This window comes from Miniopterus natalensis, chromosome 2 (genome assembly GCF_054644295.1).
Source record: "Miniopterus natalensis isolate mMinNat1 chromosome 2, mMinNat1.hap1, whole genome shotgun sequence".
Taxonomy (NCBI): Eukaryota; Metazoa; Chordata; class Mammalia; order Chiroptera; family Miniopteridae; genus Miniopterus; species Miniopterus natalensis.
The window spans coordinates 92,635,753-92,879,545 of record NC_142082.1 but is presented as its reverse complement, the minus strand read 5'-3'; the positions used below and the strand labels follow the sequence as shown (position 1 = coordinate 92,879,545).

Genomic DNA, 243,793 nt, shown 5'->3' with positions numbered 1-243,793 from the left:
GTACTGTCGGTGTATGAAAAGTGATAAAGCAGATATGGCAAAATGTTAACAATTAGTAGATCTTGGTGAAGGGAATACATTGTACTATTTTTTTTAAATCTTTATTGTTGAAAATATTAAAGATGTCCCCTTTTTACCCCCATTGATCACATCCAGCCCACTCCAAGGCCTTCCCCAGACCAATATCTGTGTCCATGGGTTATGCTTATAAACATATAAGTTCTCTCCCCACCCACTCCCCCACCCCCACCTTCCTTCTGAGATCCCTCAGTCTGTTCCATGCTTCTATGTCTCTGGATCCATTTTGTTCATCAGTTTATTTTATTACATTCCACATGTATGTGAGATCATGTGGTACTTGTTGTTCTCCGATTGGCTTATTTCACTTAGCATAATACTCTCCAGTTCCCTCCATGCTGTCCCAAAGGATAAGCGATCCTTCTTCTTTTGTTTTTTCTTTTTCTTTTTTTTCCCCCCCTATCAGGCCCCAGGGGCTGAAAGGAGGCCAGGCCCTCAGCCCTTGTCCCTTGGAGTGGCTGGGTCCTCCATGGCCTCCAAGAGGGGGCTACAGTGGTTCTGTGTCCGAGCAGGTGTCCTGGGTCTCTCCCAATGTGGGGGCTGAGGCCCTTGGTGGCAGCTGAGGAAGCCCAGGGCAAGGCCTGTGTTGGGCCAAGTGACAGGCAAGGGTGGGTGCGGTGGCAGGTGGGGGCCAGTCAGTCGCTGAGCACAGCCCCAGGGAGTTCGTTGGTCAGTGTGTGCCAGCGTTCGATCCGCTTGTCCTTCCTTGTTCTTCAGACAGTCAAACCAGTGCTTCAGGTGCTCGCCCTTGCATTGATGCCCAGAACCACACCACCAATGAAATCGTTGGAGTTTCCACTGTCATAATCCCAAACGGTGACCTCCAGGGTCTTCTTGGCCAGGTCCCCATGCTCTTTTTTACAGCTGTGGTGTAAATGTCCCACAGCTTTTTTATTCACTCATCTACTGATGGGCACTTGGGCTGTTTCCAGATCTTAGCTATTGTTAATTTCACTGCTATGAATATAGAGGTGCGTAAGTTCTTTCTGATTGGTGTTTCGGGTTTCTTGGGATATATTCTTAGAAGTGGGATCACTGGGTCAAATGGGAATTCAATTTTTAATTTTTTGAGGAAACTTCATACTGCTTTCGACAGTGACTGCACCAGTCTACATTCCCACCAGGAGCGTATAAGGGTTCCCTTTTCTTCACACTTTCACCAGCACTTGTTGTTCCTTGATTTGTTGATGGTAGCCACTCTGACAGGTGTGAAGTGATACCTCACTGTGGTTTTAATTTGCATCTCTGATGATTAGTGACTGAACATTTTTTCATGTGTCTCTTGGCCATCTGCATGTCCTGTTTGAAGAACTGTCTATTTAGATTCTTTGCCCATTTTTAATTGAATTGTTTGTCTACCTTTTGTTAAGTAGTATGAGTTCCTTACATATTTTGGATATTACCCCTTTATTATATATGTCACTGGAAATATGTTCTCCCATACAGTGGGCTTCCTTTTCATTTTGTTGATGGTTTCTTTTGCTGTGAAGAAGCTTTTTATTTTGGTGCAGTTCCATTTGTTTATTTTCTCCTGTTTCTCTTGCCCTAGGATATGTATAGGCAAACATATTCTACGAGAGACGTGTGAGATTTTGCTGCCTATGTTTTCTTCTAGGGTTTTTATGGTTTCATGTCTTACATTTAAGTCTTTTATACATTTTGAGTTTATTTTTGTGTATGATGTAATTTGGTGGTCTAGTTTCATTTTTTTACATGTACCTTTCCAATATTCCCAACACCATTTGTTGAAGAGGCTGTCTTGACTCCATTGTATGTTCTTGCCTCCTTTGTCAAATATTAATTGACCATAATGGCATGGGTCAATTTCTGGGTTCTCTGTTCTGTTCCACTGATCTATGTGTCTGTTCCTGTGCCAGTACCAGGCTGTTTTGATCACAGTGGCTTTGTAGTATGACTTGATATCTGATATTGTGATCCCTCCAACTTTGTTTCTCTTTCTCAAGATTGCCATTGCTATTCGTGGTCTTTTTTGGTTCCATATAAATTTTTGAAGTGTTTGTTCTAGATCTGTGAAATATGCTGCTAATATTTTAATAGGGATTGCATTGAATTTATAGATTGCTTTGGGTAGTATGGACATTTTAATGATGTTAATTCTTCCAATCCATGAACATGGTATATTTTTCATTTGCTTATATCTTCCTCTATTTCTTATTTCAGTGTCTTGTAGTTTTCCAAGCACCGGTCTTTTACATCTTTGGTTAAGTTTATTCCTAGGTATCTTATTTTTTTAGTTTCAATGGTAAATGGGATTGTTTTTTTAGTTCCTCTTTCTGAGTGTACATTATTGGTGTATAAAAATGCCATTAATTTCTGCATGTTTATTTTGTATCCTGCTACCTTGCTGAATTCATTTATTAAATCTAGTAGTTTTTTGGTGGAGTCTTTTTGATTTTCTATGTACAATATTATGCCATCTGCAAATAATGACAGTTTTATTTCCTCCTTTTCAATTTGGATGCCTTTTATGTTCTCTTCTTGTCTGATTGCTGTGGCTAGGACTTCCAATACTATGTTGAATAGGAGTGGGGAAAGTGGGCACCTCACCTTGTTCCTGTTCTTAGAGGAAATGGTTTTAGTTTTAGCCCATTGAGTATGATGTTGGCTGTACGTTTGTCATATATGGCTTTTATTATGTTGAGGTATGATCTCTCTATTCCCACTTTGCTGAGAGTTATTATCAAAAATGGATGTTAGATTTTATTGAATGCTTTTTCCACATCTATTGATATGATCATGTGATTTTTCTCTTTCAATTTGTTTATGTGTTGTATCACATTCATTGATTTGTGAATACTGTACCAGCCTGCATCTCTGGAATAATTCCCACCTGGTCATGGTGTATGATCTTTATAACATATTGCTGGATCTGATTTGCTAATATTTTATTGAGGATTTTAGCATCTATGTTCATTAGGGATATTAACCTGTAATTCTCTTTCTTTGTAGTGTCTTTATCTGGTTTTGAAATTAGGCTAATGCTGGCCCCGTAAAAAGAGATTGGAAGTTCCTTCCTCTTGGATTTTTTGAAATAGTTTGAGGAGGGTAGGTGTTAATTCTTCTTGGAATGTTTGGTAAAGCTCCCCTGTGAAGCCATCCAGGTCAGGTCTTTTGTGTGCTGGGAGTTTTTTGATTACTGCTTCAACTTCATCGGTGGTTATCTGCCTATTCAGGTTTTTGACTCTTCCTCATTGAGTTTTGGAAGGTTGCGTTTTTTCTAAGAATTTTTCCATTTTATGCAGGTTGTCTAGTTTGGTGCTGCATAGTTGTTCATAGTCTTTTCTTACAATCCTTTGTATTTCTATTGGGTCAGTTGTTTCACCTCTTTTGTTTCTGATTTTGTTTGAGTCCTCTTTGTTTCTTGATGAGTCTGGCTAGAGGTTCATCAATCTTGCTTATCTTTTCAAAGCAGCAGCTCTTGGTTTCATTTATCTTTTGTATTTTTTTTTTTTAGTCTCTATGTCATTTATTTCTGCTCTGATCTTTATTATTTCCTTCTTTCTACTTACTCTGGGCTTTTCTTGTTGTTCTCTTTCTAAGTTTTTAAGTTGTAGGTTTGGAGAGTCTATTAGAAGTTTTTCTTTCTTTTTTTTTTTTTTTTTTGACCTAGGCTTGTAGTGCTATGAACTTCCCTCTCAGGAAAGTTCATTGTGTCCCATAGATTTGGAGTTGTTGTGTGATCATTTTCATTTGTTTACAGGAAGTTTTTGATTTCTTTCTTGATCTCTTTGATAACCTGTTCATTGTTTAAAAACATGCTATTTAGCCTTCATGCGTTTGAAGGTTTTTAGTGTTTTTATTGTGGCTGATTTCTAATTTCATGCCATTGTGGTCCAAGAAGATGCTTAATATGATTTCAATCTTCTTGAACTTGTAAAGACTTGTTTTGTGTCCTAACTGTGGTATATCTTTGAGAATGTGACTGTGTGCACTTGAGAAGAATGTAATTTCTGCAGCTTTGGGATGGAATGTTTTGTAAATGTCAATTAAATCCACCTGAACTAGCGTGTCACTTAGGGTCACTGTTTCCTTGCTGATTTTTTGTCTGGAAGATTTATCCAGTGAAGTCAATGGAGTGTTAAAGAGCTCTCCCTTAAAGTTCTCTAGAACTTTTCTTTTTTATATATAAATTTAGGTGCTCCTATATTGGGTGCATATATGTTTATCACTGTTATATCCTCCTGTTGGATTGATCAGTTTAGTACTACATAATGACCTTTCTTGTCTCGTTATGGTCTTCATTTTGAAGTCTATTTTTTTGATATGAGTATTGTTACCCCAGCTTTTTTTTATTTGCATTTGCATGGAAACTTTCTTCCATCCCTTCACTCTCATCCTGTGTGTCTTTTGTTCTGAGGTGGGTCTCTTGTAGACAGCATATATTTGGGTCATGTTTTCTTATCCATTCAGCCACACTATATCTCTTTATTGGGGCATTTAATTTATTTACATTTAAGGTTATTATTGATAGATACTTATCTATTGCCATTTTTAATTCTTTATACCTATGTTTCTCTCTCTCTCTCTATGTCTACTAATTACAGCAGTTTCTTTCTTTTTTTAATATCCTTTATTGATGTCAGTGAGAGGAAAGGAGAGAGAGATAGAAACATCAATGATGAGGGAGAGTCATTGATTAGCTGCTTCCTGCATGCACTCTACTGGGGATTGAGCCCACAACTGGGGCATGTGCCCTGACAGAGAATTGAACCGAGACCTCCTGGTTCATAGGTAGATACTCAACCAATGAGCCACACCAGCAGGGCTACAGCAGTTTCTTTAACATTTCCTGTAATGTGGTTTGAAGGTGATAAACTCCTTTAGCCTTTTTATGTCTGGGAAGCTCTTTACTTCATCATCTATCTTGAATGATAATCTTGCTGGATAGGGTAGTCTTGGTTTCAGATCCTTGTTTTGCATTACCTTGAATTCTTCATGCCATTCCCTTTTGGCCGGTAGAGTTTCTGATGAGAAGTCAGCTGACAGCCTTATTGGGGCTCCTTTGTAGGTAACAGATTCCTTTTCTCTAGCTTCCTTTAAGATTCTCTTTGTCTTTAATTATGATGTGTCTGGGCATGGGCCTCTTTGGATTCTTCTTGCTTAGGACTCTCTGTGCCTCCTGAACTTGTGTGACTTTTTCCTTGACCAGGTTAGGGAAGTTTTTGCCATTATTTCTTCAAACAGGTTCTCTAACCCTTGCTTACTTTCAACCTCCTCTGGCACTCCTATAATGTGAGTATTGTTACTTTTCATGTTGTCCCACAGTCCCCTTTGACTGTCCTCCTTTTTTTAAATTTTTTTTTTTTTTGGAAAAACAGTTGGTTTTTTTCTACCCTGTCTTCTAATTCACTGATCCGAGGCTCAGCTTCCTCTAATCTGCTGTTATTCCCTCCAATGTATTCTTTATTTCTGCTATGTCATTATTAATTTCATTCATCATTGCCATATCTTTTTTCTTGATTTTGAGCATCCTTACAATCAGTATTCTGAACTCTATATTTGAGAGATTGCTTATCTCCATTTCATTTAGCTCTTTTTCTGGAGACTTCTCTTGTTCTTTCATTTGGGGCTTGTTTCTTGGTCTCTCCATTTTGGCTGCCTGTTTGGGTTTGTTTCTATGTATTAGGTAGATCTGCTAAGACTCTCAGTCTTTTTGGAGGTTCTCTGGTTCTCTGGTCAGATGCAGTTTGTGACTGGCCCTGAGTAACCTGTTTGGAGCTATTAACAACCCTTGGCTTGAGGTCTCCTCTGCTGGGGCTGGGTGCATTTGGACAGGACTAACATACACACCAAAGTCTGTGTTTCCAAGGCGGCGGTCCAGAAGCAGACCAGGCGGACTCAAAGCACTCGGAGGTGTGCCTCTTTTTGCAGGCTGATTAATGTGATTCTCTTAACGAGCTTCAGGCTGTAGAAACTCCACATGGTGGGGTGGCTGGTTTGTTATCAGTCTCTTAACAAGCCTCAGGCTGTAGAAACTCCTCTGGGTAGGGCAAGAGGTTTTCCAGAGGGAGGGGCAACTGCTTCCCCCTCAGGCAAAAGCTGCCAATTGTCTGCCTGAGAAAGTCATCCTCTGCAGTATGGGGGAATGACTCAGCACAAGTCCAGATGGGTGCCCTTTGATCTCACTCTCCAGAGCCCACAACCCTAGGTTCTGTCCACAGAGCTCCAATCCACTCTGCCCTCCCTCTGCTGGAGCCCAAGCTGGGTGGCTGCACACCATACTTTATATGTTAGCTCTTTAAGAGGGTGCCTGCATTTCCAGCTATCTCTGCTTGGCAGGCAGAAACCCGGCTGATTTTCACAGCCAGATGTTTTGTGGGCACCTTTCTCAGTTCTGATGCTCTTGGCTGGGAAGCCCAGCCTGGGGTTTAGGCCCCAGGATCCTCAGTGGGAACCCCCCACAGTTGAGATACCCCTTGGGACCTTCGGCTGCTGCCTGTTGGAGCCCAGCCAGTTCTCTTACACCTCTGCACTTCCTACCAGTCTATATGTGGTCACCACTTTTCCTCCTTGGTTATGAGGGTGCTCTCCAGTTGGTCTTCAATTGTTTTTCAGGATGGTTTTTCTATATTTTAATTTTAATTCCAGTTTGGCCTCAGGAGAGTGTCAGTGTAGCTTCCACTCAATCCACTGCCATCTTCGATCTGGATCCACTGTACTATTCTTACAACTTAACTCTATTTGAAATTTCTTCAAAATAAAAAGTTAGTATTATGAATGTGTGAGCAGCTGGCAGGTGTGCCTCAGTGGCTGAGCATCAGATCCATGCCCCAAGATGTGACCAGTTTGATTCCCAATCAGGGCACTTGCCCAGGTTTCCGGCTCAGTCCCCAGCAGTGGGTCTGCAGGAGGCAACTGATTGATGTTGATGTTTCTTTGTCATTAATGTTTCCATTTTTCTCTCCTTCTCCTTTCCTCTCTCTCTAAAAAGTCAATAAAATCTTACTTAAAAAAAAAAAAAATGTGAGCGCCCTGGCAGGTGTGGCTCAGTTGGTTGGAGTGTCCCATACACCAAAAGGTGGTGGCTTCTATTGTCAGTCAGGGCACATACCCAGGTGGCAGGTTTGCTCCCCAATTTGGGTGCATGTGGGAGGCAACAGATTGAAGTTTCTGTCTCTCGCTCCCTTTCTCTGTCTAAAATCAATAAAAAAAAACACAACCTCGGTGAGGATTAAAAAAACAAAAGAATGTATGAACCCTTTGACCCATAAGTCTACTTACTAGGAATCTATCCTAAAAATAAAGTTTTCAAGTTTTTGCCTTTATAGCTGGGGGGGGCGGGGGGGAGGGATTAGGGTTCGAAGAAACCATGTCTGGAAGAATGTCTGCCCTAATTTTCCAAATAATTCCAAGTGTGTTTTGGGAATATTTAAAAATGCAAGGATTGCCCGGCCGGGCGTGGCTCAGCTGTTGAGCATCAACCTGGGATCCAGGCGATCCGGGTTCGATTCCCGGTCAGGGCACATGCCTTGGTTGCGGGCTCCATCCCCAGTTGGGGGCATGCAGGAGGCAGCTGATCAATGACTCTCTCATCATTGATGTTTCTATCTCTCTCTCTCTCTCTCCTTTCCTCTCTCTGAAATCAATAAAGATATATTTTTTTTTAAAAAAAGCATAGATCCATTCAGAATAATTCCAAGTAAATTATGTAGATACTCCACCCTAAGGGAAGTGGAGCATAACTCCTCACTCCTTACTTCCTTCTAAAGAGTACAGTGGGGGGTAACTTTACAGTGGAGAAATCTGACAAACACTCCACCATCCAGGCCATCAAGTTCAACACCAATAGTCAAAAATGATGTTGACAGCATGAATCCTTGGTACGACAGATAAAAATGGCATTTATACATCTGTGATCTTCCTACCAAAAACCCTAACCCCCAATCATGAGAAAATCTCCAATAGATGTGCATCCTACAATATACCTAATTAGTACCCCTCAAAACTGCCGAGGTCATTAAACACAAGGAAAGGTTGAGAAATTGTCACAGCCGACAGAAAAGTTAGGAGACATAACTAACAAAATGTATCCCGGGACAGAAAAAGGACATTGGGTTAAAACCAAGGAAATCCAAATAAATTATTAACATTAGTTAATATGCCAATATTGGTTAATTATAACAAACGTATTGCACTAATGTAAGATGTTAATAAGGGAAACTGGAAAGAATCCCTCATATTGCGGTTAAAAAAACAATAATAGGGGAAACTGTGTGAGGCGGACAAAGGTATTTGATAACTGCTCTATCTGCTTAATTTTTCTATAAATCTAAAATTATTCTAAAAATAAAGTGAAATCTATTAATATTATTGCGTTTCCCTCCATTAAGACCAAGAAAGTAAAATACTAAATTCTGGTTTTGTATAAGTAAAATCTTGAAACTTTTTAAAAAAAACTGCAAGGGCTGTAAGACGAGAAATTCACACAGCTCCACTAACTTCAGGCGACAGAATTCCTGATCTTCGTTCTTTTACACTTAAAAGAAGGCGTTTGTGGAAAACAGCGCGGAGAAATCACCCGCAAGTGAAGTTAGAAGGCCAGGGGCCGGACCTTCGCGCATGCGCCAACCAAGGGAGGGGCGGGGCGGGACTTTGGGGGTCTTGCTCTTTTCCCACTGGCTGAGAAGGCTCACGTGTCTTGGCTGCTCGGTCACTTGACAGGAACCGGAACCTGGGTTATAAAGCAAAGGGAAGCGAAACCTGCGTTGGCTTTTCCTTTCTGACTTCGCCGCCGGCTTTTTCAGGTCTAAGGTCGAGCTAGTTCCCCACCGGCCTAGCGTCGCTTTCGCCATGGCCCTCAGCGATGCTGATGTGCAAAAACAGGTGAGGGGCTGGGGTCGGGCCTCGCGAAGCCTCGACGTCGGTCCCGGGATGATAGTCTGGAGCCCGCCTCAGCGAGGGCGCGGGCCTTGGTCGGCCCAGATACCGGAGGGGCGTCCCTTGCCCCAAGTTCTCGGGTCCTGGTGGTTTTTCTCCGGGAGGGAGTCTTGCTGATCCGGGATTAGCCGCGCAACTTGTGACTTCTGCTCCAGCCTTCTTGAACGCCCTGGCTCTTTGGTTCTCGCTTCGGCTGTACCTAGTTAACCATGGTACTTGCCGTGCTTGGTAGAGCAGAGCGGTGAAAACAGGAATCGAAATGCAAATTAGATGCAAGGGTTGAAAACGCCGTTTTCACTTGATTGTTAACGCTGATGGAAGGGTTTACAGTATGCGAAAGCAGAGTGCTGAGGGGAGAGAGCTGCTTCCACTGTTTTTTGAGGTCATTCACTTTCATCGACTGTTAATCTTCATTTTTAGAGGAGTTTCCTCTGTCATAATGAAGTGTTTGGTTGGTCTCCCACTAGTCTTCACATTAATATTAGTCAAATGCAGAACTCTTTTTATTAGCCCCAGCGCCAAACAGTGTTTGGCATAAAGTAGATGAGTCAAGGTTTATGGGAAAATTTGTTATGGAAGTTGTGAATGTACATCAATTTTGCAAATGTGTAATCAGTCCTGGGAAACTAGGTGTTTTTTTAAAAAAATTCCCCATTACCATTTATCCCCTCTATGTCTTCTTCCCCCTCCATCCACCCCCCTCACCCCAAAACTTGAGTGTGAGGTTTTTTTAATGAGCCATATACCTTCAAGTTTGTAGGCAGTAAGGAATGTTATAATGCAAAAGTCTCTCAAGAGACTATTGTGGTGTTGAAAGGCCTATAACTAACATGAGAAAAAATGGTTTCAGCCCTAGTCTGTTTGTTCAGTGGTTAGAGCGCGGCAGGTGGTTTGAAGGGTCATGGGCTCGATTTCCTCCAAGGGCACATACCACGGTTGCAGGCCTAATGCCAGGCCCCAGCTGGCGTGTGAGCGGGAGGCAGCCAATCCATGTGTCTTTCTCGCATCGATATTTCTTTCTCTCTCTCCCCCCTTCCACTCTCTCTGAAAAGCAGTGGAAAAACTATCCTTGAATAAGGATTAAAAAAAGAAAGAAAAAATGGTTTCCATTTGTCCATACAATAGATACTCTGAAACCAGGGTCCTTGAACTTAGGAGTCATATTGCCAGTAGGTTTTTCAGAAAGGAAGGTTAAGGCTGCAATTTAATTTCTGCATAATTTAGAGAACTAAGTCTACTTCTCTTTGAAGTAGTAGGAAAATTCCCTGACTAAAAGCTCACTCACTGGCTTATAAATATTCTTAGATGAGCAATACAGTTGTTTTTTCCTTGGATTTTTCCATTTCCGTGAGAATACCTTTGCATTTTATTTTTAACCTGTTATGCACTAAGAACAGTGCAGTATTTCTTCTTCATCTCAGTGGATCTTGTGCTAATTACAAAGTAAAAAAGGGGGACAAAGATAGCATCTGTGGAGGACTTTTTGAACATTTATCACTGCTGCTTTAATTTTTACTGTAGGAAAAACTTGATACAGTGGAAAAGTACGATGCCATCCATATGTTCTAGTAGTCCAGTCATTAGTACTGATTCTCTTATTCTTGTTCCTTCATTTTCCCCCCTTGTTATGATATATTGAAGACTAAGGCTTTCCCAGGAAAAAATATAAAGGTAAAGCAGTGTATTTCCTTGGAATCTAGGTCAAAACCATTTTTTCTTTCTGTAAAATTGGAAGAATGAAGAGATCTGCTTGTGCCCCTGCACACTACACGTAAGCTCCAGGAGGGCAGTGTGTTTTGCTCCCTGTATTTTCAGCTGTGAATAGGCCAAGCACTCAGCACATGATAGTGCTTAATAAATCCTAGATTCCTTGACTTTTTCCCCCTTGTATAAAATACTTGTGTATTGCCATGGCAAGTGCGCCTCAGTTGGTTCGGTGTCACCCCATGCACCAAAAGGTTTTTGGTTCCATTCCTGGTCAGGGCACATGCCCAGGTTGGGTTCTCGATCCCTGATGGGGGGCATGCAGGAAGCAGCCGATTCTCTCTCTCCCTTTCTCTTCTCCCTCTAAAAATCAATTAAAAATCTTAAAAAAAAACACACACCACTTGTATATATTAGCTTTTTTTTGTCTGGGGATATGGTCATTTATTTCATCAGATTTTCAGAGGAATCTGACTCCAAAAAATTAAGTTACTGGGTTAGCTGGAAAAAGAAAATATTTTTTAAAGATCAGATTTTTCTGCCTTAGGGGTGGAGTTTAATGTCCTTAAGGGGTTGGCTGTTTCTCTTGTTAAAGAGAATCTGATCATGTTGACTATAAACAGGCTTCTCTGACCTGGGTTAAAATTAGTGCCATTTTGTTCTAGGCTGTCAAATCTGGTAAGCAGATAGTCCAGCTTGAGTGGTAAAGGCAGATAATGCAGGTCTGAATCAGAGTTCACCCATAGAGGCCAAATGTGCTTTGTAGTACTTAGAAACATCTGATTTGATTACCATATTTAGTTAAATTACTTTCTTTTTTAAAATATATTTCATAGAGAGGAAAGGAGAGGGATAGAGAGATAGAAACATCACTAATGAGTCATTGATCAGCTGCTTCCTGCATGCCCCCGACTGGGGATCGAGCCCCCAACCCGGGCATGTGCCTGACTGGGAATCGAACCCCGATTTCCTGGATCCTGGATTGATGCTCAGCCGCTGAGCCATGTCCGACTGGGCCTTATAAACAAAATTCTGAACTCTGTATCTGTTAGTTTGCTTGGTTCTATTTCATTTAGTTCCTTTTCTAGAGATTTCTTCTGTTCTTTCCTTTGTGATGTGTTTCTTTGCCTCCACATTTTGGCTGAAAAGGAGAGCATGGAAGTCATGGGAGGAAAGGGAAGGAATTATTCAAGAAGGGAGTGAGGTCAGCATATCAAGAGATGCTGACAGGTCAAGTAAGTTAAGACCAAAATTTAAGAGCAAGGAGATGGTTGTAATTTCATGAGTGTAATTTCAGTGGATTGGAAGGGGTAAAAGTCAAATTGAAATGTGTGGAGAGTAGGAGGTATGAAAGTTGAAAGAGTAAACAGAGATAGCTTTTTGATATAGTTTATTAGAGATGTTGAAGACATAGGTTTTGGCTGAAGGGTTTATGAAGTAGACTTCTTCCATGGACCTGAAGCTCCTTGAGAGTAGGATAATGTCCTATTTATCTGTGTTATTGATTATTGCACCATATCCATTTGCAAGAGCAAATTCAAGGTTGTAAGTTACCTGAGGACAGAAACTATCTAATTTTCCTTATACACAGAGCCTGACACATAATATGTATTCAATAAATAATTGAATGAGTCAGGAAAGATTTTTTTTTTTTTTTTATATTCAAAAATAAAATAATCTTTCCTTTTTCCTTACAGATTAAGCATATGATGGCTTTTATTGAACAAGAAGCTAATGAAAAAGCAGAAGAAATAGATGCGAAAGTAAGATTTTATTTTTTAGGTTTAAGAAATTAGAAAGTTTTGTATTGTTTTGTTTTGCTGAATAGTAATTAGTAGAGTTGTTTAGCAATGCATTGATTAGGACTAATAAGAATATTTCTTATATTTAACATTAAAAATAAATTTTCCAGCCCTGGCTGGTGTGTCTCAGTGGTTAGAGCGTCAGCCTGTGCACAGAAGGGTCATGGGTTCGATTCCCAGTCGAGGGTAGGTACCTGGGTTTTGCAGTACCTAGGTTCCAGGTTCAGTCAACTGTCCCGTTTGGGGCATGTGTGGGAGACAACCCATCTCTCTCACATCGATGTCTCTATCTGTCTCTCTTTCTCTCCTTCTTTCCTCCTCTCCCCCTTTCACTGTCTCTAAAAATCAATGGAAAAAATATCCTTGAGTGAGGATTAACTAACTAAATAACTAAATAAATTTTCCTTTCTAAACATTCTGATTGCCAGTAAGTGTCCTGAAATTTTATAGTAGGGAGTAGAAAATTAATGGATGGGGGATAAAAGACACATATTCCTTAGAGGAGAATTCCAACTAATGTATGTAGATAACTTCCCTCTGCAAGAAATTGGAGCTTAAATCTTCCCAACTACCATCCTCATCAGAGTGTGGGCTGAAGTTAGTGACCAACTTCCAAAGAATAGAATATGGAAAAAATAGTAACTTCATGGTGGAGAAATATGACTTAAGTGCTCCCAGTTAACATCATCAGTGATGTGGATAATTCATCAAGTTACCCCTATATATGATAGGAGGAGAACACTTCACCTATGTGGTATTTTCCCCAAAACCTGTAACACCAGCCTAATTAATAAGTAAAAAAAGGGACATTCTATAAAATATCAGTACTCTTCAAAACTATCAAAGTCATGAAAAACAAGAAAAGACTTAAGAAACTGTCACAGATCAGATGAGATTTAAGGAGACACAATGACCAAATAAAAGGTAGTGTCCTGGATAATATTTTAGAACAGAAAAAGACATTAGGTAGCAACAAAGGAAACTGCATAATGTATGGATTTTGGTTCATTGTAATGGGTTGGTGTTAATTTTTTGGTTGTGATAAATCATGAATATAAGATGTTTAAAAATGGGAAACTAGGTGAAGGTACAGTCTAATATCTTTGCAACTTTTCTGTAAATCTAAAATCTTCCAATTGAAAATATTCAGCCCTAGCTGGTTTGTCTCAGTGCTTAGTGCATTGACCTGCGGACTGAAAAGTTCCTGTGTTCAATTCCGGCTAAGGGCACATACCTTGGTGGCAGGCTCAATCCCCGCTCCAGTTAGCACACATCAATGTTTTTCTCTCTGTCTGTCCTCACTCTCCCTTCCACTGTTTCTGAAAAGCAATGGAAAAAATATCCTCAGGTGAGGATTAAAAAAAAGAAGAAAGAAAATAAAATACTGTAACATTATTTTTAATAAATTAAGTTTTAAAAGGAAAGCAATGGATAGATTAATTTTCTCGTGGAATCCAGCATTCAGACATTTAGCATCTGTGACTAATTGTGATAGTTGGTTAAGGCAGGCATAATATTTAAAAAATAAATAGTTTGGGAGTATGTAAGGTATAAAATGAAAGCTCCTGTCATTACAAAGGTGATAGTCTGCACTTAGAAATTGTGTAGATATTTCCAGTTGCACATTGTTTGTACGCAGAATATCACATTGTTCTTTAGGCAGTGGCCCAGATTTTCTAAACTCCAAACTCTATGTTCTTTTCATTAGCACGCTAGAAAGCAAATGGGTTAAATTTAGAATACATAAATTTTTTATATAAGAATATTCCTGAGGATATTTTTTTCATTGATTTTCAGAGAGAGCGGAAGAGAGGGAGCGAGGGGGAGAGATAGAGAGAAATATCAATGAGAGACACATCAATCGGTTGCCTCCTGTATGCACCCCAACCAGAGCTGGGGATTGAACCTGCAACCCAGGTACGTGCCCTTGACTGGGAATTGAACCCCCCATCTTTCATTGCAAGGGGCCGATGCTCTGACCCCTGAGGTACATCAGCCAGAACTATATATCTGATTATATCTTTGTAAATTTGTTGCTGGGTACTATTATCCTTGATCAGAATTTCAGTCTTCTGGTTCATTATTTATGATGAATATCACTTTTTTTTCCTTTTTTTTTTAAAAAAATTGATTTTGGAGAAAGAGAGGAAAGGGGGGGAGGGGGAGGAGAGAAAGCAAGAGAGAGAGAGCGCGAGAGAGAGCAAGCGAGCCTGGCCGGGCATGGCGCAGTGGTTGAGCATCGACCTAGGACCCAGGAGATCGAGGTTTGATTCCTGGTCAGGGCACATGCCTGGGTTGTGGGCTCGATCCCCAGTAGGGGGCATGCAGGAGGCAGCTGATCAATGACTTTCTCTTCATTGATGTATCTCTCTCTCTCTCCCTTTCCCTTCCTCTCTCTGAAATCAATAAAGTTATATTTTTTAAAAAAAGAAAGAGAAACATTGATTTTTGTTGTTGTTTCATTTATTTATGCATTCATTGGTTGACTCTTGTATATGCCCTGACCAGGGGATCAAACCCTCAACCTTGGTGTGCTGGGACAATGTTGTAACCACTTGAGCTACCTGGCCAGGGCCTGGTCTTTCCTTTTGAATAAATAAGGTGATCTTTGAAGACTAGTTATAATTTCCTGTTATCGATATAGAATAAGGTTTTTATAAGTGAGTACCTCTGGTCACCAGCTGCTCTCCTTAAAATAAAACTGTCAAAATCTGGTGTCACAAATTAATTAATTCCCTGGTAGGCAGAAGAAGAGTTCAACATTGAGAAAGGTCGTCTTGTGCAAACCCAAAGACTGAAGATTATGGAATACTATGAGAAGAAAGAAAAGCAGATAGAGCAGCAGAAAAAAATGTAAGTAAATCTTGATCACAGTATTAAACTAAGGAAGCTTTACAAAGTCAGTGGGACTTTGCGGGTGCTTTGGGCAGAGGACAGAGCAGGTGCTTTGAAGTCAAGCAAATATGGGTTCATGTCTTAAATGGATTACTTAACACTCATCTGACTTTGGTCAAGTTGCTTAACTTCTCTTTCCTCATTTGTGAAAATGGAAGCCTCACAGAAATATTGAAAGATTATGCTGGAATAACTAATATGAGATTGCTTGCCACTTGGTAAGAACTTAATAAAAATTCATCTTTGAAAGTAAGTTGGTAGAAATAACTAAATATATTTCAGTGGAGTTCTCTTTGGGGTATGTACAAAGAGAAGTATTTGTAGAGACATAGGAGCTGTATATTTCTTTACAGTTTTTGTTTTTCATACTGTACTGATACTCTTTTTTCATATATTTTGTAGTCAGATGTCCAATTTAATGAATCAAGCAAGACTCAAAGTGCTCAGAGCAAGAGATGACCTTATTACAGTGAGTAATTAGCCGGTTAGTTATAAAATTATAAAATGTTTATTCGCCTGTTTTAGAGAATTTACTAGTTAACATTAGCTAATTAAAGAGTTGAATGGTTTTTAGAGAACATAATAAATACAAAAATGAATAAGATATGTTCCCTGTCTTCAAGGACCCCTGATCTCTGTAACAGAGCTCAGAGACTCTTCTGGATTATATAGCATTGTCATGGGTGGACTATAGTATATGAGGGTGATAGGCACTAAGGAGGCTAGAAATGTAGGCTAGAGTTAATACAGGGGCCATAAGTGCAGGCTAAACAGCTTCACCTACTTTCAATAGAAAGCTTCATTGAAGTTTTTATTTTATTTTATGGGACTATCATAAATAAGGTTCATGTATGAATGTGTAGGCTAAGTTTAATAGGGAAGAGGTTTGACACAAAATCATTTGGGAAGTATTGTTATCCTAGGAAGAGGGCAGAAACCTTCAGAAACATGCCACTTAGTTGAGAAGGCCTAGTTGTATTAGACTTATATTCAGAAACTAAATAAGGATGCCTGCTGCTATTTCATTAGATTCCTTATAAAATGGAGAAATAAGAGTTATATAAATATTGGAAAGAAACAGTTATCATTTTTGTAGATATAATGGTCTACATGGAAAATACATCATCAAAAAAACAGTAAGAACTAGTAATTAGTTCAAAACATGACTGGCCACACAGAGAACTTACAGAAATTAAGTTTTTCTATATGCCAACAATAACCAATTAGCAAGTAAAATAAAAAGTAGATCTCTTGCCTGGCCAGGCGTGGCTCAACAATTGAGCATTGACCTAGGATCCAGGAGATCCCGGTTTGATTCCCGGTCAGGGCACATGCACAGTTGTTGGGCTCAATCCCCATTCGAGGTTTTGCAGGAGGCAGTCGATCAATGATGACTCTCTCATCGTTGATGTTTCTATCTCTGTCTCCGTCTCCCTTCCTCTCTCTGAAATCAATAAAGATATATTTAAAAAAAAAAAAGCTACAAAAATTACTTAATTTTTAGAATTAAATGTAAGTGAATAAGACCTAGATGGAAAAGCTATAACGCTTGAATAAATGGAAAACATACCATTTTCTTAGATAATTGAAGAAACAAACTGATACTATAAGATATGATTCTTACTAGATGAATCTGGAATGGTGTTAATGTTGACACATTTTACAGGAATATGTCCTAGACTTTGACTACTGATTGATTCCTCCTCTTCCAAGTTCAACACCAAATACTGAATTTCAGGCCTCGCTAACTAGGCGAGTGGTGGTTCCATTAACAAAAATGGGAAGTTAAAAGGGCAAGTTCTTTTAAGAAACATAATCAGCTCACTTTTGGGCATACTTTGAGGGACCTAGAAAATCTATTGCTGCTTAGATAATTATGCCCAGAGTGAAAAATGACAAGTGTGACAGCTACCGTGTAGATGCTATTTGTACAATACAAGGGTTTATAGGCATATAGCTTTGATGTCTTAGCAACATTCCTAAATATGAGTACCAATTATAACACATACTTTTAAATGTTATAATTTTGACAGTTATCCTGTCTTTAGGAAGAGTAATGATATTAAAAGTGGAAAGGATCCTGAGAAAGATCATCCAATGTACTATAGAGACACTTTGGATGATATATTCTCTGATGGTGTACTGTCTTAGATGACATATTTAGGTTTTGCAACCAGATACAGGTAAACAGCTTAGGGATTGTAGATTTGACTTTACTTTTAATTATTTTTTTTATTGTTTTTATTATTTCTTTGACCTGGTATATTTTATCTACTTTTAAAATATTTTATTAGTTATTTTTTCTAATTTAAAAAACATAATTTAAATTTTTATTGGACACTGTTTTAAGTCCTTTTAAATATATAAAGAATTATTTGTTTGACTTTAGAAGGAAATTTTCGGTGTCAGGGATAAGAAAACGTGATACCTAAAATTTAGATCAATCATTTATCAAATATTTGAATGCTTACTAAGTGATAATAAGATTTTATTATATCTCTGAGTATTCGAGATATAATAAAAGTCCTTGCCTTTGTGGAATTTAACATCCTAGTAGGTTGAATGAGTCGTGTTTTAAAAAATACGTGTAATAAAAATCTGGGTGGGTGTTTTTTCCTTTTTTCTGTATTTTTTTACTTTTTTAATACCAGTGCTTCTTAACTTTTTTTCCCCGCTCTCCAGAATATTCACACAATTGAAACACAAATCAGCAGTTCAAGGTCATTCCACATATCTTCCTCAAGAGCAGCGGAGAGTTTGTCTGCTTACCACTAAAATCATCACAAAATTCTCTCTTTTCAATACTAACTTGATCTTTTAGTTTCATACCTATACTTTCATTTCATAATTGAGCTGGGTTCCCTTGAGGCAGTAAGCTATTTGAACTTCAGAGTATGGTTTTTGCTTGTCTTGTATTTGCTAGGCCCTATGTGTGTCTGCAGTCTATCTGGATCTAGACAAGAGAAAATATCTACATAAGGCAAATCTCAGGTATTGCAGGTTTGGTTCCAGACTGCCTTAAAGCAAGTATTGCAATAAAGTGAATCATAATCTTTTTTCTGGTGGAAGGCCTTACCTTCAATTTATAAAAACTACAACATGAAGTGTAATAAAGTGAAGCACAATAAAACAAGGTGTGCCTGTACAGCCTTTTGAGCCTGACCTTAAAAAATTAGTCAGTGGGTATAAGATGGAATGGAGCAAGTTGAACATAGAAAACAGGCATTAATTTGACAACACAGGCAGGAAATGGAAGTAGTTTGGTAGAGTGGGGAGTGGTAGGAGATAAGATCAGACAGAGACATTTGGGTTCAATTAACAGAGCCTTGAATGCCTACTAAAGATTATGTACTTTATCCTTTGGCTAGTTCTCAAACTTTAATGGGCATAAAAATCACGTAGAGGATCTTGTTAAAATGCAGCCTCTCAGTCCCATTTCCAGATATATTTTTTTCAGGAATCAGCATTTAAAATAAGTGGCCCAGAGTAATCTTGGTGGTGGTGGTCTGGGAACCTCATTGAAAAATACTTCTGAAGTCTTAGATTTGTGTTAAGGAGAGACTTGGTGACACTGGGAAGTGGTTATGGCTTAACTTTCAAGTCAAGAAGTAGAAAGGACACAATAGCAGCAAAAAAGACAAGAACCCCATTCCAGAGATTCTAAAAAGATAGAGTTCATAGGACTTTGTGACTTATAGGTTGTGATGAGTGAGTGGAAAGGAGGAATTAAGAATGACTTTTAAGGGTTATTGAGTTAGGCAACTGAATAAGGTGTATGGTTAGAAATACAGGAGGAAACAATCCAATTAAAAAATGGACAGAGCAGTCAGAGAAAGACAAGTAGCATAAGATTTCACTCATATGTGGAATTTAATGAACAAACTGAACTACCAAGCAAAATACAGACTAATAGAGAGCAGGCAGATGGATGGGAGTGTAAAGAATGAACAAAAAAGGAAAAAAAGAGAGAGAACTCATGGACATAGACAATAGTGTGGTGATTGTGGGGGTGGAGGAGGAAGAGGGAATAGAGTGGATAAGGGGTGATGGGGAAAATATATTTACAAAAAAAAGGGGGGGCCAGAGACCTGAATAGACAGTTCTCAAAAGAGGACCTACAGATGGCCAATAGACATAGTACAAGGTTTCCAATGTCACTAATCATCAGAGAAATGCAAAGTAAAACCACGATATAACCTCACAGCTGTCAGAATGGCTATCCCATCAATAAGTCAACAAACTGTTGACAAGAATGTGGAGAAAAGGGAACCTTCATGCACTGTTGGTGGAAATGCAGATTGGTGCAGCCTCTATGGAAAATATATGGAGGTTCCTCAAAAAATTAAAAATGGAATTGCCTTATGACCCAGTGGTTGCACTTCTGGGTATATAGCCTAAGAAATCCAGAACAAGAATTCAAAGGAATATATGCATCCCTATGTTCACTGAAGTATTATTTACAATAGCCAAGATATGGAAGTAACCCAGGTGCCCATCAGTAGACGAGTGGATAAAAAAGCAGTGGTATATGTGCAAATGGAATATTACTAGGCCATAAAAAGGAATGAAATCTCACCATTAGTGACAGCATGGATGGACCTAGAGGGTATTTTGCTAAGTGAAACAAGTCAGACAGAAGGATAAATACCATGATTTTAATTGTGTGTGGAATCTAAAGAGCAAAACAAAGGAACAAATAAAACAGAAACAGACTCATAGATAACATTGAACAGACTGATGACTGTCAAAGGGGAGGAGGGTTGGGGGCCTGGGTAAAAAAGGTGAAGGGATTAAGAACTACTAATAGTGCTGGGGATGTAAAATACAGCATAGGGAATATACTCAATAATATTGTAATAACTATGTACAGTGCCAGGTGGGTACTTGAAATATTGGGGGGGGGCACTTTGTAAACTATATGATTGTCTAACCACTATGCTATACACCTGAAATTTAAAAATAATATTGAATGTAAGCTGTAATTGAAGAACAAAATTTAAAAAAAGAAGTTAGATGAAGTATTAAGTGATATGTAAGAGAAAGGGGAAGGGAGAGAGAGAAACATCGATCAGCTGCCTCCTGTACACCCTGACTCAAGATCAAGCCCGAAACCCGGGCATGTGCCTGGGCTGGAATCGAACTGGTGACCCTTTGGTACATGGGACGACGCTCAATCAACTAAGCCACACCAGCCAGGGCTGGTGTTATAAATTTTAATCCCAAGGAATTTGGATATATTACATCCCTCCACAAAAAACAAATATTTCACTTTTATCATAAAAAGAAAAAAAATACAGGAGGAGGAGCAGGTGAGGGACCCTGATAAACCTTGGGGTTTGAATTGCTATAGGAATTCAAGTGAACAGTTCTGAGTCAGGCTTAGGAGAGAGGTTAGGACACATCGACAGCACAGAAGTCCCAGGTAGAGCTATGGATGTGGATGAAGTTGCCAAGGTTGTAGATGTAGAATTAGAAGAGCAGAGGGCCAAGTAAACAAACTGAGGAGCATCATATGTAACATGCAGGAAAATAAGAGATTGATGAGAAAAGGAAACACAGGGAAAAGCAGTGATGTTGTGGGAGAATGAGAAGCCAAGGAAACAAAAACTTGAACTTCCCTGCCCAAGTACCTCAGGTGGTTGGAGTGTCATTCTGTTTGTGTGCTCACGCCCATGTGTGTGCACATGCACGTTGCAGGTTCCATGCCTGGTCAAGGCACATACCTAGGTTGCCGGTTCAGTCTCAGGTCGAGTTGCATACAGGAGGCAACCAATCAACATTTCTTCTGCATCAATGTTTCTCTCTCCCTCTGAAATCAATAAAAACATATCCTCGGGTGAGGGTTAAAAAAAAACTTGAACAAAATGGCAAGCTAATAGAGCGCATCTTATGCTTCAAGGAATCAAAGTGGGAAAACACAGTGATCTTTGGATTTGGCACTCAGTGTGTCATTTCTGACTTTAGCCAGAGTGGTTTCATTGGATTGATGAGGGCAGAAAGCCAGATTGTAATGGCTTGAAAAGTGAGAAGTGAGTGTGCAAGTGAGGAACTGAAAGCATTATGCATGACCTCTGAAGAAGTTGAGCTGTGTGAACTGTCAAGTGTTTTGATCTCTTTAGAACAGATGTACAGTCCAAGTATTCTATAGCATGAACTTCAGTTCAGTATACAGTTGGAGGTTTAATTTTTCTAACTTATAAATGAGGGTTCTGTGAAAATAAACATTTACATAATTTTAGTTCTAAAGACATTTTGTAGCCCTTTGCAGTCTAACTTGTTGCCATTCAGTAATTTACAGTTTGGCAAACCACAGTAAATAAGAGACATGGAAGGGTAAAGAAATACTCTGGAGTGACAGAACAAACAAGGTCACATACATAGAGGCACACACATGCTTTAAATGGATTTTGCTATTTTAAATCATTTTATTTCTAGCTTTATCCATAGAGTAAGAAATTATGAAAGGAAGTTGTCAAGCAGTTGGCTAGAAAAAGGATATTGACAAAAGATAGAAGGAAGGTAAAAAATACAGAACCATGGTGAAAATGAAAAGGAAACAGGCAAGCTGTTTTGCTATCAAATTTGGTCTCAGTTCCATAGTCTTTTAGTTATTTCTCTCCGCTGTTTATATCCTTTTTTCCTTCCCTGCCCAGATGCTTTCCAGGTTTAAGAGCTTTGGAATCCCTTTGAGATTTGAATTTCTGTTGCACTCCATTTTCTATAGTGGAAAAAAAATACCTGAAGCTTATTTAGAATTAAATTAGATAACCTAGGTAAAATGACAAGAATATTACCTAACACAAAATACATGTTGGATGAATGATAGCTCTTTATCACTTCCCTAGGTTTCACAACTTATATGTGTGTGTGTTTTTAAGGGAGATGAAAAAACACATTTAAGCCCGGCTGGGCGTGGCTCAGCAGTTGAGCATCAGCCTAGGATCCAGGAGATTCTTGTTCAATTCCTGGTCAGGGCACATGCCTGGGTTGCGGGCTCGATTCCCAGTCAAGGGTGTGCAGGAGGCAGCTGATCAATGACGACTCTCTCATCATTGATGTTTCTATCTCTCCCTTCCTCTCTCTGAAATCAATAAAGATATATTTTAAAAAACAAAAACACCACATTTAAATTCTGATCCATTGGTCTTGAAGTAGAGATTTCTAGTGTTGTGGTTTAAAGAGAGATGAAATACAAATGTCTTTGAGGGATGCCTGCTGACTTTTCAAACTAGGTAGGACCCAGGTAGACATGACTTTCATGTTGACGTCATAGCTTTTGGTTTCCTGCTTTCCAGACCAAAATTCTGTTATTTTCTGACTCCTTAGAGTCATTTAGGTTCAAGTAGATAGTTAATGCCTTGTCAAACTCATAAAATACTGATATGTAAGCTGGAACACCAACCGTAGTAATTTACACATATCTCCTTGGAAAAGCTGCATGGGGAACCAGATTATAATCAGAAAGTTGTTTAAATTTATAATCAAAGAGTGTCATTAGGGTATTAGTGATTTGTAACATTATTGATCATAATGTACCTATCAAGCTAATAAATATTAAAATCATTGATAATCCAGCCTCTCAGAGGTAAGCAGGGAGTTATTGCAGGTAACTCATTGTTGGTACTGTGATCTCTATCCAGATGTTACCTGTTCTTTTCTTTAGATAGAAAATAGAATCATCTTGTATAGCTTTTAATAGCTTCTTTTTCAAATCTGTATCAGTTAACTCTTTCCATGTTAGTTGTGTAGGTTTCTGAACTGATTAATAATCTGGGCTATTCTACTAGAGTGTGACCTCCCTGGGAGCTATGATGGTGCTTTGTACTTCTGGTTTATCATATATCTCAGAGAATGCATTGAATGGAAACAGCAATAAACTGAAACAAGCCTCACTATAGGTTTTATGCCAACTAGCCAAATGTGTAGATAACTTTTTCTTTTCCACTCATTCTAGGACCTACTGAATGAAGCAAAACAGAGACTCGGCAAGGTGGTAAAAGATACAACTAGGTACCAAGTGCTGCTGGATGGACTGGTCCTCCAGGTACCCTTATAGACCAGGTCTTTTACAGTTTATAGCCACAGTTCTTAAAAGTTGACAAGATATATTAGAGGCCAGCTCTCTTTTTCCTCTTTTCTCATCTTAGCTTTTTCCCTTTTGCTCTTTTCCTTGTCTAATAGAGAAATATATGAGAAGACAGTAATGTCTGTCAGGTTGAATAAGACTTCTAGGCTTACGACTCCTTTATATTGTCTCATTAATTTTTTATAAATCAAGGGTCAGATTTGCTTGCAGCCTTCAACTTTAACTTTTAAAGCTTTAAATTAGTTTCCCTAATTTGATTTCATCACTAAAATACTTGCTTTAGATATTGGGGTTCAGACCAAAGGCTTGTATACATTTTAACTCTTTACCTCTTGTCTGTGAATCCTTATTTTACTTAGTCTAATTACAATAATATTTGTCTCTAACCTAGTTGATGTAAGATAAGACTCCCATATAAAATTTTTTTTACCACTTGAGCATTCTGGTTTGTGACATCAGGATCTTGTTTCCATGTTCTCATATTATACGTGGTCTTTTGGGGAAAATTATAAGGGGACATTTTTTCAAAACTGGATGGAAGAATCATAAAAACATTCTATTTTGCCACTGCTTAATTTTACAGCTTTTATTCCCTACTGATTGCATCTGACTGTGTCTTAGGGTTTGTACCAGTTGTTGGAGCCCCGGATGATTGTTCGTTGCCGGAAACAGGATTTCCCTCTGGTAAAGGTAAAGAGCGTAGAGAAAGACTTTCTTTTTTTTTTTTTAAGGATCAGAAACTTAGGGATGAAATATATCCATCCCTAAGTTTCTGATCTTTAGACAACAGGTCAACTATGGGGATTAGAGGAGTCTTACTTAACATATTGCAGATATTCATTTAAATGACCTCAGCTTTTAATTTCTTAATGAAGTCACATTGTAGTCTGAGTTAGTGCCCTCCTCCCTTTCTGGAGACTTTGTAATACCCTAATCTGAAAATGCAGCAGAGGCAGCTCTTCCTGGAATTGAGCAAAGACAGGCAACACTATTTTATTTTTTTTTAATATATCTTTTTATTGATTTCAGAGAGGAAAGGAGAGGGGGGGAGAGGGATAGAAACATCAATGATGAGAGAGTCATTGATCGAGCCTGCAACCCGGGCATGTGCCCTGACCGGGAATCGAATCCGGATTGCCTGGATCCCAGGTTGACGCTCAAGCGCTGAGCCATGCCCGGCTGGGCGGGGCAACACTATTTTAAAGTGGCAAACTGCTCTCACATCAAGGAGGCTTGGCTCTAACCTAATACATTCCTATACCTAGAGAAAAAAGGTGGGTACCAGAAAAGAGGTTGATGAGCAGTGAAAACATAGCTGTAGTCTTAGGGGCAAATATTGAGGTGCATCTCCGTGCCCTTTCTGAGAGAGAAGGTTCCCTGGTCTGAAGGACGACCTGCTAGCCTCATGACAGTTATATGTAGGTTGTAGTAATAGGTGGATGTCCTGTACTGAAGGAGCCTGAGGCTGGTAAACCTCAAGTCATAGAATGGACTCCCTAGCTATGATTCTGTGCCATCAAATTGCTCTTCAGATTAAAATCCTTCCGTATAGCTTGCTTTCAGGCAAGGATGTGAGTGCTTAGTCCCTTAGCAATCACATTTCTTATCAGTTGATACATTTATAATACATGATATATTTTCATTCTTACTATAACTTGTCTCCCTAAGTAACTTTTCTCCTAGGAAAGAAAATGTACCAGCCAGATTACTTAGGTGTTCATTTCCCTTAGTCTCCGTGATAAATTAGTAAATTGTAGTTCAGACTAGAACTACAGTAACCGTCAGTCACATGGATCCATGTTTTTGCTCACAGCCTCATTTATGAACCTCTATAACGGGGGAAGATGTAACACAATTCACCAGGAAGATAATCTTACTATGGAGGCAGGTCCAACTGTCCTTTTCTAGATGACACAATGATATTGCTAGGTGTCAAGCAAGTTTCTTCTTGAAAGTTATATAGTGTCAACATCCTGTGTCATGAGTAGCTCTCCAAATTGGTGCTGTATTAGATTTTTGGAGGAGAGAAAAGTAGAATATATGTATAATTCTGTTCAACTGGTAATATTGTCAGAGAAAAAAAGTTCCCTCAAAGAAAATGTTATTTACATTTGTACTAGTGTGTGTACAATATTGCTCTAAGGACTTTCCATTGGTTATGTATTATCACACTAATTGCAGTACAGTAGTTAAAAACTCACTTTAATTTTTTCCCAGTGAGCTCATTTCTTTATAAAATTGGTAAAATGTACATAACAAAAAGTTAACCATTTTAAATGTACAGTTGCTTTAAGTACATGTATTGTTGTGCAGCCATCACCACCATCCATCTCTAGAACATGTTCATCTTCCTGAACTGAGACTGTGTCCCCCTTAAACACTAACTCCCCATTTCCCTCATCCCTAGCTCCACCATTCTTTCTGTCTCTATGAATTTAACTACTGTAGGTACCTCATCTAAGTAGATTCATACAGTATTTGTCCTTCTGTGTCTGGATTAGTTCACATAGCATAATGTCTTCATTTTGTGTTGTAGCATGTGTCAGAATTCCCTTCCTTTCTAAGGCTGAATTGTATGTATCCACTACATTTTGTTTATCTAGTCATCTGTCAATAGACACTTGCGTTGTTTCTACCTGTTGGCTGTTGTGAATAATACTGCTAGGCATATCGGTGCACAAATATCTGTTTGAGTCTCTGCTTTTACTTATTTGGATGTACTTAGATGTAGAATTGTTGGATCATATAGTAACTCTATGTTTAATTTTTTGAGGAATTGCCACACTGTTTTCTATAGGGGATGCACCATTTTACATTCCATTGTAATTCATCTATTCACTTCCCTGAAATATATAGCTTCTTGCATAGTTTATGGATTTTTTTTTTTTAAGTTTCTGCTAAAACCTGTTATTTTCTGCTTTTCCAGGCTGCAGTGCAAAAAGCAATCCCTATGTACAAAATTGCCACCAGAAAAGATGTTGATGTCCAAATTGATCAGGAGGTCTACCTACCTGAAGAGATGTAAGGAGTGTTTCTGCTTTTAACATCTTGCTTTCTCTTACTGGGAGAATGGTCTTTATACTGGGCCTTTTGTAAAGGGAGTTTTCTCCAAGGCACTGTTTGCCACAAGAATAGAGTTGTAGCTGTTTTTTCTGTTAGTACTCTGTTGTGGTTCTTCCTTGTTAGCCAGGTAGACATACTCTAAAAGTCTAGCTTCTTAGGGTCACTCAGTTCATTCTGCAGAAAAGCAGCACTAATTCTGTACCCAGAACTCGAAGCTGGGTCCAAGTCTCTTGCATGCTGCAGAATATAATCTCTACCTCTAATTCAGGGGTGGGGAACCTTTCTTTCTGCCAGGGGCCACTTGGATATTTATAATATCATTTGTGGGCCATACAAAATTATCAACTTAAAAGTTAGCCTGCTGTATTTGGTCAAACATTTAATTAACTCACCCCCTAATGCAATGGCTGGAACTCTTTCTCTTTGGTGAGGCCTTGGCAGGGCCAGACCAAATGATTTCCCAGGCCATAAATGGCCTGCGGGCTGGACATTCCTCACCCCTGCTCTTAGTAGTTATCAAGAACAAGAAAAGTAGTCATGTATAACTAAACATGGTTAGGTTCCTAGGATACAGAATTGCAAACACCAATGGCACTTCTGCTGACTGTGAGGAAATGACAAAACATTTCTTCAGCATCTCTAGTAAATTTCATGCCATTGGATCAGACAATAAGAACTGCTTGCCCAGCCGGGCGTGGCTCAGCGATAGAGTGTCCACCTAGGATCCAGGCGATCGGGGTTTGATTCCCAGTCAGGGTACATGCCCGGGTTGTGGGTTCGATCAGTGCATCTCTCATCATTGATGTTTCTATCTCTCTCCCTCTCCTTTCCTCTCTCTGAAATCAATAAAGATATATTTTTAAAAAAAGAACTGCTGACAAGGATACAGCCAGATTATTTTTCCATTACACCTGTCTTAATGATGCTGACTGACATTGCAGAGAGTCCTTGGGATATAGGACCTGAGTTGAAAGAGCACCAGACTTAGAGCTGTAAGACCTGTTGTGGTCATGGGACCTGTGGCCTAAATCCATCATCTGTAAAATGGAATCTGTGATTTTGCTCTTTTGTTTCATGAAATGAGGAAAAGAGATGGAATAGTATATATGTAGAAATGCTTTATAAACAGAAGGTGTGTGTAAACGAGTGAAAAATGTAGACAAGTTGTTTAATCTGAGCCTTGATTTCCTCATTTCTAAATTGGGTAATAACATCTACCTCACAGAACTCTTGGAAGCTTAAATGACGTAATGTCTACAGCACTTAACACAATGCCTGGTACATGCTCAGGGCTCAGTATACAATGGAACCTCGGTTCTCAAACTTAATTCATTCCAGAAGGCTGTTCGAGAAGCAATTTGCTCAAAAACTGAATCATTTTCTCCCATTAGAAATAATGTACATTGAATTAATCTATCCCGGGCCCCTAAATGATTCCGTTTTAACCTTTCTTATATACAGTACTTGTCTAAGGTACTGTTTAATCTGTAAACAAACACTTCTTAAATTTATTGAACACTTCCTACTGGCCTTAAATAACTTTCAGCACTGTTTCAGGGGTGTTTTTCAAGTCAGCATGCAATATTTTCTTTTTCACATATCTCTGCCTCCAAAATGCTGTCACCATCTAACTCCTTTTCATTTATCCACATTAACAGTTTTTCTACCTCTTCAATTGCCTGTGATGTTCTGTGAGTGCTTTCACACCCTTAGCAATATCAGCACACTTGATGGCCTCTTTATGTTTTAAAATTGTGCTGATCATCCATTTCACCAGCAACAAAAGCAAAAACACCCCACAAAAATATTCACAGCACAGTTTCCTGAGATGTTTAACACGAGTGGTAAACTGACTCACATTCTCTGTTTGTGGCCTGAGAGACCTTTTTGTCATGCTGATGTATCAGCAGGAAAGACATTTTTTCTGTGAATAGCTTGGTTGAGAACCAAACTGTGATATGGGAGACATTCAAGAACTGAGGTTTGATTATACATGGTTATTCTGACAAATAGGCATTATTGTGGAGATTAAGCAGACAGGATGTAAAACACTTAGTCTAGGCTCTGGTAAATAATAAATTTCAGTCAAGACCACTGTTCCCCAAACATTTGGGGCCAAATGTTTTGATTTTCAGCATTTAGAAAAGTTAATAAAGTACATATACCACATGTTACACAATATCTCCAGACAGGGTCTGAACATAAGGAATATTCACACTTTGAGAGATAAATAGGTAAATACAGATTTGTTAGTTGTGTGCTGCCCAATGACCAGAGATCAGTGCAGGTTTTTGCATCACACAAATTAAATGTTTTTTGTTTCAGAGCTTTTTGAATTTCAGAATTGCAGATGAGGGACTGTGGGGTTATTCCAGTGCAACTTTGAAGTGGAATTTTAAATATTGCCATTGTACTCAATAAATTTCTCATTTTATTAAGCTTCTTTAAGCCTGTCTTATTTGTAAAATGGTGAGGATATGAAGACTCAGGGTTATTGGGAAGACAGAAGTCCTGGAAAAACCTGGGCTTTATGTTCAAGTGAGTGCCTGGCACAGAGAAGACATTCTTACTTAGTGGTGGTCTGTCTTCCCTTACTTGCCAGTAAGACAAAAAATTGTATTACAGACAGTAGGGTTAGGATTTCAGCAAAGAACCAACCATACCCTTATGAACAATAAAGTCTGTTTACAGAAACCAAAGATAGATGAAACAAAGAAATGGCTGGGAGGGAGGATGAAGTAAGAAAATAACATTAAGGTCATGGTCCATTAAAATTTCCCAAAGAAAATTTGTGAAGTGTCATAGCCTGCTTATTTCAAGAAACATTGATAAAGTAAGATTTTGGTATAGCAAAAGAATTTCATTCTCTGAGGCTCCGTGTAATAGAATTTGAGTTTTGCCATATGCCTATTAAGTGCTGAGAAACTGAGGAACGGAATGATAGAAGTGAGGTATGGCTAGAGGCAGGGCTTTCTAAGCGGGGGTTTGGTACAAGGTTACAATGAAGCCTTTTGTCTGACATACAGCTTTGCCTTATCTGTACCCCTGGTCATCAGCAGGATTGGGCTTTTGAGGAAACGTTCAGATAAGGACTCTGTTAACTTGCAAACAGGGACTAAATCCTCCCTCTTCTGATTTTGCCAGTTGTTAGAATTAAATTCCATGCTGTAACAGAAAATCAAGTTGGCACATAGCAGGTAAATGACAGTTATTATCAGTACCCATACCTTAAATGCTAAGAAGCTTTTTGAATTTATTTCAAGATTACTGCTTGTGTGTATTGGCCCCTTGTAGTATTAAGACACTCCACACCCCAAAACTTTCTTCCAAGGGAGTCAAGTAATTGTGCCATGTGTGTCTGTCTTCCTCAAATCTATAAAAATTGTTATTTCTTTTGTTCTTTGTAGAGCTGGTGGAGTTGAGATCTATAATGGGGATCGTAAAATAAAGGTTTCCAATACACTAGAAAGCCGACTGGATCTCATAGCTCAGCAGGTGAGTGTGGGAATACTTGTCATTAGTTGGTCTGTTACTTTGAAGCGATACAGAGAACACATCCATTCACTGGTATTTGGGATTTGTTGCTTTCTATCCACATTTTTTGACATTTTCTTAAAAGGTATGGGATTAGACATTTAGTGGCATTTACTGAGGCAATATCATTTATATGAGGGATGATTTGGGGTAAGAACAAGGGTTTTACTTATCTAGGATTATAATATATATGTTTACTACATGTGGAGATGCTGACTAAAGTTCTTTCTCCAGCAAGAATGATGGCAACTGAAGTAAATACTTGTTTAAAGAAATTACCATAGGGTTGTTGGCTCTTCAGATGTTCCCATGTTTGTACCAATAAACTCTTTGGAAAAAATGCAGGAAAATTCTGTTATTTCAGAGTGCTGGGCCTCTCCCAGAAGAGGTGGTCTACTGCTAACTTGTCTTATAGCCAAAGCACTTAGCTGTTGAGTATATCATCTTATAACTTAAACCATACAGCGTTGTTGCCCAATAGAGTATGTACTCACTACAAATGGATATTTTAATTAAGTAAAATTAAAATTCAGTTCCTTATTTGCACTAGCCTCATTTCAGATGCATAGTAACCACATGTAGCTAGTGGCTACTTTATTGAACACACAGCCTTAGAAGTTTGAGGTTAAATCCTAAGGATTTCTCAGTTGCAATAATGAGTACCTCAGCACAACTTGCATTGTATGTTTTCTGCTTGGTGCATAGGCACTCAGTATTTTTTGAGATAAAGAATGTAGGTGAGCCTGGCTGGGCATGGCTCAGTGATTGAGCATCGACCTAGGATCCAGGCGATCGGGGTTCGATTCCTGGTCAGGGCACATGCCCGGGTTGCGGTCTCGATCCCCAGTCGGGAGTGTGCAGGAGGTAGTCGATCAATGACTCTCATCATTGATGTTTTTCTCTCTCTCTCTCCCTCTTCCTCCCTCTCTCTAAAATCAATAAAGATATATTTAAAAAAAAAAAGAATGTAGGTGATACAGAATATTATGATGAGGAGATACAACTGTTAACGGACTCTTCTCCCTATATCACAACATAACAGAAGCCTTATACAGTAATGCCTTTAGTTTTTTTTTTATATTTAGTTTTTAAAAAAATATTGATTTTAGAGAGAAGAGAGAGGGGGAGGGAGAGAGAGGAACAGAGAGACATAGATCAGTTGCCTCCTGCATGCACCTGACTGAGGATTGAACCCACAACCTGGACATGTGCCCTGACCTGGAATCGACCTTTTGGTGCATGGGACGATGCCCAACCAACTGAGAGACTCCAGTCAGGCTGTATTTAGTTTTTAGTGTTTTGTTTTTTTTTCTTCTTTGTTTCCTTTAAAGCAGTTAGTCTTAACTCCCAATTTTTGATTGGTTAAATTTCTCACCAAGGATTCTGTAACAGTGCTTCGGATAAGTAAAGGACAGATTTGATGTTCTTAGCTTTGTGATTTCTTCCCAGCCATTTAGGGGTTCAAGACTTGCCATCTGTGTTAAGATGTACAGTTCTTTATAAATGGTGATTGAAGGAGACTTGACTTTGGGTGGTGAACACACAGTACAGTATACAGATGATGTATCATAGAGTTGTGTACCTGAATTCTATATAATTTTATTAATGTCACTTCAATAAATTCAATTAAAAAAAATGCAGTTCTTCCCAAGTTCTGCAGTTGACAGCTTACTTATTAAAGATCTTATTTCTTCACAGATGATGCCAGAAGTACGGGGAGCCTTGTTTGGTGCAAATGCCAACAGGAAGTTTTTGGACTAAGCCTTTGGGAGGTGGAGTTCATGTACTGCTATGATGTGGAGGTTTCTGATATTTGAAGAAACAAGATAGATGATCTGTGTAGCTTCCTCTTTGCTGTTCTAATATTCTGTATTTATCAGTGGATATCCTTCTGTACTAATGCCCTTAGCCTAATTGTTAACAGTGGGAGAAAGTTTCATTTACTATGATCAGGAAACTTACCTCTAGCATATCTAAAAGTAACATAACTTTCAGTTGGTTCTGCAGCATGAAGGTGAAGAAATCAGGTGGTGGTTGCATGGGCTTTACCCAGTCTTGTGCTCTTCCTCTGCTTCTAGTTATCTAATCTAGAGGTTATGTGTATGGTGTTCTCTGCCAGTAATTCTCTGCTCTTTAGGTTTAACAAACATGTCAGGCATGCATTCCTTCCAGCAGTGGTAGCTTCAGTGTTACCTCTTTGGGCCTAGAAGTTCTCCTTATCTGTAAATGTGATTTAAAATCTAAGCCATGATGCTGTATTTATTAAAACAACGTTTAAGTGAATTTGTCATTTATTATGTAAGGCACTGTAAGTGTGTGGTTTGAGAGGGTAAAGTTCTTAATGAGGTATCTAGAAAAGATACCATTTTCTGAATCTCTGTAACATTTGCTGGTTAATGGCTGTCAGTACTTGAAACCATTAATCCTCCCTGTGTCCTCTGGCACTTCCTGCTCATTTTTACCGGATCCTTATTCAGAAGTGTTCCTTTCATGTTCCTTCAGCCCCTTCTAGTCTTCCACACATAGGTATTCAGTATTATCTGTCCTCTGGAGGGTTTGACAGTTTTATTGAGGAAATAGTTTTAGTAGCTTTGGCAGTCAGAAAAGAAAAGAAACTAAGGGGGTCTTTTGGGCAGCCGGGGGGAGGGGGGGTTACTGTGTGTTAGGGCCTAAACACTTTTCTTCCTCCTACTCCTCATTTTCCAGCTGGTTTTGAAATGGACACAGAAAGGTAGATGACAAACTATTCATTGCAGCCTGTCTACTTCTTTCATTAATTACAAGGCCAGATTATAACTAGTCAACTTTATTTCAGTGTTCCATAGACACTGGTCTATAAGAGCCTGTTTTTCAGAAGGAGGATATGGAACAGGATTGCTGCCCTGATTTTGCCCAGGCTGCTCAGTTTTAGTTGGCCTTAGCCCTCAGCCATCCACTATTTGAAAGGATTTGCTTGGTTTTGAAGTAGGTGCAGACTTTGAGGACTTTCATGTTCCCCTTGAACTTCTGATTCTCCTTTTTCCCAAGATGAATGCTGGGACTAACCATAAATTATTTAACTCAGATTAACAAAACTAAATCCTCCAATTGACTCAAGTGTACTGAGCTTGAGTGTGAAATAGAAATGTGAAATGTAAAGTGTAGAAACAACCCTTCTATCTTTACTGTCTGTTAAGTTCCTACAGTTAATATAGCCAAAGCATGCACTATTTTTTGTTGTTGAAAGATAGATGATTAAGGGCTTCTGAAGGGAGGGTAGGGCTGTAGCCAGCTTGCTTATTAGAATAGGGTTGTTTCTTCTGAGACTGAGGTAGTGCTACAAGTTAGAGGACAAAATACCATGAGGGGCCAGCCTGCCTCCCCCTCTAGTCTAGATAGGGTAGGCTAGAGAGGTGGCAGCCAGCGAAGGGACCTGAGCATTGTATCTACTCAAAACACTTTACAATACGCTCTCCAATACCAATGAAGTAGACACCTTGGGCAATCCCAAAGAGAGGGGCTATGACAAGGGCCCGGCAGCCTGCTCCTTTCATGAAGGCAGATGGTCCCTCCTGAATCCAGAGTTTCCTGGGGAGAAAGAAGAGCCCTGTGAGCTGATAGGGCAGAAGCACACCAAGCAGTTCTCAGTGACATCCTCTCCTCCAATGTTTGTACATCTTTTCTTTGAGAGCATGTGTCATTTCCCACAGCAATAATGATCCCAGGAATGTGGCAGCCATGCCTCCCCCATTATGTGTATGCAGTTTGGTTACTAAGCATTGGGTCCAGACGATGGAAAATTGGGTCAGTGTGCTAGACTTAGGGAGAAAGATGCCGAAGGGATGCAAAAAAGAAAGCTCCCAGTATATCCTGCTTTTGTTGAGAGTTAAGGAAAAGGAACAGATTCAAAGAAATACAGAGCTCAGTGTAGTTCAGTGATAAAATTGTTCTCTAGATTGGGTCCAGGTGGATACCAACACAGAGGGAACTGTCCCAGCCACATCTGTAAAGGGGTACGGGGCTCTCACCTGGCACAGTCAGTGATCCCACTGTAGCTGTCCTCACCCAGGCCTTTCTTGAGGGTTTGGATTCGAGTTTTCAAAACTAAAGCAAAAGTTAAAGTGAGTAGGGAACATTTTGCTTTTGGTATGCTCTCCTTAACATTAAGTGGTCAGTGAGCTTCTTTTTATAGCCAGCATACATAAAACTGAATCCTGAGGCCACCTCTGCCATTGTGGGGTCTGTGATTGAAGAGCTTCCCCTCTTTGGGCCTCATTTATAAAACGAAGGAATTAGAAACTACACAGTCCTTTAGTTCACTCGTGCTATGGAAAGGTCCACCTGTGTTAGAGGAGCATGCTTCCCTGGCTAAAGGTATGGGAAGCACTGTCTCATACTGTGTAGCTCCTGCCATTAGCCTTCAACTTTAAAGTATCAGCAACATTTATGGCTAATGCTCACAACTCTACTGGGGGACAAAATGCTAGTGTAATCAGCACCTAGAAAGTAAGGGGATTTGTCAGTGATAAGAAATAGAGTGAAGGTCTCCTTGACCCCACTTTCTCTGGGAGGACCTGACAGTGGCCATGGGTTATGACCCGAGAGTTTTTAGGTTGGGGCTGTTTCATCTATCCTAAAAGTGCAAAATAACTATCCTGTAAGTGACTATACAGGTGACTAATTTGTAAAGCAGGTCAACACTGGGAACCCTTACATCTCCGATGCACTTACCATCCAGAGGTGTTACTATGATAGCCGCTATGGAACCTGCAACACAGCCTGACATAAAGGAGTGAGCAAAGGAAGCCTTCCCAGTAAGCTTGTTGAACCCAAGGTTGTTGAGGTTGGCAAACAGAGGGAAGTAGATGATGGAGAAGGGAATATCTCTGCAGGAGAGGAAGAAGAAACACTGAGTTTCATGCCCCTCTGGGCCTTCTACCCAAGGTCGTACAGTGAACTATGAGCTATAGGTGGGTCAGAGACAAGCCCACAATTCCATATTCCTGCCCTGGTACCCGTGATAATGTGGGGTGATAGCATAAGCGATCAGCTTGATTTGCCTTCCCCCACCATTCCAGCTCATTCCTCTGCCCTCCCAGCACCTACAGCTTCTTACTGAGCCAGGTGCAAGTTCAAAGACTGGGACATGTTATATAAAAGTGGGTAGGCAGGCTAAAGGAAGACTTAAGTTGAGCAAGTGGCTGGTGAAGAGCTATAAGCTAAGCGTTGAGGGGATGGAATGGGCAGAAAGGTGAAGTTCATTTGTTGCCCAGGGAATAGAAAATTAACCCCTGCCCTGGCTGGGTAGCTCAGTTGGTTAGAGCGTTATCCCAATACACCAAGGCTGCAGGTTCAAACCTGTCAGGGCACGTATAAGCAACCAACAAATGCATAAATAAGTGGAACCACAAATCGATGTTTCTCCCTAAAATCAGTAAATAAAAATTTTTTAAAAAATTAACTCCCTCTTTAGAAAGAAAGAAAATTAACCCCTGGCCTAGGACACTTCTAATCAACTTTAAGGATTTTGGCCAAGTAGCAAAATAAAATGAAGGGGGTATATATACTCATTTACTTATAGAAGATCCACAGTCCTTTGTATACAGTACATTCTAGGTGCCTTTGGTGCACAGAACACCCAATATTCATGTGGGTCTGGTCACTGGAAAAGGGGCCTAAAAGTAGTCTTCCAGGTAAGCCATTCTGGACAAAATATGAAGCATAGAGATAGTTTGAAAATTCTAGGAAGAACACAGGCAGGTTGGGGTAGCAATCCCTCTGGCCCTCTGTTCCCTTTCCCCATTCACTTGGGCCCTCTGTGACCAAAGTTAGGGAAGAAAGCCTTACCTGAGGAGAGTGGCACCCAGGCCCTTATAGAGACCAGCCAGGCCCTGGGTGCGAAGCAGCTCCCGGGCAATGAGGGTGGCAGATGGACGCTTGTGGGTGGAAGTCGAACCAATAGTATAGGACCTGGAGGAGCAATGTGCTGAGGCCGAACCCTGATGGTGGACTGCTGAAAGGGAAAGGAGAGACTTCCCATCACAACCCAGGTCCCAGCATGCGCTGCAAAACACTCCCAAGAGTGTGACTCCCAATTCCTATCTCTCAGACAACTCAGAAAAGGTGAACACTCCTACTAGAATTTTGAGTATTGTTCTAATTTTAGAACATCAATTTTTGGCTCCAAAGAAACTTTATATGATCTATGTTACCTAATGAGTTGTCCCTGATGCACAGGATGCTTCCCCAGAGCACAGCCATTCCCTGCCTAGCTCTATAGGAAGCCGTGGTAGTACGCCCCATCCCCCAGTTCCTCATCCTCCTGTGTTTTTAGTCTTCCATTTCTAAACCACCTCTGAACCTATTTACATAGTTTCATCCTATTGGCACTTTGGGACGGAAGAATCCCGTATCTCCTGTCTGATGTGTACAGTGGCAAATTCTTTTTGTTTGTTTAAAAAACTGTCCTTCAGCCCTGGCCGGTGTGGCTCAGTGGTTAGAGCATTGGCCTGTGCACTGGAGGGTCTCAGGTTCAATTGCCCGTCAAGGGCACCTACCTGGGTTGCAGGTTTGATCCCCACCCCAGGTCGGGGCAACCAATCAATGTGAAGTCTGTCTATCTCTCCCTCCTCCCTTCCACTCTCCAAAACTCAATGGGGGAAAATATCCTCACTCCTTGGGTGAGGATTGGAAAAAAACAATAAAAACCTATCTCCTTCAGCCCTGGCTGACAGCCCTGGCCAGTGTTAGAGCATCATCCAGTGTACCAAAAGGTTGGATCACAGGTTCGATTCCTAATAAGGGAACATACCCAGGTTGCGCATTGTAGAGGCAACTGATAGATGTTTCTCTCTCACACTGATGTTTCTCTCTCTCAAAAATCAATTAAAACATATTTAAAAAAAACACAAAACAGGAAAAAACCTGTCTCCTTCAGACTTTAGCAGAGCCTCCTCCTTCTAGTATTCTAAGATTAGGTGAGCATGCCCTTTATTCCCTTCATCATTCTATAGATTTTGATTCTTGAGATGTCAGCCCATTTTAGTTGAGTAATTCAGAACTCATAACAGAAGTTAAGCATCTAATAAATAGAATGGAATTTTTTCCTGAGCATATTAAATACAAGCATTTCAAATGTGGTTGAGTCCCATTAATGATGAAAGGATTCAATGCACTGAAATTGTGAATATTGATTTTCTTAATTCTTAGTGTTTAAGAAGCTTTGTATAGATTATAAGTTGTTGCTGAAAGGAAGCAATTTAATATCCCAGTTTTGTTTGATATCCAGCAGGGTAGCATTTCATACTAAGAAGCTAATGACCACATATTTTCTTATGCTAGTAAGCCTCAAACAGTTCTAATTGATGCACACTGTTTTCCCCAGGTCTTCTTTAGATGCACATAATTCACCCATATCCTAGCTTTCTCTTCTTTTAAAATGTTTTAGGAATACTAAAACTTCTTATCCAAGTTGAAAAACAAAATGTTAAAAAGATTTTTACTCTGCGGAGCAAAACACAGTAAGGGCTTTCCAGAGCCTGAGCTGTAGTCTTCCTGCAGTTTTATTTGCTTCAGGCTGGTCTGATCCACCTAAGCACAGCACATGTGCACAGTTGGTTTGAGAAAGGGAAGGGCACCCACATTTATTGAAGACCTTGCCAGATGCTCTGTTGGGCACATGACATGTTAGCTTACTAAATTCAGACATTGTGGTTTAGACCTGAGGAAAAGCCCTCTGTCCCACCCGACCAGGGTTAGCCTCCTTCCATTAGACAGCCAACCTTTGCTCTTAATATATGCTTTGGTACCTATTCCACTCTATACTTTTGAGAGGACCAGGATTTAGCAAAGGCCCAAACTTCTCTTCTAGAGAAAACCAAAAGGATAGAAATGGTTCCCTTCTCCCTTTTTATGCCTTCCCACTAAAGGCTAGCTTCTATATCATAATATAATATAGCATAATAAAGCTATTGACTGAAGTGTTCATGAGCAGGCCATTGACATTTAAGATCTTAAGGAAATCAAGCCTAATATCAAGGCAATATGATAGGGGTATAGGGTGAGATCTCTGTCCTTCTGAATCAAGATTCTCATTTCTGCTCTTTGTTCTAGAGCTGGAAGTGTTGAAATCTAGAATGGTAACCATAAAATAAAAACATGTACTGACCTAGAGAGCTGATTGGGTCACACAGACTAGCAAATGAATGCAGATGTGTAAAAATCTGTTCTGATCATAGCCCTTTATTGATTCCATGTGAAGTTGGGATAGGCCTCACCCAAGCGCCCAGCATCCTGCAGCTGAATCTTGAGCATTTCCATGGGACAGGTAACTACCACCTGGCACATTCCAGCTCCACATCCAGCTAACATCTCCATCTTCAGATTCCGCCGCATCCTATGGAACCAGGAGTTTGCATCCTTCAGTCACAGGCCAGCCCTCCTGCCCCACCATAGCCATCTACTCTCCCTTGGTGGTTGTGATTTTCCATGTATGGTATTTAGCCTTGTTCCCATTGACTGCCACTCCCCCAGCTGAGTAAATAATTACCTGGCCCTCAGGCTCAGCCTCCTTAAAGATATGACACTAAATTTAAAACAGGCTGCCAGGGAGGTAGCACCGGCATAGAAGTTGAAACTAATACAGTGAAAATACTCATTGCAGGAACTTGGTTGTTCCCGATCCCTTATGCAGTATTACTAAGGCGATGGGAGACACAAAGAGAACTAGAAAGTGTTTGTGGTTGACTTTAAAAATTTATCAGCATAGCTGGTTTGGCTCAGTGGTTAGAATGTCGGCCCATGGACTGAAGGGTCTTGGGTTCAGTTCCGGTCAAGGGCACATACCTCAGTTGCAGGCTTGATCCCTGGCCCCAGTCAGGGCACATGCAACAGGCAGCCAATAAATGTGTCTCTCTCACATCTATGTTTCTCCCTCTCTCTCTCCCCCCACCCACTCTCTCTAAAAGGCAATGGAAAAAATATCCTCAGGTGAGGATTAAAAATAAAAATAAAAAAACTCATCAGCATAGCCCTGGCCAGGTAGCTCAGTTGGTTAGAGTGTCTTCCCCATACACCAGGTTGTGAGTTTGAACCCTGGTCAGGGCACATACAAGAATCAACTAATGGCCCGGCTGGGCATGGCTCAGTGGTTGAGCGTCGACCTAGGATCCAGGTGATCAGGGTTCGATTCCTGGTCAGGGCATATGCCTGGGCTGCGGGATCAAGCCCCAGTCGGGGGGCGTGCAGGAGGTGGCCAATCAATGACTCATCACTGATGTTTCTATCTCTCTCCTTTCCTCTCTCTGAAATCAATAAAGATATATTTAAAATAAAATAATAAAATCAACTAATGAATGCATAAGTAAGTGGAACACCAAATCAATGTTGTTTTCTCTTTCTCCCTTCCCTCTCTCTCAAAATCAATTTTTTTAAATTCATCCACATTAAAAAAAGCTCTCATAATTAATGGAAGAGAATCGAGAGCCCAGAAATAGACCCCTGGATATACACTCAACTAATATCTGACAAGGGAGCCAAGAACACTCAATGGAGAAAAGACAGTCTCTTCAATAAATGTTGCTGAGAAAACTGGATATTCACCTGTTAAAAATGAAATGAGAACCCTATCTTACAAAACTCACAAAATTTAATTTGAAATGGATTAAAGACTTAATGTAAGACCTATAATCATAAAACTGGAAGGAAACAAGGGAAAAGCTCCTTGACCTATGTCAACCTAAAGCACAAGCAGCAAAAGCAAAAATAAATAAACGGGACTACATCAAACTAAAAAGCTGCACAACAAAGGAAACAGCAACAAAATGAAAAGTCAGCCAATGGAATTACAGAAAATATTTGCTAATCATATATCTAATAAGGGGTTAATATTCAAAATAGACGAAGAACTTATACAGCTCAATAGCAATAAAATAAATAATCCAATTTAAAAATGAGCAAAGGACCTGGCTAAACATTTTTCCAAAGAAGATATTCAAGTGGCCGGCAGGTACATGAAAAGATGCTCACTATCACTATCATCAGAGGAATGTAAATCAAAGCCATAGTATCACCTCACACCTGTTAGAATGTCATAAAAAAGACAAGAGATGATAAATGCTGGTGAGGACGTAGAGAAAGGAAACCCTTGTGCACGGTTGGTGGGATGCCTAGTGCGGCCACTATGGAGAACAGTATGGAGTTTCATAAAAAAGTTAAAAGTAGAATTACCATATGATCCAGCAATCTCACTTCTGGGTATATATCCAAAGGAAAAAAAATCACTATGTTAAAAGGACATCTGTTCCCCCATGTTCATTGCAGCATTATTTACAATAGCCAAGACTTGGAAACAAACTCATAGCAAAAGAGAACAAATTTTTGGTTACGGGGGTTGGGAGAAAGGAATTGGGTGAAGGTGGTGAAAAGGCACAAACTTCCCATTGTAATAAGTACTGGGGATGCAATGTACACCGTGATGACTACAGTTAACACTCCTGTATGGTAAATTTGAAAGTTGCTAAGAGAGTAGCTCCTAAAAGTTCTCATCACAAGGAAAAAATAATAATTTTTGTAACTCTGTGAGGAGATAGATGTTAACATTGCAGTTAATCATTTCATAATATATGTGTGTCAAGTCATTATGCTGTACACTTTAAACTTATACAGTGTTGTATGCCAATTATATCTCAAAACAAAATACTCATCAGCTAGTTGATGTATATATATATTCTCTATGGCCTCTCTGTGTCTCTTTATCTATCTATCTATCTATCTATCTATCTATCTATCTATCTATCTATCTATCTATCATCTATCTATCATCTATCTATCTATCTATCTATCATCATCTATCTATATCTATCTATCTATCTATCTATCTATCTATCTATCTATCATCTCTATCATCTATCTATCTATCATCTATCTATCTATCTATCTATCTATCTATCTATCTATCTATCTATCATCTATCATCTATCTATCTATCTCTATCTATCATCTATCTATATCTATCTATCTATCTATCATCTCTATCATCTATCTATCTATCATCTATCTATCTATCTATCTATCATCTATCTATCTATCTATCTATCTATCATCTATCATCTATCTATCTATCTCTATCTATCATCTATCTATATCTATCTATCATCTATCATCTATCTATCTATCTATCTGTCATCTATCATCTATCTCTATCTATCTATCTATCTATCTATCTATCTATCTATCTATCTATCATCTATCTATCTATCTATATCTATCATCATCTATCTATCATCTATCTATCTATCTATCTATCTATCTATCTATCATCTATCTATCTATCATCATCATCTATCATCTATCTATCTATCTATCTATCTATCTATCTATCTATCATCTATCTACCTATCATCTATCTATCATCATCATCTATCTATCATCTATCTATCTATCTATCTATCTATCTATCTATCTATCTATCTATCATCTATCTATCTATCTATCTATCTATTATCTATCTATCATCTATCATCTATCTATCTATCTATCTATCTATCTATCTATCTATCTATCTATCTATCATCTATCTATCTATCTATCTATCTATCTATCTATCTATCTATCTATCATCTATCATCTATCATCTATCATCATCATCTATCTATCATCATCTATCTACCTATCATCTATCTAGAACTTCCAAATTACACCAGCTCATTTTCTCCCTTTACTTTCCATCTGCTAAAACACACTAACCCTCAGCCATGTATGTGTACATATTTATATACATGCACACAAGTAAACCTAGGCAGAGTTGTAATCCAAAAGAAATAGACATGCTGTGAAGGATTTCCATCCCTAGCCGGCACCTGGCCATACCCATCTTCCATGAGCAACTGCCTGAAAAAGTCATTGGCTGCTAGCTTGATGGCCTTCTCTGGAGTGACCAAGGTGAGGTTCACTGCAGCTCCTGGAAGTAAACAACGAAGGCGAGGAGGTAAGGCCATCTCAGATGTTCCAATGCCCAGAACATGCCACTCACATAGATAACCTACTCTTAGAAGTTGTTTCTGGGACTAAACAGGGCCTCTGGGGTCAAAGAGGGTTCGTCTGCTTATTTTCTTGAAATAGATTTTCTTCCCTCTCCCTACTTCCATGCTCCTCCCACCACATTTTCCTTTTTCAATGAGTGTATTTCCTTTATAGATCATTGATGTGGTTATTGGGAAATCTGTCCTTGCTAATGCTGCCCATCTCTAATGATAAATGAGCAGTTCCCCAAATTAAGCCCCAATATAAAGGTCCTGGGGTACAGGGATTGGTTTCAATTTCTCTGTGCTGTGTTAGCCAGGACCACTGGCAGCTCTGTGGGTCATAGAGGCTTTTTTACTTTATTCCTAAGGGGTACTAGCATATCAGCTCCTTCTAAACCTTAGCTTTGTATCCATTTTCCAAGGCATAATCATGGTTGTGCCACCTTGGATGGAGACAGGGACAGCACCATTGTGTCAGGAAAGAGCCACCCAGTCATTCCCTTCCAGGAGCTCAAACCCCTTTCCATTACCTGTCCCTGTGAGACTCTACCTTTTCTGCTAGTGGGCGTTGGATGTCCTGACAGCCTGAGAGAGGAGGGGAGGGAGAAGGGGAGTTTGGGAGCTCACTTGCCTCTAACATCACACAGTGAGGCAGTTTTGTGCCAGGATGGAACCTAGGGCTCCTTGGCTCCTTACTGTATTCACTGGTGTCCTCCAAACCTCACCACAACTACCTCTGTGTCTACCAAGCACAAGAAGGCTTGTGAAAGTCAATGTGGACCAAAACCACCTGGTAGCCCAGGCCCATCCTAGGAGTTCCCTGGGCAGAAAAAAATGCCACTTCCCAATGTCCTATAAACCCACAAAATCTGACACCCCCATGCCACACCCTCTGTCCTCACTTGACCCAAGCCAGGCCTCCCCCAGGATGCCTAGTGAGCCCACCTCGGTACATGCCCAGAAAGCCATCCATCCTTGTCGTCTTCATCAGGCAATCTATCCTAGAAGCAGAGGCCAGAAAAGGAAATTAGTGGTGAACATGAGGCTGCTCCACAATCCCCTCCCTTCACTCAGTGCTCTAATCCTGCTGGGCTCAGCCCTGTTGACCACCTCCCCCCACCCCTCCCCCACCCCCTAAGCATACGTACTCCCTAGAGAGACTATGGAGGAGTGAGGCCCCACATCCCCCCTCTGGGAGCCCTTCTCCTTACACCACTTCCCCACCAATACCTACATTCCTTTGTAGATGTCTTTTCCATGCTGGTTCTGAAGTCTAGTCTTGGCTAAGTCGATGGGGAACACACAGGTCACCCCCACGAGCCCTGCCACGCCTCCATTGATGAGTTTTGCTGTGACACTAGGCCATGGGAAGGAGGGAGGCACAGAGTGAGGGAGGCAGGCACACACATAGGAGCAGGGAAGGAGTCTGGCTGCGGAGAGCTGCACTGAGCCAGGACTGGACGGGAAATGGAGGGAGGTGGGCAGGAGAGCAGGAACAGAGCAGAGCATGGGTAGGAATGGCAGCTCCATTGACTTCAGCCCCACAGCTATCCTATCCAGAGACCCCTCTCCTCATCCTCCTGCTCCTATCCCAACAGCCCCTCTGGCTGACCTGTTATGCCTCCCTCACCTGGTCCAGTTCTAGAGACAGGTTAGGGGCCAAGGTCAGGAGGGCTTGGCCACTTCCTTCAGGGGCACTACCCTCACCAGGGCTGAAGCATCTTGCCCTAACCCCTAGGGGGATGTTCATAAAGCTAGGACACTGCAAGGGCTTCTGGGAAGGATGTCAGAGTGCCAAATCTGCCCCCTGGGGCCCTAGTAGGGTGCAGGAGGTTCTTAGCTGGGTCTCAGAGTACCCCCCTCAGAGTTTCCACCAAAGGCCTGTTTTCTGGCTTGCCCCCATCCTTAGGGCCACGTGTGACCACATTTTCAAACACACTGAAATTTTATTTCAGACGTAAGGTCAATCAGAACTGATTTTGAATCCTGGCTATTCTAGTTAGTTAAGCAAGTTATCTCATCTCTCTAATCCGTTGTTCTCCCCTCTGTGAAACTGGTTAATGCATTTGGTAAGTGACAGCTATTACTAATAATAAGAGGATACACTTTTCTGACAGTGAGAGCTCCTGGTCAGCATAAGATAATCAGGGTTAAATTATTGAGATTATCTGATTCTAGCCAAAAGTAAAGTCTCACTTTACATAATGTGGGTCCCCCCATCCTTGAAAAAATTTTAAAGTCTGAAAATAGAAAATAAAGCTTTTTTAGACTCCTTGGAGCCTAGTAACATTTTCTTATTTTTCTGGCCAGAGGCAGATGTGAGCAAAGTATTTGGAGGTAGACTACCTGGAAGAGGTAAGAGCAGATAAATAGACTTAAATTTTGCAGTCTAAGGAGATGTAATCCAAACAATTACAAATTATATTTAAATATACATATGTATAAATAAATTATTTTTTTTTGTATGTAGGAAAATAGGGCTCTCTTGCTTATACTTCAGGAATCTGGACGAGAAGCTGAGTGATGTGCTATCACCACAGCAGCTCTCCCCCTAGCCTCGGCCCAGAGATGAGGGTTATCTCAGCCAGTTACCTCAAATCCTGCTTGGACATTCTTGAGGACTGAGGACTCCGGTGGGTCCTGGGAAACAGGCTGCTTGTTGACTCCTCAGGGCAGATGGCTGGCTGAAGAGGAAGAAGTGGTGTCTGTATCCTTGACCTAGCCCACAGTAGCAGAGTGGAAAGAACAGGGTGTCTGTGGAGAGTGTCCAGAGCCACCTTTCCAGCAAGTCACAAGCTCCTGGGGCTGAGGTGTCTCCTCTATAAAGCGATCAGACCAGCACTCACCTCATGGTTTGAGAACCACATCTGTGACAGGACAGAACATTACTCATGTATTAACGCTGCCAACTTGATCTGTGACCTTCCCTTCCGATACCTTTTGGACTTTGGGGATTGAGATCAGAAGAAAGAGGATGAGAGAGAAGACTAATGGGCCCAAACCAAGGCTGGGGAGAGGAGTGCTGGGGGCATTTGGAAGAGGAGCCTGGGAGCACCGGCGAGGGAAGCTGATGGGATCCAAAACAGGTGTTTTAAGGAGAGTTGCTGTGGATTTGGAATCCCTCTCGCAGTGTCCAATAACTACAATAAAATACTTGAAATGTTCTGAAGTTACATTTGGCTCTTAAAATGTGTTTTCTGAACTTCCTATCATCCTGTTGAAAGACTGGACTGCATTAAGACTGTGGACTTGTACTTGATGCACATGGAAAGCACCAGGGACAGTGCCAGCAAGTTAAAACTACAATTACAACAGTTGTTATAGCTTCTGAGGAGGGGTTCTGATTCAAACCAGAGAGACGGGAACTCCTGAGTTCTGATGCTCCAGTGGAGGCTTGTGCTCTGAGGAGTCTCTTTTCTCCAGGCTCTCTTCAAGCTGCATAAGCGCTCCCTCCTTCTCCATGCCCCTCATTGTTCCTCTAGGCTATCAGAAATTCTCTGCCATCTCCAGGTATTTTGTTTTGAGGAAGAAAAGAGAGATCAGTTTTCTGCTGATGTATATTGATCTATTCAGAAAAACATTTGAGTGCCAGGCACTGACTATTCCAGGTCTGGGTATAAAGCAGTAAGCGAAAGACTAAAATCGTCGTTTTGAGGGACTTAAATTTTAAAAGAGGAGACAGGCAATAAATGAAATAAATAAATACTAAGGATACCAGACAGTGATAAATACTCTGGAGAAAAAAAATTCAGAAGGGAAGGAAGATAGGAAATGTCAGTGATGGTGGATTGACCAAGAAAGGATTCACTGAGGTGACCTGAGAATCTAAAGGGAGTGAGCCATGCAGGGGTCTGGGAGAAGAGCATTTAAGGCAGAGCAAAGGCCAAGGAGCAGTGAGTCTAGTGAGCTGGAGGAACAACAGTGGCCAGTGAAGAGTGAACATGGATGAGTGAACATGGAAGAGTGGAGACAGTCATAGAGATAATGGGGTGACGGTGTGATCAGGCCAGGCCTCATAAGATCTTTGGCTTTTATTCTGAATAAAAAGAGAAACAATGGGAGAGTTGTCAGCATAGATGTGACAAGCTCGTGACAGGACCATTTGGCTGCTATATTGAGAATAGACAGCAGAAGGTCAAAGCTAAAAGCAGAAAGGCCATTAAATTATTACAGTAATCTAGGCAAGAGATGATGGTTGCTTATTGGGGGTTTGGTAGGGGGTGCTGGTGAGAAGTGGTTTAATTATGAATATATATTGAAGGTTGATGGTCCAGCTGTGAGAAGAAAAGTAGTAGTTAAGGGGACACCAATGTTTTGGGTGATAACTTGAAGAATGGGCTTATAACATGGTGTTTGGCACTAGAACATATAAAACTTGTACCTGCTGAAGAAAGAAACAGAAAAGGGAAGCAAGCACATATGCAGGAGAAACAAAAGATGGGGATATTCCTAATGTTGTTTAAATCCCTGCTTCCAGCTTATTCCAGTTGCATTCTTGTCCTTAGATTCAGTCCTGTCAATAAATTAGGTCATTATTGCTTAACTTGCTAGAATTTGGTTTCCCAACCAAAGGACTGTTAATTAGACTCAAAATTACAGACCCGAAAGGGTATAATGGGCTGAGACAAAGTAGGGCATAGGCTTGAAGAAGCCCCATGTTGCATTAGGAAGCTGGCAGGTCTTGTATAGTATCATGTGTCATCTCTTGAGGCTCCAACCATTTGCCTCCAAAAGTTGGAGCTTTAGGAGACTTGGTGGCAAAATGTCAGGAAATTAAAGTGTGTTGGCTGTTTTTTGAGACATTTAATAAATTGTTACGATAGACACACTGTAATTCCAGGTAGCCCCCTTAAAAATTGATAGGAAACAACAGGACATGTAAGAAACCCTTTTTGACCGAGGCCAGAGATTCAAATAATTGAGAATCTTGCAGCCATATTTCTTGCTATTTCTATAACTAAATTACTGTTTTATAAATTGTGGTTTGCTGGCTATTGGAATAAGGGTATTTAAGACAGAGAAATTAGGGATACCCCAACCCCCCAGGGCGCTCCCTAGGTCACTAGATAGATGAGCACTGGCTGGTGGGGAGTGGGTGCATCTCAGAGCACCTGCCTCGCCACTCCGACACTGTGCTAAGTTAGTCCCAGGCCTGGTAGTTCCCTTTAGCAGATTTAGTATTCAAAGATTATGACTTGACAAGATTTCTTGAACTGGTAAATAAGGAAGCACAGTCAATAAAGAGGAAACTGCCAGCCAGCCAGCCAAGATTTAAAAAAAAAATTATTGATTTTAGAGAGAGAGGGAGATAGATGATAGATAGTAGGGAGAGAGACATTGATTTGTTGTTCCACTTATTTATGCATTCATTGGTTGCTTCTTGTATGTGCCCTGACCAGAGATTGAGCCCACAACCTTGGTGTATTGGGATCATGCTCCAACCAACTGAGCTACCTGGCCAGGGCAGCCAGCCAAGATTTTAAGAGTCATACCAACCACAAAAAACCCAAACTGGCAACAAGGCCTGTAATTGCTCAATCCCTGAAGCAATCCACAGGCCTTAGTGTTAAGTCATTGTACAAATATTTTTTGAGTGCCTATTGTGTGCCAGTCATTCTAGGCAACAGGGACATAGCTGAGAACAAAAACAAGGTCCTTCCCTTCACAGACTTTAAATTCTACTGGTTCCAGCATTGATAGGAATAGACTCCTTCTTTTCTCTTTTTTTAAAAATTTAAATATATCTTTATTGATTTCAGAGAGAGGAAAGGAGATGGAGAGAGAGATATAGAAACATCAATGATGAGAGTCATTGGTTGGCTGCAGCCCGCAACCCAGGCATGTGCCCTGACCGGGAATCGAACCCCGATCGCCTGGATCCTAGGTCAACGCTCAACCGCTGAGCCACGCCCGGCCGGGCAGGAATAGACTTCTAAAGTGACAAAGCCCCCCTCCCACAGGGCACTCCTCCACACTGATCTCTCAATATAGGTCTGAAAGATCCAGGGCAAGGAAACCTCTTCCAGCAAGAGCAAGTAGGCCTTCAGGCAGCCATATTGCCTGACCAAGGAGCTCACTGCCAAAAATTTAGTAAACAAATGAACACTCATTAAATTATTTAGTCTTAGCCTTTTTTTTTCCCCAATCCTCAACATTGGATATTTTTTCCCATTGCTTTTTAGAGTGGCAGGAAGGGAGAGAGAGGGGGAGAGAGAGAGAGAGAGAGAAACATCAATGTGAGACACATTGATTGGTTGCCTCCCACATGTGCCCTATCAGGGCCAGGGATTGAACATGCAACCCAGGTATGTGCCCTTGACTGGGAATCGAACCTTGATCTCCTGGATCCTAGGTCGATGCTTAACCGCTGAGCCATGCCCGTCAGGGTGCAAGTTAGTTTTTGTAACTTGGTAACTGAAGAGTTCTTAGTAATAAACAAAAAATTTTTTAAAATTCTCATTCCATTTAATAGTAATTGAACTGCTTACATAGTGAGTGCTGTAAAGTTTCACAGATGTGAGAGGTCATTATGGGCTGGCTTGGAGAAGGAGCTAGCAGTGGCCTTAAAGAATAAGGGAAGTTTACAAGTAGAAGAGAAATATGAGCCCTGTGTGAAGAAAGGGCTGAGGGCACAGTACACCACCTTGCTGGCTCAGCAGAGCTGCACAGGTAGGGTAGGCCAGGGATTGTTTCATACAGCATGTGTCCCCCCTACCCCCCACTAAGTAACTTTTGGCAAATTTGATCCTGTAGGCAGTAAGAAAACACTGAATGCTTTTAAGGGGAAAACTGCCATGTTGAATGTGATATGAGGACAATAATTCTGGAAGAATGGGTTGAGAAAAGGAAATTTTGGATGAGAAGCCAGTTAGGAGGTAAAGCAGTGAAGTGGAGAGGGAAGGATTAGGGTGGTGGAGAGGGTGCAGAGTACAAAGGTTAGCTGGGACAGAGTGTTTTGCTTTTTTAATGTTTTTATTGATTTTAGAGAGAGGAAGGGAGAGGGAGAGAGAAAGAGAAATATCAATGATAGAGAAACATCAATGGGCTGTGTCCTGCACACCCCTGCACACAAGCCAGGCACGTGCCCTGAACGCGAATTGAACAGGTGGCCTCTTGGTGCATGGGTAGGGGCTCAACCAACCAAGCCACACCGACTGGAGAAAAGGGGCTGGACTTGGTGACTGTCCAGCCACCTCACCCTCAGTCTCCTCACACAGAGGGCAGGTTTCCAGGGGCCCACACTCCTAACACCAAAACTAATCTGTGACCCACCTTATCTGCTTCCTTAGGAGATAGCTAGTTAACAGATGCTTAGGCAATGGTCAATTCTTTTTTCTTAATGAACATTTGTTCTATTTCTTAAAGTATTTAGAGTAATAGAAAAAAATTAGAAAATTTGGAAAGCAGAGAAAACTGTTAAGTAATTCTTAACACATTGTTTCCCAAGCCCATATTTTGAACAAGGCTATTCAGAGATAAACATATTTAGAGAAATGGTTGTAGGTGGTGAGCTACAGAGACCAGGGCAGGCCAGGTGTTCTGAGTTCCTCAGATAACACCACTTTTCCATTCTTCCCCTATAAAAACACTCTCTTCCTTTGACTCTCTTGACTCCTCAGGCTCCCCCTAGTGGTTGCTCAGATTCCTGTGACCGATGTCCCTTCGTCAATGGTGCCCACATAATTCTGTCCAAGGTTCTTGGCTCCTTCCTATCCACATGCCCATCCAGAGCAAGCCTGCCTTCTTCTGGGTTTGGTTATTGTCTGCTTGCTCATGATTCCCAAGTGTGTTCAGTTCAGGCCGCCTGCTGAGCCCCACACCATCATCTTTACCACCTTCTGGTCACTCCCACCTTAGGGCTCAGCCAGGTACAGTATATCCAACCCTTTCCTCTTCCCACTCACCTCCACCCCTCCAGACCTGCTGCTCCTCCTCCTGGTTCCCTGGCTCTGAGAACAGCACCACTAGCCATCCAGTTATCCAAGCCAAATCTGTGCACCACCCTTGACCCACCCCTTCTTTCTGCCCCCACAACTAATCAGTCGTCCTGTTCCTCCTAAAGTAAACGCTTTTCAAGGCATATGGTTCATCGCTGGCCCGTGAAAACTGAGGTAAATGTTTGGGAAATTTTATGGCAACTTGAGTAATATACTTTAGAATCTATTAATAAAAACATGGGCTTTTATTTTTTGTTTTTCTAGTAATCTGTATTTTATTTTTCAAAACTATTGGTCCATAATGGACTGGGAGAAAAGCAGGTCCGTTATCATGGGTAGATACACACTGTCTTAAATCTCTCATGGTCACTAGCCAGTGCTAGGTCACATGGGCATCATCCACTGCCTGTAGCACCTGACTGCCTAACTGTGCTCCCTGCCTTCAGCCTGGCTCCCCTCAAATTTATTCTCTATAGCAAGGCCAAGTGAGCAAAAGGGCACATGGGGGCCCCATTTTCAGCCTGCCATTTAAGCACTTCCTTGCCTTAAGTGCTTTGCAACCCTTCCCCTCCCCACCCTCCCCCACCTTAGGACAGTTTCCCAAGTCTTCACCCTGACCTGGCCCCTACATTCCTACTGGCTGCATCTCCCACATCGCTTGTCGTCGTCCCCCCCCCCCCCCCCGCGTGCCCCAGCCACTCTGAACTTTCACTCCTGGGAAAAGGGCAGTCTCTTGCGTCTGAGCCTGGCACATACTGTGTCCTTGACTCTCCCCATCTCTACCTATTCTTTGGGCTTCAGCTTCCTCCCATAAAGCCCTACCAAGTCCCTCAAATGTCTAGGAGCCCTTTCCTGTGACCCCATTTAACACCTCACTTTAGCACTTCCCATGTTGTATTACTACCATTTATCTACTGTACTGTATACCAATCAAAATGTCACTTGAGAGCGCTCTCAGGGCTGTATCCTGGAGCCCGGTGCAGAGGCATTCAATACAGATGTTTGAATCAACAAACATGAGAGTGGCACTGAATCCAACTTGGAATCAGTCTTACCCTGAGATAGACAGACCTCTTCAGCGGCCATCAATCCTTCAAGTTGTGATGAGGGCACAAGGTCGACGATCAACACCTCTCCCTTCCTCTACCAAGCAGGGTAAGGAGAGCTCTCCAGGGATGATCCCCTTCCACAAGCAGTGCCAGGCAATAACTGCTTCCTAACTTAGGTGTTGGCTGAGCTGCCCAAATTAGGGAGCCACTTCCTCTTGCCTACCACCTTCCTACTCAGTGCAGTACAGGAGAGATGAGGCCCTTTCCCACTGGTTGCTCTGACCTATTTCCCAACTGTTTACTTGCTAGAAGGTCTTTTCCCACCAACTTTAAGCTTGATACAGTCCGACAACACAAAATCTTACCTGCTCTCAGTAGCAACCTTTTGACTTTTCTGGATGCCAAGACATGGGCCAGATCACTGCTGAGCTCTGTGAAGGGTTGCTTTATAATCCTTGTTTTGTTCGTGGCCTTCTCTCTTCATGCCCACAGCAGTGCTTTCACCTTCAAACAGGTTGGGTTTGAATGAAACACCAAAGAGGTCCAGCCCAGCCCTCTTCCCAGATGGCTGTTGACTTGGTTGCTGGTATTATTGGGACAAAAATTCAGGCTGAGATTTGCTCAAGGCTGTGTGTGTGTGTGTGTGTGTGTGTGTGTGAGAGAGAGAGAGAGAGAGAGAGAGAGAGAGAGGTGGGGGTGGGGTAGGGGTGGTGATGCAACACTCACCACCCACTCAGAGGCCTGGAGGTCAGGGAGAACAAACAACAGAAAATCAATACAGTGCACACACTGCCAGACATTTGGTGCCAGAGGCAAATCTTGGCTTCTCAGACTCCCGCACTTTTAAAAAAATCTTTACCCAAGGATATTTTTTCCATTGCTTTTCAGAGTGGGAAACACATAGATCTGAGACACAGTTTGGTTGCCTCCTGCACGCACCCCGGATTGAGCCTGCAACAGACGCACATGCCACTGGCCAGAATTGAACCTGGAACCCTTCAGTCCACTGGCTGATGCTCTGACCGCTGAGCAAACTGGCCAGGGCTCATGCACTTTTCTAATTGCAGGTGGCTGACTCCCGCAAGGGTTCTGTATTTCCAGTGGTTCCAAGGCGTCCGCTCTTCAGACACAGGTTTTTTGTTTGTCAGGGTGCCTGTGCTCAGCAGTGGGAGGGCTGCAAGCAGAATGTTATATCTAAGCTGTGAGCGCAGCTCTGCACTGCAGGCCTTCAACTCTAAACTGGAGAAAATTGAAACCCAGTCTCTCTTTAGGGGCAAATTGTCTAATTTGTGGCAAGGGATAAGGCAGAGAATAAAACTGCAAGCCATGTTGGATAGTACAGGATCTTGTTGCCTGGCCAAGGATTTGGGAGAGAAACTTTGGTGTCCAGACCCAGGTTCAAAGTCCAGCTCCTAAGTTAGTAATGATCTCATTTCAGGCAAGCTACTTAGTGCTTTATTCATCACAAGGGCATCAAGATGTCCACTTCATAAGATTGCTGAGGATCACAAGGCAGGAGAGCAGAGTGGCTAACAGGCTTTGGAATAAGACTGCTTTTGAGCAGATTTGAATTCGTTTGCCACTTACAAGCTGTGTGATTTAAGCAAGTTACTTCTCTGTGCCTGCTTCCTTATATATGAAATGAGACTCACACTTAGATGCAGAGCACTTAGTACAGCGCCTGGCACATTAAAGGTGTTCACTCAATTTCCCCCTCCCTTTCCTGTGGGCAATGGGAGGCTGATATGGGATGGGGAGTTGGGACACAGAGGGCACAGTTCAGGTCAATGGCAGCAAAGTGGTTTGGACAGGCCAGGGTTATTACAATAATTCAGGCAAGAGAGAGAACTGAGGGAAGAGATGTGGTTTTCGTGAGGAACCAATAGGGCTTGGCAGTTGGTTAAGCATGCCAGGGACAGCTGTCAGGGTTGTGACATGGATCAGCAGAACCAGGACTGCGTAGGTAAGGAGAGAGGGGAGGGAAGAAAAGTTTGGCTGTGGACATGTGTTTTCTTATCCTCACCCGAGGATATTTTTTCCATTGCTTTTCAGAGACTGGGAGACAGAGAAACATGAATGTGAGAGACATCGATTGGTTGCCTCCTGTACTTGCCCCAACCAGGGCTGGGGATCAAGCCTGGGACCCTTCAGTCCGTGGGCCAGTGTTCTAACCACTGAGCCAAACCAGCTAGGGTTGTAGACATGGTTTTAAAGTGGCAGCTGCAAAAGAGGGAACAGCAACGTGTACAAGAAAGGGTGGTAGAGTTGGTATCACCTCACAGCACCTAGGGTGGTGTAATAAAAAAAACCCAGGAAATGTGCTGGTGAGGATGGAGAGAAACTGGAACTCTGTGCACTGTTGATGAGAATGTGCGAGAGTGCACCAACTGAAATGGGACAGTGGTGTGGCAGCTCCTCAAAGTTAAAAATAGGATTGCTATACGCTCCAGCAACCCTTCTGGGCATATACCCAGAACTGAAAGCAGGGTATATGGGTTAGGGTATAAATGTCGAATAGACATTTATACACCATGTTCATTAACATTATTCAAAATAGACAAAAAGGAGAAACCACTTAAACGTTCATTGATGGATCAAATAAACAAAATGTGGTAGACCCATACAATGCATTATTCAGCCTCAAAAACTAAGGATATTCTGACACACACTACATGGATGAACCTTGAAAACATTATGCTAAGTGAAGTAAGCCAGTCACAAAAGGACAAATACTGTATAATTCCACTCAATCTGGGGATTTTCCAGCTGCCTTCTTGGCTAGCATTTCAGAGTCCATTTTGCACTGAAGGTTTCTGCTAAAATAAGAATGAGCATTGGTAGCAGAGAGGAGACTACAATATATGCAGATGTTCTCCTTTAAAAAAAACCCAAGGGAAAACCATGATGCCAGGGAAACTGCTGGCCCATTTACAGAGAACTCAGTGGGGGAGGGGACAGTGAAACCAACAATAACTTGGACACTAAGGAGGAAAGGTCCAATGGCTTTCCTTCCAAAGGCAACTCTTGCCTAACAGTTTAATGACAGGCCATTCACCTCTCCAGGAGGATAGGGTGAAGGTCGGCTTCCAAATGGTACCAAGTTTTGAAAGAGTTGACCAGTGGAAGATACTTTGTTTTGGTCCTAAGCAGATACATCTGGCAACACCCAGGCACTCTACTACGAGCTAAGTTCCTATTAAAAATAAAGTTAAACCCTACTATTAGCTAAAACTGTCAAAATTTAGCTTTTGGTAAGGAATTCATGTCACAGAAGAGGTTTCAGTTGGGAACCCAAAAGTTAGAAATGAACTTTACATGAATTTGAAGGGTTTGAAACTACTATGCTCAGAAGGGAGTTGATGCTGACCATGCCATTGTTACATCCGTAGGACAGCAAGGAGAGCCAGGCCAGACAGTGTCCCACCCACCTTGCCCCCCATCAGGAGAAAAGAGACAGAGTCAAGTGAGACAAACATTCTGACGAGCACCATGTCACATCTAGCTAGGGCTTACTAATGATCTTTCACTTAAAATTTTTGCTTCAAAAATTATATGGAAATACAACTACTAAACTAGAAAATAATATAGACATAGTATTTTATAAGAAACATGCTTTTTATAGAATGAAATGGCAACCGTTCTAAAACAGAAACAGGATGAAAGTACTCAAAAATGTTAGCAAATAATGTGGGATAATCTGACACCAAACAACTGGAGGTTGATATGTAAAGATCTATCATTGCCCCAGGAGGTGATAAACCCAGAGTGAACCGATCAGAAAATTGGTACTGTCTGGTACACTTTTTACAGAATGCAGTTATTTTACAAGATGTTATTTAAGGCTAAACCAGGCCAGGAATTTGGGGGTCTCAGGGCTATAGCTGATAGGGTGGCTACTTTTAAAAGTACCCACTTACTTAACTTGTGGCTCCTACTTTGGCCATGTGAATTCAGATGGCTCCAGGCCAGAGCTGCCCACAGTTCCCCCATTATCAACTGTGTTCACTTACCAGGCCTAGTCCACCCTACATTTTGGAAGATCAAAATTAATGTCTTACAAGTGTGTTTAAGATGCTGTACCAATGGCTGGGAATATGTAGGTGGTATGGGGGCGGGTGGTGGTGGTGAATGCATGAGGTAGGAGGAGTCTTTTATCCTTGACACTGTGTAGAACTGAAAGTTTTGTTACTGTTCTTAAGTTCTCTGGAGCACACAGAACACCTGCACAGGGTTGACTGCTCCCAGTGCCAACCAACACTACTTGCCTTGACTAAATAAGGCTGGGGTGGGATGACATTTTTTTTTTTTAATCCTTACCTGAGGATATGTTCTTACTGATTTCAGAGAAAGGAAGGGAGAGGGGGAGAGAAAGAAACGTTGATGTAAGAGAGAAACATCAACCAGTTTCCTTCTGTATACACTCCAAACGGGGATCAAACTCACAACCTAGGTATGTACCCTGAACAGGAATTGAATCTTCAATCCTTTGGTGCATGGAATGATACCCAACCAACTATGACTTTTTTGTTGTTGTTTTTAATCCTCACCTGAGAATATTTTTTCATTGATTTTTAGAGACTGGGAGGGAAGGAAAGAGGGGAGCGGAAGAGAGAAACATTGATTGGTTGCTTTCCACGAGCCCAGGGGGCAGAAATCGAACCCACAACCCTTCAGTGTGCGGGCCGAAACTCTAACCAGCCAGGGCTGGGAAGACATGTTTTAGGTGATGGCACTGGGACCTAGTTCAAACCTCTGTCCTGATGGGAGTTTGCCCTGATAATAAAAGTGACACAGACACACACAACACACACATATCAGAGACTTGCTATTTTAAGAATGTACTTTATACAAAATAACCAGTTCATATGGAAATAAATCTACAGACCTCCAAGGATCAAAAAGCTTTTAAAAAAGTTTTTTCAAAAATTATCCAAAACACAACATTGAACTAACTATTGAGGTAAGTGTCGCTCTCAGTGAAACAGGGAATCAGCAGACCACGACAAAATATACACTATAAAAATAAATAGCATTCCCCTTTCCAATATTGGCCAACAAAGTTCACACAGCCTTTGCAGCAGGCACAAAGAATCCCTGACCCTGTGTGTCACAGGCTGGTGGACACTGGCCTGGGCTCTGAGGAGCTATGTGCAAGGCAGGAAGGTGAGGGACCCGAGCCCAGCTATGGAAAAGGAGTCTCACAGAGTGTGTGAATGGGTGTTCAGCATTTCAGTAACTTACTAAATATCCATACCCCCGTTTCCAACCCCAATGCACAGGACAATTAATGGAATTATCAGGCATATCTACATAAAGGTTCAGTGAATCCCTGGTGCAGAATTAAAGAGACTAGCCAGAAGACAGCCTCTCCAAAAGTCTGTTTAACAAAGGTCCTATGAAGCAGAGAGGAATAAACACCCAGCGTGCAGACAAAGCTTGTGCACAGCTTCATACGAGAGATGAGATGCTAAAGTGTTCACTTAAGTTGTTTTACCAAAAGGAAAGCAAGAACGGCTCAGTGTCCTAAGAATGCATGGCAGAGTCCAACCAACCAAAAAAGAAAATGGGGGTCTGGGTTCTTCTCACACAGAAAGGCTCAATCAGTCTTGGTTCCTAGACAGCAATGTGAGCCCTGGAGTAAAAATCTCTGCATGCTCAACCAAAATTCCAAGTATCCTCACTGCAGTGTTGAACAGAGTGCTGTCTGCAGAAACACTGCATCCCAGAAAGCGTCAGGGTTGAAGAGTCCTTCACTTTCACACACAGAGTTAATTCCTGCAATTGGGCTTCAAGAAGAATCTGGCAGGGGGCGAACTGACTGACAGGCACAAAGGGGGGCAATAATGCTAGAAAACTTTAAGCCTTTCATTTCCTTAAAGAGTTTATCTGAAAGCATGTCCGGATTCTTGACACTATGTAATTGTCCTTGCCTTGGGACTGCTGGGTTAAGACTTCCTGTGAAGTTTCAAATCAGGTCTTAAGATCAGCATATTATAGATTTGAATGTCCACTGAAAAAAGGCAAGAAAAAAGTTCAACCAACAAAGGAATAGTATAAATAACAATACAGCAGATAAGTGCTACAGACACCAAATGATTAGTCAGGACAAGCACTTCCAAGGTTACAGGGCTAGGCTAGTGCAAGGTGACACTTAAATGCTGAGGTTTGATTGGACTAAAGGGCACAAACCACAGGTCTAAAGGTTCTCATAACCACAAAATGAAGATAGGCATGGGAAAGCTTGCCCTTCGGGAGCAGTCTGACTTGGGCTTACTGAGAATAAACAATTGTTAATAGTAAGCTCATATGCACTATCAGAAGAACCTGACCTAAAGAGAGATGAAGTGGCTTTACATCTTATTTTTAAAAAGTAGAGTGGAAAAAATTATATGAACAAGAATCTGCATATTTTGTCCTTCCTTACTCTCCAAATACACACTGTAATAAATTTTAGACAATAGGCACTTTTCAAATGAACAGACTGAGAAAATAAAACCCAAACCAGCAACTTTACAAAAGGCTCTTCTTTTCTTTCTGGATATTTTATTTCTCTTGGGTCTTGCGGAAAGAGCTTCTAACTTATTAACAACTTAAGGTTAGCCATGAATGTAAAATCAAATAGGTGTGAGACCCATCCTTCACAAAGTGCAGCTGTCCTTCTTGGGGACCACTGAGAGCCAAAACCCTGACCAGGCTGCAGTGATCCAGTGTGTAAGTCCTTCTAGCCTGAGAGCAGATCTTCTTAGGATCTCCTTACACTCTACTTTCTAGTTATAGCATGTCACCTAATCACCATTCATTCCCTAATGGAGAAGATAGCAAATGAATCACCTTAAGACACTTGGAAAGAGAGTACTAGGGAGAAAAAAAGGTCAGAAAAAAAAGAGCCTGTGTGGGGAATGTGTGGGCGAGCAGCCTACAGCAGTTTACCATGTGCACTCCTGCAGCTCCTGACAACTTCTAGCAGATCTCTACTTCAAAGACCAGTTAAAGCTCAGGATATACAAACAGGGATGAAACACTGTACCTGTAATGTACAACCAAATTTCCACACAGGATGCAGCAAGGCTGGTGATGTATCTGTTGCCCTTGTTCACAGTGTTGTAATACAGTAGTTCAATTTCCTATCATTTTCCTTATTTTCTCACCTTTCTGCCTACCAAGAAGGGAGATTAAGGATAAAAGAATTGACTGACTTTTTCCCCTATACTGTTCACAGCTTCTAACAATAGGGGGTAAGGGTCTTGGAGAGTGAGGAGAAAGGGTTACCTCAAGCAGTGTGTACACAGCTGGCTCAAAGGAAAGGGTACACATCAGCCAACTACTGCTTTCGCTCACTTCTATCCAGGCCCCAAGGAGTTCAGCACAAAGCAATCTCTACAGCTTTAGCACCGGGGCAAGAGGCCTTAAGTTTAGCATGCTCCTAGTTCAGGGAGGAGCAGAGGTCTCTCACTCAAACCAGCTTTTACGCGAAAACAGAAAGGCTATCAGTGGCAGAATGTTCTAGGCCAAGACCAGGTCTAGCCAGGCCTAAGCTAGCTGTAAAGACCAGCTGGTCTTTTCCTCCTCCCTGCTTTTGCACAAACACAGAAACAGAAGTAGTACTTCTTCCACCATGCCATCTGCCACAACTAGCTCAAGGGCTGGCTGAGACCCATCCTCAAACCTTCTAATCTGCTCTTCCTGCAGAGAATGCTGACCTCTTCCTTCTTCTAAACCAGATTATGCCCAAGATAGGTTACTAACAAGTATTAGGATAAAATGAGAACACAGCCTCAAAACTCATTCCACTTAAAAGCACGCCAAATTTAAAATTAAAGTCTGAGAGGAATTTGTATTGTTGTGCATTGACTTAGAGGCATCTGTGTTCCCTACTCAGTTCTCAGTCCTGCCTGAGCTGTGAGTCACAATGCCAGGTCAACCAGAACACCTTTATATGTATGAATTTCCCTTATACTGGAGCTGGTGTCTTGGGGTACATTTGTATAACATAAATGTTTCCAATCTGTTTCTTTTCCTAAGGATAGCATATAGTTAGCAAACTTTAAACATGATAGTTCAGTATTTCATCAAGGATGTTAGAATTGGAGGGAAAGGTTCTACTGGCCCCCACACAGATGAATTTATAAGTAACTAGGGCAGGTTAATATACCTCTGTAGCTTTTCCACTATCCCAAAGGCATGTTAAAAAATATGCTATTCTTTACAAAAATCTATAATTCCAGGGCATTTTCCTTAGTTTGTTCTTTCTTTGTGGCATATTCATATAAGCCCTAACTTTGGTGGCATCTCAGCTAAAATCAAATACAGAATGCTAAACAGGGAGCACCCAGTGTAATTCACTTCTATAACTGTAATAAAGTAATTTAATACTGTAAAACTGTTTCCTATCACATATAAGACAAATGATTCCCAAGAACTTGTTCTTGATAGCTATTTTAAATCACCATGACTTATTTTACTATGATTCACTTAAAATAAGGACTATATATAGTGAAATATTTCTAAATTCAAACTGTAAACCTATAGAATACATTTTTCCTATTCAAAACTGTGCAATTTCTTTATTGATACTAACATATACAAACCTGAGTAGTCACTTCCACAAAATGTGATCTGTGCCAGAAAGCTCTGTGTGATGCCTTCCAGATCACAGTTCCAGCAGGCCTGTGAAGAGGACGATTCATTTTCTCTTCTAATAAGAAAACACTCTAGTGATATTGGTTTACAACTCTGGTAGATGTGGTGGCAAACCAGGAAGGGCACTGATCTCCCAGTCCAAGACCTACGCCATCAGCCACAAGGGCAGCCTGCTTCTGGGTGGAAACTTCTGGAAGGCCATGAGAGCACTCTGCCTCTGAACTGAGAAACTAAGCAGCGGGGCAGTGGAACAAAACTCTCTTGGACGGATTGAAAAGAAGGCCTTTACTCTTAAAGGACAGCTGGCCACTGAGGAAAACACAGTGACATACAAGAGTATTCCTTTTCTACCTTTTTCTCTAGCTCCCAAAGTATTCAGTGTGACGAAATTGTAAACAGGTAAGATCACTCCAGTGCTGTGTGCCCACCAGTTAGGACTTCCATTTCTTCCAGATCCCCACCCACCTGCCCAGTTTATGTACAATACATTCACCACCACCAACAAAAATTATTTTAAAAGGCAACATGAAAATTCTGTAAACTGGACCCAACTCCAAAGACATTAATACTATGAGTAGTTCTTTCCCCAAATATATACCTGAGTTTAGCTGCTCATGAAAGTTTACAAGCACCACTCCATTCTATTCTTATGCATGCCCCTCCCAAGTTTTAGATGATTTCCCTGAACAAGTCTCAGGACTTGGAAGCCATCATTAATTCCAATTCATTTGTTCTTGGCTATCAGACACGCAAGAGATCTCTGACTAGGACCCTTGCAAACTGTGTGTTATTTAAGCAGAGTGCTTCTAGGGCTGTGGGCATGGCTCCAGCTCCTGGATGGCATGCGATGGTACACTGTGAGGAGCCATAGCAGGGTGACAGGAATAAAGATGGGTGAGGATTGTTCCCCAAATTCTCCATGTTCCAGTCTTCATGTGCAGCTTTCTGTTTCCTTAGGGGTTATTTCCTCCTTGGACTAGCTCTGGGAAAAGCAAAACAAGGATGATTTAAACAAGGATGGTTCACATTTGTGTTGCTAAAAAAAAAAAAAAATTAAATAAGCTAAAGAGCTGTTCCTTTAATCTGGGGAAATGGCTAGATTTTGTTTCTCCAGCCTCAGTTTACTTTAAGAGGGGGCATGAAAGTGCTGGGACTCCCATTCAAACACCCACAAGTATCTATCTGTAGGACTTCTTATACACCAGGAAATGCTGCTGCTGCTGACAACTACTTCATGGAGGTTGAGGGAGAGCCTAAGTGAAATAAGACTGTGCGGAAAACCTCTTAGCACAGTGCCAGGCACAGAAGCAGCACTCAAAGGTAGTTACTATTTAAAAACTTGACTGCCTAGTCTCTTGAAAATCAAATAGGTGGAAAAGATAAAATAGGCAAGGGATTGTATCAAAATACATGCTAATAGCTGGCTTGGAAAAATGAACTTTAAATAATCTCCAAACAGCTGGTTAACTAAGCAAAGAAAAAAGGAACATGTTGCAATAATAGAGAAGCTACTTTCAGAGGCCTCATCTTGATCTTTCCCACTGCTGAGTCAACTTTGAGCACAGGCCCTGAGTGCCCTTTTTACCTGTTTGCCTGCACGACATGAGGCACTTTCTAGGAAAAGTGCCTGTATCAACAGGACACCTTAAAAGATTTTTTCAGAATAGCAATGAAGTCATGGATAATGACTTCAATTGAAAGATGGGGTTAGGGCCTGCCTGATCTGCTTCTGTACCCAACCTTGGAAAAGCAGACCTTGGTGAGCCTCTTGGTCCTGTCCAAATGCACCTAGCCCCAGCAGAGGGGACTACAAGCTTTGGAGTGTGTAAAACTTCAAACAGTGTACTACTCAAGGCCAGTCACAGTGTCTGACATTGGCCTGCACTAGAGACCATCCAAAAGACTGGGAGTCCTAGCAGATCTACCTAATCTACAGAAACAAATCCAAGCAGGCAGCCAAAATGGGGAGACAAAAAAACAAGCCCCAAATAAAAGAACAAAATAATTATCCAGAAGAAGAGCCAAATGAAATGGCGATAAGCTATCTATCAGACATAGAGCTCAGAATACTGATTGTAAGGATGCTCAACAACATGAGAAAAGAAACGAAAACTATGAAGGAAATTAAGAATGACATAGTAAAAAAAAAAAAAAAAATTGGAAGAAATAAACTGCATATTAGAGGAAGCTGAGGACTGGATCAGTGAATTACAAGACAGGGTAGAAAAAAAAATAATCAGAGAACCAAAAATAAAAAACAATTAAAAAACAGGAGGACAGTTTAAGGGAGCTGTGGGACAGCATGAAACATAACAATATTCACATCATAGGAGTTCCAGAAGACCTAGAAAGTAAGCAAGGGTTAGAGAACCTGTTTGAAGAAATAATGGCAGAAAACTTCCCTAACCTGGTCAAGGAAAAATCACACAAGTTCAGGAGGCAGAGAGTCCCAAGCAAGAAGAAGCCAAAGAGGCCCACCCTAGACACATTAAAATGCCAAAAATTTAAGACAGAGTATCTTAAAGGCAGCAAGAGAAAAGCAATCTGTTACCTACAAAGGAGCTCCCATAAGGCTGTCAGCTGATTTCTCATCAGAAACTCTACAAACCAGAAGGGAATGGCATGAAGTATTCAAGGTAATGAAAGGCAAGGATCTGAAACCAAGACTACTCCATCTAGCAAGGCTATCATTCAAAATAGATGGGGAAAGAAAGAGTGTCTCAGACAAAAAAAAAATGCTAAAGGAGTTTATCAAGACCAATCCAGCATTGCAAGAAATGTTAAAGGGACTGCTATAACAAGAAGTTGAAATAGAAAAAATGAGAAACATAGGCATAAAGAATTAAAATGGCACTAGATAAGTACCTATCAATAATAACTTTAAATGTAAATGGATTAAATGCTCCAACAAAAAGGCACAGGGTAGCTGAATGAATAAAAAAAACAAGACCCAAATATATGCTATCTACAAGAGTCCCACCTCAGAACAAAAGGCTCACACAGGCTGAAGTAAAGAAAAACTACTTCTGGAGGACTTTAAAGGAGATATCGACAGTCATAGCAGGGGACTTCAACACTCCACTGACTTTACTGGATAGATCTTCCAGACAAAAAAATCAACACGGAAATAAGTGATTCTAAATGACACACTAGATCAGATGGATTTAATTGATATTCACAGAACATTTCACCCCAAAGCTGTACAATATATATTCTCTTTAAGTGCACATGGGAAATTCTCAAAGAGCACCATGTTAGGACACAAAACAAGTCCCTACAAGTTCAAGAAGACTGAAATCATATCAAGCACCTTCTTGGACATTTATACCACAGAATACTATGCAGCTGTAAAAACAAAGGATCCCTTACCCTTGGAGACAGCATTGTGGGACCTGGAGAGTATTAAGCTAATAGAAATTAGCAAGCCAAAGAAGGACAAGTATCACATGATCTTACTCATATGTGGAATCTAATGAACAAAATAAACGGATGAACAAAACAGATCCAGAGACAGAAGCATGGAACAGACTGATGAATCTCAGATGGAAGGCAGGAGTGGGTGGGGACATATTAACCTATGAACTTATATGTATATATGCATAACCCTTGGACACAGATAATAGTGTGGTGAAGGCCTGGGGGGTGGGTAGTGCAGGGTAGAGGGGATCCATGGGGGGAAAAAGGAGGACATTTGTAATACTTTCAACAATAAAGATAAATTTTAAAAAAGAGAAAAAAAGAAAGGGGCACAAATTCTGGGAGGCCCAGAAAAGGAAGTGCCCAGGGAAGAAGAGCCAAGAAAGACAAGCAGCTTTGGTAAGTTGAAGAGGCAACAAAACATTCTGAGAAAAGGCACTGAGATAGAATGGAGCATCTTGGCTTAAAAAGGGGGGGTGGGAAAGAGAGGAGATGGCTTAGGGTCATAGTATACAAGTCCCCACATCTGGAGGTCAGTTTCTTTTCTTTAAAGTACTCAGTTGAAAATCTGTGACTCAAAGATGCAGAAGGCAATCTTGTAGATAAATAGGTTGCTTCTAATGTCCAGTGTTCATGTCTATGTGACTGGAGTTACAACCCTTTTAAAAAAAATAAATAAGAAAGATGGGGTTAGGGGTGCCGATGCACCATGCAGCTAAAAATTCATGTATAACTTAAGTCGGTGCTCTGCATCAGTGGATCCCCAATGCAGATTGGGACTATGAATTTCTTTTCTACCACCTGCAGGAATAAACAGAACTCTCATTTTTGGCACTTCTTACCTGATCAAGAGGGAGTGTTGGGGGCTTATGTGGTGGCAGCTCTTCCTGCAATGCTGCTGGTGCTGGTGTCTTTGGGAAAGAGGACTGTGACTGGACTGGATGCATTTGCATTCTATAGCAATGAGAAAGGAGCAGTTAAGAATGAAAGGAAAAAAGATACTTTAATCATGAAAATCTCAGGCAAATACTGCCTTAATTATCCAGGTGATTAAACTAGGAATCATCAATACTGGGAAAAAACTGGCATTATGTGCCTCTAGGTATGATGTATTAAGTACATGACCACTTATTTATTGTTTAACTCGACTCTAAACATGAGCGAATAATAAGAATCCAACATTTAGGACACTACATGAGAACTGGCTGGGTTCTGAAAGACAAAAGAAAACAATGCAATAATGGGATGAATGTTGTAAAATAGACTAAACAGACAACAAACAAGTGTAAATATATACATCTTGACTGGATCTTGAATGGAAAAAACCACCAAAAACAACAACAAAGAAATATAGCTATAAAAGACATTTTGGAAACCAGTGGAGGAATTAGGATTCTATATTAGATACTATTAATATCCTTTTCCTTGGGTGATAAATAGTTTGAGATTGTGGTCCAGGACAATGGTCCTTATTCTTAGGATATGTGTTCTGAAGTATTTAGGAATAAAGGGTCATGATGTCTAAAATTTACTTTCTGATGGTTTAGGAAAAAAGGGATAGGAAAGAAATAAAACAAACATATTTAGCGAGGTAGGAAACAATATGACAAAATGTTAAATGGCAGTAAGGTTTTGGAGGTAAGGTCTTCTTAGGTTGGTGTTGGGGAGGGGCATGGTGGTTTTTAAGTTGAATAATATTAATTTTATGATTGGGTCTCTTAACTTTAACTGAATATGATACCCTCCCCCCACCTTGCCAGGGTTGGAGGAACCTATTTTACTGTGGTTAGAGTGTATGAACTCAGAAACAATGCTGAAGCCTTTGCCTATAGCTCACAAACTATGCCCATCATGTTTTCAATATCAAAATTTAACTAGACAGTCACTTAAATGTCAATTCATTTTCATTAGGAAAAAAATGCCAAAGATACAAATCAAACTTCATGGCTAATACATTTCCATTAAGTCTCCACATCAACAATTCACATGCTCTTCTTGGTCCCAGAAGACCACTAAAGTTTATCTTCATTACTAAGGCCATTTTTCTTTTAAGAACTAACATCTACTCTTTTTTCAGGGAAAAAAATAAATCAAATGAATCTTACCTGGATGGTCTGTACATTTCCTGGAAAGGTCCCCTTATTCCACTTCCAGTGCCAATTTGTTCCATCATTACAGCCTGAAAGTGGCCTAGGCTCTCTTCCTGGCAGCGGTACATGGGGCCCTCCTGAGAGAGGCCGTTGGGCTGGGCAGTTACTGGATGGTGAGGTGGGTGAGCAGCCACAGGGGAAGAATATGCCCTGGGCTGGAGATGACTGGTCGGCCGTTGAGGTGTATAGGAAGGCCTTGTTTGTAGCATTACACCATGAGGTGGGAAAACAGATGAACCAAACCCCATCCCTGAACCAAGAGGTGGAGGAGGAGTTCCATAAAGATACTCGCTGGTTGACAATGAACTGTGTTGCTTGGAAGCTGCATTATGGTTGTCTAGGTCTAAAAATTCTTTGGGACTCTCTGGCCTCTCCATAGATTCATCTGGCTTCTCTTCCTCTGGACCAGGGTTCTGCCCATCAGCTGCAATGACCTTAGCAGCCACTGCATCCATGCGGGTTGGGGAAGTTAAGGCAGCATTCAGTGTCTCACAGCCTTGTAGATTAACCATGGCATTCTTATCTGAGAAGAGGGGTCTTGGAGGATGAGGCTGACTAGGTGGGGGCCCACTTGGGCTTCTTGGGGGATGAAGATGTCTCTGCCAGTCAGAAAAGCCCTGTGGACATGTGTAATAAGAAGTTCTCTGATAGTGATGGTAGGAAGGCTGAGGTGGTGGCTGGTAGGAATACCTCATTCCTTGGTGGGGGCGGTAACGGGGAAAGACTGCAGAATGGGGGTTGTTAGAATGAAAGCCCCTAGGGGGAAAATGCTGAGGATGTGATACTGAGGGTTTACTTCCCATCACAGGGCCCAGACCTTGCAGGCCAGAATTGATGTGGTAATGTGTAGCTGAATTTGGGTATTCTGGGCCAGGCATATACAAGGGAGAAAACTGACTGACAGTGCCTCCCATCAAACTGGGGTCTGCACTGGGAGGTGTAGCTGGGTTCTGTCCTGTACATGGCATGGTTTCCTGTAATGTTTTACCTCTGGGGCAGAGTGGCTTTTCTGTACCACTACCATCAAGGCCCTTCTCCTCTGATCCACAAGGGGGTGCTTCAACCACCACTCCATTTTCAGGTAGCGCTCCTCTATTTGCCAGAGTGGAGAGGTCCCTCATACATCCCTGGGCTGCTGGGCTGGTGTAGCTACTCTCCGAGGGCCAGGTATTTTTGCCCTTTGTTGCCTGACAGTTGCCTTCAGATGCTGCAGAGTCGTTTTTGAGCTCTGGGCCCTCTGCTTCCCTTTCTTGTGGTGAGCTCTGCCTGCTACAGTTGGTCTGTACAGGAGGCGTAGGGTGAGGTAGTTGTTTGAGGTACACCCCCTCTGAGGCACCAACACTTGGTGGTTTCTCGAGCCCAGGCAAGGGATCTGCTGCAAGAAAATGGAGAACAAAATAACAATTCAGTAGCTGAAATGACAATACCAATGGAGATGATAATGCAAAGAACATGATAAGCAGTCAGATAAGGGGAGTAAGGGTTGAAGTAGATGTATGGCCAAAGCTCAGCTAGAAAATTTGAGAATTCCTGAAAGGGGTCACGATGTTGAGGTCCTTGCACACTCCCTTTTGAAGACCAGGAGGCAAGACCCAGAAACTACAGCTACTCAAAACGTTTGTCAAAGAATGGAGATGTCCTTGCCTCCCTCCTCCTGTGTTGTCACAGTCAGATTAGTGAAAGGGCATGGACTCTAAGTACATACATGTGGAATATGTCAGGAAGGTACGGTTGTAACTAGAATTGTAGGTCAGGCTGGGAGACTCTAAAACAACACAGTGAGACCAGGGAATGATGGGTCTCAGGAGGCCAGTCCCTGATTTGTGACCTATCAGAGCATAAACTCCATAGAGCAGGGACTCTGTTTTGTTCCCCACCATACCCTCAGTATTCGAACAAAATGGGGAATCAATATTTACTGAACAAATAAAAATATTTATCTCATCTGAATGCTTTAAAAAAAAAAATTTTTAATTGATTTTAGAGAGAAGGGGGGGAGGGGGAAGGGGGGGAGAGAGAGAAACATCGATGTGAGAAACACTGACCAGTTGCCTCCTGCATGTACCCTAAAGCTGAGAACTTTCGGTGCACAGGATAATAATGCTCCATCGATTAAGCCATTCTGTCTGGGGGCAATCTCACTATTCTTTATTCTTATTAGATATTGATATGTATCCAAGGAATAAAAGGATAGAAATAATTAGACTTTAAGTAAAATACTGAAAACTTATTTCATAATGATAACTTTCAGAAAGAAATTTTTAAAGGCAGTTTGATGATGCTGTGATTAAAAACGTGGATGCTGGATCCAGTCTGTCTGGGTTCAAAACTCAGTTCTACCACTTACTAGGTAGATCAGAGCAAATCATCCACTATCCTTGTGTCTTGGACTTTCCATCTATAAAAACAAGGCTAATAATAGCAGCTATCTGGAAGGGTTGTTCTGAGAATGAAACGAGTTAATATATGCAAGTCTCAAAAAGGGTGCCTGCAAAACAAGTACTTCATCTATGTAGTTATCACCATTGCCCAAAATCCTTTTGGATAAAAAATAATACCATGATTGGCCCAACCCTGAGCAGTTCAAGAAAGAGAATCTGGAAACCAGTTTATTTGGTTTTATTTGGTTTGATACTGTGTAAAAAGATTATTCATGAAATAATAGCTTAAAGGGCCAGAAGTCAGACAAAAGTGACAGTAAATTACCTCGGTCATTTCCAAGCTCTTGTATTTCACTGTTATCCTGTGTACTTCCAGGGTTCCCCAAGGCAGGCTTGGGGGTTGACACACTAACTGATGCTGAGTGTGCACCCTGTGGAAAAGGGCCAGGTAAATGGGGGGGAGCAGGCTGTTGGGGGTGGTAAGGCACACCTGGCGGGCAAACGCGGGAGGAAAGCTGCTGCATGGCGATCATCTCTGGGCTGTCCATCATGGAGTCCCCTCCTTGCACCCCTCGCAGAACCTGGGAGGGTGCTCCAAACAGGGGATTTGGTGCTAGAGGTGGCTGTAACCGATGCCCACCAGATTTACAGGGTGGTCGCATATACCCTGAAGAAGGAACACCATGAGGTAGAAAGCTTGACTGTTCAGTCCACTGGTTTGGAGGAAGAGGTGGTCTCATCACTCGGGAATCCATCATGTGACCAAGAGTACGAGGCTGGTGAGAGGGTCCTGGTCCCATGAGGGGCTTATCATCTGGCCCTAAGGGTCTTGGGTTTGTAGCACCGTGGTTCCCATTCCAGACAGCAGGGTGTACTCGATTCAGGTATTTGTATGATCGGTACATGTGGCTGGGAGAAATTTCTGAGCTTTCAGGAAAGTCTGGGGGTCGGACTGGAACCCCTCCATGTCTGGGTGGAATAAATGCTGGCTGGAATTGAGTTAGGGAATACATATTTCCATCCTGACTGGGGCCACTCATCTGCCCAAGAGGCAAGGATCCAGGATGTGATCCCATGTTAGAAAGGTGCCTCAGTCCCCCACACACTTGCTTCTCTTCAGGCATGCCCAGCCTGGGTCCTCGGTGTTTGTTAATTCCAACTGGAGGCTGGCAACAAGAAAAGAGAAGATAGGCCCATAGAATAAGGTATACCTTGTAGTATGCTTCATCTATAGTAACATACTCTACAGAATAGGAGATAATTAAATTTAACCTAGGAAAAGACTGTATTTCTAAAAGTTACCTTTGAGATTCTTTGTACCTGCATATAATGAGTAGGTTGCTTACCTGCATGGCAAAAGGCTGGTGCTGCTGTATAGGCTCTCCAGGGTGTGGTTCTGGGACTCTAGAGGGGACATATAAGTTGGCAGGATCTGATCCTTGAAGATGGCCAAATGTTCCTGGTACTGCTGGCCTCTGTAGGGTATTGCGTAAAGGCAAAGAGTGGGAGTGGGAAAAGAAAGCACAGACATTAGAAAGAAAATAAGGACTTTCCTGAAGATGAACATAACAGACCACTAACACCCAGCACAGAGTACCAAGAAGGGAAGACTGCTAGCACATGGGCTCACCTAGATCAGGACTAGCTCCTGACCCCAAAGCACTTTCCGTCTCTAGCTGAGAAAAACTTATCTTTTTCATGATTGTCCCCTCACCGCCAAGAGCCTTGTTAGCCAATTTCCCCCCCTAATTGCCCCCCACCATGAAATTTTAATACCACAGAGAGGCTGTATATCGTTTGTATTGTATGTAGCTTGTGCTTTCTTTTTTTAATCCTCACCTGAGAATATTTTATTGATTTTAGAGAGAAAGAGAGAGGAAGGGAAGGAGAGAGGGGAAGAAACATCAACTGGGTGCCTCCTGTATGGGCCCCGACCAGGGATTGAACCTGCAACCTCCCAGGTATGTGCCATGACTGGGAAAGAAACCTGCAACCTTTTTTTTGTACGGGATGACGCTCCAACCAACTGAGCCACCTGGCTGGAGCTGTACCTCTGCACTTTATACATAAGATGACTTGAGAGTGATTTTTTAATCCCAATTTTTGCCCACATTGAGAATGTGTGGTTCAAATGATTAAGAGAGGAGGATTTGAAATGAATGAATAATAAAGGAAGGAGAGATGTGGGGAGAAAAAAAGCCCCGCTCATATACAGCAAAATTATCATGGAAGAGGAGCCAAGTGAAAAGGTTTTCCTTTCCTTTGAATTTACCAACTAGGAGAAACCTTAGCAGAATTTGTTATTTCTTACCATCTGGTTTAAAAGGGATGCCTGGTTGGGCATCCCACCATAATGCAGGGGACGAGGAAGGACTCGGCTATTTGAGGTGCCCACCTCCAGAGGGAGCTGTGTGGAGCTGCTGCTCTGATCATCCCCAGAAGAGGGAGCTCGGCGTGCAGGCGGCAATGACTTTCCTCCGTTCTCCACAGGCTGCTGTTTCCTGCTGGGCCCTTCGGAGTCCCTGGAGCGGGTGCATACGTGGCTTCCACCACTTCGCCCAGCCCGACTGCGTCTCTTCTCCCGCTTTTCATCCTCTCTGATCCAATATTCTTCATCTGTGTCTCCATCTTCGCCAGGAAAATGCTTCATCATTGCCCGATGGAAACACCTCTCTAAATTATCCGACATCTTGGTATACTCTACAGGAAGATATAAGGATTGCCCTCCAGGTATAGCTTTTATAGGTCACAAAAGACAATTCTACCGATAAACAAAAGATGCTATTGGGGCAAACTCTGAGTTTCTTGTCCTAAGAGGCTCTAGGCTGTATGGCTGAACAGTGACTCTAGGACCATTACACCAAACCGGTAAAAATTTAATTAAATTGCAGAAGGAACGGTCTGAGTCATTAGGATACATATTTCTAAAAGAAAAGGCATTTTATTCTTGGTTACAATGGTACAGTCAATGTGCATCCAGAGCAAACCCTTTCACCACTTACCACTACTTTCCCCATTATATTTTCGACAATTCCTGAACATAGTCTTCATGTCATTTACAAATTCCTCCTTGGTACAGTATAAACCTCCATTTAGTTTCTTCTCCATGCTTGAAATATCCATTGGGATCTAAAATAGGACACATTTAATTATAAATATGCTGGAGAAAACATCTTATAATCCGTGAGGCAAAGGAATCATGCCCTTTTGAGTTGCTCAAAAGCCTGGTATACATCCAGCAACCCTGACTCTCAAGGAACAATAAATGAACTCAAACAAAACAAAATAAAAAACAACAACAAAAAGCAAGAGCAAAACACAAGCCACAATAGTTAAAACTGCATAGTAGGTTTAACTACCTTAATAATCTGATAATAGTTTGGGGCATATGATTCATCCACAGGTTCCAAAAACGGCCAGGAATCCTTGTGAGCTTTCACCACATCTAGAACTGAGAGCCAAAGAAGAGAACTTAATACACTCACATAGGAGTACTTTTATCAGAAACATAATAGTTGAGAATGGAAACTGACCTTTATACATGGCGGTGAAATCATCATCCAACTCAAAGCTGTAAATCACAAAATAAGAAAATAGTAACTTTGATCTCTCCTTAACTCTTAATTCAAACGCAGACACAGCTGGTTGCACCAAGTTTTGGAATAGATCCAATAATTTTTATTACAGATAAGTTTGTAACAGTGATAACACTCCAGAAAATAATTACGAAGAAAGATGAGGGTTAGCATACTTTAGCAGAAAAGGGAGTATCATCTTTCTCATCTGTAAAACGATTGGGTGGCTTAGATGACCCAAAACTTAATTTATGATCCTGTGTTAGTTATTTAACAGCACATTCTTTCCAAGGTCTTATTTTACTCTCATGAATATTTGTGACATAAAGAATAATCCAAAAAAGCGTAACAGAATGAGAAGCTCATGAACATTGAATATCACCTACCACACAGTTATTTTAAGGGTTAAATGAGAAAAGTACTTATTAGCACAATGCCTAAATGCTTAATAAATGTTAAAGGTTGCTATTGTTAGTATCATTAAATACTCACAGGTCTTTAGCCTTTTTTTCTTCCCTCATGGGGGAATTAGGGTCCAGGTGGGAAAGCTCTGGGGGGAGCTCCTTCCCTTGGGCCAGCAGCCATGCCCTTTCTTCCCTGAGCTTTCTCCTCTTAGCTCGGTCTACAATGGAAACAAAGCATCATGGTACAAATGAGTTAAGTACTTTCTACTTAAGAAGATGTTGATTAAATATCCTTATCATTGTGAGAGAAGGAAGAAATAAAGATCACAAAGGAGTATCATGAAGTCACTTGTGCTTCCTTTGCCATTCTCTTTTTGGTAATTAGGATGATCCTACAGATGGCAAGCACTGGAATGAGGGAAGGGAAAAGAGCAGGGCTGAAGAATACTGAAATTAGATGAAAAAGGAAAAAAAAAACCCAGAAGGCTGAGTAAGGATTATTTTTGTACTACCAGAGGCCTTTCCTCTTTCTACAAAGCAACATAGAGCCCTGGCTTGGTGAGGCTCAGTTGGTTGAGTGGTGTCCTATGTACCGAGGTTGCCCGTTTGATTCCCAGTCAGGGCACATGCCCAGGTTGCAGGCTCGATCCCCAGTAGGGGGCGTGCAGGAGGGAGTCAAGATGGTTCTCTCTCACTGATGTTTCTCTCTCTCTCCCCCTCCCTTCCTGTCTCTAAAAATCAAGAAAAATAAATTTAAAAAAACCCCCCAAAACAAACACATACATTTTTAGGACCAGAATCTCAAATGAAACATATACAGGATTTTATATACATCTCCAAGCTCTCAAGCTTTTGCATTTACAAAGGCATCCATATACATCAATTGCATTTGCTCCTCAACCCATCCCCACAATGGCAGCTGGTCCCTTCTAAGCCAGTGGTAGTAGTAAGTCTGGCTGGGAACACTGGAAAAGATGCCAGCTGGAAATGGCATGGATGATTTCTTTCCTGGCTCATAGCCATGCCCAAGGGGCACTCAATGCCAGTAAGGAATAGGAAGGTCAGGAGAAAAAGGCGGGGGGGGATGAAGAACACTTTTAGGCACCAAAACAGAAGGGAGAAGACAGGATAGATCTTGTTCTTTTCCCCAAGGGATAGGTCCCATGTCTTCCATTGCTATGAGCAGTGTTTCTGCGAAGTGTTTTTCTTGTTAAGTTCTATTTGACTTGTGTTTCTGTTCCTGCATTATTTTCATTTGTAAACTTAGAGCATCTGCTTTAATTAATGAAAGGCATTTTGCTATCAACAACTTTTGTGTTTTTTTTTTAAAAAAGAGAATGACTTTAAGCTTATAGAAAAGTGTAACTACATTAATGAATACTACCAAACTGTCAAAGCTTAATTAAAATTTCTACCTTAACTTTAATATAGTATTTCTCAATTTAATCCTTTTCTAGTTGACTGCAATTTGCAACAGTATTATAATAACCATTCTTTTAACAAGTCCTCTTGTGCATATTCATGAAAGCCCTCTAGGATACAAATCCAGCAGTAGAAGTGCCAGATAGAGGAGTATATATGTTAACTTATAAGACATTGTCAAAGTGCTTTCCAAAGGGTCATAGCTAATTTTTTCAATAGTGATCTTAGTTACCTCACCCTCAGTTGGTAAGATAAAAGTTAACATTTTGGCGAACTGATCGTTATGGCATGGAATTCTGATGGTTTCATTTTCATTTTTCTCATTGGAATAATAATGAACAAATTTTCAGTTTACTAGCATTTGCAATCCTCTTCTGTGAATTTCCTGCTTACATACTTTGCCCTTTTTTCCCCCCTCTGTGGGTTTTGGAATTCTTACTAATTTGGAGAAGTGCTTTAAATAATCTTTTTGATTATGTATGAAAATTACCTTTTTCTACTCCATGGTTTGTCTTTTTTTTCACTTTGTTTATGGTGTTTCTGCCATATGTAAGTTTTAAAAAATTAATGGAGTAAAATGCATCAATCTCTCTCCACTTACAGTTGAACTTGTATTTAAAAATTTATTTATTTTGTATGTCTTTATTGATTTGAGAGACAGGAAGGGAGAGGAAGAGAGAGAGAGAGAAAAACATTAATGATGAGAGAGCCACTGATCGGCTGCCTTCTGCATACCCTCTACTGGGGATCGAGCCTGCAACCTGGGCATGTGCCCTGATTGGGAATTAAACCTCAGTCTCCTGAATCATCGGTCGATGTTCAACTGCCGAGCCACGGCAGCCAGGCAACTCTTTGTATTTAAAAAAATTTTTAAAATCTCAACATCTTGAAGATATTCACCTATATTTTCTTCAAAAAGGTTGTCGCCTTTAGTCTATCTTGAACTTATTCTTGTATAAGAAGCAAGAGATGTTACCCATCCCCACAACCCCATCAATAAGCAGCTGTACTGGTACCACTTATTAAAGATCTCACATGCTCCCCCTGCCAACGTCTGTTTCTGGGTATTCTATTTCACTGCTCTTGTCATCCATCTCTATAACAATACCATGATCTCATTCATTGTCCCTTCTGTTATTTGGAAGAATGAGTGTTCCTACTATAGTTTTGGGAAATTACCTTAGCTATCCTTGGCCCTTTGCTCTTCTGTATGAATTTTAAGACTATAAAATTATTCATTATTAAATATTGAATCAGGGTCAAATTTTCCACATGTTCAATATATTTTTTTAAAAGGTGTGTGTGTGTTTTTAAAATTAAATCCAAAAAGGTCCATATACTGCATGTGGTTGATAATGTCTCTTAAATCCAGTTGATTTCTAAGTGTTCCCTCCAATTTATTTGTTGGAGAAACTTGGTCATTTGTTCTTGCAGACTTTCCCACATTATGGATTTAGCTGACGGCATCCTCATTGTGGTGTCACGTGTTCCTCTACCCCTTGAATTTCCTGTAAAACTGGTAGTTATATCTAGAGGCTGTGATCAAACAGGTTTGATTTTTTGGCAGTATTAATTCACAGATGATGCTGTATACTTTCCTTTTTTAAAAAATATGTCTTTATTGATTTCAGAGAGAAGAAGGGAAAAGGAGACAGAGATAGAAACATCAATGATGACAGAGTCATTGATTGGCTGCCTCCTGCACGCCCCATACTGGGGATTGAGCCGGTAACCCGGGCATGTGCCCTGACTGGGAATCGAACCTTGATCTCCTGTGATATTAAATTTCATCAGTTAACCTGATTCTTTCTCATCAGTCTTTTCATCTAAAGATTAACCAGAGTTCTAAGACAGAATTAAGCTGCAGAGAACATTAGTTGTGTTTGAGGAAACATTAGTTTCCTCAAAAATTCCAAGGTCTATATCTAGTACCTCTAAAGATGAATAGGATATAAGTTAATTCATTGTATACAATGGATGCTTTAGGGCAGAGGTTTGCAAAACAGCCACTATAGTATGTAGGGCAACTAGCTGACTGCTTTTGTTATAATAAAGTTTTATGGGAGCACAACATTCTATGGCTGCTAAGTCTGAAATATTTATTATCTGGCCCTTTACAGAAGTTAGCAGATTTCTACTTTAGGGCATTAGGGCATAACAATTTCCTGAAACCTTGGTTGAGAAAAGCTTTGCCTAGACCCACTTTCTCATTACTTGTTATTCTAATCTATTATTCCTGCTACATTTATTAACCAAATTCTTCTTTTACTCAAGTATTTGCATATTCTGAAATTAAAGTCTGTAAAGAAAACAAAAATGCTTTGTTTCTTTCTATTTTACCATTTTTTAGAATAGCAAGTTGTCCCATTCAACTCCTAAGGTGATCACTGATTTAAAAAAAAATACTACCATTGTGAACACATAAATATTCAACTTTTTTTGATTTTTAAAAATCTATTGAGATTTTTGTTTGTTTTATCAATGCTCAAAATGTCCCATTTTGGCCATTGAGACTCCCAGTTGGCTCCTATATTTTTGGATAGAACTTAGATGCTTCCTTGCTTTCTGTTATAAATTAGTCTAAGTTCACCTTGTATTTTTACTGCCACAGTACTGGAATCAGTCATTTCTCCAGTCTTGGTTCCTTCTAGACAAAAATTATATTTAGAGAACACCATCTGAGTGTTAGAATTCTCTTGCTATTGGGTCACAATATATTTTGGAAAAAAATCCATACTAGTATTTGTATAACGATAATGAATCCAGCTACCTAGCCATATATATGTATACAATGTGTGTGCGCGCGCGCACACACACACACACACACACACACACACTTTTCCTTTCTAGAGAAGGAACCCTTATAAAATACAATGTGAAACAGAAGCAATGACAGACGAAATCTTTGCTTTCTTCCTGACTTTAAAGGGGAATAGTTCTTAGGTCTCCCCTTTAAATAGAATGTCTACTTCGATTTTTCTTATAGATATCCATTCTATTCTAAGTTTTCAGATAGTGCCATAATCCAAGGAATGCCAGGAACCAGAGAAACTGGAAGAAGCCTCCATAGAGTGTGTGGCCTTGCTAACACCTAGATTTCAGGTTTCTAGTTTCCAGAACTCTGAATAAGTATATTTCTGCTGTTTAAAAAACACCTAGTTATGGTCATTTGTTATGCTAGCCCCAGGAAACTTAATATAGAGTTTCTCTTGAATCCTATTTTTGCTTCTGAGAAGTCTGCTATCACTGTTATAGAACATCCTCTAAGGAAATTTTGCAAGCTGGTTTTTTATTTATCTGTGGCCGTATGTTCTATAATTCAGTACCATGTGTCTACATGTAATTTATATACAATTTACATAACTCTCCTTGCTTTCTAAATCCAAGGATTTGTTTTTCATGTAATTAAGAAAGAAAAAAATCTCAGCCTTATATCTGATTATTTTCTCTGCCTCAATCCCTTGATTCTTTCATTTTAGAACTTATAGGAGACACATATTGGGTCTTTCATGCTATATGCTACCTGAGTCTTTATTAAACTATTTTTATCAGCTCCATGTCCATCATTTCTCCATTCTCTACTGGCTTTATATATTTTGTGAGAAGAGGGAGTACTAGAGGAAGAGTGGGAGAGGCAGGATGAGGGAAGGGATTTATTTCTTCTTGTTTGCTTGCTGTTGCTGTTCAACACCATGCCTGCAATAGTAGTATTTTTTTTCAAATATGTTTTTATTGATTCTAAAGAAAGACAGGAAGAGGAGGAGGAGAGAGAGAGAGAGACATCGATCGCCTGCCTCCTGCATGTCTCTTCTCCTGGGGATCGAGCCCGAAACCTGGGCATGTGCCCTGGCCCGGGATTGAACTGGTGACCTCTCAATGGGACTATGCTCAACTGAGTTACAGTGGCCAGGGCCAATAGCAGTATCTTTATCTGGGGAGATGCAGTTGGCCCTGATAACTAGGTTCTTTGGTTAGTCCCAGAATCAGCTTGCTGCCTGGCTTCAGAAGTACCAGCAGCACCCATCTTCCGATGTCTGAGGTCCAAGTCTGGAGAACCCCCACTCAACTTCTAGATTCTCATAATCTCAACTTCTTCCTTGTTCTCATTGCTTTAGGGGTGCTAACTCAGAAGTCCCTTTTAACATTTTTATTTCTGTAACTATTTAACCAAAGACCCATATGTAATTTTCATGACTGAACATAGAATGATTAACCAAAGGTAACTACTTTCATCTCATCTATCTTCTTTGTCTCAGTGCAGAACTTCATCTAATCCCCCAAATAGACATTCCAGTTTGCTGATTCTTTTTGATGTGTACCTAAACTGTTTAACCTGGTCATTAAGTTATTATTCCAATAATCATACTTTACATTTCTAAGAGTTATATTTGTTTCCTTTGAATCTGTCTGTATTTTCATCAAGGTTATTTTCCCCTTATGTTTACAACTCCTTTTTATATCTGATAATGTTAAATATATTTCTTTTTTGTTTACTGTGTGTACCAACTATTGTTCAGAGTGGTGCTTCCTTATGTGCTTTCGAAATCTAATTTTCTATTCATCTTTTGCAGGGATTTAGATATGGTTATTATCCCTGGGGAGAAAAATTCTCTAGACTGACCACTCCACAACCCAAATTTGACCTAACAGAATACCGACTAACTTACTGCTCTTTTTAGTTCCCCTAAAAAGTTCCTGATGAATTTCCTTCCTTAGTTAAGATCTCTAATATTGTGTAAACCCTCCTTTTAAGAGCACATCTGAAATCATAACAAAGGAAATTTATCAGGAACTGATATATACATAGAATAATCATATATTTGGGGCAAGAATAATTTTTAGATTACCTATCAACTGTATTGAGAAAACAAAGTTTCAATAAAGTTTCATTTCCATACTGACTTAGCATGAATATTTACGATATAATCCAGTTTTGTAGCATCCTTTGTATACAAAGGAAATACTGGTAATAGCAGTACATTTATTGGCCTTTCCCTTTTGCTTTAAAAATTTTTTTTTACTAAAAACACATAAAATATATCTTTTAAACCATTTTAAGTGTACAATTCAGTACCATTACATACATTTACAATACTGTGCAACTGTTACCATTATCTACTTCCAGGACTTTTTCATCATTCAAATGGTAACTCTGTACCCATTAAACAATAACTCCCTACTTCCTCTCACCTTGGCTTATTTCACATAGTATAATGTCTTCAAGATTCATCCATGTTGTAGCATGCAGCAGAATTTCCTTATTTTTTTGGTTAATTCTCACTCAAGGATATTTTTTTGATTGATTTTTAGAGAGAGTGGAAGGAGTGAAGGGGGGCAAGAGAGAGAAACATCAATGTGAGAGAGACACTGCTGCCCCTTGGACTCCCTAAACTTGCCTCCCACTGCCCTCAGTGTTGGGTCGAAGAACATCTTATCTGTAAAACAAGAGCTATTGCAGTGGAACTGCTGTTTTTCTCTCACTGATACCCAGGTTTGGTGCTTGGGGCTGGGCCCCAAAGAGGACCGGGGCTGCCATTATGGTGAAGGCAAACAAACCCCACCGGCAAGCACTCTTATGAAAACCATGGAAATCAAATCTGGGAGATCACAGAGGTAAAAAAATCTTGCAATTCACAGCCATCTACTGGAAAATAGTTGAAAGGCCTCTTCAGAGAATGTTGCTATAGAAGGGATATTTATGCGTAGACAAAGGAGAGTAGAAAATACCATGAATAACCACGGTAACGAGGATGATCAAAAAGAAAATGAAAGAAATCCCTAGAAAGCAAGCTGGAACACATGGAAATGCGATACAAATGACAGAGATTTCAAGATTGCAGTTCTGAAAATACTCAAGATGCGAAAAACTACAGACAGGCAATTAAGTGCACTCAGAAAACAAATCAATGAACAAAACGAATACTTTACCAAAGAGATTGAAACTTTAAAAAGGAAGCAATCAGAAATCCTGGAAATGAAGCATGCTATTAAGGAGATTAGGAATGAGCTACTGAGCAAAGAAAACAGAGCCAATGAGATGGAGGAAAGAATTAGTGATATCAAAGATAAGAATCTAGAAGTGTCGCAGAGGGAAGAAGAGAGAGACCTGAGCATAAAGAAAAATGAAAGAGCTCGACGAGAGCTATCTGACTCCATCAGAAAAAGCAATATTAGGATAACAGGCAAATGGAAGACGATGAGAGGGACAAAGGAACAGAGAGTCTATTCCAACAAATAGTGGATGAGAACTTCCTAAACCTATGGAAAGAACTAGTTCCTCGAATCCAAGAAGCAAACAGAACATCTAGTTACCTCAATCCAAAGAAGCCCTCTCCAGGGCACATTCTATTAAAACTATCAAAAATTAATCACAAAAAATTCTCAGAGCCAGGGAAAAGAGAGATGTGACCTACAAAAGAATCCATCAGAATTATATTCGGCAAAACTCAACAAACAAGAAGAGAGTGGAACTGGATTACAAGAGTGGCGGATTGGGACCAAACTGGAATTACAACTAAAATATAGAAAAATCATCCTGAATAATCAACTGTAACTGAAGACTAGCTGGAGAGCACCCTGATAACCAAGCATGAAAAGTGGACACCACATAGTGACTGGAAGTGCGGAGGCATGAGAGGGCTGGCCATAGGCAGCAGCTGAAGGTCTGGAGGGATATCTCAGCTGTGGGTGGGTTCCCAGGAGAACTCTGGGGTCTAAAACCCAAGCTGGGCTCCCCAACCCAGAGCAAGAGAACTGAGAAAGGTGCCCACATAACACCTGGCTGTGAAAAGCAGCAGGGTTTCTGTTTGCCAGGGACAGATGGCTGGAAATGCAGGCACCCTATTAAAGGGGCAACACACAAAGTTTTGAGTGCAGTCACTCACCTTGGACTCAAGCTGAGGGAGGGCAGGCTCAACTAGAGCTCTGTGAGGAGAATCCAGGTGTGCTGGCAGGGGAATAAAGGGCAGAGGGCAGCAATAAGGATCCCTGTGGTAAGTCACTGCCCCATACTGCAGAGGACATCTTTCTTAGGCAGACATTTACCTTCCAAGCAGCTTTTGCCTGGGGGGGAAGCAATGCCCTACCCTGTTGGAAAAGCTCTCATCGCCCCCTGTGGAGATTCTACAGCATGAGGCTGTAAGAAACTCAATAACAGCCTCTGGGTGCTTTGAGTCCTTGCCTGATTTGCTTCTGAACCCAGGGCTTGGAAAAGCAAACCTTGGTGCCCATCGTGATCCTGGTCCTAATACACTCAGCCCTGGCCGAGAGGACCACAAGCTGTAGAGTGTGGAAAACTTCAAACAGGGTACTCAAGGCCACTTACAAACTGTGTCTGACATTAGCCTGCACGAGAGAACCTCTAAAATGATGGAGAGTCCTAGCACATCTACCTAATCCACAGAAACATATAAAAAAAAAAAGCGGCCTAAATAGGGAGACAAAACAAGCCCCAAATGAAAGAACAAAAGAATTCTCCAGAAGAAGAGCCAAATGAAATGGAGATAAGTAATCTATCAGATATAGAGTTTAGAATACTGACTGTAAGGATGCTCAACAACATGAGAAAAGAAATGGAAACTATGAAGGAAATTAAGAATGACATAGTAGAAATAAAAAAACACACTGGAATAAATAAACTGCAGATTAGAGGAAGCCAAGGATTGAATCAGTGAATCAGAAGACAGGGTAGGGAAAAAAATAACTCAATCAGAAAACCAAAAAATAAAAAACAATTAAAAAACAGGAGGACAGTTTAAGGGAGCTGTGGGACAGCATGAAACATAACAATATTCATATCATAGGAGTTCCAGAAGATCTAGAAAGTATGCAAGGGTTAGAGAACCTGTTTGAAGAAATAATGGCAGAAAACTTCCCTAACCTGGTCAAGGAAAAAGTCACACAAGTTCAGGAGGCACAGAGAGTCCCACGCAAGAAGAAGCCAAAGAGGGCTATGCCAAGACAAATCATAATTAAAATGCCAAAATTTCAAGACAAAGAGAGAATCTTGAAGGCAGCAGGAGAAAAGCAATTTGTTACCTACAAAGAAGCTCCCGTAAGGATTTAGCTGATTCCGCATCAGAAACTCTACAGGCCAGAAGGGAATGGCATGAAGTATTCAAGGTAATGCAAAACAAACATGTGAAACCAAGACTACTCTATCCAGCAAGGCTATCATTCAAAATAGATGGGGAAAGAAAGAGCATCCCAGACAAAAAAAAGGCTAAAGGAGTTTATCAAGACCAAACCAGCATTGCAAGAAATGTTAAAGGGACTGCTGTAACAAGAAGTTAAAATAGAGGACGAGAAACGTAGCCAAAAAGAAATAAAATGGCAATAGATAAGTACCTACCAATAATAAGTTTAAATGTAAATGGATTAAATGCTCCAATAAAAAGGCACAGGGTAGCTGAATAAGAAACAAGACCCAAATATATGCTGTCTACAAGAGTCCCACCTCAGAACAAAAGGCTCACACAGGCTGAAGAAAAGGAAAACAACTTCTGGAGGACTTTAAAGGAGATATCGACAGTCATAGTAGAGGACTTTAACATCCTACTGCCTTTACTGGATAGATCTTCCAGACAAAATATCAACAAGGAAACAGTGATTCTAAATGACACACTAGAGATCAGATTGATTTAATTGACATTCACAGAACATTTCACCCCAAAGCTGTACAATATATATTCTCCTCAAGTGCACATGGGAAATTCTCAAAGATAGACCACATGTTAGGACACAAAACAAGTCTCTACAAGTTCAAGAAGACTGAAATCATATCAAGCATCTTCTTGGACATTCACACCATGGAATACTATGCAGCTGTAAAAATGAAGGATCCCTTACCCTTGGAGACAGCATGGTGGGACCTGGAGAGTATTAAGCTAATCGAAATTAGCCAGCCAGAAAAAGACAAGTATCACATGATATCACTCATTTGTGAAATCTAACGAACAAAATAAAATAAACTGATTAACAAAATAGATCCAGAGACAGAAACACGGAACAGACTGACAAATCTCAGAGATAAGGCAGGGGTGGGTGGGGAAGAGATTAACCTAAGAACTTATATGCATAACCCATGGACACAGACAATAGTGTGGTCAAGGCCTGGGGCAAGCGGTGCAGGGTGGAGGGGACTAATGGGGGAAAAAGGGAACATGTGTAATACTTTCAAAAATAAATATAAATTAATTAAAAAAAAGAAGAGATTTGAACCAAATATCTAAAGGTCTGAATAATAAATCGATAAAAATTTTCCTTTAAATATGAAGGAGAAATAAAGATGTTCCCAGACATACAGAAGCTTTGAAATTTTATCACTAGAAAACCTCCATTGCAGGAAATACTCAAGGAAGTTATTCTACCTGAAACAAAGAACAGAAAGTCACAAAACTACGAGGAAGATCATCAAAAAACTTAGAGCATAAACACGGATAATTTATGACAACAAAAACATAAAGGGGAAGGTGGTAAAGGTGTGAACTGGAAAAGGAGGATGAACATCAGATGCACTTGGAAGAAAAAAACTATTGTACATATGCAATTTTACTTTTTATAAACATAATGGTAACCACACACAAAAATTCCTAAACCAGGACACACAGCTTAAAAAAACAGGACAGAGACGAAATAAGTATGAAACACCACCAAACAAAAACAAGAGACAAAAGTACAAAGGAAAAGAACCAATGGAGGCACTGAGCTACCAGAAACAAAAGAAAATGGCTATAGGAAATTCTCATACATCAATAATTACCCTAAATGTAAATGGTCTGAATTCACCAATAAAGAGGCACAGAGTAGCAGAGTGGATAAAAAACACACAAAACCTGACCATAAACTGCCTACAAGAAACAGAACTAAGCTGCAAAAACAAAGGTAGATTTAAAGTAAAAGGGTGGAAAATGATTCTCCCAGCAAATAACATCCACCGAAAAGCAGGTGCAGCCATACTTATATCTGACCAAATTGATTTCAAGACAACAAAGATAACAAGAGACAAAGATGGATACTTATAATGATAAAGGGAACACTACCTCAAGAAAACATAACACTTCTTATATAATGCAGCCAACCAGGGAGCACCGAAATATATAAAAAGCAACTACTCACAGGACTGAAAGGAGAAACAGAACAAGACACAATTATAGTTGGGGACCTTAACACTCCACTGACAGTTCCAGATAGATCAATCAAACAGAAAATCAATAAAGAAATATTGACCTTAAGTGCAATGCTACAGCAAATGGACATAACTGACATTTACAGAGCCTTTCGTCCCAGAACATCAGATTATACATACTTGTCCAGGGCACATGGGACACTCTCAAGGATAGACCATATGTTGGGTCACAGAACTAGCATTATCCAATTTAAGAAGACTGAAATTGTAACAAGCATATTCTCTGACCATGATGCCTTGAACTTAGAAATCAATTGCAAAAAGGAAGTCAAGAAACCCACAAATACATGGAGATTAAACAACATACAACTGAAAAATGACTGGGTCAAAGAAGAAATAAAAGATGAGATCAAAAGATAAATAGAGACAAATGAGAATGACAATACAACATATCAAAGCTTATCATTACAGGCCTATCTCAAGAAACAAGAGAAATCCCAAATAGACAACCTAACATCACATCTTAGAGAACTAGAAAAAAACCCCAAAGCAACCCAAAGTCAGCAGAAGAAAGGGAATTATAAAAATTAGAGCAGAACTGAATGAAATAAGAGAACAAAAAGACTATACAAAAAATTAATTGAACAAAAAGCTGGTTCTTTGAAAAGATTAATAAAATTGACAAACTCCTGGCTAGACTCACTAAGGAAAAAAGGGAAAAGACCCACACAGACAAAATCAGAAATGGGAGAGAAGTCACCACAGACATCACAGATACACAAAGGATCATACTCGAATATTATGAAATACTATACGACATCAAATTAAAAAACCTAGAAGAAGTGCGTAAGTTCCTAGAAATATAAAACCTTCCTAGACTGAATCATAAAGAATTGGAAAATCTAAATAGACTAATCAGCAGCGAGGAAATGGAAACCACCACCAAAAACCTCTCAAAAAATAAAAGTCCAGGACCAGATGGCTTTACCAGTGAATTCTACCAAATGTTCAAAGAAGATTTGATAGCTATTGTTCTCAAACTCTTCCAAAAAATTGAAGAGGCAAAACTTCCTAACATATTTTGTGAGGCCAATATAACCCTAATACAAAAACCTTGCAAAGATAACACACACAAAAGAAAACCACAGACCAGTATCTCTGATGAATACAGATGTAAAAATTCTAAACAAAATACTAGCAAATAGAATCCAGCAGTACATGAAAAAAAACAATACATCACGATCAAGTGGGGTTCATTGCAGGAGCACAAGGGTGGTTCAACATACATAAATCAATCACTGTAATATACCACATTAACAAAGAAAAGATAAAGATCATATGATCTTATGAATCACGCAGAAAAAACATTTGATAAGATACAACATCAATTTATGATTAAAACTCTCAATAAAATAGGAATAGAAGGAATGTATCTTAAAATAATAAAGGTGATATATGATAAACCCTCAGCTAATATCATACTCAATGGTGAAAAAAAAAAGCTTTTCCTCTAAGATCAGGAACAAGACAAGGATATCCACTCTCACCACTCTTATTCAACACAGTTCTGGAAGTCCTGGCCAGAGCAATAACGCAAGAGAAAGAAAAGGCATCCAAATAGGAAAGGAAGAGGTAAAACTGTCACTTTTTGTGGATGACATGATTCTATATATAGACAACCCTAAAGACTCCACCAAAAAACTATTAGAAACAATAAACAAATACAGTAAAGTTGCAGGATACAAATCAATGTACAAAAATCTAATGCCTTCCTGTATACTAACAACAAAATTTCAGAAAAAGATATGAAGAAAACACACAACCCCATAAAACATTTCCCTTTGCAACTGCAATCAAAAGAACAAAATACCTAGGAATAAACTTAACAAAGACCATGAAAGATCTACATACTGAAAATCACAAAGCATCGTTAAAAGAAATTAAAAAAGACACAACAAAATGGAAAAATATCCTGTGTTCATGGATTGGAAGAATCAACATAGTTAAAATGGCCATATTACCCAAAGCAATATACAGATTTAATGCAATCCCCATCAAAATACCAATGTCATTTTTTAAAGAAATAGAATGAGAAATCATCAGATTTGTATGGAACCACAACAGACCCTGAATAGCCAAAGCAATCCTGAGAAAAAAGTATGAAGCTGGAGGTATCATGCTACCTGACTTCAAGTTATACTACAGAGCTACGATAATCAAAACAGCATGGCATTGGCATAGAAACAGACACACAGATCAGTGGGAAAGAATAGAGCCCAGAAATAAAACCACATGTACAAAGGCAGATAATTTTTGACAAAGGAACCAGAAACACACAATGGAGCAAAGACAGTCTCTTCAATAAATGGTGCTGGGAAAACTAGAAAACCACATGCAAAAGAATGAAACTGGATTAGTTTGTCCCCATGTACAAAAATTAACTCAAAATGGATCAAAGACCTAAATGTGAGACCTGAAACATAAGCTACATAAAAGAAAACACAGGTACCCAACTTATGGATCTTGGTTGTAAAGAACACTTTATGAACTTGACGCCAAAGGCAAGGGAAGTAAAGGCAAAAATAAGTGAACGGGACTATATCAAACTAAAAAGCTTCTGCACAGCAAAAGCTTCTGACAACAAAACTAAGTGGCAGCCCTTGCTAGTTTGTCTTAGCGATTAGAGCGTCAGCCCACAGATTGAAGAGTCCCAGATTTGATTCTGGCCAAGGGCAGATACCTTGGTTGTAGGCGCAATCCTTGGCCCTGGTCGGGGGGCATGCGGGAGACAACCAATCGATGTGTCTCTCTCACACTGACGTTTCTGTTTCTCTCCCCCCCCCCTTCCACTCCCTCTGAAAAGCAAAGGCAAAAATATCCCCGGGTGAGGATTAAAAACAAAACAAACAAACAAAACAAAGAGGCAGCCAATCAGACGGGAGCTGATATTTGCAAACAGTAGCTCCAACAAAGGTTTAACTTTCAAAATATATAAAGAACTCATAAAACTCAACACCAAACAAACAACCCAATCAAAAAGTGGGCAGAGGACCTGAATAGACACCTCTCCCAAGAAGACATACAAACAGCCAATAGATATATGAAAAGATGTTCAACCTCACTAGCAATTTGGGAAATGAAAATCAGAACTACAATGAGATACCACCTCACACCTGCTTGAGTGGCTATTATCAACAAGACAAGCAATAACACGTTTTGGAGAGTGTGGGGAAAGTGAAAACATTTAGGCTTTCTCGTCACCTTCTCTTGGCAGAAGCCCCAGTTACATAAACATGGTATAGCATAGTCATAAGAGACATCACATTAGCTGACTAATGTCTGACCCATCCTTGGCTGACTGAGAGCCACTATTGTTCTGGCTCCTTTAAGACTGACCCAGGACTTTCTGGGCTTTGTCGCCGTGTACCCCCAGCTGGCAGCCACTGGGAGAAGAGATGGTTTTGCCCCCCGTGTATGGCCATCAGCTGAATAAAGTCATGTCTCATCCTTCTACCCCACAGTTTTCCTTCGGAATGTCCAGATCTAGTGCGAACCTCCCTGGCCTTGGTTGTTGCCATTAGAGAGAGGTTGTGGAGAAAAGGGAACCCTCATTCACCTCTGGTGGAAATGTAGACTGGTTCAGTCACTATGGAAAGCAGTCTGGTGATTCCTCAAAAAAATTAAGAATAGAGCTACCATACAACCCAGCCATCCTTCTCCTGAGTATATACCTGAAAACTCAAAAACATGCATTTGCAAAGATATATGCACCCCTATGTTCACTGCAGCATTATTCACGGTGGCCAAGACATGGAAACAATCAAAGTGTCCTGCAATAGAGGCCTGGATAAAGGAGATATGGTACATGCACACAATGAAATACTACTCAGCCATAAGAAAGGATGAAATACTGCCTTTTGCAATGACATGGATGAACCTTGAGAATATTATGCTAGGTGAAATAAGTCAGTCAGAAAAAGCTAAGAACCGTAAGATTTCACTCATATGTGAGACATAAAACTGAAACTCGTGGACACAAGCAGCAGTGTGGTGGTTGCCAGAGGAAAGGGGGTATGGAGTGAAGGGGGTCTTAATAAATGGTGACAGGAGAAGATAGGACTTTGGGTGGTGGGCATACAGAGCACTATACAGCTCTTGTAACATAGAAACCTACACCTGAAACCTATATGTTCATATTAACCACTGTCACGCCAATAAATTTAATTAAATTCCAAATGTATAAAAGGAACTGCAAAACTGTCAATCTTCAGAGCACTTAAGATCTTGCTTCTTGACATGGCATAAGTTTGGCTCAAATAAACTCAAATTAAAAAAAAAAAAAGGAATGGGAGTAAAAATGCTCCTTTAAATTTTATAGCCAAGCCCAGCCAAGAGTGGCTCAGTGGCTGAGCACTGATCTAGAATCCAGGAGATCGAGGTTCAATTCCCAGTCAGGGCACATGCCCGGGTTGAGGGGCTCGATCCCCAGTTGGGGGCGTGCAGGAGGCAGTTGATCAATGACAACTCTCTAATCATTAATGTTTCTTTCTCTCTCTGAAATCAGTTAAGATATATTAAAAAATAAATAATAAATTTTATAGCCAAAAGTAACTTAAATTTTGCAATGAAACACCATATAAAATCATATACACATTACGCCATTTTAGTAAAAAATTCAATAGTAAAAGTTCAATACATTTATTTATATCGTCACCCGAGGATATTTTTTCCATTGCTTTTTCAGAGAGAGTGGAAGGGAGACAGAGAAAGAGAGAGAAACATAGATGTGAAGGAGACACATCGATTGGTTGCTTCCTGCACGCACGCTGACCGGGGCTGGGGAATCGATTAGCCTGCAACCTAGGTACATGTCCTTGGCCAGAATCGAATCCCAGACCCTTTAGTCCAAAGGCCAACACTCTATCCACTAAGCTAAATCACCCAGCGCTCAGTACATTATTTATTTTTTAATATATCTTTATTGATTTTAGAGAGAAGAAGAGAGAGGGAGAGATAGAAACATCAATGATGAGTCATTGATCAGCTGCCTCCTGCACGCTGACTGGGGATCAAGCCCATAACCCAGGCATGTGCCCTGACCGGAAATCGAACCTCAATCTCCTGTATCCTAGGTCGATGCTCAACTGCTAAGCCACGCCCGGCTGGGGTCAGTACATTTATTTAAAAGAAAATAAATATTGGCCAGTATTCAACCAAGCCAAATGATCTGTTATCACACGACATGTCAGGTTCAGCGTATAGATGTAACTGCTACATAAAACATCTAGAGACAGTTGTTATAATCACAAATAAAAGAAAATTTCATGATACTAAGACTAAGACCAGGACCTAAGATTGAGGAAACAATTTGCCCTCATAATATTCCAGATTTGTACAGTGTCACAGAGCTGAAAAAAATCTCTAAGACTTTTCTTAAGCACATTTGTGTTTAAAATTCTGTGAAATTAGTTGTCATCAATTCTTATTTTTTTCCTTCTATATAAGGGACATAGCAGAAATGAGAATAAGCAAGAGTATGAAAGGAAGACACAGAATGAAAAATATCAGGAATAGCAGGAATGCAATGGCAATGAGACTGAATCCAGATGAGTAAAACAAGACAGAATACAATTTACAAGTTAGAAATTGCCAGAAACAGCTTAGATAAATGACAGAACACAGTTTGATGCGGATTTCGCTATAGAAGTGCTATTCCCACACCACATGTACCTGTCCAGACTACACAGAAAGCCCACATACCTTCTACTGCCTTGACCTTTTCCTCCAACTCCCGTTTCTTCTCTTCCTTTAGCATCTGCTCTTGCTCCTTCTTCTGCACTGCTAGAAGAAGTTGACGTTCTTCTTCCTCCTCTTTGCGCTTCTGTTTTTCTATTCTGGTAAGCACTGGAGTCTCCTATGAGGAGCCAGTAAATGTAGAGTCAATATACAATGTAAGATCAGTTCTTCACTGAGTTAAGATTCAATTTTTATTTTATTTTATTTTTAAAAATATATCTTTATTGATTTCAGAAAGAGGAAGGGAGAGGGAGAGACAGAGATAGAAACATCAATGTTGAGAGAGTCATTGATTGAGCCTGCAACCCGGGCATGTGCCCTGACCGGGAATTGAACCCCGATCGCCTGGATCCTAGGTCAACGCTCAACTGCTGAGCCACCCCGGCCGGGCAAGATTCCATTTTTATTGAATTCAATCTATTCAACAAGTAATATTAGATAGCTAGGGAACTTATAGCATAATTACAAATTCATTTTATCACCTAAAGAATACATATATGAACAAATTGAGGCAGTTCAGAGACCATTCTTATAGCTTTAATACTTGATAAAAGTGAAATCTAAAAAAAGCACTCTCATCTAAGTAAAAAAATCAGTCAGTAGCTAGACAGAACACAGACTCACAATTTCAACAATGAGCATCACTTTGAAACCCTTAACTTTTATACTTTCCTTTACTAATAAAACAATGAATAAAACTGGGGGGATGGTAAGAACGGCCACCATTTGCCATCATACACTGGAAATTTGCCTAAGGCATCTAATAAAATGTAAACAAACACAAACACACAAAACAGAACATTCATCATAATTTTTATTAAAGTTTTACTCTTTATATTTTCAAAAATAAATAATCTGAGCCATTCTGTAGCCCAGAACACTGAAGCTAGGACTAAAATTGTTTATTTTCAATTTCTGCTTTTGTCTTTTGTGCTGATGTGAAAGGCAGAACTTTTTATTTTTTCATAAATTGTTATCGAAAAGATAATAACTATTGCCTGCAAGAGAGAATGTATGTAAGTTTCAACTGAATCAGGAATGTGAAGTTTTTCTTAAAGAATCTTTTCAACAGGAAGCAGACCTAACAGTCTTTTTTTTTTTTTTTAAAATATATCTTCATTGATTTCAGAGAGAGGAAGGGAGAGGGAAAGAGAGAGAGAGAGAAACATCAATGATGAGAGTCATTAATCAGCTGCAGCCCGCAAGCCCCCCAGCATGTGCCCTGACTGGGAATCGAACTCCGATCTCCTGGATCCTAGGTCGACGCTCAACCGCTGAGCTGGGCAGACCTAACAGTCTTTTATGCCAGATACATTTTTAAGTTTCATACTAGGGAAACTGCTCAAGTGATCTTAATGTGGGGAGGTAAAAAAGTGAATGTAAATCACCCTTTACATATGTCGTCATTAAACACCAAAACTGGTCTGATTAAAATTTTAAATTACTTTCTTTATAGTCCTTAAAACCAGTTTTGATTCTCATTTGATTCAGATTTTGGAAGCTGTCATAGCTAGAGGGACTTTTACAAAGTCATTTTTATCATTTAAATTCTGTAAGCCCGACTTAAAAGGTGCTTGCTATCCAAAGGTAAAATCTGAAATGAATAAGAGAGGAGAGATAAAAGTTAAACAAAAAAAATTAACCATTATTACTGCACACATAACACTGTACTCATAAGAATCCTCAACAGCCTAAACAGAATTAAAGTTCCCTAAAATCTTTATCCTATAACCAGAGTAGGCATTTAAACATGTTAGCTTCTGTTTCTGAAATGGGGATGCTCCTATTATTAAGATATAAAGAATATTTCTCTAGTTACGGGTTCCTAAATGTCAGTTAAGTACCTTCACTGCAATGCATGAGTACCTTTAGCTTCAACCCCTCTCTCTACATCCTTACTTATTCCAACTTTAAGCAACATCTTTCCTCAGATGAGAAGTTATGATGGAACTATAGTTAACAAACCAAAGCAAACCAAATTGCTTTTGCTCCTTTTAGTAGTATAATGACGCTAAGCAGATACTACCTTTAATATATCAATTCATAGAATGGGAGAAAAGGAGACAGAGGAAAACTAAGTCTTGTCAAAGGAATTATTCCATTCAAAGAAAACTGTAGTGATTTCTTTATGTCAGACACACAGAAAGAGAAAAAAGGGGCACATATTTACATATAATGATGACAATGTGTGTGTAATCTGCCCCTCTACGACAAAAAGGACAGCCATTGAACACATGAAATAGTCTTCCTTCAATCAGTACAAGAGGATATTAATTAGGATCAGAATTTTAATAAGGATGAAAGAACTGCAAGCCAATGACTCATGAATAGAAATATTAAATCACCAGAGTCACTTGGAAAACATGGAGACATTCCAAGAGTTAAGTCAATGGAAGGGAAAAAAGGGAAAAAATAGTTAATTAAATAAATCTCTAAAATATCTATATGAATCTTTTATTGCCTTACAAATAGTAGCCACCCCCAAAACAAATAGAACACAAATACAAAACTCATAAAAGATAAACCACATGAATGATCAAAAGGAGGAGCACAATGTTTCTCTCTCTGTTTCCTTCCTTCCCTCCCTTCCAATCCACCCTTCCACTCTCTCTAAAAATCAATGGAAAAAATATCCTTGGGTGAGGAGTAACAAAAAGCAAAACAAAAAACAAAACAAAACAAATATTTCTGAGGACTATTTAATGAAACACATTTCTCACAGATTAACATTTGATACGATCCCAGTTTTGTAATAAATGCATAAAGGGCCTGAAGTAAACACATAAAAATAGTGATGATTCCTGAATTGTGAGATTACTATGTCTTCTTGTAGTTTTCTACATGTGGTCTCCGAAGTTTTCTGTAAGATCATGGAAATTATTTTGGATGCAGAACTTCCCAAATATATTGGGAAAACCAACTAGTATTACATGTTCTAAAATGATCTAATTTTTATTAACTTTCTTACTTCCTCCAGTATGTGAACCCTGTTAAAAGTCTGTAACTTTTAACCCTTACTTTAACCCTGTTAAAGTACAAAAAGGTTAGAATTTGTAGATTTTTAAAGAGGTTAATTATCTATTTAATTTTTTGTTGTTTTATGTTTTTATTGATTTGAGAGAGAGAGGAGGGGAGATGGAGAGACAGAAACACCGATTGGATGCTCCTGCATGCACCCTACTGGGGATTGAGCCCGAAACCTGGTCATGTGCCCTGACTGGGAACCACTGACCTCTTGGTGCATGTGACATTCAATCCACTGAGCCATACAGGCTGGGCAGAATTTACAGATTTTTAAGGTAAGGTATTAAAAATTGACTATAAACAGTTTAAGATATTTTAGTAACAATGAAGCAGAAATTTTAAAACTTAGGAAAATTATAGATATAAATGATTACTGCTAAGTCAGAGGCTCTACATCATTTACACAAATATGTACAAATTATTTTTTTCTTTTTTTTTACAAAAGTGAAATCCACATAAAATAAATTATTTAAAAGTGTACAATTTAGTGGCATTTAGTACATTCACAATATCTGTTATGCAGCAACCACCTACATTGAGTTGCAAAACATTTTTAGCCCTCCAAAGGAAATCCCTATATCCATTAAGCAGTCACTCTCTATTCTGTACTACCCCAGCCCCTGGCCACCAATATGCTCTGCCTCTATGGATTTACTTATTCTGGATATTTCACAAAGACAGAATCATACAATTTTTGTCTACTTAGTTATTTTTAAATACATTAATATTTATGCTAAACACATAAGATGTAATAATTGAGTAAACTTAAATTTATAGCATCTTAAAAAAAACAAATTTATACAACTCAATAGGAAAAAAATCAACTAAAAAATGGGCAGAGGATCTGAACAGACATTTCCAAAGACATACAGATAATCAACAGGTATAGGTAAAAATATTCAACATCACTAATCATTAGGGAAACGCAAAGCAACACCACAATGAGATATCACCTCACATCTGTCACAATGGCAATCATCAAACAATAAGTGATCACTTTGTAAGTTAGGTAAATGTCTAACCACTATACTGTACACCTGAAACTAACATAGAATAAAACTCCTCCAAACAAAACCACAATGAAATAGTACCTCACATCAGACAGAATGGCTATTATAAAAAAGACAAGTTGTACAAGCTGGAGACGATGTGGAGAAAAGGGAACCCTTTTGTACTGTTGGTGGCAATATAAATTGGTGCAGCCACTATGGAAAACAGTATGGAGGCTCCTGAAAAAATTAAAAATAGAACTACCGCCCGGCCGGGTGTGGCTCAGCAGTTGAGCGCTGACCTAGGATCCAGGCGATCGGGGTTCGATTCCCAGTCAGGGCACATGCCCGGGTTGCAGGCTCGATCCCCAGTCAGGGGAGTGCAGGAGGCAGCTGATCAATGACTCTCTCATCATTGATGTTTCTCTCTCTCTCTCCCCCTCTCCTTTCCTCTCTCTGAAATCAATAAAGATATATTAAATATATATATATAGAACTACCATATGATCCAACAATTCCACTTCTGGTGATCTAAACTAAACGAACTCTCTCATAGAAAAGACACCTGCACCCCCATGTTCACTGCAGCATTACTTACAATAGCCAAGACATGGAAGTAACCTAAGTGTTTATCAATGGATCAGTGAAAGAAAATGTAGTACATATATACATTATTCAGCATAAAAAAGGAAATACTGCCATTTGTGACAACATGGATGGACCCTTGTTAGGGGCAGAAATATTAATCATGCTCTGTTAACCGTGATTGTTCTGTTCTGATTAGAGAAAGCACATTCTAACTTGGCTGAGAGCTGTAGACCCAGGGACATTTGGAATGTGATCCATTCTCCTTAACTGCCCATCATTATGGAAAGATGAACCACCTTGTGGCAGAAACAAAGGGGAAACAAAGGTCCCTGACCCTTTTGCAAATCCTTAGCCCTGCATTTCCTATAACCTGTCCATTCTTATTCCTCTTGCCCACTTGCCTGTGTAATTTTTGTCCTTCTAACCAATATAAGCAGCTGGCTTATGGGGGGTGGGGGGTGTTAGAGCAGATTTTATGTGGGTGACCCTCCTGCTCTCCCATACTGCCGGCATTATTGGAATAACCACTCATACATGACCCAAACTTGTCTCTGTTTAATTGGCTGAAGCAGTGACAGGCAGTCCAGACCCATTTTTCCAGTTTCACCCTGAGGATATTATGCTTAGTGAAATAAGTCAGAAAAAGACAAATGCCGTATGATTTCACTTAAGTGAGGAATCTTAAAAACAAACAAAACAAGCAAAACCAAACCAAAAAACCCCAAACTCACTAAGTCATGGAGATGTAATATATAGCATGGTGACTAGTAACCTTGTATTATATACTTGAAGGTTGATACAAGAACAAAACAACAACTTAAAGATCCCAGAATGCCCATTACTGTTGAAGGAGTAAGAAAGAAGGTCAAGAACCTGCTTGGGCAGGTTTGACTACCTTTGCCCACCATGGCCCTTTCCTCTGGTGTTTTGATCCCTGCCTCTATTATTATTATTTTTTAAAAATATATCTTTATTGACTTCAGAGAGAGGAAAGGAGAGGGGGAGAGAGAGATAGAAACATCAATGATGAGAGAGTCATCGATTGAGCCCGCAATGTGGGCATGTGCCCTGACTGGGGATCGAACCCGCATCGCCTGGATCCTAGGTCAATGCTCAACCGCTGAGCCACGCCTGGCTGGGCCCTACCTCTATTTTTGATTCCACCCATTCTCTGGTCCCTTTTCCAGACTCTCTCCCACCTCAGCATTGCCTTGTCACTTGAAAACACCTCTGCTTAGTTGGGCACCTCTTTTTCTCACATTTCTCATGCCTCTTTCTCGTTCATCATGTGTTATAATTCCCCAGTTCCCACTAGATGAATTCCCAACATTATTTTATAGAAATTGATCATATACATCTGAAAAAAAACAATTATATTGTGTTACAAGAGTCTGTTTTAAAATTTCTGTGCTGATTTTCAACAGTACTCCACTCCAAGGTAAAGCAAATGCTAATGAAAACATCACTAAAGGATAGGACTCACTTCCTGGACACAGGTAGTACTTTAAATTTAGAAGTTTAATAGTTCAAACTTTATACACTTGAAACTTACATAATTCTATTCACCAATGTCATGTTGATAAATTTAATAAAATTAAAAAATTATTAACTTTAATATTTTAAAAACAAGTACAGTGAACAAAAACAAAAAGAAAACTGAACAGTTTTTAAAAGTATTATGTATTAAACTTTTTTCTTTAAAAGGGGTCATTTGCAAATGGGGTGAAGGTTGGTGTTCAAAGGGATTTTAATGAGAAGCTAATTAGAAACACCACTTTAGAATGCTCTGAAGAATTATAAATAGAATCTCTGGTTGAAGCAGTGCCCAGGACTCCCCTTCTGAGCTCCCCATTCCCAAGGGCAGGTTATCAAACTCACTGGCAAACCTTGCCAACTTTAGTAGCACACTTCAGACCAGACCATAACAAAACACTCCCTAGTGATGGCAATGTCCAGAGTTTCCTGACCTACAGTAGCACTAATCCTAGAGTTCAGTGATAGTCACCCTTCACTGATATTTTCTCCAGGAGTCAAAATTAGAAAGACTTTTTAAGGCAATAAGACTGGACTCCTGAGTGACAATATAGATCATAAAGCCTGCCTGTAAGGCTTTAAAGGCCTGAACATTTTCCTGCTTTTTAAACTGAAATACAAAACTCATGCCACAATTAAGGTTCTCCAGTACAGCTGGTACCATAACAGATATTCAGAATTGCTATAATACCATGGTCACCTGTATCTAACACTAAAGGGCAAAATTAAAACACAAAGCAACCCACTGCCAAGAAAAACTAAAGGAAATTTTAGCATTTGAAGCTAAGTTTTTGCTTGCAGTAATGGTAGAAGCTTTTGGTCTGTAGTCAGAATACCAAGCAATCTGAAATGTAAATGAAAGCATTTGGGACTCAGATTAGGGCAATGAACAGAAAACAGGAAAGAGAGTTTTCAAGGAGGTGTTAACTGTCAAGGTAATAAAGATAGTGGAGAGGGCTCAGCAAGGCAAAATGAGCTAGAAAACCATTTGAGAATTATGGCTTAATCAGTCATAGAATTGCCGATTCAAAGCTAATTAAATGTTGGGCAATTTAACTCCTAGCAAGAACACATCAATGAGCTAGGAAAACAAAACAAAACAAAGGGTGAGGATAAAGCCAAATATAATGACATAAATAAAAGTTTATAACTTAGTTTTTTCCTTTTCAGGGCTCAAGGTAGTATATACTTAATGACAAGATCTCTGTAACATTCTATCATGTTGTCACTTCAATTTTAGAGTCATGAAAACATTACTGCAAGGCAGTAAGAAGCCGCCATACTATAACAGGCCAGCCAAAGACAGGGTCTGAGGTAACCTATGTCTCCTAAGGTACAAGTTTCTACAACCACTGAACTGCTTGAATATTTGGTGATGCTAAAAGGAACGGTAAATGGTTAAAAAGCAGACAGAATATGAGAACTGCCCAGCCCTTAGTCTAAAACTTGAGTTAGATTGAAAGAAACCAGTGACCACATGGTGGTCTTGGAATGTGAAGGGGTAAAGGGAAACCACTCTCTGGACACTTTCACTGCCTCCTCCTTATTCCTACAGTCCTCCTTCCTTCTCACTGATCTCCATCATCAAATACATCTTTACCTGGGATCTAGGTTCCTTAGGCCTCATTCTATTGCCGCCTTGCCAATTTTTAAATCTCAGTAAATAAAAATACCAATTTTGTCCCTTCCTACAAGTATGATGCTAGATAAAGTCATTTAACTACTCTAAACCATGTTACAAAATGAAAATACCCAAACATAGTTGGTTCCTGAATGCTGCTTGGAAAAACCTTTATAATACCTAGTTGTTGCTCCAAACATTCTCTTTTCATCAAACATTCTATTTTAACTTGCACCTGATGCTCACCTGTCTTCAGAGACAGAGAAGCATTCAACATGAACTCCTAACAATTTCATGTCCCCTCAAAAGTTAGTCTCTTTAATTTAGGATAAATGGAAGCAATCCTACTCCATGAGGCCTGCCTTGAAGGTACTTTTGTCTTCACAGAGAGTCAGCTACATCCATTCTTCTCATTCACATCCATGCTGCATCTCTAATTTAAAACACACACAACCCCAAATAGGAACCTGTCACAAGCTCTCCTCAACCCTGCTTCCTCTTTATTTTTTCATCATCTTTGTTTTCATCATCATACTTCTCAAAACAAATAAATGATAATAAGAATATTTTACTCACTACTCAAACTTCCCTCAAATTGCTCCTAAACCTACATTTCCAACAGCAGGGATTCTACTGCTATTTCCTGCTGGAAGTATTGCTCAGTAGTTGATTTCTTACCTTCTAGTTCTTCCTTACAAAATCATTTATCATGGTGTGACCAGAGAGGTATCTTCTTAAAACAAAAATCTCATGATCTAACAACCTTCCTACTGCCTATCAAAGATGTAAGCATGATAGGGGACTCCAAAATATGCTTGTTCTAGTCTTTTGTTCCTCTGTATATTACAACGTATCTTACATGCCAGACATATCCAAATATACACTGTTCTTTGGCTGCATTACATATTACCTTGCCTCTATGCTTTTGTTTATTACTCCTCCACACCCACTGTCCACCATCAAAATATAAGCCACCCTACAAGTTGCAGGTGAAAACATAGTTCTGCCTACCCCAATTCTCTCTTCTTTGCCCAGCATTAAATCTTTCCATCTTTGTATTCATAAACTTCTACTACACATATATCTATTACTGCAGTACTTAATTCTCATTTACATTAAATATGAATGTGCTTATCCCAGGAGATTATTAAAACCCAAGAGTTTGACCTCATGTCTTATTTTTTTAATTCCTTTTCTTTCTAGAAATGTATTTTATGTATAAGAATATTCAAGCTCTGGCCAGTGTGGCTCAGTTGGCTGAAGCATGGTCTCATACACCAGAAAGGGATGGGTTTCATTCCCGATCAGGGCACATGCCAGGGTTGTGGGTTTGATCCCCGGTTGGGGCATGTGTGGCAGGCAGCCGACTGATGTTTCTCTGACATCGATATTTCTCTCTCTCTCTCTCTCTCTCTCTCTCTCTCTCTCCCTTCCCTTCTCTAAAATATCAATAAAAAATATATTTAAAAAAAATTAAATAAGATGGAACAATCCTTTTGAACACTTAAAATTCCTTCTCTCTACTCTCACATACACTCACCTCTTGCTTGACGGATTTGGTGGACAGGTGGTCAGACATCCACCTTGGTTGCAACTCTGCCTTTGTGTGCTGTGGATGCTTTCCCTATAGATGGAGTGAGGAAAAGAAAGAGAAAGATAGATTAGAGTGTTCTCAGCTACTGCTGCTGCTGCCAGTAGAAGAGTGGCCTTTAAGGCACATAGGATGTCTTTACTAAGATGAAGAAGAAAGATATCCTTACGACAGTTAGTAAAAAAGATCATTTGAAGTCCACAAAGTACCAAGCCAGTTTATTCTCTTAAAACCATCACCACCAAAACATCAAGTGCCTCCTTTGTCAATGTTTATCACTGGCAAGAAACTCTCTTAACTTCTGCAAACATTTAAAAAACAATGTTTTCTTTCAAATCATGAAGGGAAAGTCATGTTTTATCATGATCAGTTGGCAGGATTGGCTCTGAAAGAGGGCATTATGTGCAGCTGAGGGAAGACCTTCCCTTTGAGGTAGCTCAGTGGCAGCAGTGAGAAGGAGTTGCACAGGCCTGGAACCACAGGAGTAAGACAGTGTGGGGAAAAGGCTTAGACTAGTAATCAGAGAGCTTGCTGAGAAGATCAGAGCTCCGAGAAAATTTAAGAGGGTTGAAAGTGATTGCTACAGGAAACTTCCAAAGAGCTTTGAGAACTGTGAAGTGAGGTGATTCTTTTGAAGGCCAACATTAAGTTCTGGAATTTCTGTGGAATAAGCCCCATAGTGTCACTGTTACAACTAGTAATAGGTGGTAAGCCAGGACCTTGTAGCTAAAATCAGTTAATTTCTGTGGCTTCACTATCAGTATCATCCAGGTTTGCTTTTGGCACCACTCAAATGAAAATCTTGAGACTCAAAGCATTAACAAGATAAGAGAACAAAGGAGAGAATAAACTCAGTGACAATAGGGGGTGGTTTTTACAACTTAAACACACTGCAAACAATAGCAGACTTAATGAGATGGAAGCTTTTAAAAGCTTTTCTACTATGAGAATAGTGAAGTGTTATCCCAACTGCCAAAGTGCATAATGACCCTCTTTTCCCCAGAAACTACCCTAGCAGTTTCTTCAATTATGCCTATGAGCAATTCCTTTATAAAAAGGTTTCAAGACCCTGTAGGAAGAGCTCTTGAACTTTAAATAAAGGTTAAAAGTTACCATGGAACTCTCTTTGAAAGGGATTGTGCCACCATGCTAGTGGCAACAGAGGCCAATGCCAGTCTGACTCCAAATTTGCCAAATTAGATAAAGGTTACTAACGAGAAAAATTATATTCTTGATACCAAGAAAGTGAACTTGTTTCCCTATATACCTTTTTTTAAAAAAACAAAAAAACCACTGCCTTACCTGAGGATATGTTTACTGATCTGAGAGAGACAGAGAGGGAGAGAAACATTGATGATGTGAGAAACACTGATCGGCTGCCTGCCGTACATGCCCAGGCCAGGGATTGAAACCAAAACCTAGGTATGTTCCCTGACTGGGAAGGGAATTGAACCCACAATATTTTGGTATACAGGATGATGCTCTAACCAACTGAGCAACCTGGTCAGGGCTTCCTACATACTTTGCTATCATCTTTTCTGTGCATCATATGTACCCTTAGTCAATTTATTTGTTAAAGACCTACTGTTTATAAGCCATCTAAATATCACTGTCTGAAAATAATAAATAAATAAATAAATAAATAAATAAATAAATAAATAAATAAATAAATAAATAAATATCCCTGTCTGTAACATTAGCAAAAATACTTTTGCTAGGCTACATTCCCTTTTATTTAAATCTTACCATAAAAGTTTCATTTCTATATGGTCAAAGCAGCCCTTATCTTTTGATTTTTGTGTAACTTCAAAGTTTACTGGGCTACCATCTGTCTGGTGAAGATTATCCCATCTGCTTTACCTCTCTTCCGACATCCATTTATTTAGTTAAGAAATGTGGATTTAGTTTTTTACCAAATTTCTCATCAGTTATCCATCACCATAAACAATGGAAGAGACCATGTGCCTATTGATTGTTAGGTACTATGCTAGCTACACTGACATGGGTCCTTTTGTTTTATTTCCATAGAAACTTCTGTAAAGTTATATAATTTCATTTTACTAATAAGAAATTTGAAACTCAGAGATATCAAGTAACTTATCCAAAGGGATAGCTGGAAGAGTAGAGCACCATAAGTTTAAATGAAATGCTTACGACTCCCATTATATGGCAATAATCCTTTGTCCACTGCGTCTATTTGTGAGCACCATATTCTGTTTTACTGATACAAGTTTCAATTTCACATTTGAATCATAGGCATTTTTCATTATTATAATAAATCCCTTTTGGCAATACAATTAGTGGTAGTTTAACATAGTCAATCAAAGCAAGGAATTTAAAAAGTGTATATACTTCAAACACTTAATTTAATGTATAAATGTATTGCCATTCACCAATCAGTTGATGCTGGGCCCCATCAAGAGGAGTTTCCAGTGATTCTTTCACTTAAATAACCCTCTTAAACCTTTATCTGCTCTTCAGTTCTTTTTGTTTTTGTTTTTTTAAAGTGAAAGTGAGATGTTATGGACACTTGCAATCCAAATACATAAACTTTACCCTAATTTAACACTCGACTATTTAGAAGCAACTCATCTTGAATGATTTTTTTAATAGAACTTTTATAGACGTTTTTATGCTCATTTTACTGGTTTCATAATACTTAATAGCATAAATTCAGTAAAAAGTACAACAGAAAAAACAGGATGGTACAAATATTACAACTAACAATTGATGAACATGTAACCCAACTGCTGAATGACAAAGTTGAACAAAGATTGTGAAGAGCTGATACATCTATCTGTACTGCCTGGAATAAATCATTTATTACATTGGTCCATTAAATAAAGGCTCCTTGAGAATGAATGCGACTAATGTGCTGATTTATGTGATAATACAAGGCAGGGCAGGATATTCCAATGCTTCTGCCTTACAATATTTACATTCACCTGTTATTCTGAAGGAAAATTTTTACTATGTTGAGATTTGGCTAAGGATACAATAAATCTCAATTGATCTTGGTGAATGCTAACATGTAAACTTACTCTTTCCTTTCAGAAATAAAGAGGTCTTAATATATTTACAGGAAACTTTAAAATTATCCTATCTACTAATCATTTTGTAGCTTTTTTCCCCTATTGATTATGCACAACTGTAATTAGGTTCAAGACAAAATTTGTTTTATTACTATTGTAAATGGGTTTATTTTCAGTGGTTTGAAACTTCACTATGCGTAAGAATCACCTCTAATAATTCTGGTGGGGAATGGGAATGGTACACTGGCAGGTATCCGGAGCTTTTAGTAAGCATGCCAAATGATTCTGATACAAGAAGTCTAGTTACCCAGCACTATCACTAAGTTCTAATTAATACACTTTATAAGCAGATTTATACTCCTCCAGGCAAAACATTTAAATATTTTGCCTCTTACTCTTCTTTTTTGTTATATCACACTACACAAGATGTATAAGACAGTATTATAAATTTAGGCTTAACCTTGATGGATTACGATGTATTATTTTTTGGTAAAGAGATGGTTTTTATTTGTTGGTATTAAAGACTTACCATTTATATTACCGAATAAAGAGAGTATGGTTAATTTTATCAGGAACAGGGATCTAAGATATTTATATCTGAATAAACAGGGTACCTACCCATTTCCTTCTTCAGTTTTGAAATGTTTGGAAATTATCTTTTCTTGAAGGTTTAGACAATTGTACCTGTGAATAAATTCACATGATTTTGGAGCTTTTGATGGAATTCTTTTGTGAAAACACCACTTCCCTAATTACTTGGTTTGCTAAGAGTTTTTTATTGCACAGTTTAGAATCTCTTATTTTCGTGATTGACAACCCATTGCACAGAAGTTTGCAAATTCAGAACTCTGTATATCTTTCAAAGTATCAAGTCTGTTAACTTGTTTGGTTTCTACTTTCATGGTTCTTAAGAATTATAATTATCTTAATTTTTTCTTCTCTTGCAAAGAATCAGCTCTTGGAAATTTTTGTATCAAAACCATCAGTTTTACGTTGTAAGTTTTTTCCTTAGGTACTCTATCTCCACCCCGCCCCTTCCCAAATCTTGGGTTGAATACTGCAGTAAAAAAAGAAGAAATTATAAAAGTTAATTAGGTGTATGATTTATAGATGATTTAATGTACCACCATTAGCCTTTATCAATAAAGTCACATTCGAGGTCATATAAAATTATAAAACAATCACTGCATTGTAGCTATTTTAAAGAAATTAGACTATATATTTCAATTCCTGAAACAATTCAGAGTGAGTTGCAGATCACAAAAGCTAAATGTAAATATAGTACATGGAATTAAGTATCTTGACGGTGAAATGGAGATACTCTTGCTCATCCATAAGACTGACTTCTTGAGAAACTGTAAGTTCCTGCTATTAGCAAAAGGTAACTTTCTAGAATTTCCCCTAGAGCATCAACCTGCTTAAGGGTTAGAAAAAGCATTAAATTCACAACAAATTAAGTAATATACTTGTCATTTTGTACTTTCATGGAGATACTGCAGCAATACTTTATAAATACTTTCTCTTTAGATTTCACTGGCAGGTTGTCAAATTTTTCTGTCTTCTATTAACGTGTATTAGAATTATGGAAATGAAATAAGCAAATTATTATTGATCATCCACCAAGGAAAAGACATTACATTAGGTGCTGTGGGGGGGTTCAAGTGATGATAAGACATGGCCCCTAATCTGAAGGAGCTTAAATTCACAATGGAATTAAGCAAGGGATGAGTCAATATGTTAAGGAGGACAATCCTAAAACTAGGAGCAATAGGACAGCTCACGGAAATAATGACTTTCAAGTAAAGTTTCTGAGAGACAAAGATTTGAATGAGTAGGGAAGGGGGAGGGGGGAGATGTTTAAAAAAGTCACAAATTAGGATGTATATACATGAAAACAAAGGATGTATGGTTTATGAAACTACAACTTGAGCTGGTACTGGAGCAACAAAGCCAAATACTTGTCAGAGCTTGTTGCTTAGTGGGAAAGAAACAGACAATATGATGATGAAGAAAAAAAAAGGCATGTACAGAGAGGTTATGCACAGGATGATATGAGACACTCTGTGCATATGGGGAACGTATGGCTCAGGGAATGTTTCCTAAGGACTGTTACGGGAGAAGGAAAGCTAGTACCAGATTGTGAAAAGCCACTGTAAATTATGGGGTTTGGGGAGGCCCAAGAACTTCTTGGATAAGGAGAATTAAATTATGTGGCCCACAGTGAAGGCCCATGAGTAACATAAGGTCCCATTTTAATACTCCTGATGAGAGAAGATGAAGGTCATACCACTTCCAGGAGACAGTGGAATGTATTAAAACCTCTAATGAATAATCCTTAAATGATGCAGCTTTACACCTGATACAGAGGGTAGGAATCACCCGTTTGCATACCTTCTGGGCAATCATGTTGCAGATCTCGGGTAGAAAGTCCTCGCTGAGGAGCTTATAGAGTTGCCTTTCTCGAAGGGAGGTCCTCTCCCGAAAACTCTCAGTGACCTGTCTCCATTCTTCTTCTGTTTGGCAGAGGAGCCACCAAGTGCCTTGACCTGGCCCTTGGGATCCTGAGAAAGAAAGGGATGGGTTCATTGAATAGATACTATTAGGAACTTTTTCCTATTTATTCTCAATTTCGTTTTTACTCTGGATCACAACCAAAACCAGGAATTAGAAAAAAGATTTATTACTTTTCATTTTTCCCCTCCATTGCCCTTGGGGGCGGGGAGGGGGGGTGGGTGGGTGCGCATCTATGTGAGATAGACACACGCTGACTGGTTACCTCCCATACGCACCCAGATTGGGGGTGGGGAGCAAGCTGGCAACCGACATACATGCCCTTGACTGCGAAGTGAACTCGAGACCCTTTGGTGCACAGGCCAATGCTCTAACCATTGAGCAACATCAGCCAGGGCAAGACCTATTACTTTTTAACTTTAAGGTTGATAATGTATACTTTTGATTTTCCTGTCACAATCACTATTTACAGCTGAGAGTAAACACTGACCAAAGGCAACACAGATACAACTTTTGTGACCTTCATAAAATAGATGTGAATATACTAGAAATGCTAAAATGTATTTATTTTCCTATGTAAATAGTTTTGATTTGACCTTTTGCAGTCTTCCCCATTTCATAGACATTGATACACTTCTGTTAAATTTATATGCTCCTCCAAATTATGCAATTTGGATTACAGAATTGAAATCTGAATGGGAAACCAGTATACTCTCTTACATAGTAAAGCATTTTACATTAAAAAGATATCTCTTTCAGAAGTTGCTCATTCATCTAAATGTATGGTTAGATATTATGCTGTGGCCAGGCAACAGGGCAAAAGTGAAAAGAACTACTCCTGACCTAAAGTTATCTGCCAGGAGAGATGGGTACAGAATAAAGTACAAGGAAGAGAGAACTGAAGGGCAAGAAGACAAGTTAGATGATGCCTGCCTGCAATAATCTTAACTGGTCTGTATGACTGAAAAATGAGAATCCCCATCATAATGCAAATCAAATGCATTTACTTAATCCTTTATAAAAACTCCAGCAGAGGTCATTACCATTTCTTGTCTGTGGCTCAGATGCCAAGGAGTTTTCTTCCTGCTTTTCACTGAAACACCGGAAAAAGAGATTAACAATTAAAACAAAGACATGTTTAAAACTATTATTTCCCCTATAAGGTAGACCCAACTAAATACAAGGAGTGTGTGTGTATATCAAGAGGGTAAGTTTAGATGAAATGACTCTACTGAGAAAATGAACACTAGGATGTAGATGTATTGGTATAAAGGGGAAAAACTGACATATAGGAACCCATTGTTATGGTAACAACATCAATCATAGGAAAATATTAACTTTTAAAACATTAAAAAAAAAATCAGAGGAGTTAAGTGTTAAAAGTTAAATGCAAAGAACAAGAAAATAAAGAACTATAAAGATTCCAGTGTCCTCCTCCCGATTCAGAACTGTATGAGGATAATACATACAAGGATGGGCAAAAGGAGGCGTGCAGTTGTAATACAAATAAGTAATACAATAATTAAAAAATAATAATAGAAGAATAAATTGTGTTTCATGTACTCACAGCTATAAACCTACTTTTGCCAAACCTATATTTAAATTTAACCTCATATAAGGTAGAGGCTTGCCACTAACCATCACCTTGGGAAAAGTTAATTAATGTTTCTGTAAAATGGAGCTACTAACAATGTCGACCTCACAGGGATGTTAGGCATTAAATTATAAAATACAAAAATGCTCAGCATAATAGTGTAAAGGATCATTGTCATTTGTGCCCCTGAATCATACTAGACATATTGTTTCACAGAGCTTTCTATGAGAATGAAAATATGCTATATTCTTGCTGTCCAATATGGTAGCCATGAGCCACATGTGGCCACTGAGTACTTGAAATGTGGCTGGTGTGACTGAGGAACTGAACTTTAAATTTAACTTAATTTAAAAATATTTAAATATTGTATTGAATATAGAGCTCTAAAGAATAAAATCACCAGTAGAGGCACAAGTCCATGTATGCTTGTTAAAATGATTCTATACAGTAAAACCTCCATATAACGGACTAATTCGGACAAAGGGGTGTCCGTTAAAGCCCAAAGTCCGTTATACAATAAAGTAGGTTTTCCGAATGCATATGTTAAAAAATAGACAAATTAGCTTACCTGTCTTTACTTATGTAGACACATTTGTGTAACTAAAATTAACTACGTATAAAAACCTTAATTTCACAGAAAAGTTTTCTATATGTATTCCAGTAATTTAAAATTTATACTGAATAGGTCTAGTAAATGCGTGCATTCACCAATCACAGGGAGTAAACAAATGCACACGGCTGGGGTGTGGTTCAGCAAACGTGGGAACATCGTGGTCCAAGTTAAAACTGCTGCAAAAAGTCACACCACATGACAACAGAACCAACTACTGAGAGTAATGCAGTGTGATCACGTGCTAATTATTCACCGAACATTGTTTACGAGCGGTGACTCTTGGATTTAAATACGTAAACTATAGTTGTAGATATGTAACATTTATTTACGTCAGCGAAATTACTATAGTGTTTTTTTTCTAACATATGGCCTATTCACTAAAATTAAAAAAAAAATAACAGTGAATTAACACAAAATAACCTGTTAATTTAATTTTACTTTTATTTTTTTTAATTTTTCTTTTCTTTTTTAAATATATCTTTATTGATTTCAGAGAGAGGAAAGGAGAGGGAGAGAGAGAGATAGAAACATCAATGATGAGGGAGTCATTGATCGAGCTCACAACCTGGGCATGTGCCCTGACCAGGAATTGAACCCCAATCACCTGGATCCCAGGTCAATGCTCAGCCGCTGAGCCACGCCCAGCTGGGCCTGTTAATTTAATTTTAAAATTAACAAGGGTTAATTTTCTTGTATGACATACAGAAAAACTTTGTCCGTTAAATCCGAAGTCCATTAAACCGAGGCCTGTAAAATCGAGGGTTTACTGTATTCCTAACACTAAGGTACTTTAATTTCACTTACAGGGTAATGGAGATAGGTATAAAACAGCTTTTTGAATACATAAGGAGGTATAAATTACTAACAAAATCCAGAAACAGATGTCATGTGTACAGAACATGATTATAAGACATTTCTCGCGAACACTGGAAGGAAAGCTGTAAACTGTGGACAAATTTCTGGAAAGTCAAGCTGAATAATGATTCTTAAGTGTAAAATAAAAAAATTCTGATGATTTATTCATTATCTGATTCCTAGAAATACTTATTAGTGGTTAATAAGCAACATAGTGAAATCTGGCTTACTTCAAGCATTTAGATTACTTAGTAATTCTAAAATTTAGAAGGAAGGAGTGGTTTGGCCTTAGTCATTAGTTTTTAAGAATACAACCTAACTCCCACAGGTGTATAACAGATCTGATCCTTAAGTAAAAGTGTTTTTACGCAGTATAGGTCAGATTCTGAAAACTCTTACATTAAGATTCATATGATGTATTCTTGTCCTAAAAGATAATGACATATAAAATAAAATTTCCCATATGTAACAATCTCTTTTTCTTTGCTAAAATGAAATATAAAAATACTTTAAAACATGTTTAATATCTTGCCTTTTCTTTATTTTAGGAAACTGAATTCTAAACAAAACAAAGCATGTTTGCTACTAAAATCTGCCTAATGGGAAAGAAACCCTAAACTTATGTAAGACACAATTCTATTAAAATGCTGGTTATTAATCAACACTTAATCACAGACTTAACTTGCTCCATGTTCCTATGAAAAAATGTGTGGCACAACAAAATTTTAAAAAGTTAATAGAGACTGAGTGAGCATATGCATGCATGGTTTTCAGTCTGTCACACTGTCACATTCATTGTCTTTTTCAAGTTAATCATCATTCCTATTAGCATGTCCATTGTTCAATAAAACAACAGGCTTAGAGAGAGTATATATAACTTGCTAGAGGTCATGCAACTAGGGCTTCCTGATTTCCTAGTGCACACTGGGTAATTTCATGAGGATTCTGATCCAGGTCTCCATAATCTAGGTCCCACCTCCTTTCCATGGCCCAAGTAAAAATCAAGAATGAAGGAACAAGTAAAAAAGGTTCCTTTCAGCAATAGGATCTATGACTGTCACAGACTAACAAGATTGTCTTACCTCACTATACTCTCCTCCTGTAGTTTCTTCCGTTTGGGGGGTCTTCCTCTTCTTTTTCCTGTTTTCCCAGGAACACCTGAGACATTTTTTTGTCCTTCACTTTCCCTAAGAAACAGCGCATTAAGTAGAAATGTTCTGTCATAGTACTGATGTATTATAAGTACAGCTTTTCTAGCCATGAAGTTACTAAAGTGGATTAAATGCAGCAGTCACAGGGGAAAAAGCAGGGTGACTTTCCTGTCTTCCATTATTAGAATGTTGAACCAAGGGAAACTGACATTTTACAATATTAAAATCTGAGTAAGACCTAACACTTTCCTAATAGCGAGCACCACTTCCAGCAATAAGAAAACCTATATAACACAAGATGGTAGCATCATTACAGGATGCTATGGAAAGGGCTATTCCTCATTTAGGAGCAATTAGGAAGGCTATGGTTCAGGCATTCTTTAAGGTCCTTCTGGTCCCATATTGATGGAGCAAATCATCAATTCTAGTAGAAAAAAGGAGTTCTCAAGAACTGAGTACAAAAGAGGCAAATGATGGCAGTGAAGTGACTACAGCTAAGAACCTGCTGTACAGAACAGTCTCTGATAAGGGAAGTGGTGCTCCTCAGAAACCTCATTGCAAAACAGTGCCTCTCACCACCTGCTATTAGAGGCTACAGTTCAATTCCTTTTTATTTTTGTATGGAATAACTCCTTTCCATCTCTTTGCAGGTGTGCTGTTACAGCTAATTTCTTAATAAGGGGAAAAAATGGTGGTGCTGATGCATTTAGTTTTGATGACATTTCTGTACAATAGATACCACAACTCTGATCTTTAACAATGTACCTGCTCAAAGAGAGTTCTCTGTTGGATTTTCCTTGTATTGGGTCCTCCTTGTACATTCGAGTTCCATAGAAATACCAATATAGTGCCCCAGAATTATCTTCACCTAATGGCTCCACGCGGAGACTGTCTGCATCTAGACCCTACGTGTAAGAACAGGGAAAAGAGGTTTGGGGAAATGGAGAACAAAACCGGAGAAAACTAAAATGAAGATTCCAAATTTATACTCAGATATATCTCATATTTAAAAGTGCCCAAGTACCATAAGTAATTTTTAATCAGGGCATATGAAACGGACCTAGAATGGTTCCCAACCCCATCACTGTTCCCATTTCACCAAGAAAAGAAAAATCAAAAGGAATTTTGATGAACATATTATATATTTGGCTTCACTTATTTTATGTATGCATCCATAAAAGACAATTACAACAGAGTAGAATCTGCTGTTATCAAAGCTTGATCTCACATGATCCTCTGTTGTACCTCCATCATAAGCTACAGTAACAACCTCTTATTCTCGCTGAGATCCAGCAATACAGCTCCTACTTTACCCCAGGGTCTGACCTGTATTGGCCTTCTCACTGCTATTAAAGTCCTTGAGCTTTCAGTAAAGACTGTGCTAAATTGCACAATGATTTTTATAACGTGTCCATGAGTAGGGCTGAACTGAGAAGTCATCAACACACTCAATCATTTCTGACTGGACAGGATTAGAAACTGACCTTCTTATGAGTGAAAAGTAATAGCATACACCCTCCCTCTGTGACAGACTTCTAAATAGATAGCAACAACAGAATATGGGGGAGCGAAGAGCTACACCTTCCTTCTTCAGCATTTTTTATAACATGTATAGTACAGATGAACTTCACTTGCATAAATGGGTTAAAGCCTTTGGAGTTTTCAATAAATATTTCTAGCATGTTAAATCAAATTTCAGAGCTTAGGAAACAAATTCAGTGGCTAATTTAGTTGCAATCTGGCTGATGACAGGAAGAATAAATAGGTGTCTCTGATTGTTCTCCTGTATCTGTGACTCAGTACATGTAAAGGAAGATAAAACCGAACTAAAAATTAAAGCAAAATAATACACAGTCATATAAATGGATGGCTTGGAATCTCTTAGCTACAGAGCTCATGTTTTATAGACACTGTTATTATCAATTAAGAGTCCCCAGGCTAGTAACACAACCCAAACTCTAGCTTCTCTTAGTATGTTCACATTTTACATCCTGGATTGCTGGTGTGTTTTTTTCTTTTAAGGCAGTGATTTTCAACTGGTGTGCTACAAGAATTTTAAAACATGAAATACCTGACTATTTAGTCAGGGCACTGACCTCTTTCCCCTCTGATTGTCAAATAAAAAACTGACAACAGCTAACAATAGTCATATGATGTGAATTGATCAAAATTATACCTATTTTTTTGTCAGATGGGAAAGATATATTTTTTGGTGTGCCGCAGAATTTTAGTGTGCCAGGAGATAAAAAGGTTGAAAACTGCTGCTCTATGGAAAGGGTCTGCTGGTTAAGCACCTTGAGAAGATCGAAGACATCATCTGCATCTAGCCGGTAATCACAGAGGCGGTGTAGGATCTCCACACGAGTGCGAAGAGGCAGATCTTGGAAACTGGCTTCTCTCAGCGGGTTGGGCTTCCCTTCCTCCAGTTCCCAGCGGTAGTTTATGATGTCCTCTAGGTAGCTGTGGAATGTCTGAGGCCTAGCCAGATGGCCCCAACACAAAAATACATTAATATAAAATAAAGAGGGTGGGTGGGGCAAGGGTGAGTGAGTTGGTGGTTCAACAGCTAACAAATCTTAAACAGAAAGCAGAAGATGAAAAGGCAGGAAGGGTCTGAAAGCCCCTTACTGAAACCTCATGTTATTATACTATCTACTTGGACCTTATATTGTCAAATTCCAAAGAAGATAAATATATTAAGAGTTTCTCACAGAATAGGTTGTTTTACTTTAAACCACTAACAGTACATTCTGGTGAAACAGGTAAAAGCTTTACCAATCAATGTTATAGATTGTGAAACTAAGGCCAACAGTCTTATCTTTGCTCATACAATTAAACAGACTGCAGTTTGGATGGTTATTCACTTCAAAATTAGGGCCACGACTTAAATGGCAAACAAAAAAGAAACTCAATGTCTGCCTAGCCTAATTAATTATACTTCAGGTTAAAATGCAAAGGTGCAAAAACTTCTCCAGAATACAAGTATCCACTCCAATGAGCAACTATAATTTTATATTCTGTTACACATAAATTTTAGGGCATATTACAAAACAATATATTCTAAATTTTGAAAATAGTTTAGAAAAACTATAGGAAACATTTAGGACAGTTTGATGGCAATTCAAATTTTTTTTGGCTAGAATTTGATTGGCAATTCTACAACTGCATTTTGATAAGTACCTAAAATGTACTTTGTATACAACAAAAGTGTTTAACTGTTAGATGGTTACTCTATACCCCAATTAATGAATCTGGATATAATGTCACCTAATGCTTGATTTAAAACTTTTTCTCACTAAGAAAGATGTATTACAAGACTTATGTCAGTCCTGGCCAATGTGGCTCAATTGGCTGAGCGTCATCCCGTGCACCAATGATCACCAGTTTGATTCCTGATCAGGGAACATGCCTAGGTTTCAGGTTCTATCCCAAGCAGGGGGTGTGAAGGAGGCAGCCAGTTGATGTTTCGCTCTCTCTTCCCTCTCCCTTCTTCTCTCTCTAAAATAAATAAAAACATATTAAAAAAAGAACAAAAAGAATTATATGTCAATATAATTTTGGAAAGAGGCATGCTACCATATTGATCTGTAATCTATGGTAGTTATATTGGTAGAAAAAGTCAGAGGAAATATTCACTGAAAGAAAAGCAAAGGGCCTTAGATAAATAAGAAATTAAACATTTTTCTTTTTCAAAGAGAGAAGAAACTATTTCTTTACTATATATATCTCAACTGGGGAAAATGTGCATGTGTTAGCTTATCACAATGCAGCAAAATCCCTCCAAATATTAAGGCTCTCACAAATCTGATTCAACTGCAGTACTCACATTCATAGCATGAGCACTGGCATATGAATAACTGCTTGAACCTTAGTGGGTCTGGACAAGCTTTCTCTCTCCATTGCCTGTGAAGCTGGTGCTGCCCCTTCAGGAGGGAGGAGCTGAACAAAGAGCAGTTCAAACTGGTGGTAAGAAGGAGATAGTATGACAATAATGAATTTGAAAATAAAATGGGGTGTTTTTTAAAAACTGTTTTTTGTATAAAGATGACAATCTCTCTTTGATAATAAATCCCTTTACCTACTACATACTTTCTAGAATTTCTAATGTACAACAAGCACCCCAAACAACAGGGAATGTTTTTCCTGCAGTAAAATAAAATATGGAGTCTATGACATTGGGATCATTTCACCAGAATGGTAGCTTTGCCGGAGGATGCAGGAGACAGGCTGCGCCTGGCTAGGGAGAACTTTCTTATTCCAGCAAGAGGCAATGGAAACACAACCATACTGACCCAACAAACACTGTAAATGTACAGTGTTGTTCTTTCTGCCTACAATCTGCCTGAAAGCCCCTACCTGTCTCAAAGAACTGCATGTTTGAGATTCCTTTCCAATAGTCCCTTTTATCCTACTCAGTTTCAATTATACTTTTGTTAACAATTTTTTTGGCATCTCCATACCATCTTATCACCAGATACTTGACCGTTTACAATTTAAGGTAATTCATTTTCCTTGTATATACACTTGACCTTAGCCAAAAGGCTGAGAAGCGATCATTTTCCTTGTATATAAATATACCTTCTCATATAAATCTTTATCCCTTTCTTTAGAACATCTGAAATTCAAGGAAAAAACAACTTTAAAAAATGTTTTATTGATTTTAGAGAGAGAGAAAAAGAGAAACACCAATGTGAGAGGAAACACTGACTGGCTGCCTCCTGCACAAGCCCCAGAGGATCTAACCTGAAACCTCGGCATGTGCCCTAACCAGGAATTGAGCCAGCGACCTTTTGGTGCATAGAATGATGCCCAATCAACTGAACCACACCAGCCAGAGTGGGAAGAAACAATTTTTGAAGGCAAGTTGGCCAAGAATATTTGAAACAAAAGAACTTAAGGAAGCCAAAAACCAGGCTAACAACTTCTAAGTAGTATTTCATCTTCTATAGAATATAACACTCTTTAAGAATCTAATGAAAACCTGCACACACAATTTTGTATACACTTTCACATCCTGTCACTTAAAAGGAAGAAGAGTGTAGTGGCACTATGCTGCTAAAAATGGGTATAATATTTTTTATAACTTTTTTAAATCCTCACCCAAGGATATTTTTTCTATTGCTTTTCCAAGAGAGTGGAAGAGAGAGAGAAACATGGATGTGAAAGATGCACATCGATTGGTTGCCTCCTGCACTTGTCCCAACTGGGGCTGGCGATCAAGCCTGCAACCAAGGTATGTGCCCTTGGCCAGAGTTGAACCTAGGATGCTTTAGTCCGCGGGCAAATGCTCTAACCACTGAGCGAAACCGGCTAGGGCTGTATATAGTATTTTTTAGAACTTCTCATACTGCAGTTCTAGAATTTAGATTACCTGAAACATTCACTCATCCATTCACCTAAGTGCAATTCTCTCATAATGACTTCAGTACCTCTCATCTTTCGGAAATTACTCAGAATTGTAATGAAACGTTTCAACAGAATATTGTAACAAAAAGATCAAACCAATTGGAAGTTATAAGCACAATCAGGCCTACTTATTTTCTTGTCTGAAAAATGTTCCAAATGCCCTTAAATGAGAAGCTGTTAATTATTCCCCCTTTCCTTATAATAGTACCAGAGAGAGAATGTTAACGAAAATGAACCACCTTTCAACACTCCCATAGTTAGCCATTTCATAGAAACCCAGAAGAGAATGCCACTCAGACAAGGACATGCTTCTATTAGTGAGACCAATGCTGACAAGGACCACACAACCTGAGTAAAGTATGTTAACACAAGTCCCGGGACTGGAGCTGTCAGAACTCTTGACTACTGCAGCGCAGCAAGTTTTAATTTCTGCAACCTGTTTTAGAGGACCATAGCTGAAAGGATATCAATCTACAGTCTACTTGCAGAGATTAAGGCATGGCATCATGGGTAAGCACAATGGAAACTAAATGAAAAAACATCGGTCTCCCATTTGCTACAGCTATTTGTGTAGCAAATGAAATACATGTATGCACAGTTAAGCCACATTTAACATGAGTGATGGACTGAGATAAAGATTTTTGTTTAATGAGAAGCAGGAATCAAAATGCTCTTTAAGAATATCTGATAAAGTGTTTATTCTTAAAGATCATAAAAAGACCCAGGCCAAAATAATTTAAAGAATGTATCTCCTTTGGGCTGTATATTGGCTGCCATACCCAACATATCCTAAAATCAACACTGATTGCCAGGAAAAGTTAAAAATCATGACAACTTCAAATTTAAGTAAAGTATGATTAAGATACAAAACATGCCATAGTAGGTTTGGCTCAGTGGTTAAAGAGTCAGCCCACAGACCGAAGGGTACCAGGTTCGATTCTGGCCAAGGGCACGTACCTCAGTGGCAGACTCAATCCCCTGCCCTGGTTGGGGTGCGTGAAGAGAAACACAGACATAACGTAGATTCACATATATTTATGAATGTTTATGTTGGGTAACAAAGAAAAGTATTAATAAGTCAAGTGGAAATCAACATATAATAAGTTTTAAAAAGACAAAGGGCTCTTTTTAACAGAAGCCAGATGGGACTATATACTATTTGTAAGAAGAAATGGGAAGTCCGAAGTGTCAGGTGTAAGGTATGAAGAGGTACAGTAAGAATTATGAATAGCTTCGAGACTTACAGATGCACACTGTTAGCCCTAGAAACACTAAAACACACACACACAGTCAACAGAAGAAATAAAGTGAAATACTTAACAAAAATAACCCAAAAGAAAGCATCAAAGGACCAACAGAGGAACAAAAATCAGAAAGAAGCGCATAAAAAGATGCTCAACATCTCAATTTGAGAAATGCAAACCATTATCTAAACAAGATATTACTTTATAACCACCAGGATAGCTAAAATAAAGAAGATAATAAGTGCTGACAAGGATGTGGAGAAACTGAAAGCCTCATACACTGCTGGGAATGGAATGTAAAATGGTGCAGCCAATCTGGAAAAGCTTGGCAAGTTGCTAAAAAAGTTGAACACAGAGCCCTGGCCAGTGGCTCGGTTGGCTGGGCATTGTCCTGTGCACTGAAAGGTTACTGGTTTGATTCCTGGTCAGGAGGCATGCCAGAGGCAACGATGGATGTTAGGCTCTCACATGGATGTTTCTCTCTCTCTCTCTCTCTCTCTCTCTCTCTCTCTCTCTCTCTCTCTCTCTCTCTCTCTCTCTCGCCCTCCCTCCCTTCCCCCATCCCCCCTCAAAATCAATAAACTATTCTTTAAAAAAAAAAAAAAAAAGTTAAACACAGAATTACCACATGACCCAATCATTTCACTTCTAGGTACATACCCAAAAGAAATGAAAACATATATCCACACAAAAGTGTACACAAACATTCACAGACAGCAGCATAACTGATTACAGCTAAAAGCTGAAACAGTGCAAATATCCATTAACTAACTGATGGAAAAATAAAATGTGTATCTACACAATAAAATATTTTTCAGCCGTAAAAGAAAGTACATGGCTGAACCTTGAAAACATTATGCTAAATAAAAGAACCACACACAAAAAGGACAAATGTTGTGTAATTCCACTGAAAAGGAGTACCTAGAATAACAAAAAATATAGATATAATAAACACAGTACTGGTTGCCTGGGCTGGAGGAAATGAGTGACTGCTAATGGGTATGAGATGTCTTTTGGGGGTGATAAATATGTTCTAGAATTAGATAATGGTGATGACCACAAAATTTGTGAGCATACTAAAAAACAATGAATTATACATTGAATTTCCAGAGGAACAAGTGGGAAGCCAACCATATCAATAACTGCATTACATGTAAACGAACTAAACATCACAACTGTCAGGCTAAGTGGGAAAAGAAAAAGCAAGATACAATTTAAATATAAAATAACAAACAGTGAAAGGATAGAAAATAATATGCCAGGCAGAATGAGCTTCAAGTCTGCATTTAAAATCAAAGTAGGTCTGAAGACAAAGAGATAAGTCACCAGGAATACATAACAATCTATGTATGTAATAATAGAACATCAAACTCATGAAACAAAACCAGAAAGAATTAGAGAAACAGACAAATCCATAAGCATAGCCAGAGATTTTTGAAAACATCTTTCTCATTATTAAATACACCAAGTAGACAATAGTCAATAAGGACATAGTAGTCAAAAACTACCAACCTAATCTGACATATACAGAATATTAAAAAACCTATAGAACATATGAATATTTTCAAGTGCATATGACATGTTTATCAAGATAAACCACACGTTGGGACATAAATGAGGTTTTTAAAAAGAATTATCTTTATTGTTGAAAGTATAACAAATGTCCCCCTTCCCTCTCCCATTGATCCCCCCCTCCACCCCGCATACCCTCCCCAGGCCTTCACCACACTATTATCTGTGTCCATGGGTTATGCATATATGCATGTAAGTTATTTGATTAATATCTCCACATCTACTCCCCCCACCCCTGCCTTCCCTCTGAGATTTGTCAGTCTGTTCCACACTTCTATGTTTCTTATCTATTTTGTTCTTCAGTTTATTTTGTTCATTAGAATCCACACATGACATCATGTAAAACTGAATCAGGAGGAATGAGAACACCTGAATAAGCAAAAAGAAATGACAATGAAATCGAAGCAGCAATCAATGAACTCCCAGCAAACAAAAGCACCACTCAGGATGGATTCATGGGGAGCCTTACCAAGCATTCTACTTCTTATTGGAATGTTGATTTGGTGGTGATAAGTCCTTTAGCCTTTTTTTGGTCTGGGAAGCTCTTTATTTCTCCATCTATTTTGAATGATAGCCTTCCTGGATAGTCTTGGTTTCAGGTCCTTGCTTTTCATTACCTTGAACACTTCATGCCATTCCCTTCTGGTCTGTAGAGTTTCTGATGGGAAATCAGCTGACACCCTTATGGGAGCTTCTTTGTAGGTAACAAATCGCTTTTCTCTTGCTGACTTTAAGATTCTCTGTCTTAAATTTTTGGCATGTTAATGTGTCTGGGCACAGGCCTCTCTGGGTTCTTCTTGCTTGGGACTCTGTGCTTCCTGAACTTGTGTGACTTTTTCCTTTACCAGGTTAGGGAAGTTTCCTGCCATTATTTCTTCAAACAGGTTCTCTAACCCTTGCTTACTTTCTAGATCTTCTGGTACTCCTATGATGTGAATAGTATTATGTTTCATTTTGTCCAGCAGCTCGCTTAAACTGTCCTCCTGTTTTTTTTACTGTTTTTTCTTTTTGGTTCTCTGAGTGTTTTCTACCCTGTCTTCTAATTTGGTGATCTGATCCTCAGCTTCCACTAATCTGCTGTTTATTCATTCCTTCAATGTATCCTTTATTTCTGCTATATCATTCTTAATTTCCTTCGTAGTTCCCATTTCTTTTCTCACGCTGTTAAGCATCTTTTACAATCAGTATTCTAAATTCTATATCTGATAGACTGCTTATCTCCATTTCATTTAGCTCTTCTGGAGAATTCTCTTGTTCATTTGGGGAATGTTTTTTGTCTTCCTATTCTGGCTACCTGTTTGGCTTTGTTTCTATGTATTAGGCAAATCTGCTAGGATTCCCAGTCTTTTTGGAGGGTTTCTGGTGCAGGTCAATGTCAGATGCTGTTTCTGACTGGCCTTGAGTACCCTGTTTGGAGCTATAAGTAATCCACAGCTTGTGGCTCTCTCTGCTGGAGCTCGGTGCATTTGGAAAGGACCAAGATGTACACCACAAGGTCTGGATTTCCTAGCGCTAGGTCCAGAAGCAGATCAGGCAAATACTCAAAGCACCCCAAGTTCTGCCTCTCTACCTGCAGGCTGTTATTCTCAGTCTTTTAATAAGTTTCTTATAGACCACTGCAAAGCATAAACTCCGCAAGGTAGGGCAAGAGATTTTCCAATGAGTGGGGCAACTGACCCCTCCCCTCCTGCCTCCAGCAGAGCTGCCTGGATGGTAAAGGTCTGCCTGAGAAAGATGTCCTCTGCTGCACAGGGGAATGACTCAGCACAGGAATCCAGATGGCTGCCCTCTGAAATCTATCCCCAGAGCCAGCACCCCTAGATATTTCTCACATAGCTCTAGTCCATGTTGCCCTCCCTTCACTGGAAACCAACGTGTGTCTGCACACAAATTTTGTGCACTGGCCCTTTAAGAGGGTGCCTGCATTACCAGCCATCTCTCCTTGGTAGACAGAAACCCTGCTGCTTTTCACAGCCAGTTATTATGTGGGCACCTTTCTCCGTTCTCTTGCTCTTGGCTAGGGAACCCCACTTGGGGTTTAGACACAGAGTTCTCAGTGGGAACCCCCCCCACAGCTGAGATAACCCTCCAGAATTTCTGCTGCCTGTGGGAGCCCAGCCAGCGCTCTCATGCCTCTGCACTTCCTACCAGTCTCTATGTGGTCTCCACTTTAGGTCCTTGGTTATAAGGGTTCTCTCCTACTAGTCTTCAGCTGACTATCCAGGATGTTTTTTCTATATTTTAGTTGTAATTCCAATTTGGTCCCAGGAGAGTGTCAGTGTAGCTTCCACTTAATCTACCAACATCTTCTAAATTAAGTTTCGATAAGCTTCAAAACACTGATATCTCATCCTAGCTGGTTTGGCTCAGTGGTTATAGCATTGGACTGTGGACTGAAGGGTCCCATTCCAATCCTGGCCAAGGGCACGTACCATGTTTGCAGGCTTGACCCCCAGCCCTGGTCAGGGAGCATGTGGGAGGCAACCAATCAATGTGTTTCTCTCACATGGATGTTTCTCTGTCTCTCTGTTCTTCCCCCTCCTTCCCCTTCCACTCTTTCTAGAAAATCAATGGAAAAAACATCCTTCAGTGAGGATTAACAACAAAAAAAGAGGATGAGAGATTGAATACTTTCCCCCTAAGATCAGGAACAGTGTATTATAAGTTAGCCAGTACAGTAAGATACAAGAGGGAAGAACAAAGGATACAGAATGGAATAGAAGCAAAACTATCTTTAATTACAGACTAAATAAAAAGTCCTTAAGAATCAACAACAAAACTAACAAAGAAACTTCAGGAAGACTATAGAAATACAATAAATATACAAAAATCAGCTGTATTTTATATATACTAGCAATAAACAGTTGGAAAATAAAAACTTTAAGTAATTCTATTTACAACAGCATCAAAAATACAGAATATCCAGGAATAAATGGAAAAATTCCAATACCTTTACAGTGAAATCTATAAAATATTACTGAAATTAAAGAAGGTAAACAAATAGATGTATATCATGTTCAAGGACTGGAAAATTCAATCTTGCTCAAAATGTTCATTCTCTCTAAACAGGCTTTTTATTTTTCACAGAAATTGTGGGGGGGGAAAGCTATGTAGCAGCCATCACAATACTGATACCCAAGAAGAACTGGACTGCCATTTATGACCTCCTTTTTAAGGAGGGAGTGATGGTGGCCAAGAAAGATATGCACATGCCTAAACAACAGGAGCTAGCCTAATCTTCACCTCATGAAGGCCATGCAGTCTCTCAAATCACAAGGCTACATGAGGAATAGTTTGCCTGGAGAAATTTCTACTAGTAACTTATCAATGAGGATATCCAGTTATCTCCATGATTACCTCTACCTACTCCCTGACAGCATACCTGCCACTTTGTACCACAGTGGGCCTGAGGCAAGCAGGCCAAGGCCCAAAGGTCTGGAGGGCTAGAAACCTGCAAGACTCACAGGAGGGGAAGGTGACAGAGACACTGACAGATGGAGTGCTTTGCCCCCTGATGCCCACAAGAAAGCTGAGGCCAGGGCTGAGTCAGCAACTAAATTCCAGTTTAGAGGCAGATGTGGTTGTGGATATGGCAACAACCTCAGTCAAATTAGAGGGGTTATTTTGTAGTGAATAAACTTTTGGTGGGGACAGAGCTATTTAGAAATTTACATGGAAATGCAGAGAACTTATAGTAGTCAAAACAATTAGGAATAAACCAAAAATAAGAAACACTATCCAATTTCAAGACAATTTGGTACTTCTATAAACACAAGACATACAGATCAATGGAAGAAGGCAGAGTCCAGACATGGACTTAAAGATCATATTTATAAGGAAAAAAAATGAACAATGATATTCTACTTCATACTATATACAAATACTAACTCTAAATGCATGATGTCAACTGCAAAAAGCTAAAACTACAAAACTAAAAGAAAATTTTGACACTGAGGTAGGTCCTGGTGTTTTAGAAAATAGTAGCTATGAAACATAATAAAGAAAAACTGATAAACTGGACTTCAACAAAATAGAAACTTGCGATTTTTAAAAACACACTGTCAAACAAATGGAATGGCAAGCTACACATCAGGAGAAAATATTCCTAATTCATTTTATATTTAGTCATCAAGGAAGCACAATTTATATGGAAATTAAAACCATGAGTTACCATGTTACACATAATGAAATCAGTACAATTTAAAAGTGGGTAAAATGAAAACAATATGTTGGCAAAGATATGGAACAAATGGACTGTTCATATGTTGCTAGTGTAAGTATAAATACTACTACTGCTTAGAAAAGTTTTCAGTTTCTTAAAGCTAAACATACTCTTACCATATGACCCAGTAATTCCCAAGAGAAATGAAAACCTATGTCCACAAAAATGCTTGAATGCAAATGTTCATATTTGGTTTATTCGTAACAGCCCCAAACTGGAAGCAACATACAAGTCCACTGACTAGTGGACAGATAAACAAATTATGATATATTTTTTACAATGAATACAATTTCATTGAGATTCCCTCTTCCCCCAAAGGAACAAACTACTGATAAAAACTATCAATAAATGTCATACAGACATCAGGCTGACTTAAAGAAGCTAGACACAAGAGCACATACTTATATGATCCCAATCATATGAAATTCTACAGTAAGGTAAAACAATCTTAAAACAGTGATAAAAATCAGATCAGTGTGGGCTTGGGGTATAGTGGTTTTTTTGGAGGTGGCAGGGCAGGTAGAGTACATTCAATGCAAAGGGCACTTTCTGGAGAGATGGAAATGTCACTACATAGTGTATTCATTTGTCAGAAAAATATCAACCTGTACACTTCAATTGTGTGAATTTTATTGTATCTAAGTTATATCTTAATAAAGATGAGTTTAAATAAACATTTAACAAAAGAATATAAATTACAAAAAGGGAAATAATATTTCTACAAAGGGAAGATGGGGCCCCAAAATACTAAATATAAATACACTGTGTGTTTTTAAAATCCTCACCAGAGGATATGTTTTTATTGATTTTAAAGAGAAGAAAGGAGAGGGGGAGAGGAGGGAGAAAGAGAGAGAGACATTGGCTGCTGCCTCCCATATGCATCTTGAATGGGGATTGAACCCGCAACCTAGGTACGTGCACTGAACCAGAATCAAACCTGCAACTTTTGGTGTCGGGACAACGCTCCAACCAAGTGACCCACCCAGCCAGGGCAATACATTTGTTTTAAAGTGATTTCAGAGAGTCTACTATATAATGCTAGATACATAATTAACGGGAGCAGTTAAATATACAATAGTTAGAATATTTCTACTTAGAGCAGAAACCACAGAAAGTAAAGCAAACGCCACACTGAAGCATAAACTAATCTAGGTTATCTAAATAGCACTCTACTAAAGATGATAGAAAAAAAATATATTTTGCTGCCAAATATCATCAGAATGAGCATTTAGTGGAGGATATTTTTATACTGCTTAAACCACTGCTCAAGATACGGTCTGATTCAAATCTTATCTTTGCTTTGACAGCTAAGAACCATAAGTTTCTGATTTTCAATCCAGTGCTCAATTATAGTAGGATACCTTCACAAAAAATAAAAGAAATGTCACTGAAAGAGCACTTTGCCCCAGACTTATGTTCCCTAAGGTTTGAGAATCACTACCTTAGATGCTATTACCACTTATGCATATCTCTAGCTATAGTCAACCCAATTTACCCATTGTAGTATACACAGGGGTAAGGCTGCTCTAAGCACCTAGAGGCTGCTAGAGTTCTTAGCAATGTGGGGTTTCCCAACAAGGCTATTTACTTCCTCAAAGAAACGATGACAGTCTCTAGAGGTTTTGATAGCAACATGGATTCTTTTTTATTATTATTATGTTTTCCTTTTATTGATTTTAGAGAGAGAGGAAGAGGGAGAGATAAAAGCATCAATGAGAGAGAGAGACATTGATAGGCTGCCTCCTACACAGCCCCCACTGGGGACTGAGCCCACAACCTGGGCATGTGCCCTGATTAGGAATCAAACCAGGGACCTCTTGGTTCATGGGCTGACACTCAACCACTGAGCCACGCCAACCAAACAACATGGATTCTTATATAATGTAACACAATCCTCTGAATGACATATCCCATCACTGTTGCCATAGTCTATTAAGGTTAGGAGCAGGCCCTGCCCACACTCCAGGGGATGGGATCACACAAAGACACAGAGGACCCAATAGGATGGATCATGGGGTCTCCTGAGAGTCCTACTGCCATACCCCTCAAGACACCATTTTTTCTTAGTAACAAAATAAACAAATTCTTGAAAACTTTTGCACTGAGACTATTGTAAATGTCTCTCAGGAACAACAAATTCCTAAACAAAAGAAATGAAGCCAAGACAAACCTATTCTTTGCCACTGAATCCAACTGTATTATGCTGAAAATGTTTATAGATATGTGAGACTGAGTATCACAACAGTGTATGATGGAATATTGTGGAAATGGGAGTCAGATGACCTAGGTTCTTGTACCAGTTTTGTTGCTTGCCTTTGTTACCTCACAGGTAAAAATACAAATCGTACTAGATGACATCTGAAGTTCCTTTCACTTCTAAGACATTCTGTAGAGCAAATTAATTTGAGATTTGAAAAACCCTTTAAAGCAGAAGTCCCATATTCAATTAAGGCAGTCCATGAACTTTGCTGAGAAAATATTAATTTTCATTTTTACTAAATCATAACTAAAACTTCATATTCCATTCAATTATAAATGTAGGCAACAAAATACAATAATTTTAGCAGTATGTGTATTTTTCATTAAAAGATATCAGATATTTTCATATCACATATACCTTCTATTAACATTTATAATCATCAATACTTAAATATTAAGATAATCTTTTAGAAATTAGGCTTGCTGCTAGAGTATGTTATTTAATCACTTAATAAAGAAGCACATTACTATATCAAAATTTTGTTTCTTTAATATTGGGTTCTCTTGTATGACTGCAAACCATATTCTTAGGTAGGGCCCACAGACTTCATTACAGTGCCAAAGTATACAATGAATATACCAAAAACTTCTTGTTTTAGAGGAAAACTTTTTTTTTTTTTTTTTTTAATATTTCTCTTTTAATTTATAGCATGGGGCTTGGTTAAGAGCTGAAGGTCTAGACTGATAGAGGCCAAATCTGTCCTATATGAATTACCAGTTGTGTGAGCTTGGGCAAGTTATTTAAACCTCTCAGTGCCTCATATTCCTGATCCTTGATAGATGGGTGAGAATTCCTGAAAAGCATTTACAGCAGTGCCTAGAACAGTAAGGACATAGTGGGTTCATGTCTTCCACAAGCAGACACAGTATTATGCTGTCCTGTAAGGATATAAATCTCAGTTTGGAGAATGCAATTAAAAAGAAATGTGGGTTCCATATGACAGTTTAAAAGTTATAACAAGTTAGTGGAACTAGAATAGTAACCAATTTAATTTTCTAACGGTCTGGCAAACTATGGCCACTAGGCCAAATTAAACTGAATGTGCATCTCTTTTCACAGCTAAGTTAAGAATGTAAAAACCAGAAGAAACAACAAGATGGTGGCATAGGTAACAGCAGTACTTGTGGCCTTCCACAACCACATCGAAATTACAACTAAAATACAGAACAACCATTATTCAGTATCTCCCGAAATCTAGCTGAACCGAAGTCCTACAACCAGGGAACAGAAGCAGCACATCCAGATGGGTAGGAGAGGCAGAGACTGGGGGTCGAATCTGAGCTGAATGGCAGAGATGCAGATGTAGTCCCCACACCCAGGTGCCACAGTTTAAAACTGGGAAGGATATCTCCGCAGTGGAGGTTTCCTGCAGTGAGGGGTCCCAGCCTCACATCAGGCCCTCCAGCACAGGGTTTCAGTGCTGGAAAGAGTTTCCCCACAACTTCGGGCTGTAAAAACCAGTGGGGATTGTGGCTGAATGATGTGGAGCCTGCAGAAGTCCCAGGCAGCTCCTCTTAAGGGGCCAGGTCACAGACTTACAGGGATTCACTCCCTCTGAGTTCTAGCACTGGAGCAGCACCTTGAAAGGAAACTGGGACATTGAGGGAGGAACTAATTTGCATGGAATCAGGGCAAGACCTGGAGGGGTAGTTTTCTCACAGACAGAGGAGTTGGCAGAGGCTACTGCTCCTTTGGCGAGCCCTCTACCCACAGAGCTGGCAGGCAGGTGACATAGTTGAATCTGCTGCATATGGCGCACACCTGTGGCCTTGCCCTGGTGATTCCCGGACACTCTGACCATCCCTACTTATAAGCTCATCCAAGTAATTTCACGTGGCTTTTCCAGACAAGTGGCCTATTTAGCCTCATGCTCAGGACTTTCCTAAAATCTCTCAGACAAGCAGCAGCTGGCCTCAGCATGCCCCATACCTCTCGATAAGTGGCCCCAGGCCTGGCACTAGCAGCAGCCTGCATTGGTTCATAGTGTGGCCTCTCCTGGACACCTCCAACCCCAGCACAAATAGCAGCCATCTAGGGACTGCTGTGTAGCTCATGCTGGGTAGTCTTGGAGGAGGAACAGGCAGAGGCTGACTTTGCACCTCCTGGGAAGCGCCAGAGTCAGTGCGCCTGGTGGTCAGTCTCAACCATGCTGGATTACAACCCTGCCACATCCAAGAGTTACACTCAAGCTCCACTGAAGTAAATCCTGCTCCATAGGGGTGTCTACAGCACAGCAGCTCTTCAGCTGTAGCTGTACCTGGTCCTCACAGCCAGGTGGCCTGGGGGTAAATTCCTCCCAGTGACACCAAGAGCACCTAGGCTCAAATACAACAGGACAGTGCACACAGCCCACACAGGGAAGCACCTAGAAGGCCCAGCTCAGGTGACTGGGGAGAATGAGCCACTGGACCCTACAGGACACCTACTAAACAAAGCCACTCTACAAATTCCAGGAGACATAGCAGCTCTACCTAATACACAGAAACAAACACCTGGAAGCAGCCAAAATGTGGAGGCAAAGAAACATGCCACAAAGGGAAGAATAGGAGAAATCTCCAGGAAAGAAACTAAATGAAATAGAACCAAGCAAGCTACTAGATACAGAGTTCAAAATAATGGTTATAAGGATGCTCAAGGATCTTAATAAGACTATTAAGGAAACTAGTGAGATTATCAATGACATAATAAAGTACCAATTTGAAATGAACACTACCACTAACTGAAATTAAGACTAATTTACAGCAAATCAACTGTAGAGGATACTCAGAACGAAATCAGCAATTTGGAATAAGAGGAAGCAAAAAACACTCAACCAGAACAGCAAAAAGAAAAAAAGAATCCAGAAATATGAAAATAGTGTTAGGAGTCTCTGGGACAACTTCAAGCAGCCCAACATTCGCATTATGGGGATGCCAGAATGAGAAGAAAGAGAGCAAGAAAGTGAAAACCTATTTGAAAAAGTAATGACAGAAAACTTCCCCTACCTGGGGAAAGAAACAGACTTACAAGTCCAGGAAGCACAGAGAGTTTCAAAGAGGCCCACAGCGGCCCACAGCAACACACATCATAATTAAAATGCCAAAGGTTAAAGACAAGGAGAGAATCTTAAAAGCAGCAAGAGGAAAGTAGTTAGTTACCTACAAGGGGACACCCATATAACTATCAGCTGATTTCTCAAAAGAAAGGAGTGACAAATATTCAAAGTGATGAAAAGCAAGAACCTACAACTAAGATTTTTCTACCCAGCAAAGCTATTATTTAGAAATGAAGGTGGGATAAAGAGCTTCACAGATAAGAAAAAGCTAAAGGAGTTCATCACCACCAGACCAGTACACAAGAAATGTTGAAGGGTCTTCTTTAAGAAGAAGCTAATGAACAAAAGAATCTAAGAAACAAAACAGATCTAGAGACATTGAAGCATGCGAAGAACTGTCATATCTCAGAGGGAAGAGGGAAGGAGGGTAGTGAATGGGAAGAGATTAACCAAAGAAGTTATATGCATATAAGCATAACCCGTGGACACAGACAATAATGGGGTGAAGGCCTGTAGAGGGGTGAGAGCCAGGTGGAGGGGGTCAATGGGGGGAAAAAAATGGAACACCTCTAATACTTTCTATAATAATTTTTTTTTAAATGGGGGAGGGGGGAATGTAAAAACCATTCTTGTTTAAATGGTTGGGGGAAAAATACTATTGTATGACCTACACAAAGTCTAAAATATTTATTATCTGGCCCTTTATATACAAGTTTGCTGGCCCAGTTCAACAATGTGCAAACCACTATAAAGAAGAGATGGACGTTGCTTCAGTCAATGTGTACTTTCTATTCAGCATGTGTAGAAACTAATAATGTTTCTACATACACTGACATAATAAACTGCTATTTATTAAAAGCTGAAGACTGTTCTAAAGCTTCTAATAATTATTGTGAATTATAAATAATTATAAATTATTTCATTTAACCCTCACAATAACTGTGGGTATGTTACCATTCCCATTTTTCATATAATCTTGCCTTAAGGGCACGATTATGTGGGAATTCATCTTCTAATTGGCTACATGATTATAAATAACTTAAATTTTCGAATGTGTTTCCTTCCCTATAAAATGGCACTTTATTAATTTGTGAGATGACCCTAGTATCATCTCTTCATCACCTCATATATGAAGACTGAAAAAATGAACCCAAGTGAAAATATAATGAATGATGGGAAAAGGTTGCAACTAAACTAAAAATATTCTGTAGAACAGCTATTACTTTCAAACTAGTTGTTTTTATAGGAAATATTATCAATGAAAGTATATACTTTTTAAGAAAAAATTTATAGTGGAGATTAATGGTAAATATGGGGGGAAATAAAAATTATACTAGGAACTAGTTAAAGTCATTTACCCAAAGGGGCAAACCAAAAGCTCTTGTTAATAATTCTATCCACATGTGATTACCCAAAATCAAATGGTTCTTGTCCAAAAGTCTATCAAATTACACACAGAATTTACGGTATACTCTTAATAACTAAGTAAATTTGATTAGATGGAAGAATCCAACTTAACCAATATTGTATAGTTTTGTACTGGAAGATATACTTAATACACTAAAAGCATGTATAGCAGGCAGCTTTTAAGAGATCCTCCAAATGATTTCTGCCTCCTGGTATTCACACTCTTGTACAATCTCTTCCCCTATCAGAGGTAGAACTGTCTGTGGCTTGATTTTATTCAATAGAATATGTCAAAGAATGTCACTCCCATGACTGTGTTATGGGAAAAAGTCATTATATTAACAGTGAGTCCAGGAGCAATAACTCTCCCTTAAGAAATACAGATGTCCAACCTGGAAAAAAAGGCATTTCATCAATTTCTTACTCACCTAGTAACTACACATTTATTGCACATTTAGTATCGGGCCTAATTTCCCAGGCTTTAACAGATACCTAAGAGTGGATTTAATACAACAGAAGTATTTCAGATACCATCTTTAACTGTCTGAAAAATATAAACCATAACACCCCAAACCCCTGCATAGACTGGAGGGCCAGAGACTGGGAAAACCCTCTGTGTCTCAGCTTTTGAGAGTGGCCCTATAATTCTGTTCTGTGTCGAAATGTAGTAGCAAAGAAAATGTTTATCAAGTCAGGATCAAAACAAGGGATGAGGCCATATCAGGAAGATCCTCTATTTGTCTACACAGATAAAGTTTTGCTCCATATTCCTGCATATCACATATGTACTAGAGAGTTGTTTACTTTGCAGGTATGGAGTGAGGGCTAGAAGCTCTATATAAAAAATGACACTACTGTTTATGAAAACAACAGAAGATACTCCAGAGGCAGAAACACAGTAAAAATCCAGTTTTAATTTGTTAGGCAACATTATCGTAAATAAAAATCAGAAAGAAAGGTGTATGCTGAGAAAAAAAAATTCTACACTTGAATGTTATCTGGTGGATTCAAGAGTAAGGGATACAGATTTGTGAGAATGAAGGAAAGTCAAGGATTATAGTAAAACTAAAAGTCAACTGCAGAGCCCTGGCCAGTGTGGTTCAGTTGGTTGAGCATCTTCCCGTGCAATGGGTAGTTGCCAGTTCAATTCCCAGTCAGGGCACATGCCCAGGTTGTGGGTTCAATCTCTGGTCGGGGTGTATTCAGGACAGGCAACCAATCAATGTTTCTGACATCAATGTTTCTCTCTCTCCCCCTCCCTAAAATCAATAAAAAACATTAAAAAAAAAAAAGGCAACTGCAGAACAGTCAAACACAGGGTTTGGGAATCCATTTGTAAATACTCAAGTCTACACTGTTATGTACTAATGGCTAACGATCAGTCTGGCTTTTTAGGAGACATGAAACATCTTGGTGACTGGTTGACTGGTGGGTTTCCTCTGCAAAAAAATTCAGTAAGATCAGAATAACTCACGTGATATCCCTTCGTTGATAGCAGCCTTGAAGCAAGCAGGTGATCAGGTCACTGATAAACTCTACATCATCTCTGTGAAGAGCTGCTTCTAACTCCTGAGGAGAGAGACAGGTTGAGAGATCAAACACAGAGATTTCTTAAAATCCATCTGTCCCCTCCACCCCCACTGCCTTCCTGAAGCAACTGAATGGTCAGTGTAGCAGAAGTGCTACATGGATCAACTGTGACTATCCTCCCCAAAATTACTGCTAGAGGAGCAAGTAGATTTCAACTTCTTGTTTTTCCATGGGGTTTATTTCTCATCCTGCTCCTTCCTAAGCTCCATTCCTTTTATCTGCACACTAGAAGAAACACATACACATATACCTTTTTATAAATCAATGCTAGCAAAATTATCAAAGAATTTAACTTACATAAATATGCTGTATTACTTTCTATTTTAATGGCAAGAGACTAAAGGAGCAAATATGTAATTAGTTGGAAACTTTTCTTCATTTACTTAGCAGTTTCAACAGGTAAACCATCTGCAACAGTTTTAAAGAACCACTATATTTTAAAAAAACACTGGTAGTAAGAAATTTGGCATTTTTTATTTTAAGAAGACTACACATACATGATTGATGATAGATTACTAGAACTGAGATTAATCTTATATCATCTGAAGAGAAGTGAGGTAATGTCTGTTAATGGTCTAATCCTAGGTGAGATGTATTTGAGTTCTTTGGGGTTTAGGTAGACAAAGCCAAAGCTTGTTTTGGCACAGTATTCTAAACAAAGATTAGTTGAATGGAGCTACTGGGTCAAAAACTGACAGTGGGGAATTTTAGGAGGTCCTATTTCTTTTCTCAGTCTCCCATAATAAACCAGTCTTTTCTCAGGTGATGTAATATGTTCTAAGTCATCAACTCTTATGGCGCAAAGTTTGCCTGCATTCTTTCAATCAGGATGCCACTGTCTTCTACATGCAAAACCATTTTCCAAGGGTCCACTATGCTTATGGTCTGATCAGCTCATAATAAGATCTTTATCCATATCTATTCACCAAACTTTCAAGGATCTTATTAATGGTTCTGAAAGCACAAGGTATATATGTGTAAGATGCAATTTCTGACCTTAACACCAATTACATGGCAGTGTGTACTAAAGAGGATAGTCTGCTTCAACTATAAAAATAGGACACCCCTTCTGTAAACTAATTTAATTGTTCCATTTATTACTTTATTTTAAAAAATTCCTAAGTTTGTAAATACTCACTCTGAAAACTTCACAGGACAAAAAACTGTTACCATACTAACTGATACAAATAAACAAAACACAAACTACCCTGAAGTAGTTCAACTGAAATGGAAGGTATCCTATACTCCCTTGAAAGCCTAGGTGAGTGAAACTCAAAAGACAAGGCTTAAGCCTGAAAACATTCTGCTTGCCTTAAATACAAATTTAGGAATTATTAACATCTATAGCAATAATTCTTATTCTTATATTAATTTATTAATTCCTTTGGGCAGAGTTCTTTTCTACATTTTTTTTTTCATTTAATCTAGATTTTTAATTCTAAGAACTTTTTCTTCATTGTCTTTTGTTCAAGAGTCAAACAAAATTTTAGTAAACAAAATACACTTTCAATAAAATTTTATGTGTATATCTGTAAATAAACCATGAAGCAGCACCATGGGCATCTGTAAAATTTCATCAGTTTTGCATATTGTAATAGAAAACTGTTCACCAGAAATTAGGTGGGATTACCCAAAAACACTACATGTTCAAATCCATACAATCTACATTCTGCATATCAACTTCAGTTGCACAGGTTAAAATGAAGACCCCTTACATAATGTTGAAAATGTGATGCAATCTGCACTTGAATTGGCATTGTACTTCCTCAGACAGGCTTCCTTCATCACAAGTATCTTCTATCCCTGAGAGATCAGCTACATTAAGATGGCTCATAAACTAAATCATGCTGGTCAAAATACCTGCTAACCAAGCAGATTAATAAATTCAAAGCAGGAAACCTCTCATAATCTTTGTTGTTCACTAAGAGCCTCACTTCAGAGCATCTTCTTGCAAGCTGCCGAATCAGTGAATGAAGCTCGGGTAATAAAGGTTTTTCAAGACAAGCCACTAAAGCATAAAGCCATCTTCCCAATTCTGGAGTAAGTCTCTTTCTCCAAACCAATTACTCATATATTCCAAGATACTTGTTATTGTTGCCTGATTCATTCTGCTAACAGTACTAAGCAAGGGAGGAAAACCAATTTGCATATAATCTATTCGAGGACTTTCATTTTTAGCTGGCCTAACAGCTGCTTCAGAACATAACCTTTCACCCAGACAAAAAATTTTCCAGCCATCTTCATCTTCAGATTTTGGCATGGTCACATTACTATCCAATGGTTGTGATTTCCAGTTACTTCTATGTCTATTCACACTCTCTCAAACTGTTGAAAATTGTGCCACTTGTTGCTGTTGCTACTGAAAGAGAAACATTCACAGTCTGCCTTCCTTTTCAACTTCTTTAGGTCAATTTGAGCTACCACAACATCTGGACATTGAGCAGCTTCGATCCTTCTGTCAAGTCGCAGGGCTCCACTGGCAACAGCTGGGGCATCAACTCTTCCATTGCATATTCAGCTGGTGCCCACGAAATGGTTTACAGCCTAGCCAGTTCCCATGTCTAGGTACTTCTACATTCTTTTTAGTGATTATCCAGAAAAATAAGAAACACTACCAACCAGCAATAACAAGGATCTGAACCATAATCAATCAGGATTCATTCACTCAATGAATATTTACTGGGTACCCACCCTGTGTGTAGGATACTTTGTAAGCACTGGGGAACTTAGTTTAGTTAGGAGAGATAAGATAGTACCAAAAAAAAAAAAAAGAAGACAAAGTAATTAGCACTATTTGGTACAGAAAAGGATGCCATGGGGGTTGAGAAGAAACAGATTATTCTTGGCTGTGGAAAGACAGTGGGTGGCACCTGAGATGGAAAAACTGACCGTGTTTGACAGTGGGGGAGAGGAAGGGCACAACCAGGTGCAGGGGAAAACATAAGCAAAGGCACCAAGAGGATATTAGGTTCAATTGAACTATTCTGTAGATTACGTGAGGGCAGTAATGTGAGGGAAGATTGATAGCTGAGTCTGGCCTTTCTTTGGAAGACAGTGGAGATCCACTACAGTTAGAGGAGAGGCACAATGAGGTTAATCTAGCTGCTGTGTATAAAAGATAAATTTCAGTGCATAGGGTGCAAGGTGAGGTAATGTTAAACACAGCAACGGTCCAGGAAGAAGATTCTGAAGGACTTACTAAATGAGAGAAATAGCAGGAAAAGGGAGAAACATGAGTTCAAGATCTGACTGAAGTAAATGAGAGGCGAAGGGAAGATTTGAATGGGTCACATTTTAAGCCTGGTGGCTAGGCAAGAAGCAAGTCTCTCAAGTAAACTGCAATTATAAAACTGCGATTGGAACAGAAACTGAACTTTAAAGCAAAAGGTTCCAGGCCATCTCATCTGGCAGGTAAGCCAGAATTACTGAATGCTGGAGCTGGAAGGTAAATCACAGATCATATTATTTCAACTTCCTCAATTTAAAGATAAAGAAATTAGGTCTAGAAAGATTAAAGTGGCTTCTCCAGTTGCACTCAGCAAATCAAAGCAAAGTGAAACCAGGATCACCCAGTCGAGTGCTCTTCCCACTAGCTCATGCTCTCTATTCTGGAAAACCTGATAGTTTTAACAGCTACAATAACCACCATTTCTTTCTCCAAGTCCTCATAGGTACCATTTTCCCTATTCACACTCTGTCAAACAGAAAGAAATTCCTTCCCTCCTCCCTCCTGCCAAGCCATACTGTCTGTAGTCCTTTACATGAAAAACTGTTATCTACAAAATCTTCCTAGCTGAGTTCCACTTTGCTGGTTCCTCCAGCAACTCCTTCAGTACTGGGTATGTTCACATTTCTATTGATGTTCTGTTCTTTTCTACATCATTGTAAATCAAGAGCACAATGTCATTCTTGATTAAAGGTGCTGTAGTCTGTCCTAACTGATGCTTCCTAATGTTTTTAAAGAACAAAAGTACCAAAATGAAATATGATAAGGGCCACATTTGAAAAGATAAAAATGTGAACGGCTTTACCAAGGAAGGGACAGTGAGAAATTTAACAAAGATCAGTGTGGAGGTATGCCAAGATTCCTAGAAGCCATAGGATACATGTGGATCACTTTTATACTGTAGTAAATAATTGAAAACATTACTTTTACAAAACAATCACACTACAGAGCAAAACACACAATCTACATTAAATTTTTAGCTGAGATTCCTTAAAAAAAAAAGGCAATCCTGTAGGAACAAATTCAAACTATACTACTAATTCCTTTTCCATCTCTGGCTTCCCACCCACAGACATTCTCTTCTGCCTTAGGTGGAAATGCTTGACAAGGATGTTTCCTTCCTGCCAGTATGGCTTTCACCAGGGGCAAGTTCTAGTTGTTCAGTTTCTAACTCTGAGGAGGTAAAAATAAATTGTTGTAGCAACAGTGTCACCAAATGTCCTTTCTTTCTGTTCCTTAAAAATAACACCTTAGTGTTATTTTCATTCACCTCCTCTTCCATAAGCTGCTTATGGGAAAGGAATATTCCAGGTTTATTCTCTTGGGCCCTACCTATAACATTAGCATAGCAGTTAGCAAATAGTACGTGGTCAAACCAACCAACACACCCACACCCACACACTTCTCCTACTATATGCCAGACAATAGAGATACAAAGATGAATAAGAAAGTCCCAGTATGTTTATGAATGAATGGAGGAAGGGAGGAAGAAAAGGAGGGAATGAGGAAGCGCTAAAATGTAAGCCAAATGGGACTTATTTATATTTATTTGTTTATATTGTGTTCACCGCTATCACCCCAGCAACTGGAACAGTGCCTGATGCAGAGTTGACACTTCAATCGTTTCTTGACTTGATTGCAAAGAATTATGAGACAATGTTATAAATGCTATATTAAATATACAAAGTGATATGGGAAAAACTAGAGAAACTGAGGATAGTGGAATAAAACTTTGCCAAGGAGGTAAGATTTGCACAGCGTATTGACAGGGAGACTCTTACCTGGCAGATGCACAGTGAGGAGTATGTGAAAGTTCATGGTATGTGTACCTATTATCAATTGTACTCCCATCAAAAGTGGGAGTGATGATTAGAGAATGATAGATAGGACAGGACTATTCCTTGAGAATCTTCTCTGAAAACCACTCTAAAGATTGTAGATTTTACTTCTATATGCAATCAAGTCTGAAGGCGGAGAGTAAAATGATTAGATATCTGTCTCAGAAAAATAGTTCTGAGAGCTTTATGCAGAATAATTGGGACGGATACTAGAGGTGGGGACCAAGGTGGCAGCCTCAGCATCACGTGGAAGAAAAGCACCCTCAAGCCCCACAACCAACTTACTGAAACAAGAATCTTCATTTTAACAAGAGTCCCATAATTTATATGCATACATAGTTAGGGAGGTGCTCCTCTAAATGGTAAAAGAGCCTGCAGTAAATAAAGTAGCACCTGTGGGAAAAGAGAAGGAAAGATTTGAGAACATTTGGAAGATGAATATATGCTGGTTTAATGAGTGGAAGACATAAATATAATTACCAACAGAAATGAAATAATGCCATAGACCTAAAATACTCTAAAATATGAGAGAACTCTCAAAAATCAACTTCATTTCTGACATAAGGGATGTGAATTAAACCCTTACGTTATAACCTCAAATATAAGGAAATTAATAATCTTAACAACTAAAGCCAAAGCCTGTTTTTATACAAAAACACTAGCATTAACATATGATTATAATCAAATCATGCTATTAAAGTTTGGTTATGACTATTGGTAGGATTTACAGTTCCTGCCTCTAGATCTGAAACCTGTTGAAATGTGTTGAGGAATTAAATGTGATCCTGATATACGGGTAAACCACTAAACAACCTAAATACATCTACCAATAAATCTATTTAAAAGCCAGCAAGAATGTGAGGACCTATCATTAAGTTTCTGGTCAAAGTATTCTTCAACAGAATCAACTAGAATTACGAAAAACTGGAGTTTGAAGCACTACCTTCAATGACAAAATAAAAACTAAGATCTACAAAGGTTAAGAGTGACATGGCCAAAGATAAAATGTCCTTAAAACCACATTTTACTTACACGTAAATTATGAACTTTCAAGTTTGAAAATAATGACATTTTGTTAACCCGTGGCAATTAACAGAAATCAAAATTAGTAACCCAAATCTATAAGTATATTATTTCAAAGTCTAAGAAATATTTATCTTAAAATGCATGCCCAATAGTTGAATTACTAATTTGTAGCAAATCTACATTAAATCTAAGGTAACTTTTGATTCCTTACCTGGACTTTCTAAAAAATTTATCTTTATTGTTGGAATTATTACAGGTGTCCCATTCCCCCCCGCCCAATTGACCCCCTCTACCTCACTCCCACCCACTCCCCCCCAGGTCTTCACCCCGTTATATTAACTGTGTCCATGGGTTATGCGTACATGCATATAACTTCTTTGTTTAATCTCTTCCCACCCAAACCTCTCCTTCCCTCTTTCCTCTGAAGTATGATCGTCTGTTACATGGGTCAATGTCTCTGGAGCTACTTAGTTCATCAGATTCTTTTGTTCACTAGCTTCTTCTTAAAGAAGACCCTTCAACTTTTCCTGTAGTGCTGGTCTGGTGGTGATGAACTCCTTCGGCTTCTTCTTATCTGTGAAGCTCTTTATTTGACCTTCAGTTCTAAAGGATAGCTTTGCTGGGTACAGCAATCTTGGTTGTAGTTCCTCGTCTTTCATCACTTTGAATATTTCTTGCCACTCACTTCTGACCTGCAAAGTTTCTGTTGAGAAATCAGCTGACAGTCATATGGGTGCTCCTTTGTAGGTAACTAACTGCTTTCCTCTTGCTGCTTTTAAGATTCTCTCCTTGTCTTTCACCTTTGGCATTTTAATTATGAAGTGTCTTGTTGTGGGCCTCTTTGGGTGGGGCTTGTTTGGGACCCTCTGTGCTTCCTGCTCTTGTAAGTCTATTTCTTTCCCCAGGTAGGGGAAGATTTCTGTAATTATTTTTTCAAATAGGTTTTCATTTTCTTGCTCTTTTTTTTTCTGGCACCCCAATAATATGAATGTTGGGCCACCTGAAGTTGTCCCAGAGGCTCCTTATAACATCTTCATATTTCTGGGTTCTTTTTTCTTTTTGCTCTTCTGGATGGGTGTTTTTTGCTCCAAATTGCTGATTTGATTCTCAGCGTCCTCTACTCTACTGCTGATTCCCTGTAAATTATTCTTCGTTTCAGTTCGTATAGCCTTCATTTCAAGTTGGTACTTTATGATGTCACTGATGGTCTCAGTTGTTTTTGTAATACTCTTACTAATATGCTTGAGCATCCTTATTACCAAAAGTCTGACCTCTGTATCTGTTAGCTTGTTTGGTTCTATTTCATTTAGTTCCTCTTCTAGAGATTTCTGCTGTTCTTTCCTTTGTGACATGTTTCTTTGCCTCCATATTTTGGCTGCTTCCGGTGTTTGTTTCTATGTATTAGGTACAGCTGCTATGTCTCCCGGACTTGGTAGAGTGGCTTTGTTTAGCAGGTGTCCCGTAGGACCCAGTGGCTCAGCTTCCCCAGTCACCTGAGCTGGGCCATCTACATACTCCCCTGTGTGGGTTGTGTGGTCTGACCTGTTGTAGTTGAGCCTTGGTGCTGTTGGCCTCACTGGGAGGAATTGACTCCCAGGCCTATAGGCTGTGAGGACCAGCTGCAACTACAGCCAGAGAGCTGCTGTGCTGGAGACACTCCTATGGAGCAGGATTTACTTCAGTGGAGGTTTGGTGTTCACCAAGTGCACCCCTTGAGTGTGTCAGTTGTGGATGTGGTAGGGTTGTAATCCAGCGTGGTCGAGTCTGACCACCAGGTGCACTGTCTTTGGGGCCTCCAGGAGGTGCAAAGTCAGCCTCTGCCAGTGCCTTGCCCAGGGCCACCCAGCATGGGCTACACAGCAAACCGTAGCTGGCTGCTACTTGTGCTGGGCTTAGAGATGTCCAGGAGAGGCCAAGCTATGAACCAATACAGGCTGCCACTAGTGCTAGGCCTGGGGCCTCTTATCAAGCCTTATGGGGCACACTGCTGCTTGTCTGAGAGATTTTAGGAAAGTCCTAAGCATAAGGCTCGAGAGGCCACTTGCACAGAAAATCCTCTGGAAATAGGTTGGATGAGCTTGCAGATAGAGGGGTGGGGTCTCGGGGAATCACTGAGGTGGGGCCAAAGGTGTGACTCAGGTGCTGGAGATTCAAGTATGGCGCCTGTCTGCCAGCTCTGTGGGGGGAGGGCTCGCCAAAGGAGCAATGGCCTCTGCCAGTTCTTCTGTCTGGGAGAAAACTGCCCCTCCACCTCTCACCCCGATTTCAGGCAGGTTAGTTCCTCCCCAAATGTCCCAGGTTCCTTTCAAGCTGCTGCCCAGCGCTGGAGCTCAGAGGGAGCGGGTCTGAGTGAGTCCATGCAAGGGCCCTTTAAGAGGAAAGTCTTGGAATGAGGAGCCCTCCGAGACCCTCAGCGCCAGTCCCTGTTGTTTTTCACAGCCCAAAGCTGTGGGGACTTCTTTTCCCGGCCCTGGAGCCCTGGGCTGGGGGCCTGCTGTAGGGTTGGGACCCCTCACTCCTCTGGGAAACCTCCACTGCCCAGATATCCCTCCTAGTGTGCGCTCGAGACGAAGTCTCTGTGATTCAGCATCTCCGAAATTCAGCACCGATCTGCCTGTGTCTCCACCCCTCCTATCGGTCTCTATGCTTCTTCAGTTCCCTGGTTGTTCAGCCAGATTTCGGGAGATTCTGAGTGACGGTGGTTCTGTATTCTAGTTATAATTTTGATGTACAGCTGTTACCTACACTGCCATCTTGTCTCCTGTCACATATCTGGATTTTTAACAACTCCCATGGGTGGGTGCTGGTAGGCAGACTGGATGGGAGAGAAGCATCAATACTGATGATGGGTCTAGTTCCATTTGGATGCTGTTTTCACAGATGATGATAGTACTTACAAATGAATGAAGTGAAATATCCAAAGACCAATGATGAAAATGTGTTATGAACCAACAATTATGACTAACAAAATCTGTGCATCTGAGGTTTAAAAAAAAGAAAAACAAAGCTGTCGCACTACAGTCTGCTCTTGCCTCAGTACAAAGGTTTAATTGGAGATTCAACCAGTTTTCTTAACATTATCAGCAGAAACTGGGGACTAACATCCCTATCTTAATTTGAAAAAAATATTATAAATGATCTGTCAACTGTGGTGGATGGGCTAAATGGAATTGGTAAACACTTCTCCCCAGTGAACCTGGGCTTGCTTTTGCCAGCACAACTATGATCATGCATTAGCAACTACAGAAGGCTGTTACACAGTAGGTAGAAAATCAAGGATACTGGATCAGCTCTTCCAAGGAGAACTAAGCAGACTTCAATTCTCTCTCAAAAGGTATTGAGAGGAACTCTGTGTCATTTAAAAATATAATTCAACCCCTTGGGGTTGCCTAACCATTTTACTAATGGAATACAGAAACTCTTAAATCAGTAAGAAAATTGGTCTCAAAATATAAAATTGCTTTTAAAAATGTATTTCTATAATACTTTGCTTCATAAGTCAGAAGCTACCTAGGTAACCCACCCAAAATAAGCAGGCCCAAGGTAACTTGTGACGTGACAAAGTTATCAATGAACTTCGCTCCTCTATATCAGCAGAACTTAAAATGCTGAATTAATAAAGATCAGAATTAAAACCAAGTGATGAACCCCCTAGAGAGCACAGCCTTTTCTCTTTCCCCTCATTAACTGTTAACCCCAGCAGTCTGTATTGAATGGATTATCCAAGGCACACTAATACAGGCCACAGTTTTCACTACCTTACAGGTGACTATAGATAAGAATGTTACAGAAAGGTGGCAAAGAAAAAATTGGAAAGCAATTTTAATCCTTCTGAACAAAAGAACTGGCTTATCAGTTAAATATTTTTCACTTTAATGGATATAGAGTCAGATTTGCAAGATGAAAAAGTTCTGGAGATTGGTTTCACAACAATGTAAATATACTTAACACTACTGAATTTTGTACTTAAAAATGGTTAAGATGGTAAATTGTATGTTATATGTTTTTTACCACAATTTAGAAAAAAACCTCACATCAAAATTATCTACTTCCAAGGGTTACTGTAATAACTAAATGAGGCAACACTATAAAAGCTAGCAGAGCCTGGCACCCAGTAAATGTTCTAGAACACATTAATATTTACAATTATTTCATCTTCCTTCTCACAGTGACGGTACATGGAAGGAAAACCAACTACTAAAGAGAAAGTGGTCCCCCCACGCCAAAATTTGGAGGTTTCTGAACAATAAAAATCCGTATTTTCTTAATATATGGCCTACTGTGTTCATGACCCAATAAACACTTCAAAACATATTTGGAAACCCAGGTTATTCAAAGCCTTTCTACTCATGCCTTCCTTCCAGAGCTTAAGTCTTAAGCTGGTTAAGATACAGGCCACAGTATCAGACAATGAAGAATACCCTTCTAAAATTCCCCACACCCACCCTTTTCCCCTACTTTCTCTCCTCCCTTTTTGTGTTTCCTTTTCGCTGTGAGCACAGAAACCTGAATTTTGCCAAGAAGCTCTGAGAAGGGGAGGGGGACACGTAGAAAAATCAGCAAATCAGCATTGAGAAGGGAGACCTATTCCTACTGCTGGCTCTGCAACTTTAAAGAGTAGTAACAGGATTTGCCCTGTCTGCAGCTGGCACCACAGCTCATTAGAGACAAGTCTGTTTAACACTGATCCACGTCCTCTACCCTTAAGAACAAGCAGAAGCTGCTGGCAAAGGAACTCAGGACTGAGCACGGAGAACAACTCCAAACTCTGGCAGGTCATGGGAGAAAGTATGAGGCCTTTAGCATATGTGCTGAAAAAACATTTACAATTCTTCACTTTAAAAATTTCCACCTGCCGACCTAGCTGGTTTGGCTCAGTGGTTAGAGTGTCGGCCAGCAGACTGAAGGGTCTTGGCTGGATTCTGGTCACAGGCACATACCTTGGTTGCAGGCTCGATACCCAGCCCCAGTGGTCGGGGCACAGGCAGGAGGCAACAAGTCAATGTGTCTCTCACATCAATGTTTCTCTCTCTCCCTTCCACTCTCTGAGAAACAATGGAAAAAATATCCTCAGGTGAGGATTAAAAGAAATAAAACAGACAGAATATAACTAATTTCTTTAATATACCACCACCCACTTAACACCTTTATTTTTCATTTATTTCTTTTTATTAACCCTCACCTGAAGATATTTTGTTCTTTAATCCTTTTTATTTTTTTAAGAGAGCGTGATGGAGACAGAGAGAGAGGGAAAGGTAGAGAAACAATAATGTGAGACAGACCCATCACCCATCAATTGGTTGCCTTCCACATGCACCCTGACCACGTGGGGGATCAAACCTCCAAGCCAGATAGGTGCCCTTAACCAGGAACAGAACCTGAGACCCTTTGGTACAGGGGCAAATGCTCTAACCACTGAGCCTGGCCAGGGCAACACCTTTTCTTAAATGACATTACAGGTACTTCTTATTGCTTGATACACTTCTAATTGCTGTAGAAATTTTCTTTATGTTTTGCTAAAGATGATGCTAAAGAGAGAAACTTTCTTTTCTTCAACTTCCAAGTTAGGATATAGCTAACAGGTTTATACTACTGACATTCAGGCACAATAATTCCTTTGAGTTTACTTAAGAAGGGGGGTAAAAAGGCCTAAAGAAAGTTATATATGTTGTATTTGATTTTAGAAGGTTACAAACTTCTTAATTTACACAAGAACCAATTGCCATGTAGCAAGTGTCTCAGTCAAAGATGGGGTCCTTCTGTATATAGGACCCAGAACCTTGCTTACACAAAGGAGATGCAAAGCAGGCCTTCTTGAACATCCCAACTGCTATCCAAGAAAGAATGCCTGGAGTGTGGGCTGAGAATACATGAAGAAACCCCTGAATTTTGCAGCTAATGCTTTCTAACTTGGTATAAATTAATTTAATCCCAAAGGCCTGCCACTTGCCAATTCAGATTGTGAAGTATGAATCAGCCTGAGTGGGTATAATGGTGAGAGACTTTCCCAAAGGCCAGGTCTGTATACTGCTGCTCGCTGCAACCACACCACTCCTCTCAGTGTGGACCCATGAAACAGCTGTGTCACTGGGGATAACGTTAGCTACAAACAGAAAGGAAACCAAAATAGCTCCTCCCCTCAAATAAGACTGCTACCTTAAAATATCAGGCTAACTAAAAATACTAATTGCACCAATGAATGTGTAAATCTAGTACACGATTTTCCCAAGTGGTATAAATTACCAAAGCTGGCTCCAGAGGTAATAAAAGGCTTAGAAGTTTCATGTATCTTATCCCACAAGAAAATGTAACAATTCTTGAGCATTGAAACAGTTGGAAAACTTCAACATGTTATATAGGTTAGTACTAGAGAGGCATGGCCATGCAGAGAAGAAATCTGGAAAAGCAGGTTCTTGGCAGACCATACACAGCCTCAGATGCCACGTCAAGTAATCTAGACTTCATCACTTAGACCAGGGCTTTCCAATTAGGGTATGTGTGTTTCTCAGGCTCCATAGTGTGTGGCCAGAATATAGGAAACCACAAGGTAAAAATGGCACAGCCTCCTAGCGTGTTGGTTTTACTTAGATTTTTCTTTTTCTTTTTCTTTTCTTTTTTAAAAATATATCTTTATTGATTTCAGAGAGAGGAAATGAGAGGGCGAGAGAGAGATAGAAACATCAATGATGAGAGAGTCATTGATTGAGCCCGCAAGCCGGGCATGTGCCCTGACCAGGAATCGAACGGTGATTGCCTGGATCCTAGGTTGACACTCAACCGCTGAGCCATGTCTGGCCAGGCTACTTTGATTTTTTTGCTGTCATTTTTTTGCTTAGGAAGATATCTGCAACTTAAACATTTGTATGAATTTTAAAAATAGAACAGGAGACCAGACAACTTATGTTTGGAGTTCCTTTAGACCATCACTCTAGACCTCAGATGTTATGAAGTTTTTATTCCCTGGAATAAAAACTGGAACTCAGTACTGGATTAGTTGGAAATTATTTTAGGTACTGGGAGCCATTAAAGAACAGAAAATGATTTTGAACAGAGAAAAGAAAGAATAATTAAACTTGGAAGTTTAATCCAGATATGGTCTGCAGGACACATTTTAGGGAGAGATTAGAGGGTGAGAAGGTCCCTGATCTAGCCCAAGGAAGAAGTGATGGGGCCAATACTAGAATGATGACAGTAGAAATGGGAAGGATAAAAAGAAAAAAAGAGCACTTTAGAAGCAGGGTCAACAAGATTTTGCAACTAACAGTGTGTGTTAAAAGAAAGGACAAGGAAATTTTAGGTTAAATTTAATTCTGCCCCCCAAAAGATTATAATATCTTTAATTGATAAACAGAAATAAAGACAATAAAAGTTGAATGGAGCCCTAGCCGGTTTGGCTCAGTGGTAGAGTGTTGGCCTGCGGACTGAAGGATCCCGGGTTCCATTCCGGACAAGGGCACATACCTCGGTTGCAGGCTCAATCCCTGGCCCCGGTTGGCGCCTGAGTGGGAGGCAACCAATCGATGTGTCTCTCTCACATCGATGTTTCTCTCTTCTACCACTCTCTCTGAAAAGCAATGGGAAAAATATCATTAGGTGAGGATTAAAAAACAACAACAACATTGAATGGATAGGTGGTAGTGGGGGAAGGAGGGTAGAGACAGTAAGGACTTGATGCTCGAAATAAGGTCCTAGAAATAAGCTTCTAGAAGTTTAAAGTGGGAAACAATTTTGCAAGGCCCCGAAATCCTGTTGTTCATGTCTGATTGTGTCCTGCTCTTATGCATGAGAATGGCAAAAATGTATATACACACAAAATTTCATACATAACTTTTATGTGTGTAGGAGGCTGGGGGTTGGGGTTCTTCTAAGTAAAAAATTCAATTAGTTCACCATATTTTGAGCATATGACAGTGGGATGTGACACAAGTGGAAAGGCATCCCTGGCATATGAATTCATACTACGTGTCAGGCTCTGTATTAACTACTGGGGGCGCAAAGGGGATAATGAGAATCCTATTTTCAAGTAACATAAGATGCAAAGGGGTACAGGAAAAAAACAACTGATTTCAATTCAATGTGATGATTAACACAAGCAGAAAATGCTGCTGTGGAGATTTGCAAAGGTTGAACAATGAGTAGTACCAGGCCAGTACACACAAGGGAGACAGTAACAGCAAGGCTCCCAGTAAAATGCAGGTTACCTTTAAAAATGAAATGTTAACACCAAAGCTGCAGAATTCCCCTCAAGTGCACATGGGACATTCTCAAAGATAGACCACAGGTTAGGAAACAAAACAAGTCTCTACAGGCTCAAGACTAAAATATCAAGCATCTTCTCGGACATATACACCATGGAATACTATGCAGCTGTAAAAAGAAGGATCTCTTACCCTTTGGGACAGCATGGATAGAACTGGAGAGTACTATGCTAAAAGAACTAAGCCAGTCAGAGAAAGACAAGTATCACACGACCTCACTCATTATGTGAAATCTAATGAACAAACTAGACTGATGAACAAAATAGATCCAGAGACATAGAAGCATGGAACAGACTGATCAATCTCAGAGGCAAGGCAGGGGTGGATGGGGAAGAGACTAACCTAAGAATTTATATGAATATATGCATAACCCATGGACACAGACAATAGTGTGGTGAAGGCCTGGGGGGATGGGGTCAATGGGGAAAAAGGGGGACATTTGTAATACTTTCAACAATAAAGATAAATTTTTAAAAAATAAAATGTTAAAGAAAAAAGTTATAACCAAAAAGGAATAACCTGTATGCTATCTATAATGGGAAAGATGTCCCAAGGGAGTTTATCCAGCTCTTTATCCTGAGGGTGAAACTGTGATAATTTTTGTTGTGAGGCAGGAATACCTAATCAGGCCTAGGAGAAATTATCCCTTTAAGACTAATTCATTCTGCCCGGCCGGGCGTGGCTCAGCAGTTGAGCATTGACCTAGGATCCAGGCAATCAGGGTTCGATTCCCGGTCAGGGCACATGCCTGGGTTGCAGGGTAGCTGATCAATCTCTCTCTCTCTCTCCCTTCCTCTCTTTGAGATCAATAAAGATATATTTAAAAAAAAAAAAAAAAGACTAATTCATTCTCTTCTGATTCTCAGCTCCTCGATTAGTAAGTGGGTCTTGGTATTAGGAAGGTGATATGTGTGAAAGGGCAAGTGTGAATACAATGACCATAAAAGGTTATCTATCCCATTTTTATGTTCTTAATCTTCACCTGAGGATATTTTTTCCATTACTTTTCAGAGAGTAATGGAAAAAAGTGAGTGTGTGGGAGGAGACAGAGGGAGGGAGGAAGAGGGAGGAAGAGAGAGAAGGAAAGAAAGTTGATGTGAGAGGGACATACTGACTGGTTGCCTCCTGCTCACACCCTGACTGGAGCTGGGGATCAGGCCTGCAACCAAGGTACATGCCCTTGGAGGCAACTGAACCGGGACCCTTCAGTCCGCAGGCCAATGCTCTAATCACTGAGTCAAACTGGCTAGGGCTCTACCCCATTTTCAATAAATACAATGTCATTCTGAGACTGTGGGCCTAATGAAATTATTCAGTTTTTCAAACTACAAGGCTGAGGATGAGAGTTGTTCATCTGAAAGCATTCACAATGGAGCAAGATAGAGATGAAATAGGAATGAGAGTGCACAAATTAGTGAGGGAATGCCTCAGAATTGCAATTGGCAAACATGTAAGTATGCTTTTGTTGGGGTGAGGCAAAGATTTTTCAGCAAATTCTTTCACAAAACAGAGTTCTTTTGAACATAAATACTTCTATTACAAGATACTCTCACTCAATTGTTTTATTTTCAGAGAACAGTACTTAGGGAAGAGATAACAGCCTGAAACAATCTCAATCAATGTCAGTTTTAGATGCTTACAGATGTCATTTGATTCAATCCATTTTCCAAGGAGACCAAAAAACACTTTACAATGATTCAGCAATTGCTTTGGGGTGTGATATCAACTACAAGTGTTCATTGTTATTATAATAGTCACTGTAAATAGAAATCTAAATGTGTTTATGTTGAATATATACCTATAGAGCAACTGAAAAACCCGACTATCCTATTAAATGAACAGGTACTTGTGACTTGGGATAAATTTTCAGAAAACAACATCAAAACTTGATTCAAAACCTTAAGACAGAAGTGAGATTGACGTGCTCTAGAAAATTGTACTTGAGTGCTCAGAAGTGATTCTAGTGATGATGAAGAAATTTTTTGGGCATGCCAGCTTAGCTTAGTGGTAGAGCATCAACCAATGAACCAGGAGGTCACAGTTAATTTCCCGGTCAGGGCACATGCCCAGGTTGTGGGCTCAATCCCTGGTGGGGGGCCTGCAGGAGGCAGCTGGTCAATGACTCTCATCATTGATGTTTCTATCTCTCTCTCCCTCTCCCCCCTTCCTCTCTCTGAAATCAATAAAAACATATTTTAAAAAAATCCTTGGAAATGAGAACAGGAAAAAAGCAATTATTTCTAAATTAAAAAAAAAATCAAATGTTTATGTAAAATCCCTAAAACACATTTTCCAAATAGAAATTTGACTATTTCATCTCTGTCATTAAAAGTTTATACATACTGCATAACCTATGGACAGAGATACTGGTATGGGGAAGGCCTGGGGGTGAAGTGGATGCGGGGTGGAGGGGATCAATGGGGGAAAAAAAGGGGACATCTGTAAATACTTTCAACAATAAAGATGAATTAAAAAAAAAAAGTTTATACATACTAGGATAAGTCAGTACTCCCTGGAAGCTTTATTGGATCATCTCATTGGGAAGATGGGATATTGCCTAAATTTAAGCATATTCGTGATAACTTTAACCTGTTACTACTACCAGGAACGTAACTTTTGCACTAGTAGTAACATGTAAAAGTTTTTGATAACTCATGCCCTTTCACTTTACCAAAGGGAATCACATCTAGTAAAGGGATAGACCATAAATGTCTGAAAAGGGGAAAAGGCATAGAGAGCAATATTTTACAATGATCCCATTTCTTCTAAAATGTAGTTTAACTTGGTTCATTATATTCCAACAGGTAAGTATCACTACCTACCTTTTACCCACCCCCATCCAATACCCCATTTATTATCTGTTATTAAATACATATCCTTCTGGTTCACTAGGCCCCAATCTAGAAGGCATCTTTATAATTTCCAGATCTCTCCTCTCTATTTGTTTTACATTTCATCCTCCCTCATCTTCCACCAAAAAATTGCATTATTTTTGTTTCTGATCAAGTTGACTAGTACAACAAATAATTGGATTATTTTCCAATTAGGTTTTATCAACATCTGTAGTTGGAAATGTCAACTTCATAGCAGGAAGGCGTTGAAAGATAAGAAAAAACATGGTGAGGGTACTTTAGTAAAGGACTTTGGATCTGAGTAAAGATTTTGATGCAAACCACTTGGAGGATAGAGGCATAATATAGGTAGAAGGAAAGAACAAAACCAAGAAACAGGGTTGCCAGGTGACTGTAACAAAAATATTATACATATACTTTGTAGAATACTGCAATATTCTGATGACATTTATATATAGAAGAGACTGATACCTCTGGGAACATTAAAATATTGTTGGAAAGCAATGGTTCATATATCCACAGGAAACTTTTATTCCTCAAAAGTGTAATGAGCTTAAGATAAATGTTGGTAGTTACCAAAATTAAGTGAAATTGGGCATGGTAAAAGGAATCTCAGAGCAAAAATATCTTTGTCAAACCTCTACTCTTGTAGCAGATGTAGCAGAGTTACCAACTACAATATATGGTCACTTCCCTGACAATTTAAATTAAAAAAAAATTATGTGGATGTCTTTCAAAACTCGATGCTAGTCAAGAAATTTATCAGCTGGCCTTAAGCAACGAAACTGCTTAAGCAATTATTTGCTTCAAACTGATGAAACAGTAGTTCACTTATAGTGCAACTGTTCACTAACATGACTGAACCTCAGGGATGGTAAAAAAAAAAAAAATTCTGTACAAAACATTATCGCCAATATTAGCGATACAAACAAATTTTCATTCCCATCATTCTATTATAGCCAAGTCAAATCTAATGAACAGTTCTCTGCCTTGGTCATACTGGACCTAAAAGCAGTGTTTAAATTAGTTGATTATCTCCTCCGTCTTTAAAGCACTTTCTTCTCTTGGCTTCAGAACACTTACTCACCTCACTTGTATTCCTTTTCAATCTTCTTTGCTGGTTTCTCACTATCTCTTCTAATTCTCAATGTTAGAGAATACCTCCGTGAACTTCCTCTATTCACTGTCCCTTTGGGTCTACACTCCCTGCCCCGATGAGTTAATAATTCTCTCTCATTTGTACCTCCATACTTCTCAGAATTCCAAAATTAGCTTACTCAGCTGGGAATATCACCACTGAGTGTCAAACAGGCATAACAAATTTAACATAACCAAAGCTGAACTTCTGATTTCACCTCCTTATACTTGCTTCCACTCAGACCTTCCCAATCTCAATAAATGGCATCTTCTTCCAGTTGCTCCAGCAGAACACTCTTCAATCATTCTTGAGACTTCTCTTTTCATTTCATTTCACATCCAATCCATTAACAAATTTTGGTGATTCTATCTTCAAGCCAGATACAGCAACTAACATCTCTTTTCACTACCCTCTCCACTACCCACTGTCTAAGCATAAACTATTTAAAAGCCTCCTAAACTCCCTGCTTCTATCCTTGTCTGTTAATATTAACAGCCAATGCACCTTCTAAACTTTCGTCAAAGCCCCCTTCAGAATAAAATCCAAAGTTTATATTATGGCCATTAAGGATTTCCCTCGTATAGCCTCCTGCTCACATACTATCATTTCTACTACTCTCATTCTTGCTCATCCCACTCAGTCATACCAGCGTGAATCTAAAAATATCCTCAGCATGCTCTTGCCTCAGACCTTTACACTTGCTCTGTCTGTCTCTAGGACCCCCACCCCTCGTATCTGTATGGTTTGCCCTCTCACTATGTTTCGCCATCATTCTCTAGTCCATCTACTGGGCTTTATTTTTCTAATTAACTTATCACCTATTTATTATATACATTTATTTTAATTCCATTGTTACTACGTAAGCCCCTTGGGGAGCTTTGTCTGTCCGTTTGTAGCTATTTCCTCAAAACTCTATCTGCCTGCAATAGTTAGTATTTTTTGAAAAAAGCACACAACCAAAAGCCAAGATTCTAAATTTAAGACTATAAAAGAAGTCCTAAATTCCATTATGTAGGATAATAATTAAAATACAAACACTGAGAAGCATTATTATAAAAATAAAGCACCAGAAACATTTTATACCTGCTCTAAAGTTTGGTATAAAGTCATTTAATAATTACATAGATCTGTGAAAACTATTTTCTCCAAAAATTAAATCTGAAAAGATTCACTAACATAGTATGGTGTTGCTCTGAGGGAAAATTAAGCTCACCTAAGCTAGAGAGAAGTACTTCTTTGGCCCTAAGCAGTGTTGAAAGGTACTGAATGATGAATAAGAGCTCTACTTTAGTTATTTCAAAATCCATGTATTCCGTTCATCTCCACTGCCACTGCTCTAATATGGACAGATTTTGCTAATCAACACTTTCTCACCTGGACTTCCAACTGGTCTCCCACTTCCAACACAGACTAATCTAACTTGTTGCCATTTTAATTTGCTCAAATTCAATTATCTCTCTTTTTTTAATCCTCACCCGAGCATACCAATTATCATATCATTTGTTTAGAAGCCTCCACAGACTCCCCACAACTCACCAAACAGCCTGCACTTAAACTCCTAAGCTAACCATTAAAAGCCCTTCTGAAATGACCTCAAGTTAATTTTTCAATATTCTCTCCATTAAGACAGAGATCTTGTGGAGAACTAACCAGTTGTACTTTCCAAAAAATAACAGGTACTTCCCAATCATTACTTCTGTTTCGAAACGGCCTTCCTTCATTCCTTCTCACTTATACCTAATCCAATTACAGGGACAACCGTGGCAAGCATCTGGAAGGAAAATTGATTTTCTGCACATTCTGGTACACAGGCACTTGCCTATGAGAAAGGCTGGCCTGAACTCTTAAGTTGGCTTGAGACCCTAACAAATTTCTGCTAATTGGAGACTGCTAATTGCTTCTACCTGAGCAAACTGATCTATTGAGAATAAAAGAGCCCGGCTGGCGTGGCTCAGTGGTTGAACATTGACCTAGGATGCAGGAGGTTGTTGTTCGATTCCCAGTCCAGGCACACGCCCGGGTTGCGGGCTTGACCCCCTGCGGTGGGGGGCAGCCAATCAATGATTCTCTCTCATCATTGATGTTTCTATCTCTCTCTCCTTCTCCCTTCCTCTCTGAAATCAATAAAAAATATATATATATTAAATAAATAAATAAATAAATAAATAAATAAATAAATAATAAATAAATAAATAAAAAAAATAATAATAAAGGGAGGGATGTCATAAATTCTACAAATATGTTTCATTAAGTCCCTAACCTCTCAAAGCTTACGGGTTTTCCCCTTCTATAAAAAAAAAGAGAATGAAAGGCCCCGAGTTCTTATACTCAGGAGTTTTAAGAGAGAGGGTATCTCTCTCAAATGATGGTAAATTAAAAAGAGAGCCCTAACCCAAAATAGGGAGTATGGAAGGAGGTGAGGAGTATTCAGAGTATATGCTCTATTTAATTTTCTGCCTGAGGCACCCATCAGCTAAAAGTGCTTGACAAGGGAAAGCGGCTTGAAAAATACTCTCTCAACAGACAGAATATTTAAGAGGATCAGGAAAAAAATTTTTTTAAACTGGTCATTGTTTTAGATTAGCGGGAATCAAAACATATGTCAATAAGTTGTCTGGTAAAATAAATTGCTTGAGAGGAAAAGAATAATCAACAAACAGAAGAGGCTTTCTTCAGGTAGGATTAACTAAGGCCTTTTGCATAAACACTATTTTCTGCCTCTGCACATAAATAACATTTATTAGAACTAGCAGGGGAAACCCCTCTGGGTAACGGGTGTTTCTTTAATGCTGGTAACTGGGGAAGCAACTATAAAGACTCGATAAGTCCACAAGGAGCATAACTTTCCCCAAACAGGTCTCCAGGATGTGGCCTGTCAACCAAATCCTGCTAGTTTTTGATGAGATGAAAGACTGCTAACACTAGAAGAGACCCAGAGATGATGAACTCCCAGGTAGGAACAAAGTATTTGGTGCAAATGTGAGAAGCTTTTCCCCCACAAAAAATGAAGTTTGGGTTTTTGGAAGAGAAACATGAGATGTGAAATAACAGAATGTAGCAAAGCAGACTGTTTAAGACTGATTTAACTATGAGGCCACTGGTTAAGATATTAAGAACGATGGTCATATAATCAGAGACAGAGATTCTCCATAAAGTCTAAGCCAGACTTGTGAACTTGAAACTTTAAATTTAGATTGGGCGGAGGTGGGGTGGGGTGGGGGGGAGACTGAACCCCGAAATCAAGACACCTGAGTAATTGGGAAATACATGAATCATGCATTAACAACCTCACTCCGTCTTCTCAAGGGTATAAAATGAGGGAAGAACTATCAAAGAAGACTCCAAGTTACAAGCGTAAACAGGTAAATGCCATAGGTAAGGAGCTACTGAAGACACTAGATTTGCCTTCTGGGGTGGAGGAAGAGGGAGTGTCTATAAAATAAATGTGTGCTGACCTAAGTAACTTTAACTTTGGAAATGAGTGGAATCAGTAAGATTAAAAGGCAAAAGACACTATACAGAAGCATTGTATTCTTGTGGATAAAGTTGTTTCCTAGGGAGTTATAGGTTAACAGTTCTTATACTGCTATACAGTATATATGTATACTGCAACTTAATAGCTAGGTTTCTCACTGTTGGAGTGGAAGTTTACAGGTAAGGGAAGAGGCTAGAATGATCAATGGAGTAATGCATTAGAGTTAGAGAAGTCAGTATAAACTAATGTTTAGTCCTACTATTCAGATGGTTACATATAGAACAATTTATAGATATGTATATATATACACAGCTTAGTACACACACATAGATCTCCTTGCTCTGTCAGCTTAAAGGCCCAGAGCGAAAGTAACCCAGAAGCACAGAGCATACACCTAGCACCCAAATCTTGGTGTCTAATACCATGCTACAAAAAAAAAAAAAAAAAAAGGAAACAGAGCTCCTTGGAGAAATGGCTGATTGCAGGGCTGGGGCAGGAAATATACAAGATGAGCCTGGAGCATCTTTTGCTGTCTGTAAGTAAGGAAAGTGAGGTACAGTGGTACCTCAGTTTTCGAATATCTCTGTTGACGAACATTTTGGTTTACGAACATCCAGCAGTAAATGCTTTGGTTTTCGAACACACGTCGGAAGTCGAACATGCCACACGGCTTCCACTGAGTGCAAGATCCTGAGGCCTAGCTGTCGGCTGTTGATCCCTTGGTTTTTGAACGTTTCAGAACTCAAATGGTCTTCCAGAATGGATTACATTCGAAAACTGAGGTACCACTGTACTCAAAAACAATAACTAAAAAAAAAAAACAAAACAAAAGAAAATCACCCCATAGCCTACTCACAGAACTCCCAATGGCCAAAGCTGCAACAACTGTCATAACAAAATAAACACACTACTGGATTATAAAAGTGTAAAACAAAATAAGTATTTATGAATCCATACTGATACAAATTTTAAAAATAAATGAGGCAGGTAAAAAACTGTATTGCTAGGGCACAATTTGTGGTTTAATGGAGTATAATATGGAAGAAGAAAAGTTACTTTTCTCTCCTCTGAATTAGAAAAGAGAAAACAGTAGGTGGGGGTGAGGGAGCATCTCTTATGGAAAGAGCATCTAAGGAGTAGCTTCCCGCAATGCATGGGATTTTGGGCTATGAAAAACCTGGAGTGAAAGAGGCAGTGATTTAGTGGCAGAGGTTTGTTCTGGTTTGTTTGGGGAAAATTTGTTTCTATTGTTTGTTATCTGTACCCCTAGGAAATACCTGAATAGCATAAATGAAGTTGTTACAGGTGTAAAAAGATGTGACCCTTCATAAAGACTACTTACAAAAGCCAAAAGGGTGATATGCTTCTCAAGAATTTGCTTCAAGAAAGAGTTGCTTTAAAGTTACTTATTTGTAGAAGCCAGGTTGCCTGCACTCAACACTCTGAAAAAGGGTCGAGGGTGCACACGGACTTCAGTCACAAAGGAGTTGAAGCGTTTGAAAAGTCACTATATCAAGAGGACACTATATTTTGATTTTGTGTCTTGTTTTTCTTGTCTTCTACCTCCCCTCCCATTTTTTGTTTGTTTGTTTGTTTGTTTTGGTAGAGAGAAATTACATCTTTGCTCTGGGATTCTTAAGGGTCTTGTGTCATACCATTCTAGTGGATCTTACCATAACTGGCAATATACAACAGAAAACTTAAATCAGAACTAATTTTTTAGAATTTGTGCTTAAGATAAATTAAGTTCTATCCTATCACATGACAAGGGTTAATATGAAAACAACTTCAACACTAGACAACACCCCTTAGTGAAGGAAAATGTTTCTAAAGTAGACAAAATATTTAAGTCCAATTAGCATCCTTGGTCAGTCCTTTGAAATACTTTTGTGTAACTCACTAACTGAAAGAAGTAAATGTGCTTAGGGTGAGAGAGGTTAGTTCTCTTTTACTTTTCCAGTGTTTAAGTTGGTTTCTTTAAAAAGTATAGATGGTAATGCATAGTTAATGACATTTTCACAAAGCTACAGGTAACTACTATTCAAATTGCTAACCTCCTCTGAATTTTTTTAGAGCTCCTGAAGTGAGATTTTTTTGTTCTTCCTCTAAAAACCGTTTTAAAACTAAGTACTAAAACTGGGATAGGCACATAAAGAACAATACAAACCATAACCTCAAGAAATCTGTTCCTGGATTCTCGTCAAGATGACAGTGTAGGTAATGTGGTGCTGAACCTCCCATAACCACATCAAAATTACACGAAAGCTACAGAACCATCATTCAGAGCCACCTGACATGTAGCTGAACGGAAGTCCTAAATTAAGGATATAAAGAAGCTACCACATCAAGACTGGCAGAAAGGGGAGGTGCAGAATTGGCTGGTCCCACGCCCACCTGTGGCATATAAAAATCGAGAGGGATATTTCTGCTACAGAGGTCCCCCCTGAAGAGCAAGGGGTCCAAGCCCCACACCAGGGCCCCCAGCACAGGGGTCGTGAGCCAGGAAGGGAAGTCCGCATAACTAGTTGTGAAAACTGGCAGAGATTAAAGGCTGAATTGATGGAGGCTGCTGGAGTCCCAGGGCATGAACTTACTCAAAATTATGAGCTCTGAGCTCCAGCGCGGGGTGGGGGGCAGCTTGAAAGGCACCAGGGACATACAGGGAGAAACTGAATTGTGTGGCATCAGGGCAAGAGATGGACGGGCAGTTTTCTTCCTTACAGAAGTGCTGGCAGAGGCCATTGTTCCTTTTCTGAGTTCTCCCCGGACAGGCAGGGCCATATCTGAGTCTCCATCAACCTGGCTAACACACTTCACCCCACCCTGGTGATTCCCTGAGACTCAGCCCCATCCAGCTTGCAGGCCCACCCAAACCCTTCAGTGGCTTTTCCATACAAATGGCCTGTCTTTGATCATGTTCAAACTTTCCCAAAATTTTTCAAAGCAGCATCTAGCCTCAGTGTGTCCTATACCTCCAGTTAAATGGCTCCAGTTCTGGCAATAGTGGCAGCCAACTTTGGTTCACAGCTTGGTCTCTCTGTGGTACCTCCAAGCCCAGCACAAATAGCAGCCATCTGCAGATCACTTCGTAGCTCATTTTGGGTGGCCCCAGGCAGGGCAAAGATGGCAGCTGACCTTGGCCTGTACCTCCTGGGAGGCCCCAAACCTAGCATACTGGGAGGACAGCTTCAGACCACATCAAAGCACCACCCAACCACCTCCACAAGCCACACACTTGAGGGGTAGACTCAGTAGGTGCCAGAGCCCTGCTGAAGTAAATCTTGTTCCTTGGAGTAGGCCCTTGTACAACTGGTGATGGTCCTCGCAGGTAATTGGCCTGGGAGTAAATCCGTCCCATTGTTGTGCCAACAGCAATCAAGGTTCAACTACAATAGGAGGGTGTACACAACCCACACAGGGGTTGTGGAGGAGCACCTGGAGTGCCCAGCACGGGTGATCAGGAAGGCTGTGCCACTGGACACTATAGGACACCTACTATGGAAGGCCAGTCTAACGAGCCTGGGAGACATAGCAGCTCTACCTAATATATAGAAATAAACACAGAGAAGCAGCCAAAATGAGGAGACAAAAAACATGTCCCAAATGAAAGAACAGAACAAAACTGCAGAAAAAGAACCAAACAAAATGGTGAGAAGCAATCTACCAGATACAGAGTTCAAAACACTGATTATAACGTTGCTCAATGACCTTTGGGGGAAGAGTAGAGAAACTTAATGAGAACTTCAACAATGAGATAGGAAACAAGGAAATGGAGATAAAAAAGAACCAGTCGAAAATGAAAAATACACTAACTGAAATGAAGAACACATTACAGGGAATCAACAGTAGAGTAGATAAAGGAAAGGATTAAATCACCGATTTGGAAGATACAGAAGCAGGAAACACCATATCAGAAGAGAAAAAAAAAAAATGAGCATGGTATAAGGAACCACCGGTTCAACTTCAAGCATACCAACATTCCACATCATGGGGGTGATGGGAGAAGAAAAAGGAAATAATTAAACACCTATTTGGGAAAAAAAAACAAAAAACTTCCTAACTTCCTGAAGGAAATACATATTCAAGTCCAGGAGGGGCTGAGAGTCACAAACAAGATGTACCCCAAGAGGCTCACACCAAAGCACATCATAACTAAAATGGCAAATGTTAAAGACAAAGAGACAATATTAAAAGCAGCAAGAGAAAAGCAGTTACCTATAAGTGAGCTGCCATAAGACGGTAAGCAGATTTCTCAACAGAAATTTTGTAGAACAGCAGGGATTGGCACAAAATATTCAAAGTGATGAAAAGCAAGGATTTACTACAAAGAGTACTCTACCCAGCAAAGCTGCCACTTAGAATTACATTCAAAGGACAAATAAAGAGCTTTCCAGACAAGAAAAAGCTAAAAGAGTTCATCACCACCAAACCAGCATCACAAAAAATGTGAAAGGGTCTTTCTCAAGGAGGAGGGAAAAAAGAGGTCAAGCCTGATCTGAAGTTTCTCCTAAACCTCCTTTTCCAAGGGTGATGATTCATAGAGACCGTAAAGACAGACAGGTAGCATAGCCAATGGGGCAGCTAGCTGGAAGATTCTAAGGAGTTGAAGCAGATGGTAAGAAAGGGAGGTTTCATTTTGAGCAGTTGCTGAGAAAGGGAGGTATCTTGATAAGCAGAGGCCTTAAGTAGGAGAGGAGAGAAAAAGTGGGGCTTCAGAACTGTGGCAACAGAAGCAGGGAGACAGGTGGTCCAGACAGGATCCATTTCTGGAGAAACTCAGCTGCTACAGTGAGAACATGGGCTTTTAGTCTTTGTTCAGCATATATTATTGGAGATTTGGCTCTTTAATTTGAGCTAACTGGGATTTGGCCAGACAGCTTTCATTAAAGGAAGAAAAGCAGAGTTGTGGGCTAGACACCAGACACCTCATTTTCGAGATTTGGAAGGTAAGACTGGGGGACCGTGGCTTTCCCCCTTTCTTGCCTGTCATCTCCAGGCCATGAGCTTGGAAGCAGGCAAAGCCCAAAACTCAGGATGTTGAGTCAAACAATTCTGGTTTCTAAGGCGGGTGCCTCAATTTACTTGGCCGTATAAAAGTGGGGAGTTACTTGATTATTCTAAATCTCAGTTTTCTTATCTGGAAATTGAGAATATTTATCTCATAAGGTTATTCTAAGAAATAAAGGAGACATGAATGCATACATGTTATTTGGTAGCAGAGTGCTCAATACATGTATTGTTGCTCCATTGTTCCCACCTGCCCCTTGGCTCTTGTCCTTGGTCATCCACCCTCCTTGGCAGGCTGACTGGGCAGTCCTGCATCTGCCAGCTCACTCTGGAGGCTGGCACTCTTGATTCCAATGTATGCTTTATTCAAATGTGACCTGACACTTGGGGTAATTTAGAAAAACTGCCAAGTCTCAGGTACCCTTTAAAGAGAGTTTTAAGCACTAGGTATGATAATTTTGCAATAAAAACCCAAAGAAAATCCAAATCATTTTAAAGAAAACCCAGAAAATAACAAGTGTTGGCAGTGGTGTGGAGAAATTAGAACCCTTGTGCACTGCTGATAGGAATGCAAAATGGCACCACCACTGTGGAAAACACTGTGGCGATTCCGAAAATTAAACATAGACTAATCATATTACCCAGCAATTCTACTTCTGGTTACATACTCCAAAGAAGGGACTCAAACATATCTGTACATGCACGTTTCATAGCAGCTTTATTCACAATCTCCAAAAGGTGAAACAACCCAAATGTCCATCAACGAATGAATGGATAACCAAAACATGGTATATCCATACAATGGAATATTATTCAGCCATAAAAAGAGGAAAATTTTGACACATGCTACAAACTGGATGAAACTTGAAGACATTATGCTAAGTGACATAAGCCAGACACAAAAGGACAAATATGATGATTCCTCTCAGAGGAACCTCTCAGAACAGTCAAATTCATAAAGACAGGAAGTAGAATGGTGGCTGCCGGGGGCTGGGCAGAGGGAGGAGATGCGGAGTTATTGTTTAATGGGTGCAGAGTTTCAGTTTAGGAAGATAAAAATGTTCTGCAGATGAAAGTGGTGATGGCTGCATAGCAGTGTGAATGTACTTATGCCACATAACTGTACGCATAAAAATAGTCAAAAGGATAAATGTTGTATTATGTATAATTTACCAAATAAAATACCCAAAACATTAAGTACTCTAAACCTCAAGTTAAGTAATTGGTAACTATCATTTCTAAGAGAGGGCAAACACAATTGTTCAAATTAAGCTAATAAAAATATTTACGATGTTTTACCCTTCTGTAAAGGTAATGTATCTAAACTACTAGCACAGGGCTTGCTGTATATAGGCAGTCAATAAGTGGTAAATGTTTTTATTATTATTATAAATAAAGTATGGTGATAGGCACCCTCTGAAGAGTTGTGGATGGAACAAAAGTCATGTGCAAAAAGAAAAGGGGATGTTCTACTCCTTTGCTCTGTAGTCTTGGGAAATTTCCTGGCAAAGATACGAAGTTACAGAGATTGTCATAGAGCTTCTAGAGCAGCCAAGCACAACCAGATTATTAAATTCATTTATTTGTTCCTTCTTTTTTTCATTTATATAAAGTCAAATTAGGTTCTTATTATATGTAATGGCCTATGCTGGATGATATGGGCATTGTAAATTTCAGTAAAGTTTGATTCCTGACCTCCAGAAGCTTATAATCTAGTAGGAGAGATGACATACACACATATTATAATGTGATTGGCATGTCCAGAGGTAGACAGCCTTTAACATAGGCTGAAACATGGAGGAAGGAATAACCACCCCACGGGTGTACAAATACTGCTTGTGTGTAAAGATAAGAAACTGAGTGCTGGTGGTAGATCTAAACTTGAGCAGGCTTTTCAAATGTGCTTAGGATTCTTGGTACCTACTCTCATGTTCTGACCCTACGTTCTCTCTCCTTCCCTTCCTGAGGCGTGGTTGGAGTTCTCCTGGTCTCAGATTCCATCACCTCCTGAGAAGCTGAGCAGATGGCTGCAGCAGCAGTGGCAGGACTGATCCCCGTGTTACACTCCGTGGCAGGTGACAAATCTGGCTACTACATCGGGCGGCAGCTGTGGTTTGGCTTCATTGCTGTGTATGGAGTGGTGGTGTATGTGGTCCGCATGCCCTGGTCCTCCATCCATGAAGATTTCTGGTGCCATGGCAACATCACCTATCCTTGCTTGATTGAGTGTTTTGAAAAAAGTTTTAGCAGTCCTGTAGTGGGAATTTGGTACTTCTTTTTCTTTATCTTCCTGGCCCTCTTCTTCCTCATGGAATTCTTCATGGCCCAGATTCGGCATAAGCAGATCAAGGTCAAATCAGTGGAGTCAGTGGCAGGTGAAGTGGAGGAGGGCTCCATGGTGGGAATCCAGGAGCATGTCCCCTCTCCGAAGAAGTCCATCCTAAATTTCCACCAGGAGAAGATGCTTTTGCTTTTGTACCTCCTTTACTTCCTCCTGCAGGTTGGCACACAGTGTGTGCTTTTGTTCCTTCTCATGTACCAACACCTGCCACTGGTGAGCCAAGCCATTATCCACTGCAGAACTGATAGCTGCCCTGGACCCTACCTCTGCCTGATCCGGGGGACCATGGAGAAGCGGATGTCCATCTACACCCTCATCACCTTGTCCTTCATGATCATCCTCTTCTGCTCAGGTTTCTTCATGTATAGTATCCATCATTACCTGTTAAAGGGGCGTTCAAGTGCTAAGTTTTGGCTTGACTGATATTTGGAAGTTCTTACTGAGAGTCTTTCCTCCTTCACACTAGGAAGTTTGTGTTCCTGTAAATATTGTGTCTGGAGGAAGGCTTCCTCCTGTTAACCTGCTTTGCTTTCCTCCTTCATAAAATAAACATTTGTTGTTTTCTCCCTCTACCGCCAGGCTCAGGTGGTCCAACTGTGGGGTGGATGGGATGTACTTGATAACATTTCAGTGTGCTTTCACACGTGCTATCTAATTTGGTCCTCACCAGAAACCTATAGCATTGAACTTGCTACTTCATTCTTCCAGTATCTTTAAATCAGGATGAGTTTCCATTGTCTTACAACAATGAGTTGTAAAGAGTAAGAGGGGGTTGACTGACTTATGCTCTGCCTCCCCAGTATTAGTTGTAAATAAAGAGAAGATAGTTCTTCTCTACAGGAAAACCTTCCATGAGACTTGCAGGGCAGACTCCCCAAGCTCCTAGGTGTGGGCCCAGTCTTGCTACCTCACTTGAGTCTCCAGTGAGGACTTAATAAATCTGAATGATTCCTACTAGGGAGAAGATGTGTGTGGCCAAGGTGAGAATGAGGTTTGGTGGAAGCAATGCACTGGGTCTGACTGTGCCCAGAAAGGTGCCTCACTCCCAGACCTCACCTATTTTGAGATATGCTGGAACCCAGCTCAGGTCCTCATGTAGGTTACTAACCTCACTTTGGGGCTCCCTGCTGAGTCTTGCTGTCTGTAAGCACAAGGCAGCTTGATTAGATATGGCTTAAAGCTCTTCACATTTGGGGAGGGGGTAAAGGTGGGGGTCAGAATGACGATGTTACAGAGAAGGTATAGCTGTGTAAATCTATCATTCTCAGAAGCAAGCTCCTCCAGGGGCTCGGTGTGAGATGTGGAGCAGAGGGCACTGTCAGGGGCCCTGTCCTGAGGCTGCCTGTGGCAGACAGACCCCAAGGTAGCCCCCATGATGTTCCGCCTCCTGGTATCCATGCCTTTGTGTAATCCCTCCCTTTTGAGTGCACACGGGAACTGAAAGGTTGTCATTGCTGTGACTGTGGTATTATGTAGAACTCCATTTAAGCAGGCTAGACTTGCTTGGTGGCTTTGGAAGGAGTAACTTTCCATGTTATGAGTGGGCCTACAGAGACAGATGAATCGCAAGGAATTGCAGGCAGCCTCTTAGAGCTGAGAGTGCCCCCAGCTGCCAGCAGGGAAATGGGTACGAGTTATGCAAAGGAATTGAATTCTGCCAACACTGTAAGTGAATTTTGAAGTGGGTTCTTCCCCAGTCAGGCCTGCAAATGAGAACACAGCCCAGCTTATCCCTGTACTTCATTTATGTGAGACCATGAGTGTTATACCCATGCCTGGGCTCCTGGTCCACAGAAACTGTGAGATAATACATGTGCATTAAGGGTCAGGCTGTAGGTGGAGCTGGCATTCAGCAGAGCCACGGCAGCGGAACTGCCTGCTGGAAGAAATCTAAGCTTTGGAGGGGGTAGAAGGGGTGGTAAGGAAGAACTCGACCTTAGACCTGTAATGGACGCTATGTCAGAGGTCGCTACAGGAGACAGTGCTAGCGGTTGCTGGGGCCCCTGGGCTTCTTCCATTAACCCACAAAACAAACACTGTCCTTCTAAACAAATTACAATAAGCAAATCCATCTTTCACACTCATAGTCAATGAACACTAACATTCACGCTACATCCTAAATCTAAGTACATTTTTCCATTTACTTTTTTTAGACACTTTGGATAACTTGTTTAACTCCTAGTAACAAGCAATAATATTCCCCTTGAACTAAAGTTTGACACAGTTTAAAATCTTTTTTATCCTTATACCATTTAGATATTTCTATTCATAGTGAAGTGACATCACAAAAAAGGACACTGGTAAGTTAAAACATCCAAAAAGATGTCTTATAAAAGCAGGAACTTCTACTTACTAAATCTATTCATAATAATCTACCTAGGAAAGAGGTGGGGTAGTAATGAAGGAAGAAGAGAGAGGAACAACAAAAAGAGAGAGAGTGAATAAAAATCTATTTCCAGATCTTCAATGACTAGGATAGGGGGGAAAAAATAATGACACAAAACAAAACGTAACAAAAAAACCCCTTAGGATGGATTACATACATACCCAGAAAGTGTATGTGTGTATGTACAGGGTGATTACTATTCCAATAAACTGAAATTTAAAATAAAAGATTGAAGTAGCAGTAACTGGATGAAAGGCAGCCCCTTTAACATTTGTTCCTAGAGTCCAGCAACTCCCAGCAGTTGGCTGGAGACTAAGCTGGATGATCCTGGGGAGCTCCAACAAAGGGAAGAAACAGACATGAGTCCTCAGGGCCCCTCTCCAGACATCACATGAAACAACTTGATAAATGATTGCTCTGTCAGGGTAAGAGATGGAGACGTCTGGGAGCAGAGGAAGGAATGTATCTAATTTAGAAGGCCAAGGTGGGGGAGGGGCAGAGGACAGGGAGGCAGAATGGCAGACAGGAGCAAGACCACCTTATAACGCCAACAACCAAAGAACCTAGAAGCAAACACCACAAAACCCAACAGATTCTGTAATAATACAAGTAATTAGAGTACAAGAGACTTCTCACAGTCCATTTCCTCCCAAGTCACTAGCATTCAAGGGTGGAAGTTTTCACCTTCCATACCCGTTTTCTAACCTCAAGTCCAAGCTTTAAAAGACACTGCTCTAGTGTTACTTCATTCATTTGGGATGACATGAAATACAAACTCCATTCCCCAAGCCCCTGCCCATGCCTGAAGGATGTTGATTCAGAACTGAAAGCCAGAAGCACCAGAGCCCAAAGTTTAGCTCAATCCAAGGAAACATTAATTACCCTAAAAACAAAAGCAAGAGTTCACATCTGGGGCCCAGCATAAATTCTCCTCTTTCCGCTCCTCTAGAGTGTGTGCATAGCTATTTATACCACCTCTTCCTGACAGCGACTTGATACTAGTCCCATAGGACTTCCCTGTTTGGGGAAAACTCAGTGGGGACAAACTCAGTCAACACTGAGAAGTAGGAGGCAGAAAAAGCATCTCAATTTTGAGAAGAGGGTTGTTGGAATTAGTAGTGGTAAAAATACAGGTTTTCCAAAATCAGTTGCCCAAAGAGTAATTCATTCAAAAGGAACATTAACTATTCAAAAGGGACACAGCCTAAGCATCTGATGAAAGATCATTAAGCAAGTTTACTAAAATGCAAGTCAGCCCCGCCGGGCGTGGCTCAGTGGTTGAGCGTCGACCTAGGATCCAGGTGATCAGGGTTCGATTCCCGGTCAGGGCACATGCCCGGGTTGCGGGCTCGATCCCCAGTCGGGGGCGTGCAGGAGGCAGCCACTCAATGACTCTCTCATCATTGATATTTCTATCTCTCTCTCCCTCTCCCTTCCTCTCTCTGAAATCAATAGGTATATTTAAAAAAATAAAAAATAAAATGCATGTCAAAGGCAGGGACAAACAAGCAGCATGTAAAGAAGTCTTGACAAAGTCTTCCTTAAGCCACCCCAATTTTTAAAAAAAATATATGTTTTTATTGATTTCAGAGAGAGGAATGATGAGGGGGAGGAAGAAACAGCCATGATAAGAGGATCATCCATCAGCTGCCTCCCTCACACCCCCCACTGGGGTTCAAGCCCAAAACCCGGCCATGAGCCCTGATCAGGACTCGAACTGTAACATTCTGGTTCATGGGTCGACACTCAACCACTGAGCCACACTGGCCGGGCAAGCCAACCCAATTTTTAATGTGATAAACTGGAAACAGGTAATGTGTAAATACTGTATACTGTATTATTATATATAAAACTTATTGTATTAAAACCTTTTCTAAAGGCCAAATTCAGCTTTGACTGTACTTAAGCATAATTAAAATTAACAGCAAATTGTATTCCAAGAAAGTGAAGTAGTTAGGAAATTTGTCTTTTCTGGTGTCCAGTACCTAACTTTGGGGGATTACTTCCATTCATATTGTATGGCCCCAAATCTAATTTATTACTATACTGTATTTCAGAACATCTGACATACTAATTAAAGGTCAGAGAGACACAGTACTGTATGAGGATAGGACAACCACTGAGAAAATAACAATTTAAGTGGATTAAGTTGGAGGGTCTTGCTCTATTGTTTTTAAAAAAGGATGTTTTATTTTCTTTTTAAAATATATCTTCATTGATTTCGGGGGGGGGAGGAGAGAGAGGAGGGAGGGAGGGAGGAGGAACATTAATAATGAATCCTCATTGATCAGCTGCCTCCTGCATGCCCCTGACTGGGGATCAAGCCCGTCAACCCTTCATGTGCCCTGACTGGGAATCGAACTGAGCTCTCCTGGATCCTAGGTTTATGCTCAACTGCTGAGCCACGCCTGGCTGAGTGGGTCCTGCCCTATTAAGTTTAATTTTTCTTGGGGTTAAAAGGAGATCCAGTGAGTCTATTCTAGGCTAAATGTATTTATGGCCCGCTCAGAATTTTCACTGGATTAAAGAAAAATAGAAGTTCTGTGACCAATCTCACTTGCTAATTCCCCCCCAAATCAGCCTTCATAGGCTACACAGATCTAAAGGAGTACTAGGGCTTCCTAAATTTAGAGATGAGAGAAAAGGCACCGCACCATGAATCTTACTTTGAGACAATTCACAAAAATATAGTCTTGCAACTATACATAACCCTATCTCCAAATTCTACCTTGCCTTATAATCCTGCTTCCATAGTCTGGTTCTTATAAACAGTAAATTCCTGTCTACTTCAATCCCATAATTTGAAAATATTTTTAGGTCAACTAGTAAAAGTTTTATCTGATACATAAAGAGACTGCAAACTGGTGGCACGCAGAAATATCTGTTTTGGTCTGTAGTTTTGTTTTTATTGTTTTTAACTGGTTGTGTGATTATTTTTTTTAAAATCTATGAGAGTCTACATAAAAATCTGGACATCTCACCTCTCTTAAAAAATAAGAGATCTAGGTGTTCGCAGCCGTAGTTGCTCTGTAACACCTGCACTGCCTCCAGCTCCCAGAGCTCCATCCAAAGGAGAAGGGGGTAAGAGGTCTCTATACCATGGCTCATACAAAGCGGACTGCCCGCAAATCGACCGGTGGTAAAGCACCGAGGAAGCAACTGGCTACCAAAGCCGCTCGCAAGAGTGTGCCCTCTAATGGAGGGGTGAAGAAACCTAATCATTACAGGCCTGGTACCACAGCACTGCGTGAAATTAGACGTTATCAGAAGTCCATCGAACTTGATTCGCAAACTCCCCTTCCAGTGTCTGGTACAAGAAATTGCTCAGGACTTCAAAACAGATCTGCGTTTCCAGAGTGCAGCTATTGGTGCTTTGAAGGAGGCAAGTTAGGCCTATCTGGTTGGCCTTTTTGAAAACACCAACCTGTGTGCTATCCATGCCAAACATGTAACAATTATGCCAAAATACATCCAGCATGCTGCGAACGTGGAGAATGTGCTTAAGAATCCACTATGATGGGAAACATTTCATTCTTTTAAAAATTTTTTCTCTTCTTCCTGTTATTGGTAGTTCTGAACATTAGATTTTTTCCCATGGGGTTAAAAGGTATCTAAGTATATGGTTGCAAGTTGAAAATAGGGGACAGAAATCAGGTATTGGCAGTTTTTCCATTTTCATTCGTGTGTGAATTTTTTTAATATAAATGTGGGGACATATAAGCATTAATGCAAGTCAAAATGTTTCAGTGAACAAGTTTCAGCAGTTCAACTTTATAACAATATAAATAAACCTGTTAAATTTTTCTGGACAATGCCAGCATTTGGATTTTTTTTAAAACAAGCAAATTTCTTATTGATGGCAACTAAATGGTGTTTGTACCATTTTTATCATACAGTAGATTCCATCCATTCACTATACTTTTCTGAGTTGTCCTACACGCAAGTACATTTTTTAATGCTGTCTGTCTTCTGTGCTGTTCCTGTAAGTTTGCTATTAAAATACATTAAACTATAAAAAAAGAGAGAGAGAGATCTAGCCCGGCCAGGCGTGGCTCAGCAGTTGAGCATTGACCTAGGAACCAGGAGATCTCAGTTCGATTCCTGGTCAGGGCAGATGCCCGGGTTTCAGGTTCAATCCCCAGTCAGGGGCATGCAGGAGGCAGCTGATCAATGACTACTCTCTCATCATTGATGTTTCTGTCTCTCCTTCTCCCTTCCTCTCTCTCTGAAATTAATAAAGATATATTTAAAAAAGAGATCTGATTCTGATTCATGGTTCTTCATGAAAAGATTCAGCTAGAGCTACTAAGTAGGGCTGCCCCCATTTAGAATGGACATGTATCCTTGGTCTAACCAACTGTACATCAGGCCCATCCCCTCATTAAATTACTTGTCTGGCCCTGTAGGTATCTGAGTTTTCTATAACTTCATTTAGTGCTCATTTAGCCTGTACTTGGCCAATGTCCAGTAAGTATTCTTTTCCAAGTTAAATAATCATGGTTCTTCTCCCACTCCCCCACCAGGTCCAGATATTGCTCATCTCCTCTTCAAGTCCCCCTTGACTTGACACTATCCTTTCACCTGTACCATCCATGATTTAACACAATATTCTCTGACGAGTTAAGAAGATAGGGCTAACATTGCCTTTATTTTGAAAAGTAGTAGGTAAAGGATCTCATGACCCTTAATGGCTACAAAAGGAACTGCTAAAGAATATACAGACAGAACATAAGCAAACCAGGAAGGCAAGAAACAGTGACAGCTTGGCTAGCTAGCAAGAGTTCTGATCCATGGTTGAGTATTTATTTCTAGGCTGCTGGAAAAGGAATAAAAGGTGACACCATAATGGGTTAATGTCCACAAAGCAAGGTTAGCCTCGTGTTTGACCCTTAAAAATGTCTACTGCCACCATTTAAAGCAGTGTTTCCTTAGAGGACAGGCATCAGAACTCCAGAACCTAACCCTAAATCATACTCTCTGGGCTGAGGTTTCTGCAGTTAGATTTTAAACAAGCAATCTAGTGGTTCTAAAACATCCTCAAGTTTGAAAAATAACTAAATTCTATTATAGCTGCCTAGAAGGGTGGCTGAAGACTTAGAGCTTACACACAGTACTCCTCTGGACCCTTCAGCCTCTCCCAAGCTGACTTATATGGCCCCTCCTCTGCCATTCCCCACTCACCTTGAATATACCTTGACTACTAAATCAATAATCACTCCAAGTTTAACCATATGTAAGAGTTCTCCCAACAGAAGTAAACGGTCTTTTCATTTCTTATCCTCCTGGATAGTAGAGTGCTTGGCACATAGCAGACACTTCAACTTCAGTGCCTTATTTAAAGACTGTATAATGAGATGGTCTGACTAAACAATGTCTAATGATCTAATATTCTAGCATCTGTTTTATGCAGTAGACAAGTGTTTTTCAACCTGTTTTGCATCGTCACCCCCTTAAGGAACCTTTTTAGATCTTTCCCCCTAATCATCCCAAACTATGAAATTTTAGTGTCATAGACTTGACTTGGGGTGGTGAATACACAATACAAAATACAGATGATGTATTACAGAACCGTACCCCTGAAAATGATAATTTTACTACCCAATGTCATCCCAATAAATTCAATTTAGAAAACAAATTTTAGTATCCTAGATATATAATGTATCAGTTTATATACTGTGGCCTTTTAGAGGGCCACAAACCACTGTAATAGCTAAGGATTTTTTTTTCACCCCCCCACACACAAAAAAAAATTTTCACTCCCTTTGGGACAATATAACCTGCTTGAGAACAAATTCAACAGTTTGGATATTTAACAGTAAGAATAAAATGACAGGAAGAATGCCAGTTTAGTGCCTAACTACAGTTACTTTAACTTCTTTGACCAAATCAACACATGACTAGAATTTATATGTATTGCTGACAAAGTATAAAATACCTTCATCAGTTCCACACATTAACTTTCCCAAACTGGGTATTGCACTAATAGTATTCCTATTAAAATCTATTGACTATTATTGAAACAAATTACATATGAAAAGTGTTTCTAAAGATTTTTTAGATACAGCAATACTAGGCCTTCACACACACACTGACTTTGACTAGTGTGTACTATCACTTGGATCAGTTCAAAGAATTAACCCTCCAGTTTGCTAGTGACATGTGTTCCACCCTCCAAAACAGTGCAGCATTTGGGCAATCAGAAGTACCTGGAAAACCCCATACAGGTATGTCACATTGACTAGTATCACCCAAGCACTTGTCTGACATCTAGGTCTATGAAAGCTGTAATAAAAAAATACAGATAAAAACAAGTGTTGAGCCCTGCCAGGCGTGGCTCAGCGGTTAAGCATCAACCTAGGATCTAGGAGATCGTGGTTGATTCCCGGGTCAGGGCACATACCTGGGTTGCAGGCTCGATCCCCAGTCTGGGGCATGTAGGAGGCAACCAATCAATGACAATTCTCTCATCACTGATGTTTCTCTCTCTCTCCCTTCCCCTCTCTGAAATCAATAAAGATATATTTAAACAAACAAATGAACAGACAAACAAAAAACAAGTGTTGGTGAGGATATGAAGAGGTTGGAACCATCATACACTGCTGGTGGGAACAGAAAATGGTACAACCACTTCAGAAAAGTCTGAAAATTTTCTCTTCAAGAGAAATGAAAAACTTATGTCCGTACAAAAACTTATATATGAACGTTCATAGTGGCCTTATTCATAACAAAGTGGAAACAACCACATCAACTAATGAATAAGCAAAATGTGTAAATGGAGTATTATTTGGCAATCAAGAAAAGAAGTACTAATACCTGCACACATGGATGGACCGTAAGAACATTATGCTAAGTGAAAGAAGACAATTATAAAAGGCCATATTTTGTATGATTCCATTTACAGGAAATATCCAGAACAGACAAATCCGGAGAAAGAAAGTAGTTTAGTGGTTTCCAGACAAGGGAAAAGGAGAGCAGAGTACAGGGTGACTGCCAAAAGGTCTGAGGTTTCTTTTAGGGGTGATAAAAAATGTTCTAAAATTGATTGTGGTGATGGTTGCACAGCTCTATGAATATACTAACACCACTGAATTGTATACTTAAAATGGGTAAATTGTATGGGCTGCGAATATCTCAATAAATTGTTACGGGGGGGGGGGGGTCAGAGGAGTCTTTTTTTTTTTTTTAAATGATCAAATTTAATTTATTGAATTAAGGTTGAACAGTAGTACACAAAATCCAAGTTCTGAAGGCAATTACAACCAGACTGCTTGGCCAGGAGTTGCTCAGCAGTTGAGCATCGACTTATGATCTAGGAGATCAAAGTTTGATTCCCCATCAGGTCACATGCCTGGGTTGTGGGCTCGATCCCCAGCAGGGGGCGTGCAAGAGGCAGCAGATCAATGACTCTTATCATTGATGTTTCTCTCTCTCTTCCTTGCCCTCCCTCTCTCTGAAATCAACTACACACACACACACAAAACAAACCAAACAAACAAAACCAGAATGACTATTCTTGGTTTTGGGGGGCAGATTAATCAAAGAACTTATATGCAAATATTCCTAACCCATGGACATAGACAATTGCTCCGGGAAAGCCTGGGGAGGGGGAGGGAGTAAGGAAGAGAGAATCTTTGGGGGCAAAGTGGGACATATGTAATACTTTCAACAATAAAAATCTACATACAAATAATTTTATGCTTCAGATGGAATGGATTACTCTTAGAGATGAACAAATTCACGCAAAAGTTAGGATGTTTTGGAAGATGTTCTAGACCATAAATTTACGGAGAACAGGAAACATGTCTTTTTCATAATTTCAGTGTCAGGCACTATGCTTGATGCTTTACGTATATACTATTTATAATCCTCCCAACAACCTCTCAAGGTAGGCATTACTGTCTTCCTTTGAAATAACTCAAAACTAAATATCCTCAAGACCAGAAGAGAACAGTTCAATTAATTAATCTAAGCTTCAGTTTCCTGAGCTGTGAAAAAGATAATGCAACCTGATGAAAGTTGATGTGGGCACCAAGTGAAATACGGTGTGTTAAAAGCCTAATATTAAACTCACTTAAATTTCTGTGTCTTTTACTGCAGCTTTAGCAAAAACAGATGCACCATTCAAAAAGCTAGCCAAATGTGTATAAATGATTATGATTAATCCTCAAAGGTCATCAATACTGTTACATTCACCAGGGTTCTCTTTAAGCTGCTGTGACTACTTAATCACGCAACATGAGCAACAAACTATGAAAATGGAGCATTTACAAATAGATTACTGTATTGGTCAAATAAACTAACATAGCATGTATTTTATGATGTGCATTACCACAATTTTGCTAAATAATTAAATATAAATAGTGGGCAGTGATAGTCTATAAGTATTATGACTTACACAAGCAAAGTAATTGTTTCCCAGGTCACCTGAGAGCCCAGCCAGTACTGAGCTGTTTTTAAAACCAGCAAAAACACTGCAGTGGCAACTCACAGGAATGATGCAATCTTGCACTTCTTCCCATTGGATGTTTTCAAAGAAGCCTTGGCTGAAAGTTGAGAAACAAGTCAGACTACACAAAATACAATTTAGGCTTAGGGTGGAACAATTCTTTCCCCAGCATTAAAATCTGACAGGCAACCTAACCTTGAGAGAAAGCTGTTAGGAGAGGAAAGAAAATCAATCCCAGCCTAAGAGACAGGAGCAGGTGGGGGTGGGAGAGAGGTAGGGGGTAGGGAGTGGTGGTGGGGGGTGGTGTGTTAGGGATAGAGGAGGGGGAGGGTTAGAGATAATTGAGTGTAATGAACTACAAGGGCTGATGAAAGATAAATTGGCTGATGGAACATCCTGGAGAATTAGGGTATAAAATAAGAGTGACAGATGGATCGACAGCCAAAGGACATGTGGGAAGAAAGGCAGAGATAGGGTACAGAAAGGCAGGACCACTCTAGTAGATGCACATCTGCAATGTTTATCAGGAACCTGTGGTTCACTATTTTGCCAAATAAATGTGAACACAGATTATGTGGATTTATCATACAGCACCATACTGGGTAGTCTGACCAGTTTACTAGCCCAACCTGTGAAAGACATAATACAGATAAAATGGCAAGGAACATAGCAGTATCTCGGTAGTTAGTTGTCTGACATGAAGTGAACAGCCAGAAACAATCTTAGAAAAAACTAGCACAAGAAGCCACTCTCAAACCTAAGGGTGGAGCTAATAAAGTTAGGGGTAAAGACATACACAGATCAATACAAATAAAATGAATCATTGTGCTGAAGTGCAGTGCAGGCATAGGGTGCACAATTACTGGGAAGGACATCATAGACTACATATTGTGTGAGTGTGGGCGTATGGGAGCAGATGTGACTGGAAGGGGCATGAGAAAAGTTTCTGGAGGAATGAAAGTTATCTGTATTTTGTTTGGGGTGGTGGTTACAAAGGTGTTTGTAGTGGTTAAACCTCAACAGTATACTTAAAATCTGTGCACTTTTCTGTATGCAAATTATACTTCAATAAAGGCTTTTTTTTTAAAAAAAAAAATCTTTATTGATTTCAGAGAGAGAAAAGGAGAGGGAGAGAGACAGAAACATCAATGATGAGAGAGTCACTGATCGAGCCTGCAAGCTGGGCATGTGCCCTGACCAGGAATCGAACCCCAATCACCTGGATCCCAGATCGATGCTCAACCACTGAACCATGCCCAGCCGGGAAAAGCCTATTTTTTAAAAAAGACTGGAAAGTATAATACATTCCATTAAGATTTCTTCTCAAAATGGGTAAATTAAAAGTTTAGGCCATCAAGTGGTAAATAGTGGTAACTCTGCAATATATAGAAATCTCCGCTTCCCAGAAGTTCTGCCTCCAAGGTAATTCCAAAGAGCCACAATTTTACCTCTCACCTTAAGCACAGATTGTAGCAAATGACATTCTGCATCCTGGCACTTCCCCCCCTTACTTTCTGCAAAACTGGAGCAGTGACTTCATCAATATTACTTTCACTAACTACACCTTAAGTTGCTATAATATTTTTTTCCTTTCACAGAACTAAAAAAAATTGCCTAAGAAGCAAGTACAGTATAGAAAATTTCCCATTTTATAAGGCAAAACTGACCCTCAAAGAAAACAATACCAGTCAATGGTTGCTAGTGTGGACCCTGAGAAAGAAGACATTTTCTAAGAAGGGCTTCTAATGGTTAACTGGGCTCAAATTTAAAAAACAAAGCCTAGCAGCCATTTCTACACAGGGGCCTCTCACACTGCACTTCAGGGAGAAGCCTGTACCACACAGTGTTTCTGCCATTTGCATCAGCCCTTATAAAGGAGTTCCTGGAATCCTATTTCAACGCATAGGACTGACACATTCACATTCAATCTAAGCTGCCCAATTCAGTTTCTTCACCAACCAGTCAAGAACAGCTCCCTTTTGACCGATTAGCACAGTGCGGTTTGGACTAATCAAACTTCGATGATCTGGAGTCTTCATTTGCATGAGGACAGACCAATCAGGGACCAGGGCCAGGGACTTCTGATATGTAAGTCAGCTCCCTCTGAGAGGGCACTTTCCCTTTCCACAGAAGACACTTCCACTCAAGACTGCCTTTCCAGCAGACCTTGTTGGAGCAGAGCATAGCTGTCTAGTCAGGGAGGGGCCTGGCCCCAGGGCATCCTAACAGCTGTGCTGTTTTTCACAGCAGTGCTGTATCACAAGTGAGCTGTCTACATAGAATAAAGTTTCCTTCTTCACCTCATCCTAAACTGGGGAATCCTGCTGCTGTTGAATTGACATCAACCACCTTCAGTTAACACTAGGCCTATATTTAAATTTTTCTAAATGCTATTTCTACTAAAATACATACAACAGAAACTTGTTGAATAAATGTAATAAAGCCCACTGAAAATTAAGTGTCTTCAAGAATTAGCAAGAGTAAAATATTCAATAAACTGCTAGCTATATGATAAGGCTATTTTAAATTCTTTTAAAAAATATTTTTAATTGATTTTTTGGGAGAGACACACATCGATTTGTTGTTCCACTTATTTATATATTCACTGGTTGACTCTTGGATGTGCCCTGACAGGGGATCGAACCCGCAAACTTGGCGTATCAGGACAATGCTCTAACCTACTGAGATACCCAGTCAGGGCTATTTTAAATTCTTAAAAGATTAAGAATTTCTTTTGTGAGAGAACACATCTGTCAACAATGTCAATGTGACATGTGTATCAAGAGACTTTAAAAAGATTAATTAATATGGCACTTTTAGGAATTTAACACATGGGAATAATCATAAATGTGCACATTTGATATCCACTGGTACTTTATTTCATTTAAAAAAAAAAAAAGGGCAAAGCACTGAAACAATTGAAAGGTCCAAACTAGAGGCAGTTTAGATTTAGAGCCTAAACTCTTAACATACTATATTGGCTCTACCCATTTTATCATTCAGAGCATGAATAAGAAGAAGGAATTTACCAATATTTGACAGCAAGGAAACAAACAAAAAAAGTTAAGTGACAATAAAGGTCTAGGAAGAAAAAACAATTAAAATGATTATATATTCCATCTTCTTGACCCACAAATTTAAAAATTCTAAGCTCAGTATTAGTAATCATTAGTAGTCATATATACAAGGTGGGGCAAAAGTAGGTTTACAGTTCATATGGAAAATAATACAATAATTAATAAGTAATAATACAAGACTAAACTGTTTCACATACAACTGTAAACCTACTTTTGCCCCACCCTGTATATATAAATCACTACTTTTTTGTTTAGCTTACCCTTAACTCTGTAGCTGCCTAGGTTCAAATACTTTATATGAAATCGATCACTATTAAGGGAACTATATTCAAATGTATTTCAGTAAACACTCAGTTCCCTTAGCCCTAACTGCTGGCTTTGTAATTTCACCATTTCAACTTCTCCAACACAGAATGGGAAAGGTTGGAAACATTAAAAGAAATCTTAAAATCAATTTCTTCCCAGAAATCATCAAAGAGATAGATGATTGATTGAAAGATAAAAAGCTTCAAATTATTTGCAGAATAAAGCAAGGACTACTTATATAAACGGAAATTGCTAAGAATAGCATTTTCAAACTCCAAATTCTGACTCACTTATAAACACCCACCACCCTATATTTCAGGAAAATATGCTACAAAGAAGGCCTAAAGTAAAAGTAGTAACTGTTAATCCACCATGGCCCAGACTCAGATTTCTCAGACTGTTATACACTTTATGACATCTCATTTTATCCTTACATCTGGTGTACATTTCAACTGTTAAAAGGTATAGTAATTTAAATGAACTATAATAGAACAGTACACTCAGGTACCACTCTACTGAAAACAGAGTTGACTAAATTATCTTATATTAAGAAAGACCCACAAGTATCAATAGAGATATTAATTCTTCAGTTGTGCAGAAACAATTCGTAAAAGAGTATTCACTGATAGGATTAATGTAGAAGCTGTGGTGCATGCTAATGGACTGTAGACACTGAAGGGGTATCTAATAAATTTGAAGGAAAATAAAAATTTATTTTCCTATTAAAAATAAATAAATTTTAATTTTACATATAAAAATTTATACTAGGCAATGTAGATGGCCTGTACTAAAATTCTGAATGTTCACATATCTGTTTTCATATTGTTTAAGCCATTTATTAGTGCTATTTTCTGGTGTTATCACTAAGGCTAACCCACATCACCTCTGCTTTTGGCTTGAGGTAAATTATATATGGAATAATATATTAATTTGTAAATTATCTATTAAATAAAAAGTCAAAATACTCTGACATAATCGCAACTGAATACAGTACTGGACCTCCAAACTGCATTCATAAAATGGCAGATATATATATATATCAAGAATAGTAAGATATACTTTCCCACCATTCAGTTAATGTCATTAGCAAGCCGAACAGTTCTAATGCATGCACTCTACCAATCCAGCCACAAAGTACATTACAATAAAAATCTCTATGTATGCTTAGATTTTCTGGAAAACAAAATGCTAGATTTTTCAGATTTTTACTACACTTGGATGTATATAGGTCAGTTTCCAAGAGTTCAGTTCAGGTGCATCTCACCACTAAATTACCTTATTTCCACTGCAGCTCCAGATATTATTTCATAGATGGTACTAAATGATATTATTATCGGTACACAAGCACATTTGGGAGAGAAGGCAAGAAAATCTGACTCTTATAATATACAAACATTTCACTTCCCCTCTCTACTTCATAAAGGAAGGAATGATTTCAGATACAGTATAGTACCTCAGTTTTGTGATTTGCATCCTTTTATATGGAATGATTTCTTTTTAGTTATTGATTTATTACTTTTTTTGAGAGAAAGGGGAGGGAGAGAGATAGAGAAGATTTGTTGTTCCACTTGTCTATGCACTCACTGGTTGATTTTTTTATGTGCCCTGACCAGGGATTGAACCCGCAACCTTGGTGTATTGGGATGACTGTATAACCAACTGAGCTACCTGGTCAGGGCCTGGAATTACTTCTTCAGGTGAATTAAAATTTTATCTTGACTGCCTTGAGTTTCACACCACCATGAAATAACTGGAGAAACCTAGAATTTTGTAAAACTGGGGATTGTAAATTATTACCCTGGAATGATTCAGAAAATGTCTTGAGTGTTTTCCTGGAGGAACATATAAAATATAAAACTATGGGTCAGAGCTCTATACCCAAAATGCCAGTCATGTACCAGTTTACATCTGGATAACTCTGTAAGTTGTAAAACTGTTTATATGAAATCTACAGCAGAAAGCAGTTCACTTAATGTTCTTAACATCAGCAGTATAGTGAAAAAACAGGGCCAAAAAGGCAGAACATTGAATCAAGAAGGGAAGAAAATCATACTCAAGTCAATAACCTGGACCAGAAGCCAAATGTCTGATAATAAGGTTCAATAGTGAAAATAAAATACCCCTCATTTACTTATTCATTTATTCTAATACATAGGAACACACTGCCGGGCACTGTAGGCACTAATACAAATGGCTTCTAAGTGAATTAAGTCACCACCTTACACACATTTCTACCCTCCATATGAGATAGTTTAATAAAAAAACGTTTTCATATTCTGTTTAGGCAATTCTCACTTTATATCCCACACCTCAGGAATTAATCATTGGTTGCAAATAGATACCTTAAACATATAGGCATGCCCCAATATGCATATCACCAAGAAAGGCTAAAAGTAAATTACATACAGACTCTGGCCTGTACTAGTTAATATCCATTCCAACTCCTCACCCCAATATTTTTCTCTCATCTAAACAGCATGTGAAAATATGAGTTAGAATATTATAAGAATAACCTTGCATCTGCTCAAATTAATTTTTTAAGTATATCATTTGCAAACTAAGATAATTCATAATCAGTAACAAAGTGCTTGCAATACACTTCAAAACTCAGTCATCGTGAAGAAACTCTGTCTTCCTGGAGATTTAGAGTGATTCTAGAATCCATCTTCCAAATGCACCTGAAGTTTGGACTGGTTTCAAACCACACACCTAACATAGAATCGTCCGTAAAGGAGAGTATGTCCAAAATGTCAGACTGAAAAACAAATGAAAAACTGGACTTAAGATCCTGCAACAAAGATGGTCCTCTGACACAAAACATTTTGTTTCTCCCACTGCTCAGATCCACAGATCTGAACAATGCTAAAGAAGTAAGCAAGCTAAGCCACTGTAGGAATAGTGAGCATGATTAAATGGGGCAATCACAGCCAAGATAGACCAATATGTTAAGGAAATGCTGAAGAACAAGTCTAAGCAACGTATCATCAAATAATAGGTTACTATGGCCTCAAAAGTGACCCTAGATCTTTAAGGGTATTTGCCTGGAGACAAATCTTGCAGAGGAATAAATAAGTCACACTCTCTGATGCTGTGACTACACAAATTATCCCTGTTTTCCTTCACACTCTAGCTTCCAAGGTCAGAACAATAAACTTGCTCCCCACAAGAACAATTTTCTGATTCCTATCTCTTTATGGGAGGCCCACAATCATCAGAGACATCCTTCATTTAAAACCAGCCTCACAACTAACTACAGGCTCTGCAAAAGATCTAAGGCTCTGCAAAAGGTTTATTTCCAACAAGGTCAAAGAAAGATTTGTGTGCCCCAATAGGGTGTGGAGGCTGAGGTCAGGCACGCTTCACCTCAGAGAGGGGTGTCACATATTTCCTGAAGAAAATTGTAACAGTGGCTAATCAAATGTCAGACTGCCGCCTATCTGCAAAAACAGAACATCCTCCTCACAAGACAGAATGCAGATGCACAAACTGATACGCTTAAACTCATACTGCCACAAGAAGGGCAGGGGGAGGGGGGACAGCTCTAGATGTCTCTTGAGAAGATGGCAAAATTCCACCCTCCCCTTCCTCAAGGAAGCCTACCACCTACCTGTCTCCATATAAAGGCACAACACACCACTAATGAAGATTCAAATCACTTCAGAAATCTTTTATAGCCATACTGAGGGACTTCCAGACACAATTTCCCCAACCTCAGAAGTCCTAATTTACCTTTAGCAGAGCCTCTAGAAAAAGGTTCTCCACATTCTTCTCTGACCCCAAAGCAGTATCTTTCTATCAGTTACCTTTGTTGAAGGTAGGAAGGAGTTTAAATACTCTTCATATCCCTCCCCAAATGTGAAAATTAGCAAGTGCTACAGAATTTTGAACTGAAGCCAAAGGCTTCTTTAAGCTCTAAGCATGGGAGCTAAGACAAACCCAGGCCTGCCTTATGCACACTCACAAAAAAACAAAAGTAGCTAAAGAGTATGGGAGGTAGGACAGGGAATTTAAAAAACGGAAAGGAAAGCTAGGAACAGAAAATAAAGTGTAGCTATAAGAAAATAATAGAATGACTTTATTAATTGGACTTAATTACACATTATTAAGACTCAATGGTGATAATTCCTATTACCTTATTTTGAGGAACCAGACTGAATAAATAGAAATTACCCTTCCCCAATCATTTCTAGTTATATTAAAAATAAATAACACCAGAACTGCAGCCACAGCTATGGATCTTTTATTTGGCATGTAAAATAAATGAGGCAAGTTATTGGAATTTTAGCCATGACAAAAAAAAAAAATCACTTAAAAAAACAAACTGGTACATAACCTTAAGCACAAAACTTCACTATGAATTTTATCATGTACACACACATAGAAAGATGTCATCTTAGCACTGTTAGTTTCTGTAAGATTAAGAAACACCTAGATGTCCACTAGGCAAGTGGTTAAATAAGCAATGGCATAGCCATATCTGATTATAATGACAGTATAGATCTGCATGTTAACATGAAAAATGTTCATTATATGTTACTTTAAAAGGAAATAAAACATGTTATAATGACACCACATATTTTAAAATTGTGTCTGCATATATACATAAATCTATATAGGCTCAAAATAACTAAATACCCATTTTCTTATTTTTTTTATCTCAATCATTTTTTTTTTAACATATCAGGTGTTTAATTAGGTTCTTTGTAAGAGATTCAGAACACCAGTTTGTGAGGATACATCCCATTTGTGAAAGCCACCACAGAGTGGAGATAGCACTGGGGCTGAGGAACTGCTTTGAATTTTGGTAGAATTTGCAAGTCCATGGCTTTCTGATCAACTTTTGTGCTGCTCTGTAATCTTGTATTTCTTTTTCTGTGTCGAATATCTCAATGTCTGATGTCCGGGCTTGCACAGCTTCTTCTTATTGAAGTAATCATCCATGAGATATTTGGGGATTTTTCCACCACTGATATCAATTTTGGTGGAGTTGGCGATGACAAATTTCTGGTATGTTCTACACAGAGGAACTCAATTAAGGGACAGAGGTCCAGTCACAAGTAGCAAGCAACTACTCAGATGCTTCAGGCGAACCACCCTCTTCCCTCAGTGGTACTCAGTGAGGGTGATCAGAATCGTCCCAGGAGTGATACTGGCCCATAGTTTAACATGCTAACTGAAGGGGTTTTTTTTGCCATGGCTGAGTAGCTTTCAAGACACATCTTCAGGTCTCATAATATCTAGGCATTTTGCGAGGTTTGACCACTTGGGTACCACCATTCTTGTCACCACCAACTGGTTTTGTGACAGTAGCAAGAACTTTCTCCTTTTTCTGGTTCGATCCTGGAATTAGCTGTTGAATACTTCCTCTTGTACATGGCCTTTTGGGAATACACAGCTGATCAGGAATATCTGCCAATTTCTCTGACTTGGACAGAGTTTTGGCTGCATTGGGGATTTCCGTTCTTAGTCATCTTGACCTTGAGGTCATCCTTCTTAACCTTGCCACCAGCATTAGCCTTCTTGGCTTTAGGTTTCCTCTCCTTAGTATCCAGCTTCTCAGCTTTTACACTCACCATATCTTGCAAGATGGGAAAGAGCTACAATCAAATTTTTTTTTTTTTTTTAGAGAAAAAGCATTGTTTTAAATTTTGACATTTACTTAAGTTTTCTTTTTTTCTAATACTCACCAGAGGATGTTTTTCATTGATTCTAGAGAGAGGAAGGGAGAGGGAGAAAGAGAGAGAAACATTGATGTGAGAGCGAAACATCCATCGGTTGCCTCCCATATGCACCCCAACCAGGGATCAAACCCGCAACCTAGGTATGTGTCCTGACTGGAAATCAAACCCACGACCCTTTAATGCATAGGACAACACTTCAACCAACTGAGCCACACCAGCCAGGGCTTAAGTTTTCTTTTTGATCAAAAAATAAAAAACGGTAACCAAAGCGCCAATGGTCTGGATTTTACTAGATAAATGGAAAAAGTCATTTATTAGGACCTACCTAAACCAAGTCTTTATTTCCTCGTATCCTGTCTCTAATATTTCCAAGTCTGACAATTACTTTCAGCAAAACCCAGCTTTTACATCCTACGTCCATTACATCGTATTCTTATTCTCAGGGGAGGCCCAGGTAGAGCTCTCACACTGGACTGAACAGCAGGAACTGATGGACTCATTCCAAAGTGCTAAGATACCATCTGCAGCCTTCTGTTAACTCTCTTCATGTCTTATGTCCTAATCCCAATTCTTTTTATGTACCCATTGCTCAAGTAATCAAGATTTGCCCTCCAGGTGTCTCTTTCCATAGGACTGGTAGAAATATAATATTAATTCTCCAATAATACAATAAAGCAATGCCTTCTCCTTATTCTTCTAACCCCAAAATATTACTGTGTCTAGTGCTAAACCTACGGAAGGTACTAAAAAGGTAAAAAACATGGTCGTGGATCACAAAGGATTTAACTGATAAACAGAACTCATAAATAGAAAACAATGAGAAAAAAGATTAAGACTTTGCCTACTATTAACTGCTAAGCTTGGCTCTCTTGGTCCTAATCCCAATTCAGCCAGCTGCTTATTGTATGACCTTGGGCAACCATCTCACCTGTAAAACTACGAATTAAACTTAAATGATCTCAAACATCCTTTCCACATCTCACCTTCTATTGTTCTAGGAACAATAGATCAGGGAAAGGAAAGATAAAGGAGAGCTTCCAACATGTTAGGAATTACCTATGAGTGGACAACAAGGAAGATTAAAAAATAAGTGAATCTAGTAAGGAGGGGGAAAAAAAATCACCAGTCACTACGAAGCCTGTTCTTATACAAGCAGGGTGATCAGAAAGTAAATGAAAGAGAAGTATACTCTCCTCCTTTCCATTATAGAAGTCTTGAAGAGGGTTAATATGTAAACAAATCTATTGTCAGTAGAGAGGAGCAGTGACTTAGAAAAGTAAAAAATATCAAATTCAATATTTACTGAATGTCTACTATAGTTGTTCTTTACTAGGCACAGTTAAGAATACAAATATGCAGACTGAGAAAAAAAGGGAGGGGGAAGAACTCATTGACACAGATGTGGTGATTGTGGGGGGGTGGAGGTAGAAGAGGGTATAGGCAGAATAAATGGTGATGGAAAAAAATAAAATAGAGCAGTAGTACTGGTTTTTAAAAAGAGAATAAAAATATGCATAAACACAGTCCCTGCTTTTAAGGAAGTTTATTTCATTCATTCCTTCAGTAAATATTTATTGAGCACCTACTATATACGTGGACAATTTCAGGTACTGGGGATTCAAGAGTGAATGGATCCCTGCTCCATGAAACTTACAGTGTGTGGATGTGGGGAGGTACAAACACAATAAATAACTGCAGAAAAAGAAAATTGAAGAGTTGTGGGGTACTACTTTAAACTGGGTGGTCATGAATACAGAATGTTAATTTTTGAAGCTGGGTGATGAGAATTCACTGTATTATTCTCTCTACTTCATTTTAAATTTGTAAAACAAGCCATATAGATAGATAGGATAATCATGGAAGGTTTCACTGAAATTACATCAAGCTGAGATTTGACAGCTAGGAACCGGGCATGTACCCCCATGACTTTTAGACAGAGGAAACAGCTGGTACAAAAGCCTAAGGAGGTCAGAGCCTTTATGAGAAAAAAAGCTGATGAGGCCAAAACATGAGCTAGGAAGCGAATGGTACATGGTAAGGCCATGAAAGCATAACGATTTTTTGTGGGGACCCTATTAACCATGTTAACAAATTTACAATTTATTCTGAATGTAAGAAGTCACTGGAGGGTTTTAAGCAAGAATGAGAATACAGGAAGATACTTGTATTTGTGTGTTTTTTTAATTACAAAGTTAGGTGAGAAATTAGGTAACCCAAAATATATTTATGTTTAGTAATGGGATGAATTTATATTTTGGAGGTATCTTTATCCCCTAAGTCACTTTATTTGAGCTGAAACTAAAGTTAGCTTCTAATTCCAAGCACATCAACCCAAGGATACTTAATTCAATATCTGGAAAGGTGGCTCAGAAGCATCCTGGATGAGAAAGAAATTAGTGTAGAATTAAAAATTCTGTTACAGCCCTGGGTGGGTAAGGTAGCTCAACTGGTTAGAGCCTCGTCCCAATACACCAAGGTTGCAGGTTTGATCTCTGTCAGAAACAACAACAAACTGATGTTTCTCTCTCTCTCAAATCAATAAAATAAATTTTTTGAAATAAAAATTCTGTTACAGATGTACAACAAAAATTCTGAGCAAACAAATGTGGGCTAGAATTTCAGGACTTTAAAGAGGAATGGCATTCTGGCTACTATGACAACTGTCACATACTATGACAACTGAGGCTTAGGAGAAATAAATAACTTGAATCACACAGATAGTAAGAGAAAGAACAAGGCAACTGGGATGCGAAGTGTACTCTCTTAACTTCTTGTCCAATGTTCTTTCCAAAGCATTAAAAAAAAAAAAAGAGCTAACATAAAAAGAATTTAGAATCCATAGAGACAGAAAGCAGACTAGTGGTTGTCAAAGGCTAGATGCAGAGTTGAAATGCAGAGTAAAAATGTCTTGGAACTAGACAAATAGTTGCAAAACATACTGAATTTACTAATTGCCATTAAATTGTACACTTAAGTTTTTTTCTATTTTATTTTATTTTTAAACATGTTTTTATTCATTTCAGGGAGAGGGGGAGAGAAACATCAATGATGATAGAGAGTTATTGATCAGCTGCCCCCTGTGAACCCCCTACTTGGGATGGAGCCCACAACCAATCGACCCTTGACCTCCTGGTTCACAGGTCAACGCTCAACCACTGAGCCATTCCAGCCAGGCAATCATTAGTTTATGTTATGTAAATTTTACCTAAATTTTAAAAATGAACTTGAAAAAAAAGTTTAGAAGTGATTACCAACAGCTGATGACAAGATTATGTAAGTCACTGAAGTACAGTTTTAGAAATCCATGTTCTAATCAAAACTCAAAGTTGGATTTAGACCAGGGTTTCTTAAGTTCCACAGTATTGATGTCTTGAGCCAGATGATTGTTTTGTTCTGGGGAGCTGCCCTACGCATTGTAGGATATTTGGCAATATCCCTGGTCTCTACCAACTGGATTATAGTAGCCCTCTGTCCCAGTCCCAACCAAACATGTCTCCAGACACTGCCAAGTCCTCTCAGGGGCAAATCACCCCTGCTGAGAACCACTGCTAACAAATGCCTGACTTTTCTGTATCTTAATTTCCTAAACCATCAGTTTGCCCATCTATAAAATGAAAGGCTGAAATAAGGTTATCTTATTCAAGGTCTTTTCAAATTCTGAAATTCTAGCCCATATTTTTTGTTCATCATCTATGATTTATAATCCATTCAGTGTAGCCTTCTCTTCTACCAACCTTACTCTGTGTCTCACCAGGCTGCTGCAAGGGTATAGTGAAATAACCAAGGAAATGCTTTTACACTGAAATCTTCTCAAAGACAGTAAAGCTTCTATGAAGAGGGTTCATCTCAAATTCCTATCCAAAAGAAGTGTTGGTATAAACCGCTTTCCCATTAAGACCTCAAGAACACTGTTAATAAAGGAATATTCAAGTTTGTTAATAAAGGAATACTCAAGTTGTTTAAGAACGAATTTTTGAACCTGTATCTTTGTTTTCTTTGTACTTACTATGCTTCTTAAATAAGATACAGCACCTCTCTTGAAACTGATGGAAACATCTGCTTCTTTATCTCACCAGTATTTCAATGGATTTTAGGCTTCTCCATTTTCACATGAGAATACTCAGGCATATTGGGGAGTAAAGGGTTAATTTAACTAGTTCTATGTAGGTTTAATGAATTATAAGCAACTTCATTTAATCATTAAGTAGTACATTGGGTTATCTCTGTGGCTGATTAGTGCATTAATGAAATTATGTCTTCCAGTTCAAAGCAGTCATTCCAATCAGGAGACTGCTCTAAAGCTAAAAAGAGCTGGCAGGATTTCCAAGGACTCCGTGAATTTGGGAAAAGGGAAACAAATCCATTTCCTATTTCACCCCTTTTGTATTAAGAGATTTTAAAAAGTTCCATAATTGACATTTATAGGACACTTCAGCTAACAGCAGCAGAAAACAGATTCTTTTCAAGTACACAAGAATCATTTACCAAGAAAGATCACATTCTGGGCCATAAAACAAGTCTCAATAAATTTAAAAAGATGCAAGTCATATAGAGCATCTTATCTGACCAAAATGAAATTAAAAATCAGTAATAGAAAGTTCTCTGAATAATTCCCAACTATTTGGAACTAAACATATTTCTAAATAACCCATGGATTCAGGAAGAAATCTAAAGAGAAATGGTGAAAGCCTGAGAGCTTTTCCCTATGATAAAGAACAAAACAAGGATGTATGCTCTGAATACTTCTATTTTACATTTTATGGGACGTTCTAGACAGTGCAATAAGGCAAAAAGAAAGAGAGAGAGAGAAAGGGAGAGGGAGAGGGGGAGAAGGGGGGAGAGAGAGAGAGAGAGAGAGAGAGAGAGAGGGAAAGACACAGTCAGTACAGGATCTAAGATCAACATACAAAATTCAATGGTATTTCTATGTATTAGCAAAAACAATTGGAATTTTTAAAAATGTACAATAGCATTTAAAAAGTATGAAGTGCCTCAGGATTAAGTCTAACAAAAAAATAGAGTCCTAAACAATGAGAAGAAAAATATTAAGTTTTCTGTGAGAAATTAAAAGAAACCTAAACAGAGAGAGATACCGTTTTCATGAGTCATAAGACTAAATACTATTATGTCAAGTTTCCTACAAATTGATCTATATATTCAACACAATTCCAATCAAAATCCCAGGTTTTGTTTTTGCAGAAACTGATAAATTCTAAAATTCATATGGAAATGCAAAGCATATAAATATCCGAAACAACTAAAAATGAACAAGAGTGAACAATATTAATTTTAAGACTTATTACAAAGCTACAAATTAAGACAGTGTGGTATTGGCCTAAAAACAGACATATTGAATAATGAAATAGAATAAGCAGTCCAGAAATAAGCCCACACACACATAGGCAACTAATTTTTGACAAAAGTACAAAGGCAATTCAGTGGATAAAGGATGGCCTTTTCAAATGGTGCTAGAACATATGCAGAAAGAAACTTAAAAAAAACTTTGATCAGTATCTCAAACCATATGCAAAAATCAAAGTGTATCACAGACCCAAATATGAAATCTAAAACAATAAAACTTCTAAAAGAAAACCTGTGACCCTCAGTAAGAAAATGATAATAAAAGCACAAACATAAGAATAAATTGATACATCAAAATTTTTGACTTCTGAAAAGACAAGCCACAGACTGATAAAAAAATATACGTAAAAATCATATTTCTGATGGGCTTGTATCCAAAATATATAAAGAACTTAGACAAAAACAATTTTTAGATGGGCAAAACGTCTTGATGGAAATTTCATCAAACATATATGAATAGCTAATAAACACAAAAAAAGGTGCCAAACATCACTGGCATTAGAGAGATACAAATCAAAACAATAATCTAATACTACTTCATACCCACTAAGATGTCTATAATAAAAAAGACAGACAATAATAAATGTTCATGATGATGTGGAGCAACCAGGACTCTTACACATTGCTGCTGAGAATATAAGTTGGTACAGCCATTTTTGTAAAAAGTATGGCAATTTATTAAAAACTTAAAAATAACTCCAATCCCATTCCTAGATATCTACCCAAGAGAAAAGAAAATACATATACCTACTATAATCAAATATACACAGCTATTGTTCATAATAGCCAAAAAGTGAAAACAATCCAAATGTCTACCATCTAATGAATGGATAAGCAAAGAGAATATATCCATACAATGGAATACTATTCATTCAGAAAGTATTCCAAAAATAAAAAATGAGGACACATCTAAAGGACATAGGAGCCATCCTGAAAGAATTTTCAATGGCCAAAGGTAATATTAGATTAAAATCCACAAAATAAAATGAGTATCATCCATGAGTCTATACTGATGACAATAATAGACTAAGGAGACATGATAACGTAATGTAATGTGGCACGCAGGATTAAAACTTGAAATGAAAAACGGTATTGGGGGAAAACTGTTGGTATCCAAAAAAAAGTCTATAGTCAATAGTATTGTACCGAAGTTTATGCCTTAGTTTTGACAAATGTACCATGGTTGTATATAAGATTAAACATTAGGGAAGCTGGGTAAAGTGTATACAGCCAGGGTCAGCAAACTACAGCCCATGGGCCAAATTCAATCTGTCATCTGTTTTCATAAATAAAGGTTTCTATAAAATTTTATAAAACAGTTTTTAGCCCTGGCTGGTGTGCTCAGTTGGTTGGGCATCATCCTGGGCACCAAAAGGTTGCTGGTTTGGTTAGATTTCTGGTCAGGGCACATGCAGGAGGCAGCCGATCATGTTTCGAGCTCACATCCATGTTTTTTTCTCTCTCTCTTCCCCCTCCTCTCTAAACATCTATAAAAATATTTTTTAAATCTTAAAAAAAAACTATTAAAAGTTATTAAACATCCATTCATTTACCCATTATCTATGGCTGCTTTTGCCCTACAAAGGTAGCACTGAGTAATTCCAAGAAAGACCACCTGGTCCACAAAGCCTAGAATATTTACTATATATGGCTGGCCCTTTGCAGGAAGTTTGCTGACCCCTAATACACATGAATTCTCTGTACTGTCACTATATCTTTTCTGTAAAGCTAAAAATAAAAAGTTGTTTTTTTTCAAAGTTAGAAGTTCACGTACCATATTACCCAGCCATTCTACTTCTAGGTATTTATCCAAGAGAAACGAAAGCGTATGTCCAAAGAATAGTACACAGCATTAGTCAATACGTGAACTGGATAAATAAACTGTGGTAAAAGTGGAACAGCACTCAGCAATAAAAAGAAATGAACTAACGACACATGCTACAACGTGAATAAATCTCAAACTAATGATGACTGGATGAAGCGGAACTGAAGAGAGTATGCACTGTAAATGCTTAAGCATGACCTCACTAGAAGACATCAATCAGATGCTTGTTCTGCAACACAGAACCTAAACGCACAAATCCAGACTGAGAGTGCTACAGTATAAGCAATTGAAATATGACCAGTAATGAAGATATGATACAGAATTTTTCAAAATGGTGAAAAACTAGTCATGGTCCAAACAAAACAGTATAATCTTCTCTTGACTCACACAAAGTCATATGCCTAAAATTTTTAGTATATGTTAAAACACTCCAAAAATTAGTTTTTATTCATATGGAAAACTGAAGTTTAGATTTAGATTCAAATACAAATTTTTTTTTTTTCACATACATCAAAGTTCTTAGGATGAGGGTGAATTCTTCATTGTTGGGGAATGTCCTGCACCCTGTATAACATTTAGCTAGCCTGCCCCATTCACTAAATGCCGGTACGGTCTTTCAATCTCTGAGAGCAAAAACTTCCTCCACAATCCTCGAGCACTCCTTGGGGAGGATGGGGCCCTGTGGATAGTCCGACTGTGCTAGACTATTCCTCTCTAACAAGCCACTGTCCAACCATGTCCAGTTAACTCCATCTCCTATTATCATATCCAGTCTCTTATTCAGTCTGCTATCCTTTCTCTTGTTCAGGTCCTGTCACCTCTCAGCTAGGCTACTTCAATGGCCTGTACTTGCCTTTGTGGCTCCAGTCTGCTCATTCTACACTAACAGTGAACTTTCTACTCTACAAAAAATATTTATCCATTCAATCAATAAACACACACTGCATATGGATTATCTACCAGGCATGTTCTAATCACTAAATCACATCATTCTTCCCTGCTCAAACTTTAAAAGCTTCTACAGTATTTTCGAACAGTGCTTCACTTTTATGTGTTTTTTGTTGTTGTTGTTAATCCTTACCTGGGGATATTTTTTTCAGACTTTTAGAGTAGAAGGGGGGGAGGAGAGAAACATTGATGTGGGAGAGATACATGGGTTGGCTGCCTCCCCCACATACTCCAACTGGGGCTGGGGATCAAACCTGCAACGCAGCTACATGCCCTTGACATGGAATTGAACCTGCGATCCTTCAGTGTGCGGGCCAACGCTCTAATCACTGAACCACACCAGTCAGGGCAACTTTTATGTGTTTTATACATTAAGTTTCCACATAAGATTTCCTTTAAACAAAGCTAGTTGCAGCTTTTCAAGTCTGAAAACCCCAGCCTTCAGGATAAAATCCAAATTAATTAGTCTTCCTATCTAACCATCATCTCACTATTGACATTGCCTCATCTCTTGCCACTCCTATCAGCCATGCAAATATGCTCCGGCAATACCTGATACTCCCCTCTCTCTCTTCCATGTTTCAACACAACCTGTTACTTCTGCCAAGTGACCCTTTCTCTCTCTACCTATGCATGTGCTGATTTTACTCAGCCTTCCAGGCTGCTCAAGCTGTAAAACCTTCCCCAAGTCCTTTAAACAGGCTTAGCTATTTCTTCCACTGTAGTTTGCACACGTCCATTAAAATAAACATTGGCTCGGCCAGGCATGGCTCAATGGTAGGGCATCAACCTATGACCCAGGAGATCACGGTTAGATTCCTGGTCAGGGCACATGCCAGGGTTGCCAGCTTGATCCCCAGTAGTGGGTGTGCAGGAGGCAGCCAATTAATGACTTTCATCATTGATGTTTCTCTCTCTTTTTCTCCCTCTCCCATCCTCTCCCTGAAATCAGTTAAGGATATGTTTAAAAAAACACACAAACGAAAAACATCAAACAACAGTCTGAACATCTACCTCTGTAATTTTTTTATGTCTTACAATTCTGTGGGCAGTGACTGTATCTTTTCACCTCACTTTCTGGCACCTGACACCCCACCTTATCTGCAGAAGATACATTTCAAGACACTCCCCACCTCTGTAGATGCCTGAAACTGAAGACAATATCAAACACTATACAGCAGGCCCACAAATAATGTCCTTGTGTTATAATGCTGATGAGATGATGTACAATTGGTTTTATTATACATTGTTTCGCCTAAAGTCACCAAAACCTATCCACAATGCTAAGTGAGGACTTACTGTATACTATGTTTTGTCTTATCATACTTACCTATGATTTAATTATAAATTAGGAACAGAAAGAGATTAGCAACAGTAATAATAATAGAGCAATTATAACAATAAACTAATAAAAGTTATGTGAAATGTGGTTGCTCATTTCAGGGAATCCCTTGTAGAAAGTGTTCCCACAGGCTCAATGCTTTTTGGCACAACCCTGTCAACTGGAACATGTTTTCTATTCAGGTGTTCCACCCACAAATTTAATGCCTATACCACTTAATCATGCACTTTGGTCCTAATTTTTGCAGTTTGAGGTGCTGTTCTAAAGTATGGTTAAACCCATCACTTCCTTTTTATTTTCTGTCTCAACAGTCTATCCACTGCTAATAGAAGGGAATTAAGGTCTCTACCGTTACTCTGTTGTTGTCCGTTCCCCCTATAGGATCTATTGTATTTTTCTTTTATTGCTCATGCTTTTGGTGTCATATCTAAGAATCTTCTGCGCCATGCTTAAAAATTTACCCTTATGCTTTTTTCTAGAATTTTATAGTATACATAGTATAATTTTATAATATTTAGGTCTTTGATCCATTTTCCATTCATTTTTTAAAAATTTATCTTTATTGCTGAGAGTGTTACAGGTGTCCACTTCCCCCCCAAATTGACCCCCTCCCACTTCGCTCCCACCCCCTCCCCAGGCCTTCACCCTGTTATTAACTGTGTCCACGGATTATGCATATATGCATATAACTTTTTTGGTTACTTTTTTCCCACTCTCCACCCCCCTTCCCTCTGAAATATGATCGTCTGTTGCATGCATCAATGTCTCTGGATCGATTTAGTTTGTCCGATTCTTTTGTTCATTAGCTTCTTCTTAAAGAAGACCCTTCAACTTTTCCTGTAATGCTGGTCTGGTGGTGATGAACTCCTTTCGCTTTTTCTTATCTGTGAAGCTCTTTATTTGACCTTCAATTCTAAATGATAGCTTTGCTGGGTAGAGCAATCTTGGTTGTAGTTCCATGTTTTTCATCACTTTGAATATTTCTTGCCACTCCCTTCTGGCCTGCAAAGTTTCTGTTGAGAAATCAGCTGATAGTCATATGGGTGGGTGCTCCTTTGTAGGTAACTAACTGCCTTTCTCTTGCTGCTTTTAAGATTCACTCTTTGTCTTTAACCTTTGGTATTTTAATTATGATATAAGTCTTGCTGTGGGCCTCTTTGGGTTCCTCTTGTTTGGGACCCTCTGTGCTTCCTGGACTTGCAAGTCTATTTCTTTCCCCAGGTAGGAGAAGTTTTCTATAATTTTTTCAAATAGGTTTTCAATTTCTTGGTCTCTTTCTTCTCCTTCTGGCAATTCAATAATACAAATGTTGGGCTGCTTGAAAAGACTCCTTATACTATCTTCATATTTCTGGATTCTTTTTTCTTTTTGCCCTTCTGGTTGGGTGTTTTTTGTTTCCTCATGTTCCAAAATGCTGATTTGATTCTCAGCGTCTTCTACTCTACTGCTGATTCCATGTAAATTAGTCTTCATTTCAGTTCCTGTAGCCTTCATTTTAAATTGGTACTTTATTATGTTACCAATTTTCTCAGTTATTTCCCTAATAGTATGCTTAAACATCCTTATAAACAAAATTCTTAACTCTGTTAGCTTGCTTGGATCTACTTCATTTAGTTCCTCTTCTAGAGATTTCTTCTGTTCTTTCCTTTGTGACATGTTTCTTTGCCTCCACATTTTGGCTGCTTCCAGGTGTTTGTTCCTGTGTATTAGCTAGAGCTGCTATGTCTCCTGGAATCTGTAGAGTGGTTTAGTGTCGTAGGTGCCCTTTAGGGTCCAGTGGCTCAGCCTCCCCAGTGACCTGAGCTGGGCCTCCTAGGTGCTCCCCTGTGTGGGCTGTGTGCACTGTCCTGCTGTAGTTGAGCCTTGATTGCTGTTGGCATCCCTGGGAGGAATTGACCCCCAGGTCAATCAGCTGTGAGGAGCAGCTGCACTACAGCCAAAGAGCTGCTGGGCTGGAGACACCCCATGGAGCAGCATTTACTTCAGTGGAGCTTTGGTGTTCACCAAGTGTGCCCCTTCAGTGTCACTCGTGGATATGGTAGGGTTGTAATCCAGCGTGGTCGAGTCTGACCACCAGGTGCACTGTCTCTGGGGCCTCCGGGGAGGTGCAAAGTCAGCCTCTGCCAGTGCCTTGCCCAGGGCCACCCAGCATGATACAGAGCAAACTGTAGTTGGCTGCTACTTGTGCTGGGCTTGGCGTCCAGGAGAGGACAAGCTATGAGTGAATGCAGGCTGCCACTAGTGCCAGGCCTGGGGCCCTCTTACCAAGCTGTATGGGGCCCGCTGCTGCTTGTTGGAGAGATTTTAGGAAAGTCCTAAGCATGAGGCTCAAGAGGCCACTTGCATAGGAAAGCCACTGGAAATGGCTTGGATGAGCTTGAAGGTGGGGAAGGGCGGGGCCTCCGGGAATCACCGGGCCGGGCCAAAGGTGTTAGTGAGGTGCTGGCGATTCAAATATGGTACCTGCCTGCCGGCTGTGTGCAGGGAGGACTCACCAAAGGAGCAACAGCCTCTGCCAGCTTTTCTGCCTGGGAGAAAGCCAATGCATTTATTTTTATGTGTCATGTCAGTAAAGGTTCAACTTCATTCTTTTTCATAGAAGATTCATTATTACTGTAGATCTTAGCAACCTCAGCAACTTTTTTTCCTCTTATTATGTGGAGAATTTTCACTGTTTGACTTTATGTGTATCGCTAGCATCGCTAGTCCTGCACTTTGGGGCCATTAAGTAAAATCAAGGTTACCTGAACACAGCACTGTGATACAGCAACAGTAGATGTAATAACTTAGATGGCTACAAAGTGGGGGGGGTATATACAGTGGATACACTGGACAAAGAAATGGTGCAAATCCTTGGCGGGATGGAGCAGTACGATGCAAGATTTCACTACACTACTCTGAACAGTGGGCGATTTAAAACTTATGAATTGTTTATTTCTGGAATTTTCCATTCAAAATTTTTAGACTGTAGTTGACTGCAATAAACTGAAACCTTGGAAAGCAAAACCACAGAAAAGGGTGACTACTACACAGAGCTATCCTCCCAGGGGTAACTTGATTAAGAAACCCACTAATACCACTCAATTAATAAAATTTCCTGCTGGGGGAGGGTAGGGCCTGGGTGGAGAAGGGCAAAGGGGAAATGGGGGACCATCTATAATACTATCAACAATAAAAATATATATATATATTTTAAAATTCCTTAACCAAGTGATCAAAATAAGCCTAACAGTAAACTTGAAGTTATGAAACTTCCAATGTGAAACAGTAAGTACCCACCCAACAATGCCTCTGAAACAGTCTTACTAAAAATGTTTAATTTGCATCTAATATTGAGGAAACAGTAGGAAAAAAAACAAAACATGAAATATTCTATAAGACAACTGGCCCAGACTCTTCAAAGGGTTATAAAAAGCAAAAAGTCAAGGACAGTTCTAGATAAAAAGAAATTAAATAATATCCAAGTACAAAGTATGAAACCTTGACCAATGACGATGAAGATATTTTTGTGATAAGGGGGACGTGAATATTAGATAATATTTTGAAATAATATTGGGAAACTCATATTGGAAAATATTATGAAACTGTTTTATTAGATAGTATTATGAAACTTAAAAATTGTTCCTTAAAAGTACTAATGGTATTGTAGTTGTATAGGAGAATGTTCTTATTTTTATATTGTTCTTAGGCAATGTATACTGAAGTACTTAAGAGTGAAACATGATGTGTGTATGACAAAAAAGTGAATATTTGTGTTTATTTACAAGTGTGTATATACACATGCATACATATATAGTCACAGAGAGAAAATAAATGTCGTAAAGTAATAACAACTGTTGAATCTAGTGAAGAGTATGTGGGTGTTCATTGTACCATTCTTTCAAATTTTCTGTTAGTTTGAAATCTTTTAAAAGAAAAAACTCATAAACAAATGATTTGTCTATACACCACCAAAATGACTTACTAGTTTCTCTTTTCTACTGTACAGACTTTCTGATATAATTCAGGCAGGTTCTAATCTAAACAGCTTTAGATGAAGTGTTAATGTGCTCACTGGAAACCACCCCCCCAATCACACGAAGTACAGGTGAGAATGCTGTGGGACCAGGGAAGTTCACAGCTTGCTACACTCTGCATCTAGTCCTCTCAAGGCAACAAGGCCTCTGCTTCCTACTGTTTGTTTTGCTTCAAGTTTCTGCTTCTCTTTTATAACTTGGTTATGTATTACTGTTCACATGGTTGCAAAAAGGAGGAGCATAAACAACCTGGGCAGTTAAAAGAACTATTCCTTTCATCTAGCTCTGCCATTAACTAGCCAAATAATCTTGGGAAAGTTATTTAGTCCAAATTTTCTGTTCTGCATCATTCATTGAGGATGACCACCAAAATACCTTCTAGCTCTGAAATCTTTTGAGCTTATGAATTGTCTTACTTTCCTAAATGAATACTTTCTTCATTAATTTAGATTTATAAGCAGTTCTAAGAAATAATACAGAGATATTTGTACACTTTGCTCAGTTTCCCCCAATGGTAACATATTTTGCAAAATTATTAATTTACAACCAGGATACTGGTTGTAAATACATTGATACCATCCACTGATTTTTTTTTTAATCCTCACCCATGGATATGTTTAGTGATTTTTCTTTGTTTTTTTAGGGAGAAAGGAATGGAGGAGAGAGAGAGAGAAACATGGATGCAAGAGAGAAACATCGATTGGCAGCCTTTCGTATGCCCCTGGGGAGCAAGCACGAAACCTAGGTATATGCCCTGACCTGAAATCAAACCCACAGCCTTTTAGTGTACAGGATAATGCTCCAACCAACTGAGCCACCAGGCCAGGGCCCATCCACTGATCTTATTCTGATTTTTCCAGTTTTGCTTTTACTAATTTGCATATGATTGTTCATTCTTAACGTCTTATCCCATAAATCTACAAGGTAAGCCATTAAGTACTCAAAGGTTTGAATGTAAAATAAAAAAAGATTATGTTTGCTTTTTAAATTATCCTGTACCAACTATTTAAATAATCTACTCTATTTTCATCAGTGAATTCCAGTTGGGAATCCCAGAGCAAACAGATGTAAAACTAACACATTAATGTTTATGCTTCTGCAGCACCACTGCAACCAACTTCTGAGGAAAGTCTCCTTTCATCAACCTAAAAGGAAGATTTGTCTTTTCCAATATAGAATGATTCTCTCTGCCCCAGAACTGAGCTGGAAAAAGAAATCAGAACTTTGCCTCTAAGGGTCAGTCCACTAGACTATCCCAAACAAAATAGTACCACGCAAATAAGTCTTAAAGATTAAATGAAGAGCAATAAAATTTTTTTCACACACTATTAATAAAAACATTTAAAAAGCTACTATAAAAGTTATAGAAGAAAGCATAAAAGAAATCTTTTCTATCTATCTTAGATTAGGCAGAGATTTCTTAATGATACCAAAAACATGATCCAAAGAAGAACTAAATAAACTGGACTTCTCAAATTTAAAAATTTCTGTTCTTCAAGAGACACGGTTAAGAGAAGGAAGACTGGGAGAAAATATTTGCTAAGTATATATCTGACAAAGATTTTATTGCAAATACATGAACTCTAACACAAAAGGTATTAGTCATTAGGCAAACATAAATTTAAATCACAATGAAATAGCAGTGCACACCTATTAAGATAGCTTTAAAGAACAAAAACAGAAAACACTGACAGTAACAAACACTGGATGCAGATGAACTGAAACTCACACACTATTTGTGGGAATATCAGAAATACCAAGTCTGTGTTGCAAAGTTAAATACACATTTACCATATGACTCAATAATCCTAAATATTCACACAAACTTCTGGAAGTGAATGCTTAAGCACCTTTATTAATGACTGTCAAAACTAAAAACAACTCAAATATTCTTCCACTGGGGAATGAACACAAACTGGTTTGTCCCAACAATGGAATGTTATTTGGCAATAAAAAGAAACGAAGTGCTGATATATGCAACAAAATGTATGAATCGCAAATATATTATGCCAAGTTAAAGATGCCAGATTCAAAAAGCTACATGCTATGATTCCATTTATATGGCATATCTAAAATTATTGGGATAGAAAACAAGTGGTTACCAAGGGTTAGAGAAAACAAATGATTATAATGAGACATGAAGAAAATTTATTGAGTGATGAAGCTGTTATATACCTTGATTGTGGTAGTGATTATATAACAAAAGTCATAGAAATGTATATTAAAAATGGGAGTGAGAGGATTAATTATACATCAATTAAAATTTAAAAAATGCAATTTGTAAAACAATTTGGTGATTTCTTATAAAGTTAAACAGATATTTACATATGGCCTAGTAATTCTGTTGGGAGGTACTGAAAACATATGTCCACACAAAGATTTGTATGTTAATATAGCCAGTGCTTTTATTCATAATTGTCAAAACCCGGAAAGAATTGAAATGTTTATCAATAGAAAAATGGATAGACTGTGAAATAACCATACAAAGGAATGCTATTTAGCAATTTAAAAGATTAACCACTGATACACACAATACACTGCATCTTAAAATCATTATGCTGACTGCCCTGGCAGGTGTGGCTCAGTTGGTTGGGTGTCGTCCCATGCACCTAAGGTTGCACATGTCCAGGTTTTAGGCTCAATCCCCAGTAGCAAGCATCCAGGGGGCAGTGGATCGATGTTACACTCTCACATCAATGGTTCTCTCTCTCTCCCTCTCCTTCCTTTCTCTAAAAATCAATTTTAAAAATCTTAAATAAACACACCCATCATGCCAACTGAAAGAAGCCAGATACAAAGAACACAAACTATAAGACTATTTATATGAAATTCTAGAAAAGGCAAACCAATCTACAGTGATAGCAGATCAGTGATTGCTTGAGACCAGAGTAGGGGTGGGGGTCAACTGCCCAGGGACACAAGGAAAAATTTGAAGATAAAAATGTTCTATATATTGACTGAAGTGGTAATAAATGGTGCAAGAGTACATGTATTTGTCAAAACTCAAGCTAGACACCCAATAAGGGTACCCTGTAGTTCAATAAAATTGATTTGAAAACACAATGTGAATGAATAATCTGAAAATAAAAAACAAAACTATTCACAATACCAACAAAAATTTTAAAAATATTTCACAATAAATTTAACAAAAGCGAAAAACAGACTCAGAAAATTACAAAACATTGTTCAAAGAAATTAAAAGTCTAAATAAATGGGAAAATATTCCATGTTTAAGGATTATAAGAATTAACATTGTTAAAATGCTAATAGCCCCCAAATTAATCTACAAATACAACACAATCCCTATCAAAATCCCACTATGTCTTTGTAGAAACTGACAAACTCATTCTAAAAAGACCTAGTATAGCCAAAACAATCCTGAAAAAGAACAAATAAGACTCAAACTGCCAGACTTAAAACTCACTACAAAGCATTACTAATCAAGACAGTGTAGTACTGGCCCAAGAACAGACATATAGAGCACTGAAACATAATTCAGAGACTAGAAATAAACTTATATATCCACGGTCAACTGATTTTCTACAAGGACGCCAAGACCATTCAGTGGGGAAAGAATAGTCTTAAACACATGATGCTGAGACAATTGGACAGTCTCATGAAAAAGAATGAAGTTGAACCTTTACTGATATGACACATAAAAATTAATGCAAAATGGAACAATGACCTAAATACTATAAAATTATACTATATATACTATAAAATTGTTGAAGAAAGCATAAGGGTAATCTTTATGACCCTGATTTTGGCAAAGGATTTTCAGATATGACACCAAAAGCATGAGCAACAAAAGAAAAAAATATAATTGATCCTATGGGAGGAATAGACAACAACAGAATAATAGTAGAGACCTTAATAACCTACTATTAGCAATAGATAGACTGTTGAGAAAGAAAATCAAACGGAAGTGGTGGATTTAACCATACTTTAGAACAGCAATTTTGAACCTTTTCCATCTCATGACATACATAAACAAATTATTAAAATTCTGCAGCACACCAAAAAAAAAAAAAAAAAAAGTATTTTGCTCATCTGACAAAAAAAAAAGGTATGCTTTTTTGATTGATTTACCAAAAAATAATAACAGTTATTACCTACCCTTTCTGCTTCAAAGTGACTTTTTTTAAAAATCAGGTGCCTGTACTTGTATGTAAAGAATTCTGGTACCAAGAATTAACCAATCAGACGCAACCTTATTATGCAGCATGACCAGTAGGATGCAACTCTGTTATATGATCTATATATTTATGATTCAAAAGACAGGGCATTCACACCATATGGCTATTGTTGTGTTGGCTGTTGTCACTTTTTTATTATCAAAGGGAAAAGAAGTCAGTGTCCCTGACTAAATAGTCAGGTATTACATGTTTTAAAAATTCTTGTGGCACACTGGTGTGCTGAGGGTTGAAAATCGCTGCTTTAGAACAAGCAGCTGCATATACCGAACATTACATTTAACAGCAGAAGAATACACATTTTTCTCAACTGCCACAAAACATTCTACAGAACTATGGTTACTGATGACAATAGTAACAAAATAGAAAGCAAAAACATTATAAAAATACATAAAATAGGTAAGCAATAATGTATGAAATTTAAAAAAAACAAATATTAAAAAGGTGAAGATAATTCTAAAGAAAAAAATAATAGTAAATTTAAAACTTTTGTTCTTCAAAGGATACCATCAAGACAATGAAAAGACAACCCACAAAAATGGGAGAAAATATTTGCAAATCATGTATCTGATGAGAGGCTTGTATCTAGGATATTTTAAAAATTCTTGTACCTCAAAAAATAAAGACACCCCAATTTCAAAATGGACAGAGGATCTGAAGAGTTCTCCAAAAAAGATATATAAATGGCCAATAAGCAAATGAAAAGATGCTTGACATCATTAGTAATCAGGAAAATGCAAAACAAGACTACACTGAGATACTACTTCACACTATGTAGATGACTAGACCCAGAGTCAGATAAGTGTTGACAAGGATGTGGAGAAGCTAGAGCCCTCACGAAGGAGTGGTAGGAACAGAAAATGGTGCAGCCTCTTTCGTAAATAATCAGATAGTTTCTGTCCAACCTGGGTATATACCCAAAAAGAATCAAAACATATGACCACAGAAAAACCTGCACAACAATATTCGTAGCAGTATTATTCATAATAGCCAAAGGTGAGAATAATCTAAATGTCCATCAATAGATAAATAAAATAGTATATACTTATAATATTATCCAGCTATAAAAAGGAATGAAGTACTGATACTTGCTACAACATGGATGAGCCTTGAAAAAATTATGCTAAGTGAAAAAAGCCAGTGACAGAAGACCACATACTATATGATTCCATTCACTATGAAAACTTAGAAAAGGGGTACCTAAAGATACAGAACTAGATTAGTGGTTGCTTACAACTGGGATATAGGGGGAGATGGAGAGGTAGTAAAAGGGTGGGGGGGTCTTTCTGAGGTAATGTTCTCAAATTGGCTGTGGTGAATACTATACTAAAACCCACTAAACTATATACTTTAAATACTATACTTGAACTATACCTCAATAAACCTATTAAAAAATTGTACTGAGCAATCACTTCATTCCACATAAGCACTAGATTTTTAAAAATGACTGCATTATACTTAATTTCAAAATAAATGAGATCACAAACATATCTTTATTATTTAATTCCTTACTCCCAAATGATTCTCAGCTAAAGTATCCTTATTATCATCATTATAATTCAAAATCTAACATAAAAAAACAACCAATAATAATTACATTGTTGAAATCTACTTGTGCCAGGCCCTCATATGCCTTAGCTCATTTGAATCTCATCGTAATTCTATGGAATAAGTGACAAACTTGCCAATGAAGAAGCTGAGGCTCAAAGAGTTGTTAAGTGGTTTGTAAAGACTTTGAGTACAGCCTGGACTGGAACCAGTATTATTTCAATAAACTCTTTTTTCCTTATTATTTCACCTAATATACTTACAGCTTGAAATTTAAATAATTTTACCACTTTTTCCCTATTACTAGGATAAATGGGTTGGCTTCAACCCAATAAAACCTATTACCCAACCCGGCTGGTGTTGCTCAGTGGTTGAGGGTCAACCCATGAACCAGGAGATCACGGTTCAAATCGGAGACAAGGCACCTGCCCAGGTTTCAGGTTTGATTCCCCAGTAGGGGGTGTGCAGGAAGCAGCCAATCAATGACTCTCATCATTGATGTTTCTCTCTCTCCCTGAAATTAATAAAAACATATTTTTAAAGAAACAAAAAAACCCCTATTTCCCTAACAACCAATCACAGTGTATGAACCTGGATAGAGGTGTGGAACAACAAGTATAAAAGTTATTGTGGACGCTAGCTCACAATATGATAGCCAGCTGGCGGACAAAATGCCAAGGCTGTGAGTTTGATCTCCAGTGAGGGCACCTACAAGATGCAACCAATGAATGCCTAACTAATCGGAACAAATCAGTGTTTCTCTCTCTCTTTCTAAAAAAAAAGTCATGTGGAGATAAGTGAGGGTAATTTGAATATGGACATGTTATTAGAGAATCAGTATTAATTTTATTAAATGTGAGCATGCTATTGTGGCCTTTGGGAGAAGGTCCCCTAGTCTTAGCAAATGCATGCCAAAAAGTAGTTTTGGGATAAAGTATCATCATATTGCTAACTTACTTTTGAATGATTCAGCAAAAAAGAAAACAAAGCTAATGTGGTAAAATGTTAACTGATGAGTCTAACTGTATGTAGGTTTGAAATATTTAAAAGTAAAATGAAAAATAATATCTAAAGCTTTAAAAAATGATTTTACTTTGTGAATATCATTACAATCCACAAAGAAATTTCACAAAAAACTTTTTCTAAAATTAAATTATCAGATACTAAAAGCAGTTTTGAATCAAACACTTAAAATCTACAAATAATAATTATGTGCCCTAGCTGGTTTAACTTAGTGGTCAGAGCATTGGCCCTCTGACTGAAAGGTCCCGGGTTCAATTCCAGCCAAGGGCATTAATCTCTCGGTTGCAGGCTCCATCCCTGGCCCCAGGCAGGGCTTGTGCAGGAGGCAACCAATCGATGTCTTTCTCTCACATCTCACATCACTGTTTCTCTCTCACTCATTTTTACTCTCTGAAAAGCAATGGAAAAAATATCCTCGAGGGAGGATAAAAAAAAAAAATCCTATGTATGCCAATTTATAAATGTAAAAGGAATAATGGAATTTGAAAATAACTAGCAACTATGATGTAATAATGGACTCCGGCAAAGAATTAAGTATCGATTAAAATCAATAATGGGTGAAATTTTGATGAGAAACAGGATGTTTACAAAGTGTGTCCCCACCAGACACATAAAACAGTAACTCTGTAGTACAGAGATCTGACAGACACCACCTTAAACCAAGTGACCAAAATTAGTAATAACTACCTCCAATTATGGGACCCATCAACATCAGGTAACTCCTGATAGGATACACACAGGACACACTACCACTTCTTTAGCACTCCTGTCAAAAATATAGAACCTGACCCCTACCCAGTTTGGCTAAGTGGTTAGAACATCGGCCTGCGGGTTTGATTATGACCAAGGGCGCGTATCTTGGTTGCAGGTTCGATCCCCGGCCCTGGTTGGGGTGCATGCAGGAGGCAACCAATCGATGTGCCTCTCTCACATTGATGTTTCTCTCTCTCCACCCCCTTCCACTCGCTCTGAAAAGCAATGAAAAAAATATCTTCAGGTGAGGATTTTAAAAAACACAACAACACACATCACATAGGACCTGAATCTAACCATGATGGTACATTCAACAAACCCAAACTGAAGAACAGTCATTAAAATGTACTCTTCCCAAACAGGAAGACAAAGACAGAAATATCACTGGGATTAAAGCAGCCCAGAGACCCAAAAGCTAAATGTGTGACACTGGATTGAAAGCCTGAACCATGAGAATAATTTCTAAACTACATACATTAGTATTATTAGGTCAGCTGGTAAAATTTGATACACTATAATTTATAGATCTTATCCAGTATTAATTTCCTGATTTTGATAATTGTACTATGATTCTGTAAAGAATGTTTTTAAGGCATAAAAACACTTAAATGTTTAAGGGTGAAGGGATATTATGTCTGCAACTTTTAGAAAGTGTAGAAAAAAATTATTACATAGGAAAACATGGATGTGTAGAGGGATAGGGGGTGGGGAGAGAGGAAGAAGGGGGAGGTAATAATAAAATGAGGAATCTGGGTGAAGGGACTCAGGAATTCTTTGTACTAAGTCTTACAACTTTTCTGTAAATTTGACATTATCTTTTAAAAATTAATTTCTTTTGCCACTATCCTACTCTACTATAACACTGGCTGAAGATTTATAAACATTTTTTATTTTTAAAGATATTGATACATTTTGCACACAGTGTAAATAATTAAGAGGAAAAACTGAATTTCACTTCTAAAATGTAATTTCCTGACTCAGTGCAATGCTCTCTACAGTTTTTCCTAAGACTTCTTTTTATCTTAATCCCCACCCTAGGATATATATATATATATATATTTTTTTTTTTTTTGAGTAGGAGGGAGGGAGGAAGGGAGGGAAAAAAAACCCACACTGACATGAGAGACACATCGATTAGTTGCCTCCCAAATGCTCCCAGATTAGGGACGGGGATGGAACCACAACTGAGGTACTGCCCTTGACCAGGAATTGAACCCAAGACCCTTCAGTCCATGAGCCGACTCTCTAACCACTGAGTCAAATCAGGGTGTGACTCTTCTTTAAAAATATGTTTTTATTGATTTCTGAGAGAGGAAGAGAGAGAGAGAAACATCAATGGTGAGAGTCACTGATTGGCTCACCCTCTACTGGGGATTGAGCCTGCAACCTAGGCATATGACCTGACCGGGAATCTAACCATGACCGCCTGGTTCATAGGTCGATGATCACTACTGAGCCACACCTGCCAGGCAACACTCCTTTTTAATACCACAATTCTACCTTCTGACAGGCTCCTAAGTAACCTGCACTGGATATCAATTTTGCTTTCTCACCACACTATCATTCAGTTATCAATAAATGCCATGGCATTTTACTGAAGTGGAGCTTCCTGGGTTCAGGTCTGCCTTCTGCCACCTGCTGGGTGTGTGACTGTGGGCAAATCACTTTACCTCATTTACAGAGAGGGATAAGGTAATGCCTATCTCATACAGGAATTTAAAAGGATAAATACAACTCCATACCAAAAACCCAAACAATCATTAAAAAATGGGCAAGGAGGAAGGTTTCAACATGGTGGCAGATTAAATGGAAGCTACACTTACACTCTCCCAGGACCAAATTGGAATTACAACTAAAATACAGAACAAACATCCTGAATAATCAACTGACGACGAGCTGGACAGCCCCCTCATAACCAAGGACCTAAAGTGTATACCACATAGAGACAGGTAGGAGGTGCAGAGGCATGAGAGCGTTGGCTGGGCTCCCACAGGCAGCTGCTGAAGTTCCCGAAGGATATCTCAGCTCTGGGGGTTCCCACCGAGAACTCTGGGGTCTAAACCCCAAAGTTGGAGCACCAGAACTGAGAAAGGTGTCCACATAACACCTGGCTGCAAAAAGCAGCTGGGTTTCTGTCTACCAGGAAGAGATTGCTGGAAATGTAAGCACCCTCTTAAAAGGCCAATGCACAAAGTTTTGTGTGCAGCCACTCACCTTGGGCTCCAGAGGGAGGGGAGAGTGGACTAGAGCTGTGGGAATAAAATCCAGGGTTGGGGACTCTAGGGATAGAACTCAAGATTCCTGTGCTGAGTCATTCCCCCATGCTGCAGAGTTCATCTTTCTCAGGCAGACATTTACCAACCAGACAGATTTTGAGGCAGAGAGAAGCAATTGCTCCACACTTTTGAAACCTCTCAGCCCACTTTGTGGAGTTTACTCCTTGCTGTGGTCTACAGCCTGAGGCTCATTAAGAGAGAGAATAACAATCAGCCTCTGGGTGCTTTGACTCTTTGCCTGATCAGCTTTTGGACCCAGGGCTTGGAAAAGCAGACATTGGTGTACATCTTGGTCCTTTCTAAATGCACCCAGCCCCAGCAGAGGGAACAAGCTGTGGATTGTTGATAGCTCCACACAGAATATTCAAGGCTAGTCACAGTGTCTAACATTGGCCTGCACAAGAGACCATCCAAAGGACTGGGAATACTACCAGATATTACCTAATACATAGCAAAAAAAAACAAACAGGCAGTCAAAATGGGAAAACGAAAAAAACAAGCCCCAAATGAAGGAACAAGATAATTCTCCAGAAAAAGAGCTAAATGAAATGGAGATAAGCAATCTACGAGACACGAATTTCAGAATACTGACTGTAAGGATGCTCAACAGCATGAAAAAAGATATGGAAACTATGAAGGAAATTAAGAATGACATAGTAGAAATAAAAAATACACTGAAGGAATGAATAAACAGCAGATAAGGGAAAGCTGAGGATTGGATCAGCAAATAAAAAGGCAGGTAGAAAAAAACGACTCAAGAGAACCAAAAAGAAAAAACAATTAATAAACAGGACAGTTTAAAGGAGCTGTGGGATGTGAAATGTAACAATATTTGCATCATAGGAATACCAGAAAGTGAAGCAAGTCAACAAGGGATACAGAACCTGTTTGAAGAAATAATGGCAGAAAACTTCCCTAACCTGGTCAAGAAAAAAAAAATCACACAAGTGCAGGAGGCACAGAGAGTCCCAAGCAAGAATCCAAAGAGGCCCACACCCAGACACATCATAATTAAAATGCCAAAAATTCAAGACAAAGAATCTTAAAGGCAGCAAGAAAAAAGCAATCCGTTACCTACAAAGGAGCTCCCATAAAGCTGTCAGCTGATTTCTCGTCAGAAACTCTATAGGTCAGAAGGAAATGGCATGAAGTGTTCAAGGTAATGAAAACCAAGGACCTCAAACTAAGACTACTCTTAGCTAGCAAGGCTATCATTCAAAGTAGATGGGGAAAGAGAGATTCCTGGGGGGGGGGGGGGGGGAAACGGAGGCTAAAGGAGTTTATCAAGACCAAACCAGCACTGAAAGAAATGTTAAAAAGACTGCTGTAATAAGTAGAACAGAGAGAATTAAGATGGTAATAGGTTAAGTACCAATGTATAATAACATTAAATGTAAATGGTTTAAATGCCCCAACCTAAAAACATAGGGTAGCTGAATGGATACAAAAACATGACCCAAATATATGCTGTCTACAAGAGACCACCTCAGAACTAAAGACTCACACATGCTGGGGGGAAAAAACTTCCTGAGGACTTTAAGGGAGAGATGCACAGCAATACAGTCATAGGGGACTTTAACGCCCCACTGATTTTACTGGATAGATCTTCCAGGCAAAAAAAATCAACACGGAAACAATGGTTCTAAATGATACACTGGATCAAATGGATTTGATTGGTATTTACAGAAAATTTCACCCCAAAGCTGCAGAATATACAATCTCCTCAAGTGCACATGGGACATTCTCAAAGATAGGCCACGTTAGGACACAAAACAAGCCTCCACAAGCTCAAGAAGATTGAAATCATATCCAGCATCTTCTCGGACACTGACACTATGAAATACTATGCAGCTGTAAAAAAAGAAGTGTCCCTTACCCTTTGAGACAGTATGGTAGGACCTGGAGAGTATCATGCTAAGTAAAATAAGCCAGTTAGAGAAAGACAACTATCACATGATCTTACTCATATGTGAAATCCAATGAACAAAATAAACTGATGAACTAAATAGTTCCAGAGACATAGAAGCATGGAACAGACTGACCCATCTCAGAGGGAAGGCAGGGGGTGGGGGAAGGAGTGGGAGATTAACCTAAGAACTTATATGCATAACCCATGGACACAGACAAGTGTGGTGAAGGCTGGGGGGGGGGGGGGCAGTGGAGGGGATCAATGGGGGGAGGAGGGACATCTGTAATACTTTCAACAATAGAGAGTAATTTTTTTAAATGGGCAGAGGATCTGAATAGTTATTTTTCCAAATAAGACGTTCAGATGGCCAACAGGTACATGAAACCGTGCTCAACAGCATTAATCACTAGGGGAATGTAAATCAAAACCACAATGAGATGTCACCTCATACCTGTTTGAATGGCTATTAACAAAAATACAGATAAATGTTGGTAAGGATGTGGAAATAAGGAAACCCTTGTGCACTGTAAAATGATGCAGTCAATATGGAAAACAGCATGAAGGTTCCTCAAAATATTAAAATTTTAATTTTAATTAAAAAAATTAACAAATGTTGGCTGGGCTGTGGAGAAAAGGAAACTCCTGTACATGTTTCTCTCCCTCCCTCTCTCCCTCTCTGAGAAGCAATGAAAAAATATCCTCAGGCTTGGATTTTTTTAAAAAATTAATAAAGGTATTTATCTGAAGGAAATGAAAACAGTATCTTGAAAAATCTGCATCCTATGTTCACTGCAACATGTACAATAGCTAACACATGTCTGTTGACAGATACATGGATAAAGGAAAATGTGAGAGGGAGTGTGTGCCCGCGCACATGGAATATTTTCAGTCATAAAAAAGGAAATCGGCCAGGCTGGGCGTGGCTCAGCGGTTGAGTGTAGACCTAGGATCCAGGCGATCAGGGTTTGATTCCTGGTCAGGGCACATGCCCAGGTTGTGGGCTCGATCCCCAGTCAGGGGTGTGCAGGAGGAGGCAGCCGATCAATGACTCTCTCATCATTGATGTTTCTATCTCTCTCTCTCCCTCTCCTTTCCTCCCTCTGAAATCAATAAAGATATATTTAAAAAAATTTTTAAATAATAATAATAATAAATTAAAAAATAAAAAAGGAAATCGGTCTTTTGCAATATGAATGGATCTTGAGGGCATTATGCTAAGTGAAATAAGTCAGAGAAAGACAAATATGGTGTGACCTCACTTATATGTGAAATCTTAAAAAAAAACCCAAAACTCGCTGAACTCATACAGAACTGATTGGTGGTTGTCAGAGGCAGGGGTGGGAGTTGGGCAAAATGGGTGAAGGGGGTGGAGTTGGGCAAAATGGGTGAAGGGGGTCAAAAGCTACAAACTTCCCAGTTATAAAATAAGTAAGTTCTAGGGATATAATGTACAGCATGGTGTCTGTAGTATGTAATACTATATTTTATATTTAAAATTTGAGGATTGGTTAAATGAATCATTCTACAGCTATTAAAATTCATAATGTATGTGCTGAAAAGGCATTCTATGTCATGTAACTAACTGAATAAAACCAGGTGAAATATAATCCTATGTTTATAAAATATTTAATATACTCACACACAAAAAATCAGAAAGTGTTATTCTTTGGGGGACAAGGAATGCAAGCTCCCTTAGATCTGGGGGTTCCTGTAGTATATACACCAAGGGACTGGTGCTAGAGCCTTCCTATTAATTCCTTTAACGCTGAGTCTGTCTCAGTTTCTGCTCCCTCATACAAGATTTTGGCTTGTATCATAGCTTCTCACTTTGAACTACCTTTTAGTTTTTTTTCTATACAAATCTATAATCCTTCTATTTCCTAGGTTACACTCCCAAGAATAGGACTTTGATTGACCCAGTTCATCTTTTCTTACAAGATGTGGTAGGTTACTAGCCAGGATATAAATTCACCTGACCTGGGAGGAGAGAGAATGGGACAAGGGGCCAGTGGAGGAGCTGTCAGATAACCTCCCAAAATTTTTGAAGAACCAAAGGGAGATAAAACAAACAAAAGAAAATCTGCCTTTTTGTTGAATGGTTAACTTCCCCAGGCACTAGCAACCTTTAATTAAACAGAACATATAACATTAATACCTAACTATATTTTTGGTACATAAATCCTCATTACAAAAGGATCAGAGCCCTGGTCATTGTGGCTCAGTTGGTTGTGCATCCTCCCGTGCAGAAAGGTTGCCAGTTGGGACACATGCCAGTGGGGGGAGGGGGGTTTGGGGTGGCGCATCTATGTTCTGCTTTCACATTAATGTTTCTCTCTTTCCCTCTTTCTTTTCTCTCTAAAAATCAACAAAATCTTTAAAAAAAAAAAAAAAGGGTCAGAGTCCCATTCAGTCTTATAGCTCATTAAATACTTAACAAACTAACAACTGGAGTATTCCAAGTAACTAATAGTTAAGCAAGAATAAATCTAAAATTCCAGTGAGGAAAAAAAAAGACATTTCTGTGTATGGATTTTCATTTTCACTTCACTAAACCACTGAGCAACTGGACAATCTTATGGTGGGGTAACATAATCAGAAGGGATAAAAGAGAAAAAAGGCTTGCTAGTATAGAACATGGAGCAGAATTTGGAAATAGGCTAGTTTTTCTTCTTTAAAAAAAGGGAGTGAGGGTGTCCTACAACTGACCTCTTCAGTACAACATTAAAATATTAACCATGTAGGAACTGGGATTTTTTTTATCATAATAGTTATATATTATTCACGAAAAAAGGTTTTTGTGTTGTTTTTTTTGTTAAGCCTCACATGAGGATATTTTTTCCATTGCTTTTCAGAGAGTGGAAGGGGGGGAGAAACACAGATGTGAGAGAAACATGTGGACTGGTTGCCTTCTGCATGTGCCCTGACCAGGGGTGGGGAATGAACCAGCAACCCAGGACGTGCCCTTGACCAGGAATCGAACCCTGGACGTTTCAATGCCCAGGCCAACACTCCAACCACTGAGCTTACTGGTCAGGGCAGAAAAGGTTTTTTTTAAAGTTCTTTCTTTTCTACACCATTCTCTTAAGCTTCCTAGGAAGCTCTTTTCCTCTCTCACTACAAAAGAATGCAGTTTTAACCTCTCCCTCTTTCACACAGCATTCTCTGAAGTCATCTGTGGCTGTTTTCAATTGTAATTTTCCTATATTTCTCAGCATCATCACTCAGCAATACAGACCTTGGAACTGCAGAATCCATTCTGTGACCATGAGCAGTGCCACTGTCTGAGTGCTTACCAACATCGGTCACTGAGCTGCTATACCTGCCAGGAACCACTTTCCTGCAGATTTCATGTTTATAGGATACACATTGTGTTTTCTAAGTCCCTGTTAGTACCGCATTCTGCTACTTGCAGACAAAACATCCTTAACTAAAACAACCTTCTTTATGCACTCCATCCAATACTGCTGGTTATCCATTCCTACCTAGTATTAAATAATACGAGTGATGAATATCCTTTCCTGTTACCACTACCTTCAGAATTTCACACCTATTCCACTCCAATAGTTAAAAACTAGTCTTTCTTCCCCTACTGTTTCTACCACAGGAACCAACACCAGAATTAATCTAAAACATTTAGTACACAGGACATTCTTTTTTTTTTTAAATCCTCACTTGACAGTATGTTTATTGATTTTAGAAAGAGAGAAAGGAATGGAGAGAGGTACAAAGGGGGAGAGACGGGGAGAGAGATGTGAGAGAACCATCAATCGCTTGCCTCCCAAACGCACCCCAACCCAGGATCGAACCTGCAACCATTTGGTGAATGCAACAACACTCCAACAACTAAGCCACAGGGCCAGGGCCACAGGACACTCTTAGTTTAAAATTTTGTCATTCTTATCTTCAATTCCTGAATAAAAATGATTAACACTAGAGCCTCACATTCATGGAATCCTGTGATGTCCCGCCCACTGTCTTTCAACCTCATTATTAGCCTTCTATAAGAAAAGAATGCTTTAATCTAGCTAGGTATACTGATGTAGTTAACATGAAACTCCAAGACTGCCTATTCCAGGAAGCATTTCACATATGATCACTGCCTGCCTCTGAACTCCTACAAGAATCATATTCTCTACCACCCGGTTTGGCACATAGCATTGTTTTTTACACTATCATTGCCACCCACTCACCCTTTTGAAGAACAAAACTCTAATTCCCACCTTAGCTGGCTTGGATCAGTGGTTAGAGCGTTGACCCTAGGACTGAAGGATCACGGCTTCGATTCCAGCCAAGGGCACGTACCTCAGTTGCACAGCCCTGGTTGGGGCCCGTGCAGTAGGCAATGTGTTGCTCTCACACTGATGTGTCCTGTCCCCACCCCCCCACCCCCCATCCCCCGCAAAAAGCACCTTGGAAAAAGCTGCTTTGGGATGAGGATTAACAATCAACAAAAATCTCTAATTCCTCTCGGCTGTGGGAAAATAGCAGCCCTGCCACATACCTCTGGAACCTTGATATTAATAATAACAAACAAAAGGGAAACTGGGATTTGAGGTTTCTCTTTTCTTTCTAATTCCTCTACTACTTTTAAGAGTTGCAAACTACAGAAATCAAAGTACAGTTAGTGGTAATGAAGATGGGTTCCGTCACTGAAAGTAAAGAAACTCTAGTGTTATGATGGCACAGGTATCTTCAACATCAAGTAGAACATTCCCCTCCCAATTCACAACATCCTTTAAGGAGGGCTGGGTAGCTAGCTGCTTTATACAACCAAAAAATGGGAAGAAAAGGCTTTCAGGAACAATGTAAAAAAATTGTGTAGGATACTAACTTAAATCAATACCAGCATAAGAGGGGGGGAAAAAACTCCAAAATTAAATCCCTTAATTATGATAATAGGTGAATTTTTTCCTTTAAATCACCACCCTTTCCCACCCCACCCACCTCACTCATAGGCCTGACCCTCTTTCAGTGCTATTACAAGTGGCCAACCTTGGAAGGACTTCCCTAAAAAACACTCCAAGGTCCACAAACCCCAAACAAGCAGTGGCTGGCCAGGGTATGTCCTATACCTCTGGCTAGGTGACCCCCAGCCTGGCACTAACAGCAGCTGACCTCAGCACCTCAGTCTGCAACATAGCCTCTCCCAGGTGCCTCCTGCCTAGCAGACAGCTACCAACCACAGAGCGCTTTGTAGCTCCTACCAAGTGGCCAGTTTCAGACCACATCAGAGCACCACATAACACAGCTCCACAAATGACACACCCAAAGGGTAGACTCAACAGGGACCAGAGCCCCATTACAGTGAATCCCACTCCATGGTGTTAGCCCCCAACAACAGCTTCTCCTTTGAAGTCACCACCAGTCCTCCCAACTAGTCAGCCTGAGGGTCAATCCCTCCCACTGATGTGCCAACAGTAATCAAGACAACTACAATAGGAGGGTACACGCTACCCATACAATGGACACACCTGAAGCACCAGGTTCAGGTGACCAGGGAAAATTCACCACTGGGCCCCATAGGACATCTACTACATAAGGCCACTCTGCAAAGACTAGGAGATGTAGATCAACCTAGTAACATAAAAGCACAGGGAAGCAACCAAAAGGAGGAGACAAAGAAACATGTCCAAAATGGAAGAACAGGACAAAACTCCAGAACTAAATAAAATGGAGGCAAGCAATCTACCAGATAATGGTTATAAGGATGCTCAATGATCTTAGAGAGAAGTTTATCAGAGATAGGCAACATAAATGTGGAGATAGAGGCTTGGCCAAGTGGCTCAGTTGGCTGAGTGTCGTCCCATGCACCAAGAGGTTGCTAGTTCGATCCCTGGACAGAGCACATGTCCGGGGTTGCAGGTTTCATGCTCAGCAGGAGGCAACTCATTGATGTTGCACTCTCACATCAATGTTTCTCTTTTCTCCCTTCCTCTCTCTCTTAAAAACACATACACACACAATAAACTATTTAAAAATAAAAAAGGAGGTAGAAAACATAAAGAACCAGTCAAAAATAAAGAATACAGTAACTGAAATGAAGAATACATTATAGATGATAACAGGAGATTAACTGAAGCAGGAAATCAAATCAACGATTTGGAAAGATAAGGTAGTGGAAAGCACCCAACTGGAGCAACAAGAAGAAAAAATAATTTTTTAAAAAGTGAGAAAAGTTTCCCCTGGCCCAGTGGCTCGGTTGGAGTGTCATCCTGTACACCAAAAGGCTGCGGGTTCAATACCCAGTCAGGGCACATACCTGGGTTATGGGCTCAATTCCTGGTCAGTGTGTACAGGAGGCAACTGATATCTCTCTGTCACACACAAAATAAATAAAAACATATTCCTGCCCGGCCGGGCGTGGCTCAGCGGTTGAGTGTTGACCTAAGATCCAGGTGATCAGGGTTCGATTCCCGGTCAGGGCACATGCCCAGGTTGTGGGCTCGATCAATGACTCTCTCATCATTGATGTTTCTATCTCTCTCTCTCCCTCTCCTTTCCTCTCTCTGACATCAATAAAGATATATTTTAAAAAAACAAAAAACAAAAACAACATATTCCTGGTGAGGATTTTTAAAAAAGAGGACAGGTTAAGGGACTTCTGGGACAACATCAAGCGTACCAATATTCCCATCACAGGTGTACCAGAAGGAGAGCGTAAGGGACTGAAAACTTACTTGAAGAAATAATAATGGAAAACTTCCCTAACCTAGCAAAGGAAATAATACACACAAGTCCCAAAAACACAGAGAGTCCTAAATAAGATGAACCCAAAGGCCCACATCAGGAGTCCCACATCATAATTAAAATGCCAAAGGTTAAAGACAAAGAGAGAATCTTAAAAGCAGGAAGAGAAAGGCAGTTAGTTACCTACAAGGGTGCTCCTATACAACTGTCAGCTGATCTCTCAACAGAAACTTTATAGGCCACAGAAGTGACTGACACAAAATACTCAATGATGAAAAGCAAGGCCCCACAACCAAGATTACTTACCAGCAAGGCTAACATTTAGTATCAAAAGAGAGATTAAGAGCTTCTCAGACAAGAAAAAGTTAAAGGAGTACATCACCACCAAACCAGAATTATAAGAAATGTAAAATGGATTTTAGAAAAAGAAAAATGAATAATATGGCAATAACTACATACCTATCAATAATCCCTTTAAATGTAAATGGATTAAATGCTTCAATCAAAAGACATAGAGTGGCTAAATGGCTGAGAAAACAAGACCCATATATATGCTGCCTATGAGACTTCAAATCGAAAGACACACACAGACTGAAAATAAAAAGGAGGAAAAAGATATTTCATGCAAATGGAAATGAAAAAAACAAAGCTGGGGTAACAATATATCAGGCAAATTAGACTTTAAAACAAAGGCTATATATAACAAGAGACATAGAAGGATATTTCATATACAATAGCTGAGATATGGAAGCAACCTAAGTGTCCACTGACAGACAATCTGATAAAGATGTAGTACATATATACAAAGGAGTATTACTCAGACATGGAAAAGAATGACATTGCACGATTTGCAACAACACAGGTGGACCTAGAGGGTATTAAAAGTAAACCAAGTCAGACAAAGGCAAATACCATATGATTTCCCTTAATGTGGAGTCTAAAGAACACAAACAAGCAAACAAACAAAAACAAGCTCATAAATACAGAGAACAAACTGGTGGTTGCCAGATGGGAAGGGGATTGGTGAGATGGGTGAAAACGGCGAAAAGATTAAGAAGTACAGACTGGCAGTTACAAAACAGTAACAGAGATATAAAGTACAGCACAGGGAATATGGTCAACAATATTGTGCTAACTATGTATGGTGTCAGGTGGTACTAGCCTTATAACTTCATAAGTTATATAAATGTCTAACCACTATGTTGTACATCTAAAACTAATATAATATTGAATGCCAACTGTGATTAAAATTTTATTTTTAAATAAACTAATCTAGCAAGTTTCAAAAAAATAAATCATCCTCTCCTGTTCCCCCTCCCCACTTCCATGTAACAGTGTCTCCTGAACAAAGAACTCCAGGACACTGATTATAAAAATTGTCTCCCACACCTAAAAGAATCTACAAACACAACCTTTCAGGGAGAAAGAAGAGACACAATGGGAATGGAGGGAAAGAAAAGATTTGCTAAAGAAATAGACCCTTTAAATTTAACATATGTTCTGTCAAACAAATCAACTGTCCTTAGTGCCATTGTTCCTGAAACAATGAACACTCTCTCAGGGAAAGGGTGTTCATTACAAGGAACTGGTCAGGAGAAAAACACATTCTTGCAGGCAACCAGGCCGCTTAACAGCATTTTCAGTTTTAAGAATTTATTCTGTTCTCGGGAATTATTAATTGGTGGTGATTTAAAGGTTCAACATTAAAAACATGAAGTGGTTTGTGTAATCATGACCCTATTACTTCCCTTATTTTCACTTATTGGTGGGGAGGAGGGGCACAGAAGGATGTACACAGTCTGCTGTGACAACCATTCACACATCTAATTCAGGTGGTCACATGCCTCAGTGACATATTGCCAAGTCAGGCAATTACTCTAGCAAACCCACCCTAGGGGAAAAGAAGACCCAACAAAGCTCCTAACAAGTCTGGGTTGTAGAATAAAAGCTAAGAGCTGACCATTACAGTGTGAAACTCACCAGAACATGACATCACTTAAACCAGCCAAATATCTACCACAAAGGTCACCTGAGATCAGGGACTTGAAACAGGAGAATGAAACACTATCTTCCAAGTATTTTTACATAAACCGTGTTACATTTTAAATGTGTGTGGATAATGAGGTACAAAACAGCATGTAAGAGAATCACTTTGAAGGGTCAATCACCCTCCAAAAGAAAACTTCTTTTGGGGGCAGAAGTAACTGCCTTCACACCAATTATTTATATAAATTCTGGGATTATACCCTGATGCAGGCCAGAAATTCTACCCCTCCTCCACCACAGCCCAAACAAACCCTAGGACATCAGTAGAGTATCACGACAATGAAGCGGGACAGGAAAAAAGCCCAGTGTAGCCAGGCCTTACTTCCCAGCCAAAAAGATAAAAGAACAAAAAATAAGGCACGGGGACCAAATACCCCAAGATGGCAAAGATGTACTTCGAGATGGACAGTTTTCTGTAAAAGACACCTTCAGAAGCCACAGATAAGTGGTAACATTCCATTAAAGTTCTAGTCTTTCTTCCAAGATTCAAAGCCCTTCAGAGTGTACAATTACTGCTTAAGTCATCATCACAATACATTTTTCTTCAGAACTAAAAATTTATTTAAGTCCATAAATATTTTGCCATACTAAGAGGAAAATCCAATGGGAGAAATCATTTAAAATATTTAGAGCGACATCAAGAGAGGTTCTGTGGTTGGTATGTTCTAAATTGAAAATTCTGATGGAATAATAAACTTTATATACCTTGATATCTGCATACGTCCCAAATGTGCATGCCAGAACCGGGACACACACAGAGCTTAGGTCTTACTGAACTTTCAACCTGGTCATGACTATCCCCTGCTCCCCAACAGTCCACCATTGCATAATGCTCAAGAGATGTCAAGAAGATCATGTGCCCCAACGGGCAACAGCAGCATGAGTCTGTATAGCAATACCCTTCTTCCATAAGAGCGCCAAGCCTGAGGGAGGGCTTTCTTTATAGGACCCAGTCAGCTTCACACCCTCCCCTCCACTGCTCCCAAATCACTCTTCTTCCCTTAAATGACTACACAAGAAAAAAAACTGCATGCTTCCCAAGGTGTGCAATTGCTAATAATAGCACATCTGGGAGCAACTTTAATTTCCATCAATTTCTATTAACAAAAATATTAAAAGTTTGCATTTAGGAAAGAATCACTATCAGAAGGAAAAACTCATCTACTTCCTATACATACAGTGTATTTTCTATACAATGACCAACACTTAAGTCTTCCCTACTTACACCCTAAAGGAGTGATTTTTTTATTTTATTTTTTTATGTTTTTATTGATTTCAAAGAGAGGAAGGGAGAGGAAGAGACAGAAACATCTGTCGGCTACCTCCTGGACATCCCCTACTGAGGTTGTGCCCTGACCTGTTATCAAGCCCCAGAAATCCTGGTGCATGGGACGAGGCTCAACCAACTGAGCCACAATGGCTGGGCTAAAGGAATGATTGTTAAGCAGGACAATCTTGGCCCCGCAAGAGATATTTGGCAATGTCTGAAGACATTCTTATCTGTCGTAACTGGGATTGCTACTGGCACCTAGACAACAGAGGACAGGGATGCTGCTAAACACCTTAAAATACATGACAGCTTCCCAAAGCAAATATTTACTTGGTCCAAAAATATCAATAGTGCTGAGGCTGAGAAACCCTGAGCACTAAAGAAACCTACAGAATCCTGAGCTCAAACATCCAGCAATTCCTTTCTTAATCATAAGAACTACTGAAAAAAACTTGCCCAAGTTTTCCAATATAAACTGATCAGTATTTGTTAGAGGCTAATGTAAAGAAGGTATAATAAAAGCATCCAAGGAACAGCATCCAATGAAATATGAAAATTCAGAGGAAAGGTAAAACAGATCTCTGAAGAGGGTGCAGTATCAAATGAAAGAAACAAGCTAAAAGCTGTAACTGGATTTCATTCCAAGCTCTAAGTATAAATCATGCTCAATATAAGAAACAAAAGTAACGGGAATATAACATAATTCATGAACTTCATCCTCCAGAATTCTGCATTACCTCAAAGTCTTAGCTCAGGTTGAAGACCTTGGAGAGACCGAGAATGTCAATCTTCAAGCCTTAAAAAAAGCTAATTTCAAAGTGCATTTGCAGATAAGATTTCCACAGAAAGACAAATTCATATAAATCACAAATACACCAAGTATGGTTCTGCAGCTTTCATTTGGTACAAAATTAATTTGTGAAACACAGATCCTAACATAGCTCATAACCTTGATCCCAACTAGTGAGAGGTCAGTGATTTTTCTGAAATCAGTTACTAGCGCTACACATGCTGAGAAACATTCCTAAAATCATAGACTTTGAGACCTAGGAAAAAACTAGGTATCATCTAGTTTAAAATTCCCATTTTATAGACGGGGCATTTGAAACCAAAAGTGATCTTCCTAAGATCACAACTCAAGTTAATGACAGAGGTGGACCCAAAATCCAGGTTTCTGACTCCTGTGATCCCTTCTGAAAATAGTCTTTTGTTGTTGTTGCTTGTTAATCCTCACCTGAGGATATTTTTTCCACAGATTCTGAGAGTGGGAGGGAGAGAGGGAGGGTGGTGGTAGGGGAGAGTGGGAGGGGCAGGAGGAGAGAAAGAGAGAAGCATTGATGTGAGAGAGACAAACATCCACACATTGACTGGTTGCCTCCCACATGCTCCCCGACCAGGGAGGAGACCCAACCTTCAACCCAGGCACATGCCCTTGACCAGGAAAGGAACCCAAGAGTGTTCCGTGCTTGGACCAACACTCTAACCACTGCACACACCAGCCAGGGCTGAAAATATGTTGAATCACATCAACTAGATATAAGACCATATAGTTAGAAGCCATGCAGTTCTGTCCACCTTGGCTCTGTCCACACTGAATTTTCACATAAACCAGGTTTTGCACTTGGGTTTTCCAGCATTCTGGTAGTACTCCTCTTTCTTACCCGTAACAAATCGCAAGAATCCAGCACTGAGCCACTCCTGATCAAAGGGCAGATGGTCGGTTGTACCAAATGCAGGCAAGTTTTATTTTAGGCTATCCTGTGTTTCAGAGAATTAAGACTCATTTAAACTTCTGTCATAAAGCAAGCCAGATGCTAACATAGGCTGCCCTTCAGAGGAGAGGGTACTGCCCTTTCTACAACTGTAGTAGCTCCCAACTACCCCTTTGAAGCTTTGACAAAGCAGGAAAAAAATAAAAAGAAAAAACAAGTAAGAGACTTCCCTTTCAAGATGTTGGTATAAACAGAAAATGATCTAGTATTCACTTTTGGAGAGTGACCACTCTGACAGAACATTCTCCCCTTTCAGGATTTCAAACTGCATAAAGATTTGCCCCTCTATAATTCACATCCTGTTCCTGGGCTTTTCTTGTCAGAGAAGGAGCAGATCCTGAACCTGTAGAAGACATTTATTATGTGGTATCTTACATTAAGTAGATCCGTATGACAAACCACTTATTTTTAAATCGCTTTAAATCAATTACCTCCAGGCCTGCTCAAATACCATCTTCTCACAGCGAGGCAACACCTTATCACCCTATTTTATTTTTAAAATATATCTTTATTGACTTCAGAGAGAAGAGGGAAAGGAAAACAGACAGAAATACCAATGATGAGAGACTTATCATTGATCAGCTGCCCCCTGCACGCCCCCAACTGGCGATAGAGCCCGCAACCCCAGCATGTGCCCTGACTGGGAATCGAACTGTTATCTCCTGGATGCTAGGTCAACACTCAACCGCTGAGCCACGCCCGGCCTAGCTTTATCACCCTATTTTAAATTGCAACAACCCACCCCCTCAACTTGGCTATGCCTCTACCTTACTTGATTTCTTGTCACCCTCTGAGATACAATTTGTTTAGTGTCGGTCTCTTGCTAAAAAGAGGGCAAGTATTTCCATGTTATGTTCACATCTGTATTTTCAGCACCTAGTACACTATGCCTAGCACATAGTAAATGCTAAATAAATATCTGCTGAAACAAACAAAATTGTGAACTTGTTCTTCTGTATTAAATTAAGCATTAGTTTTAAAACAATCTTCTGTATCCCACATTATTAAGAACCAAAGAACTCTAGATTTGCACTGTGGAATCTTGATCATTACTTAGGTCTAGCCCATCATTTTATAAATAATAAAAACTGAAGTAGAAACAGTGTAAGGTAGTAGCAACAGCATAGATTTTGGTATTAAAGAACCTGAGATCCAGGTGAAAGCCTGTGTGCAAGCAACTTAGCCTCTCTAAACTTTCATTTTCTTCATCTGTAAAATTAAGATAACTCCTACCTCATAGTGATGGTTAAGGATGGCTAAGGATAAAATGAGGTAACTTTTGGAAAATGTACAAAGTGCTACTATACAAGTGTCATTTATCACTAGGGTATTGTGACCTGCACAATTATAATAAGAGTTCAAGTTTCCTAACTCCTTATCCAGTGCATCTTGTGTCATGAAACTAGGCTTCCAATTCTCCTATTCAGGGCCAACTTAATTCTTTCATGTAGTTCAAGGCCTCTTAACCTTTGTATGGCTGGGGACCCTTTTCAGAATTTGATGAAAGCAATAGCCTCTCTCCTCCAGCAATGTGTGTATATGTGTGTGTGTGTATGTGTATGTGTATACACATACACACACACACCCCCCCAACACAAAACTCCTATAGCCCATCCACAGGCCTCACGCTTAGGAACCACTGATATGACTGATGTACCCTCAGCAATTTTTATTCCTTATTTTCATGCATAATTCATGCCTTGGTGGTCTTAACTAAGAGGTTGGATCCAAGGAAACACCAAGAGTAGAATTCAGAATCTGAAGAAAAGATACTTCCCCCAGATCATCATGCTAATTGAGGACTTTAATCACACACAACCACAACCAGGAAGGAGATACAAAGAAAGCAAAGGTTTCAGTGCTCAAAGGCAGGAAGCTCAGGAAAAAAAGTAGGCAAGACGAGATTATTTTTATCATGATGCTATACTATATACACACCATTCAGATAATTTTACATGACCATTTTCAAATAGTCACCTAGAGACACCAAGGTCTCCTCTCTAGAAGAGAAACGTGGAAAATGTGATGAAATTTCTGCTCCCAACCCCACACCCATCATGATTAACTCCAGAGCAGATTATTTAAAATGACTCTATCCTCCCCTACCTTACTTCGGTCAATTAACACACACTATTTATTCACTGTAAAAATAATCTGGCTAGGAAAAAGAAAAATCAGTATTAAATCTTTGGGAAAATCAATACCAACTACTGAATGCAGTGTCATTAATCCACTGTTGTCCAACTATACCTCAATAGCTTCACCTGAAAAATAAAAAGAACACCTGATATGACACAAATACATTGTGAGAATATTTGGTGATCTCTTAATTTGTTTACAATTAATAGTTTTTATCCGAGTGGTGGGGTCTAATGTTAACAGCTTTTATCTCTGAGTGGTGGGATTATGGTGGCTTTAATTACATTACCTATATTTTGCTTTAATTTTCAAGTTTTATATATGTATATGTATTACTATTAAAACCAGAAATTTTGAGCAACTTAAAGCATTACCTATACATTCAGGTTTTTTATCTGATGATTACAGAACACCAATTTGGGGGGTGGGCAGCAACATACAGGGCCTTAAACATATCCCCAAAACAAGAATCAAGAATATTGACTCTTCTGAAGAAATCCTATACATTCAAGGTTGATTAACAAAGTTTTTTTACATGCAAAAATAATATCCATGCTTTGGGGACCAGTTCTCTAAGTGGGAGGTCTTGACCTCTTGCAGAATTGCATCAAGAATCCTGCCAGCCCTTCACTCTCTAAAAGATTATTTCACTTTAAATAGAAGCCAAGTCCTTGAGGATTCGGCTTCCTAAATTTTTTATAAATCCATGGGCTCAGCTTGGTGGTCTCCAAGGTAAAAATGAGATCTTTCCCACAGGTGAAAACTGGCTACCTAAAAGCTGATATCCAACTTCTACCACTTGGTACTAGTACTAGTCATCACTTCTATCTTTTAAGGTTGCCATAAATTAAAACTGTAGGGCCTTTTCAGTTGGCCTAACAAGGTACAACTCAGCATTAGAATTGTTTTCTTTTTTTTAAAAGAAGAGTCTTCCAATGCATCAAATTCTAACCAAGGGATTCTTTCTTGAATTCTCAGGACAATGAACGATTAGGTTAAAAAAATCACCTAAGCAAAATTAAAATAAATTTATTTATACTTAGAGAATCAAAACTGATAACAGTGTTTTCGATGAGTTCTGCACTGTCACTGAGTCCACTTTGCTAGAAGCCTAAAAATAAAATTTTAATTTTTAATTTCTGGTAACTACTGAAAACTTCAAGTTAAATTTTACATTAACCATTTCAAAACACACTTTACATGAGAAATCAGGATTATACAAGAACTGCAGAGTAAAAAGTCACTATCACTTGTTATCCATCTACTGAACATCTCCAAATAAAAACAGGTATGAATAGTTACCAAAATGGAGTCCAAATATTCATTCCTGTTGCATGTATTTCATATAGCATACACTTTACCAACAAGTGTCATTTCCCAGAAAAAGTCATCTCAAATAGCCTCATTACTCACCTGTAACTGATTTTTCTTTTATTATACATACAAATTTTACCTCTTTGATCAGCTTACATTTCCTTTAGGAATTAAACCAGACAGTGCTTAGAAACCACAAATTTATTTCTTAGAACATAAGTTATTTACAGATTACACTGGATATCTGCAACAACTACTTAAGGCAAAATTAGTTACCTCTATTTTTCCATCAACAAACTGGGAATATATGGATTTTGAAAGATGAGTTTTTCCACAGTAGTTTGTAGAATGAGACCTTAAAAATCACCTGTTTAATTATCTTGCAAGGAAGAAAATGGGGTGGAGGCAAGTTTACCAGCACCCAAGATGGCATCGTCGCAGGCAACACCTCCCACAACAGCCACCATTTTGAGCACCAGGATATAAACTACTCACGATTTTATACCAACTAAAACAAAACACAGGATTACCACAATAATTGTTAAACCTCTTGACTTTTAGCATTCCCAAGCCTTTCATTTCTGTGGCCCTGTTTCTGTTCTTTAGCCAATATAAACAGTTGTCCCACTGAAATTTTTAGTAAAAAGCATGCTTTTTACAGTCACGTCCAAACTTTGAAAATAAACACTATGGTGCTACCTAAAATACCCAACTTATTACATCCTCCTAAAAAACAGAAGTGGTATACAATTTAATCACATTGTTTTAATGAGTTTAAGGAAATAAGAATTGCCAAAAAGCAGTGAATGGTCCTAGTTTATCAGCCTACATTCCTCTTCATTCTTCCACCCTACGCTTTTGATCTTTTTATTTTCCTGATATCATTAACTCTGCAACAAGAGCAAGTTCCCACTCTTCATTCTTGAGTAGCAAATGATATTTGCGCAAATACCACAGAATCTAAAACTAAAGGTGAGGCAAAAATCTGAGGAATAAATGAATTAAAATCAATTCTAAAACGGCAGAAAGTAAGATAGGTGGGGGTTGGGAGACAACCACCACGATTTGCACCTCCAAACGGGTGATTCTTATTTTGATTACTCCATCGGTGAACTCAATGGCAGAACTGAAAAGAAAAAAAAAAACCCTGACCAACAGTTTCCATTTATCTTTCTCCAAAGGCAAAAGGTAGTAAGTCACTATGCATATTGCTACAGGCGGGCAAGCAATTCAACCTGCCAACCAATCAAATATTTCACACCCCCTTCCAAAAACAAAAATAAAAGAGGATGCTGGTGGGCTAGCTGCTCGTTTTGGCGATCTTGTACCTTCCGTTCCTCACACTCCCGCCACCAACCCAGCTGCTCGGATCCCTGGTTTGAGTGCGGCTATCACAAAGCCTCGGGTGTGAAAGCACCTTCGGCCTGGCCAGAGAGCCATCCTTCTACTCCACGATCGCCCGTTGGGATAATGGTGGCGAAATCGACTCCAAGAGCTCTCGAGATCCCCGCATAAAGAGGGCCGTCCGTTCCGAGGGGAAAGGCGCTATTAAATAACGGAGACCTAAACTTTCCCTCGGCAGCCCCGGGGCCCCGAGTTAGCCCAACCCGGTGAACTCGGGGACGCAGAGGTGGGGGCGAGTCTCGCCCGGCACAGCGGCCCCGCCCGACACCCCGTCCCGCCGCAGCCGCTGGCTCGCTGCTTCCACCGCCCCAAGAGGGAGCTCCTGAAGCCGGAGGAGAACGGCGGTCCCACTCCCACAAAAGCGAGTTCCCTCCGCCCTCCCACCCCCTGCTCCGCCTCGCCGGAGCAGGCGCGGTGCGCGCGGCGGCCGCCCGCCAACGTCCCGCGCCCCGACTCCTGCCCTCCGGCGGGTCCACGCCGCATGCCCCCGCCTAGCCCTCTGTTGGGGGCGGACGCCTGGCCACGTCTGCAGCGCCCGCTCCCTCCCGCGTGCAATTCCGGACGCCCCGAAGGGCAGGAGAAAAGGGGCGCTGCGCGCAGCCACTCACCTCGATCTCAAAGTCGGGCAGGCGGAACGCCGTGCGAAAGAGCGAGCAGAAGTGCGCGATGGCCGGGACTTCCCACCAGGAGCGGAGCTCCCCCAGCCCGGCCTCACCGCCTTCCTCTGGGCACATCTCCCGGCCGCGGCGGTGGCGGCGGGAGCGCCGGCTCCGCGCTCGACGCGCTCTTTGCGGCCCCACGACGCCCGCCCGCCGGGACTCCCGCCTCAGCAACTCCGGCGGGGGCGGGGGCGGGGGCGGGGGCGGCTGCTTCTCCCGCGGCTGCCGCCGCTTGGCGTGTGCATGAGCTGAGGGCGGGCGGGCGAGCGCGCGGGGGGCGGCGGCTCGGACTCGAGTCACTGAGGCGGCTGCTGCTCCGGCTGCCCGCGGGTTCCGCACCGTAGTCCCATCCCGCGGCTGCGGCTACCGCTGTGGTTGCGGCTGTAGCCGCCCCCAGCCCGGTACAATGTAATCATCTCACAGCCAGCGAAAACAGATGGGGCTGGGGGCGGGGAGGGGGCCGAGCGAGGGCCCGGGGGAGGGGCCGCCACGAGGAGGAGGCGGGGCTGCCCTACCACAACAACAACCCCGCCCCCACCCCGGCCCCGGACAGCTGCGCTGGGAGAGAGGGGGAGGGGAGAGGGAACTGAGCGCTCCTAGGAAGGAGTGAGGAGAAGGGAGCACCTCGCTTCTCAGGTGTCTGGGACTGTGGAGTTTAAGGACTTTGATGAGTAGGGACAATAAAGGTCTCTCTCCCACCCCCCACTTGGCCTTAGTGGTTGCAACCTTTTAAAGGGCCCGCTGGGTGGTGGTTTCCGTAGAGGCTAGGTCCAGAAAGACGCACGTGTGGGAATTCAGTTATTGGAGCTGATAATACAGCAGAACCAGTGGGCTGTGACCGGAGAAATCTAAGGCCTAGAGAAATTAAGTGGTTTCCTCGTGTTCTTTAACACTTTTATCCCATCCAAGAAGCTCTAAGGAACTCTAAAGTGGCTCTTTTCTCTGAGGGAAGAAAGTGGATGGGTCTGGTTAAACTGGAACCCAGTAGGATGGAGGCTGGAGTGCTTCGGGGAGGGTTGGGTAGGAGAAGCACCAATCAGCAGAGGTACGGAAAGAGCGATCCTCTCCCATCACCCCCGGAAACGGACACGTATGATCGCCCTAAAGAAGAAGGGCTGGAAGCCCTGCAACTACCCGGCTGCAGAAAAGCTGCCTGGAAGGTTGCGTACTGTGTAGTGAGAAAGCTGGGGGATGGGAAAAGGGAGGTAGTGTGAGGATTATGTTCTCGTGGGGGAGGAAACCTACACGCCTTAGGCTAAAAGAATACTCCAAAAGAGCGTTGAGGCCTCTACTTTAGAAATGTTATATTCTACCGTATGTCAGAATCCTGCTAAGCCTGAAGGGGAAAAAATCACCTCCAAAACAGACTAGAAATTTGGAAAAACTATTCTGAATGCCTAGATATTTGTACTGATCACTGCAATTTCGTATTTAGTATTGCATTCTACTCAATTCTCAAAGGGCCTTAGCTCATTTCTGTATTCCACCTCTTAGACATTGCCACTGATGCTTCCCCCAAATTAATGAACTATTTTTTGAGTGACATGTACAATCACAAAGTGTATGGTGGTGAAATCAAAGATCCTCTTCTACCTTTGAGCAGGGTAAAGTCTGGAGAGAATGACAAACGCGATGAACATTATGTGATAGATTTTGGAGTGTGGGTACTTCTCTCCCACCTTCCTCTCTCTTTATTCTGGTAGTTTTAATCTGTTTTGTTTTTATAAGGCATCATTTTTTTTTAAAAAAAGCCAACTTCTTAAAGAAACTGTATCTTTAAGTGTATCTTTTTTGTATCAACTAATCTCAAAATATTACCCCATCCCACCTCACCCCCGCATGGAAACAGCTCAAAAGTTCTACAGTTTTGTTCTTTTATTACCTGGAACTATTTAATGATTTAAAATTAATCCTCAAATTCTACCATATATTTTAATCTTTGACAAAAGTTAGCATACACCTAAAGAGCAAAGGCTACAGTTTGGTGTGTTTATAAAGCACAGCACTATGTAGATACCCTATTAATAGATGACATGTAAAAGGATGACAAGCCACTGTGGAATTAATCATGTAACCTGAACTAGATGTTTTCTGGACTTTTTCCCGTCTTTCATTTCCTCACAGATCAGTTTGATTTTCCACACTTTCCTCTCTTTTATTAAAGGATTTCTGCTTTCCTTTTACATTCTTTAAAAAAAAAAAAAAAAAAAAAAGTCTTTATTGATTTCAGAGAGGAAGAGAGAGAGAGAGAAATACCAATGCTGAGCAAGTCATTGATCCGCTGCCTCCTGTATGCTCACCTCCTGCACACCCCGGGAACATGTGCCCTCACCAGAAATCGAACTGTGATCTCCTGGATCCTAGGCTGATGCTCAACTACTGAGCCATGCCAGCCAGGCTCATATGTTTCTAATCCATTATATCCTGACTGTTCTTTCCCCATCCTCTTTTTCCTGGTTCTCCTTCTGCTTCTCATTCTTGCCCTTATCTTTTATCATTGTTTAACCTTTTTTACCTGGCCTTTTAATTGTCACTACTAGCCAGCTTTGTAATAGTGCCTAGAACGTTAACAATACTAGAAAGTAGAAAACTGAAGTTTTGGTTACTCTAGTATGTTTGAATCCTTCTACCTCCACTAGAACACTACTCTATTGTCCTCTTCCCTCCTTCATGCCATTGCCCAATCCTGCAAATCAGCAGTTTTCAGTCTTTTTCATCTTATGGTACACATGAACTAATTACTAAAATTCTGTGGCATACCAGAAAATGTATTTTTTGCTGACCTGACAAAAAAATAGGTATAATTTTGATTGATATACAAAAAATAGTAATAATAGTAATTACCCTTTTTGCTCCAAAGTAAAAATCAGGTGGCTATACTGGTATATAAGGATTTCTGGTACCAAAAATTAACCAATCATATCTAACCTTATCATGTGACATGATCAATAAGATGCAACTCTATTATATGACCTATATATTTATGGTTCAAAGCAGAGCATTCACACCATACTGCTATTGTTGTGTTGGCTGTTGTCATTTTATTTGACAACCTAAGGGAAAAGTGGTCAGTTCCCCTAACTATATAGTCAGGTATTGCATGCTTTAAAAATTCTTGTCCAGCTGGCATTGCTCAGTGGTTGAGTGTCAACCTATGCACCAAGAGGTTCCCGGTCAGGGCATATGCCTGGGTTTCAGGCTCCATCCCCAGTAGGGGGCATGCAGGAGGCAGCCAATCAATGACTCTCTCTCATCACTGATGTTTCTTTTTTTTCTTTTTTCTTTTTTTTTCATAGTTTGAAATTTATTTTATTTTTTATTGTTCAAAATATTACAGATATCCCCTTTTCCCCCCATTGACCCCTTCCACCCCCCCCATCCACTACCCTCATCACTGATGTTTTGATCTTTCCCTTTCCCTTCCTCTCTCTGAAATCAGTAAGAAAAAATATTTTAAATATTTGTAAAAATCTTGTGGCACACCAGTGTGCTGCAGCATACCAGATGAAAATCACTGCTGTAAATCAACAAAGCTGTCTTGGAACGGGAGGTGCCCCCCTGGTGGTGGTCACAGACTTCTCCCTGTCTTTTCCTGTGTACCTTTTTTTCCCTGTGAGTGATTTACCTTCTCTACCTTTTTCTTCTAAGGGTCACTTCTCAGTGTTCATATGGATTGGCACATCAACTTTAGACTTCTTTCTTTCTGTATATACATCTCTGACTCTGGTTCAGCCTCTGTAGTTTTTGCTTGGTTCCTTCCCCTCACTGTGCTCCCTACTCACCCCAACTTTCATCCACAGTCTGGAGCCAATCCTGGTTTAAAGAACTAATGAGTGTTACATGTCTTGGATCTGGCTAAAAGTGTGGCCTCTGTGTTCCCTGAGTTTGGGCTCTAACTAGAGTCTCACATTTTGACCCCTGCCTTGGCCTCTATTGGAACTGATACCCTGAATCTTCAACCCAGCTTTGAACATTTGTCCCACCTTTTCCCTGGGACTTAACTGCCTCAGATCTGTTTTCTGGATTTGTTTCTGGCCTAATCTCCTGGAATCTAGATAGATGACTGACCTGTGTATCTAGATGTTGGACATTCACCCCCTTCCTTTTTTCCTGTGATTCAAAGTGGTGTCTCACTTCTAGCTTTTTCCAGCCTGGCCAATTCTTTCACCCTCAAAACATTAGTTGTATCATCTTCCTTAAAAACATACACAGCTCTTACTTTATTCCCTTTTTTCTCTCTTGCCTTTTTTCTGTTTGTGAGCTACTGCCATTAACCTCAGATGACCTTGAAAGTGCCAAGTAGCTCTCTCTTTCTGGACCTGGTAGAGCGGGAGGCACAATTATGGGAGTTCAGGTCAGCCACAACAAAGACTGAAAGGTTAGGCAAAAATAGCCCAAGAGCCAGGACATCTACCTAAGGCTGTTGGTCAAGATGTACAGGTTTATTATGATCGTAGGAACCAATTCCACCTTCAACCAAGTGGTGCGCAAGAATTTATTCATAAGCAGCACCAACCAGTCACGTCTGTTTCTTTCCCTGATGATCCGGAGGATGAAGTTTCCTGGCCAGGATGAAGCTTCCACTGTGGTTGTAGAGATGACAACCCATGACATGCATGTACAGGAGGTGCCCAAAATGAAGGTGTATGCACTGTGTGTGAGCAACCACAGGAGCTGACTCCTCAAGGCCAGGGCAAGAGGCAAGATCCTCATTTTGGACCTGCGGGCCCTGGACTCCCTCAAAGGCTGTTGCACCATCCTACTTTCTGGTTCTTGAGAGCCAAGAGATGTATAGGCTTTCACACAAGGGCCAGGGAGCACCGAGTGTGAACCCAGCGTGCTCTCTGAGGGCTGGGAGTTCCAGTGTGCTGGAGGCACGGTCCAGCTATGGCTATAAAAACTAACCCCAGATCCTGTCTTCTTATTAAAGATTTTGAATGCTGAAAAAGTGCCAAGAAGCAATTCTCTTTCACATTTACATCCCTTAGTTACATATCCTGTTCTAATTAAATGGTCTCCATTTGAAAAAACACACAATGAGTTCTCTGATCACACGGATTACCTTCAAGATGGTGCCCAAAGTCAAGAAACTTAAGAGGACAACCTGGAAGTTTGGTTTGGACCTTAGTTATCCAGTAAAAGGTAGAATTTTTAAAAAGTTTTTTATTTATTGATTTGAAAGAGAGAGAGAGAGAGGTTTGTTGTTCCACTTATTTATATATTCATTGGTTAATTGTTGTATGTGCCCTGATCAGGGATTAAACCCACAACCTTGGCGTATCAGGATAATGCTCTAATCAAATGAATTACCCAGCCAGGGCAGAAGATGGAATTTTTTTTTAAATTGATTTCAGCGAGAAGAAGGGAGAGGGGGAGAGAAATAGAGACATCAAGAATGAGAGTCATTGATTAGCTGCCTCCTGCGCCCCTCACTGGGGATTGAGCCCACAACCCAGACATGTGCCCTGACCAGAAATTGAACTGCGATCTCCTGGATCATAGGTCAATGCTCAACCTCTGAGCCATGCCGGATGGGCCAGAAAATAGCATTTTTTATTCTGGAAATTTTGAACGGTTTCTATAGGAGAAGGTTAATGTCAATGGAAAAACTAGAAATCTTGGCAATGCTGTTTACTTTGAATGCTTCAAGAATAAAATCACAGTTGTTTCTGAGAAATAGTTCTCTAAAATATATTAAAAATATCTTACCAAGAAGTACCTTAAGAAGAACAGTCTTTGTGATTGGCTTTGTGTCATTGCATCTGACAGAGATTTATGAACTTTGTTACTTCCAGATTAGTCAAGGTAAAGATGGATTTGAGTCTTAGGACTAAGGTAAGCCATTCTTCTCAGGGATTTGCTAATAAAACGAAGTGTACAAGAGGGAAAAACATCTAGAAATAGACTTTTAGCTTAAGAGTGAATAAAAAAGATAGCACTCTGTATGTTAAGCTTCCATCTCTTATTTAAGTGTATGCTGCTTACACGATGATGGCTATCCTTTGATAGTTTCTGTAAGCAGTATTTAAATAGCTTATAGCTAGTGGGATTTTTAAAAAATTTATCTTTGTCATTGAAAGGATTACAGGTATCTCATTTTTCCCCCAATTGACCCTCTCCACCTTCCTCCCACCCCCTCCCCAGGCCTTCACCCCTATTGTCTGTGTCTATGAGTTATGCATATAACTTCTTTGGTCAATGTTTTCCCACCCCTCGGCCCCTTCCCCCTTCCCCCTGATATGACAGTCTGTTGTATGCTTCAATGTCTCTGGGTCTGTTTTGTTTGTTAGATTCTTTTGTTTATTAGCTGCTTCTTACAGAAGAACCTTCAATATTTCATGAAATACTGGTTTTGTGGTAATGAACTCCTTTAGCTTTTTCTTATCTTTGAAGCTCTTTATCTGACCTTCAGTTCTAAATAATAGCTTTGCTGGGTAGAGCAATCTTAGTTGTAGGTTCTTGCTTTTCATCACTTTGAATATTTCTTGCTACTCCCTTCTGGCCTGCAAAGTTTTTGTTGAGAAATCAGCTGACAGTCATATGAGTGCTCCCTTGTAGGTAACTAATTGCTTTTCTCTTGCTGTTTTTAAGATTCACTCTTTGTCTTTAACCTTTGGCATTTTAATTATGATGTGTCTTACTGTGGTCCTCTTTGGGTTCCTCTTGTTTGGGACTCTCTGTGCTTCCTGGACTTGTAAGTCTATTTCTTTCTCCAGGTAGGGGAAGTTTTCTGTCATTACTTTTTCAAATAGGTTTTCACTTTCTTGCTCTCTGTCTTCTCATTCTGACACCCTCATAATACAAACATTGGGCCACATGAAGTTGTCCCAGAGACTCCTTGCACTATCTTCATATTTCTGGATTCTTTTTTCTTTTTGCTCTTCTGGTTGGGTGCTTTTTGTTTCCTCATATTCCAAATTGCTGATTTTATTCTCGGCCCTCTACTGTTGATTCCCTGTAAATTATTCATTTCAGTTCGTGTGGCCTTCATTTCTGATTGGTACTTTATTATGCCATTGATGATCTCACTAGTTTCCTTAATAGTCTTACTAAGATCCTTGAGCATCCTTATAACTGCTGTTTTGAACTCTGTGTCTAGCAGCTTGCTTGGTTCTATTTCATTTAATTTCTTCTCTGGAGATTTCTCCTGTTCTTTCCTTTGTGACATTTTTTTTGCCTCCACATTTTGGCTGCTTCCATGTGTTTGTTTCTATGTATTAGGTAGAGCTGATATGTCTCCTGGAATTTGTAGAGTGGCTTTGTGTAGTAGGTGTCCTGTAGGGTCCAGTGGCTCAGTCTCCCCAGTCACCTGAGCTGGGCCTTCTAGGTGCTCCTCTGTGTGGGCTGTGTGCACTGTCCTGTTGTAGTTGAGCCTTGGTTGCTGTTGGCATCACTGGGAGGAAGTGACCCCCCCTGGCCAATCGGCTGTGAGGACCAGCTGCAACTACAGCTGAAGAGCTGCTGTGCTGGAAACACCCCTATGGAGCAGGATTTACTTCAGTGGAGCTTTGGTGTTCACTGAGTCCACCCCTTGAGTGTGTCACTCATGGATATGGTAGGACTATAATCCAGCATGATTGAGGCTGACCACCAGGTGCACTGACTTTGGGGCCTCCCAGGAGGCCGCAAAGTCAGCCTCTGCCTGTTCCTTCCCCAGGACCACCCAGCATGAGCTACACAGCAGTCCCTAGATGGCTGCTGCTTGTGCTGGGCTTGAAGGTATCCAGGAGAGGCCACTCTATGAACCAATGCAGACTGCCACTAGTGCCAGGCCTGGGGCCTCTTATCAAGAGGTATGGGGCATGCTGAGGCAGCTGCTGCTTGTTTGAGAGATTTTAAGAAAGTCCTAAGCATGAGGCTAGAGAGGCCACTTGCCTGGAAAAGCCACTGGAAATGGTTTGGATGATCCTGCAAGTGGGGAGGGACGGGGTCTCCTGGAATCACTAGCAGGGGAGGACTCATTAAAGGAGCAATGGCCTCTGCCAGCTCTTCTGTCTGGGAGAAAGCTACCCCTCCATCTCGCCCCCTATTTCCAGACAAGTTAGTTCCTCCCCGAATGCCTCAGGTTCCTTTCAAGCTGCTGCCCAGCCCTGAAGCCTTGAGGGAGTAAATCTGTGTGAGTCCGTGCTCTGGCCCTTTAAGAGGAGCTGCCTGGGACTCCCGCATCCTCCAGGTCACTCAGCCACAATCCCCGCTGTTTTTTACAGCAGGATGTTGTGGGGACGTCTCTTCCCAGTACTCAAGCCCTGGGCTAGGGGGGCGGATGTGGGGCTGGGACCCCTTGCTTCTCCGGGAAACTTCCACCGTGGAGATATCCCTCCCGGTTTTAAACTGCGGCACCGGGTGTGGGAATGCAGCTGCCTCTATGGGATTCAGCCCCTGTCTGCCCACGTTTCCACCTGTCCTACCGGTCTCGATGCTTCTTCAGTTCCCTGGTTGTAGGACCTCTGTTCAGCCAGATTTCAGGAGGTTCTAAATGATGATTGTTCTGTATTTTAGTTGTAATTTTGATGTGGTTGTGGGAGGCCGTGGGTACTGCTCTTACCTACGCTGCCATCTTGTTCTCTGTGTCCAGCTAGTGGGATTTTTAAGTTAATGTTGCAAAAACATTTATACAGTTGACCCTGGAACAATATGGGCTTGAATTGAGCAGGTCAACTTACATGTTGATTCAATAAATATATACAGTACCATAAATGTATTGCTTACTGTTTATTTCTGTGATGTTCCTAAGTGCTGCCAGCCAGCTTATTAAAAAAAAAAATACAGCTGATTCCAAAGGATTGCTTTTCTTTCACTTCTGTTTTCTTTCCTGGGCACATTCATATTTTAGATTTCTGCCTAAACACAAAAATAAGATGGAGACTATCTATGACATCTCAAGTAAAAAGAGAGAGTTTTAAACAATTGTAATTTAGTTTGTCAAGAGTGCTTTTATCTCTCCCCCCTCCCCTCAAGTTTTTCCTATTTTATTTTATTTTTATTTTTATTTTTACCTTTGACCCCCTTTAAAGCCTGGGATCCAGAGCTCTTTTAAATGCCTGGTGTGGAATTGCCTCTTTCTATCCTCTGCCTTTCTGCTTTCCCCCTCATAGAACTCTTTTATAAGTCTTAGAGATCATATCTTTCTCCATACACATCTTCAGCCTAGCTTCAATCCTGAGCCCCAGTGGCATTTCCCCAAGTACCAATTGGATGTCTCCCATCACCTTAAACTTAACATATTAAAAGGAAGAGAGAAAAAAATTTAAAACCTAGCTTAGCATTTTCTTTCCAATTGACTGTAATTCCTTTAATGGAACAATTGTTTTTCCAGATGCCAGGTTCACCCCTAACTCTTTTCTCTCTCCCCCTTTTCCTGGCTAGTAATCACCACCTTATTTGTTTTTCCTTTATGATGTCTCTTGTATCCCCTTTCCTTTTGATAACACCAGTTTTCACCCTAACCCAGGTTCTTTTCATCTCACTATTTTAGAAGTTTCTTAACTGGTTTTCTTTCCTCTAGTTTCTTCCCCACCCACTCTATCTTGCCCAGTATAGTCAGATTTATCTTCTTCAAACTGTGCATCAGTTTTAAGAAGGTGACTTTAATAATATATATTTTTAAACCCAGTTTATCCAAACTATTATAATTTCAACATGTAATCAATACAAAAATATTAATGAGATATTTTACATCCTTATTTTTATACCAAGCCTTTGAAATCTGGTATGTATTTTATACTTATGCACTTCTCAATTAGAACTAGCCACATTCCAGGCCTCAATCTGCCACATGTGGCTAGTGGCTATATTATAGTGGCTAGTGCTATATTGGGCAGTACAGGTCTACAGTAACCAAAATGATCAATACTTACCTCTAAATCAATGGTTCTTCATCTTCTTACAGACTCCAGCCAGGCTTCCCTGACCACTCTGGCCTACTCTAGCATCTCTCAACTTTCCTTTTCATGAATTCTTAATTTTATTGAGTAAATCTCATCTCTTCTATGGGGAAACAGCCAATAGATCTCCTTTATTTCTCTTCTACCCTCCATCCTTAGAGCAGTCTACAAATAATTGGTCATAAATTAACATTTGTGAAATAAATGTATTGTGTACCACTAATACATTCACAGATAACACTAGTTATTCTCTCTACATATGTTTTTTAATCATAAAGGTCTATGGTAGAGTGCAGATTATAATTTTTAAAGTGTCAAGATGATTGCTATCACAATGTAATCTAGTTAAGCACCTAATTTTAAGATTACTTTCAAATAAACTTTATTCTCTATTTCCCCTTCATTTCTCTACTTTATAGTGATTTCTATAATATTTTTTCAGATTGTTTTCCCTAGTTATGATTGTCCCCTTTCATTATATCAGGCTTTGGGTTTCTGACTGTTCTCATATTATCAAGTTCATTTCATGTGACACCAAGCTAAGTACTGTACAAATGAAATTGCACAGGAATATATTATTTTCAATTTAAGGCCAGCAGCACCTTCTTGGGACATAGGCCACATGTGGGCAGGAAATGAACAAAAGGTAAGTTATAAAAGGATTACATAAAATGTCCCTTTCTTATGCCACTTTCAACAGCCTTTAAGCTTCTATCCCTACTCTCCTTCCTAGCTGCCTGGATCCTGTGGTTCACATTCTATTACCTTTACCTGTCATGGGAAACTTGTACGTTTTGCATATTCTGCAAAGCAAATTTCAGAAATGATGCATGGGGGAATCCAAAAGGATGGACAGGTTGAGGGAACAGATGACAGAGATAACAGGAGTTAATTTCTTGAGAGAGAAAGTGGCAGAAAATTTAAATTCTTTTAACCAATAGGTTGGGATATGTAGCCAAAGTCACCATAAGGATTCACTGTGAACAGAGAATCAGGGTCAGCAATTCTTTGGCTAAAAGTATCATGCTCTGTGTAAATGTACCCCCATTTCCAGAGATTTCTCCAGTTAATTACTCTCCCTAAAGGCCAGATTGAAGTGGAAACATGCTCAAAGCAAAATGGTTCTCCTTTCTACCTTTCACACCTTTCTTCAGTGCTCTTTTAGTTTGAGGACTCTCATTCTGAGAACTGTTGTACTTGTAAACCAGCAAACAGCCACGTCCTTACACAACACTTTATTTTATTTTATTTATTTTATTTTTTAAAATATATCTTTATTGATTTCAGAGAGAGGAAGGGAGAGGGAGAGATAGAGATAGAAACATCAATATGAGAGAGTCATTGATCGAGCCTGCAACCCGGGAATGTGCCCTGACCAGGAATCGAACCCCGATCACCCGGATCCTAGGTCGACGCTCAACCGCTGAGCCACGCCTGGCCGGGCCTTACACAACACTTTAATAATGACTGCAAGGCTGCCTGAGACCAGGGCTATATGAGTAGCTCTATTTTCGACCTTAAGACTGGTAATTTGTTATTGCCATGAAACCAAAGCGTCAGGCTAGAAACCCTCTTGACCCTGGTTGGGAAAGGCTTTTGGCATTCTGAGAGGTTCAGTCTTGAGGAGAGAGGTTGCTGCTCTCTGCAATATTGCTGCTGTCTGCTCCAGCTTATACCAACTTGGACCAGAGCTGGGGTGGCATCCTAACACCATATGGGGCATAAAGGAGATTATTGCACATGTTAGTTAAATTTAGCACTCAAGGGGGAGAATAAAAAGGAGTAGAGTCCTGTCTACCATGGCCATCCTCTTTGATTCATGACTCAACCTCGCCAGAGTTTATTGCCCACTAAAGAACTCTTCTTCAATTTTATTCTAGAAACTACTTATAAGAATCAGCTCATTTGTTGCCTCTGGGCTTAGTTCATGTTTATGGTGTGCTGTTCCAAAATTTCTCATCAAATTCCTGAAGTGACCATCTCTGGCCTATCTTATTGTGGCATCTCTTCTGATTCTTTACACCAGATCAAAAAGCTTTGTAGCCCTAGCTGATTTGGCTCAGTGGTTAGAGCATTGGCCCTCGGACTGAAGGTTCCCGGGTTCAGTTCTGGCCAAGGGCACGTGCCTTGGTTGCAGGTTTGATCCCAGCCCTGGTTGAGGAGCGTGCAGGAGGCAACCAGTTGACACATCAATGTTTCTCTCTCTCTCCCTCTTCTACTCTCTCTGAAAAGCAATGGAAAAAATATCCTCAGGTGAGGATTAAAACAACAAAAACAATAAAAACCAAATAGCTTCCCAGCCAGGCATGGCTCAGCGGTTGAGCATCGACCTAGGATCCAGGAGATCATGGTTCGATTCCCGGTCAGGGCATGTGCCCTGGTTTCAGGCTTGATCCCCAGTTGGGGGCATACGGGAGGCAGCGGATCAATGATGACTTTCTCATCATTGATGTTTCTATCTCTCTTTCTCCCTCTCCCTTCCTCTCTCTAAATCAATAAAGATATATTTAAAGCAAACAAACAAAAAAACCAAGTAGCTTTTGTAGCATCTCAATTCTCAGTGCCATTCAGAAGCTGGTAAATTATTTTTTTTTAATTGATTTTTAGAGAGATGAAGGGAGAGGGAGAGAGAAACTTCGATATGAGAGCTAAACATCAATCTGCTGCCTTCTGCAGGGCCCCTACCAGGGATTGAGCCCACAACCTGGGCATGTGCCCTGACCGGGAATTGAACCTACAACCTATCGGTGCACGGGACAATGCCCGACCAACTGAACCACACTGGCCAGGGCAAGAAGCTGGTGAATCTTAATGAGTTCTTCCTTAATATCTTTTCAAAGGGACTACAATCCTTAATTTCTTTAACTTTCTTTTAAATTCTTTTAGCTCCTTTTGTCATCCCTTTGGCCTCAAACTGTCCCTATGCAGTTTAAAGTTCACATTAAGTTGACAAAGTACCCACGGCTGTATACATCTGGCCTCAAACTCCTTAGCTGGGCTGGTGCTGTCTCTCCAATTTGATTCATTCAAAATAGAAGTATACGTTTAGGTAGAAAAATTCAGTCTCTGGCCTCAAGGGGCTTCTAATGCAATTGATAAGATGGTCCACATAGCATAGTATATAAGTATACTATATAATGTGAAAGTTATAAAAAGGTGTAAGAAATAATCTAGTTCATTTGGCTCCTTTCAGATTGACTTGGAGTGTTTTAGGGAGGCTTCATGACAAAGAGGGGTCTTGAATTGGTGAGAAATATAGTTGGCTATCTTCATTCAGAGTTTAAAATCTTAAATAAAATTTGAATTCAAAAGCAATTAAGTTAGAATAATTTTTTAAGTTAAAGTGATATTTAGTAGAGTAAGCAATATAATGTAAAGGCAACAGCAGTGTTTTAGGATTCAAAAGACCTGAAATTCTAGTTATAACTTTAAACCTAGCAACTGTGAGCACAGGAGTTACATTGCATTTTCTCAAATATTAAATAATAATAACACATTCCCACTCTATTTACCTCCATAATAATATGTGGAGCAAACAAGATATTTATTTATTTATTTATTTATTTATTTATTTATTTATTTATTTATTTATTTATTTTATCTTTATTGTTGAAAGTACTACAGATACCCCCTTTTTCCTCCCATTGATCCTCTCCACCCTGCATCCATCCCACCCACAGGCCTTCCCCATACCGTTATCTCTGTCCAAGTATAAATTCATTGTTTTATTGATTTGATTGTTAATTATCAATTAAGGCTGCAAAGTTGAGCATAGAAAATTACATAGACTGAGAAATGATTGCAGTGAAATCTCCCTCTGATAGAGTATGCCTTAGCCTATTCATTTAATTTATATAGCATATTTTCTAGTACCTCTTACCTTTAATGAGAAAATGGAAAATAAAGGACGAAATGTGTTTCAGTTGTCATCACTGTGAAAACCATACATTGGTATACTCTTGATTTTTTAAAAAAATGTATCTTTATTTTTGAAAGTATTACAGATATCCCTCTTTTCTCCCCCCACTGATCCTCTCCATCCCGCACCCGCCCGCCACCCCCGGGCCTTCACCACACTATTGTCTGTGTCCATGGGTTGTGCATATATACATATAAGTTCTTTGATTAACCTCTCCCCACCCACTCCCCCACACCCGCCTTCCCACTGAGACTGATCAGTCTGTTCCATGCTTCTGTGTCTCTGGATCTATCTTGTTACTCAAGTCTATTTTGTTTATTAGATTCCACATATGAGTGAGATCATGTAAAACTAAATCAGGAAGAATCAGAAAACCTGAATAGGATAATAATAACCAATGAAATCAAAGCAGTAATGAAAAAACTCCCAGCAAACAAAAGCCCTGGTCCAGACTGCTTCACAGGGGAGCTTTCTAATTCTTTAAGTTGTAGGGTTAGTTTACTAAAAATTTTTCTTGCTTTTTGAAGTAGGCCTGTAGTGCTATGAACTTCCCTCTTAGGACTGCTTTCGGTGTGTCCCATAGATTTTGGGTTGTTGTGTGTTCATTTTCATTTGTTTCCAGGAAGTTTTTTATTTCTTTCTTGATCTAATTGGTAACAATAATTGGTAACCCATTCATTGTTTCATAACATGCTATTTAGCCTCCATGTGTTTGAATGTTTTTGAGTGTTTTTACTGTAGTTGATTTCTAATTTAATGCCATTGTGATCTGAGATGCTTGATATGACTTCAATCTTCTTGAACTTGTAGAGACTTGTTTTGTGTCCTAACTGTGGTCTATCTTTGAGAATGTGACTGTGTGCATGTGAGAAGAATGTATATTTTGCAGCTTTAGGGTGAAATGTTCTGTAAATATCAATTAAATTCATCTGATCTAGTGTGCCATTTAGAGTCACTGTTCCTGTGTTGACTTTTTGTCTGGAGGATCTATCCAGTGAAGTCAGTGGAGTATTAAAGTCCCCAACTATGACTGTATTGCTGTTCATCTCTCCCTTAAAGTCCTTAAGGTTATTATTGATAGGTCCTTATTTATTGCCATTTTAATTCTTTATGCCTGTGTTTCTCTCTCTATTTCTTCTTATTATTACAGCAGTCCCTTTAACATTTCTTGTAATGCTTCTATTTCTACTTCTAATTACAGCAGTCCCTTTAACATTTCCTGCAATGCTGGTTTGGTGGCGATAAACTCCTTTAGCCTTCTTTTCCCTGGGAAGTTCTTTATTTCACCATCTATTCTGAATGATAGCCTTGCTGGATAGAGTAGTCTTGATTTCAGATCCTTGCTTTTCTTTACCTTGAATACTTCGTTCCATGCCATTCCTATCTGGCCTGTAGAATTTCTGATGAGAAGTCAGCTGACAGCCTTATAGGAGCTTTTTGTAGGTAACAGATTGCTTTTCTCTTGCTGCCTTTAAGATTCTTTGTCTTGAATTTTTGGCATTTTAATTATGATGTGTCTGGGCATGGGACTCTTTGGGTTCTTCTTGCTTGGGACTCTCTGTGCCTCCTGAACTTGTGTGACTTTTTCCTTGACTAGGTTAGGGGAGTTTTCTGCCATTATTTCTTTAAACAGATTCTCTAAACCTTTCTTACTTTCACCTCTTCTGGCACACCTATGATGCGAATATTGTTGTTTCATGTTGTCCCACAACTCCCTTAGACTGTCCTCCTTTTTTTTAGTTCTTTTTTCTTTTTGGACCTCTGATTGAGTGATTTTTTCTACCCTGTCTTCTAATTCACTGATTTAGTCCCCAGATTCCTCTAATCTTCTGTTTATTCCTTCCCAGCTATTCTTTATTTCTACTATGTCATTCTTCATTTCTTACTGGTCATTTTTCATAGTTTTCATATCTTTTTTTCCATGCTGTTGAGCATCCTTACAATCAGTATTCTGAACTCTGTATCTCCTAGATTGCTTATCTCCATTTCATTTAGCTTTTTTTCTGGAAAATTATCTTTTTCTTTCATTTGGGGCTTGATTTTTTGTCTCCCCATTTTGGCTGCCTATTTGGTTTTTTTTTTCCTATGTATTAGGTAGGCCTGCTAGGACACTCAGTCTTTTTGGAAGGTCTCTGGTGCAGGCCAATGTCAGATGCTGTTTGTGACTGGCCTTGAGTACCCTGTTTGGAGCTATCAACAATCCATGGCTTGAGGTCCTCTCTGTTTGGGCTGGGTGTGTTTGCACAGGACCAAGATGCACACCAAAGTCTGCTTTTCCAAGGCCCAGTTCCAGAAGTAGATCAGGCAGAGACTCAAAGCTCTCTGAGGTCTGCCTCTGCCTGTAGGCTGATTAATTTGGTTCTCTTAATGAGCCTAAGGCTTAGAGATGCCACAGGGTGGGTCAGCTGATTGTTATCAGTCTCTTAATGAGCCTAAGGCTGTAGAAACTCCTCTGTGTAGGGTGATAGGCTTTCCAATGGGTGGGGAAATTGCTTCCCATTCAGGCAAAAGCTGCTTGGAGGATAAATGTGAAAGATGTCCTCTGGAATTCGGGGGAATGACTCAGCACAGGAATCCAGAGGGGGTGCCTTCTGAGCTCTATCTCCAGAGCCCACAACCCTATATTCTCCTCACACAGCTCCAGTCCACTCTGCCAGAGCCCAAGGTGAGTGGCTGCACATGAAACTTTGTGGGTTGGCTCTTTAAGAGGTTGCCTGCATTTCTAGCTGTTTCTCCCTGGCAGAGAGAAACATTCTTGCTTTTTACAGCTAGCTGTTAATGTGGGCACCTTTCTCAGTTCTGATGCTCTTGGCTGGGAAGCCCAGCTTGGGGTTTAGACCCCAGAGTTCTCAGTGGGAACCCTTGAGAGCTGAGATATTCCTTGGGAACTTCAGCTGCTGCCTGTGGGAGCCCAGCCAGCCCTCTCATGCCTCTACACTTACTACCAGTCTGTATGTGGTCTCCACATTTCCTCCTTGGTTATTAGGGTGCTCTCTAGCTCATCTTCATTTCCAGTTGATTATTCAAGATGGTTTTTTAATATTTTAATTGTAATTCTAGTTTGGTTCCCAGGAGAGTGTCAGTGTAGCTTCCATTCATTCTGCCACCATCTTTAATCTCTACTCTTGATTTCTTGATCTGAGTAAGCTTATTATCTATTTTTAAACTTAGAATAAAAAGCAAACATTTATACAATCTAGAGAAACTTTTAAGAAGTACAGTAATAACTATTCATTTTACTATAATACAAGGCAAGACTATTCTCTTGTTTAAGCTAACTTCATTCTTTTACCAAAGAACAAAACAAATAAAAAAGATCCCAATTTTCTACTTTTTATGAATAAAACTGTGAGATTCACATTGTTTGCTAACTTGATTGCTCCAGGCTCTCATTCAATGAATATTTATTGAGCAGCTACTATGTTGTTAACACTGTTGTAAGAATGGAGACCTAGAAATTTCTATGAGTTTTAAATCTGTTATGTTTATAGTTTCATTATTTTAAAAGTTAATTAAGAGCCTGGCTGGATGTTGTTCAGCGGTTGAGCATCGACCTAGGATCAAGGAGATCAGGGTTCAATTCTTGGTCAAGGCACATGCCTGGGTTGTGGGCTAGGCAGCTGATCAATTACTCTCTCATCATTGATGTTTCTATCTCTCTCTCCCTCTCCTTTCCTCTCTCTGAAATCAATAAAGATATGTTTAAAAAAAAGTTAATTAAGATAGCCAAAGTGTCCTTCAATAAATGATTGGATAAAGAAGATGTACATATATACTATGGGATACTACTCAGCCATAAGAAAAGGTGAAATACTGCCATTTGCAACAACATGGATGCATCTTGAAAATATTATGTTAAGCCAAATAAGTCAGTCAGAAAAAACTAAGAACTATACGATTTCACTCATATGTGGGATATAAAACTGAAACTCATAGACACAGACAACAGTATGTCAGCTACCAGAGGAAAAAGGATGAGGAAGTAGTAAAGGGTAAAGGGGGGCAAATATATGGTGAAGGAAGACAGTTTGACTGTAGGTGGTGGGCACGTAATGCAATATATAGATCATGAATCATAGAAATGTATACTTGAAACCTATATGATCTTATTAAGCAATGTCACCCCCAATAAATTTAATAAATAAATAAGTAAACAAAAAAAGTTAATCAAGTCTCTCCTATCATCTTCTATCTCATCAACAATTGAAACAGAGCCTTCACAGAGCTGAAGGAGTGGGCAATTCAGGGAGAGGAGACCTGCTGGTGAACAAGAAAAACCATGGGAACACCCTGTGATAACTGCAGTTATTATTGTATAGATTTGGAAAAGACTAAACTGTTAGGTTTAATCATGCCAAAAAACAAAATATTCTTGGTAAGACATAGTCCAGAAGTTTTCTTTCTTTTTTTTTTTTTTTAATTAATCTTTATTGTTGAAAGCACTACAGATGTCCCATTTTTCCCCCAATTGACCCCCTCCACCTCGCTCCCACCCCCTCCCCAGGCCTTCACATCATCATTGTCTGTGTCCATGGGTTATGCACATATGCATATAACTTCTTTGGTTAATCTCTTCCCACCCTCCACCCCCCTTCCCTCTTCCCTCTGAAATATGATTGTCTGTTGAACGCATCAATGTCTCTAGATCCACTTAGTTTGTCATATTCTTTTGTTCATTAGCTTCTTCTTAAAGAAGACCCTTCAATATTTCATGTAATATTGGTCTGGTGTTGATGAGCTCCTTTAGCTTTTCCTTGGAGAAGCTATTTATCTGACCTTCAATTCTAAATGATAGCTTTGCTGGGTAGAGTAATCTTGGTTGTAGGTTCTTGCTTTTCATACTTTGAATATTTCTTGCCACTCCCTTCTGGCCTGCAAGATTTCTGTTGAGAAATCAGCTGACAGTCATATGAGTGCTCCCTTGTAGGTAACTAATTGCTTTTCTCTTGCTGCTTTGAAGATTCTCTCTTTGTCTTTAACCTTTGGCATTTTAATTATGATGTGTCTTACTGTGGTCCTCTTTGGGTTCCTCTTGTTTGGGACTCTCTGTGCTTCCTGGACTTGTAAGTCTATTTCTTTCTCCAGGTAGGGGAAGTTTTCTGTCATTACTTTTTCAAATAGGTTTTCAATTTCTTGGTCTCTTCTCTTTCTGGCACCCCAATAATATGAATGTTGGGCCACTTGAAGTTGTCCCAGAGACTGCTTAAACTATCTTCATATTTCCAGATTCTTTTTTCTTTTTGTTCTTTTGGTTGGGTGCTTTTTGTTTCCTCATATTCAAAATTGCTGATTTTAATCTCAGTGTCCTCTACTCTAACGTTGATTCCCTGTAAATTATTCTTCATTTCAGTTTGTGTAGCCTTCATTTCAGATAGGTAAGCTTGTTTTCATAATAGTCTTACTAATATTCTTTAGCATCCTTATAACCAAAATTCTGAACTCTGTATCTGTTAGCTTGCTTGGTTCTATTTCATTTAGTTCCTTTTCTGGAGACTTCTTTTGTTCTTTCCTTTATGACATGTTTCTTTGCCTCCACAATTTGGCTGTTTTCAGGTGTTTGTTTCTGTAAATCAGGTAGAGCTGCTGTGTCTTCTGGAATTTGTAGAGTGGTTTTGTGTAGTAGATGTCCTGTAGGGTCCAGTGGCTCAGTCGCCCCAGTCACCTGAGCTGGGCCTTCTAGGTGCTCCCCTGTGTGGGCTGTGTGCTCTGACCTATTGTAGTTGAGCCTTGGTTGCTGTTGGCATCACTGGGAGGAATTTATCCCCCGGCCAATTGGCTGTGAGGACCAGCTGCATCTACAGCCAGAGAGCTGCTGTGCTGGAGACACCCCTATGGAGCAGGATTTTCTTCAGTGGAGCTTTGGTGTTCACTGAGTCCACCCCTTGAGTGTCACTCGTGGATGTGGTAGGGTTGTAATCCGACATGGCCGAGTCTGACCACCAAGTGCACTGTCTTTGGGGCCTCCCAGGAGGTGCAAAGTCAGCCTCTGCCAGTGCCTTATCCAGGGCCACCCAGCAAGAGATACACAGCAAACTGTAGTTGGCTGCTACTTGTGCTGGGCTTGCAGGTGTCCAGGAGAGGCCAAGCTATGAGCCAATGCAGGCTGTCACTAGTGCCAGGTCTGGGCCACTTATCAAGCCCTATGGGGCACGCTACTGCTTGTTTGAGAGATTTTAGGAAAGTCCTAAGCATAAGGCTCGAGAGGCCACTTGCACAGAAAAGCCCCTGGAAATGGCTTGGACGAGCTTGCAGGTAGGGAGGGGCGGGGCTTCCTGGAATCACCAGGGTGGGGCCAAAGTTGTGAGCCAGGTGCTGGAGATACAAATATGGCATCTGCCTTCCAGCTCTGTGGGGGAGGGCTTGCCAAAGGAGCAATGGCCTTTGCCAGCTCTTCTGTCTGGGATAAAGCTGCCTCTCCACCTCTCACTCTGATTTCAGGCAAGTCAGTTCCTCCCCGAAAGTCCCAGGTTCCTTTCAAGCTGCTGCTCGGCACTGGAGCTCAGCGGGAGTGGGTCTGAGTGAGTCCGTGCGCTGGCCCTTTAAGAGGAAAGCCTGGGACTCCCCCACCCTCTGCAACCCTCAGCGACAGTCCCCACTGGTTTTTATGGCCTGAAGTTGTGAGGATTTTTCTTCCTGGCCCTGGAGCCCTGGGCTGGGGGCCCGATGTGGGGTCTGAGACCCCTCACTCCTCCAGGAAACCTCCATCGCGGAGATATCCCTTCTGGGTTTAAACCGCAGCACCCGGCGTGGGCCCGCAGCCTCATTTCCTTGATTCAGCCCCTATCTGCCCGCGCCTCTGCCCCCCCATTGGTCCTGATGCTCCTTCGGGTCCCTGGCTGTGGGGCTTCTGTGCAGCCAGATCTCAGGAGGCCCCGAGTGACGGGGTTCTGTACTTCAGTTGTAGTTCTGATGAGGCTGCGGGAGGCGGCGGGTGGGCTGCTGCCTATGCCGCCATCCTGTTTCTCTCCAGAAGTTGTCTTTAGATATGAAAACATTAGCTAATATGATTACCTCAAAAAACATTCGGATCTAATGGCACATCCCTGCCAGACTAAATAGTAGGAGTTAGATAGCTTCTTAATTAATATGGAAGAGATCAATCTTCAGATATAATACTTACTGCTATGGCTAGGAACTCTGAAAATATCTCTAATAGATCTGGGTCTCAAAAGGATCCCCTGGACTTTGGAGCACACGCCATACGCCCATTGGAAACCTAATGGAATTCAACTAAGCTTACTAGCTGAAGTCAGGATGGTGAACAATGAAAATAAATTGATATCATGAATCTATTTGTAGAGGTACAAGTGTCTGCCTGTGCCTCAAAACCCATAACACATGGCACAGAGTAGAATTTCTTGTTGGCAATTCTGACTGAGGCCATAATGGAGGCGATGGAACCATCAGAGACTAATGTGTGTGTGGGGCAGAGAGGGAACTCTGGTGATTGGTCAGTAGTGGTGGAATAAGATTATATGTGAACAAAAAAGCACTAACTCTAAGTTAGAACTGAAGCCCAGTGGCTAGGCAGATGTAAAAGGCCTGCACAACTGCTTAGTATTTCTTGTCTTCTTGTGTGTAAAGTAAGGACTTATACTTCATATCTTCATTCTGTTTTCTGCATGTACAAAAGTTGTTTCATTCCAACAAATGGAAAACCCCTGTTGCCAATTTGGTGTGATGCTGCACCTGATATCTGGGGCATTGGCATAAGTTAAATTTGCCTGCAGGTTATAGTCACTTAAGCATTAAGTGGGCAGCTGCTCTCTGTTGTACTTCTTCTAGGTAGCTATGGGAACTATAAAAGTGATACTACAGAATTCTAGATTAATTTCTTCCTCATTGGCTTTCCAATTCAATTGACTCTGAGATGAAAGGATGAGTCCCAACTGCTGGCAACTCTTTCAACCCAGGTGGGCTATGAAATGTCCAGCTGTGTTCATTCACTCTTTTATCACTGCCACCTGAAATACTCTGCCCAGATTATTAGTAATGAGTCAAGGAGAATAGAATCAGATAAGCTGAGTAGGGCTATAAAGAGTATAACTGAGAGGAGGGAAGATGGTGGCACTGTGAGAAGCAGCAGAGTGCCCCAGCTCCCAGCCATGGACTCGATTTACTCCTAAAATACTATATAACCAGCTTGGAAAAACCAGAGAAACATACCTGAGTGGACAATTGTGAGTAGGGAGCACTGAAGAAACATCATAGAGTCTGGGACCACTTACCCCACCCACTCACCCATAGATGGATGAATCATGTTTAGCAGCCTGGAGTAAAAGGAAGGGGGAAGATTGCAGAGTAAAAGGTTTTCCAGAAAGACAGAACCAATGGAGGCTGAGAAGTGCCACAATCTTCCTTGTTCTAGCTGGAAACCCAGGAAGGCCAGTGGTGTAGTTCAAAGGCCTGAGAACCTGAGAGTATGAAGGAATGAAAACCAAGAGCACCAAGTGTAAGAGAAGATTGATGTTCCAGTTTAAGCAGCCATGCAGAGAAAGACTGAATTCAACCTTCCTCTGCCTTTTTATTCAATCCAGGCCCTCAACGGATTTGTTGAAGCCCATCCACACTGGGAAAGGCCACCTGCTTTACACAATTCACCACTTCCGATGCTCATCTCTTCCAGAAACACCCCCACAGACGCACCCAGAAATATTTATCCAACTATCTGTGCATCCCATGGTCCAGTCATGTTGTCACATAAAATTAACCATCACAACTTTACTGTAGACATCAGATCCAGAGCCAATAAAGTACTGTTCTTGAATCTGAGTGAAAAATGTAAAACATAGACTGCACCTATAGTGCAGTCTCAGACATTAATAGTAGTCCATTAATACCAAAACAATTTCTGAAATACAATTTTCATGGACAGGATCTAAATTCAGAATGGATGAAAATCATTTTTGTGGCCACTAATTTTTAGCAAATTGCAGCTACCTAGGCAGACAAAACTAAGCAGCTCAGACAGAAAAAAGGTGCTTTAAAAATATTAGATGCACATCACATCAATGTTTCTCTTTCCCTTCCACTCTCTCTGAAAAGCAATGGAAAAAAATATCCTTGGGTGAGGATTAAAATATATATATATTAGTTGAACAAGTTACTAGAGAATAACTCTAAAATGTACAGTACAATGCAACCAGAGGAAAAGTATACACCAGAAAACACTCACTAGTGTGCTACAGTCAGGAATAGGGAATTTTCTGCATGCACATATATTTTAATTAGGTACATTAGCAGATAAGTGGATGGAAATGTTGGAAAGTTCAAATTACAAATTCTACAAATAGAAACCTGCTGAATAAAAAGAAAAAAATGTGGGGGGAAAAAAGAGTATAACTGAGCTTCTGTGTATGCTTATGCATAATAGGGACAGGATATGAAAGAAAAGAACATAGTTAGAAAAAAATGGTATACATTAAATCACTGAAGTTGTTAGTGAGATTACCACCAGTATAAAAGGTGGTTAGCAAGATGGACCACCGAAAAGAGTGGGAGTTACAAGTGCATCATGGTTTCATGGTCTAGAAATGCCTGAAAGACTCTCCAGGTCAACTTCCACCATGGATGGACGATGTCAGCCTTTACTTGATCACTGTCCATTTACAGGGATGGGAGTCACCACATTGTCAGCCCGACTGTCATAGTT

At 39.7% G+C, this 243,793-nt stretch overlaps 4 protein-coding genes, 1 non-coding gene and 5 pseudogenes across 9 annotated transcripts; 6 read left to right on the top strand and 4 right to left on the bottom strand.

The window, feature by feature from the left end:
* Window positions 1-8,790: 8,790 nt before the first annotated feature.
* Window positions 8,791-32,343, top strand: ATP6V1E1 (ATPase H+ transporting V1 subunit E1). 2 transcript variants are annotated; one of them, XM_016213823.2, is made up of 9 exons: window positions 8,791-8,922; window positions 12,378-12,443; window positions 15,226-15,335; window positions 15,780-15,846; window positions 23,332-23,421; window positions 24,085-24,153; window positions 26,390-26,484; window positions 29,934-30,021; window positions 31,759-32,343. In XM_016213823.2, the coding sequence occupies exons 1-9, from the start codon at window positions 8,890-8,892 to the stop codon at window positions 31,819-31,821; spliced, it is 681 nt and encodes a 226-aa protein (XP_016069309.1). In that variant the 5' UTR covers window positions 8,791-8,889; the 3' UTR covers window positions 31,822-32,343. The 2 variants fall into 2 exon arrangements, with proteins under 2 accessions (XP_016069309.1, XP_016069308.1); XM_016213822.2 differs by lacking the exon at window positions 31,759-32,343 and having other exon boundaries at window positions 29,934-30,180.
* Window positions 32,344-33,433: 1,090 nt separating this feature from the next.
* Window positions 33,434-43,057, bottom strand: SLC25A18 (solute carrier family 25 member 18). Its single transcript, XM_016213824.2, has 7 exons — window positions 43,008-43,057; window positions 41,908-41,998; window positions 38,316-38,434; window positions 35,887-36,052; window positions 34,771-34,925; window positions 34,068-34,143; window positions 33,434-33,627 (listed from the first exon to the last, which is right to left on the bottom strand). The coding sequence occupies exons 1-7, from the start codon at window positions 43,048-43,050 to the stop codon at window positions 33,486-33,488; spliced, it is 792 nt and encodes a 263-aa protein (XP_016069310.2). The 5' UTR covers window positions 43,051-43,057; the 3' UTR covers window positions 33,434-33,485.
* Window positions 43,058-57,800: 14,743 nt separating this feature from the next.
* CECR2 (CECR2 histone acetyl-lysine reader) lies at window positions 57,801-220,484 on the bottom strand. 3 transcript variants are annotated; one of them, XM_016213786.2, is made up of 19 exons: window positions 220,288-220,484; window positions 128,681-128,775; window positions 110,356-110,539; window positions 108,827-108,966; window positions 107,993-108,097; window positions 104,892-104,941; window positions 103,729-103,898; window positions 98,255-98,338; window positions 88,924-89,077; window positions 71,704-71,833; window positions 71,170-71,207; window positions 70,996-71,087; window positions 70,639-70,765; window positions 69,948-70,336; window positions 68,983-69,111; window positions 67,962-68,802; window positions 65,211-66,630; window positions 63,948-64,059; window positions 57,801-60,670 (listed from the first exon to the last, which is right to left on the bottom strand). In XM_016213786.2, the coding sequence occupies exons 1-19, from the start codon at window positions 220,411-220,413 to the stop codon at window positions 60,665-60,667; spliced, it is 4,392 nt and encodes a 1,463-aa protein (XP_016069272.1). In that variant the 5' UTR covers window positions 220,414-220,484; the 3' UTR covers window positions 57,801-60,664. The 3 variants fall into 3 exon arrangements, with proteins under 3 accessions (XP_016069272.1, XP_016069273.1, XP_087670520.1); XM_016213787.2 differs by lacking the exon at window positions 98,255-98,338; XM_087814394.1 differs by lacking the exon at window positions 98,255-98,338 and having other exon boundaries at window positions 65,211-66,627.
* LOC107537698 (small ribosomal subunit protein eS10 pseudogene) lies at window positions 113,974-119,913 on the top strand (annotated as a pseudogene).
* Window positions 130,128-131,324, bottom strand: LOC148093746 (gem-associated protein 2 pseudogene; annotated as a pseudogene).
* LOC148093745 (small nucleolar RNA SNORD113/SNORD114 family) lies at window positions 137,807-137,876 on the top strand. The gene has a single exon (XR_015714120.1). It is a non-coding gene; the product is annotated as a small nucleolar RNA SNORD113/SNORD114 family (small nucleolar RNA).
* On the top strand, window positions 157,640-158,380 carry LOC148093744 (uncharacterized). The gene has a single exon (XM_087813852.1). It carries the CDS (start codon window positions 157,640-157,642, stop codon window positions 158,378-158,380), a length of 741 nt encoding a protein of 246 aa, XP_087669978.1.
* LOC148093743 (histone H3.3A-like) lies at window positions 163,443-163,860 on the top strand (annotated as a pseudogene).
* LOC107537714 (large ribosomal subunit protein eL6 pseudogene) lies at window positions 176,397-220,363 on the bottom strand (annotated as a pseudogene). Its single transcript, XR_015714046.1, has 3 exons — window positions 220,288-220,363; window positions 177,860-177,881; window positions 176,397-177,750 (listed from the first exon to the last, which is right to left on the bottom strand). The product of XR_015714046.1 is annotated as a large ribosomal subunit protein eL6 pseudogene (transcript).
* A 4,196-nt stretch (window positions 220,485-224,680) lies between the features above and the next one.
* Window positions 224,681-225,242, top strand: LOC107537710 (large ribosomal subunit protein eL18 pseudogene; annotated as a pseudogene).
* The last annotated feature ends 18,551 nt before the right edge of the window (window positions 225,243-243,793 follow it).

Coding starts and splice junctions, on each gene's coding strand:
- SLC25A18 (XM_016213824.2), bottom strand. CDS start 43,050: ATGAAGACGACAAGGATGGATGGCTTTCTGGGCATGTACCGAG. Junction 38,435..41,907: donor CAGTTGCTCATGGAAGATGG/GTATGGCCAGGT, acceptor CTGGTTCCATAG/GATGCGGCGGAATCTGAAGA. Junction 36,053..38,315: donor GCAGGATGCTGGGCGCTTGG/GTGAGGCCTATC, acceptor TTTCCCTTTCAG/CAGTCCACCATCAGGGTTCG.
- CECR2 (XM_016213786.2), bottom strand. CDS start 220,413: ATGTGCCCAGAGGAAGGCGGTGAGGCCGGGCTGGGGGAGCTCCGCTCC. Junction 108,098..108,826: donor AGAGAACTCTCTTTGAGCAG/GTACATTGTTAA, acceptor GCTGTTTCTTAG/GGAAAGTGAAGGACAAAAAA. Junction 71,088..71,169: donor TTTCACCGCCATGTATAAAG/GTCAGTTTCCAT, acceptor TTTGGCTCTCAG/TTCTAGATGTGGTGAAAGCT.
- LOC148093744 (XM_087813852.1), top strand. CDS start 157,640: ATGGCTGCAGCAGCAGTGGCAGGACTGATCCCCGTGTTACACTCCGTG.
- ATP6V1E1 (XM_016213822.2), top strand. CDS start 8,890: ATGGCCCTCAGCGATGCTGATGTGCAAAAACAG. Junction 12,444..15,225: donor CAGAAGAAATAGATGCGAAA/GTAAGATTTTAT, acceptor ATTCCCTGGTAG/GCAGAAGAAGAGTTCAACAT. Junction 15,847..23,331: donor CAAGAGATGACCTTATTACA/GTGAGTAATTAG, acceptor CACTCATTCTAG/GACCTACTGAATGAAGCAAA.